Below are 278,905 nucleotides of genomic sequence, written 5' to 3'. Positions count from 1 at the left end.
GCGGAAGAAAACATGGGAAGATTGATTATTTCTTTGACATATCTTCTTGTAGAGTAACTTCAGCATATATAGGTTTTAAGCTACTATTTAAATTGCGCACACACATTAACATAATAGGAGTATAGTTACATAACCAAAGCATATCTGTAATTACCAGCCATCTCCAGTGAAACCAAGAAAACCATTAAGGCACCTTAGGCATTTGTGAAAACTTATCTATGATATGGTGGATATTGTCCAACTGAACTTGAACAGTCTGAGAGAAATCAGACAAATTAAAACAACCCATTCCTGGGGACTGTTCACATGCCATATGTTCTTTTAACAGTAAATAGTCTGTAGTTGTAAGAGTTTGGAGCGCTACAATTTGCACTGCTCCAAATTCTTGGTTGAGTTCCAACAGTATAGATCCAGTCAAATTTGTTGTTTTACTGTATGCACAGGCCAGCTTAGATATCTCCTTCCTCATTCCCATGGCAAGTCCAGGAACTGGTGGGATGAGTGCATCTACAGCTGTAGCAGGGCGTGGATCTTTGTTGGGGTTTTTTGATGATCATCTTCTGGCATGAGTCTTCCAGAGAGTGCAGATGTTGGAAGTTCTTTTTCATATCGTATCTTAGTTCATTTTCGGGGTAGCCCAATTAGGCTTTGATCCTCTGTATAAACACAAACAGACCCTTTGCCTACACTTTTATATGCCCTTTATACCCTTGTGTAGAACTCGTTGCAGGTTACCACACAGGAACTGCCCTTTTTTTTTTCTTTGTTTTTGGTATCACTAATCTACACTTACATGACGAATATTATGTTTACTAGGCTCTCTCCTATACCAGGTCCCCCCTATAAACCCCTTTACAGTCACTGTCCATCAGCATAGCAAAATGTTGTAGAATCACTACTTGCCTTCTCTGTGTTGTACAGCCCTCCCTTTTCTCCTACCCCCCCATGCATGTTAATCTTAATACCCCCCTACTTCTCCCCCCCTTATCCCTCCCTACCCACCCATCCTCCCCAGTCCCTTTCCCTTTGGTACCTGTTAGTCCATTCTTAAGTTCTGTGATTCTGCTGCTGTTTTGTTCCTTCAGGTTTTCCTTTGTTCTTATATTCCACAGATGAGTGAAATCATTTGGTATTTCTCTTTCTCCGCTTGGCTTGTTTCACTGAGCATAATACCCTCCAGCTCCATCCATGTTGCTGCAAATGATTGGATTTGCCCTTTTCTTATGGCTGAGTAGTATTCCATTGTGTATATGTACCACATCTTCTTTATCCATTCATCTATTGATGGACATTTAGGTTGCTTCCAATTCTTGGCTATTGTAAATAGTGCTGCAATAAACATAGGGGTGCATCTGTCTTTCTCAAACTTGATTGCTGCGTTCTTAGGGTAAATTCCTAGGAGTGCAATTCCTGGGTCAAATGGTAAGTCTGTTTTGAGCATTTTGATGTACCTCCATACTGCTTTCCACAATGGTTGAACTAACTTACATTCCCACCAGCAGTGTAGGACGGTTCCCCTTTCTCCACAGCCTCGCCAACATTTGTTGTTGTTTGTCTTTTGGATGGCAGCCATCCTTACTGGTGTGAGGTGATACCTCATTGTAGTTTTAATTTGCATTTCTCTGATAATTAGCGATGTGGAGCATCTTTTCATGTGTCTGTTGGCCATCTGTATTTCTTTTTTGGAGAACTGTCTGTTCAGTTCCTCTGCCCATTTTTTAATTGGGTTATTTGTTTTTTGTTTGTTGAGGCGTGTGAGCTCCTTATATATTCTGGACGTCAAGCCTTTATCGGATGTGTCATTTTCAAATATATTCTCCCATACTGTAGGGTTCCTTCTTGTTCTATTGATGGTGTCTTTTGCTGTACAGAAGCTTTTCAGCTTAATATAGTCCCACTTACTCATTTTTGCTGTTGTTTTCCTTGCCCGGGGAGATATGTTCAAGAAGAGGTCACTCATGTTTATGTCTAAGAGGTTTTTGCCTATGTTTTCTTCCAAGAGTTTAATGGTTTCATGACTTACATTCAGGTCTTTGATCCATTTTGAGTTTACTTTTGTATATGGGGTTAGACAATGGTCCAGTTTCATTCTCCTACATGTAGCTGTCCAGTTTTGCCAGCACCACCTGTTGAAGAGACTGTCATTTCGCCATTGTATGTCCATGGCTCCTTTATCAAATATTAATTGACCATATATGTCTGGGTTAATGTCTGGATTCTCTAGTCTGTTCCATTGGTCTGTGGCTCTGTTCTTGTGCCAGTACCAAATTGTCTTGATTACTATGGCTTTATAGTAGAGCTTGAAGTTGGGGAGTGAGATCCCCCCTACTTTATTCTTCTTTCTCAGGATTGCTTTGGCTATTCGGGGTCTTTGGTGTTTCCATATGAATTTTTGAATTATTTGTTCCAGTTCATTGAAGAATGTTGCTGGTAGTTTCATAGGGATTGTATCAAATCTGTATATTGCTTTGGGCAGGATGGCCATTTTAACAATATTAATTCTTCCTAGCCACTAGCATGGGATGAGTTTCCATCTGTTAGTGTCCCCTTTAATTTCTCTTAAGAGTGACTTGTAGTTTTCAGAGTATAAGTCTTTCACTTCTTTGGTTAGGTTTATTCCTAGGTATTTTATTTTTTTGGATGCAATTGTGAATGGAGTTGTTTTCCTGATTTCTCTTTCTGTTGGTTCATTGTTAGTATATAGGAAAGCCACAGATTTCTGTGTGTTGATTTTGTATCCTGCAACTTTGCTGTATTCCGATATCAGTTCTAGTAGTTTTGGGGTGGAGTCTTTAGGGTTTTTTATGTACAGTATCATGTCATCTGCAAATAGTGACAGTTTAACTTCTTCTTTACCAATCTGGATTCCTTGTATTTCTTTATTTTGTCTGATTGCCGTGGCTAGGACCTCCAGTACTATGTTAAATAACAGTGGAGAGAGTGGGCATCCCTGTCTAGTTCCCGATCTCAGCGGAAATGCTTTCAGCTTCTCGCTGTTCAATATAATGTTGGCTGTGGGTTTATCATAGATGGCCTTTATTATGTTGAGGTACTTGCCCTCTATTCCCATTTTGCTGAGAGTTTTTAACATGAATGGATGTTGAACTTTGTCAAATGCTTTTTCAGCATCTATGGAGATGATCATGTGGTTTTTGTCTTTCTTTTTGTTGATGTGGTGGATGATGTTGATGGACTTTCGAATGTTGTACCATCCTTGCATCCCTGGGATGAATCCCACTTGGTCATGGTGTATGATCCTTTTGATGTATTTTTGAATTCGGTTTGCTAATATTTTGTTGAGTATTTTTGCATCTACGTTCATCAGGGATATTGGTCTGTAGTTTTCTTTTTTGGTGGGGTCTTTGCCTGGTTTTGGTATTAGGTTGATGTTAGCTTCATAGAATGAGTTTGGGAGTATCCCCTCCTCTTCTATTTTTTGGAAAACTTTAAGGAGAATGGGTATTATGTCTTCCCTGTATGTCTGATAAAATTCCGAGGTAAATCCATCTGGCCCGGGGGTTTTGTTCTTTGGTAGTTTTTGGATTACCGCTTCAATTTCGTTGCTGGTAATTGGTCTGTTTAGATTTTCTGTTTCCTCCTGGGTCAATCTTGGAAGGTTATATTTTTCTAGGAAGTTGTCCATTTCTCCTAGGTTTCCCAGCTTGTTAGCATATAGGTTTTCATAGTATTCTCCAATAATTCTTTGCATTTCTGTGGGGTCCGTCATGATTTTTCCTTTCTCATTTCTGATACTGTTGATTTGTGTTGACTCTCTTTTCTTCTTAATAAGTCTGGCTAGAGGCTTATCTATTTTGTTTATTTTCTCGAAGAACCAGCTCTTGGTTTCATTGATTTTTGCTATTGTTTTATTCTTCTCAATTTTATTTATTTCTTCTCTGATCTTTATTATGTCCCTCCTTCTGCTGACCTTAGGCCTCATCTGTTCTTCTTTTTCCAATTTCGATAATTGTGACATTAGACCATTCATTTGGGATTGCTCTTCCTTTTTTAAATACGCTTGGATTGCTACATACTTTCCTCTTAAGACTGCTTTTGCTGTGTCCCACAGAAGTTGGGGCTTAGTGTTGTTGTTGTCATTTGTTTCCATATATTGCTGGATCTCCATTTTGATTTGGTCATTGATTCATTGATTATTTAGGAGCGTGTTGTTAAGCCTCCATGTGTTTGTGAGCCTCTTTGCTTTCTTTGTACAGTTTATTTCTAGTTTTATGCCTTTGTGGTCTGAAAAGTTGGTTGGTAGGATTTCAATCTTTTGGAATTTTCTGAGGCTCTTTTTGTGGCCTAGTATGTGGTCTATTCTGGAGAATGTTCTATGTGCACTTGAGAAGAATGTATATCCCGCTGCTTTTGGATGTAGAGTTCTATAGATGTCTATTAGGTCCATTTGCTCTACTGTGTTGTTCAGTGCTTCTGTGTCCTTACTTATTTTCTGCCCAGTGGATCTATCCTTTGGGGTAAGTGGTGTGTTGAAGTCTCCTAGAATGAATGCATTGCAGTTTATATCCCCCTTTAGTTCTGTTAGTATTTGTTTCACATATGCTGGTGCTCCTGTGTTGGGTGCATATATATTTAGAATGGTTATATCCTCTTGTTTGACTGAGCCCTTTATCATTATGTAGTGTCCTTCTTTATCTCTTGTTACTTTCTTTGTTTTGAAGTCTATTTTGTCTGATATTAGTACTGCAACCCCTGCTTTCTTCTCACTGTTGTTTGCTTGAAATATGTTTTTCCATCCCTTGACTTTTAGTCTGTACATGTCTTTGGGTTTGAGGTGAGTTTCTTGTAAGCAGCATATAGATGGGTCTTGCTTTTTTATCCATTCTGTTACTCTGTGTCTTTTGATTGGTGCATTCAATCCATTAACATTTAGGGTGACTATTGAAAGATATGTACTTATTGCCATTGCAGGCTTTAAATTCGTGGTTACCAAAGGTTCAAGGTTAGCCTCTTTAGTATCTTACTGCCTAACTTAGCTCGCTTATTGAGCTGTTATATACACTATCTGGAGATTCTTTTCTTCTCTCCCTTCTTGTTCCTCCTCCTCGATTCTTCATATGTTGGGTGTTTTGTGCTGTGCTCTTTCTAGGAGTGCTCCCATCTAGAGCAGTCCCTGTAAGATGTTCTGTAGAGGTGGTTTGTGGAAAGCAAATTCCCTCAGCTTTTGTTTGTCTGGGAATTGTTTAATCCCACCATCATATTTGAATGATAGTCGTGCTGGATACAGTATCCTTGGTTCAAGGCCCTTCTGTTTCATTGTATTAAATATATCATGCCATTCTCTTCTGGCCTGTAGGGTTTCTGTTGAGAAATCTGACGTTAGCCTGATGGGTTTCCCTTTATAGGTGACCTTTTTCTCTCTAGCTGCCTTTAACACTCTTTCCTTGTCCTTGATCTTTGCCATTTTAATTATTATGTGTCTTGGTGTTGCCCTTCTTGGATCCTTTCTGTTGGGGGTTCTGTGTATTTCCGTGGTCTGTTCGATTACTTCCTCCCCCAGTGTGGGGAAGTTTTCAGCAATTATTTCTTCTAAGATACTTTCCATCTCTTTTCCTCTCTCTTCTTCTTCTGGGACCCCTATAATACGGATATTGTTCCTTTTGGATTGGTCACACAGTTCTCTTAATATTGTTTCATTCCTGGAGATCCTTTTGTCTCTCTCTATGTCAGCTTCTATGCGTTCCTGTTCTCTGATTTCAATTCCATCAATGGCCTCTTGCATTCTATCCATTCTGCTTATAAACCCTTCCAGAGTTTGTTTCATTTCTGCGATCTCCTTTCTGGCATCTGTGATCTCCTTCCGGACTTCATCCCATTTCTCTTGCGTATTTCTCTGCATCTCTGTCAGCATGTTTATGATTCTTATTTTGAATTCTTTTTCAGGAAGACTGGTTAGGTCTGTCTCCTTCTCTGGTGTTGTCTCTGTGATCTTTGTCTGCCTGTAGCTTTGCCTTTTCATGATGATAGGAATAGACTGCAGAACTGGGACGAGTGATGGCTGGAAGGACTTCCTTTCTTGTTGGTTTGTGGCCCTCCTCTCCTGGGAGCACAGTGACCTCTAGTGGCTTGTGCTGCGCAGCTGCACGCAGACAGGGCTTCTGCTTCCTGCCCGGCTGCTATGGAGTTAATCTCTGCTGTTGCTGTGGGCGTGGCCTAGCTCGGGCAGCTACTCCAAAATGGTGGAGTCGCGTTGGAGCAGGAGCTGCTGGGAGGCTATTTATCTCCGTAAGGGGCCTCCCTGCTCCCTGCAGCCCAGGGGTTAGGGTGCCCAGAGATCCCGGATTCCCTACCTCTGGACTAAGTGTCCCGCCCTGCTCCTTTAAGACTTCCAAAAAGCACCAGCCAAAACAAAACAACGGCCACCAAAAAAAAGAAAAAAAAATTTTTTTTAATTTAAAAAAAAAAAAAAATTTTTTAATTAAAAAAAAAGGTGGTCGTTCGTTTTTCTTTATTCTCCGGTGCCAGCCTCAGGCCTCTGCTCACCGGTCGGTCTTTCTGCCCTGTTTCCCTAGTATTGGGGTCCCTATCCCTTTAAGACTTCCAAAAAGCGCTCGCCAAAAGAAAACAGCAAAAAAGCAAAAAAAAATGGTCGCGCGCTTTTCTTATGTCCTCTGTGGCCCAGCCTCCAGTGCCTGCTCACTGTTCTTGCTGCCCTGTTTTCCCAGTATCGAGGGCCCTGCACTCTGGCCCGGATGGCTGGGGCTGGGTGTTCGGCAGCCCTGGGCTCCGTCTCCCTCCCGCTCTGCCTGCTCTTCTCCCGCCGGGAGCTGGGGGGAGGGGCGCTCGGCTCCCGCGGGGCCGGGGCTTGTATCTTACCCCCTTCGCGAGGCGCTGGGTTCTCTCAGGTGCGGATGTGGTCTGGATATTGTCCTGTGTCCTCTGGTCTTTATTCTAGGAAGGGTTGTCTTTGTTATATTTTCATAGATATATGTTGTTTTGGGAGGAGATTTCCGCTGCTCTACTCACGCCGCCATCTTCCCAACAACATGTTTTTTTATGAAGACATAAGCCAACAAGCATGAGGAGATTAGGGGAAGAGATAAGAGCAATAAAAATCTGGAAGCTACAGAACATACTGATGAGACCTAACTGACCAAACCAATTCAAGAAACATAGAAATCTCAGGCCATCTCAGGGAAAGCTGTGGGCCAGCCTGATTTACACCTCAGAATCCTCACAAGGCTCCCAAGTGGAGAGTACCAGATGCCTCTGGAGGTGGCAGTAAGGGAAGACCACCAGAAGGACTGGGTGGGCTGAATCCCTTTTCCCCCACTGGATAGTGGCAGGCATGAAAGTTTATTTTCAGAAAGGGTAAAATAGAGGGTCTCTGAATTGGAGGGACTAGATTGACCAAAGCTATGGATAGTTTATGGTACCAGACCCAGAGAAGTTAAGTGACTCATACACCTTGAATGATGAATGCTGAGGCACAGCTTCCTCCAAGGCCTCTTAACTCACTCAGATCCTAGAATGCTAGTAGCCAGGACTTAACTTCCAAATGGAACCTCTTTGTAGGGAGTCTGGCCAGTGTAAGAGGAAACACTCAGATCTGACTGGGTAGGCTAAATGAGAGTCTCCTAAAATGTCTATGTTGCAATCCCTGGAGCCTGTGAATATGTTACCTTGAAATGTACTTTGCAGATGTGATTAAATGAAGGATCTTAAAATGGGGATATTATTATGGTTTATCCAGGTAAGTCCAATGTAATCACAAGGGTCCTATAAAAGGGAGGCAAGACTCATTGTTCCAATAGCTAAGATATGGAAGCAATCAAAGTGTCCATCAACAGATGAATGGATAAAGAAAATTTGGTACATAGATATAATGGAATAGTATTCAGCCATAAAAATAAAGAAATCCTGCCATTTGGGACAACATGGATGGACTTAGAGGATATTATACTAAGTGAAATAAGCTGTGTGGAGAAAGACAAATATCACAAATTTCATTTATTTGGGAAATCTAAAAACAAAATAAGACAACAAAATGAACAAAATAGCAATAAACTCACAGGTACTGATAAGTGACTGGTGGTTACCATGGAGGAGGGGTTGAAGTTGGTGTGGGTGAAGTAGGTGAAGGGGATAAAGAGGCATAAAATCTCAATCATAGTATAAATTAGTCATGGGGATGGAAGTGCAGCATGGAGAATATAGTCAATAGTTCTGTAACATCTTTTATGTTGACAGTAACTACACTAGTTGGGGTGAGGATTTCATAATGTATAAAACTGTCAAATCACTAGGAAAGAGGGAAAAAATTAATTCCCTGGAAAGAGAAGTTTCTGTGTTCATGAATTTAAAAAGAACATTCATAGAACAAAATAAGACCTCCAGGGAATTAAAAATAAGATAGTATAAATGAAAAACTCAGTAAACAATTTGGAAGATAAAGTCAAGGAATCACTCAGTGACTAGAGCAAAAAGAATAAGAGGTTTTTTAATTGGAGCAAAAACTAAGAAAATTAGAAAACCATTCAATCTACAAAGTTCACCACCAAACAATAAGTTCTAGAAAAAGAAAACAGAGACAATGGAAGGAAGAAGTCATTATAATATAAGAAAATTTCATGAAACTGAAAAGCACAAATATCCAAATAGAAATAATATACTAAATGAAGTTTTGCAGCCTCCCAACTAAAGAGGATATTCTGTAAGCTTCCAGAGGAAACAGAACAAATTACATAGAAAGTATAGGGAATTATATTGTCCTTAAACTTCTGAATGGCTAAATTGGAGAAAGACTATGGAGCAATGCCTTTTAAATTCTGAAGGAAATTATTTCTATGCTATATGACATTTTCTGATGAGTAATTCTCAAAATATACCCCCTCTGAGAAGCAACTGGAGAATGCACTCCACCAAAATGAGATAATTCTTCTTCATCCAAGAAAAGGAAGAAATAGGATTCAGGAAACAGAAGATAACGCACAGGAAAGAGGTTAGGGAAATCCCCAGGAAGAAGGAAAAAAGTGTCCCTGAACAGTACCTGTTCAGCAGGTGTAGGCCAACCAGTTCACTGGAGCAGATATGCCAGGGGCAGTCATCACCCAGAGGCCCTCTGCCAGTGTACTGGCCTTTTTAACTTGGCGACAGTATGCTTCGATGAGATTTTTATCTGTACTTTGTGTGACCTAATCATGTGCTGATGATTCAACATTTCCCACATGTTGAATCAGCCGAGGACTGTGCCTTGCTCCCTGAGTGCTCTCTGCCCACTCCTGAGAGCTGGTGAGCCCCAGCAGCCAGGCTGCGACCTAGCTTAGGCACTTTCATTCAGCAGTGATAATGTTACCCTTTTCTAACAGACAGGTTTATGCTTGCTGTTGATTTTCTTCAAAAAATAAAAAATTTTTGTTTAGGAATAGATATTTAGGTAAAATGGTAAAATGATACAGAAAAGAACAACTTATTTTCCAGGGAATGAGCTTGTTCACCAAGGCAGATTCCAGAGTCACCTTGGCTGTTTCTGGGTCTTTAAGAATCAGCACCAGGAGAGGAGATTCTCAAGATGATGGCATGAGTAGGGCGGCAGAAATCTCCTCCCAAAACCATACATATTTTGAAAATACAGCAAATGCAACTATTCCTAAAGAGTGACCAGAAGATACAGTACACCAGCCAGACTACACCTACATCTGCAAGAACTCAACGTCTCACAGAAAAGGTAAAATACAAAGCCGTGACCCGGCAGGACTCAAGCACTCCCCCTACCCCAGCTCACCGGTGGGAGGAAAAGAATCTGAGTGGGGAGGGAGTGGAAGTCCAGGACTGCTAAATAACCAGCCCTAGTAATCTGCACTGGGAGCACAGACACACATTGCATGGTGTACTGGATATTAGAGGAACGGAAAAGCAAAAGCCAAGACAGAGACTGCAAGTGGGTCCCCACAGCCGGCTCCCCTGGGACAAAAGAAAAGCGAGTGCTTTAAAAGTCTTGAAGGAATAAGGGTTTAACAGGTGGACAAAATCATCCTGGCACACTCAGCCCAGCAGGCTGGGACCTTTAAGGAACTTCAGGCACCCTAACCCCCTGGGTGGCAACGCAGCTCCAAAGCCCCTCACCACAATAAGCAGCCTGCCATTCATTCCCTGCTGCCAGCACTGCAAGCAACCAGCTGAACCGCCATTACTGTGGAATAGCCAGGGAGAATCCCTGCCCACATTAACCACACAGAGGCTTCTCCCTGTGCATGGCTAACAGGGCCAGACCCAGAGACTACTCCCTGCCCGCAGTTAACTGGCACAGACAGCGGAGACCAGCACAGAGTCCAGAAGGCACAAAGGGGTTTTATTCTCACGGTGAACATGCGCTGCTCACCTGCAACCCCCGACAGTGTCCTAGGCCATCCCAAGAGATGCTCCACCCATGACAGCTCAGGGGATTAGTCCAGAGGCTGCCCCCTGCACACGGTTAACCGGCACAGACAGAGGAAGCTGGTGCAGAGTCCGGGAAGCATGTAGTGGGGCCGTTCTCACAGGTGAACACACACAGCTCACCTGCGACCCCTGCCAGTGCCCTAGGCCATCCTGTGGGCCGCCCCATCCAGCAGTCCAGGGGATCATCCCAGAGGCTGCTCCCTGTCTGCAGTTGACAGGGACAAGCAGCAGAGATGGGCAAGGTGACCAGCAAGTGGGAAGGGACTTTGTTCTCCCAGCTGACACACAAACCACTCACCAGTAATCACTTCAATCACCATGAAAGGGCAGAAGAACTTTGTTCAGTTCAAACTCCCTCAAACACCAGAGAGAGGGCCTGGTGAGACCAAACTCACCAATCTTCCTGAAAAACAATTTGAAATAAAAGTCATAAGCCTGCAGATGGAGCTACAGAGAAATATGCAAGAGCTAAGAGATGAATTCCAGAGGAAGATAACAAAAATGAAACAAACAATGGAAGGATTTTAGAGCAGACTGGATGAAGTGCAAGAGACTGTTAATGGAATAAAAATCAGAGAAAAGGAATACAGAGAAGCTGAGGCACAGAGAGATAAAAGGATCTCTAAGAATGAAAGAATATTAAGAGAACTGTGTGACCAATCCAAATGGAACAATATTCGCATTATAGGGGTACCAGAAGAAGAAGAAGAGAGAGAAAGGGATAGAAAGTGTCTTTGAAGAAATAATTGCTGAAAACTTCCCAAATCTGGGGAAGGAAATAGTCTCTCAGACCATGGAGGTCCACAGTTCTCCCAACACAAGGGACCCAAGGAGGACAACACCAAGGCATATAATAATTAAAATGGCAAAGATCAAAGACTAGGACAGAGTATTAAAGGCAGCCAGAGAGAGAAAAAAGATCACCTACAAAGGAAAACCCATCAGGCTATCATCAGACTTTCCAAGAGAAACCTTACAGACCAGAAGAGAATGGCATAATATATTTAATGCAATGAAACAGAAGGGCCTTTAACAAAAAACATTGAATTGAGCAAGATTGTCATTTAAATTTGAAGGAGGGATTAAACAATTTTCAGGTAAGCAAAAGTTGAGGGAATTTACCTCCCACAAACCATCTCTACAGTGTATTTTAAAGGGACTTCTCTAGATGGAAGTACACCAAAGGCTAAATAGATTTCACCAGAGAAAATAAAACCACAGCAAAGAAAGTAGACCAACCAAATACTAACTAAATGCAAAATAAAATCAGCCATCCACAAAATCAGTCAAGGGAAACACAAAAGAGTACAGAATAAAACACCTAACATATAAAGAGTGGAGGAAGAAGAAAAAGAAGGTAGAGAAATAAAGAATCATCAGACTGTGTTTATAATAGCATAATAAGTGAGTTAAAGTTAGACCGTTACATAGTAAAGAAGCTACCCTTCAACCTTTGGTAACCACAAATCCAAAGCCTGTAATGGCAATAAGTACATATCTATCGATAATCACCCTAAATGTAAATGGACTGAATGCACCAATCAAAAGACACAGAGTAGTAGAATGGATAAAAAAGCAAGACCCTTCAGTTTTTCTTTGTTCTTATACTCCACATATGAGTGAAATCATTTGGTACTTGTCTTTCTCCACCTGGCTTATTTCACTGAGCATAATACCCTCTAGCTCCATCCATATTGTCACAAATGGTAGGATTTGTTTTCTTCTTATGGCTGAATAATATTCCACTGTGTATATGTACCACATCTTCTTTATCCATTCATCTACTGGTGGACACTTACGTTGCTTCCATTTCTTGACTATTGTAAATAGTGCTGCGATAAACATAGGGGTGCATCTGTCTTTTTCAAACTGGGCTTCTGCATTATTAGGGTGCCCCAGGAGAAATAAAGAATGTTTACAAAAAGAAAAAAAAAAGCAAGACCCATCTATATGCTGCTTACAAGGGACTCACCTCAAACCCAAAGACATACACAGACTAAAAGTGAAGGGATGGAAAAAGATATTTCATGCAAAAAATAGGGAGAAGAAAGGAGGTGTTACAGTACTTGTATCAGACAAAATAGACTCCAGAACAAAGAAAGTAACAAGAAATAAAGAAGGACATTATATAATGATAAAGGGGTCAGTCCAACAAGAGGATATAACCATTATAAATATCTATGCAACCAACACAGGAGCACCAACATATGTGAAACAAAGACTAACAGAATTAAAGGAGGAAATAAAATGCAATGCTTTCATTTTAGGAGAATTCAACACACCACTCACTCCAAAGGACAGATCAACCAGACAGAAAATAAGTAAGGACACAGAGGCACTGAAAAACACACTAGAAAAGATGGACCTAACAGACATCTACAGAACTCTACACCCAAATGCAGCAGGATACACATTCTTCTCAAGTACACATGGAACATTTTCCAGAATAGACCACATACTAGGCCACAAAAAGGGCCTCAGTAAGTTAAAAAAGATTGATATTGTACCAACCACCTTCTCAGATCACAAAGGTATAAAACTAGAACTACATTGTACAAAGAAAAGAAAAAGGCCCACAAACACATGGAAGCTTAACAACATGCTCCTAAATAATCAATGGATCAATGACCAAATTAAAACAGAGATCAAGCAACATATGAAGACAAATGACAACAACAGCACAACACCTCAACTTCTGTGGGATGCAGCAAAGGCAGTTCTAAGAGAAAAGTATATAGCAATTCAGGCCTATTTAAAGAAGGAAGAACAATCCCAAATGAATAAAGTCACAATTATTGAAACTGGAAAAAGAAGAACAAATGAGGCCCAAAGTAAGCAGAAGGAGGGACATAATAAAGATCAGAGAAGAAATAAATAAAATTGAGAAGAATAAAACAATAGAAAGCATCAATAAAACCAAGAGCTGGTTATTTGAGAAAATAAACAAAATAGATAAACCTCTAGCCAGACTTATTAAGAGAAAAAGAGAATCTACACACATAAACAGAATCAGAAATGAGAAAGGAAAAATCATGACAGACAAAACAGAAATACAAAGAATTATTAGGGAATATCATGAAAATCTATATGGTAACAAGCTGGACAACCTAGAAGAAATGGACAACTTTCTAGAAAAATACAACCTTCCAAGACTGACCAAGAAAGAAACAGAAAATCTAAACAGACCAATTACCAGCAACAAAATTGAATCAGTTATCAAAAAGCGACCAAGGACAAAACCCCCGGGTCAGATGGATTCACTGCTAAATGTTATCAGACATTAAGAGAAGACATAATACCCATTCTCCTTAAAGTTATCCAAAAAATAGAAGAGGAGAGAATACTTTCAAACTCATTCTATGAAGCCAGCATCACTCTAATACCAAAACCAGGCAAAGAAACCACAAAAAAAGAAAACTGCAGATGAATATCCCTGATGAACATAGATGCAAATATACTCAATAAAATAGTAGCAAACCAAATTCAAAAATACATCAAGAGGATCATACACCATGATCAAGTGGGATTCATCTCAGTGATGCAAGGATGGTACAACATTCAAAAATCCATCAACATCCTCCACCATATCAACAAAAGGGACAAAACCACATGATCATCTCCATAGATGCTGAAAAAGCATTCGACAAAATTCAACATCCATTCATGATAAAAACTCTCAACAAAATGGGTATACAGGGCAAGTACCTCAACATAATAAAGGCCATGTATGACAAACCCATAGCCAACATCATACTTAATAGCGAGAAGCTGAAAGCTTTTCCTCTAATATCGGGAACAAGACAGGGATGCCCACTCTCCCCACTTTTATTCAACATAGTCTTAGCCATGGCAATTAGACAAAACAAAGAAATAAAGGCATCCAGATTGTTAATGAAGAAGTCAACCTGTCACTATTTGCAGATGACATGATATTGTACATAGAAAACCCTAAAGAATTCACCCCAAAACTACTAGAACTAACATCTGAATTCAGCAAAGTTGCAGGATACAAAATTAATACACAAAAATCTCTTGCTTTCCTATACACTAACAATGAACTAGCAGAAAGAGAAATCAGGAAAACAATTCCATTCACAATTGCATCAAAAAGAATAAAATACCTAGGAATAAACCTAACCAAGGAAGTCAAAGACCTATACTCTGAAAACTGCAAGACACTCTTAAGAGAAATTAAAAAGCACACCAATAAATAGAAATTCATCCCAATTAATATTGTCAAAATGGCCATCCTGCCTAAAGCAATCTACAGATTCAATGCAATCCCTATCGAAATACTGGCAGTATTCTTCAACAAACTGGAACAAATAGTTCTAAAATTCATATGGAAACACCTAAAACCCTGAATAGCCAAAGCAATCCTGAGAAGGAAGAATAAAGTGGAGGGAATCTCACTTTCCCAACTTCAAGCTCTACTACAAAGTCAAAGTAATCAAGACAATTTTGTACTGGCACAAGAACAGACCCATAGACCAGCGGAACAGAATAGAGAGTCCAGATATTAAACCAAGCATATATGATCAATTAATATATGATAAAGGAGCCACGGATATACATTGGTGAAATGACTGCCTCTTCAATAGCTGGTGTTGGCAAGACTGGACAGCTACATGTGAGAGGAATGAAACTGGATTATTGTCTATCCCCATACACAAAATTAAACTTGAAATGGATCAAAATCTGAATGTAAGTCATGAAACCATAAAACTCTTAGAAAAAAACATAGGCAAAATCTCTTGGACATAAACATGAGCAACTTCTTTATGAACATATCTCCCTGGGCAAGGGAAACAAAAGCAAAAATGAACAAGTGGGACTATATCAAACTAAAAAGCTTCTGTACAGCAAAGGACACCATCCATAGAACAAAAAAGCATCCTACAGTATGGGAGAATATATTCATAAATGAGGTATCCAATAAGGGGTTGACATCCAAAATATCTAAAGAACTCACTTACCTCAACAAACAAAAACAAATAATCCAATGAAAAAATGGGCAGAGGATCTGAACAGACACTTCTCCAAAGAAGAAATTCAGATAGCCAACAGGCACAAGAAAAGATGCTCCACATCACTAATCATCAGAGAAATGCAAATTGCAACCACAATTAGCTATCACCTCACACATGTTAGAATGGCCACCATCCAAAAAACAAACAACAACAAATGCTGGCGAGGTTGTGGAGAAAGGGGAACCCTCCTACACTGCTGGTGGGAATGTAAATTAGTTCAACCATTGTAGAAAGCAGTATGGGGGTTCTTCAAAAAACTCAAAATAGAAATACCACTGGAATTCCACTCCTAGGAATTTGCCCTAAGAATGCAGGAGCCCAGTTTGAAAAAGATGTATGCACACCTAAGTTTATCGCAGCACTATTTACATTAGCCAAGAAATGGAAGCAATCTAAGTGTCCATCAGTAGATGAATGAATAAAGAAGATGTGGTTCATATACACAATGGAATATTATTCAGCCATAAGAAGAAAACAAATGTTACCATTTGCAACAACATGGATGGAGCTAGAGGGTATTATGCTCAGTGAAATAAGCCAGGCACAGAAAGACAAGAATCAAATTATTTCACTCATCTGTGGAGTATAAGAACAAAGAAAAAACTGAAGAAGCAAAACAGCAGCAGACTTACAGAACACAAGAATGTGCTAACAGTTACTAAAGGGAAAGGAACTGGGGAGGATGGGTGTGAAGGGAGGATAAGGGGGAAAAAAGGATCATTATGATTAGCACACATAATGTAGGGGGTGGGGCATGGAGAAGGCAGTATAACACAGAGAAGACAGTAGTGATTCTATAGCATCTTACTATGCTAATGGACAGTGACTGTAATGAGGTATGTGGTGGGGACTTGATAATGGGGGGAATCTAGTAACCATAATGTTGATTATGTAATTGTATATTAATGATACCAAAATAAAAAAAATTTATTAGAAACAAACTTCTTAATAAACCAGCTAGACTTTTTCTTAAAAAAAAAAGAATCATCACTAGATTCACACAAAGTGTTTTTTTTTTTGAAGTCTTGGGGAATTCTACGTCAAGGAAAGTCTCAAGCATAGCAGCCCAGGAACTAACATTATGAGGTCTTGGTGCCTTTATCACATTCTCCAAAATTTGTAAGCAAGCCTCAATGTCCTTCCATGTGCCCTTGGATATTTGAGAACCTATAGGAACTCCGGTTGTGGTAGAATCCCTAGCTTGTCACTCTAGGTTCTAAGGTTAATAAATTTGATTCCAAAGATGTTTCAACACCTATTTTTATCCATTGATGACCTTGGGAACGTGAGATCTTTAAAGAGCAATTCAGTACAGCTGCTGGACTTACCCTCCTTCCTTTTCTCTTCAATGAGGCTCTGGTTCTCTGCTTCCAGAACCCTTGTATCTAATGTAGGGATGTAACAGAAGGCACTCAAAGCAAGTTGAGTCTCCTTTAGGCTGGGAGCTGAGGTTTTCTCTGCACACCAGGGACACAGAATCCCCCTGAAAAGGTACCACTGAGCAATCGTGGCCTCAAGGCACCCAAGTAAAGTTATTCCTGAAGGACCTAGAAAAAGGGTCCCTAGGAATTGAGCAAGATAGGGGGTCTTCCATTACATGGGTCAGGTTGATGTACTCTGGCTGAGTCCTACCACTCTAGGGAAGCCATCAGGTCTACCATGGTGTGGCCTCTCTAGAAACACAGATTCTGCATGTCATGGAGGAGTGTTCCATCAGCCTCTGAACTGGAAAATGAGGCTCCTAGGGGCTTTTGGTGTCCTTGAACATGACAAGGCAAGTCTCTCTGCCCTGCCTCTGAGCTCTGGGCCTCCTGTTCATCTGTTCTGGCAGAAGCAGCAGTTCCCAGCCCTAGGGGTAGGGGCAGGGAAATTGAATAAAAACATTTGCAAGAATCCTAGAGGCAGTTTCTAATGTCCTGGGTCAGCTTCCATAATATTATAAAAACCCTAAGGATGAGTTTCTTTGGACCTGAAGATCTAAGACAACAGCCAGGTGAGCGACCGAGGCAGATGCAAAGAGTTCGGATGCCCAGGTGAGGTTAACCTTCATTAATTAGAGGTTTTGGGAGCTCAATGATCAGAAATAGGGTTTGATTCAGTATGTTAATAAGAGCTATGAATGAATAATAATAAATCATCAAGTGAAAGTGTATTTGGGAATAAGATATTTATTCAATCTCAAAGTATCATTTTTGAGATTACTTATTAATCATAAAGGGGAAAAGATACCTTTATAATGCAGACATCTGGCAGACATTACCTGGAAGTGACCAAACAGTATTGCAGACACCCTGCTGCCTCTCGCATTTCCTCTTGGCTCCCCCTGCAGGGCTCCTGCAGACAGCAGGAGGACCGGCAGATGTCTTTCTGCATCTCTCTACCTGAAGATACTTTCTTGAGTGCAGGATCATGCTTGCAGAGCATGCAGGGCAGACCAGAAATGCCTGGGAGTTAACACCCCACCAGTGCCCTTCACCCAGTGAGATCTGGTGGATAAATTCCTTGCCCTTCTATAGGATACTTTGCTGAGGTGAGGGATTTCAGCTTTTCCAAGAATCCCCAGCCTGACGGAGCCCCAGTTGTCCACAAGTCAACTCACTTTCTGACTTTTCTCCCTTTCTTGTCTCACTTCCCAATGACAGCTAAACGTAAATAGTGCAGGATTTTAAAGTCATTGAAAGTAATGGGGAACTACTCAAATCACATACACAAGTGAGTGTATTGACAAGTAAGGACCCGGCAGAGTTAGGGTAGTGAACATTTGAAGAAAATAAAGTCAAAAAGGACGATGATGATTTACATGTATCGAAAGAATGATATGAATATTAGAGATAAAGAATGGCCTTTAGGAGTCCCTCTAATATTTCAGCAATATTAGACCCTCTTTGTGAAGGTACTACAAAAGTGTAATGAAGGATTCCATATTGTGCTCTCTTAAAGCTTTGTCAACTGAAATCATATTATTCAAATCCAAATGACATTTGATTGATTTTTGGTCCTTTCTAAGATTTGGTCCAATGTATAAGCCTAATCAAATTGTGTTAAATATAAGATTGACCCCTGAAACTATCATTTTATATAATAATAAGAGTAGAGTTTAGATTAATGTAAGATAAAATAAGCTTATTTTCTTATTAGTTTAATTTTTAACAATAAAATCCTAATCAAATATTTTGTGCTCAGTTTCAAATGGATTCACTTTAAGTGGCCATTTTTCAGTAACAATTAGTTTTGGCTGTTTTATCTGCATTTGGAGTTACAATGGCATTTGGAGGGCAAACGCAGAATCCACCCACCATTCAGAACATTGCTTCCTTGGGAGAAAACCATGTTGAGGTCCAAATGATGAATTATAAATTACTTTTTGCAATCAACATATTTTTTTAGTTGATAGCAGTTGAAGAGTTGTGAATGTAACACACTGGCACTGGTTTAATAAGGAACACACCACAGTGTGTGTATCCAAGTGAATGTAGGTATTCTCAGTCATTGACCTAGGAGATTATGCAGATTTTCATGATAGGCTCATGGTTCCATACAGTCGTCAGGTCATCTCCTCTGGAATTGTCCTGAAATTCTGCAGCAATGATTCTTTCTTACTGTCTTTCAAGATGGCAGATATTCATCCTCTGAAGATTGGTTGGTTTTAGTAATATGGTAAGTAAACAAGCTGGGCAATATATTTGAAGACACACACAAGAAATGAGGCTTGTGTTCCTGTCTGGCCATATTTTCCTTGTGGCTGTGCCATCACCCACAGGCCCTTTTCACTCATTATTCCACCCTGTTTTATAAATGTCATTACCCTCTTAGCAACTGGCATAAGACTAGCCACATAGGAACTCTCCATAAGCATTTGCTGAGGGTTGAATACATGGGTGAAGACATAAGTTCTTATTTATGAATGTCATTCACATATTCAGTGAAATAGAAATGGCTCATAGTCAATAAACAAAGAAGCCAAAGAATTCTTTTTCCCAGTACAATTCTCTTTATTGATCCTACCATTTTATATCCTAGTACTTCTGGCCAGTTGAGGATCTCCAAACTGCACCAGGCTCCCTCAGTCTCTCTCCTATTAGAGTCCTGGTTTAGTCTTAACAGTAGGAGTTGGAGCTGTGCTAGTTTCGATTAGTCTTGCTGTTTCAATTGTTCTGTTTTCTCTGAAGAATGGTGATTTACAAAATCACTATTTGCTCATCCTTAAAGGTACTAGGGGAACCTGTGTAGGCAGGACAAGCCAGCAGTGTGTTGTTGTGGCCCTGCGAACAAGTTTTCTCATGCACAGTTATGTCATATTTGCCTCTGAAAATAGGAAGTAGCAATATTACGAAGGACCTGCATTATCTGTCCCCACAGCCACTAGTTCCATCAAGTCATTATCTGATAACTTAGTCTGAAAACAATCAGCAAAGTAGGTAAAATAGTGAAGCACAGTGACATACAATTTTGTGGATATAGAAGGACCCTTAAAATACCCTGGCACAACTTGTAATAAAGAGAAAAATGCCCAAGGTACAGAGAGGACAACTGGCTTTCCCCGCACAGCACATTTTTGCCTAAGATCTTTGGATCTGGAGCCCGAATGCCTGGAGGTTCAAATGCTGGCTCTGACCAAATGTGCAACCCTTCCCTCTGCTTTAGGAGCCTCACTCTTGGAGTTGTAAGAGATTAAATGAGTTAAACTCATAATAAAGTGCTTTAACACAGAGAAAGCAATTCCAAAATGGTTATTATTTTATCATTATTGTTGCTGCTGCTGTTTTCCCAGGTCATCTGAGTAGTTTCCAGGTATCTTACAACACACTCACTCAACAAATACATGTAACGCACATACTTTGTGTCAAACATGGGCCTAGGTGGTTGGGGATCCAACAACTAATAAAACCAACAAAAATTCCTGCCCTTGAAGCTTACATTTTAGTCAGGGAAGACACACAGGTTAGAAACCTGATAAAAAAGAAAAAGTATGGGGTAATACTGAGTGTTGGAGAAAAGAGAGGTGGATCAGGGGGAGATACTAAACCAGGTTGTCAGGGTAGACCTCACTGAGAGGGTGACAGTTAGGGGGAGACTTGAAATGATGAAGGAGGCAGCCATGAGGATACCTGGGGGAGAGCGCTCGGGCCAAGGCAGAGGCCCTGCCAGGGCCAGATGCTGTGGGTTGGCAGGCGTGTTCAAGGAACAGCAAGGAGGCAAGCCTTGCTGGAGAAGAGTGAGCGAAGGAGAGGAGTGGAAATGAAAGAAAAGAGGTAACAGGAGGTGAGACCTTTCAGGGGCTTTGAAAACCATAGGAAGGACTATGGAGTCGACTCTGCAAGAAAAAGGGAGCCACAACAAGGCTTTGAACAGAAGCGTGACCTAATGGGATTTATATATATATATATTTTTTTTAAATAATTATTTTTTATTGAAGGGTAGTTGATGCACAGTATTACATTACATTAGTTTCAAGTGTACAACACAGTGGTAGAACATTTATATACATAATTCTAGGTTCCAGCTATCACCCTACCAGGCTGTTACAATATCTTGACTATATTCCTTATGCTATACATTACATCCCGGTTACTAATTTATTTTACCATTGGAAGTCTGTCCTTTTTTTTTTTTTTTTTTGTGAGGGCATCTCTCATATTTATTGATCAAATGGTTGTTAACGACAATAAAATTCTGTATAGGGGAGTCAATGCTCAATGCACAATCATTAATCCACCCCAAGCCTAATTTTCGTCAGTCTCCAATCTTCTGAGGCATAACAAACAAGTTCTTACATGGAGAACAAATTCTTACATAATGAATAAGTTACATAGTGAACAGTACAAGGGCAGTCATCACAGAAACTTTCGGTTTTGCTCATGCATTATGAACTCTAAACAGTCAGTTCAAATATGAATACTCATTTGGTTTTTATACTTGATTTATATGTGGATACCACATTTCTCTCTTTATTATTATTACTTTTAATAAAATGCTGAAGTGGTAGGTAGATACGAGATAAAGGTAGAAAACATAGTTTAGTGTTGTAAGAGAGCAAATGTAGATGATCAGGTGTGTGCCTGTAGACTATGTGTTAATCCAAGCTAGACCAGGGCAATAAAACATCCACGTATGCAGAAGATTTCTCTCAGAACAGGGGGTGGGAGGTTCTAAGCCTCACCTCTGTTGAACCCCAATTTCTCACCTGATGGCCCCCCTGCGACTGTGCCTGTCTTAGGTTGTTCCTCCCTTGAGGAATCTTACCCGTCTCTGGCTAACCAGTCATCTTCCGGGGCCATACAGGGAAATGTGAAGTTGGTAAGTGAGAGAGAAGCCTTATTGTTTGAAAAGGTTAGCTTTTTACTTCTTTGCATATTTATGCCCTGTGGCTTCTATGCCCAGCATTTGTCTTGAGGTATCTTTACCACTTGGAGGAGTTATGATACTCGGTAAATTTGATATGAGGCACGAATTCTATTTAAGGGTTGTAATTAGGAAGGAAGAAGAAAAGCTATAGAAGTAGCAGGCGGAAGAAAACATGGGAAGATTGATTATTTCTTTGACATATCTTCTTGTAGAGTAACTTCAGCATATATAGGTTTTAAGCTACTACTTAAATTGCGCACACACATTAACATAATAGGAGTATAGTTACATAACCAAAGCATATCTGTAATTACCAGCCATCTCCAGTGAAACCAAGAAAACCAGTTAGGCACCTTAGGCATTTGTGAAAACTTATCTATGATATGGTGGATATTGTCCAACTGAACTTGAACAGTCTGAGAGAAATCAGACAAATTAAAACAACCCATTCCTGGGGACTGTTCACATCCCATATGTTCTTTTAACAGTAAACAGTCTGTAGTTGTAAGACTTTGGAGCACTACAATTTGCACTTCTCCAAATTCTTGGTTGAGTTCCAACAGTATAGATCCAGTCAAATTTGTTGTTTTACTGTATGCACAGGTCAGCTTAGATATCTCCTTCCTCATTCCCATGGCAAGTCCAGGAACTGGTGGGATGAGTGCATCTACAGCTGTAGCAGGGCGTGGATCTTTGTTGGGGTTTTTTGAGGGATTTATATTTTTAAAGGGTCACTCGGGCTCCTGTGCTAAGACTAGACTGCAGGGAGGCAAGGATAGAAGCAGGGGAAGTCTTTCGGAGGCTTTTATACCACTCCAGAGGGGTGTTATGGTGGCTTGAACCAAGGAAATATCAGTTGAGGTGGTGAGCAGTAGATTTTAGATTATTTTGAACAGGTGACAGACTGGATGTGAAATGTGAGAAAGAGAGAAGCTGAGGATAAATCCAACATTTTTTTGCCTGGATGATTAGAAGACAAGAGGTGCCATCAACTGTCACAAAGAAGGCAGTGAATGGAATGGTCTTTGGGCCGTGAGTGAGATCAGTTCGGCTTTATCATTCTTGTTTCTCTATAGCCAAGATACTTTCCCCCTCAGGCTTCTTTCAAGATTGTCTTTTTGTTTTTGGTCTTCTGTCATTTGAATATGATATGTTTAGGCACAGGGGTTTTGTTTTTGTTTTTTTGATGTTTACTCTGGCATTTGGTGCTCCCTGAGCTTCTTGGGGCTGCAGTTTGGTGTCTGTCACTAATTTTAGGAAGTTTTTGGCCATTATTACTTGAAATACTTGTTTTACTCCATTTCTTTCTGCTGGTATTCCAATCTCATGTGTGTTACATCTTTTGAAATTATCCCATAGTTCTTGAATGTTCTGTTTTGTTTGTACTTTTTTGTTTGGTTAGTTTTTGTTTATACTCTTTTTCTTGATGCATTTCAATTTTGGAGGTTTCTCTTGATTGATCATCAAGCTCACTATTTTCTCCTTGGCTGTGTCCAGTCTAATGAAGCACCAAAGCATCCTCATTTCTGTTATGATGTTTTTGATTTCTAGCATTTTTTAATTCTCTCTTGAAATTACCATCTGTCTATTTACATTACTTATCTGTTCTTGCATGTTGTCTACCTTTTTCATTAGAGCCCTTAACATATTAATCATAGCTATTCTAAATTCCCTGACATTTCCAATTTCTGTGTCACATATGAGTCTTGTTCTGATTCTTGCTTAATCTCTTCAGATGCTTTTTTTTCTTGCTTTTTGGTATGTCTTGTAATTTTTTTGTTTAAAGATGAAGAGGTTGTATTGGATAATAGGAACTGAACTAAATGCATCTTTGGTGTGAAGAGTTGGGCCTTCTCTAATGTTTGCTGTGGCTGCATATGCCCATCTTCAGACTCCTCCACTGCCATTGTTTTTGGTCTCCCCTCTTGACTTTGGGTTTCTTTAAGTATTCCTTCAGTGTGCAGTCTGTGCCTTGTCACTCTTTCAGCTGTAAACTCCTGTTAGTTTACTGGAGCCCTGATGGTGGAAGAAGGGAAAGAGAGCATTCTATCATCTACCAAATAAATCTTAATTTTTTAGTCAGCTTCTGTTTGGTACCTGTGACCCTCCCAAGTGCTCCTTCTTATATACCATCCTCCCCCACCTCCCTTAGGTAAACAAGAAAGTTCTAGGATCCTGGAGTGAGAGGAATACCTTCACTCATGGCTCTTGGGTAAGCCTCTGATAAAGTCTTCTCTCCGGAGAATAAACCTTTGTTACGGAGAAGTCTCTAGGCTTGTTTCACTAGGTTTACTCTTTCCCCTCCCCTGTGAGAGCCATATGGGGATCCTCCTCATATCTTCACATCGTGAACCTGGATAAGGCCCATGAAAGTGGTGGTGGTGGGGCATTAAGGCTGTGGTTCCAGGAATTTCCCATGCCAGTCTGAATTCAGCCTCCAGCAACTCATTGCAGTTACTGTTTGAGTTCTCCTTCCAGCTTATCGCTCCAGGAGCTTCTGCTCCACGTAAGCAGATCTCTTCTGTGACTCCAGACTAACCTGTCCCTCCAGATTCAGGGTCGGCAGTTTGCCCTACAGACTCTGCTCTCTGATGGCTGCAAGAAAAGTTGATTTCTACTTTGTCCAGTGTTTCTTGTTGTCACAATGACGGTGATGGCTTCCAAGCTGTCTACATATTGGCTATAAAATTGGAAGTCTTAGAAGTTCATATTTAGGTATATTGAATTTAAGGTATCTGTCTATTAGACTGTTGCTGTTCAAAGTATGGCTCATGGTCCTGCACCTGAGAGTCAGTGCAGAAATGAGGAATATCAAACTCTAACCCAGACCTACAGAATCAGACTTTGTGTTTTGAAATATCTGGAAATACATCTGTGCATAAATATTTGAGAAGTGCTGATCAAACAGCCAGGTGAAGATGTTGAGTAGAGCACTGCATGTACTGGAGTCCGGAGATGGGCAGAGAGGTTCAGGCTGGAGGCATAAGTTTCTGAATTTTTGTCATGTCGATAGTATTTCAAGCCCTGAAATGCATTTCATAAATCCTGTCATGAACTTTTCCTAGGGAAAATTAGTGTCAAATGCACTCCAGATAAACCACAGGAGTATACTTGTGGTTGAATTGGTTGTGTTTCTTGCTTATTGCAGTGAATAAGAATACACACCATGGAAAACCACAGAGTATCTCAGAAAGAGAGTGTTAAGGCTGAGTATAGGATTGGGACTTGTGTTAGGCAATTTGAGGGATGTTTAAGGAAGCAGGGCTGGACAGTGTTCATGTACCTCATGGGTATTCAGGCAGTATTATGGAGGAGTCCTGTTTTTGTCTTGATCCATCCTGGTCACAGTGGTGGTGTCTGATGTTGGTGTTCTGGAAATTGTTTATGCCCAACAGAAGAACACCAAGGTCTAACTGTGAGTGCCCGCACAAGGCCTAGCTGATAGTACCAGGCCAGCTCTGGATATCAGGGGCTGCTTTTCTCTTTCTCATTGGTCTTCAATATCTTCCCACTGTTCCCTTCTCTGCCTTGTTTTGTGGGCATGTCCATGTCCTTCTTGGAGTCTACCCATCTTCTGAAAGTTTGCAATTTCCCTAGTCTTAACCTGAAAAGGACACAGGGCTCCAGAACCAATGTACCCATCTGTCTGAACTACTAGTTGCTCTATTAATTTAAACTCTTCTCATCTGATTGACAGTGTTCCACAGAGTAGCCTAGATTATAAGCAGGGAGTTTAAGAGTAGGAGCATACACCAGGCTTTAAGGCCTGGGTTTAAATTTTGGCAATAACACCTACTTTCTTTGGCTAGTTCTTTTAAACCCTGAGTTCCAGCTTCCTTTTCTATAAAGAGAGCTTAATGAACTTCCCTTTCAGGATTTGCTGACACACTTAGAGCTAATGTTAAGAAAGTGGATAAGGAAGATTTGATTTTCAACAAATAGTGATTATTGGTAAGAAATAGAAAGAATAGAAATGGATGTAAAAGGTGCTAACATCTTCCCCATTGTCTTTAAACTTCCCATTTGCCCCTACATCATTGATATCCCATCGGCCTACCTTGTTAGGATTGTACATTCTGAACAAAACTTAGCATGTATTGGTAATTTGGAAGTATACATACTTAAACTGTTGAAACCAATGAGGTCACATGGAAAAATTAATAAGGTCATATGGAAGAAACATTTGACTTGGAATCCAGTGCTTCATATTTGAATCCACATACTTGGAAGTAAGTGACTTGATCCTTCTGAACTTTAAATACCCACCTAAAAATTGTTATAAGAGGTGGGGGTAGGGGAGGGTGTTTTGAAGATTGTATTTTCAAGATAACCTTTTTAAAGGTATTTGATGCATTGTAAAGCTTTTTACAAACCTAAGATGCTATTATCATTAAGTCCTTCTGCATATTTCACATGCTCTATTTATTCTTCAACTTATTTTTAGTTGTGGAATGTAAAAACCAGAAAGAAATTCAAATTTTCCTCCAAGGTGTCTGAGTGCACATTTTTGGGCCAAATTCAACAAGGTCTAGCTAAGTAAGCTGCCTTGTATTCTTGGGCTACAGACAAGGAATATAATCAAATCATGGTGACCAACTTCACATATTGCTGCACCGAAAGACCAATTCACTACTGAGGCTGTGCAGGAAGAGAACAGAACTGGAAAAATTATTTTCATATTCACAAACCATAAAATATAACATTACCTAAGACAAAGTGAGTGCCCCACCCCACCCCCAAAATAGAAGCCAGTTTTTCTCGTTACTTGTTGAGAAGAAAACAAAGAAGGAATATTTACCGACACCATTTTCATTGTGTTGGGGGGGATTCCAGCTTTCTTTGAATGCCTACTCTAAGTCAGGCTGGAAGCTAGGTCCTCAGGAACCCCGAGTTTTACGTATTATTACCCTTGTGTCACAGATGAGGGGACTCAGCCTCAGAATGATTATGCAACTCATGCCAGACCGCACAGCTAGTAAGTGGTAGAGTGGGAAGGGGGGATAGATCTGATTCATTTGAATACTCTAGACTTCTTTGCACTTTTTGGGGTATACTTACTGAGAAAAAAATACCAGCTGAATGGGGCTTCTATTATCCACATTCCAGAGTAAAATTAATGTTTCTGGGAGGATGAGGAAGGAAGTTATAGAATTTTGAGATAAAGCGACATTTGAAAGCCCATTTAAGGAATCCCACCTTCCTGTCTGATGAGTGGATCCTTCTGTGGCAGCCGGTCCAGGCCACCACGGCAGAGGTCACCGGGCTCTTCCACATACAGAGCTAAATATGTGAGACTGTAGCTTCCAACTCTTCTGGTTGGATCTCTTTCTTGAGGGCAAAGAGCTCATCTATAACCCCGTCTCATGAGACCCATCATGTCTGGCCTGGCTCCTCTCTCCAGCCCTTTCAGCTGTCTTCCAGAGGGTACAGCCTGTGAATCCCTTCCTCTTGATTCTCCTATGGGATGTTTCTCCACACACTGAAGCCCTTCAAAGCTTAGCTTTTCTGAATTAAAATCTGCCAAAGCACTGGACTGTTTGCCCAATTTCTTTTTCAAACTCACCAAAGGATTCACGAATGTGAAAAATTTTATGATATGTCAGCCTGGGAGCTTTGGACTGTAGAGAATTTAGCAACTGTTGTTTCTAAGGAAGATTTGTAGCCTCATTATTTTTTAATGCCAAAAAGAAAAAAAATTGCAACTACTCTGTCGATTTCTTTATATCAGCTAATATATAGAAATGCATTCTCCTTGTAAAAAATTTTTTATAAATATAATAATCCTCTCTCTTCATCTCAGAACTGTATTTAATTTGATATAATACTCTTTTGGGTACTTCCTTAACAGACATCTGTGTGTACACCCAGGAAGAATATATTTTGATCTTATGTGTTTTAAAAAATAAATGGAGTACATTCATAGAAGAAGTATGCTACAATTAGAATGAAAGAAGTAGATTTCTAGGCAGTGATATATAAAGGTCTTTAAGATGTGTAGCTGAGGAATAAAAGCAAGCTACAAAGCAATACATGTCATATGACTGCACAGCCTTAATGTTTCTAATTGTAGGTTTCTAAACCTAAATCTGAATACCACTCTGACTATTGAAAGGCCCTGTGGCTTTCAAATTCTGAAGTCTCAAACAATACTGATAGTAACAGATATCCCAATATATGACAATAAACAGATCAAAGACAAATAAAGACTCCCCTTTTCCTTACTTATTATAATGACTGTGGTCAAGGCATCCTATTTACTTGTTCAAAACAATATTAACATCTATTTCTTGATCATCTCTAGAAGATAGACAGAATAAAAAGAAGTGGTTCCTAATCAAGAGGAGTTATAATCTATTGGGGGTAGAGAAATAACACACAAGCATTTTGTATTTAAGTAATACAAAACAGTGTGTGATTAATTGCCAGGTTTTGACACAGCTGGTGAATTCAGAAAAAAGGAAGATGTCTGTAGACTGAAATGGTCAGGCACGGCTTCACTGATGAGGAGAAGCATCAGTTGAGGATTAAAGGTTAGGAAAATTTTAGATAAGCCAATGAAAGGAGAAAGGGAGGGAAGAAATATCAGGCTAGGGAATGGGTGTGTAAACAACATACAAATTCAGCAAGTCCCCATTAGCAATGAGGGAAAGGAGGTAAATGACGCTTGTTAAATATTGACTGTACCAGGCTCCTTATTTGTCTCAAGCTTCCCTACAACATGTGCTGTTTCATTTAATTTTCACAACTTCTTAATTGGGTTCATAATATTATTGTCATTTTATAAATGAAGAAATTAATTTGCACAAGATTGCAGAGCTTGAGGTAGAGCAGGGACATGAGAAAGGCATCATGATTAATTTTTCTGACTATGGTGAAAAATATCAAGATACAAATAGTAAGAACAGGATGGACTCCATCTTAAGGCTAAGATTCCATTTGAAAAACCAGGGAGATAGGAGGTAAGATTCCTAACATTTTTACAGTGATTAGCCAACCACTGACCCTGTCTGAAGGCAGGGCAAGCAGTCCTAAATGACATGTCTTCACTGCTTGAGGGTAACCATTATCTTCGAGAAGAACAGAATCAATAAATTGCTTGTGTCAAATTTATCTTACCAAGTATCTAGAGGACTGACTGTGGTTGGTGACATAATGTCTCACTGGAGAGGGACGTCATGAGACCACATGTCAAGGCTTCCCTCCCTTGGCCCTTTACCACATCCTAGAAATCATTAAAAAACACAAACCCTAAGCCTTTAAGTGTGCCTCCTCTCTGAGGCTGCCCACTTTCCCCTTTCTTTGAGTGTGTGCTTTGCCTTATGTAAAACTTTCTTGCTGCTCAGCTTATGGCATTTTGACTCCCTGCTCTTCCAAACTTGTCGGTGGAAGTTAATTAAAAACCCCTTTCCCAGTGGTAAGCCTCTTGGTTACTTCTCTACTTCATTCAGTATTTTAGATTTAAGCACGAGTCTTCACCCTCTCAGTCCTATTTCAGACAAGTAGGGAAGGGCTACTGAGATGCCTGATTTGGGCTGACAAGTTCCCATTGCTGGGGTGCCTGGATGGAACGATCATGCTTTAGTAGCCTGCCCGGAAATCTTTGCTTCAGGAAGTTCTCAGAACATCATCCCACTCCATCCAGTTCCCCGTGGCTCCCCCAAACACACAGTAGGGGCTTAGTTCCCACACCATGCAGATCCAAGTGGACAATGGATGCCAGGTGACCCCGGCCTCAGGAGTTGGTAAGGGATTTGCCCTGTGCCAAGCAGGAGTTCCGTGCACTTTCCTCCCCCTCTTGTTTCTTGCTCTCTGCTGCCTGTATGGCTGCTGCCATTCACTACTACTCTTGCTTTAATGAATTCCTTCCTTACCTACACTCATCTGACCTGTTCTCACGTTGTTTCTTTGTCAGCATCAAGAACCCTCTCTTGGGTTGAGGTCTCGCCAAGTGCACAAGGAGATCTCCCCGGACTGGACTGCCCTACAACAGGCTGCTAAGTGACCGAGTTAAGATTCAAACCCAGAGCTGTCTGATATCAGTGCTCTTCCTCAGCCCCCACTGTGTCCCTAATATCACCACTTCCCAAAAGGAAGGGATCTTGTAAGTGAATTATGGAGACAAACCTGGAAGATCAGACCAGGGGCTAAATTACAGATAGTCTGAAATCTCAAGAAATTTGAAAATAATTTAAAGAAAATCTTAAATACATGGAATTTAAATTATCATCTGGGGAAACTACTTACTAAAAGAAGTTTATATAAAGAAGAACTGGGAATTGTGTGTGGGATAAACTGGAACAGTGAGAAAATGGAGGCTGGGGAATAGACAGGAGATAATTCCTATAGTTGAAAAACAGATAATAATTATCAGGGGGTGATGGGTGACCTGGGTAGGCTATTTACCCAGTAATCCAAGCAAACTCTACACTGGCAGTGTCCACTGGGCCAAGAACCAGTATTCTCTATGGGTTATGTAACATTTCCTCTGCTCTGACTAATGAAAACTAAATGCGTTTGGGATGGAAATGACATATATGTAGATGAAGCACATAATTAGCTCTTATGCAACACTGATTTATGTAAATGAACACAATAAAGGAAGAAAGCCTTATTATAAAAGAAAGACAAGCATCACTCAGCTAGCCTCTCTAGGCTGAGGGTTTGAAATGAAGATCTTTTTACAGCTGACCTTTCTGGTTTTTATTAGTTCTCCAGGTTGGGCAAAAGATAGGCACTACTACATAGGTATTAAAGAAACCACTTGGAACTATGCTCCTACTGGTAAGAATATGCTCAACGGGAAGCCTTTTTCAGAAGATCAGTAAGTAATACCTTTGCATTGAGCAAGTTAATATCAGAAGCAAAAGTTGGTAATTGCTACTCATGGATAAAATGTCAATGAGGAATTGCCCATGATTGACCCTGTAAGGACACACTGGCTATTAGAGCCACTACCTTTGTTGTTGTTTTCATTTAAGTATGGTGTGGAAGACATATCACTATAAATCAGAAATTACTCCTTCTTGTGGTTATCACCACTCTTGCTCCATGGCAATATTCCCTGTTATTTCAGGGGATTTCTAATTATGTGTTTATCATCAATTTTGTTTGCATGGTGCTCAAGATGTGAAATAACACTTTCCCTTCTGATATGGAATGTATGGCAGAGATTGTAAAATTGCAGCTATCTTCTTGATTTCTCTTTGCAGATAATTGGGAAGGGAAAGATAGAAGTGATGAGTGGGGCTCTGATTTACTATGTTTGTTGGCCTCAAAGACCCCCCCAAGTCTAAACAATTTAAATTTGTAAACAATCCTAAATCATAGGAATCGATTTACTGCTTGAGATCTAAAGTAACCTCAAAGTGGGATTAGAAACATTTTTGTAGTTCAGTACAAAGAATTTGATGAGTCTTTTAAACCAAAATGTCAAGTATGCTACTTGCTACATTTGTATTTCATCTTCATCAGATCCTCCTATGAAACCTTTGCCTACAACACCTTTTTTGACTTCCATCACATTTTCTCCAGTGTGATTTTTGTCTATCAAAATTAGGCTATGGGCTTCTAATGACTAGTTTCAGTTGATTTAGTATTTTTTTTCTTTTCCTTAAAATCAAAATTTGTTAAAGTTCTCTTTTTTCTTTGTTTATCTTTTACAGAGAGTTTCTTTCCTGGATCTATCTACAACGAGGCCAAAATAGGATAGGATCTGTTTATAAAAAGGCTTTGTATTTTCAGTATACTAATGATACATTTCAAACAATCATTGAAAAGCCACCCTGGCTGGGATTTTTAGGTCCAATAATTAAGGCAGAGACAGGAGACATCATTTATGTACATGTGAAAAATTTTGCTTCAAGAATCTATAGTTTTCATCCTCACGGACTCACCTACACTAAAGAAAACGAAGGTAAGTAGATTCTCTTTCCTTACATTCCTGAGCTTTTGCTTATGGAGAGGATGAGCCCACTACCTCCGGAAAGCAGGGTAATGAATGAACTGATCATCATTATGAACTAGGTGTAGTTTGGGGTAAATGCAGACTCTTACTTCTGATGTTTCTAATGTTTATATTCAAGACAGTCTTTTCAATTTCTCATCTTAAATGAGGGACCACATTTATGAAGTTCCTGGGGAAAAAAAACAAACTTTTCACTCACATGCATAAGAATTGTTTTAATACAAAGTAACATTCATTTGTGGCTTAATGGAGAAAGCATAAGTCACATTCAAAATAGTGTCTTCTGATGGTTTCCGAGCCCACAGTGCTTATTCTGTTTCCTAGGTGCTCTCTATCCTGATAATACTACAGGCTGGCAAAAGGGAGATGACCTTCTGCAGCCAGGAACACAGTATACTTACAAGTGGTTTGTAGAGGAAAAGCAGGGGCCTGGCCCCAATGACAGTAACTGTGTGACAAGGATTTACCACTCCCACGTAAACACTCCAAGAGATGTGGCTTCCGGACTTATAGGACCAATTCTGACTTGTAGAAGAGGTAACATGTTTTTAAATTCTCATTGTAGCAATAGAGACAACCAGAATATGTGGACTCTCCTTCACTCTCCTAGTGGAATTTGCTATCCAATGAGCTAACTCCCTTTTCCTGCCTTGACCTTGATTCTCCAGCCGAGAAAAGTAAAGTTGCCATCTTAGACTCTGAGCACTAGATGGCAATCGTGAGTCCACCGCCTCAGTTCAAGTCAGTAATGGAGGTTGGTCACTAGGTGGCGGTCAAAATCAGTCAACTTGACTTTAGCCACTTAACACAACCTTACTGCCACCTTCCTCTCTACTGCAAAGAACTGTTCCATCACAATGGGAGGAAATGGGAGGATGAGAGACTGTCTCCCTGTTCTTTGCACGCTTGGCTCTTTAGGATTCTGTTGGAGACATGCAAGATTTTACTTTTATATTTTAAGCTGTCAGTTAGACTCACCAGTTTATTTTGTAGCAAAAAAATCACTGCAAAGAGGAATTTTGCTGTTTGGTTTTTTTTTTGTTTCAGGCGCACTGGATGGAGACACGGAAAAATATATCGACAAGTCTTATGTTCTGATGTTTTCTATAACTGATGAAAACAAGAGCTGGTATATCTATGACAATATTAATACGTATACTGAATCTGGCAGAGTTAATAGCAGTGATGTTGGCTTCGAGGAAAGCAATCTTATGCACTGTAAGATTAAAGATAACTTTCTCATTCATAATGTCCTTAATTCTCACTTCTGTGGTTCTATTTAGTGATTTTCTTCTAGCCAAGAGTTTATATTTTTCAGTATTTTATTCAAGGTATGCTGGTTGATATGCAAGGCATCCAGTCAAACCCGCTGGTTTTCAAAGTTTCATAGCAAGTAAAGTTAGACAGATGCATTTGTTTTCTAAAGTTTGACAGTGATCAGAAATGGATGGTAGACAATAGGAAAGATGTAATTTGAAGGTATCGATTATTTTGGAAGAACAAAGATATGATTGACCAGATATTTTATGAAAATGTATTTCTACATAGAATTTTTCAGGAAAGATGCTCTCATTATCTCAGTCACCTTTATCTTTGTTCTCTTCTCTCATGGACTTAGCTTCTTTCTATTCTTTTCCCCTTTTTACTGCTTTTTGCCTTTCAACTTATTTTTCCTCTTCTTGCCTCTAAATCCTTGTGCTCCTATCACTTCTACTCATATGCCATGGACTCAATGGCCTCCATTTTTACAAACCACAAATCAAATCCTGTCATAGATTATGTGTGAGAACAATGTTGACACTGTGGGGTCTATGCAATGCAGAAATGCACAGAATGTATACCATGTGGCCCTAATCTACTATGCTTCATAGGTTAATGTACATTTGTTTTCAGCAATAAATGGATACACATACGGAAATCTGCCCAACCTCACCATGTGTGCTGGAGACAGGATCAGGTGGCACTTTGTTGGCATGGGCGGTTTGTACGACATGCATCCCATCTATCTCCACGGACAAACTCTGATGTCTCGGAATCACAGGAAGGACGTCATTACCGTCTTTCCTGCCTCACTGGAAGATGCCTTCATGGTGGCCAATGGCCCTGGAGAGTGGATGCTGGGCTGTCAGATCTATGGTAGGAATTGATACTTTTACACAATACAGGATCAGAGAGCTTCCAGTTTAAATCCATTACAAATGCCTCACCCTCCAAAGGGAAAAATCTACTATCTAGGGAGGTGCTAGGATTTTCTTTTGGAAAGGCCATAATGAGGTAAGGACTGAAACCCAGGTCTCTGACACTTTTAATTCAAATTTTTTTACAGAAAAAAATTTCTGTTCATTAGCCTGTGAATCTTACAAGAAACCTGAGTGTCAGAGCAGCTATCATTACAGTTATTTTTAAATTGAGAAAACAAGTTTCAACAGGTTAAAACACTTGCCCGCAACCCTGTAAGAAGCAGAGCCAGGAATTATGTAGGACCAAATAATTCTAATCTAGTACTCAGTAAACCTCCTTATTTTAGTTTATTTCCTTCAGTCACACTCTCCATTAAATGACAGGTTGGCCAATTGTAGAGTTATTGATCTTTTCTATTTTTAAATATAACCAAACTGTATGTACAATCATGTAAATATTTTGTTTTATTTTTTTATCAGAAAACATGACTGTTACTAAACTCAAGAAGTTAACTTCTCTTTCTTTGTATGAAAATGGGGTTTACGTCTCTGATCAAAACCTTTCTTTTTTCTAAGTCCCATGCTTTGGTTAGCATCGTGCTTCAATGAATTATTTAAACAACTCAACAACAAGTATTTATCAGGATTTCCTCTGTGCTGTGTCCCTCCCAGAGCTACAGGAAAAAAAGAGAATCACACACAGCTATTGTTACTCGAGGACTGAAGTTAATGATAAAAAGGTTCTCACTTAGAAAAGAATATTATTTCCAGGTTAAAATGTACATTCAGTCCCACTCCTTCTATTCACTCACTTTGCAGGTGATTCCTTCATCTGAAACACCTGCTCACCTCTGCAGAGAGGATAGGGTCAGCCCTCGGCACCCCGAAAAGCCTCGGGAAGCTTCTAGGCTGATCAACCCACACAGCTTTCTCCTGTGTTTCCTCTCTCTGTCCTACAGTTGTTTTTAAATTTACTTCTGGTCTGTTGGTGGTGGTGATAATTATAGGAATGCATGAATAGAATTCTGTTAGAAAGAGGAAGGAGGGAGAAAGGGAAAAATAGATGGGGTGGTGGCAAGCAGGCAGAAAAAGGAGTGATATATGAGCTCATACCAGTGCAAGAGAGCTGATAGTTAAATAAACCAGCTGGTAAACTCTTGGTAGCTTCAAACTGGCCATGGTGGGAGTATTTATACCACGAAAGTTAGCAAATGAAACACATTTTGTGTTTTTATCTTTAGAGAATTGGTTTAAGAACATGCCATTAGTCCAACCCTACTCAAACACTATCCTAGTTCTCCTCCCAGAGAGTAATCCCTGTAATCAATTGGTAGTGCATATTAGCAAACCTGTTTGCTAGGTATTGCCATACAGTATATATAAACATGTAGAAATAAAAATACATAGCTATGTTTTGTGTTTTGTTTTACACAAACAGATCACACTGCATATAATATTCTGTTACTTGCTTTCTTCACTCATCAGTGTGTCTTGAAATCTTTTCCATGACATTCCCCATACATCTGACTTATTCTTTTAAACTGTCATATAGTTTTCTATATTCGGGATGTATCCCAATTTATTTAGCATTTGCCTATTGATTGACATTTAAATTGCTCTTCTTTTTTCATTTTATTAATGTTATAGTCAACAGCTTTTTATTTGCATCTTTTTAGGTATGTACAAATATTTCTCTTGGCTAACTACCAAGAAGTGAAATTATATAATGGAAGCATTTCTAATTTTAAGAAATCCTCTCAATTGCTTTCCAAAGAGTCTATACTAACTTACACTCCCACCAATAGTGCTCTAAAAACAGGACACAAGCCTGATGCCCTCATGGAATTATCTGCCTTGATTTTCCTCCTGCTTGCCCACTTATTAACCTAACAAGCCAACTAACTCATTAGTGACTAATGTTAGCAATTTCATACCCTTGCAGGAAGATGTTTTGGCCAAATAGACACTCAAATTCTTCTCAGTAGACAGGTGCCATCTTCATCTAGGAGTTGGTCCAGTGCAAGTTATTTTTGTCCAGTAATATATGTTCCTCTACTATTCACCTCTGCATGATGGTTTTTGTACTTGTTTAATAAATTTTAGGTTTCTGCATAGATTCCATAAGTAAAATGTCTTAAATTTCTCAGAGAGGGGAAGTTGCAATATTGTTGGCTGAAATGCAAAATATATATGGACTAAGAAAAATGTTTTAATAACATTCTCTACTTGGGTTTACTGTTTTTCAGAGAGTGTGCAGGCCTTTTTCTATGTAAGGAATTGCCAGAAACCTTCAACACCTGTTACTGGGACACAAGTTATACAGTATTATGTTGCTGCAAAGGAAATTTCTTGGAACTATGCTCCATATGGTGTAGATTTCTTCACTAAAAAAAATTTAACAGCAGCTGGAAGGTAATGATTGAGTGATTTAAATATTTATGCTTAAATAAAATAATTGAAGGTTTCATATCCCAGCTACTCCTAAAAAGAGTTTAGGCACCTTATAATAAAAATATACTGATAAAATAAAAGAGGGAAAATAGTTATATCAATAATTGGAAAATATTGCATCTAAGAATTTTTGGCACACAGAATTCTACTCTAAGTGCTTTGGCAGCCAATGAATGCAAAGGAAAATGTACTGCTCATATTTTTCCTATCACTAAATTTTTTTTAAATTAAGGCATCATTGATATACAATTTTGTGAAGGTTTCACATGAGCAACATTGTGTTTTTAACACTCAGCTATATTATCAAGTTCCCTTCAACCCACTGCAATCACTGTCCATCACCTCAGTAAGATGTCATAGAGTCATTACTTGTCTTCTCTGCCTAGCACTAAATTTAAAAATGGATTTATTTTATAATAATGAGACATTTAACAACATAGTGGACAATGTTATCAATAGTAGTTTTGCAAAATTTCAAAAACATTCCTCTTGTGTAATTTGTACTTTCTTGCTAAGATCTGAATATAATTAAATAATTTTCTATGACATCCTTAATATTATATAAATATTTTTTACTCAGTAATACCTAAGACTATATTATTAATTATTATTTTAGTGACTAAAAACTAAGACTAACATACATTACTATGGCTTCATCATTTAAAAGTGCACAAAAAGTTTATCTGATACTCTAAACTGCTCTAATTATATTTACCAATTTGAAAATTATAGGAGTTTTAATCTTTCTGGTCTACTGGTGAAAGTTATATGTCAGAAAATATCAAGTTCTAAAATCACCAAAAAATGATGTTTCCCAATGTATTTATTTTTCTCTCATGCACAGAAAATTTGAGAGAACTAAAAATTTCTGTCAAGTGAATACTTTCTCTTCTCACATTTTAAGCTCAGCAATAAATTATTCGAGCTATGTAATAGAAATTTTGTATTAATTGTGAGGATATCAGAGTTTAGAGCAAAAATTAGATTCAGAATTAAATCCAACTCTTATACTGACTAAAATAAGTATGAATCAATATTAAATTCTTTTGACTTGCTTGAGTCTCCTAGCTATGAAATTCTGTGATGTCTTAGAGAACACTTTTACTTAGGGGACCCCATTTTATTTTATTATAGTAGAGTAAGAAAATAAGAACGATACCTCTCATCTTAATATTCTAGCATCTCTACACATAGTTGTTTCAAAAACAATGTTTTTTATTACTTGCCCAAAAAGAAATCATACATAATGTTTTTAAAATTTTTATTCCAAAAGACAATTTGTAGATAAATAACTAGTAGACAGACATAGCTACCCATATACGCACTCATAGACAAAAGACTAAAAAGACTTGACAGTGGCTACATATAGATGGTGGGATCGTGAAGATTTTAATTTTCTTTGTTATATTTTTATTTTCAAATTTTTTACAGTAAGCATGCATTTCTTTTAAATAAGTTATAAGTCCTTTAAAACAGATGTATGTAGATTCTTGCTTTCTTTTCATATGACCTCTGTACATTGAAAAGTTCTTTGTGTTTCTACTCTCTCTACACAGTGAATCTCAGGAATTTTTCAAACAAAGTCCAACCAGAATTGGAGGAATTTACAAAAAAATCGTTTACCGTGAATACACAGATGCTTCCTTCCAAACAGAGAAGGCAAGAGAAAAGCACCTTGGGATCCTCGGTAAAATTCTATTCATAGCTTACAGGGTTATAAACACCATTTACATATACTCTGTGCCTAAAAATAGTATTTATCTACCCACTGTTTTGGAAATCTTAGCAGTCATCTTATAACCTTATGAAAATAAAACATTCTGACTCACCCAATTTTAAACTACATTCTTTTGTCCCCATAAATCCAAAAAGATGAATATATTCATGTGACCCAGTGTGGCTTTCTAAGACCCTGAACCACCTGGACCTCTCGTAGTTGGACATGTTTCTGGTTCGCGACATCATCCCTTCAATTTATTTCTAGAAGAAGCGTAAGAGAGCCTGACGTGCATGAAAACCTGAGGACAGCTCCTAACTTTGTTGGTTTCTAGGCCCTGTCATTAAGGCGGAGGTGGGAAAGATCCTCAAGATCACTTTCTATAACAATGCCTCCCTGACGCTCAGCATTCAGCCTCACGGACTACGTTACAGCAAGAGCAATGAGGGCTCCTTCTACAAAACCCCCGGAGGAAGTAAGTAGGGCTCAAGGGAGACCCGAGCAAGCCGTATGGCAGTATAATGTCGGCGAGCAAATAAAACTCCTGAAATCATTGTGCAGCCCGCTTTTCACATCAGAGCAGCGCTGCGTACTTGCTGTGGCAGTGGTTCCTTCAGCCTCTTTCAGTTGTCACCCGAGGTGCTACGGGGTGAGCAAGATACAGACCTTGCTCGCAGAGATCTCACAGGCTAGACCAGGGTACCTTTGGTCCTAGGTCCTATTTTACAAGTGTTTATTTCTTCCTAGGTACCCCTCCACCCTCCTCTCATGTAAGTCCTGGCACAACATTTGTCTATACATGGGAAGTTCCAAGAGATGTGGGTCCTACTGCCATGGATCCTGACTGCCTGACCTGGGTATACTACTCCTCAGTAAATATGACACGAGACACCAACAGTGGCCTCGTGGGGCCTCTCCTCGTGTGTAGGAATGGAAGCCTTGGAGAGGATGGCAAACAGGTGAGTCATGGGGCTAACGTCCAAGTGTGCCTTCCTGAAGTTCACCTGAGACAGAACTGCTGTGGGAACAGAACACAATGTGGCAATCAGCAGCTTCAGTTTCTTCTGTGTGCTGATATCTTCCAATTCGATTCTTTCCTCAACTCCAGACCTGTGTCTTCCTCTGCCCAATGAACGCCCACCCTGGCATGTTCCACAGACATGTCTAATTCCACTTGACTCTCTTAGTCTCCCCCTGGACAGCCACTGCCTGGCCCTCCTTCCTGTAAGTCAGCCTCTTTTCCTCTATTCTGTCTCTTAGTCAATGACACCACCAAACCTCAGATTCCCATTGAGAACCCTTTCTTTCCCACCCCCTCGTTAGTCACCAAATGCCCCCACCACTGCCTTACCTTAGGCACCATCATCTCTCTGAATCCCTTTACCCCCATGACTCCTGTCCCCAGCCTCACCCTGCTTCGGTGTGGCACCACATCCTTCCCTTCAGATGGAATCTCGGTGTTCTCCACATGCGTTGGCTTGGAAGCCAGAACATCAGACCCTGTTGGTCACTCCAGATTCATGCCTATGTCCCTACGCCCTATACACACCCTTCTGGCCTTATTCCAGAATTAGTTTGTTAGTCCCTAAGTCACATCTTATTTGATCGAAGTCACATCTCTTTGGTTTTGCCTTTCTTCTGTCTTGAATGGCCTTTTGTCACCATTTTGCCTGCTAAAAGGAGGAACATTTTAAAAACTCAGACTGAGAGTCCCTTCTTGCCCTTCAGACAATATTCCTCAGCTAAGGTTAGCTGAAGTGCCTACAGGTTATCACAGTTCCTTGGGTATGTTTCTATTAGAGAACTAACCCATGTAATTATCTTTATTGGCCCATCTCTCCCACTAGACTATAAATTCCTTGAAACCATACATAAGGTTTTATTAATTTTTTTGTAACAACCACAACCCCTCTCTGGCATGTAGTAAGTGTTCAGTAAATGCTTGTGGAATGAATTTCTCTTGTTCCTCACTCATAAGTCAACTAATATCCAAGTTCTTTTCTGCATTTTAATTAATATGTAATAAATCCTTATAAATCCCCAAATATAAAGATATGTAGAATTAAATGTATAGTTTATTTAAAATGTGACTATATATCAATATCAATCTCCATAATGAAAGTTTTGATGAAGATCAGATGTAGGGATTTAGAATAAGAAGTTTGTATGAAAACAGCTGTAGAGATTTCTCCTAACTTCTTAGTTCTGTGATATATCCATTCACTGGGATTCATAGCTTTATATAAAATGTCCTTAAGTGTAAAAGTCACTTGGTCAGATTTTCCAGGAGTATGCACATCCGTTGTGTGGGAAGTCCTGTATGCAGATGAACCATTCGAGTAGACTTTGAATATGGACCATCTATACTTACGTCTATTCCTCTTTGTATTCTCACGCACAGAAGGGAATAGACAAAGAGTTTTATCTGCTTCCCACAATTTTTGATGAAAATAAAAGTGGTCTCTTGGATGAAAACATCAAAACATTTACCACAGAGCCTGAAAATGTGAATAAAGAGGATCCAGACTTCCAACATTCTAACAAGATGTACTGTAAGGGAACATTTAATTTACAAGATAAATGCATTAAGCAATTTTAAAATTTCACTATGCCTAAAGAATTACAGATTGTTTAAAAAAAGATGTACATTTTCTCCCTGATGGTTGGTTTATATATTTCATATTTTCTTTAATTAGAAACATTGCCAATTAGGGTGAGTGTGTTAAATTCAATTTACTAAATATTTACCAATGCCTTTCTGGTGCAACATGTTGTTTTGCTACTATTACATGTGAGACAGAGAAGTCATGTATTTCTCTATTGCTAAATTAGTAGAGTGGGTAGGCTGAGTGTTTGTTGAATTGGTTGGTTGGCTGGTTTTTGAAGACAGAGCAAAGTGTAAGAGAGAAGGGATTGGTCTAGAATCTGGAGACCTGGACTCTGGTCTTACTAGTTCCATTCTTTGGCTGATTGACACTGGACAAGCAAGTGCCTCTCTGGCCTTAGTTTTCTCAAATCTAAAAGGACAGGGTTGACTCAGATCATCTTGACATTCTTGCATGAATAAATGGCTTTATGAGTCCTTTGTTTATTTTCAAAAGATGTCAAGTACCAGTAAGTTAATTACTCTTTTCTCTGTCACAAATGTCTTGCAGCCATAAATGGATACATGTATGGAAATCTGCCTGGACTGGATATGTGCTTAGGACACAACATTTCATGGCATGTTCTTAGTGTGGGATCATATGAAGACTTACATGGGATATATTTTTCAGGAAATACATTCACTTCCTTAGGAGCAAGAGGTGACACTATAGCTCTGTTTCCCCACACCTCCCGGACACTTTTTATGAAGCCCGATTCCACAGGTAAGTAGGGGATCTCCTTCTTCAGCTTGAAACACATCCAAAGTATGAAAAACAGTGTCTTTACATGCCCTGAATACTGTTTGCACATGGGGAAAAAAAGGAACTTACCCAAGTAGTGCTTGAAAAACGTTTGCTCTGCTCTATTTAGCTTATAGAAGTATTGGTATATCATTTTTCTGTAAAGAGAAATCCCTTCAGCCCCTATCAGTTTTCTCTTCCTGGGCTCCAGGCACTAAATCAACCCACGCTCCTCAAAAACGTTACAGGTGCTTTGAAGAATTTTGTTTTCATCTCTCATATTCTGCCTTTCTTACTCTTCTGCCCTTTGTTTCCCAGGCCTTTCTTCTGCTTCCACCTTACTTACCCACTTTACCTCCTATTCCTCCTGCCCTGCCCCCCACTCCCCCTTCCCTCCCCCTACACCACCTGCCCCCTCCCCCTCCTCCCCCTGCCCCCTCCCCCTACTCCCCCTGCCCCTCCCTCTACTCCTCCCGCCTCCACCCCTTTACTCCTCTCCTTGCCAGCTTTGCTTTCTAGGGAAATGTTTTGACTTCAGTGAGACTGCTGCTGGCAAACTTTTCTTTAAAAAGCACCTCAAATCAGAGAATTGCTATGGGAATCAGAGGAGCCAATTGAATACTCTTATTTGTAAATAGGGATTGTAATAATTTACATCCATAAAAAGGGATCGACAAGAATCAGATGAGATAGATGTTTCTATCAGAAGCGCCTAACGTTTGTTAGCCTTTCAGTAAAATGTTAGTTCCTTCTTTTACCCTGTTGATCCTTTACATACATATATGCACACATACTAAAAAAAAAAAATCCATCCATCTTGGTAAAAAAAAACTACTGACACCAGTCAAATACTGACTCTGCAATAAACTAGCTACTCTATAATATCATGGATTATTATAATTATAATGGACATTACTATTATAATATCAAGTAACATACTCTTTATGATATCACAGAGTCATTTGATTACATTTTTTGTTCTACTTTTCAAACAAACAAAACTTGTGATTAAGAGCAATTGGAGGAAAAAAAGAAAGTGATCTTTCTCCCTCACTCTTTCTCTTCTCTGCTGTACACGCTGACTCAGAGGCAAATGATCACCTGCCCCCACCCAACTTCTTCTCCTTTCCCCTGTAGAGGGTTTCCTAGACTTAAAAAAAAAATTGCCTATTCTTCACTCTTTTTCCTAAACAACATCAGCTACAGTAAACCGCCTACTGCATGTCAAGCACTGTGCTAAACAGGAATCATTTCTTCCCAAACAACTTCTCTTTCCCAAACCCTCTGGGTCTGAAGGTTTTGCTTCTCTGCCAGTCTTCTTGAATCTTACCCTCCACAAACATAGCCACAGCAGTGTTGAAAGAGAGTAGTGGTGATGATTAAGATAATATTAAGGAGCAACATCAGGCCATGACGGACATAAATTCGCAAAACGAAAGACAACTGGAATGCAGGTGGAATGCACTGGTCTGCACCAGGCTGGAGTTTTTTGTTGTAGACGTTTGTTTATTTATTTCTGTGACATTATTTTTGGTTTTTAACATATTAGACTGATTCCCTTCAACTTCCTTTCATCAACCCCACTGCTACCACCCTCATCCAAGCCACCATCATCTCTCATAGGTCTTTTTTTAATAGCATCCTAACAGGTCTCCTTCCTCCTGCCCTTGCCGCACTACAGTGTATTCTTAACACAGCTGCCAGAGTGTCCTTATGTCACTCATCAACTCAAACTGCCACAACAGCTCCCCATTTCACTGAGTAAAAGCTAGACTTTTCAGTGGCCCACAGTGAACTAGCCCTCCAAGCAGCCCTCCATGTGATGCAGCCCCCCACCCCTCACCAGTTCCGTCTCCCAGGCTTCTGTCCTTGCTCACTCTACTGCAGACGCACAGGCCTTTTGAATGGTCTCCAGCTGCGTGAAGCAGACCCTCAGCTTGAGGATTTTGCTCCTGTTTCCTCTGCCTGGATTGCTCTCTGGCCCAGCTCCACCACCCACCTTTGGTGAGTCTTTGCCCAAATGTCCTGTCAAAGCCTCCCCGGACCATCCTATAAAATACTGCTGATTGCTCCCTTGAGCATCACCCCTATACCCCGAAATCTCAATCCTCTTCACCCTGCTTTACTTTTTTCTTCAATCCATAGCACTTCTCACCTTTCAACATACATAAAAGTTACTATGTTTACTGTCTCCACGACACTCTCCAATGTGAAATCAAAGACAAGGATTTTTAATGATTTTTTTCAGTGATATTTCTTCCCAAGTGCCTACAAATATGTCTGGCAAAAGAAGACAGGCAATAAATATTGGTCAAATTCATGAAAGAATGAATAAGCTATCTTAACTATATTTCTTTTGGGGGTTTGTATCTTACAGATGACTTCACAGAGAAAAGAAATCTGTATGCAAAGCTTTAAGCGTTCTTTTATTATTCACTTCTAGGAAGTTTTGCTCTGGTTTGTATGACAACACAGCACTATCAAGGAGGCATGAAACATAAATACCGAGTGAGGCAGTGTGAGGAGCCGGGCCCTGATCACACACAGTATCAGGAAGCAAAAGTTATTTATATCGCAGCCGAGGAGGTTGCGTGGGATTACACGCCCAACAGGAAGTGGGAGAAAGAACTGCAACGTTTACTGGGAGTCAAGTAAGGCTGTAACTCCAGTCTTCATTTGGAAAGGGTTTTTCCTTTCAGTCACGTGGCGGGGGCGCTATTTGTGTTTGTTATGGTAGGCGTGGGAGGTACGCGTTTGCCCGGGGTGGGGGTGGGGGGTTGTGTGTAGGACATATTCAATTACAGATAACTTCAAAATGTGTGAGTGCGTGGTATCTTATAAGTGATAAGTGTTGTATAAATTACTTCAAATCTGTCTAAACAGCTACATAACTTCTGTGCTTTGTTTCTTCCTGCCTCTCGCTTCATTCCTTGCATCCTACCTTCCTTATGTGTGTTTACCATCCAATTTCATCACTTTGCGGAATATAGAAACCACAACTCCAGCTACATTCAACGCTTGGAATCACTCAGATTTTTCTTTTGTCTTTATTTGTTTCTATCTCTACACTTCTAGCTCAAACTGAAGGCACTAATTTTTCTTTTTTGTAAAATTTGATTTCTTTCTCTGGTTTTTCTATTTATTCCTTTATCAAAACTAAAATTTCATCCTGAAAACATGTTTGAAAGTATGGAGTGAATGTCCAATAATCTTACCCAACTTAGTATATTTTTATAAAAATAATTACTTTCCAAGGTAAAATACCCTCTAGATATTAGTAAATTGTTTTATTTCAATAAGACATTCTTTCATATGAGAATTTGTCTTATTTAATGATTAAATTACCAACTTTGTGGAATTTTTTGTTTCCGTTTTTATTTTCTTAAAGCAAAACAAACATCTATTTGGATAGAATTGGGACGTTTCTTGGGTCTAAATACAAGAAAGTCATATACCGTCAATACAATGATATCACATTCGCAAATCAAACCAAAAGAAATAAAGATGAAGAACATCTGGGGATACTAGGTATTGATATACTACAAGATTGGTTTTGCAGTTTTTGTTCTTGTCCACAGACACTAGAGATTGTTTGCACACATTGAAGATATTGTCAACCTCCACTCTGACAGAGGAAAGTGCCTGTAAATTCTGTTTCTAATCTGTTTGGCATGTTCTGGTGTGGGAACCTGAGAAGATGGATTTACATGTTGATGGAGGAAGTTTTACTACTCTTGGCTCCTCATCAGCCTCTTGAGTTTGTTCATTTGTGACCCCAGAGGGAGTCTGTGCTGTCCAGCTCCCACTGCTATTAGTCAGGATCTTATTTTTAGTAACAGCAAGAAGTTTGTTTTCTCTAGGATTCTGGCCAAATGCACCAAAATAGATTGCACAAAATCACCCTCTAGACTCCATTATAATTTGTACAAAAAAGGAAAAACACTTCATGGAAAAGGGAAAATACACATAGTGTTTGGGGAAGTGGATCGGTCGTGAGGCACTGTCTTTAGTGGACATCTACGTGTCCATCAAGTATCTTCAGGGCTCTGATTTTAGTGATTATAGCACAAGCTAAGGAGGGTTCTCTCTGCTGAGTTCATCTCAACACCATCTCTTCTTCAGAATTCTTAGAGCCACTGACATAATCTGCTTCCAAATAGAAGATTTAAAACAAATTTTATACATCTGGTTATTTGGCCTGAGCTTGAAGGGAGAGAGTGTAATGAAAGGGTCTTCAGTCTGTAAAAGAGGAAATCTCTCTGGGTCAATAAAAAGGCCAGGCCACTCCTTCCCATCCTACACTAGGGTTGGGGAATAAAGAACAAAAGGCTTAAGTGATCAGATTGGTCAAGAAGGAAAATAAAAGTTCCACTTCTAACCTGTGTGGTGCTCATCACAGTAAGTTATCTAGAAAAGTAGCTTACAAAGATTCCAGATGACTTAAATTTCCCATAAGTCAACAATGACCCACTTGTTACAAGTGTTTGTGTTTCATTTGGCTGCCTGTTAAGGAGAAGGATGAGAATAAGTCACTATATAAATACTTTAAGAGGACAGGTGATTCATAATTTAAAATAATAACAATTATCCACACATTTCCCTTTTTGTATTTCCTAGGCCCTTTAATATTTCTCAGCCCTGGTGAAGAAGTCCAAATTATCTTTAAAAATAATGCCTCAAGACCATATTCTATCCACGCTCATGGAGTGAAAACGAATTACTCCACTGTTGCTCCAACACAGCCAGGTAACTGCTTTGGGAGAAAAAAGCCCCAGAGCTTTTGTGCAGGGCTACACTGTTTTTTCTTAAATATGGGTGTAGTTCCAGATGAGACCAACGGATTAGTAAGAAGGGCCTGAAAAAGAATTCAGGAGAGAAGTTCCTTTTGCAAGTTTGAGTTTGCTTTTAAGAAGGGGCACCTTGGGCAAAACTCTGGGGTGTATGCAATTTCTCCACTATAGCCACCCTACCTCTCACCTCTCCACCTGTCCATCTGCCAGGTAGTCTTATGCTATGTTCAATCTCTCCAACTCAAGTGCTAAAATAGGAATGAGTACAAGATGCAATGTGTGAGGAAAAGGGCAAAGGAGAAAACTGAGATTCTCAGAGGAAGTAATGTGCCTTATGAATTAACATTTCCATGGCATCACTACTATACAGCATTTGGCACACTCAACTGATAAGAAAATAAATACTTTTAATAGAAATGCCCAGGAAGGAGATTGAAATGAAGATTCATGTGCAGTTAGTGCTCTTGGTATCAATGACTATGGAAAGAAAGAAAAAGAAGCAGAATTGAGAAGAGGAGAGGCTGAGCGGAGAGTCAGCCTCAATAGCAATCACACAGGCAACCTTAGGAGAAGTTCTGACAACAGGCTGGCCCTCAGCTGTCCTGAGCTGGAGTGAGCGAGCTGGGCCTGTGTGTCCCTGCATCAGTCACCGGATGCAGGCTTGGGTGGGGTGCCTTTCTTCAGCCAAGGCCATTACTGAAGGGGGCTGCCACCTTGTGGAGCATTGGCCCTTCATTCCTAAAGGGCGATGGGAGAGGGGCATCCAGAATGTCCACCACAGCTGCCCACCAAAACAAGTAGTTCTGGGCACCATGGGTATCAAGGAAAGAGCAAGGGAAAGATTCATGGGACCAAAGGACTGAAGGTAGACTTTGATGGTGGGTGAAATAGTCCCTTCTGATTTTAAAAACACAGTCTTCTTGGTGGTACCAAAGGGAATCTCCTACCAAGGGAGTTTGCAAGTCAGCAGTTCTGATCAGTCAGGGAAGGATAACATTGCATGCATTCCACAAATGCTTCTAAGTACCTGCTGTGTCCCCAGGCACTGTGGTGTGCTGGAGAGGAAAAGTACTAAGTAGACTATTAAAGATTCTGAAGAAGGGAGCTAGTGGAGATGCTTGGGAACAGTGACTTAAGCCTCTGGAAGCAGGCGATGTGGGATTATATATACAGTGAGGGGCAGAGGCAGGAGGGGATATCCAAAGCAACTTCCTTGAAAGAGGCAAGAGTGTAAAATGCAGCTTCTGTAGGGCTAATGAAAACACTCTGGGGATGGGGAGGAGGCAGGTAATCCACAGCTGGAAGGGCCAGAGTTGGGATCTAAAACAAACCCGTCACGTTTCAAAGCCTGAGTTATCTTCACTACAGTAAGTACATGTTGAACAAATGAGTGAGATATTTAATGTTTGACATTTTTCAATGGTGGAATCACTATAAGGTTTGACCCAGTAACCCTGAGAACATAATAGTCAACACTGATAAAGACATTAACCTTGCCCTATGGCCCAGGTAATACAACACCAAGGGCTTCATTTGCTCCATCTCCTGTAACCCCTAAATCACCATTTTGTGTGCATGGGAAAGCTGAAGCTCAGAACGTAAGCACATTGACCAAGATCCCAAAGCCAGGAGCAGTGTAGACAGATGTGAAAACTAGGACTCTACTGCCTACCATTTGTATAGCTTTAGGATTTGTTCAGTATAATCATCCCCATAAAGATGTGTGGTTTAGAAAAAACCTGTTTAAATACACTGTATTTGCCTATTATAGGAGAGATTCAAACATACATCTGGCAGATTCCTGAAAGATCTGGTCCTGCCTCAGAGGACTTCGAGTGCATACCTTGGTTTTACTATTCGACTGTGGATGTGGTTAAGGTAAACTTTAAACCAAATCGCAGTTTTTCTCTTATCTCCTCTTAGAAATTATAATGGAAGGAAGGAGTTTCTTTTTGTTGAAAAAAAAAGTCTTAGTTCTATGTAAACTTTCTATTAGCTAACCTAAATGCTGCTTGGCTTCAAATCCTACACAGGTGTGCATTTTTCAAGAGCAAAATATACTACACATATTTTCTAAAATGTCCCTGTGAATTGAACACCATACATCATTATATAATAATATCTCATTTTTGCTTTATTGAATAGGATTCAGGTTACATGAAACAAAGTATGGAGTTTAAAAAGTCTGTGATTAATGAGAAATACACACATACATATATATATATATATTTAAAACCATCAGCTCTGGAGTTGCAGTTTATTTGCATTCAGCAGCAACAAAACAAAGAGTTCCATCTTTGAACTTTTAGTTGCTTTGGCCCACTCTCTGCCTGGAACAAAAATCTGCATAGACATTCAGCCCCAAAACAAAATGAGTTTAAACAAACCAAGACCGGCTGAAGCCGCTGCGGGGGCGGAGGTATCAGAGGGCAAAACATCCCAAACATCCAGACTTCTCTGCCAACCAGTTTCAAAATCAGCAAATTCTAATTACCCCCAAAGTTCTGTTTTTTAATTAAAAGTTCAGAAACAACTAAATCCACCAAGGAAAGCACGTTAAGTCCCTTTCAGTAGTTTGTTGTTCTCTTTAGACTTCAGCTCTAATGAATGAGGTGATAATTCTTTTTTAATCGAAGATTTAGTATGTCAGGTATTTTGTTCCTTATTCTGACTTAGAATCCTAATAATTAAAAACTCAGGATCTGACCTCACTAGAACTAACACTTGATTCCACTCTATTTATTGGGGGTAAATTTTTAGTTGTGGGCACAATCATCTTGCTTTGCCTCTGCAGGATCTTAACAGCGGACTGGTAGGCCCTCTGATTGTCTGTCACAAAAACAACAAAGCTGGCGTAGTTCATCGTGTTCTACAATTCATGAATTTTGATGAAAACAGATCCTGGTACTTTGAAGAAAATATCAATACCTATTCTCCAGAACCAGATAAAGTAGACAGGAATGATCCTGAATTTGAGCTCAGCAACATAATGCACGGTAATGTCCATTAACTCACTCACCAGCTGTAGCCCACCAGTTATCTGGCACAAAGAGAACAGGTGAAGAGTCACATTTGTTAAGCTCAGCATAATTTAGAGAACACGATCACACACAACTCTCATGTAGACCATGTGGGTCAGGGGTCAGCAAACTGTTTTCATGCAGGGCTGAGAAGTAAAGAATTTAGGCTTGTAGACCATATTGTCTCTACCATAAGCAGCCTTCTATTCTGGCCATGGTCCCACAGAAGCACCCATAGGCAAGATGGAAACAAATGGAAATGGCTACAAGCCAGTATGACTTCATCTATGGACGCTAAAATTTGTATTTCATGTAATTTTCACATGTCAGGAAATACTGCTCTTTTTTTTAAAGTTTTTTTCAGCCTTTTAGAAATTTAAAACCCATTCTTTGCTCATGGGTCATAGAAAAACAGTCATTGAGCGGCCTGGATCTGGCCTGCGGACTATAGGGTACTGAGTTGGCAGTGTGGCAAATTTTGATGCCTCTGGAGCTATACAGGCAATGTAAAGCCAAGAAATCCAGTTATCGTTTCTGGAGGGCCTTGCTATGTACTTTCTAAGTATTTTGCCTGGATGAACACATGGAGAGGTGGGGCTTGAGGCAAACTGGAGCACACGTTGCCCCACCTAATCTTCTCCACCACTGTTACCAGGCAGAAAAAAATACAGTGCTCATCAACCAAAATTCATTGATAGGTTGATGGTGACATCTGGTTTCTGACCTCTCCCAATCTAGAATCACAGTAATGAGACAATTATTCAAATAAAAAGCACATAAACAATCTCACTTACTTACAGTCTTGGTCAAACTTCTGGTTCCAGTCGTTTTACCTGCTGAAACTTGGGGATATGACTGGGTAAGGGGTCATCAGTAAGGCAAACCCAGATATGATCATTTTCCACTTCTTCAGAGTTTTTCCTCAAGAAATACATGTAAATTTAAACTTTATTCCAGGACTACATACATTCTACCCATACTCTTTTTATAAGCCTCAGGGAGGGCACAAAGCACCATACCAGGCCCTGAGAAGATACAAAGGCCAGTAAAATGGGGCATCTCCTCAAGTTGTTCACAGTGTAGGGGCAGCAGACTTGTGCACTGCTACACTATAAGGCCGACTTAGGGGCGATGCTGTAACAGAAATATAAATGCATGCTATGTTTTAAATTCTTTTAAATTCTTATCTGGAAGGTCAAGAAAGTCTTCATGAAGGGAAGGAGACACACGAGTTGAGTATTTAAGGATGCATCGGAGTCCATCTAGTAGGAAAGGAGAGGAATGATATGCCAGGAGATGGAAGAATGTGAGCTAAGTCACACAGCACCTGGGAAGAAAAAGTCAACAGAATTGTTTAAAGAATTTGAATACTCTGTTAAGAAGTTAGACTTGATCTAAACCTGGGTTTCTTTAGCTTGCACTGTTAACATTCTGGGCTGGATGACTCTGTTCTAAGGACTGTCCTGGGCCTTGTAAGCTGTTTATCAGCATCTCTACCCTCCTCTCCCAGGGCCATAGTACCTTTCCCCAAGTTGTGACAGCTAAAAATGTCTCCAATCATTGCCAAATGTCCCCTGGAGGACAAAATCTTGTTGAAAGCCACTGTGCTAAAGGCACCAGGGGCACTGAGCTAGGGAATGAAAGGAATAGATGGGCATTTCGGGAGCAACTCGTCTAGGCACTTGCGCTCCAGCTGTACTCTGTGGACCAGCATCGGCACCACTCAGGAGGCTTGTCAGAAAGGCAGAAATTCAGGCTTCGCAGACCTAGTAAATCATAAGCAGCATTTTAACAAGATTCCCAGGCCACATGCACATTAAAGTGTGAGAAGCACCAGTCTAGACTCTCCTAGTTTTTCCAATTACATCACCTAAGTGTTTGAGCCCAATCCACATAAATACATGAATGTCAATTATATATTTGTACCACTATGTTAGCACATTTAAGAAAAGTGTAAAGGAGGCTGTATATATATTTGTGTGTATATATATATATATATACACACATACACACATATCTACACACATATATATACATACATACATATATACATATATACATATAGATGTAATTTTAATTTTAAGTATTTTCTTCCTACCACCCTTTAAAAACCATATTTTTAGTGGTTTAAAGAGGGAGAGACAGGAGGCCTAGACCAGGCATATGGCCATCCTTGTCATACCAGTAACACACCACAAGGTCTGGCTAAGGCAGTTAAATGGGTACACACACCTCTAATATTCTAAGCCTCTTGCAATAGCTTTAAATATATTTTAAATATATAAACATATTTAAGTACCCACCAATTTAAATATCCTTAGTTGTGAAATATTCAACCTGATTATGTTAAAACAATATCAGTGCCTCATTTCCTCAGGCAAGAAAAACTCTCTAGAATTAGACACATCCATGCATGGATGGCTTGGTCATGTTTAACAGCTTCCTTAGACTGGCTTTAAAATCCTCAAGACCTCTGGAAACATCCATGGTACTTTCTATAAAGTGTTTTTTAAAAACCTGCATTATTTCAACTCCTTCTTAAATATAATAAACTGTGTCCCCCACAGCAATTAATGGAAGAATGTACGGAAATAACCAAGGTCTGACGTTTCATGTGGGGGATGAAGTGAATTGGTATCTGATTGGCATGGGGAGTGAATTTGACCTGCACACAGTCCACTTTCATGGCCACAGCTTTGAATTCACGGTAAGAGGCCTGGGCAGCTCCATTTTATTAATGTACCTTGTAAACCAGTGACTGGGGTGGCATGGCAAGAGAACAGACTGGAAAAGAAATGACCAAGACAGAGCTAGATTCAATACATACAACTACGGTATGTTGAGTACAATTGAGTAATTATACATTTAGCTCTTTGTACCCATGGATATTCAATAAATGTTTGTGAATGTGTGCAGTGCTTTTCTTGCCCTAATCTGATATTACTCAATAGGTAAATAAGACTTCTATGATCATCTTTTAGCTTCACCCTTTCAATCCTGTTTTTTTCCCAAAATTTCAAACCCTTAGAAATGTAAAAGAAAAACATCTGAATGCTCATAGACATTTTGCCACCTTTGCTTTTTCTATATATACATCCTTTCTGAATCCAGTTTGAAGTAAATTGCAAACATCCTTACTACTAAACAGTAAAGCGTGCACATCCTAAGAACAAGAACAATCTCTGCTCTGCCACAATAACATTATCACACCCCCAATATTAAGATTAATTTAGTAACATAATCCAATATACAATCTTTTCAAGCATCCTAGGTTGTCCCCAAAATGCTCTTTATAATTGTTTAAAATCTAGGATCTAATCATTTGTACACAGCATTTGATCACCATTGTCGTATCTTTCCTAAAAGCAAAAGAGGGCCTCTGTCTTTTTTTTTTTTTTTTAATCTTTCATGACATATCATTTTTGAAGGGTCCAGGCCAGTTGTTTTGTAGAATGTTCCCTATTCCATCTTGGTCTGATGCTTTCCTTGTGATAGGATCCATGTCGGACATCCTTGCAGGAACAGTGCATAGGTGGCACTCTACTTCTCACGCATCACTTAAGAGGTACAAAATGTCAGTAGGTGCTGCTATTGGCAAGGCTATGTGATAACTTATTAAGGTGGTGTGTACCATTTCTCTCCATTTGAAAAGTATCTTCCTTTTACAATGAAGAAGTATCTGTGAAAATAATTTTTCTGTATATTTTATTCTCCAGCAATTTTTCACTTCATAGTTACAAAAAGGATCCATTGATGATTCTTGCCAGAATCAATTTTTATAACAGGGGTTACAAATCATAACTTTCCAATTCTATATTCCTTCAACATGAGTTATAAAATATGTAAAAATGTGGAATTAGGTGACAGCTGGCTTGAAGGCATCTTTTAAATTATTATTGCCATCTTTTTCCATTTTATGCATTCCTAGTCTCATTTCAGCATCTGTCTGAATTGCTTTCCCTCGCCCCACTAGTCGTACTTCTTCACAATTGTTTTCTGCCTGACCACTTTTGACTGGCCATTTCTCTAACGTAAGTATCTGAAATTTTATCCTTCCCTTTTCAATCTCCAAGTTAGTCATTTATTGACTTAAGGTATATTTTCTTTATTTCCTCATCCTAATTCCTTATATAAACATGAATGTACAACTGAGGACAAAGTATATATTATACATCTGATGCCCTCAGGCATTTAACCCAACCACTTGGAGTAATGCAGTCCATGTTTCCTGCACTGATAAAAGTTTTACACAGAGCTTTCCTGCTCTAGATGTGCTAAGTTCATGGCTTCTTCATGCTCAAGCCTATCTGAGAAATGACTGAAACAGGCGTGCATGCCCTGATTCACCCAAAGCCTTCCCCGTGTGCTGCTTTCTTTTCTATCCTTTAATAAACATATCTATTCCTCTTAAATTTCCTTTTTTGGCTTATATAAATTTCCCTATTTTTATTATAGGGAATTTTATATAATAAAACAGACAGAATAATATAATGGAGTCCTTTACCCATCCCAAAGGGCCAACTATCATGATCTTTCTATGCTTCCATTTATGCTCCACATATTTTTGAAGGAAACACCTACATATTGGGGTTGTCATTAAGTTCATAACTGTTTGCATTAGACTTTGAAAATTAGAACAAAAGAGAGAGATTTAAAATCTGGTTTTAGTGTTTTGCAATATATTTGGAGTTTGGCTTAGGTCAGTTCAGTTCAACAAATGCCTCTGGTATTCCCAGAACTATGCCAAGTGTTGTGTGGAAATGAAATCAGTCTATCTTTTAGGGGCTGCATCTACATATATTATTACACTATAAGGTGTCAATTTAAGTGGGATTGATGGTAAGATTTCTACAATGGTAATTACAGTTAGTCTTTATTACATAATGTCGTATGTGCCAGGTCTTATGTTTAATATTTTGCATGGATTTCTCAGTGAACCCTTACAACTTCCTTATGAGATAGGCATTATTTTATCACTGTTTTGTAGGAGAATTAAATGAAGGGTTAATAAAATAAAAAACTTCTCTGCAAGCAGGAAGTGATATAAATGGGATTTGAACCCCTGGCTCTCACTCCAGAACCTCTCACTCTTAATGTTTTGACAAAATTACCTCCCTTAAGAATGATCTCATTTAAACCACACAACCTAGTACCACCAGCTGTTGATGCTGGCCACTCACTCAAAACCCTTCACAGTTGATCACAAAGTAATCTCTCCCTGCCCTTGAGGTGGAGCTGATGCAGCCACTGGGCTTCACTCCCTGGAACTCCCAGGGGCGGCAAAGCAGCCTTCTGTGGTTACTAACTTGGTCTTGGAACAAGCCAGACAGTCACCTCCTGTTCCCTAAGGCTATGGTCTCCCTTGCTGCAAGGCCTCCAGGAATATATTGTACATTTACTGGGGTCTTAGACATTGTCAGTTCTTATTTAAATTGTTTCATTAAATTGTTTCTCTATATTTTCTGACATCTTATAAATGTATCTATGTCACCCATATTACTGTCACCTTAGGTGCAAAATTAATTTTCCTAAATAACGGTGACTCAGGTCCCACTCTGCATCCAGTGGAAGATGGCTTGGCTCCTCTCTACCTTCCAGCATCTTCAGGGGGTCTTGAGGGCCTAATGATGAAGCTGGTCTGAGTGGATTAGGAAGAGAGTAAGAGGGAGATGAATTACTCCAGATCATAAAACGGGAGGTATTTGGAGGATGGAGGACTCATTGAAGAGTGATCCAGATCCTTCTGGTCACCTCCCATTTACATTTCCTGCTTCTGCTCATCTCCCAGGCCTCTCCCCTCTTGTGACCATTATTTTCTCATCCCTATGTGCAGTTCCAAAATGGAACATACCCCATTTCCTATGATTCCCTTAAACAACCACAAAATCAAGGCCACGTGAGTCATAGACATTTAGTGAAGGATTGGGAATAAATGGGGTTTTTCCCCCCCATATTGCATAGTGAAAACACTTGCCATTTGACATTAGACACTTCTGTCTTCAATGTTCCCTCCACCCTGCATTGTTGAGAACCTCTGGCTCTCCTGCTTTTTCTCTCATCCTCAGGACTCCTTCTCCAGGCTCTTCCAATCCAGACTCTCTTGTCTGATGTCTCCTCAAATTATTCCAGATCAAATCTTAAGCTGCATTCTTCCACACAACCCCTATCCTCCAAATACCTCCCATTTTATTATCCAGAGCAATTCGTTTCCCTCTTAGCCTCTTCCTAATCCGTCCAGGCCAGGCCTGGATCTTTCAAAACTAAAGTAGCCCACAAAGGAGGTAGTCTACTAAGCATCAGGTTCTCTGCTTAGGAGAAAAATTAGCCACGAAGGCCCTCAGCCCTGAGCCCCAACACCCCAGAACGCAGACGTAGCTGCAGACACGCTCCTCTTCTGCCCGCAACTGTGAATTTTCCTGACAAGCTACATCTTGAGAGATGATCATCTTTACACCACCAACTGCCCTATTTAGAAATATTTCAGTTAAAAATGTTAGGATTTGTAAAACAGAATGTTCTCTGAAATCTAGAGCATTCTTCTTTAGGAGACGCTAACAAGGCAACCTCAGTACTGACACTAGGTACCTTTTAGAGCGATACATTTTCCCTGTGGCCGTCGATCTCTGAAATGTCCTGGGACTTGCTCCTCCCTCGGACTCTCAGTTGTACCCAGAGGAGAGGCGCAATGTCTAATTGTCATCTAGCAGTATACTAGAATTGGGGAGTTTCAGCAAATGGCAAGCCATGTAAATAACTGATAATCTTTATTAGCTATTGAATGGTGTTTTGTCTCTTCGTTGAGGATTCGGGACAGTTTCACTCTGACGTTTATGACCTTCCGCCCGGAGTCTATCAAACTGTAAAAATGTACCCAAGAGATGTTGGAACCTGGTTATTTCATTGCCATGTTAGTGTTCACATTGAGAGCGGAATGGAAAGCACTTACACTGTAATCGAGTGAAAAGGTAAGCCAAATTAGTTAGAAGTCATCATATTTGAATAAACTCAATGTTTATATAAGGATATCTGATCCACTGAACATGCGCATGGTGTGACATACCACTAATTCATTCAGAGATTACTGTTTTGAGATGACTAAGAAACTCTGGTTTTACCTTCCTGATTAAGCTTACATAACTGTTTCTAAACTGATAAAAGGTACTCTAGAGTTAAACGTAATTTCCAGATTCATTAATTATGCATAAGGATTTAAACAGACAATTCATAAATGAAATACAAATCACTATTGAACCTAGAAAGTTAGCTAGCTTTGCCAATAAATCAACTCACTTAAAAATCACATTTAAACAACAGTAAGATATCTTTTTGAGTGAGGAAGCTATTGATTTGGTAAAGATTTATTTTTCAAAGTCAGTATCAGTAACACTGTGTGCATACTTTGGGAGGAGTACAAACTGTTTCCGTAGCTCTTGAAAGAAACTAAATAACGATTTTAATATTTTTTTCACATTTAAGTGACATGTTGTTTCCTCTCCTTCCCATCTCCCCTTTCTCCCACACACTTTACTAGCAACTTCGGGATGAGGATAGTATTTTTGTTTCTGCAGTTTTCGTAAGTTCCTTAGTTGCTTATGTTGTCCATCCCAACACAATCTTTCAGTCTTTTGACACAATGAGTTTAATATTTTGAGTCAGTAATTTTACCTGGTGGTTGATCTCAGAAAATTATCAGCAGTATTTGGAAATATTTATCACCCCATTATTTTATACTAGTGGAAAAGTGGAAACAAGCAAATGATCTACTAGAAGTTTTGCTACATTTATCATTTATCATTGAAAGTATTATCCAACTTTTAAAGTCATGTACATTTTTAAAGGGAAAATGCCTTTAAAACAATATATAAACAATATTGAGTGATAAAAGCAGCCAATAAAATAGTATTTGAAATATTATCCAAATTAACTTATATATAAAGACTGAACAAATTTCTGAAATGTTAATGGTGATTCTCTAGGTGGCAAAATTATTAGTGAGGTTTATTTACTTCTACTTTTCTGTTTCTTCCAAGGTTCCTGTAAAGTTTAAATTCCTCTTAAAGTCAGGAAAAACTATTGAACATCTATATCATATACTATTTTAAATATGCTGTGCACTCTCTAGTTCTGTGGGTATTTCCCTTGTAGGGTGCCTGGTGAGGCTGAAGGAGCAGAGTGGCTGGAGAGGGAAAGGGGGGTCAGTGTGGACGGTTCCTCAGAAGCCTCTCTCTGAATATTAGAAATACATTTCTCAAAAAATAAAACTGTGTTGTTTTATTACTTATAACATTACATGTAACAACATATAAAAATATGTTGTTATTAGGCCAACATGTAATTTTTACCTACATCATATTAATGCCAATAATGAAAATATTAGTACTAATACAATTATAATGACTGTTACTCTTATTTTTATAATTCTTCATAGTCATTCTTTACAAAAGAGACTTCGGTGTGCTCCCCAAGAAATAAATTCCCTATTTAAAACATCATTTCTTTGGGAAATTAGATTTTGCATTCCAAATAATGTTAAGAGAACTTTGGTTGGGTCTCCTATCCACACGGGAGAGTGACGTTGACATTCCCATCAACTTAATACATAAATTTTCATTGCAGAAGCAATGGTAGGCATTTAAGGATGTTCTTAAGACTTATACAAACTATATTTTTTCCTTAAAGGTATGTAATTATTTTACTTTAATATTCCAACTTAGAGCTTCATAAAACTTTCTTTTCTACAGCATAAATATCTCTCTGATATGAATGCTGACAAGGCCATGAGCAGAGCTAAATCAGGTGAAGAAGAAAAGCTCCAGGGATGGAGTGTAGGGGAGCCTGGCTAAAGACGTTCATGGCAATATCCCAGGAAAACTAGCCTGAAATAAAAGTTTTCTTGGTAAATTCTGTGTGTGAGCTGCTTCCTCTTTCTGCAAACTGTGTCACTGGAGTAGAGTCTGTAGTTTTGTAACAAGGCTTTTAACTAATGGCAGTGGGGGTACAAAAGGGACAAAGGGGGTACAAAAAGACAGCAGGTACAACTGAAGTCTAGCTCAGGGAAAAAAATGAACAATTCAAGACTAAATGGCAGTATTTGCAAACATTAAAAAAACGAAATTCTTATGGTATGGGTGAAGATTTCAACCAATCTTTAAATGTAAATCTATATACCATACTGTGCCTTAGGTTTAGAAGACTGCTGGCTGCAGAATGTAAGTACATAAGGACTATAAGATAATAAATTATGTTGTATCAGGCCACTAAGTTTGTGGCAATTTGTTACAGCAGCAATGAAAAAAAAGTTACTACATCTATGTAATTGGCTGTTATGAGGATTAAATGAAATAAAATTTATAAAGCCCTTGACACTGTGCTGGCACACAGTAAACATCTAATAAATGTGAATGAGTCTTATCACAGTTAACATTTATTCATTCTTTCAATATTAAGTCTTAATAAAGTAATGTGTCAAGAGCCATGCTAAGGACCTGGGAGTCAATAGAAAACAAGGCATAGTCACTGGCCCCAAGGAGGCCCAGTCTAACTGGGGAGATGGTCACATCAATAGATAATTCTGCTATGAAATATGAATTAATCATGTTTTAATTTTCAACTATTTTATGATGTTTTGACATCTTTGAGGAACCATAGTAGCTGGGGAGGGACTGCCCCCTCCAAAGCTAGTTAATTTCTAGAGAAAGTAAAAAACTTATCTGCAAACCAGATTTTCATCTGCAAATCACCAATCCAGAATCCATACCCACAGCCACCTCTACTCACACACCAAGCCAGTATTTCCCATCCGCTAAACTGAACTAAGCCAAGCACCAGGCAACTAGAAACAGGCCATATGCCCCCAAACCAGCTGGAATCATTCAAACTAGCCAAGCGTAAGCATTTGCTCTGCACTGCCTTGCCTTTCCCACAGAAACCCCAATACAGGCTGTGGCCTATGCTTCCCCCTGGTTCCTGCTTCTGCCCCTGGACAACTCTGGTGCCTCCACACGTGGCTCTGTGTGATATGCATGCCTCTTCTTTCTGGGGGAACTGTGAATAGCAATGAACTTTTCTTTCCTTGGCATTGGCCTCTTGACGTCATCACTCAGTCACCTTGTACAAATTAAGACCGGGCACAAATCAAATTGTTAAGAGCTATGTAGAGTGTATTACCCCAGCACAGAAGAGAAACAAGAGGGAATGAGGTCCAGCATCTCAAGGAGAAAGATGTTTTAAGAAAGTCACATACTGAAGTTCTATGCAATCAAGCCTTGTGCATAAGTTATTCTTTGATCTTTTATAAAAATAACTACAATATAGAGGTTCTCTTTCATTGTGAATAAATTATATGCTTTTATTTCTATATCATTCAAGGTTGTAAGAGAAAAAGAATGAAGGAACAATTGAAATCCTTATGCCATTTTTTAAAATTCCCCTTTTCCATAGTACTGTAGATGTCAACACCATCAGGGTTTTGCTAGACCAGACTCTGGGCTTCCTGTCTTTCTGGGCCTGTGGTTCCTCTACGTGCCAGGAGGTGCTAAGCAGGGCCTTGACCCATTAACAAGCAGCCAAAGGAGATGGAGCAACCAAAGGCCTCTCTGGGTGATCATTCCTGAAATAGTCATGAACTGGCCAATAGAGGAGAAGAGGTTTGGCTATGCTTGCACTGTGCTAGGTCAAAACAGGGGACTCCTTATCAGAGCTCTGTACATGACCACTTTCACTGATAAAATTCCTGAATTACACAATTTCCTTTGAAAAAGAGAGCACCATGGCTTTCTGACTGCTCGTGGACACAATGCCCAGATATTTTATACTTAGTATTTCCTGCTGTCACAAAGTGAAAGATTGCCCCTGGTGGTCAAGGAGTAAGAGGTTAAAAGCTAGTTCTCAAGAATCAACAAGAAAGAACTAGAAGGGATAAAAGGAATAGTGGAGGTAAGGAGAGATTGCATCTTGCCAGACAGAAAAAAAGACTGAAGTGATTTCCATAGAGACAACTGCTTCCTTGATGTTAGCTCTTACCAGCCCCGGGATCATGATTGCTATATGTAGATGAGAGTCAACCAGTCCAGAACTCTTTAAGGCAACAAGAAAATAAATTGTGGCAAATGAGTAAAACCTATGCTATGTAACTCAGGTTACTGAACAGTTAACTTATGCACAAAAAACAGTTGGTTACAACAAACTACAAAGATATACCCTGGGGTTCTGCGGTAAAACTTTTCTGATGAATGCAGCCAAGAGGCCAGCTGTTTGGTCCAGTCTGGACTGCTCTCTCCTCTTTCTCACAATGCTCTAAGCCGGCTGAGCCTCTCCTGGGGGGCCCCCCAGCTTTGCGTTTCACCCTAGTCAATGCAGCCATATGCATTTCTTGAATGCAGAAATTCTCAAGTGCAACATTATTCAAAGCTCACTTTCAAATGCCAACTCTGGAGTAACTGGAAGATTTGTAGGTTTGCAGTGTTCAATGACCCTGTCAATGGCTGGTCGCTTCTTAGCCCCCAGTAGCCTCTCCCTCTTATTTAGACAGTCCTGAGGGTCAGAGCATTCTCTACTTCCAGCCTCACAGCAGCCACATGTCACAAAACAGGACAGAAGTATGTATGGACTTCCTGACCCCACATTACACCACAAAATGTTCCCTTGTACTGGTTGGGGGAATTACCATTCAACCGTTTCATTTCCGTCTGAGGGGAGTTATAAATACATGCTGGAGCCTTCAGTAACTATTTGAGCAGTTTTTAGGGATGTAGAATTTGCTGGAAGAAATGGCTTTAGGGGATTGTTGCTGTGCTCTGGTCACTGTCCTTTCATGCTACAGGGCTGAATTTGAGCACAGAGTAAGTAATGGGAAAGAAGGATATTCCAGGAAAGCTGCTGGTTCATGCAGTAGCTTTGTGCCGTTTGCCCTCTGGGAGAAAGACATGATAAAAGGTCATTTAGCAGGACCTCTGTGAGGACTGTCTGGGGGGAAAAAGCCCCTTTGGACACCAATTTTTAAAGGAAGAGCATTTCGCATGGCACAGGGTTTGGCCGGGCAGACTGGGCAAGATTTTAGCCCCACTCAGATCTTGTCAGTGAGCATTAGACAACATTTAAGGTGGCTCCAGGAAGCAGTCTTGGGACATCCTGGGCCCTGCAACTCAGTGTTCTGCATGAGGACGATTAGTTAAGATTATTATTAGCTGGTGAGAGGTGCATCTGCCCTATATGCCTTATCATGGGTCATTTCAGTTAGTCTGGACAACAGCCTTCTGAGACAGAATTTACAGATGAGGAAACTGATGCTGGGCTTAATTTAAGTATCTTGCCTGAGGTTTCATGGTCTGTCAGATCGTGATCTTCATGCTATTGTTTTTTCCTGAGCTCATAATTCTCTTTCCCTGGTTTATTTTCTCTCTAGCAGTTGCTGCTAATTCCAGATATTTCTCTCTTCATTTATGTTGTCTGCCCATCTCAAGCTGAAGGTAAGTCGATGAGGGCAGAGATTCATTTTTGTTTTACTCACTGCTGTATTCCCAGGGCTTAGATCAGAGCGGGGCACAGAGTGGGCTCCTTCAGTGAGACTCACTAATGAAGGAATTGTTCAAACATCAGGGTGCTTCCTCCCATACCAATCTATTTCTATAAACAACTCTGGCAAATACGTACATAATGCATTGAGGTGTTCTAGAGATAAAAGGTTATGTTAACACAAAATGTGCATTGTTATCATCAGGATTTTCTCAGCTAAAAAAACGTTGTTTTTAAACAAATATGACTTAAGACAGGCTTTTAATAAAATGTCTTTTATCCTAAAATTCCTGTCCACATCAGAGAGAGAAATCCCAGTTTGAATATAAAATGGTGCAACCACTATAGAAGAGTATAGAGTTCTTGAAAAAAATAAAAATAGAAATACCATATGACCCAATAATTCCACTTCTAGATATTTACCTATAGAAAATAAAAACACTAATTTGAAAAGATATATATATACCCCTACATTTATTGTAGCATTATTTACAATAGCCAAGATATGTAAGCAACCTAAGTGTCCATTGATAGATAATGGATTAAGATATGGTACACATACACGATGGAATATTACTCAGCCATAAAAAAGAATGAACTCTTACCATTCACAACAACATGGATAGACCTATTGTGGGTATTATGCTAAGTGAAGTAAGACAGAGAAAAACAAACACCATATGATTTCACTTATATGTACAATCTAAAAAATAAAACAAAAACAAAACAGAAGAATACTCTTAAATACAGAGAACAAAGAGGTTGTTGTCATAGAGGAGGCCACTGTGGGAAGGTGATTGAAACAGGTGAAGGGGATAAAGAGGTACAAACTTCCAATCATAAAATATTTAAATAAGTCATGGGAATGAAAAGTACAGCATAGGGAATATAGTAAATAATATTGTAATGTCTTTGTATAGTGACACAGTAACTACACTTACCATGGTAAGCATTTCATAATGAATGTAATGGTCAAATCACTATATTGTACACCTAAAATGAATGTAATATTGTATGCCAAAAAAATTAAAAATAAACAAATAAATAAATAGGAGAGAAATCCCAAATTAATAAACTAGAGCACTTACTATTTACTAAGACCAACCTTTGCCTCTGAAGACAAGTCTAATTACGTCTGATTTCTCTGATAATTAAAACAGAATTATCAACCCCTTATATGGTCTGCTAGTTATTTGCATATAGTAATACAGAGTAATCTAGTAAACTTTCCATGGAGCTATATTCAGAGCTTACAAAATATGTAAATCCTTCAAAATAAGATTCTTATTTTGGGGTACTTAAATTTGGCATGCTAAATATGTGTTTCATATCTTAAACTTGCACTTAAGTATTGTAGGTTCTTAAAGAGTAAAGAGGGACATTTTGATTTATTTTGCATAATTTTCAAAATGATTTATTAAAAGTTCACTGTGTGCAGGACACTGTACTGTGGCATGTCAGAAGAACAATGGGAGCATTTAGAGATGATCTCTGCCCTCCTGGAATTTACACAATGAATGGAAGAAAGCACAGAATTATGCACACTCTGGTGCCTCCAACAATAACTGTTGACTTTTTATTTGTAATCAGAGAAGCCTGGCCACAGAAAACTGTTTTTACTGGGTTTACGAGAACTGAGCTGAAGTGGAAAATGTTATTTGCTTTAATGAAATAATTTACTCTTGTGCAACCTTAAATTGTGTCAATCTAGCAAATAAAGGAAGAAAACCTTATTTATAAAATTCCTGGCTTCTGATTTCACTTCATTGCTTCTCAGGCTCCAAGGGGAAAAAGAAAAAAAAAATGAAGATTTTGTTGCTAGGGATTTTTCTATTTTTATATAGTACCTCAGCCTGGGCGAAAGAGAAGCATTATTACATCGGAATTAAGGAAACAACCTGGAACTATGCTGCAGACAATGGGGAAAAGAAACTTATTTCAGTTGATAGGTAAGTCACTGTTTTTACTGTTTACAGACCAAATTTATAAATTATCAATTTAAAAAACAAAACCAGTAAGATGAACTATCTCTTTAATTTGTTATATACAGAAACTGCAAAATGTGGACTTGAAACCTGAGACACTTTAATAAATGTTCTCTAAGTTCCTGAGTATTTTTCCTTTTCTTGAGAGGCTGCCCTACTTTTTCCCCTCGATCCTGGGGAACTGTGTGGGCTGCTGTTTACCTCCCCTGGTTGTTACTGTGTCTCTTATCTGGGTTCAGTCTCTGTGCAGGAGTTCTTTCGTGTAAATAATAATTATATAAAATGTTATGTTTATTATACCATTTACTGATTATGACTGGTAAGGATAAAATGTCTTTCAATCTTCTGAAACATCATTTACAGTAATCAAGTACAATTTAATAAATATGACTGTGCCTAATACTTGCTGGATGACTCTGGACAGTTAATTGAGTTCCTGTCTCTTAGCCTCACCTTCCTAATCTATAAAATGGAGATAAAAGAATATACATCACACAGCTGTTTGAAGATTGGATGCATGTGAAGATCTTAGTAGAGGGCTTGTACATGATACATGCACAAAAATGTGAGCTGTCTATTATGATGGCACCAAAAACCTCTTTGTAACTTAAGTATTTTCATGTTTCAGGTAGAAGCCCCCTTATTTCAAGCAATAGTCACCATACAGAAAAACAAGAGTACAGGCCTTGAAGGGTTTTGTAATGAAAGTTTGTCTATACTAAAGTCATCACTTTTAATAATGTTAATGAAACATTCATCACCAAATTGAAATTTGTCATTCAAAACCAATGTTCACTACATTAAAAAATGTATTTCAGTGGTGATAAAGCGCAAATGGGCCCAATAACAATCAGCTGATAAGAATGTATCTTTAAAATAGCTAAACAAAATGCCAAATTTCATAATTGTTGACTGTTGATGGACATACACTATTCTGATTAATTTTATGTATGTTTGAAATGTTCAACATAAAAAAAAACAAATGCATAGCTGACAATAATATCTAATCGTTAAGCTACTAATTTAGTGGTATATAGTAAGGAAAATCTCTGACCTAAAAATAACAGATTGTAAATAAAACTAAAACATGTTGCAATTTTTTTTTTTAAACCTGGTTTTGAGCTAGGATTTTCTTCTTAGGAATATGACATGTTTTCATGCTGCACCAAAAACATTATTTTGTATGAATTCAGAATTTTCCCTAATTAAATATAAGGTAAATTATATGTGGTTTTAACAGGGAAACCAGACACATTTTTTAAAGTCAGACACTTTAAAAAATAAAAGGACAGTCCTACTTCATGTTTCCACCCATCATCCTTCTGCCAAAATCCATGATAAAAAATCAAATCAGCTTCTTGGGCATAAGCTAAATGCAAGACATTGCCCTGAGCATGCTTTAATAAAGAAGTATCTAATTCCAAAAGTTAGAGAATAGAAGAAAAAGGGCATTTGTTAAGAATTTGGGGTGGGGGTAATTCCTCCGTCTTTAAATGTTCTCGTGTCCTGTCTGTGTTGGGGAGTTTGTGTAACTCTGGCTTCCTAATTTCCTGTGGCTTCAACAGCAGCCTAGAGTTCTGTGAACTCTAGATGACACTGTTCATTCTGCCTGTGATTTTTTTTTTATACCTCTGAACAGTGAATAGTCAATAAAGATTCAGCAATTTTGTCAAAACTATGCTACACTTTTTCTATGGATGAATTTAGGGAGCAATTTCTTACTCCCCTCTTTATCTCTGGTTACTGGCATGTCCAACCATCTTAGGCTGTTTAGGCTTCTATAACAAAATACCAGAGACTGGGATAGCTTATCAGCAACAGAAGTTTGTTTCTCAGAGTTCTGGGGGCTGTCAAGTTCAAGATCAGGGAACCAGCACGGTCATGTCCTAGAGAGAGCTCTCTTCTTGGTTCAAAAGCTCTCACTGTGTTGTCATGTGGTGCAAGGGGCTAAGGAGCTCTCTGAGCCTCTTTCCTAAGGCTCTTACCCCATTCCTGAGGGCTTCACCCTCATGACCTAAGCACCTCCCAAAGGCCCCACCTTCTAAAACCATCACATTGGAGGGGAGGAGCTCAACATACGAATTTTGGGGAGGGTATGAATATTCAGATCGCAGCACCAACCTGGTGATGATGGGATGTCACCAGATATGACTGGCACTCTGTAAAGACTAAAATGGAGATGAATAGTCTGAGAAAGAAGGTTGAAATGGTATGTTAGGCAGAGAATTAGGTTTAAGTTTATATCAGCCTGGAAGATCTGGACAATGAAGAGGAAACCATGGATCGAAATGACAGAAATTTTATCTGTTACAGTCACTGCTTGGACACTGCACAAACAAGCATTTGTGGATAAATGAAAATGTTTGAATAAAAACTATGTAGGAAGCCAGACGAAATTATAGGCTGTGCCGTAAAAACTTTCTCTAGCACCCAGTGTGGATGGATTCACGTTGTAAAATAAATCAGATGATAAAATGAAATAGGAAAAGTCAGTTTATGGAGTTGTACATAGGGTTAGTGAAACTCAGAATGTGGACAGATATTAAAAGGGGAAAAGTATAGATTTTTTTACTAGGAAATAGAGTTTACCTCTCTTTATAATGTCAATACAATTTATTTATTGAGGTGGAAAGTAATTTCCTTATACTCAGTATTGCCATTTACTTAGACCAGTGCCTTATCTGTCATTCCAACAAATCAGTAAATAGTTAAAGATTCTATAAAACATAGTTATTACATTTAAATAAGAATAAAAGGCATACATATAAAAAATAATGAGCACACAATAGTTTGTTCTGGGCCCATACTAACATTAATTAAATATTTATTGACTCTATTGGCAATAAATGATAATATTCCTATTTTCTTCAGCTTAATTTTTTTCCTGGTTACCTGTAGAAAACTAGAAGAAGTGAAAAACTCTTTAAGCACAAGAAGAGCCATTACAAAACCCTTTTACACTGTCTTCTTAGGCTCTCACTCAGGCTCAGTGACTCTTATTTAACATGGGTTCTTACAAACTTTGTTTTCCAGCCCATTGTAGCTTTGACAAATAAGTCTGAAATGCTATAGGATGAGGTGAGGATGTCATTATAAACAGAGCCAATGATGAGGAAGAGGTAACAGCTCAAATTCTTGCCAAAGAAATAGAGAACAAACTAGAACATTCCACCCTATAGCATAATCTTAAGCATTAAAATCAGATATTGAGTGGTCATAAGCATTCAATAAATGTTAATATTTACTATTATTATCAGAAAAATAGTTGAATTTTTTCCAGTATCCCATTTCAAACAGGGAAGCGAATAAAATATTTTTACAGAAAAAACTTGTATAGAAGGTATTCATTTTACTCCTTCAAATATGGTCTTAAAATTCTTAAATGATCCTTAAAGAGGTACATTTCCTAGCTAAAATTACCTGGAAAAGTCACTACTAATGAGTCTTACTCCAAGGTTGCCAAATAAAAAGTAGTAAGCAATAACTACAGTGGTACAAACACTCCACACAGGATAACCTATATGAAAGAGCTAATTAAGCAAGTGTGCCATTTCACACTTTACAAGCTCTACAATTATCACAGTTCCAGTTTTCCCTGAGAACAGATCCAGAAGAAGGGTGATGACTGGATGTGGTTTCATGTGTGCTCCTGAAGTCAGGCTAGTTGGACCTACAAATTAAGGTTGTGCTCTGTACACCTAGCTTGAGTCTTTGCCTACCAGTTAATTTTAAACTGTTTTCCTTGTGATCCCTGTGTGTAGTAAGCAGAACTTTTTAATGGCCCCCAAAAGATACCGTACCCTAAATCTCTGGAACCTGTGAATATGATGAGTATCACTCCTGTGATATGTGGTACATTCAGTGGCATGGATGACTTTAAAATAGGGAGATGACCTGGGTGGGCCTAACCTAACGTGGAGAATTCTTTAAAGAAGAGGAAGTCAGAGAGATTCAGAGAGATTTGAGGTGGATTCAACAAACTGTTGCAGTCTTGAAGATGGAGGGGCCATTCGAGAAGAACTATAAGTGGCCTTAAGGATCTGAAAGTGGTCCTCAGCTGACAGCCAGCCAGGAAACAGAGATTTCTATCCTACAGCCAGATTGAGCAGAATTCTGCCAATAGCCTGACAGAGTGGATTTCCCCACAGACCCCCAGACAAGTACTGAGCCCAGACAACACCTTGTCTTGTGAGAACCTAAGCAGAGAACCCAATTATGCCATGCCAGATTTCTGACCCATAAAACTCTGAAATAATAAATGTGTATTGTATTAAGCTGCTGTGTGATAATTTGTTATGTGGCAATAGAAAACCAATATACTGTGTCTCAATTAATGAAGCCAAGAATCCAAAAATGTTTCATGTATATGATCCACATTTGAGTGACCATGTCTAAACATAACCAAGACCACTTGAGTGCATTCTGAATTAATGGGCAGGAGAAGCAATATTGTTATCTTACAAAGGCAGTATAAAAACTCACTTTTGTGTCTGAATCTACAAGAAACTATAGGATTTGGCTATAGGATAATAGGAATTGAGGGGCTTAAAAGGAGGGATATGGTTACTGAGAGGGGAACATAGCTATTCTAATGAGTAGAAAGTGCATGTTTTAATAGTCAATAGGAAGAACTACAATTAATGTGAATTATTTACTTAGTTCAAAAAACAACTTTCTTTAGATTCTTTGACTGAATATCTGACTGGCAAACTTCCTACAAGCTTCCAGTAACTGACCCTTTGTCCCCAGGCTGTCCTCTTGAAATTAAATAGACGTCCCCTAATGACCCTTTGATGTTCCTGTGGAGACTGAAGTCAATAGACCGCCCCCAGAGTATCACGTGATGTGAAATCTTTCCCAGTTTGGTCAAGATAATTTTGCTTCATGAAAAAGACAAGCCTGGACACATTTTGCATATTGCTATGTGTATAAAAAGAATTCCGAATGTTAAAAACCCTGAATATATTACAGTTCAGGTCAATTATTTTTAAAAGTAATTTTTGCCCCACAGAAATCTTGGTATAAAAAGAATGAATCCCAAGGCTTATGCAATGCTCTTCCTGTTTCAGGAAATGATTAATGCAGAACGGTTCCCATGCAATCAAAGCATTTTGACAAAGCCTGATGGAATTTACTGAAATGTGGTATATTCCTCCTTGCTTTAGAGTCACATACAGAAAATACAAATACACACTGTATATATGAAACCTTAGGAATTTGAGAGCTATTTTAAAACCCTGGCCTTATTTAAGAGGTGTATCAATAGGACATGGTAGAACACAGAGTAGAATCCTTTTAAATATCATTGAGCGATCTTCTAGCAATAGGAGTGTATCCAGACACTGGAGAAAATTTATCCTGGGGTGTAGATGGGCTTGTGTGAGATGGAGTGGTCCAGGTTCTTCTGGTATGACAAGAGAGGAATTCCATCTTTGCACTGTGAGCTTTCCGCTGCAGCTGTGTGCCCGCCTCAAACGGTACTCTTGCTGACCTCTCATCAGTATGGAAAGGATGAATCTGCTTTTAATCTCAATGGTTTTCAGTGCCTCAGAATTTCGCTGTTGTTAAGACATCTGTTAAGACTACTCCTATCCATACTAATGCTGCAGTTTGCGGGGATGAAATCATATCCCTGTCCTGATGTTTTCCCATGCATTTAAATGTCTGTGAAGTACCTGCAAAATGGAAACTGCAACATACAATTAGAAAATGAAAACAAATAGGAGAAATGAAGGCATAAGCATGGATTTGCCACACCATACTGCTTGCAAAAAAATGTCACGTTTTAATTTTTCTGCAAAAATAGAAAGTTTGGCCCTCCTCCCACTAAGATGGGAGAAAGAGATCTCCTGTTATTCATGTTTCAGTGAACAGTTTGAGAATCCCCTGGCTTATGCAGTCCAGGAAAACTGGGGTCCTTGGTATATGGTGACAATTATGAGATGCTTATTGGTGAAGCCCCCTGGTCAGTCCAAAGCACCATGGCTCTGCTATTTCCAACACCTGCTCCCACTGCCCAAACTAGCCACCATGACCACTGTAAAGTGGCCTCCTCACTGCACACCCAACTCCAGGCTCAGGCTTAATCTGATGACCCCATGCAGCCACTCCAGCAGAGGTCGGCCACTGCCAGGGTATGGCCTGGAAACAAAATTTGCCACCTGTCTGTCTCACGGTCTCAAGGAATCCTGCTGCCTCTGGGATTGGGCAGCTCTTTTCTCCTTCACCTTGAATCCTGCCCCCACTCAGGTTACCCATAAGCCAAGAGTGGCCTGCCTGCATCCGAACACACCAGGATGTTTGTTAGCAAACACAGATGCCCAAGCCCCACCCCAGCTGCACAGAATCAGAATCAATAGGACTCAGGCCCAAGAACTTGCATTTTATCAAGGTCCTCAGTAGATTCCTATATGCATTAAAACTTAGGAAACATTAGACTGGAGCCCAAGATTTTTTAAAAAAACAAATCCTTTAAACTCTGTAGCAGGGAAAGTCCAGAGCTTCTGCACAAGCCCTGCCCTAGCTTTGAAGAAAGGAAGGAGATAACTCACTCTTTCCGATGAGCTTAGAGCTGAGGAAAATGGCAACGTTTATTCCTCAGTCAGGTTATCCAGCCCCACAGGGTTTGAGTGGGAAATGGTAAGGCATCGAAGGTCACTGAAATGGAAGTAGGCAAAACACACACACAAAAACCAACAAATGAACAAACATAACCCCAGATCATTAGCCTGAGGGCTGGCAGTTTTATTACATCAGAGGGGACCTCAGTTGTGGAGGATTTGCCAATGTCCAGGTTTAAGTGGGTCCTTCTAAACAGCTAGATGGCATTGCCCACAGGAAGTTCCTGGTGAGCTATCCAGAGTCTTCTGTGAAGAACAGTAACCTAAGAATCAGTTCAAAGTTTGAACACCAAAATCACTTTCTTTTCCTCTCTTTTCTTGTTTTTTCCCTGGCTACAATTTACTTAGCTGATATTTTTAGAAAAATTTGAGCAGCTATGAATCAGCCACTAACTAGAATATAAACATTCAACATCCAAATATTTACAGTAGCAAAGGATTAAAATAACAGAAGGGTAACTTGAATCCAAAGGTAATTTTAAAACCTATTCACATCACATGCATCAGTTTCATCCTCGACTAGTACAGCTAAAATACATTAAAATGATAGAATTAATATAATGTCATTAATTTTACTTTACTTAGCAAGAAAAAAAGAAAATATATGTCATATACACACTTAGAAGTCTCCAATATCTAGAATGACATAATCTCAAATTTTCCTCATAGCTGAAAGAGGAAATGTCTCATAGCTAAGTGAGTAATGTCTTAACTGCTTTAATATTTCACTTTAATTTTGTCTTCTATTCTGTAATGCCTCTGTGTTTTAATTTGAAAGTTCTGTGGGAAATACTCTGGTAAGAGACACCATTTTTTACAGCACCTTCACAGATGGCTCCCTGCCACATACCTGATACAGGACATGTCGTGTAATTAAAATAGCAGGGCTAAATGCCAGTTATCCCTTTTATCTTCTGGAGGCATCCCTACAATAGGCAAACATTTAATGTAACAGTATGGTTAATTTCTCTTTGATTAAAATGTTATCCCCAGAAATGATGGCTTCTGACAGATGTCTTCTTTTTTTTTTCAGAGAACATTCTGATACCTATCTTCAAAATGGCCCCAATAGAATTGGAAGGTTATACAAGAAGGCCCTTTATTTTCACTACACAGATGAGACCTTTACTACAATTATAGCAAAACCTGTCTGGCTGGGGTTTTTAGGCCCTATTATCAAAGCTGAAACTGGAGATAAAGTTTATGTACACTTAAAAAACTTTGCCTCTAGGGCTTATACTTTCCATGCACATGGAATAACTTACTATAAGGAACATGAGGGTAAGTAAGTTCAGCTCATATTCTAGCTGCAATTTCCTCTTACTTTTCAGTAGGAGCACTTTTTAACTTCTAAGATTATGGACTCCCTTCCTGGGTAAGACCTGTAACTGTGTTGTTTAGCCCTAAACTAGTTTATTGATAAGTATTTGGTTCATCACAATAATGCTGTTTCTCTTTGCCTTGTGCTTGTTTGTGTGAAGTGTGAATGTGATCGGATTTCTGGGTGGACTCATACAGTGAGCATCCATGCGAGGTGGGACTTACATCCCTGTGCCCAACTCCTTTCCTGCTAAATGGTCAGAATAAGGGAAATAGGCAATGAGCATTAAGGCTTAGAAAAAGGCAAAAATCCAAAGGGAAGAAACAGGACTCAAGACAGGGATTGTCTTATCTCTGAAGTTCCCACATGTGAACCTACTGCAGCAGTGTTGTCTCTCATCCCAACTTTGGATAAACTCCGTCACAGCTCAGATGGGCAAGGGTAGTCTTGCACATCCATCAGATGGCGCACAAGGCTGGACAACCCCAGAGTCACATCTGAGACACAATTAGCCAAAAGGTCATTTGCATGTAGGACTTGGAAGCCTTAAAAATGGTACAGGAAGGACGAAGATTAGGTATGGTGCCTGTAATCTCATTCTTAGTACTTGATGATGAAAAGAGATGGTGTTTTATTGTAAGAGCAAGAGCTTTGAAATGAATAGACCAAGATTCAAGTACCACCTTGCCTTTTACTGGCTGAATAACCTTGGGAAAGTTATATAAATTCTCTGTGCTTCAGTTTCCTCAGATACAAAACAGGGCAATAATAGTACATAGTAGCAGTTCAGTAAATGTCAGCAATTAAGATAAGCAAAAATGCTAAGGCTCTGCTATACTTCATTGAAATTACAAGGATCAAGTTTGGAAATTAAGGTAAAATTAGACTTGGTTAATTATCAGTCTTCTTTTTTAAAGATGTATTAGGTGAATGTTTTGGCCTATTTCTTTGTTTGTTTTTCTGAACCAAATAATTACAGGCTGACTGCCATCTTATTTCTTTTGTTTATACAATTTCATGGTGTATTAGATGTTAAATGTATTAACATTTTTTAAAGTATGATAATTATGCTGTGGTTATACTAAAAGAAAAGTGTTCTTGTCCTTTAGAGATACATACTCAAGTATTTATGAATAAAATTACATAATGTCTGGGATTTGCTTTAGAATAATTCAGTGGTGATAGGGAGAAGAGTGGGTGGACGTATAGATGAAACAAAACTGCCCTTGAACTGATCATTGTTAAACCTGGGTTGATGGGTACATGAAGGTTCATATATTATTCTCTCAGCTTTTACATACATTTGGAGATTTCCAAAAATTAAAGTAAATTTTTCTTAATTCCATGGTGACTTCATGGGCAAAATTCTGGCATCATATAAGAAATTTTCAAATTATAGGAGAGGGAAGCCATTTTGCTCATGCTTCTGTACAATGATCCAGGGCCAAAGTGGTTCTTTCAATTGCAAACCAAAAGTCATTAGGCCCCTGACATATCTACTACTGCTCCCTGAAGACTCAGCAAGTATAAAAAATGATAACACGATTTTCTATGAAGCTTCCAGACCCCCTAGCCATTATCCTCTTATTCCTCTGTGTTTAAATTGCACATCACTACATCCCCAAGGGGGCACATATTAGATGTTGAATAAATGTTTATTCAATACTGAATGAGTAAATGGACTATCTCTTCTCTCATTTTAGTTCAAATACATTCACTTTCTAACTCCATTGCATTGTTCCTTCCTAGGAGCCATCTACCCAGATAACACCACAGATTTTCAAAAAGCAGATGATAAAGTGCAACCAGGTGAGAAGTATACATACATATTGCATGCCACTGAGGAACAAAGTCCTGGTGAGGAAGATAGCAATTGTGTGACCAGGATTTACCATTCCCACATTGATGCTCCCAGAGATATTGCCTCTGGACTCATCGGACCTTTAATATTTTGTAAAAAAGGTACATTTTCTCACTGTTACCCATATGACCAAAAACAAGAAACAAGGCAGTTTGTATTTTAAATATATGTCAAGTCTTCTGTGTAATCATTGAACAGGTAAGGCAGAGAGGTGTGAGTCTAGAAAAAAAGAGGGAGTGGAGAGCAGGATAAGAGAATAAGGGGTAAATGGAGCAAGCATGCACATACATTGCTAAGCTACAAGAAAAACGTTCTCCTTGGAGACAAGTTTGCTGTATCTAACTTCCAAAGGTGGTGTTGAAGAGATACATGACCTCACCAAATGTGACTCCCTTAGTGGCCCTCCACGGTGATAGATCTATAGTTATCTGCATTGTGTTGGTAAATATAATATTATAGTACCTGTTTCTAACATCATGAAAAGACAATACAGCTCAAGAGCTTGAAATCAAATCCTACCTTGAAAAACAATTAGTTACTTGCAAAGGACTTTTGTCTCAGCTTGTGACCATATACACCAAAAGATGAATACACAACTTTGAATTCCAACCTCTTCATTTGCCAAAAAGCATTTAATGGTTATGTGGTCAGTGGCATCCAGATATATGAGTGTCTCCCAAGCCTAGGATACTGAACATAAAATTTCCTAAGTGTTTCCATGTTTGCAAAACAGGAGTGACTAATCCAGATTTGTGGTGTATTAGGGAAACAAATATACTAACATTTTTTAAAGCTACAGATCACGTCTAAAAATACATGTTGAAGAGTAAGTACTACTAAAATGGTAATTTTCACCTTCAGATTCTCTGGATAAAGAAAAAGAAAAAAATATTGATAAAGAATTTGTGGTGATGTTTTCTGTGGTGGATGAAAATTTCAGCTGGTACCTCGATGATAACATTGAAACTTACTGCTCTGAACCAGAGAAAGTTGACAAAGAGAATGAAGACTTCCAAGAGAGTAACAGAATGTATTGTAAGATTATAGAAGACATATTAACTTTATCTTATTTTTCTTAATATGTTAATTCTGCCAGGTTTATTCCCTCATCTGATTAAGTAGTGGGTTTCTGATCTGTAGCCCTGATAATGAAGCATCTTTGACATTCATATTCAGCCAAACAGGTCAAACAAAACTCTGAGCCAAGTAAAGCCAGATACACCAAATTTTTTCCAAACCTATAAGGATAAAATATCATTAGTTATGATTTAATGCATGAGTGTGTTATAGTTATATATTTATTTATCCTCCAAACTCATTCTAAAAATTGTTGAGGCATGCTAAACTTAATAAAATAAATACTTTAAAAAATGCTTTAAACTATATTTAGGAAAATAGTTCAAACTGCTAGTTCTAAAAGGTATTTCATTTATGTATATATTGTCCCTCTGCACCCTGCTTCATTTTTTCTATATTGTAATTCATTTTACTTCTTGTATAAATGTTTTTTTCTTAGTCTTCTCCTTAATTCTCCGATACAAAATAATGATCTTAGTAAGATTGTCTATCACTCAGAATTGTCATAAGAAATCAAGTCCTTTGACATCAATTAGACAAATAAAGTATAGATTTTTGTTTGTGCTTAGCTTCTTCAAAATAACTTTTACTCAGAAGCTAAGAATACAAAAACAACTGTACTACCAAAGCAGATAATAAGCTAATTAACAAATAACATATTTTTGTTTCCAGTTTTTGCTTATTGTAACTGGAAGGTCTTCTTTCCATACTTTAGTCCTGCCTCTGTTATATGCTAACAAAAATAGATGTTAGAGAAACTCCTATTGTGGATAGGTCTGGTTTGGTACCTCTGTTGCATTTGATGCATTCATGATGATTCCACAAACCAGTTTCTACCTTCTCTCTAGAATCACCAAGTTTGAACAGTGACCCAAAGTTTCTTTGAAAGATCTCAAGCCATCCTGTGTTCTTATTACAAAAGCAGTTCATAGTCACTGTAGAAAATTGGAACTGTTCTGATAAGCAAAAAGAAAACATTGAAATCATCCATACTACCACTCTCAAGATGATATATGTTGATTACTAAATAACCTTCATTCATTTTTCTCTTTGCTATATGTATTGTATATCTATTTGTATGCATGGATATATGTACTGTATATATAAATCCACATCCATACATAGCAATGTGTACAGGTAGGTTATAACAAAGAGAGCAAACAGATGTCATCTTCCATGTTGTGTTCATCTGCTAATATTGTGCTGACAAAACTCCTGAGGCTGAATTCAGGTCCAAAATGAAAGAGCACTGTGATCGATTAGCAATGTCTGATATGGGTACAGGAGGGAGGAAGAGCAGTGCGTATGCCAGGCATTTCCCATCCCAAAGTGAATCTAAGTCTGTAGAGGCAACTATTACAGGCATCAGTGTCTGTTAGTCACAATCTCTGCTCTTGACTTACAGCTGTGAACGGGTACGCTTTTGGCACTCTCCCAGGACTCTCCATGTGTGCAGAGGACAAAGTAAAATGGTATCTTTTTGGTATGGGTAATGAAGTTGATGTGCACGCAGCTTTCTTCCATGGGCAAGTATTGACTAATAAGAACTACAGTACTGATACAATCAATCTCTTCCCTGCTACCCTCTTTGAGGCTTTTATGGTGGCCCAGAGCCCTGGAGAATGGATGCTCAGCTGTCAGAACCTAAACCATCTGAAAGGTAAGGCACCTTTACCTGACATTAGCTGTTGGCTGAAAAGAGTCATGTCTCAGTTATACTCCTAATGGGAATTAAAATCTAAAAGCTTAACATATTTGGGATGACCTGAGTTTTGAACTAGTAACTTAGTTTTATTCCTATGATGGTGTGCATCATAATGGAACATTTATAAAGTAACAAAATCTGAAAATACATTAATTTTTGGAAAAGGAAAGTTGGCTCTGAATTTATAGTCCTGCTTAAAATATATATACACAGTTCACCAACTTTGTAAAATATACAATATTACAAACACCAGAAGATTTGTATATTGTGCTGAAAAGTAGCTTGCTTTCAACTTGTTTCTAGCAAATATAGCCAGCTTTGTCCTTTGAGTCCTAGTCTTTGGTTTAACTTGCTGAAAACTCTCTTTAATCTCTTTAATATTGGGCAATAAAACATTCCTAGGTCGTGAAAAAATTTTCTCCTGAAGAAATTAGCCTTAATCTGGGGTTACGGGTATATGTTACTTAGACCATCAAACATAATTTCACCTGTCAAATGAGACCTTGGTCACAGAAGGCCCAGCACAGCAGGTGCATAACCATTTTGTCTGGCAGAACAATAATAGTACGAACTCATTATATTCCTTCTCCTCCACCTACCCAACCCCTTAAAAAGATGGCAGAGCCTCTCTTCATCATTTATCTATTAATATGTCCTTTTTCCCTCATCAAAGACTTCTGGAGTAAAACCTCACAGAGTGGAACCATATTTTTGAAAACACTAGTGTTTTATATTTCCTCTCTGTGCCACATAGAGAAGTTATTATTTAAAACTGCTTGAATTTTCCACCAGGGATTTATTCACAACTCTTCTCTAGTTTATAATACTGTTTCTAGCTATTCAACTACCATCTGTCATTTCACTAGCAGTGATTACAAGGCAATAGGGGAGAGAAACACTGGCTCCATTAACCCATGTCTCATTCTGTTTTTAGCTGGTTTGCAGGCTTTTTTCCAGGTACAAGACTGTAATAAGTCTTCATCAGAGAATGATATCCGTGGGAAACATGTGAGACAGTACTACATCGCTGCTGAGGAGATAATCTGGAACTACGCACCCACTGGCACAGACACCTTCACCAAAGAAAACTTAACAGCACCTGAGAGGTAATTCAGAAAAAAAAAAACTATTATTTCAAAATAGGCCTCCCCCTAGAAATAAAATCATAAAAGTCTTATTCAGTAAATAAACTGTAATAGGTGCCTAAAACTGAGTAACTAGAGTGTTAAATATTTATTAAAGTATTTGGTATGGGTCCAAATTTGAGAAATATCACTTTTGAGACCATGAAAAACACAGGTTTTAGAAGTTACAAATGCTCAACAAAATCCTCAGAAAACAATGAATACAATTAGACCAATCAATTCATTTGCTTTCCATCTGAAACCATTAGCATTGTACAATTCAGAATATTAAATACATTCACAAAGTTGTATATTCATCAGCATTAGCTATTTCCAGAATTTTTCATCATTCCAAATAGAAACTCTGTATCCATTAATAATAACCCCCTTTCTCCTGTAACTGCTATTCTGCTTTGTCTCTAGAATTTCTAGGCACCTCATGCAAGTGGAATCATGTGATATTTGTCCTTTTTTGTGCGGCTTATTTCACTTAGTAAAATGTTTTTTGGGATCACCCATGTTGTAGCACGCATCTTAAATTCATTCTTCTTTCAGGCTGAAAAATGCTCCATTGGATGCATATACCACATTATATTTATCCATCGTTCTGTTGATGGATATTTGGGTTGTTTCTACCTTTTGACTATTGTAAATAATGCCACTATGAACACTGACATACGAGTATCTGTCTAGGTCCCTGCTTTCAGTGCTTTAGGGTATATAATTAGGAATGGAATTGCTTCATCAAATGAAAATTCTATTTTTTAATTTCTTGAGGAATAACCATACTGTTCTACACAACAGTCACACCATTTCACATTCCCAGCAGCAATGTACAAGGATTCCAATTTCTCCACATCCTTGCCAACACTTACTTTTTTTTTTTTTATAATTGTCATCTTAAAGGGTCTGAAGTGTTATTTCATTGAGATTTTTGACTTGCATTTCCCTGAAGATCAGTGATGTTGAGCATCTTTTGATGTGCTTGCTGGCAATTTGGAGAAATTTCTATTCAAGTCCTTTTTTTATTTAAGAATCCTTTTATTTAAGAATTAAGATTTTGTTTTGAAAACTGTTTTTGAATTGGGTTGTTTATTGCTGTTGTTAAGTTATAGGAATTCTTTATATATTCTGGATATAAATTCCTTATCAGATATATGCTTTGCAAATATTTACTCTCATTCCATGGGTTTTCTTTTCATGCTCTTGGTAGTGTTCTTTGATGTGCACAAACTATGCTTTCTACATTTCTGATGGTTTCCACAGCGTGCCAGCTTCTTCCTGCCTCAGGCTTCCTTTCCTACTGTCCATTCTCCATAAAGCAGCCAAAGTGATCTTTTGAAAATGTCAGTGAGATAATGCCATACCCCTGTTCCAAGTCTCTGCTCAAACACCACCTCCCCAGAGAAGCCTTGTTTATCACCCATCTACTGGAAAAGGTTAGGTAATTTAGTCAGTGACACACAACAGGTCGATAGCTGGGCCTGGTTTGACCCAGGTCTGTTGACTCTTGAAGAAGAATTTCAGTCCCAGGCTACATGGACATCCAGACGCGATGATTCCCAAAGCTGCGGCTCCAACCCAGAAGGCTCTCGTAAACTGCAGATTTGGATGTCCGACCGCTTAATAGACCCCGCTTTGGATGACGCCCCTTCAGATCAACATGTTCAAATGAGAACCCACTGTCTTCTCCACAAGCTGAGTTTCCTGCTTTCTGTGAAGGGTATCACCATCCACCCACTGATCAAGCCCAAAACTGGACTCCCTCCTTCTTCACCAGTTCCTCCTCTCCTCATCCAGTAATACCTCATTATATCCTAAGTATCTCTGAAAGTTGTGTATTTCTCTCCATTCTCTTTGCCAATACTTTTGAAGTCATCACTACGTCTCACTGAAATTTTAAAAGCAGCCTCCTGACTGTCTCCTTTACTGCAGTCTTGCACGTTCCTACACATTCTCCAGGCACCCGCTGGAGGGATCCCCCTGCAACACTCATCCTGAATGCTCAAAGCTTTCCCACTGCCCCTGACCCAGCACCGAAACCGACCCAGGTCCTCCTGCCTGTCCGCTGTGCCTCCAGGCCTCATTCTCCGCTCCTCTGCCCACTCTGCATGCTATGCTCCTGTCCTATTCTGTAAAACATGCCATGCTCACGCTGTCCCCTGAGCCTTCCCACAGGCTCTTTCCTCTTTGTAAACACCTGCCTCATCCTCCCACCAACACACTTTGTACTTTTTAACTCTACTTCTGACAGTTTTTAAAAACCACTTCCTATGGAAAGGGAATTTCCTTTTGGGTCCCCTGCCTCCCACTCCCCCCAGCCCCAGGAGAAAAGGCACCCTAACACCTTGTGCTTATTACATGTTGTTCTGCTGATTGGCTCATAGTCTGTCTTCTCTGACAGGTGTAAAGTCCATATGACAGGGACATGTTCGGCTTGCTTATGGTTATGTCACCAGCACATAGTAGGGTTCCTGACAAAAAGGCCTGTGTTCATACATTTGTCAAATGGAAGAAGAGATGAATGGGGTGGTTTTGGCAAATCTAATGCCTTTCTGAGACTTAATTTCTTCCTCTGTAAAGTGGGGAGAACAGTACCAACTTTGTTACATTGTCCTGAGAGTCTTAGATACTATAGGAAAGCTCCGGAGCACCTGGCTGGTGCTCATATGGGGTAAACACTAAGCTACCATGTTCTTAAACTAGTGTGACTTTCTATTTGCCACAAATAAGCACGTTCCTCCCAGTGGTTCATAACTTCCCAGAAAGATTGTATTGTAGAACAATTTATTAATTGTCAGGGGTTGACATGAGCCTCTGCACATGCTCTCATGTTACCTGAAAAAGTGAAACCCCTGCACCATGATTCTCTGCTCCTTGGCTGAACATCCTTCTATGACGTGGCCTAATACAATGTTTCTGTTTGAGGATTTGGTAAGTCATGGATAATAATTATCTCTAAGCTCTGGTCAGCATTTTTCTCTTCAGTTAGTATCCCATGTGAATATTTGCTCTCTGTTCTGCTTTCAAGTCCAGCATTAAACCCTTTTTTTGGCAGTGATTCAAAGGTATTTTTTGAACACGGTACTACAAGAATTGGAGGCTCCTATAAAAAGTTGGTTTATCGTGAGTACACAGATGCCTCGTTCATGAATCAAAAGGAGAGAGGACCTGAGGAGGAACATCTTGGCATCCTGGGTGAGTCCATGCAGAATATATGACTACTGCACTCTTCCTAATCTCAGAACAACAGTACATTCAGGACCTGCACATGATTTCTGTATACAACATAGAGATGTGGAAGATTAATCAACAGTTAAATTCAGCAGCTAATTATTTTTCCGAATGAAAGTTATCAATAGTAAATCTTCATCCTAAAAGCCATGCTAACTTCAAATGATGAATTTTTTTCTTCAAACAGGTAAGGGGAATTATGTATTTATTTCTTGGTTTAAATAGACAACAAAATGGTTAACCTCCATTCTTAGCTAACAGCCCATTTCCTTAAAAATAAAATCCAAGTTACTAATGAGACAGGCTCAGTCTGTCTTAGACCCTTCTGCACTGCCCAGAAACCTGTTCTCGCTCAGGTACTCAGGCAGAATAGCCTAGAGAGTGAGCAAACAGGGTCTGGATGCAGACTGTCCTTACCCTTCATCTATTAGCTGTCTGACCTTTGAAAGGACTCAACTTTCTGCACCTGTTCCCTTTCTGTAAAATGGAAACAATAATAGTCCTCTCCTCATAAAGTTGTAAGGATTAAATGAGTTAATGTACGTAAACACTCAGAAGAACACACTCTCGATAAATGCCATTTTCCATAGAACATAAAACATAACAACATAGACATAAACCCTATGTTTTTATTCTATATTTTGGTGATGGAAAATCCACAACAGTGTCACTCTTCACACCCAAAACAATTTAACTTACCACTTTGGGAGGTCAAGGCTTATGGCACCCACACTCCCAACTCTTGGGACAAATAACATATATCTAACCAAGAAGACTTGGATAAAAACAGTAACAAATGTTATTAACCTAAAGTTAAATCCAAAAGCCCTTCTCATATCTTCCCAACCTCACCATATCAAACTGATAAGGGACTTTTAAAAAACCAAGCTTCCATTTGCCACAAATAAGCATGTTCCTCTCAGCGGTTCTTGCTAGAGACCGAACCAAAGAAAATGTCTTATGGATTGCATATGTTATATACCAAGGGAGGATAATAATTTTTTCTTTGTCCCTAGGTCCTGTCATTTGGGCAGAGGTGGAAGACACCATCAGAGTCACCTTCCGTAACAAAGGAGCATATCCCCTCAGTATTGAGGCGATTGGGGTGAGAGTTGATAAGAGGAATGAGGGCACATTCTATGCCACACATAGTGGAAGTGAGTATGACTCTTGGTAACCAAACAGTGTTTTAAAAACCCAGTGTGCTGGTCATCCCAGGAAAACTGCAAAAACTGAAGGCAGGAACTTGCAAGGAGACTGCTCATATATCACTCTCAGGCATCATGCCAGAGCAAATGAACCTCTTCTCCTACCATTTCCAATTGGTTTATGGAATTTTGTCCTGCCTTAAGTGCATGATTATTCACAGTGCTGGCAGTAACTTATTTGGATTATTATCGATTACACATTTCTGGAGTACTGTTTGGTTGATTTTTAAATTTAAAAAATGTTCTTGCAATTACAAGACTGGATGCTCATTTTAGAATATATGAAAAATATATAAAAGTATAGCCAAAAATATTATCCATAGTTCTATACACAGCCACTGTTATATAATTCTTCCACTCTCATCTATGTACATAGAATATATATTTTAAATGTGATGAAGATCATAGTAAATAAATATTACAATTTTGTATCCAGACTTTGTTTTCTTAGCATTAAGAGCATGTTATAAATATAATTTTAATGATACAAAATATTCCATTACATAAACATATTTAGGTATTTTTATGTATCAGTGTTGACCAGTGAATACCAGTGGCTTTGCAGCCATTGCAGTGTGACTGTGGGCCAATTATTCAGTCTTTCTGGCCTCAGTTTCCTCAAGTGCCAAATTGGGAGATTTGAACAGGATCATCTTCAAGGTTCCTTTCAGTTCTAAACTTACTTTTGGTTCAGTTTGGTTCAATAAAAAGTGCATTGATTACCCCTATTTTCAAGTGTGTTCTAGCTGATGGAAACATAGAGACAATGCTTGCCTTCAAGAAGGTTAAGTTCTGTTTGTGGGGCCTGGGGGTTGGGCACACACAATATAACATGAAAGGTGCCAGAGATGTTGGGCATGTGAGAGCACAAAAAGAAGCGCCCTTAGTCTGCTCAGATGGCTGTAGCTAAATATCCCAGACTGGGTGGCTTATAAACAACAGACATTTCTTTCTCACAGCTCTGGAGGCTGGAAGGCCAACATCAAGGTGCCAGCATAGTTGGGTGAGGGCCCTCTTCTGGGTATCAGACTTCTTGCTGCATCCTAAAAGGCAGAAGAGGCTAAGGAGCACTGTGGGGTCTCTGTTATAAAAACACTAATCCCATTCAAGAGGGCTCCACTCTTATGACCTAACCACCTCCCAAAGGCCCAACTTCTAACACTATCCTATCAGGAATTAGGAGACCAATACATGAATTTGGGGGGTGGGGGTGAAACACAAACATTGAGATGGGAACTGACACTGATCTCAGACAGAGGTTAAGAGGAGGAGACTTCCAGGAGGAAATGACACCCATCAGTTACCTGACACAGGAGCGCAAGCAGGATTCCATTCTAATAATAAGGCTCTCAGGAGTGGGGTATCTTAGACTAAACCCAGTCTACTTTGTGGCTCAAATGACATCAGAAAGCATACTTAACCTCTCTAACGTGACCTTTCTCACAGGTGCACCTTCTTCAGCCTCCTATGTGGCACCCAAAGGAACATTCACCTATGAATGGACTATCCCCAAAGAAGTGGGACCCACTTACAAAGACCCTGTCTGTCTATCTAAGATGTATTATTCTGCTGTGGATCCCACCAAAGATATATTCACTGGGCTTATTGGGCCAATGAAAATATGCAGGAAAGGAAGTTTACATGCAAATGGGAGACAAGTAAGTCCAATCAGGGAAAATGAAAATGATTTCCCAATCCCCTTGAGTTATCACTATTATAAGGAAAACTGGGTTTTAAAGTAGTGAGAATTCTACATATAATGTTTATTGTAAATTTTTCTCAGGCTTATAAGATCTGTATTGTGTGGAGATTCTCTCGCTAACATGATTGTTCCAAGATGAGTTGGAAACAAGGTTTTCCTCAGAATCCAAGGTCTTTGGTGATACATTTTGACTTCAACACACATAAAAAACCACCTGTTATTAATGGTAATAGGTCAATCAACATTTACTGAGGAAAATAATGCTTAAAACACTTTTAAGAAATGAGAAAATGACCCTTTGACCTAGACATAGAAATATCTAAACCCCTCATTGTTTTTATCTCTAAAATAAATATTTTAATATGAATCTTTAAAAGATAAGGACCCCTTTACAAAAGACCTCAATACAATTATCACACCTTAAAAATTATCATAGTAATTCCTTAATATCATCAAATTTCCAATCAGTGTTTACATTTCCCCAATCGTCTTTTCATTGCTTCAAATTTGTTGTTTGAGTTAGACACATTGCAACCAGTTGGTACCTTTCTCAAGATTATTATCTTGCACTTTTCTGTTGCAAGGGTCATTTAGCCTGCAGAAGCTCCCCATATCTAGATTTTACTAATTGCATTCCTGTGGTGTCACTAAACATGTTTCTTTCTCTTTCCCTCTATTCCCTATAAACCTGTGGCTAGATCAACAAGCTTGATCAGATTTGGGTTAGATTTTTTTTGTTTGTTATGCAAAATATGCAGAAATGAACTGTTTGCTTCCCCTGAGAGAAAATAAGAAAGGAATGACAAATATTTAATTCTCTCCCTTCATTTAGAAGTGTTCAGATTAATAGTTTTCCTCTTGCATACTTCAAAGGCTCTCAATAATTTCTTTTTAAGCACTGTTGTGGACTTACGGATTTAAGCAAATTTGGTGTGTGTCAGTTCACTGTCACCTTTATAAGTGCTCAAAGTATCCTATTTTTTACCACTGGAGGGATTAGCTCAGGTTGATTCCTTCTTTCTACATGAATTTAGTAGTCTTTGAAGCTTCTTGGGTTTGTAGTATAAAAAGCCATTTCAGGTTCACACTGCACATTTTCTGAGCCAGAGCTGGAATCAGCCACTTCTCCCAAGAAGTCCTGATTCATTTCAGTAAGAAATTATTTGTAGAATCACAATCTGAGCACTAGGGGGGCTCATTTCTATTGGGTTAATCATTGTTTCTAGGCCTTTTTAGTGGGCAGAACTGGAAACAATTTTTTTAAGATAAAAATTTGTCATGAGTTCATACTGACATTTTCTATTCAAATTCAGGTCTACAGATTTTTTTTGCTGTTGTTTTTTTACTTAAGTTCATCTATCTTACATCTATCTGTGTCTGTCTCTCTCCTACTGCACTGAAAAACATCTCTCAGTGATACCAACATAAATGTTCACTGAACTTATCCCACAATATACACACAACAAATTCAGAATCACAATTGCAACACTACAGCTAAGGATTTAATCAAGGAAAAAAAGTTTAAGATTTGTTTGCAGCCTTTTTTGTCCTAGTAGATCCCACTGAGCATGTTCAGTCAAATTACAGATTTAAAGTCATTTGGAATAGTTTTGCCACCCATTGGACACAAAAGTTTATTTAATTCATTTCACTCCTTTTTTTAAGGGATTGCTTTTAAAACTGCAATATTAGCTTTGCGCAGTGGCAGTATTGTAGCCAATGAGGTTTATCCGAGGCGCCATTATTGCTAATTGAAAAAAACAAAACAAAACAAAACAAAAACTGCAATATTATTTTATAATTATGTAAAACATTTACCTGGTTCTAACATCAAATCTATAAAAGGAGTCATATTCAAAGAAGTCTAACTTCTGTCTTTTCTCCCCTCTTACCAATTCCCTCTCCACATAGCTTTTTCTTTACTTCATAGTTTATTCTTTTATCATTTTGTTGACTTTTTTTTAGAGCACTTTAAGGTTTATAGCAAAATTGACAATGAAGCATGGAGACTTCCTGTATATCCCCTGCCCCTGCAAGTGCACAGCTTCCTCCAATGTCAACATCCCCATCAGAGTGGTACATGTTGCAATTGAAGAACCTACATTGACACATTATAATCATCCATAGTTTACATTATGATTCAGTTTTGGTGTTTACATTCTACGGGTTTGGACAAATGTTTAATGACATGTGTCTATCATTATAGTATCATACAGAGTCTTTTCACTGTATGAAAATGATCTATGCTCCACCTATTTACCCTTTCCCCCAAACTCCAACCCCTGTAATACCACTAATCTTTTTACTATCTCCATAGCTTTGAAGACAGTAAAATCATACATTATGTAGCCTTTTCAGATTGGCTTCTATAACTTAGTTATATGCATTTAAGCCTCCTCCAAATCATTTCATGGCTTTTTAACACTGAATAATATTCCATTGTCTGAATGTACTACAGTTTATTTATCCATTCACCTACTGAAGGACATCCTGGTTACTTTCAAGTTTTAGCAGTTATGAATAAAGCTGCTATAAACAGCCATGTGCAGGTTTTTGTGTAGATACAAGTTTTCAACTCATTTGGGTAGATACCAAAGAGCCTAATTGCTGAATCATATGGTAAGAGTATATTTAACTTTGTAAGAGACCTCCCAAATGCCTTCCAAAATGGCTGTACCATTTTGCATTCCCATTAGTAGTGAGTGAGAGTTCTTATTGCTCCACATGCGCACCAGCATTTAGTGTTGTCAGTGTTTTGGATTTTGGGTATTCTGTGTGTGCAGTGTACCATTGTTTTAATTTCCATTTCCCTAATGAGATGTGATGTGGAATATCTTCCCATATGCTTATCTGCTATCTGTATATCTTCTTTGGTGAGGTGTCTGTTGAGGTCTTTTGCCCATTTGCTAATTGGGTTGTTTGTTTTCTTAATGTTGAGTTTTAAGTGTTCTTTGAATATTTTGGACAATAGTTATCGGAAGTGTCTTTGGCAAATATTTCCTTGCAGTCTGTGGCTTATCTTCTCATTCTCTTGACATTATCTTTCACAGAGCATAAATTTTAGGGCTTAATGAAGTCCAACTAATCAATTATTTTTTTATAGATTGCACCTATGGTGTTGTATCTAGAAAGTTATTATTGCTATATCCAAGGTCAGCTAGATTTTCTCCTATGTTTTTTCCTAGGAGTTTTATGATTTTGTCTTTTACATTTAGGTCTGTGATCCATTCTGTGTTAATTTTTTTTGAAGAGTGTAAGGTCTGTGTCTAGATTCATTTTTTTACATATGGATATCCTGTTGTTACAATACCATTTGTTGAACAGACTATCTTTGCTCCATTGTATTACTTTTGCTCCTTTGTCAGTATTTAGTTGATTAAGTTTATGTGGGTCTACTACTGGGCTCCCTAATCTTCCTACTGATATATTTGCCTTTTCCTTTGCCAATACCACATTGCCTTTTTTTTTTTACTATAGTGATACAGTAAGTTTCGAACTTGGGAAATATCAGCCTTCAAACTTTGTTTTTCAATATTGTGTTTGCTGTTCTGGATCCTTTGTCTCTCCATAAAAACTTGAGAATCAGTTTATATCCACAGTTTATATCTTTGTTTATATCCATAATTTTCTGGGATTTTGATTGGGATTGTATTGAAAATATAGAACAAGTTGGAAAGAACTTATAGCTTGGCAGTATTGAGTCTTTCTCTCCATGAACATGGAATATTTCTCTACTTAGTTCTTCAGGTTCATTCACCCGACTTTTATAGTTTTCCTCATGTAGATCTTGTACATATTTGTTAGATTTATATCCAAGTATTTCATTTTTGAAGATACTAATGTAAATTGTATTGTTTTTAATTTCAAATTGCACTTGTTCATTGTTGATATTTAGGAGGATGATTGACTTTTGTAGATTAACCTTGTATCTTACAAACTTGTATAATCACATATTAGTTCCAGGAGTTTCTCTGTTGATCCTTTGGATTTTCTATATAAATGATCATGTCATCTGCAAACAAAAACAGTTTTGTTTCTTTCTTTCCAATCTGTATACCTTTTATTTTCTTTTCACATTGCATTAGCTAGAACTTCTAGTATGATGTTGAAAAAGAGGCACGAGGCGGAGACATACTTGTCCTATACCTGATTTTAGTGGGAAAGTTTCTAGTTTCTCACCAGTAAGTATTATGTCAGCTGTAGTTTTTTGTAGATATTTTTAACCAAGTTGAGGGATTTCCTTCTACTCTAAGTTTACTGATAGTTTATCACAAATGGGTGATGGATTTTGCCAAATGTTTTTTCTGAATCTACTGATATATCATGTGATTTTTCTTTTATAGTCTATTGATGTGATGGGCCACAATAATTGATTTTTAAAAGTTGCATTAGCCTTGCATACCCAGGATAAATCCCCCTTGGTCATGGTGTATAAATTTTTTAAATTATTGGATTGAATTTGCTAATATTTTGGGGGTATTTTGCATCTATGTTCATTAGAGATATTAGTCTATAGTTTTCTTGCAATGTCTTTGGCTGGCTTTGATATTAGAGTAATGCTAACCTTACAAAATAAGAAGTATTCCCTCTGCTTCTATCCCATGGGAGAGAATTGGTATAATTTCTTCCTTAAATGTTTGGTAGAATTCACCAATGAGCCCATCTGTCTGAACCTGGTGGTATCTGATTTGGCAAGTTATTGGTTATTGATTCAATTTCTTTAGTAAATATAGGCTTATTCAGATTGTTTATTTCTTCTTATGTGAGTTTTGGAAATTGCATCTTTCAAGGAATTGGTCCATTTCATTTAGGTTATCAATTTATGGGCATAGAATTGTTCATAGTATTTCTTTATTATCCTTTTAATGTCCATACAATCTGTAGCGATGTCCCATCTTTTATTTATGATATTAGTAATTTGCATTATCTCTTTTTTTCTTAGTTAGACTGGCTAGAGTATCATTGATTTTGCTGATCTTTTCAAAGAATCAGCTTTTTTATTTTATTGATTCTTTTCTACTGATTTCCTGTTTGCAATGTCATTAATTTCTTCTCTAATTCTTATTCTTTTATTTTTTAAATAAACAAGTGTATGTGTGTGTGTATTCTTATCTTTGCTTTTTTTTTTCTGCTTAGCAATGTATAAGTCCCTCCATAGTAAGATATGGATATTCCTCAATCCTTTTTACAGATTTTACTCCATTATGTAGACATGCTACAGTTCATACAACAGGTCATCTATTTGACAGGTGTATAGGTTGTTTCCAGTCTTTGCTATTACAAATACAGTGGATAGCCTTGTTCATAGGTTTCTTTGTATTTTGGCAGCATATCTCTTGGATAAATTTCTAGAGGTGGTATTGCTGGGACATAGGAAAAACACGTATACAATGTTGCTAGATACTGCCAAATTCCCTTCCATAGGGAATAGTGCCATTTTGTACATTCACCAGGTATATGTGAGATTATTTGTTTCTCCACAGTTTCACTACAAAGTATATTGTTAAATTTGAGAATGTTTTACCAATAGGTAAAAACATAAACACTATCTCTGTAATTTCAATTTGTGTTTGTCTTATTAGTAGTTGAGCATTTTTTTCAAATGGTTAAGAACCATTTTTACTTCTTTGATGCAAACCATTTATATCTTTAGCCCATTTTTCTAACAGACTTTCTTCACTGATTTAGAAGCTCTTTATATATTAGGGATAGAAGCCCTTTTTATGAGAAATTAGTAGCAGATATTTTTTTCTTAGTTTGTCATTTGCTTTTATACTTTGTTTATGAATGTTGTTTGACATGTGAAATTTTAAAAATTTCTATTGTATTTTCCTTTATTGTTGATAGAGTTTGAGTTAAAGTTAACAGTTTTCCCAACTCCCATGTTATAAAGCAACTCACCCATACTGCCTTCCAGTACTTGCATGGTTTCATTTTTCACATTTAAATCTCTGTTCCATTTAGAATTTATCCCGGTGTACAGTTGAGGAATGACCCAATTTATCTTTTTCTATATGGCTACCTAGTTATCTCAGCACTATTTATTAAAAACCCTAACTTTTTTCTGTTGATTTAAATGCTGCCCTTATCATACACTAAATTTTTCATATACATTTGAGTCTATTTCTTCATTTTCTATTTTATCCCATTGTTCTCTTTCTAGTCATACATAGTACCATACTATTTTAATTATAGAGCCTTTATAACATGTTTTAATGATTAGTAGCCATACACCTTTGCACTTATTTTTCATCATTTTAAGTTATTTTTGCTTATTCTTTTGAATGAACATTGCAAAGTTATCTGGCTCCAGAACAAAAAAAGTCTGATAGTGTTTTATTGGGATTATTTCAAGTATACAAATTCAATTAGGAAGAATAGACATCATTATAAAGTTGAGTCACCTGACACAAGAACATTTATCTTCCCATTTGTTTAAGTCTACTTTTGTGTTTTTCAGGAGTATTTTATACTTCCCTTTATATAGGCTTTGGATATTTTTTGTTAAGTTTGTGCTTAGATATTTTGATTTTATTTGGCCATTGTAAATGGTAATGCCATTATTAAAAAATTTTAAATATGTAACTTTAAAAACATTTTTCTTCCTTAGGAGTCTCATTGTTTGATCTTGTGCTTATCGTAGAAAGGAATAAAAGTAGGCTAATGTTTATTGAACAATGTCCAGGTACTTTCACACATATTTCTACACTTAATCTTTACAGCAACCCAGGAGGCTAAGTACTGTTAACCCCATTTTTAGAGAGGGAACTGACACTCAGTGAATTGAGATTTAAAATTTAAGTTTAATCTTCTACATATTTCATCATCTTTATTTTGTAAATAAAGGAGTCACAACATAGAAAAGTCTGTGGGAGGCATTAAAAGTCCTCATCCTGGCCTTTTCACTAACTAGCCACGTGGCCTCAGTTTGGATCTAATAATCAGAATAATGTTAAATAATGCCTTCTTAAGTATCTGCTCTTAATATGAATCTCCATTATTTACCACTAAGTATGACACTGGCTATTAGTATTTTTTTATTCTATTTCTATTTTACTGAGAATGTTTTTCTATTTAACATCACTGAGCCACTCAAAAAACATCCTGTGCTGGGCACAGAATTCACCGGTAAATCAAACAGGTCTGCTCTAACAGGGTTTATATTCCACCATGTGTAGTGACAGTGAACAGAAATCCTAGTTTAGATAAGGAGATAATATTTGAGGTGAGATATAAATTTCAAGGAGGCAGCCTTGTGAAGATCTGGGGGAAAACAGAGGGAACATCTGGTGCCAGAATACCAAATATAAAATTTTCTTTGTAAATTTCCTTGAAATAATTATATATCTTTTCTCCTTTGATCTATGAATGACCAACTACATTAAGGATTTCCTAATGTTGAACCATCCTTGCACATCTGGAGGAAAAGCATTACTTGAGCATTGTGGGGTGTTTTTCAATATATTTCTCTGTTGAATTTGATTGTGTTTTCTTTAGAATTTCTCATCGAAGCTATAAGTGATATTCAGATTTTGTGTGCTTTTTCAGGTATTATATCATGATTATACTATCTTCACAAAGTATTTATTTTTGTATCTTCTTCTGATTTACGGGAGCTTTCTTAAAACCATCACCATCATTGATTCAGTTTTCTGCAAGATCTAACCTTCAGATCTCTACTTCATTTGAATCTTTTAAATATGATAAACATGTCTTCTGAAAACATGATCTCAGATTTTCACTAAGATTTCCATGTTTCAGTACTTTGGAAATTTAAATAGATAGCAATTATTTGCTTTATAGAGGTTTGAAAGAAATTGTCTGTAAATTTATTTTGGTGGTGTGGCTTTTAAAAAGAAGTAGTTTTGTTGTCTATGTTTTAATCACATTTTAATTTCACCCATGGATATTGGGCTATTCAGATGCCTCCTTCTAAGTCACTGATCACATTTACTGTACATAATCATGTTAATTTTTTTTCTCTCCCATATATGTGGTCATTCTCCATCATTCCTAACACAGTATATATGGGTTCTCTCTCAATTTTTCATTAGCCCTGTCAGATATTGATGTATTTCATTGATCTTTTCAAAGTATAAACTTCTAGGTTTAGCTATTTTGTGTTCTAATTCATTAAATACTTCTGCTTTTGTCTTTATTCTTTTCATTTTATTTTTCAAAAATGTTCAGATTTTTATTTTTGCTTAAAATAACGAGCATTTCAGACTCTTGGTTTGTTTAGTTTTATCCCATATGACTTGCGGTGTTCTCATGGATATTACTAAATACTCAGTAATTCATTTTTGTTTCCTCTTTGATGTAAGTTTTTTGGATCAAATTTGATCTTTTTAACTTTGCTAATATTTTGTCCTTTCATTACAAATTTTTTGTTTTGTTACATATGGTTAGAAAACATGACGGGTAAACTTTTCACTGGAGTTTTCTCTATAGATCAGTATATAAATGACCACAGCACTCCCCTATAGAAATTCTTACACATCTGAAAATGTCTTTTTGTTTTTCTTTCCTTGTGTAGAATTTTCCCTCAAAAACATAAGTGCTACTCCATCTTCCTCTAATGTTTATTGTACTAGAGAAGTCCTATGCTTGTGATAACACTTTTTACTTAGATTATTGTAGATTATTTGTCTATTTCTGGAATTCAAAAATTTTGCCAGAAATTTGTATATATTTTAGGTATAGGTCTTATTACTAATTTTGTCTTGTTTCCAGTGAAGTTTTGAATCTGAATATTCTAGTATTTTCTTTTTATGCTGGTGAACATTCCTACTGATATCATTATGTCTCTCCTTTTTATAGCTTTCTAAAATCATTACTATGTGTATATTTTTTATCTTTGTATCTTTTCTTCTGACTTATGGGAGCTTTCTTAAAACCATCACCATCATTGATTCAGTTTTCTGCAAGATCTAACCTTCAGATCTCTACTTCATTTGGATCTTTTAAATACGATAATCATATCTTTCATCTGAAAACATGATTTCAGGAAAAAACCTGCAGTAATCTCTAAAGTGTTTTCTTTGAGGGAATAACTTGTTCTTAGGGCTCATATGCTTTGATTCCTTAGACTGATTGCCTTCTTCTGAACTGCTCAATCATTTCATAGACCAGATAACATTTCTGCTTCTTTATATTTCACCAAGGATGGGGGAGGGGGAGCGAGAATGTTTGTCCAGATGGCTAGAGTTTGTGTGAATTCCTGTTCCAATTCACTTGGCAAGCTATTTCTTCACTTAAGATGATTCCTCCCTCCATCTGCTTCCACCTGCTCTGTCTTATAGGAATTCTTCAAGTTTTCATGAATGTGGATGACACGTTCCCTGATTTCTAGCACTGGCACATATTCCCCACTATTTTAACAATTGTTTTAGGTGGGCTCCATTGGCATGGGCAGAGCTGCAAGAAAGGTAGGTAGAGTCAGAACTTTTAGGTGCTGAGAAAGGCTTAGATTATCATGTTGAACCAAAAGTCTGCTACATGGATACTAATGAAAACTCTGGTGGTTTACTGGAGTATTTTGTGAGCACCATTTATAAAAAGGAATGGACACTTCTGTTCTTATCCCTCCTTTAGCATGTTTGTACACATATAGTATGGTGTATGTGGAAGTTTTTCTGCTTTACTCATTGTCTTCACCTCTTGTTCTTGTTTTGATTTACAGAAAGATGTAGACAAGGAGTTCTATTTATTTCCCACGGTGTTTGATGAGAATGAGAGCTTACTCCTGGATGATAATATCAAAATGTTTACAACTGCACCTGACCAGGTAGATAAGGAAGACCCAGACTTTCAAGAATCGAATAAGATGCACTGTAAGTACCACATCATCCACCAACATCAAGTTATTTCAGTTCTGTACATGTAATGTTTTTAATTAAGCCAAAATGCTAAATGCTTTCCCCATTGAAGAATTTTCAATAAATTATTAAGAATAGTGGTCTGAGCGAAAATTAGGCTTGGGGTGGATTAATGATTGTGCATAGAGAATTGACCCCCCTATAGAGAATTTTATTGTTGTCAACAACCATTTGATCAATAAATATGAGAAATGCCCTCACACACACACAAAAAATATATATATATATACACACACTTCCAATTGTAAAATAAATAAGTAACCGGGATGTAATGTATAGCATAAGGAATATAGTCAAAATATTGTAACAGCTTGGTATGGTGATAGCTGGTACCTAGAATTATCATGTATATAAATGTTGAATCACTGTGTTGTACACCTGAAACTAATGTAATACTGTGTCAACTACCCTTCAATAAAAAATAAAAAAATAAAAAAAGATCAACCAAAGTAATTGACTGCTTAAAAAAAAAAAATAGTGGTCTGAGGATAACATCATTGCTTATTTAATGTGAACAATAAAACATACAAAATTTGTCAATTAGATGCATGGTTCTTAAAATGTGGTCCCTAGATCAGCAGCTTCAGCATCAGTCACGGACTTGTTAGAAATGCAAATTCTTGGGCCCCCACCCCGACCCACTGAATCAAAAAGTTCAGGGGTGGCACCAACAATCTGTGTTTACCCTCCAGGTTGTTCTGATACATGCTGAGCTTTGGGAACTATTGGATTAAATGCTTCTCTCAATTGTGGCTTAATAATGACAGGCTCATTTTATTATTCACTATAATATGGTCTCTGCTCTCAATGAACTTCAGTTATTCTCACCCTTGATTGCTCATCAGAATCCCTTGGGAGTTTTCTTAACATGATTAAAACTGTTTTTCAATGCTCAGGACAACCTCCAAAATTTTTTATTTAATTGAAACCTGGCATAATATTTACTTTGTGGCTCCCAGTGTCATTCTAAAATGCAGTTACAATTTAGAGACAGTGAGCTAAGTATTCAAAATGCCCACACCCCTAATGGACACGTGAAAATCATCATAGCTAGAAGAAAAAACACAGTTGTGTTACAAACTGATGTATTTTTTTAGTTGGATTGATACTAGTCATACTACCCATTATCCTTAAAATATTATTTTTGATTTTGCATTTTGGAGAAGTCAAGAATATTATCTATTGGAAACAGCACTGAGAGGAAACTTCCTGCATATACTTTTCCCTGTTACTGAAGATGAAACAGGATAATTTTCCATCTAGAAAAGCAAACACGTTCCCAGTCTACTGTGCTCAGGAAAAGCTGTTATTATTCCTACCTTTTGATGCTCACAAATAAGGCCCTTGGGAGAAGTGAGAAGTAGCTAGCTGGGAAGAACAGTGAGATTCTCAGGGTGCAGAACTTGAGAACCCTGCATTCAGTTTTGTTCCTCCCATCCAGGGAGTGCTCTGGAGTGCTGGGTACAGCAAGGTGTTACAGAGATACTCTTGAATGGGTCTCCTAGAAAATAAAGTTGGCTCTGGAAAGTCTGGGAGGTTGTCATATAGGAGGACATAAGATAAACCTCTTTCAAAATGCCGTTTTCCAACTTTTACAGCCATGAATGGATTCATGTACGGAAATCAGCCTGGTCTCAATATGTGCCAAGGAGATTCAGTCGTGTGGTACTTGTTCAGTGCTGGAAATGAGGCCGATATACATGGGATTTACTTTTCAGGAAACACGTATCTGTCAAGAGGAGAAAGGAGAGACACAGCAAACCTCTTCCCTCAAACAAGTCTTACACTCTCCATGCAGCCTGATACTGCAGGTGTATTTCTTTAAAGTCAAGACAAGTCTCTTTAGGGTCAATTCATGTGGTTTTGGTTTAAAGTCCTGTGTTGTTGGGTGATAAGCTCACCCATTTCCCAAGCATCTCAACTGCCCTTCCTTCCCTTGGAAAAGCAAGTCTGAGCCACTGTCAGCTAAGTATATGCCAGAGAGGTCCGCTTCCTGTTTGTTGTGGGGAGGGAAGGAGTGACAAGAGAAGAGTGAACTGTGGTTTCTCCCATTTCCAGACAGTAGATCCTCAAGATGTTCTCCTTTAAGTTATGGTCCTTTTAAAGATAGCTGGCAAATCAGACTAGAAGGGGAATGACTTCCAAAAAGGCTCTGCACCTAAATTTCTATCCTCTCTCTGCTGCCTAGATGTGGTGTTGGCTTGCTGGTTGTTTACAGCTGAATCTCCTGTACTAGAACTAGAGCCATGCGAATCCAGAGATACATGCAGGCCTGGCTCTGAACAAGTAAAACTAAAATAAAGAAGAAGGAAATTTTAACCAAAACATGAAAATATGCTAGCTTGCTTCAGGCTTTATTTGGTTCATTATGTGACACTAAAACAAAAGAAAGGTCCACTGTCACCTCTTCCTGTATTCATTAGGCACACGGAAATACAACAGTAAACAAAAGAGATAAAATGCCTGCTGTTGTGGAGTCAAAATTCTAATGCAGGGAGACAGATAACAAGCAAGTATATGTACACATATATATCAAGTGGCTGTAAGTATGATGAAGAAAAATAGGGCATGGAAAGGGGTTGGTGACTGGTGGGGGAAGGTGGGTAAAAACTCTCTGAAGAGGTGACAGTTAAGGAGAAGCTTGAATGAAGTGAGGACACAAGCCATGCAGGTATTATGGGGAGAAGTGTTCCAGGTAGAGGCAACGGCCCTGAGGTAGCTACACACACCCTTGACTTATTCTAAGGACAGCAAGGAGGCCTATGTGGCTGGAGCAGTGATGTGGTAGGTGATGTAATCAGAGGTGTGAAAAGTCACATCATCTAACTGAGGCCACGTTAAGGACTTTGGTGTTGATCCTTAATGAGATGAGAGCCAGAGAAGGTGCTGAGCAAAGGAGCGACATGCTTTCTTATTTACCATTCCAGGGACTTTTGACGTTGAGTGCCTCACAACCGATCACTACACCGGTGGCATGAAGCAAAAATACATGGTGAACCAATGCAGTCGGCTGTCTGAGGACCCCACCCTCTACCTGGGGGAGAGGACTTACTACATCGCGGCAGTGGAGATGGAATGGGATTACTCCCCAAGCAGGGAATGGGAAAAGGAGCTGCACCACTTACAAGAGCAAAAGTAATGTCCAGACTCTCACTCCTAATTTTTTAGTTTTCTCTGTCAAAGAATAAGAATTTTGCTAAATTTTAGAAAAGCAAACATTACATAAACATGAAACAATGCCAATAGAAACAAAAAGCTTCCTAGGAAACATCCCTCCAAATTTCTGCTTGATTTTCTCCAAGAAAATTTTCCATTTATTTCATTTGATTCACTCCACTTACTTTCTTTTCTATTGAACTATCTTCTCACATTTGTGTGCCTTCATCTTGTCACTGATTTTCAAACTTAAGCCAAAAAAAAAAAAAAACCTAACTTCAGAGCTAAAATAACATTTTCCTTTCAACTGTTTGCTGCTTGTCTTTCCTCCAAAGATTTTGTAATTAGTCCAGTCCAGTAATCAATTGTTCAGAGCATGCTCTTTATATACTATTATGGGTGGAAGAATATTTTAAATTCTTCAGGGTAGTAGAGCAGATATGGTCTGTGTCCTCCAAGAACTTACAAGAAAATATGGTTCAAAATCACCAATAACATGTACATTATGGAAATGTAAGAAATAAGTTCAGTATGAATAAATGGAAGCAAAGGATTGTTATAGGAACTTCAGAAACATTACATTTAGAGCCACATCACTACACACTTCTAATTAACCCTTTCATACTTTTTCCAGCAATTTCCCCTCTATCGTCTCTTAAGTCATGCACTAACCCTTGGATATGATTTGAGAGGTTGGGATGGGCATGTGTTCAGGTCTGGGGTGTGAAAAATGAGTGGTAACCTGTCATAAGGTCTTAGCTAAGCAAAGGTTGTCCAGTTAGTTTGACTCTGATGGTGTGTATGATTGGCTGTGTCAAGGAGTAAAAGGTTATTCCAGTGATAAGGGCAAAATGGTCAAAGGCTACAGAAGCCATTAGTAATAAACAAAAACTTTAAGTGAAGGAAATGGCAGGAAAAACAGGGCCATTTCATTTCCTATTGACCAGAAATACTGCGGTATCCAGAAAGCATTTAATTGGTGAAATCTGGATGCATGAAATTTTAAAGCTGTAAAGAAACCTTAGATCTCATTAATATTTCAGTTTAGGGGTAAAGAAATTGAGAATCTGACAGGCAATGACTAGCTGGAGGTCACTTTAGCTAGAGGCAGAGTTGGGGCCAGGACTCTGCTAGCTAAGTGTGCTTCCTACCACACTTATCTTTTTTTAAGGTCTTATTCTTTCCTGATGAAATGGAAGAGTGATACTAAAAACTAGCATAATCACTTATATGTTTAATTTTCTATTTCTTCTTATATATTTTTATTTGAAATTTAAAATTTAACTTCCATTTGCATGAAAACAAATACTAACCTTAATTGTATGTTTGATTTTTCAGTGTTTCGAATGCATTTTTAGACAAGGAAGAATTTTACATAGGCTCCAAGTACAGGAAAGTTGTATATCGACAATACACCGATAGCTCATTCAGAATCCCAGTGGAGAGAAGAGCTGAAGAAGAACATCTGGGAGTTCTAGGTAGGCGAACAGCTCCAGTTCATCATCTGTGGGTCAGTGAGATGGTGCCACCTGCAGCCATAGTCCATGTCTGTGGGTCTAATTCATATGGGTTCACATATGAAAGTTATTCAAATAAAAATAAAAAATAAAGGCTATTCAGTAAATATATGAGAAGCCTGTATTTGCTAAATATGGCATAATACAATATTATTTCTGTCAGAAAAACAATGTATTATCCCATATACTAATGAAATTGTATATACTTGGTATTTATCAAATTGATGCCTACAGTGTGGATGAAATTCCTAAAAATTACTTTCTAATAAAATTCTTATCAAATTCTCCATTATCCCACCCCTCCAAAAAAAAAATCATAGAAAGAAACTATTTACTTTCAAAGGTAAGATAAAAATGACTGACTCCAAGAAGAAATGTACACAAAGATAAGGAAATGAGGAAAGGAAAAAGTGTTCTTGCACACAAGGTGGGGAAAAGTTGCCTTTAATTTCCTAGGAATCATTCTAAGATGGAATGTCTATGAACTTGACTGACACGGGTCTGAGAAATTCTTTAGAAAATCACCAAGTAGAGGTGACACCCCACCCCACCCCACTGTTTTCACACAAACAGTTCCCTGGGGCTTGGTTCTCCTCAGCCTCTGGAATAAGACCCCCATAAGAATGGCATTTTTGCTGGGTCACAGCAACTCCCAGGCAGGATACAAGCTAAGATTGGCTAGAAGGAGGGTAGGAATGGGAGCGTTGGCCCCACTCACCCTGTCAAACCCGGAAGTCCAGATGTTGAGAAAGGAGAGCAAGTCCTGCCTAAGGACTCCTGCCCAAGGGAGGTGAAAGCTGCCTCACCACGGCCGGGCCCTCACCTGCAGGGGACTCTCAGTCCAACACCTCCCTAGGAATCTATGTCAAGAGATGCACCCATCGTCTCCATTTGTACAGGCAGTGTATTACTAGTGTTTTTGTCCTGAATCCTGTGAGACCAGGTATAAATCCAAGAGTACTACAGCATGAAGCCACAGAAAACAACAAAAAACAGACTTTGCCCTTAATACTAAGAAAGTCACCTGATCTTTGCTTTTACTACTTGAATTAGGATTTCCAATCTGACATGTGGATCAACCACTCTTCCTTTTCACTCTTGCCAGGTCCACAACTTCATGCGGACGTTGGAGACAAAGTTAACATTATCTTTAAAAACATGGCCACAAGGTCCTACTCAATTCATTCCCATGGGGTGAAAACAGAGAGTTCTACAGTGACTCCAACTTTACCAGGTACTCACGGTGGGGGTGGAACCAGAGAGCAGTTTAATAGAATTTACAGCCTGTCCACAAATGACTGTTATCAGAGAGATGTTTCTTCCAAATGAGTGTGTCTTGAGGAAGTGAAGAAAGGGGTTAGGAGAACACACAGGGAGGTATGTCTGTCGTATGCATGTCTACACAGACATTCCTCCCTGGCGCCCCCCAGAAACGGAGAGCTGTTAAAAATACTCTCCGATGGTACTGGACACCTACAATACATAAGCTGCATAAGCAGAGATGATCTCTCCATGCTCAGCTAGAACAGACCCCAGGTAGCATTTACCGTGCTGTGTTTGGCTGAATGTTTCCATGCCTGTATTTGAAGACAGGGTCCTAGCAGCAGAGACTGTCACTTGGAATTTTAAATCCTCTGCATCTAGTCCGATATCTGTCAAGTACTAGGAGCTCAGAGTAAAAGCTGAAATAGACTAAATACATGAATTTTCCTTAATAAAAACTGTATTTTTCTTCTATTGTAAAGTTGGCTTCTAGGAAAGGACCATTTCTCAGTAATTTAGCAGTTCTCAAATATATCACATATAAGAAAACAAATTATAGAGTTGCCCTTGTCAATTTAGGGGATAGAATAATAGGCCCTGTGCTTGTGACCCACACATTCTTCCAAGAGAAATAAACAATAAACAAATACATATACAGCATTACATTGTAAAAGTGCTATGAAAAAGACAAAGGTGGATGAGGGAGAGTAAGTAACAAGGATGCTATTTTAGGTAGAATGGCTAGGAGCGCTTCTCGGAGGAGATGCCTCTGGTGAAGACACATAAATGGTAAGAATTAATGAGCCACAGGGAGCTGCGGGGAAGAGCATTCCAGGTCCCGAGGTGGGAGCAGGGTTGGTGTGTCTGAGGAACAGCAATGAGGCCAGAGGCCAGGGCAGAACAGTCACAGCCTGAGATGAGATCCAGGGCGGAGGCAGTGAGAGGCAGGGGGCTACAAAGGCCATGTTAGAACCTTAGATTTTATTCTAAAAACCCATGTGAGAGTGATAATCCGATGCACACTTTTTAAAGAACTGTTCTGGCTGATGTGTGAACAAGTGACTATACAGGGGACAGGGGCAGAATCAATGATTAGTTAAGGGACTATCATAGCAATCTTGGTAAAAAAAAAAAAAAAAAGTGAGACTTGAACCAGGGTGGAAGAGCTGAAGTGGTGAGTTGCCATATTCTGGTTCTGTTTTAAAGGTAATGCTAAAAGGACCTCCTGAGAGAGGGGGCATCAGGGAACGTCAGGCAAGGACAGCTCCAAGGTGTTCAGCATAGACCACTGGTGGCAGAGAGACTGGGGTGGGGAATGGAGAACAGAAGGAAGTGTTATTTTTCAGCTCATGCTAATAAGAGTATAGATGAAGAGACAGTATGTCCAGGCAGAGAATCCACATTTTATATTCTCAGTGAAATGTTCTTAGAAAAAGGGTGAGGACATATGGCAGGTAAGATGGAGGGCCTGAGGACAAAGGAGAAAGTTTACCACATCCCCTGAGACCACTCCTCATGTCCTGTTTGATCCCCTAACAAAGGTTTGTTAGGCTCCAGGTAATTAAAGTCTGACAGCATGAATATGTAGCGGTGAGGTCTATGCAAATGCAGCGGACAGTGAGTGGCCGTGGCTGAAAGTCAAGGTGCTGTGAACAGCCAAACAGGAAACCCTGAGGTGCCTGGAAGAGGAGGTCAGGCTGGATAAGAGCTGAGAACAAATCAAAAGGGCAAGATAGGAAGCTGGAACAACCGACCATCTTCAGAGTGTCAAGGCCTGGGGTGTGGTTGTGTCCTGTATGTGACAGAGTTGTGACAGAATAGTGTATGGTACAACAGAATGGGCCAGACTAGAGAGGAGGTCATTGTGACAGGTCAGTGACACATGACTTCAAGAGGTCTAATGGCTCCTCCCCAGGAACTGTGAAATCCCTGAGGATAATGGTGAGAAAGGAGCAAAGGAAGGCCATGGTAAGGTCAAGGGAATTCCACAGGATGGTCCGGATACACAGAGAGGAGTGTGGAGTAGGGGCCAGGACGGGGGAAGATCGCTTGACAGATGAAAAGAAAAATGTGTATTAAAGAAACATCAAGTGAAGAAAAGTTCTGGCACAGTTTCTTCCAACTGTGATATTGGCATTGCTATTGGCTTGGTGGCACTGTGTGTAAGCCATGGCTAGTTATTTCATAACTGACAAAGAAGATATAAAAGTACTTCTTACAGTTTGCCTTAAAACTTAATTGCTGAAAACAATTCTGAGTACCACTATTCTTTAAAACTAGTTATCTTGACATTTCCAGTTTCTGGGTAACTGTTCATCAAGAATTAGTACATATATCAAATCAAATATATAGCAGATATAGCCAGATACATTAACACTTGATTAATTTAGGTGAAACTCGTACTTACATATGGAAAATCCCAGAAAGATCTGGAGCCGGAATAGAGGATTCTGCTTGTATTCCATGGGTTTACTATTCAACTGTGGATCAAGTTAAGGTAAACTATAAATCATTTGTGTTTTGTAAAAATTCCCCAAATAGACACACAATTGGAGGAAGATAAGGTTACAGATTTCCTGTGGTCCAATTCTCCATTAAAATCCCAGGAAAGTAAGCTGCTCTGTAGTTCACTTTGATCTTGTTTTTTTGGTTTATTTTTAAGGATGTTAATTATAACTATATGAACTCTATGACTGCTGATTATGGGTAACAGAATTAAACGTTAATCAGTATAGTGTTTTATTTCCCTTTTGACATGAAACTACGTTAAACTCAAAGAACTGAGGTATATGATTTCAGAGCTCTATTATTAATATAACAAAAACGCTGATCTTAGCAATCACAACACAACTAAAGCTGCTGTTTGTGTAAATATTTCAAAACCAACAGAACATTCAGCAACTACAAATCAGAACTTGTGCCAAGATCCCCTTGTAGAGTTAAATCTCTAGTCCAAATCTCTCCTGAGTCCAGACCTGTCTTTATACCTGCCTTCTGCTCATCTCCACCTGCTCAGCAGGTCTAAAATGGAAACTGGTATCTTCCTCCACCTCTTCCTGTATTTACTGCTGTAATAAACAGCTCCACCAGTACCAAATCTACTCAATTTCTTCAAGCTAGAACCCTAGGTATGAAGGACCATGACTCTTCCCCCAGCTCACACATTCAGATCACCCACCTTCATAGTACAGCTCAGTCCATTCCTTCTCTTCATCTCCACATACAGGTCCTTGTAATTTGCTCCATCTACTGCCGGCCTCCCAGTCTCATCTCTTCCCCCTCCAAGACTTCCTGCACTCCATCACCAGGGTGATTGGTCTAAAATGCAAACATGCTGCCATTTTGTGTTCAATTTGTCAATGGCCACCTATGACCCACAAAATAAAATCTAAAATTCCTGAACACAATATAGCACAAGGCCCCTCAAGACCTAATCTGCCATTACTGATGCCCAGCCAAACCAAACATCTCATATTTGTCAATTGTGGTCTTCCTTTTGTGTTTATTAGTGCTTTATATACCTCCATCACAAAGTAGTTCAATTCTGGTAACCTTTTTTCTACTAGACTGAGTTCCTGGGGGGCAGGAGCTTTAATTCACTTCTGGATTTTTAAAGACTGGCATAGTGCTTGGCTTATGCAATAGGCAAGCCAACACGGTTTGTTTGGGGTTCTTTTAAACTGCTGCTCATTAGCTGAGTAATACTTGGCCTCTGAACACATTTATGTTACTTCTGCATCACCCACATGACATTGTTGCAATTAACTACTTTAAGTGGAAAGTTACTGGCTTGACAGTACCACACTGCTCAGTCTACTATCTAATCAGTCCCTCTGAAATGCCTGAGGTCATGGGGGTAAGGTCCTAGTTCTCTGAAATCCTGACTTATGTTACAGGGACAACTGACATTTTTGCTTGTTTTTAGGATCTCTACAGTGGATTAATTGGCCCACTGATTGTCTGTCGGAGATCTTACATAAAAACATTCAATCCCATAAAGAAACTGGAATTTTCCCTTCTGTTCCTCGTTTTTGATGAGAATGAATCTTGGTACTTAGATGACAACATCAAAACATACTCTGAACACCCTGAGAAAGTAAACAAAGACAATGATGAATTCATAGAAAGCAATAAAATGCATGGTATGTTATTCTAAAACCTCTTTTTCCCTTTTCTTCTTTCTAAATACAAGTACTTTGTATTCATTTCATTTTATAATATACCACTTCTGCCTCACTTGGTTCACTTCTTTCCTGATTCCAAAGTCTTGTTCCCTTTTAAATAAATTCACAATTAGGATTAAAGATTTTGGTGCTAAGTGACTAGAAATCAGTGACATTATTCATCTTAAGAGTACCCATTTTCCCCAGCTATAGTGAAATAGTTCTGTTATCTCAAAGAGATCCCATACATTAACCCAACAGTCAGCTTTTCTGTGAAGTAGTTGTTAGTTTAAAATATCCTGAAAGGTAACAAAAAAATCATGTGCTTTCCTCAGCTATTAATGGAAGAATGTATGGGAACCTACAAGGCCTCACAATGCATGTAGGAGATGAAGTCAACTGGTATCTGATGGGAATGGGCAACGAAATAGACTTGCACACAGTACACTTCCACGGCCACAGCTTTCAGTACAAGGTAAGAGCCATTCATGGTTGTTATTCCTGCTTTATTTGAAAATGTTTTAATATAAATGAAAAAAAATTTTCTCAGAGAGACTTCTGGAAAGTTGCAAGTTTCTAGACAACTAAATTATTTTCAAAGAGTGTGGTACACAGCAATTTCAAGTGCTGTTACTGACCTTTGTTACATGTTGGGCTCTTCCTTGGATTTAGTTTTTACAGGATTCTCATGGGGTTCTGCTCACATATTCCTGGGCAAGGCATCTGAATGGAATTTTTAGCAGAGTAGGAAATGTTCACGATTGACCAGAGGGTAGAGACAAGACTTTATTATAATCACTGCCTGTTCTAAATTATGGATCTAACATGGCTTGAAGTGAGTAAGATCATCAGTTTGTTGTAGGCAATTGATTGGTTCATAGATCTCAATCCTACATCTACTTCTCACCCAGTACTGATTTTAGCAGGTGTCAGTAGCACATGTGGAAATGCTTTTTTCTTACCTTTGAGTTAATGTAGAAAATTCAGAAGCTACCATGAAGCACACTGCAGAAAAGGCCATTTTATTACCTGCATTTTGGTTTACACAGGTCTTATATTCTTGGTAGACTTTGGATTCTGCAGAACATCCAAGCATTCTGTGTCTAATTAAGACCCTACCAGAACTGCCCCTGGTTTTGGCTTCTCCACTGGCCTCCATTTATGCTCCTTCTTCACCTTTTTTTGCCCCAAAGTTTCACAGACATGCTAAGCTAGGACTGGTTGACCAAAGTGAGATTAGGGCTGAAGTGGGGCCACAGCTAAATTCCCTTATGTGACTCCAGTGCTCTGATAAAAAGGCAAACCAGAAGGAAGTGTAAGGGCTAATAGGTAATCCTGATTCATGAATTCACTCCCATCACCTTTCCTTCAACCCACTTAAGGGCCTATTCATTGTGCCAAGGTTTTAGCAAGAAAACAAGGACCACATATCTGTTTGTATTACACACAGAAATATGCAGGGTTATCTGTTTTTCCAACATCCCTGAGCTGGCCAATAAAGATTATTTGAATGAACTCTCACACATAATAAACATTATGTAATATGTGTTATTTTTCCAATTAGCACAGGGGCGTTTATAGTTCTGATGTCTTTGACATTTTCCCGGGGACATACCAAACCCTAGAAATGTCTCCAAAAACAAGTGGAACTTGGTTACTCCACTGCCACGTAACTGACCACATTCATGCTGGAATGGAAACTACTTACACTGTTCTACCAAATAAAGGTGAGTGTCTAGTTAGTAATTCTAGAAGTCATATATCAAGAATATAATTAAGATGCACTACTTTGCCAAATACTTCCCCCAATATGAAACAGTGTGAATTTGTTGTTCTGATTTCCTCTTTTTCTACCACCAAAAGGAATTTTTTTTTTAATGCTAAATGGTGTGGGATACTGCTTATCTTCTGTTGGCTGGTACTGATAACAGCACCAGTTGTCCCTAAGTTAATAAAAATTGACACTAACCTGATGTAATTATTCCTAAAATTGATAGAAGGGAGTAGTCACATCTTTTTTTGTTACAGAGAAACCAACCATGACTTACAAAAGACACATTTAGAATTTAATATCTTTCTTAGGAGTAAACATTAACTTTTCTCCTAGGCAGTACCTGGCACACAAGAAAGGCCACTCCCCAAAGCCCCAAATAACCAATATAATTTCAAATAGTCAGGTAGAACAGTGTCTTCCTGTGCTTCCAAGGGAAGAGGAGGAATCACTGATTATTGTTTATCAATGATTACCTTAGTCCTTTCGAGCTGCTACAAAATACGAGACTGGGAAGCTAACAACTGCAATGTATTTTCAGAGTTCTGGAGGCTCAGTGTGAGGTCAGGATGCGACCATGGCTGGGAGCGGGCCCTTTTGTGGGTGGCAGACTTCTCGCCTGATGGAAGCGAGAAGCTACCTTTCTAAGGCGTCTCTTATAAAAGCACTAATCCTACCCTCATGCTCTAATCACCTCCCAAAGACCTTACAGCCATGGCATTAGGTTTTCAACATATGAATTTGAGGGGCAGGGGTGACCACAAACATTCAGACCATAGCAAAGATCCAGGAAAAAACAGAATCTAAATTCCCTGCTCCTCCCACCCCAACATCAGAACTTCTCCCATGCAGACATGTGCACACGCATGAACCCACAACCACACCCACACCCGCACAAACACACACTATAGAAAAACAGGAACATGATCAGTCCTCTTATGGATAAACACTAATTAAATGTGTTGTATAAACAGTGAAATTTCTGCTTTGTGGTTGCAGGCTTTGGTGTTTCCTGGGTCTTCTGAGTTCAAAATTGTTGTAATTGGCAATGGCAAAAACAACTCCTTTTGTTTCCTCCCAAACCCGGCATAAAAGGGAACATATAAATGGAATTAAATATAGAAGTAAATATATTTCAAAAAGTAAAACTCACTGAAAGATTACCATTAGTGCAAATGAAAAGTTTTCACTTTTGCTCTTGGGTCTTTCACAAACAACTCATAACCTGGAAAACACCTTCCACTAAAATCCTTTATTACACAGAGTGGTACTGACAAAGCACCAGAACATTGGAGACTCGAGCAGGCAAATAAGCCACTGGGTTTATTAATGACAGTAAAAGTTGAACAAGGTGAAGAGTCAAAGATGAGAAAGAAAATATTAAGTGTTTAAGCAACACTAGCACACATGTAAACCATATAAAAGAATGGTCCTGTTCAGAGAAATAACCAAGAATGAGGGCACACTGAGGCAGGAATTCTGGAAATCCATGGGTGCAAATGTCCGACACGCAGAGGCTGCTGCTCCAGGCTGGTCCTTCACACAAACTGAGAAGATTCGTCCTGCATAATAAGCCTGAAAGGAGAGGAGGGAGATGATCGCTTGGCTAAGAAAGGAGAGATTGGTTTAACAGCCACAGAGAAAATTGTAGACTAGTGAGTGTGAAGGGAAAACACATGTTGGAAAAAAAGATTAAAGAGAAATTTGCCTTTACAAAGAGAAAAGGTATTGTATGGGACTGAAAGAAGCAGTCATGAACAAAAAGGATAGTTTGAACTGTAACAGAAAAACAAGAAGCCACATTTATCAATCTGAATTACCTTTAAATAATGTTTGATAAAGGTCTGGGTAAGTCTACAGTAATTCTGAGTCTTAGAAAAATGTCTGCCTACCATGAAAGACGAGAGCACATGCAGACAAGAGCACATGAAGAGTGAAATCTTTCAATATTATGCACCATGAGACAGGCAATCTCCCCCACCAAGAAAAAAAAATCATTAGAAAAGAATTGTGAATATCCTGTCATACTTAATGTAACGTTTCATTTCCCCTACCAGAGGAAGCATAAGAAAGACCTCCTACAACAAATATAAAAGGTATTTTTTTTAGACTATGACATATTTATGATGGTCAAATAACCTTTGGAGCAGTCTGAAGGAAAAAAGCTTGCTTAGCTTTAAGTTCCTTGTAGGAAAGAACTGTATGTTCTGTATTTCTAGTAACTATACAAATACAATACAATATTCTGCTTGGTAAATATCTAACAACCACAAGTTAATTCAATGAAAAGGAATTTTTAAAAACTTTCTGGGCACAATGTCAAACTTCTGAGAAGTTATTAGTATAAAAAAATTCCATATGCCTTCACCCAGATTCCTCATTACAAGGCCACATTTGCTCTCTCATTCTATCTCCTCCTCTCTCTATATGCACACACTACCTATATTATATATATATGTACACTCATATTCACTAAAAACAAGGATATTCTCATAAACACAATACACCTACCAAATCAGGAAATTAAAAATGATTCAATACTACTTTTTCAAACTTCACTAATTATCTGAATCAGTAATTGAATATTTTATTCAATTATTTTTTCACAGAAAAAGAAAATCCCACTCATGCATTGTGCTCAACTGCCATGTTTTCTTAGTCTCCCTTGGTCTGGAACAGTTTGTCTTCAGGACTCTGACATTTTTAAAGAATACAGGGCAGCTCCTTTGTAGAATGTCTTTCAGTTTGGGTTTGTCTAATGTTTCCTAATGCTTAGATTCAGGTTATGCATTTTTTGGCAAGATTTTCCCAGAAGTGATATTGTGTTTTGCTCAGTACCCATGTCAGGAGTCACAAAAAATTGATTTGTTCCCTTACTGGTTATGTTAACTTTGAGATTTATTGAAGGAAGTGTCTGCCAGTTTTCTCCATTAAAAAGTTACTATTTTTCTCTTTATAATTAATAAGGTCATGTGACAAGCAAAGTAATTTTTCTTAAAATAAAGCAGTACTGGAATGAGAGATGTATTTTTAAACATGTAAAAGTTAGAAAAATATAAAGATTAAATAAAATAACACTTAAAAATTAGCATACATTTAAAGCATCATGTACTTTTTTAACCATGATATATATACAGTAGTCCCCCCTTATCCACAAGAGATATTCCAAGACCCCCAAAGGATGCTTGAAACCATGTCAGTACCAAACCCTATATATACTGTTTTTTGCTATACACACATGCCAATGGTAAAGTTTAATTTATAAATTAAGTACAATAAGTGATAACTAATAATGAAAGAGAACAATTATAACAATATACTGTAAAGAAAGTTATGTGAATGTGGTTTCTCTTTTCAAAATATCTTATTGTACTGTCCTCACCCTTTTCCTCTTGTGATGATGTGAGATGATAAAATGCCTCCCTGATGACATAGGCTCTGTGACACAGCATGACGCTACTAGTGACCTTCTGACAATACATCAGGAGGATCATCTGCTCCCAGACTGTGGTTGGCTGCGGGTAACTGAAAAGTGTGGATAAGGGGAGACTATGGTGCTATTTTTAATAATGGTCTTAAAATTTCTTTTTCTATAGAGACCAAGTCTGGCTGAAAGAAATAATTTGGTGATAAGTGAAAAAAAGAAAAAAAATGATTCATACACACTGTATGTGAAGTGCTGAATAGAATGTTTATTTTTGAATGGCTATAAACATTAAAAAAGAATGAAAACACACTTCTGTGCATCTGTTGGGGAAACGGTGTTACCTTGTTTCATATGAAAAGATCAACAGACTATATTATGACTGATCTAATACACTAGGTAATATAATTAATTCACATAAGCCACTCACATCACCATGATTATGGCTTTACAAACTATTCACACACACACGCATGTACATACACACACACACACTATATATATATATGTATGTTATCCTTGATGGTGCTCAAAGGATAAGGACCATTATTAAGATTCGTTGAAACGTTTCCAACCATTGGCTTCCCATCAATTCCTCCAACATGCTGCTGACATCATTTTTAATGAACCAGTGGGCAAAAGGCACAGGTGTTGAGGAAGTAAAATAAAAAATTAAATTAAAAAATAAAAATAAATTTAAAAATAAATAATTTAAAAAAAATTTTAATGACATAAAATAAAAATACCAATCTGAGTTTTGTGAACCCTTGAAGAGATGGTCAAAAGGGTGTTAATCTGAAACTGGAGAAAGACACAATTTAGAAACAGTTTGATAGGTTAACTTCTGGTGAAGATGAACACTGCCACCAGGGAAAAGTTTCAAAACACAGTTATGACAGACACTAGGGGAATGGCATTTCTGCCCAGCCTTGACTAAAGTCAAGGCACCCTGTCAATTGGCTGAACTTGGATTCAAAATTTTTAAATAAGAGATTAAAAAGAAGACATAGTTGTGAATACAATGATATATTTATTTACTTTCACATATACTCTAGCTAAAAGAGCAGAGTACAAAACAAAGAACAGAATCAAGGCTGGCTGGAAAACATACATTCAACAAATTATGTTAATAGCCAGATAAGAAAGTTAGCTTTGTATACTTCTACTTCATTTGATTCAGAGAGAAACAGCATGAGTTTTAAATGTAACAAGAAATTAAAGTTTGAAATCCCTTACTGTGGGAAACCTTTAACATCTTTCTCAAAGAAAATGGTATTTTTAAAAAGTGACCCAAAAGAGAAATCTGGAAAAATCAGGAAGATTAAATTCTGTGACATTCTTTCAAACATACTTAAAAAATGTTTCCTTGTGTTTCTGGGACAAAAAATATTGTCAAGTCTCCCAAAACAGTGAATTGATGTTCCTTGGAATAAAAACCAGTCTCTACCTTAAAAATAGATGCCTTATTTGAGGAAATTCTTATGTCTTATAGCTTTTTTACATTCTGGACAATTAAATGGATTCAGGTCATAAATTAAGAAACTAATAATACCATTACATGGTAAGGTAAGCTGCCTGAAAGCATTTTAATATATGTATATATTCAATTTGAAAATCCTTTATTTTACCTGCTATTGAACTTTAAAAATTCAGTCTCACATGGTATTGTGGTATTTTTCAAATGATACCTTTAAGTCAGTTATTTCTTTCTACTGCAGTAAAGAAGGTATGGCAAGAAAAATGCTACAGTGCCATCTTCTGGGAGGACATTCAAGAAATCCCTTAGTTCTAGTTCCACAGCAACAGTTGACAATGTTTCTGTTGGTAGGAAAGAATATCTGAATTAGAACTGAAAAACTGTTTTTTTTTCATCCAATTATCCTATCACTCAACCAATTAGAAGTTAGTTCAGGTAACAAAATGTTATAACTACAAAAGAAAAATAAATCTGTCTCATAAATCCATAGGCTACTTTATGGTTTTAGTAGTTTCTTATTAATTCCTTCTAGAATGCTTTGAAGTTTATATTAGTTCCATGCAATCTCAATTCACTATTTCATTGCTGGATTATTACATTTAAAAAAGATACACCTCTATTACCCTCTAAAGAAAAACACAATCCTTGAATACTGTTTTTAATGTTAGGACTATACTGCAGCTAATTTATAAATATTGTTTGCTGGGCCAGAAAATACTCATTTTCTTCTAACAGTTACTCCCTATTATGAGATTTTCATGTTAGTAATAAGCAAAAATCTGATGACCACTTGCTTTTTCTTCCAAACTGCATTCTAGTGTACATCTTCAATATTAAGGAATTTAGTAAACATTTTTATAAAGGTAACTATGTAGTTTTATTATTCTATTGATCCTTGATACATACATGCTGCCCTCTGCTGGGAAAATAAGGGATAACACCTAAGAACAATTCAAATAAACAGTTCAGTGCCATTCCCTGTGTGATGCTGGCATGGTCACTGCTTAACTTTATCTGCAGAGTGACTGAAATATAAAAATTCCTGCTCAGGTCTGTATGCATTGATCCAAATCCATCTGTCCAATATTCAGCAAAGTAAAACATCCTTAACACAAAGGAAGGACTTCCCTTTTTTGCTAGAATGTTAATAAATGGAGCAGGAGCCATGTATGGGAAAGACCCCTAGCTCTGGAATCAGACACTCAGGCAGGGATTGGACTCTTCTACCTACTTTCCAGGTGACTTTAACTTCCTAAGTCCTCCTTTCCTCATCCACAATGTAGCGGTACCATTTTCTAGCTAGCTTCTAGAGTCCTTTGAGAATTAAAATACTGCACATCTGATAAAGTAAAAAATCTCGACAGTTTTCAAGAGGCATGTGAGTAACATGAATTATCAATGTTTTCCTATCAAACCACTTTATCTAGACAAAATATGGGGCCTAAAAGTAGTATCCTAGATGCAAAAATGTGAGTTGGAGGGCCAGTATGGAGAGATTATAGATCCAAAAAAAATCTTGCCACTGCCTAATTCTCCTCTTCTGCCAACCAGTGAGGGGCTAATTCAGGTTGTAATTCCAAGAAAAACGTCAAATCTTAAATCTGTAAAGTACTTCAAATCCTCCAGTAGTGTTTAGAAAATATTCATCAAATGTTGAAAACTGTTATTTCTGGCTGGTGATATTTTTTTAAATGACTTTTTCAACTTTATTTTTGTAATTTACTACATTAGAAGAATTGTTAATAATAAGCAGAGTTATTATCCCAAGAATGGTAACAAATATTTCCTGGAAACAAGTCAGCCACTAAGCCCAGTTTCAATGGCTCTGCATTAAAGTAATGTAGGTTCTAGACTAGTACAATTATGCCCCCCAGAGGATATCTAGTAATGTCTGGAGATATTTTGTTATAACCGAGGCAGTGCTTCTGGTGTTCAGTGGGTAAAGGCAAGGGATGCTGCTACACATCCCAAAATGCACAGGGACACCAACAAACACACAAAAGAATTATTCAGTCCAAAATGGTAATACCAGGGTTGAGAAATGCTGTGTTAAGAGAGGTAAGAAACCCAAGCTCTTAAGCATATTCTGTAAGTACCTGATCTCCATCTCCAACCTTACCATCTTGCAATTTTGCCTAACATTTGATTCTAGAGTCAATCCTGAACTTCTTATTAGTCCCAGGATATTAAAAAATCAGCTTGCTTCATGTCACTCAGTAAGTAGTAAACCTGGAACACATTTCTAATCCTGGTCTCTTCTTGGTCTATATCTGCTGCCAATAGAAGACCTCCCTTGAAAATGGACCGGAAGTTATTCAGGTGTCCCCCTCTCAAATTATTCAGTAGTTACACAGTGCTTTCTATAGAGAGGCATATTGCTGGTGAGGAGGAAGGATACAACATTCAAAATGAACAAAGCACTACACCAGCTCTCAAGGTATGACAGTCTATAAGGTAATCACACACAGCACTTCATCCCATGAGCCACACACATATATATATATATGTGTGTGTGTGTGCACACACACAAATATATTTTGAAGATACAGAAAATGGAAGATTTGGAGGAATGATTAATGGGTAAATTTGGGGTAGAGAGTCCATGGATGTGAATCAGAAAAGGATAAAGAAAGAATCTTTTGACTAAGATAATGTTGCTACTAAAGTCTAAGATGTGGGATGTCTACACTGGAAAGCGATCCACTAACACAAATCATCAGTTCCAAATTACGTGATAAATTTGATGCAAGTGAAGCAGGGCAATTGAACACCTGACATTTCCATCTCTGAAAACCAAAAATTCACTCAAGGAGATGGGTAGAACAAAAAGTTAGAATAGTCACCTCCACATCCTCCCAATCACAAATATTATTTAAATCACAAACTTTATTTAAATGCACATCTTCAGAAAAACACCCACCAACAGCTACTGGATCTGCCTAAATACTTAAAAAATTAGTTACCTCAGCTAGAAAATATACCTCCAACACTAATGTCAATTTCTAATATTTTATGCACACTGAAGTCAATATAACCACAACCTTTGTCATAAGGTCAACAATTAACTAGTGATATTAATGTATAAGAGTAGAGAAATTGATAACCATTATGCCTATCAATATTTATAGATGACTATGAATTATGAAAATTGAAACAATAACAACCTATGCTTTAGATACTACACAACTTAGAGACACTCACCTTTTAAATCTTTGAGAACCTCTCATTCCTCAATACCTGCTTACAATTCTGATTAATAATAATCTCAATTTCCTACATGAAGCAAATTAGGCAATAAAAAATGTAATGTCTTAATGGCTATTCAAATTTTTTAGATCCTGAGGTGGACTTTCTTGACAGTGATAATTTGTTAAGTGTTTGAAAAGATTAACTTAAAAGCATCAGCTCTATAGCTATAACAGATAGATAATTATCTCATGTGATGGGGAAGTACATGAATACTGAAAATAAGCTCTCTAGATGATCCTGCTAAGACCCTCTTCGCTTTACTTGAGAATCAAAGGAAAAAGCTATAGAAAGCAAGTCTTCAGCTTTGAATCAAAACTAAAACTAACACTCTTAATTAAATTTATAATCAAGCACAAAGTATCATTTTACCTTTTAATGATGACAGGTAAAGATGGTATTTCTCTCCACCACATTTTATTCTCTGACAAAGTTCAGGCAGCAGTTTTTTCCACCACAAAGTCTATCTTAGGAGAAAATGAATCAATTTTAAGTTTGATGCATTTTACATTCAGATTTCCAACAAGAATAAGACTGTGCAGGGAAAGCACAGGGTAATAATAATACATCCTTTTGGTTAAAGGCCAAACTTTGTTACAATAGAAGTCACATCAATAAACAGCTAGTCTTCTGCTTAAATTGTAACATAAATCAAATCTCTAACTTGAAAATCTAATGACATGCATATTATACATATGTACATGGTTATTTTCAAGAGGAAACATAGACATGTTCTGCTTCCCCCTAGGTGGAAGGAAGGATGGAAAAAAAATACTAAATTCTAAAACTTCTAATTTCTAAAGACCACATAGCCCAGAAAACATTTTCCCATCATACATTATGTTTCCCAAATCTTTGGGTAATAACCTACTTCTCCAAACAAGAGATGTCTAACAGAGATAATACGCCATCCAACCATACATTTTAACAGCCTCTAAATCAAAACACATCCTACATTCTCATTTGACCTACACAGCCCTATGAGGTTGGACTGGCATAATTTGTCCCCATTTTGTAGAAAAGGCAACAAGATTATCAAATCTGATTATCACTGATCAAGCCTAAAAAACATAATCTGAAAAGCATACCCGATTCTCTTCTTTCAGTTCATAATTAGCATATGGAATGATTGCCTCTGGGCATCTCTCTAAGAGCGTATCTATGCACTGTTCATACTCTTTCAAACGTGTACGACACAGAACACGGACACTGAGGCCAGCAACTGTGTCCTCTGACAGTGGCTCCAAGAACGGAATAATGGAAGCTATGTCAAATGAAGGACTGCATATAAGAGACTATGAACAGAAAAGTGAAATGTTATGAAATGAGGCATCCGAAAGACTAAAACACAACATACAGAATATAATTTTTTAAAAAGACTAACTTAATTTGCCCAAAAAAGGAAAGATAGGAAGAGCACAACTTTAGAGCATGTGCATATGCTATTTTTTTAATAAGTCTAAGTAGATTCAAGTATTAATAATCTTGAAACCACCTGTAATTTAAAGAATAAAAATCTATTTAATAGAAATCAATCATTTTTAAAGTAACATGACTTTACTATAGAGAGACCACAAAGTAAAACTAGCAGGACAGCTTTAGGAGTCTACCCTATGGAAATAAGCAACACTGTGGTCAATGATTTGTCCAAGGATGTTCACCACAGAAGTATTTATAATACTGAAAAGCTAGAAGTAATCTAAGCATTAAACAAGGGATGAGTAAATATATCATGACCAGTCACATGAAAGAATATTATATAGCCATCAAATGGTTTTCAAAGGCTAATGAGCAAATGCTCATGCCAAAATGATGAGTAAAAGAATCCCAACACAACATATTCAAAGTATGATCAGTTTTGCAAAATCTACACAGGTACATGAACATTAGAAATGCCTTGGAAAAGTACTGAAATTTGAAACAGAGATCAGTTCACTGGATGGGAGGACAAAGCCCACATTTTATTTCTTTTCATACTTTCCTAAATTTTCCAAATTATCTATGATAAGCATGTACTACACATGTAACCAAAAATAAAACTTAACATATAAGGCAACTAAAGCATTTTAAGAACCTAATAATTTGTAATAATACTACCGGCCACAAGCTGAGTAACATAAGCAGGTACTATTTCAATATTCAGAGCTTTATCAATATTTTACTTTTAAGCATTTAAACTATAAATATTACTTTTGATTCTACCACCAAAATAATCTCTGCTTTTCCCTTTCTTCTGGACAAAGGTGAGATGGTTATACTCTGATTTCTCTTCCGTTATCCTTTTTCCTACAGCATCTTCTCACACTCACAGGAGGATATGGAACATGAATTATCCATTTATAGTCAGCGTAATGATTTTATTCCAAATTTCTACCAAGGAATGGCTAGGAGAATAAGGTTGGTCTCTTCCTTTACTGCAAGTTTAATAGTCACTTTTATTGGAATAATTTCCTGACAATAAGACAGGAACATGAGGTCTTACCAAATTTAAGCCTTACACTATATCAAAACATGCATATTCATAAGAAAAAGAGGCATTTTTATTTACCTGTAATTTTGAAAGGTCTTCTGTATAATTATGATCAGCTAAGTTATTGGATGATATTAAGACATTAACCCATGGAGAGATTAAGCCATAATGACTACAGGCATTTATCTAAAATGTAAAGAGAAGGTATCATAAACAAAATGCAACAAAATAAGACTCTTCATCTACTCCACAAAAAGCAAGCAACTGCTAATCCTCTGTTGTCACAGAATTAGGTATATACTTGCCTGGGAATGGGAAGAAATGTTTTTTACAGTATATGCCCCTAGAAAAAATTTCAGCCTTGCTGCTACTCACTGAATAAATCTTCATTATTTCCTTAATTTTAAATTTTATAATATTTATTTTAAAATTTTAAAATATTAAATTGAGAATTAATTCAATTTCTAGCAAAAAAAAAGAACGATATTGCTTTTAAGCTAATTATACAAAAAAAAGTTTTAATAGTAATATTGGAAATAATTTTTATTTCTACTACTTTCCTTGGTAGGCAAAAGCTCTTCTGTTTAAGTTTGCAAGACAATTTCCATTAAGCCCCCTTATTCAAGAAGTTAGTGACTTTTCCAGTGAACCCCCATTAGCTGTGGCATCACTGAAAGGAGAGTGGAAGGGAGCAGGAAGGGTGAAGGCAGAGCTGTGAGGGCTGCCTCATGGGCTCCTGAACAATCTTGCGTGTGCAGCTGACAGGAAATGGGGTCTAGCGAGGAAGTCTCTCTCCCACAAGCCTTCTGCAGTTCCTCTCCCATCAGAAAGGTCTGCAGATGTCTCTTTTCTCAAGTTCTACTTTGCGGCCATCCCCTGAGGGTGTACAAGCATGTTTTGGGAGGGCCCCTGCCCCCAGCTCTGGAAACTGAGGTACCAGGGCAAGTAAGTAATACAGGGGCAGTAGGGGCCATATTTTAGAAAATAAAAGTATTTAAAATGTAGGCAACTTCGCTCATGGACAAGTTTTCTGTGTATTTTTAACTTCTGCTTAAGATATCTGCATATAAATTAGGTTTAATTCTAAGCCATAAAAATAAGAAGGCCCATTTATTGTAAGGTGAAATGTACGTTTAATTGAATATTATTCTATTTCTTACCAGATCCTCTGATGTCCGCAATGGTATGGTATCAGGGAGCTGCCTCTTAGATAACCTCCAGATGTACTGTGACGTCAGCTTGAAAAAGAGCTCCTGAAGTACCACGTCTGGGAGGCATGCCACCAGCTGAGCTTCCCAAAAGTCTACCAAGAGCTGAGGAATCCTATCTTCATCCTTATCACAAAGCACCTTGACAACAGAGAAATCAGTCCCCATATCCCAGATAAATACAGTATTGATCAAGTTACAGCTGGTCTTAATAGCACTCCATTAACATTTAATAATTTATCATTAGCAATAGTGCCAAAGCATATTTAGACAAGCAGGAAATCGAGGTTGTATGGTGTTTTTCTAGACATTCTTTTAATCTGTACTTTTATAAACTGGTTATGTTTAAGTCTGCTTTTTCAATAAACAAGTGAAAATACGTCTTTTCTTCTGCTCCTGCTCCCAACCAATTTTATCAGGCCATCCAGATCAATTTTCAAAGTGACAAACCTTAAAGAAGGAATCTGCTTCTTCAATTCCAATTTTGTTGTTTTTCTGTAAGCCCAGGACTGAAGCCACAAGCAATCCAGGCTGAGCCTCCTTTAAGTGAAATGCAAACTCAGTTGGAACAATCTGTCCCTTCCTGTGTTGAATTAACAGCTGAGGTTCCAGAATGAAGCCACATACGAACTTCATCTTCACATAAAAAAGAAATTTAGGAACAAAATGTGTATGTACATATATATCTTGGAAATACATGCTAGTACCTTCAAGATTCATGATTAAGCTATTAAAAATTTACTTTATTCCCAATTTTTTCTGTAACTACAAAACTAGTTCTCCTTCTAAAAAAGACATCATTGCTAACTGTCTTCACAGAAGGTAATGATATTTAATTAAACATCAAGATGTCTTATTTTTGTAGAAAACATTATATTAGGTCTATATTTAAAAATAACATAACCTTAAGTTTTTTCAAAATCATGGAAAGAAAATACATCTTTCTAGAATTCTACTCTTCAGAGGACACCTCAATGTTGACTTTCTTCATTGTACAAACAAAATGTGTCACCTGTATAGTGATAAAGCACTTGTGCTCTTCTTTTGTAGAAACTGAAGTCATACTGTAGGCATTTTACCAGTCAGAGAACAAAACAGTGTAGGATACAGGATCTGAAGCCACACTGCTTGCTTCAAATCTTGCCTTTACTACTTACTAGCTGTGTGATCTTGGACAAGTCATTTAACCTCTGTCTTAGTTCTCTCATTTGTATCATCAGTGTAACAGTAGCATCTACCTTAGAGCATTATTGCAAGAATTAAAGAAGATAACAAATGCAAAGGGCTTAGAATAGGCCTGAGACACAGTAAGTGCTGGACTAATGTTGCTTCTTAGTTTCTTTCCTAATGATAACATCTTTGGCTCATGTCCCTAAATGACCTCTTACAAGAGAAAGCTACCTTTTCTTTGATACACCATTCAAATGCCTAATCCTCCATACTGTCATTTGCAATTTTCTCAGGCATTTCTGCAACTAGCAGACTCCTAAGGCTCACAGCTAATATCCCACTTCCTGTACTTGAATACACATCACTGTTCTGCTTTCAGTGGGCACACAACCATCTCTTCCTTGTCAGATCAGATTGTCAAATAGAGGCACTCAATTCTTGAGTGACAAGGACCATGCACTGAATGCACATAACACTACACTGAAAGGCTTTTGGATACCCACTGCTGCCATTTATTGTTCTTATTTCCATTTGTCAGATTGAAAGCCCAAGGGCTCCCGCTTAGGGTCACTTCCTTTTTAATATTAAGTTTATTTTCCTTTATAACTAATGAGCCAGACAGAAGCCAGGAGAGAGCTAAGCACCCCAGGACTACCTGGTCCTATTTCATTCAGTCATTGTTAATACCAGGCAGGGCACCGTACCTCTGAATGGCTTTTCATCTCGTTTCTGTGCATGTCAAGATCTCCCATTTTCAGAGCCATTGATGCTTTGGTCAGTGTCACTAAGATCGAGGAAAACCCAGAAATATCCAGCTTCCTTAGATAGTTCATGGCAGTTAAAGGATTAATATTCTTCATAGAAGGACTACAGAGAACATGGGGCAGTTGCTTTGGCTCAGCCACATGAAACATCTGAGCCACTTTTGCTGCTAATTCCTTTGGTAAGCACAGACAAGAAATAAAAGGTCAGTCAGCCAATAGCAATAAAAACCAGCAACATATGTGTGTGTGTATATATATATATATATATATATATATATGTAAAGTCAACACATAAACATTCCAATTAAGATAAAATAATAGTATATGTCTTGATTTAAAAAGACAGAGTTGATAATAATGTGGGAGACCTGAGATAATCTAATGTGACCTCTTTGCCAAGTTACAATGAAGAAAAAGTAGTGAAAATATGTAGTATGTTGTGACCAGCATTTTCTAATTTTAAAAAGAATTGAGGAAGAAAATAAATATTAGATTAAACTAGACTCAGAAGTCCACTATAAAAAATTAGTTTAATATAAAATATATTTAATGAGGCAATTTATATGAGAAAATTTCATTTCTCTCCAAACCTTGAAATATTTGGTATCACAATATCGAACTTGGAATACCTGCACTCGACTCTTTCAAAAAATGAGGGGCTACTGGAAGATGACTGGTTAGCCAGAGACAGGTAAGATTCCTCAAGGGAGGAACAACCTAAGACAGGCACAGTCACAGAGGGGCCATCAGGTGAGAAATTGGGGATCAACAGAGGTGAGGCTTAGAACCTCACCCCCCGTTTTGAGAGAAATCTTCTGCATCCATGGATGTTTTGTTGCCCTTGTCTAGCTTGGATTAATAGTCTGGAGGCACACACCTGATCATCTACATTTGCCCTCTTACAGCACTAAATTATGTTTTCTACCTTTTTCTTGCATCTACCTACCACTTCAGCATTTTACTTAAAATAATAATAATAATAATAATAAGGGAGAAATGTGGGATTCACATATAAATCAAGTATAAAAATCAAACGAATAATCATAACTGACTTTATTGTTTATAGTGCGTGATGCATGATCAAAACTGAAAGTTTCTGTGATATGACTGCGCTTGCACTGTTCACCATGTAAGAACTTATTTACTATGTAAGAACTTGTTCACCATGTAAGAACTTGTTTGTTATGCTTCAGGAGATTGGAGACTGTTGAGAATTAGGCTTGGGGTTGATTAATGATTGTGCATTGAGTCCCCTATACAGAATTTTATTGTTGTTAACAACCATTTGATCAATAAATATGAGAGATGCCCTCTCAAAAAAAAAAATGAGGGGCTAAAAATAATCCTTAATAATGTTTTAAGGTCACTGGGTGAGGATGTCATCAGTGAAGCTTCGGACACTTAAGAGAGTGGGGAAACTAGGGTTGTGGAAAGAGCTGCAGATCAGAAGGCAGAAAAGGCCCGTGTTTTGTATCATTCTCCTAAAGACATGCCAGTGTCACACTGGACAGGCCACTCACCACAACAGACCATATTTCTCCATGTATATAATAAGAAAGTCTGAGAAGATGATTATAAACTTTTGTCCAAGCTATAATTCTATGAGTATTAATGAGGAAAAGGACCACATTAGTGCCCTTTTTAGGAAAAGAATACCAAAGAAATATTTGGAACTTGTCTTCTAAACAGTATTACATAAAATAAATTGCTAAAATGAAAAGTCAGAAATATTAGATAAAACTAAATAGAAAACTATATTCACTTCACTTAATTCTTCATCCAGGTTTTCATAAAGTGAATGACTAATGTAAAAGATTAATCCCCTTTCGTATTTCTGTGATCCATCCTCTACTGACCAGTCCACTCGAGCCAAAACTTCAGCCATAGACAAACCAGACATCTTATAGTATGGCAAGGCAAGGTGCGAGTGCTGGGTGTCAAGCCTAAAGAGAAGGAAGTAAAAAAACCCTCAAATTCATCATTTTTAAGCCTGGATGTCTAATATATTTGATAAAACATATCATGCTTTCCTGAAGACATAAATCTCAAAATACTTTACTACTGCCATTAATAGCTGGAACAAGCCCCAAAGTGTTCTTCTGTAAAATCACTCTCACTAATGTAGTTTCTTTCTGCCTGCTCATAATAAAAATAGAAAAACAATTAAGTGAATTTTAATATTCATAATATGGCTCTAAAATAATGGTACTTATATGTAGAAGTCTGTCTTATTAATTTATAACCATTCCCATAAAAACAAAGCAAAACAGGAGGAACAAACAGTAGTAGATTCATATAGACACTGAGAAGTGACTGGTGGTTACCAAGGGGGAGGGGTTAGGATGGGTTGTGGGGGAGGGGAAGGGGGATAAGCGGAACAATACTTTGCAATCACAATATAAGTTGGTCATAGGGACAGTAGTACAGCATGGAGAATAGTCAGTGATTCTGTAACATCTTTCTACATTAATAGATGGTAACTACACTAGAGGGAGTAAGGATTTAACAATACGGTAACTGTTGAACCACTCTGCTGTACATTTGAAACAAACTTAAGATTGTGTATCAAGGATACTTAAAATTATAACAATTCCCATGGTTCAAGTAAGCCTTTGAAATAATCATATATAAAAATATTTCTAAACATCATTCCCAAAAATCACTGTTCATCCTAGTGTCCTTTTCTGACATAAAAGCATTGACTACTAAGTTTAAACTCCAGGCTGTCTAACTGGACAGTTCCTTAAAGCTAACAGCAATAAACCAGTATTATGCTATCTCAGGAATATTTTCACTGGTCATGGGACTCCCCCAAAGTTTGAAAAGAAACTTCAAATCCTAAATGAAGTGGTCGGAGACTCACTGCTCGTCACCTGAAGGGTAAGTCCTTGAAGGCATGGAGCAGATGATGTTCAGCTGTGTGTCTCTAGGCTTAGCACAATACTGAGCACACAGTATGTACCCAACAAATATTCGTGGAATAAATGAATAAATGAACCACCTCCCCTCAGACATTCCCCCATTTATCAGGTGGCTACCAGAGATGGAAAAGCTAGTAAGTAAAACCAAAGCCTAAGATGACTTCTTTAGTAAGATTCCCAGAAGCATCACCAACCGGCTGTAACAGTCTCCAAGGTGCCCACAGCTTTCTTTAAATGCTTCTAGAAGCTCTGCTTTTTCTCCAGGTTCCAACTGACTGGCATCCATCAGAGCAGCTCTCACTAACAGATGAGCCTCACTAAGTAGGTGGATACAGCTCTGGGTTTTTGCATTTTTGTAGGTATTACTGTAGTCTACCTAAAACAAAAAAGGCACAGCTAATGTTGAGGTGGAAAGACTCCCTAAAAGTTTTCCAGTTCTTAAGAATATCTATATATTTTGTTAGTAAAGCTAATATTTGGACACATTAAATCCTAAAAGAAAAAGTGATTATCATTCTGATAAATTGTAACTGAAATTTTTTTTTCTCCCCACAATCTAAGAGTCAGTTTAATACATACATGACTATAAACACTTCCTTTGTTAAACAGCAATAATCATTAGAAAAGGTACAAATAATACTGTAATACTAATAATACTATCAACTTAGCAGTATTTGATCACAACTGATCATCTGAAATAATCACAAATACATCTGAAATAAATTTTTTTTAAGTTCTGCGATTTAAATCTTTCTCAAATTCAGACTGAGTATCCTTCCTTTCAGTTTCAGTTGGTGAATTTAAGTTCTACTACACCTATTTCCATAACTCACAGTGGGCTTATAAAAATTATCACTAACTAATATGGGTCAGTACTTTCAGACTCCAGTAGGCAAATCATCAAGATGAAGTTTAAGACTACAAATTAAGCAAGACTAAAAAGACAGAACAAAACTGATATAATTATCAGTATTAAAAAGCCAGGGACAAATCAGGCAAAATCTTGACCTGATGATCAAAATTCATACCACCAATGAGGATATACAAATGGATATCACATATCTTCCAATCTAACACCCTCAGAAAGACACATTACCCATGCAATATTCTGGTAGAGAAAGAGAATACATAACCTGGATCCAATCATGAAAAATAATAATAATAAATTTTTAAGGTGGAGGAGGGAAAATATATTTTTCAAAATATCTGTGTTGTAAAAAAAAAACCAAAAAGTTTGTGAACATATTCCAGATTAAATGAAGCTAAATAGCCATGACAATTAAATATACTACCTGATGCTAGACTGGACTTTGGACTGGAGTGGGGGAAAATGTTACTAGGCCATTCATTATTGGGTCAATTGACAAAATTGGAATATGAACCACAGACTAGATTAAGTCCCATATTAATATTAAATTTACTGAAGGATATGACTATACTGGTTATATAAGCCACTGTGATTATGTAAAAAAAATCTCAATTCTTAGGAAACATGCAATGAAGTATTTAGGGGCACGAGGCTATGATGTATGCAATTTACCTTTTAATGGATCGGAACAAAAACTACAACTGTGTGCTTATGTTTGTGTTTAGAAAATGAGGGAAAAAAAGAGGGAAGCAAAAGAGGTGACATGTTGAGTATGGGTGAATCTGTACAGGGGAAAACACAGGTTTTATTTCTACTATTCTTATTCTTGCAACTTTTCTGTAAGTTTGAAATTACTTCAAAATAAAGAGTTAAAAAAAATTACCAGAGATGAGTAGGCAGCTGTCACTCAGAGAAAAGGAATACAAATGGCCACTCTGGGTCCCTTCCCACAGAACAACGCTGAGCGGCTGCAGTGCCCTGGGACGATCTGCTAATATTTCCAAGGAGACTGAGATAGGGGTAAATGTTGTAAGTTTTTTCAGCTCCATTTCACAGTTCAAAGCAAGGGTCAAAGCCTATTTATGTTTAAACTGGTTAATCAATTCTCTTGGGGGTGAATATGAGTAAGAGAGTCTTATTTTAGTGAAGGGAGTATCTACTGGCTCCTCAAATGTCAGAAGCTGTGAAAACAAGAGAACAAGATGTGGAGAAAGATACCCACTTCACTGTCATACAGAGCTTGGAAGCTGGTTGGCTGTGGCACTCTGAATGTATGATAATTAGAATTAATATCTGGTCATCAATTCCACTCTAAATATCTACAAACAAGAATAAGTTTGAAAGGAGTACCATTTCTCTGTATAGTTGCACTGGTGAGATCGTATTCACAATATACAAATTCCACCCAGCCTCAGCTACAGGAGATGTTTTGAGCTTAACACTGGTACCTTTTCTAGAACTAAAAGCAAAACAAAGGACAAGCATTGTTAAGAGAAGACATATTATTAATAAATGGCAATTCAAAATGGTAAATAATGAGTACCTAAAATAATATAACTATGAAATCATTTTCATTTAGTATTCTCTTCAGTGATCAGCTATACAGTAGATTTTTACAGAACATTAATTCACAATGCTGTACAGACCTATAGCATTTAATATTTGAATCTCATGTACTGATAAATCAATCGATTCCAATCCACTTTACAAGTATTCTTAAATGGGCAATACACTCAAAGAACAGGTAAGACCCCTCAAAAGAGAGAGAGCTGGCTATGAAAGCCCTTAAGCCTAGTATTTCTCTTGTATGTGGCTTTCCTGAGTCCAGCTATGCCCAATGTCACAAGTCTAATCAGAAGTTCCAACAGAACAGGCAAAACACTCATGGCTACTGAGGAAATGCAGAGGACATAGTTAACCGTGAGTCTCAAAGCACTATCTTTTCTCATGCTTTCACTATGTGGTGCATTTTCTTTAGTATATTATCTTTCTGAAATGCAGACCTTTGACCAAATGAATGCCCAAATAAATAAAGATTTTTTAAAAAATGACTTACAAAAATTCCTCAAGGGAGGAACAATCTAAGACAGGCACAGTCGCAGAGGGGCCATCAGGTGAGAAATTGGGGATCAACAGAGGTGAGGCTTAGAACCTCACTCCCCCGTTCTGAGAGAAATCTTCTGCATCCGTGGATGTTTTATTGCCCTTGTCTAGCTTGGATTAACACATAGTCTACAGGCACACACCTGATCATCTACATTTGCTCTCTTACAACACTAAACTATGTTTTCTACCTTTATCCTGTATCTACCTACCACTTCAGCATTTTATTAAAAATAATAATAATAAAGAGAGAAATGTGGTATCCACATATAAATCAAGTATAAAAATCAAATGAATATTCATATTTGAACTGACTGTTTATAGTTCATAATGCATGAGCAAAACCAAAAGTTTCTGTGATGACTGCCCTTGTAAAGTTCACCATGTAACTTATTCACTATGTAAGAATTTGTTCTCCATGTAAGAACTTGTTCGTTATGCTTCAGAAGATTGGAGACTGATGAAAATTAGGCTTGGGGTAGATTAATGATTGTGCATTGAGCATTGACCCCCCTATACAGAATTTTATTGTTGTTAACAACCATTTGATCAATAAATGTGAGAAAGGCCCTCACAAAAAAAAAAAAATATATATATATATATACACACTTCCAATTGTAAAATAAATAAGTAACCGGGATGTAATGTATAGCATAAGGAATATAGTCAAAATATTGTAACAACTTGGTATGGTGATAGCTGGTACCTAGAATTATCATGTATATAAATGTTGAATCACTGTGTTGTACACCTGAAACTAATGTAATACTGTGTGTCAACTACCCTTCAATAAAAAATAATTATCTAAAAATAAAATAAAAATAAAAATAAAAATAAAAATGGAGAAAAAAATATCACTTACAAAAATACAATACTTCTAAAATGTCAAATGTGCAAGATTACAAATTGTTTTTCCTCTTGCCAGAACCCTTACTCTCTGATTTTTCAGTTTCAGACTACTCCTAACTGAGCAGTTACCCAAGTCAACCTCTGATTTTTTCCTCTTCACAGAACAAAGACCGGCACAAACAATGTGAAAAAGCAAAATCTATGTTAAAAAGAAAAACTTATATTTGATTTGAAATACAAATCTTCCTGGTTTACAATGGGGTTATGTCCCAATAAATCCACTGTAAACTGAGCATATCATAAGCTGAAATGCGTTTAATATACCTAACCTACTGCACATCACAGCTTAGCCTAGCCTACCTTAGATGTGCTCAGGACACAAACATTTAGCCAACAGTTGAGTAGAATCACTTAACACAAAGCTTATTTTATAATAAAGTGCTGAATATCTCATGTAATATATTGAATACTGCACTGAAAGTGAAAAAAACAGAATGGTTGTGTGGTTACAAATGGTTTCAAGTGTATAGGTTGTTTACCCTCATGATGATGGGGCTGACTGGGAGCTGCGGCTTGCTGCCCCAGGCCAGCATCACCCGAGTATCATACCGCATATCACTAGCCCAGGAAAAGATCAAAATTCTAAATTCTAAGTATGGTTTCTACTAAATGTATATTGCTTTTCACCATCGTAAGGTTAAAAAATCTTAAATTGAACCAATACAAGTCAGGGACTATCTGTATACTATATGCTTCTTTCCCTGCAAAGATCTTTTCCCCTCAAAGATTAAATTCCACAAAAAGGAATGTTTAAATTAGATTGCATTCTCTATCATTAAGTTCACAATAAGAAACCGTCAAGCGAAGCAAAACTAGTCTCGAATTAAGCACTCTATTCTAAATAATGTGTGAGTAAAAAACTCCAAGAATCAACCAGAGATTAATGTCGTGAAAATGCAATTTTATTTTAAGGTAGATTGGCACATATCTGTACACCATGAATATATTTTAAGATAAGAAATACACTGCAAATTTCTTTTGCATTGAATTACCAGGAAATAACTTAAAAATGTAACTACTGAAAGGTCAAAGGAAAACAGTAAAGAGCCTCATAGTTTTGGATTGGCATTAGAGGCTCTTTCCCATTAGTTATACAGAAAAACATGTCCTTTAACTTATTGTCTAAAATACCACAGATTTTTATTGGAACTATGTTATAATTCATTTTCTTCTAAAATTCTAAGGTCAATTATAAAGGATATTAAAGAGATTGTTAGAACCCTTTCTTTCTTTGGAAAAAGAATACAGAAGAACCATCTGATAATTCAAAGTTTTGATTAAAAAAAAATAAGATGCACACAAAATATACCAGTAATTAGTCATTCTAGAAACTTGGACAGGAAAGTCTGGGGTTGAGGGGATGCTTACGGAAGCCTCTTGGGCGACTTTCTTCTCTCTGGACTGGCCTCAGGGTCTGCCTTGGTCAAAAGTATGACATGGTTTTTAAAGTGACAGATGGCTTTCAAACCTATGAAAAGCTGTATTCTTAATGCACAGACATCCATACTGACAGGTGGGCAAGCCTAGTAAGGGGAAAAAATCACAGATTTAACCATGGAATAAAGGTACATGAACTTTAATCTTCAAAAATCAGTCTGTTTATTTGACAAAATCTCTCTAACTCTCCTTCCCCCTACAAAAAAACTACCTCAAATTCTTATTTTTATCAGAGCAAGAAGGTTATCCTATCCAAACTTATGCAGCCAACTATCTATTTCATATGTGCCTTCCAAAAAGCTACTCATTACTTGTTGACTGAATGTACACAGAAAGGTGCATCTGAGTCCCTCAGAGCTGTAGGAATTCCCATGGCTTACAGAGCAACTTCAGGGGTGCAGCTGTGGGCTAGTAACCTGCCACCCAGAGAAATTCCCCCCCCAAGAGTGGGCTGGCTCCAGGGATATGCCCAAATGGAGTTCCCAGACAAAACCAAACACTATAAAAGGACATTCTACTGCACAGAGTATATAGCATGGTTTCTTAGTGGATGGGAAGGTAGGAGAGAAAGGTATGCAATGCTCAAAAAGCCCCTGACTGTTCTTAGGTGTAAACATTGCCTGGGAGGGCGGATAGGCTGGGGTATGTAGGGTAACCTGAAGGAAACTCTGGAACAGGAGCAGGCTGCTGTTCCTACAAGGAGGTATTAACTCAAATAGAATAGATAGAAAAAATAACAGAAGAGTTCTTTCTGGGAGCTTGCAAAATGATGCTGTCAGGCCTGTGCTTTCTCCTCCATTAACACTGTTTTGATTCTGAGCTCATCTTCATTGTCCCTTTGTATAAAGTGCTTGGGGAAACCCCTCCATCTATTTTTTCATTCCTAATAATATTTAAGGTGCCTTGGCCAGTGCTAAGAAGCCAGAATCTCAGAGGAAAGGGAGATAAAGACATGTGCACTCTGGACCAAACTCTGAGGTTGTGACATCTTTGTCAGACACCACAGCTCCCGAAGTCTGAATCAGCAAGCAGACTAAATGACTCATCCTGGTGGCACCTACGACTGCAGAATGGTGGAGATGCAAGGAAGGGGGAGCCATGAGGTATGATCATCACCATCCTTCCCTATGCCACTTTTCAGATGACTGGCCTCAAGGGCAGCATCCCCGACCAACTGCTCTCTTTTCTCCTTCCTTCTTGTCCCTTGTTCCTTCCCTCTGGTTTTATGAGACTCTGAGAAGACTTGGAATTACATTTTTTTTTAAATGTAGATTGACCCCACCTCAATCTATTATGTAGCCCCTCACCCCACTATCACTACCTATATAAGCCTATGTTTTTCTGAGGTTTTTTTAAAAAAAAAGGCAAGATATGGAGAGGAGGAGACAAAAACCATCTATCAGCCTTACATTTTTATTAGGGAAATAACCTCTATTTTAAAAATAATCTCTCGAAAAGGCTATGCTTGTACCTTAAACACAGAAAGGCATGGGAAAGCTATGATTCTGGTTTCCCAAGAGACTGAAGGTCAGCTGGAAGCCTGGTCAGCAAAAAAGCTACAAGCAGGCCACAGCAAAAAAGAGTCACTGAGAACTCAGATCACGTAAAACTATCACATACCACCATTTGGGCAACAGTAATAGTCTATACCTCAGACACATTAAGCACTAAATAGTGCTGCCTATTAACATATCACCATTAATGAGTGCTCATTTTTTCCGGGAAAAAGCTATCTAAGTGCCAGATAAACTCACACTAACTTGTGGAATATTGGCCACCACATTTGGGGGGTTCCTGCAATATGTAACTTTCTAACGAACACCCATTCAAGTAGCTTATACTTGAGGAGTGAAATAGCATATAATGATCATCATGCAAATGATCAATGTATTTTTGGAAACAGAAATTCAAGGTCAGAAAACACAGAATTTTACCCTGACACCATCCACATTTATTCTGTGATCAAGAGCTTTTCAGAGACTAAGCATATTCTCACTAAAAATGAAGTTTTTGATCTAGCATTTCTATATTAACTCTTAGATTAAAACTACAGAAACACAGAAGGGTTGTTGAAGGCTTATAGAATGACAAAAGAATTACAGGAATATCTGATAACAGTATAATGCACTTCATTCAATTTTGTGTTCTTGAATATACTGATTTCTGTACTGCTTTGTAAATAGCCAAATACAATTGCTATCAATATTTCCATTATAAAAGAATAAAAATGTAGTGTACTATAGTTATGAAGTACTTTCTGAAGTTTCAGTATACATACCCTTTATCAAACTTTAAAAAACTATGCACTGTACCTAAGTTCTAAGTAAAATGTTTCCAAAGTAATCTTAAAAATTACCATCTAAACCAGGAATCACAAAATGTACACTATTTTACATGATAAAGTTCTAATTCAATAAACTAGACCACAAGACTTTACTGTTCACCAAGCTTAGACCCAAGGCAAACTTGCAAGCACTTGTATGTTCATTTTTGATCTTAAGGTTTCACTGTCCTCATAAGCCAGCTCTAACCTTCACGGTGGTGTCCACATACGGGTCCTCCTCCCGAGCGGCCGCTGCACTGCACCGCACTGTGAAACACTGCAGGCTGTTACTAAGAAAGAGGAAAGAGGCCCCTGAGCAAAGTGGTGGCCAATAACCAATATGCCCACAGTTGGGAGAATTTCACAGGGGGACAGAGTAATGGTGGGGTTAGGGTGGGAGGAATTCAAAGTTATTTTTCAAATTCTTTTCATATTAGACTGCTTCTTAACAAGGAGCTTACCTCAGGATCCCTATGGAGTGTTTTTTAAAATATGTAACTGGTCCCCACCTCACGCCTACTGAATCATAATCCTAGGAGCTCAATCTAAACATGTATATTTCTACAAAGCCCCATGAGTGGCTCTGTTGTACACTCTAATTAAGGACCAAGGGCCTGAGGCAATACCTTCATTTTACAATCAAAATGATGCCCCCAGATCCACCTAAGGTACAGAGAGGTGACTATCAAAGCCAAGATTAGAACCTGAGTCTCCTGGCTATTATCTCTATCCTACTCATCTCAGGATGAAATTGAGCCTGGACTACAATGGGCAACACACGCAGATCATGCAAACACAAATCCAATGGTAGAACTGAAAATCAGAGATTCCTGAAGGTGTCTTCATAATTACCTACTCCAGCAGCCTGATTTAAAGATTAGGGCACAGAAGGTTCATGATTGATCCAAGGCCTCTCTGGAGAATGGAGCCAAATTAGATCCTGGGTCTCACTCCTCATGCTCCTCTAGCTCTTTTCACAACCCCAAGCTGTTTCTGCACAGTAAAATGACCTCGGAACTCCACAAGAGAGGCCTGGTGACTGGTGGATAAGTCAACACTCAAACACTGACATTAAAAACAGTTACTTGGAAACTCCTACAAAACCCATCTTTATAAGGAGTTCACAAGAATGACTTTTAAAAACAATTAAAAAGTGGGAGAAGTAAAAATTAATTCTGTTGAAATAAAAAAATAAAGGACTAAAGAAAACCTAACAATGATTTTAAAATAGAAGAAATACTTCTATAACAAGGAAGGCATTCTGACATTTTCACAGTTGAGAGACTGCACAGTGCAGGTTAGAGTTACCAGTCAGAGCTCTCTCCCCGTTTGTGGGGCTTCCTCTTCAGCCTCAGCCTTCGTCATCTCTACCCATTCTCACACAGTTCTAGGACATGAAATCTGGAGTCATGACAATACCTGGAATGGTGCAGCACCACCTGGAAATCTGGAGTAGAGAGTTAGCACTCTCAGGAGATAAATTGAATGGAAGGGTCTTTTGACATAGTGAAGAGCAAAAAATCACCTGTAGTGGGGCCAGAATGGCAGGGGAGAGTAGCTATGACCACAAAGGTTCTAGAGATAAAAATGCTGAGCCCTCTGACTCACCTCTACCTACAGTAATCCAACAGTGATGGCTCTGTTGGAATACTAAAAAGCAGTATAAGAGAAGAATACAGTGAACTGGAATGTGTTCTTATGGAAAGACATCCAGGGTATGCTAAGTGAAGCAGCAGTTGCTGCACAGTGGACATCATATGATCTACTTCTGTAAGGAACAAATCACAGTAGTTTATGTACTGTTCAAACTGAATGAATTAACACCAATTATTAATATGGTTGACTCTGAGGAGTAGGATCCTGGGAGGGCTTTCCCACTTATGTACGTCTATAAGGATGATTTTATATTGTTCTTAAATTCTTTTAAAAAATATAAGTATGATTTTATATTGTTCTTAAATTCTTTAAAAATTTTTCCTATTGCTTTTTTATAGGGTATAGAAATACAGTAGTCTTCAAGAAACTTTTCAAGACACTTACAGGTCAAGATATTTCTAAAATATGTATCTATTGGGTAAAATAAAAAATAATAAAAATGAGTTCATCGACATAGTTTTTTTTTAAATAGCATAGGGCTCCTTATTAAGAATCTGAATTTGCATGTAACAACTGCTGTTCTAATGTCTAATGCTTCCATAGTCAAGTTAATGATGTCAGAGTATATCTTGATGCTAGTATTAAGAAAGCTTTAATAATATCCTACCTGGAGGTAGGGAAAACCTGGACATTTTCAGTCACTTCAAATCCCATAATACCATACTTTCAGGACTCTATATGCCAAACTAGCTCCTGACTTACAGTTAAGAGGGGAATAAATGTAGAGAGTCCACTAAATTCTCAGTTTCCTACACATCTGCGCAATCAGATGGAGAAAAAAAGAGCAGTCTTTTGCATCAGTATTTTGGCACAGGAATTAATATTTTATTCCTTCTTTCTCTCTCTAATTTTATCTTGGTTTCTGAGATGCAATAGTTTTCTAGGTTCGGTTCCTTTGCATCCTTGAAGATCCTTCTCTTCTTCCTCTTGCTTCCTAAATATGATCTTCACCAGAGTTTAGTTCTCCAATTACTTTCCGCTGTACATACTCTTGCAGCCATACTCATTACTTTGATAATCAGCTCTTTTTTGACGGTAATAAAGCATCAAGTTTTTCTCTCTTCCCAAATCTTCAGTCTTATGTGTGCAAAAGCCCACTTAACATTTCTTCTTGAGAGCCCCTTAGCACCTCAAACTCAAATGTGTAAATCAAACTTCTCTTTTACCCCACATTACACCAGCCTCCATTCTTTCATAAAAGCAGGTTCAAAATTCTCCTGGGGTTTTTCACACTTCCTCCATTCCCATTATCTCATCAGACACCAAGGAATTCTCTTGCCAAAGCCTCTTCCATCCATTCTTCTTTCTCTTACTGTATTTGCCCTGCCCAAATAGAGTTTCTCATTATCCTTACCTGAGCCATTTTAATACCTTATTTATCTCTGTTCAATCCATCCATCCTAATGGCCACCATTAATTTTCCTAAAGTATGCTCTGATCACATCACTTTCTTTGATCAAAACCTTAAAAAAAATTCCTTAGTTTAATTTGCAAAGCCTTGAGCTATCTATCACTCAAGCATTATTTGTACCACTTCTCTACATTTCAGCTTTTTCATAGTCAAAACAAATCACTATGCAACACTTTGAAAATGGAGAAAACTAGTTACCCTTAAGAAACATATTAAAAGCATTTCTCCTTACACTACAGAGGGGGAAAAGAGGGGAACACCCACACTAGGAGTGGGTATCAGAATCCTCCAGGTGGGTCCTGTGCTGTTTGAAATGCACTCCAGTACCTGCTGGAGATTCTGATACTACCACTCAGTTAAAAAAATTTTAAAAATCGTTGTCCTATGCAATTAATTATTGGATGCTACAGCAAAACGGAATACAGCTTTTGTTATAGTCTTCCCTCTATAAGCTTTTCTCTTCCAATTCCCATCTGTCAAATTCTAACTAGCTTTCAGGTCTCACAAACACAACAAAATTTCCCACATGACTCAGCCAGAAGTAATTTCTCTACACCATTTTCACAAAGTCATAAGACATTTTTCACAAATCTTCTAGTGTTTGTGTCACATGTATATGTCTCTAGCCTTTTGTTACATCATTGCTTTAGAAAGCAGATGGTGTACCTTATTCTGCCTGGACAGAGGGCCTAATGCAGTGCCTTGCACATAATCTAAGCTCAAAAAATAGGAAACAGAACCAAAAGCATCACTAACTGCTGAGATGAAAGAAAATGAGATCAAAATTCTGCTCAGGAACCCAGTTTATATGCCAACATACTAGAGAAAGGCAACTCAGAAGACATCTCCACTGATTAACCAATGACTTTGACCAATTCCTGTCGCTGGACTATTTCTCCATCTATTCTAATCACGGGGTAGAATCAGATAGTCTTTCTGGTCCCTTCACAGTTCTAAATCATTATCAAATAACTCATACAAAAAAGAGACAATAGCAATGAAAAAAAAAATTAGGAATCCAAAAAGAAATCTAAAGATGCCCTGACTGGTCTCAATGACTTTTCATTAGAATTCCCTATGAAAATCTTCCCTCATGAAGACCTTACATTTCCTTACAAAGATCCCCATATAGCTAAGAAAATAAAACAAAGGCAAAACCAGAATCTTAATCTTTGACATTGAAAAGGCAGGTATGGGCCATCAAGACAGTAGATGTCATTAATTTACAGTGCTGTATACCGGTTCACACAACTCTCACTTAAAGATTTAGGAAACATCTCAAGAATTTACAGAAAATCAAGTGACTCAAAAAGCTGGCAGGTGACACTATAACATACCTTGTGATGACATGCAAAAATTGTGGCGTGAGCACTGCCTGTTGAGACTTCTCAGGATATTGGTAAACTGATATTAACTCAACAGATTTGACAACCACGTAGAGATAGCCCACATGAGGTAATGAGAAAAAACAAAACAGACTCAGCAACTCTTTTTCCTGACATGAATTTTTTCTAACAGAAGTAAGAGAGCCTGTATGGGAAAGAACAAAACAAAACATGAAACCAGTAAATAAGGGGAATCAGTATCTCAACTTTTCTATTAAAAAAAGTCTATCAGTGGATAACCAAAGAGTTGTTTAGTGGAAGCTGCACTTCACAGAAGAATGTCAGTAAGAAGTGAAAAAGGAGTAATATAATTAGAATAGCACCATTTTGTGACCCCTAATAAATTAACAAATCTAGGTAATAATCATCATTGGCTCTTAACATCACAAAAAGAATCAACCAGATACTATGTGCCTTCCAACAAAATTCAATACTGCTTGTGTTACCAAAAACAAATTAAAAAAGTAAATAATAATAATCTGATCAAGCTTAAGTCTAGATCAGCACTGTCAAGATATATGTGAGCCACATAATTTAAAGTTTTATAGTAATATACATTAGAAAGTAAAAAAAAAACAGGCAAAATGTTAGTAACATATTAACTCCAAGCATACAAAATATTACCATTTCAACCATCAACAAAAAATTATTGAGCTGTTTTATATTTTTTTGTACTAAGTCATCAATATTGAGTGAATTTTACATTTACAGTATACCTCAAGTTAGTTATATTTCAAGTGCTCCATAGCAACAGGTGACTAATGAAGCTTTAGATCCAACTACCAAATCACAGGGAAATACAGGCAATACAGGAACATGATGAATGACACCCTGGGGACTCAATCAGCAAAACCCAGATCACGGAAAATTCTACACTATTAGTCCAGTTTCTTGCTAAATACATTGCAAGGTAAAGAGAGAGAGTAAAGTCTACATATTAAAAGAGTCTTAATGGAACAGTAATCAACAGCAATGTATGAATCTTTCTTGGAATTTGATTCAAACAAATGAATTTTTACAAGTTTCTTTAGGCAACAGGGAAATGTGAACACTGAGTATTTGATGATATCAAGTAATTTTAAAAAATGTAAAATGGTATTTTAGGTGTGTGCAAATGAAAGAATCCTTTTCTTTTAGAAACAGACACTGAAATATTCATGGAGGAAATTATATAAACTCTGGGATTTGCATCAAAATAATCTGGCACGGGACAGGGAGTAGTCATGAGGCAACACTGGTTGAAGGTGTGGGATGAATACATGGGGTTTGTTGTGCTATTTTCTCTACATCTATGTGCTTGAAGTTTTTCATAATCAGTTTTTTTTAAAGCAGTCCATTATCTGCACCATCCACAAGTGGTCCAAAGCAACATGACCAGTTTTTTCTCACCCTTTTTACCTACACACATCTATACTCTCGTCACACAGAACTCACCAATTTCCACACACACATGACGCTTTTAGACCTTGTACATGTTCCCCTCATATAATGTCCTACCGAAATCTCTGTCTCCTCAAAGTTTTGCTCATCCACTAGGGCCCAGCTCTAATAGTCACTACCCATCCATTCGTCTATTATGTAAATATTCATCAAATTCCTACTGTCACTCTTCTAAGTTCTGTGGATACAGTAGTACACAAGACAAGGTAACTGCACTCACTCTAGTGATGGGAATAGAGGTGGAAGATAAATTCTGCAATATGTGTAGAGGGAGTAGTTTAAATGGAGGTCAGGGAGGTTCTCTGTGAGATGACATCTGAACTGTGAGCTGAATGATTCAAAGATACCTACCAGTCACACAAGATCTGAGGAAGTATATTCTAAGCACAGTTAAGAGTAAATAACAGGTCTTAGAAAAGAGCACGTCTCGCATGTCCGAGGAACAGAGAAAGGCATTATGGAGACTAGTAAACAGGATGACTGGCACAAGATAGACTGAGAATTAAGGTTATTCCATGGAAAGAATTTAGAATTTTATCTCAAGAGCTATGAGAAGCCACTGGATGGCTGACCCTCTAGCACGGGTATGGGCCCAGCCGTTTCCCAGCTTTGTCACACACCTTTCCCCCAGTCTACTCTCCCCAGACTTGCTCCTCTCAGTTCCTTAAACCAAGATTCCCCACTGCCACACACTTTTGCTGCTTCCTCTGTACCAGCCCTATCTCCAAATCAGCGCTGATTCACTCTGCAGATCCTCTTTCTTAGGAAGCCATCCCCGACTCCCAGATGAGGTTAGTATCTTTTTATAGGCTCTCAAGGCAGAGTTCTTTGCCCGCAGGGCACTCATTTCAGTGTACAAGTGTATACTCCTTTTTGTGATTATCTGATTAATGTCTGCCTCCCTCAAAGAGACAATAAGTTCCAAAAGAACAAATACTTTTGCTCATAATTTGTTTTCTAGTATTCAGCACAATATCCAACATGGTATGTACTAAATAAATATTTACTAAAAGAAAGAAAAAACAAATGAAGGTTATATACATGTTTAATTAGAGCAATATTTATATCTTTCTCTAGGCAACATCTAAAGATGCTAAGAAAGCAGGCTAGGACTAAGTATAGAATTCAATGGTGATTCTCAATCTTGGCCGCCCCTTACATTCTTGGACAGTTTTTAAAAAATACTGATGCTCAGACTTCATAGTTAACCAATTGTGTCTGAATCTCCAACATGCAGACCCTGGGCATCACTAGTTTTAAAAGCATCCAAGCAAGCCCAGCATGCAGCCAGGTTGAAAACCATTCTAAATGTATTTCCATTCAGTCCACATTTTCCCAGTTTGCTCACAAGGCCACAAATAAGAGCTTTGCCAAATACCTAGCTGGAACCCAGATAAACCTCAGCTATAACAGGGCTCTAATTTCCCTTTTTGGGCCTAGTGACCATTTCAAAAGGGGAAGAGACTTTTGTTTGTCACATCCTTTCCATGGCTTCAGTCAGCAGACATGACTTCCCTTTCTAAGGCTTGCAGTATCTGCTAAGGAACTTGTCCAAGGCCACAGGGAGACTCAGCAGCAGAACCTGACCTATTACCCACAGCAGTCTCCCATCCAGCCCGTGCACCTCACTGTGCTGTCATACTTACTTGTTTGGTAAATGGGTAGCAGCTGAAGTGAATGCAACTTGATGTCATCAGACAAGACACAGGATGAAATATCAGGAGCAAAACGTCTGTGAGTTTAAAAAAGGAGAGGGAGGGAGAGATATAATTTCCATGTACGTAATGCAGGTAAATATGTATTAAATACTGGTGAAGAAAAGCTTTCTAATACTTATAGAGCAGGTGCTGAACATGGAAATATTTTATTTTTTCTTCAGCTAATCCTGTTGACTCCAGTCTAACAGATACTCCAGACTGTTCACTTTTTTCACCAAGAAGTTCTATGGGCTTTTGGCAGAAGACAAAATCATCTGACTCAGGTGGCAAAGTTTCATTACTGATACCTTAAAAAACAAAATTTAAGAGTTTAACTTCAAGTACTACTTGAATGAAAATTAGATTTCACACCATTTTCTCCACCAATTAAATAGACATACAGTAATTTTATTTATTTAGACACACACACATCTTACAAGACCCTATGGTTTTGAAAAGTCTCAGCACTTGCTCACTTATTCCTTACAAGAGTTGACAAAGTCCAACAGGGTATTATTATTATTATTGTCATTTTACACATGAGGCAACTGAAACTCAGAGATGGTATTCCTGACCCAAGGTCATTTAGCTAGTAAATACAAGAACTGGGACCATAGACTCATCTAGCAGCACCTGTTCCATTTTTTCTATTGACAAATACATGCTGAAATACATTTACATCCTAGAGAATAAGATGGGCAGCCAGATCTTAAGCCCAAATCCCATGAATTAGGAGCAACTACATCTCTAAATGGCTTGGCAATATATAAACTAGAGGCCTTCAGAAACTGCCAGAAGTAAGGGTTTTCTCTACACCTAGAGCAAAAAAGCAAGCTAAATTCATTATTTACCTTTTGTCTGTTTCATTGGATTGTTCGTCTTACGTGGATAGTTAATACTCTCTCCATTTTTGGGGTCTGACTCCAGTTTCAGGACTAAGACTTCTAAATCTGACATGACAGCAACATATCCAGCACAAAAAGAAACTTCAACAGGAGTGATATTATCTATGTGTATAACTAAAGAATGTTCAAAGTCCAATACTGAGAATTCCTCATTAATGATCTGATACTTCAAACTAAATAAGACTAACTGATTTGTGCAGCCAACAAGAAGGTCTCCTTTCACAGGGCAACAAGAAATGCACAAGGGGGCCTCAGAAAGCGGCATTTCAACAATAGACATCTGGTCTCTGAAGGTTTCGCTGAAGGGTGATTCCACAGTATGTCCAACCATTCGGATACACACTCGAGAGTTTTCAGTCCTTTTACTTCTCCAATTCCCATAAGCACGTACAAATGTAGCTTTGTTTTTCTCTTCAATTGCTACCAAATAGTCTCCTGAGAAGAAATAAGATTATACTTAGGATTTGTAATCAGAAACAATTTACCTTACACCATGGAGAGAGCTACTAAGGAATCCTAATGGGAACAGTTGAGTTAAAGACTGACTTGATTGAAACCAACATAAGATTGTATATTAACGATACTTTAAAAATAAACAATACTAAAACTAAAAAAAAAATTGACTAGAACAAAACCCTAAGTAACAGGATCATTGGTCTATTTTTAACTGATGTGAGGCATTTAGGTTCTGAAAAACAACCTCTCTCCATTTGAATATATTAAGACAAACCATTTATTATTTATGTAGCTTACATAGCAATTTTACATTTTACTCCTTAGATTTGCTCTAAGTATTTACTGTAGCTCTGATCTACAGCTCCAACAAAGCTCTCCAGACATAGACAGTTCAGCAGTGTTAGTGTGAGGTTAAAATTAGGTAAAATTAAGGAACTCTGAGAATCTTATGCCACAACCCCTCCCCTTCCCACAAAAGTCAGATCATCATGTCAACTCTAAAAAATAGGATAAGGCTGTATATATTAAGTAAAATTTAAATCCAAGTTAATTTTCCCTTAATTGTTGATTTTATTAGATTTTTTTTAAACTACAAAGTAATTTTGTAATTACTTCTTTTTTTGTGAGAAGTCAAAGTGGTGAAGAGATATAAAATGAAAAGCATAATGATCTATTCCCTGCAGCCCAATCAGTGAAGCCAATGTTAACATACACTACCTGGTATATGTCTTTCTATACCTTTCCCTCATATAAACATAGATCACAGGATGGTATTTTGTCTTTAAATCTTTCCCTGCAGGTCAATACATGAATATATAATATTCTTTCAGTATCTGTACAGTATCCTGCATATACATGTGCCATAATTTATTTAACAATTCCCCTATCAATAAACATTCAATTGTTTTCAGTTTTTTTGCCACTATACCACTTGCTGCAATAAACAGGCCTATACCTATATAGGTTCACTGGCATAAATTCCCAAAAGTGAGAATGTTGGGCCAAAGGGCAGGTACATTTTAAACCATAATAGATATTGCCAGATTGGGATCACAATGACATGTTAGAAATTCACGTTGCCAGCAGCACTATGTGAAAATGCCTGTTTCTCTGCATTCGCACTAGCACTGACTCCACGTTATGGGGGAAACATGGCCTCCTGTAGTTATTATAATTTATATTTTCCAGACTACTTACAACGCTGACATCTTCTCCTATGTTTATCAGCTGTGTATAATTTTTCTTCTGCAAGTTATCCACTTGATTAGTCTGGTTTATTTTTCTTATCAAAGAATAGCAGTTCTCTGGGTAAAAGTGATACCAATCCTTTGTTGGCCATGAGTAACAAATTGTTTTCAGTAGTCTACTGTTTGACTTTTGACTTGCTTGTACATCTTTTACCATATAATTTTTATGTAGTCAGATATGTATCATTTCCCTCTTGGCTTCTTCTGAGTTTCCTAACTTGCTTAAACAGTCTCCTAAGTCCTCTAATTACATAAACTTACTCTTACATATTCTATTTTACTGGTTCCTTTATTTAAATTTTTAGTCTTTACAACTCTGTGGTGGATGCTAAGTCAGGTTTCTTCCAAGTGTAGAACCTACTACACAGTAACATTATTATGTAGACAAGCCCTTTCCCCAAGAACTGAAACTGAAATGCTGTTGCTGGCATACTGACAACCCCACACACACATGCAGCAGGCAGGCACAGCCCCTTTGTGCAGACACTCACTGGGCTGGTCAGGTTCCTCCACCTCCTGAAAATGACCCAGCAAGAGCAGCAAGCCTTCTGATGGTGGTTCCTTTGATGCCACAGAGATGGAGCCAGCACCTTCTCTCCCTGGTGATCTTGGCAGAACGCCTAAGAATACCCTGCGGTCTCCATGAGTTTGCTCACTCTGTTCCAGAGGAGCAGTTTGGATGGAGTTGGAGTCAAATGATGCCTTTTGGCCTCTATCTTCCTAGAACTCCCTCAGTAAATGAATATTTAAAAAATTTTTATTGTGGTAAAATATACAGAAACTTTAGCATTTTCACCATTTTTAAGGATACAAGTCAATGGCATTAAGTACATTCACATTGCTGTGCAACTGTCCCCACCATTCCTCTCCAGAACTTTTTCATCTTCCACAAAACTCTTTATCCATTAAACAGTAACTCCCCTTTCCTCACCCCATGCCACTTAAACTCTGGCAACCATCATTTTACTTTCTGTATTTATGAATTTGTCTGTTTTAGGTTCCTCATATAAACTGAATCATAGAATATTTGTCCTTTTGTGACTGGCTTATTTCACTTAGCATTATGTCTTCAAGGTTCATTGTATTGCAGCATGTGCCAGATTTTCACTTTTTATTTTAAGGCATACACTCTATTGATGTATACACCATACTTTGTTTATTTATCTATCAATGGACACTTAGGCTATTTCCATGTCTTAACTATCATGTATAATGCTGCAATGAACATGGGGGCACAGATATGCATAAGCCACATTCATCTTTTCATCTGTTGATTTGACATCTGGGTTACTTCTACCTCTCGGCTCTCATGAAAAATGCTACACTGGTGTATAAACACCTGCACAAGTTCCTGCTTTCAGTTATTTTGTGTATATATCCAGAAGCGAAATTACTGGATCATATGTCAATTCTTTGTTTAATATTCTGAGGAACCACCATACTGTTTTCCACAGCAGTTCTATTTTATATCCTACCAGCAATGCACAAAGGTTCCAATTATCTCCACATCCTCACCAACACTTGTTATTTTCTACTTTTTTTTAATTGTAGCTATCCTAATGGGTGTGAAGGGGTATCTCCTTGTGGTTTTGATTTGCATTTCCCTGATGATGATCAGTGATGACCATCTTTTTTTTCATGTGCTTGTTGGCCATTTGGAGAAATGTCTATTCAAGTCCTTTGACCACTGTGAATTAGGTCTTTTTTTTATTGCTGAGTTATAGAAGTTATTGGTAGATTCTGCATATCAATCCCTTATAAAATATATGCTTTAAAAATATTTTCTCCCATTCTGTGGGGTGCCTTTTCAGTCTGATAATAGTATTATTTGGTACACAAAAACTTTAAATTTTAATGACAACCAATTTTTTTTTCTTTGGTTGCCTATGCTTTGGTGTCATATTTAAGTTAGTAAGTGAATTTTAAAACTAAGAATATTTCTTTAGTTATAATAAAAGCACTTTATTCATGCATCTATAAAGACATGCCTATTTCACTAAGTCTACTTATCAACTGTGTATGTATAATCTGCCAACTGTAGACAGCCCATGCTGTCTGCTATGTTTTCGAATTAACAACTCATTTTATAAATGATAAACTAGAACTTGCTAAGTGTGTCTACCTGACAAGCCATTAGGATTAGAGCTTCAGAGTTCTCTCAGTTAATCTTCACAACAGACCTTCAAGATATTACCACCTTCTCAATTTTATAGATCAGGAATCTAAGGCTCAGACAAGCTAAGTAACTTGCCTAAGGCAACATAGCCAACAAAAGACTGAGTTGGGACTTAAACCTGGACCTGGTAAGCTCTAAAGCTGATGCTCATTCCCCAATAATGCTGTATCTCAAAATGTTAGAAAGGAGATAAAAAACTAGAGGATTCTCTGGAGGTTAAAGACCTTTATAAGGGAACTGAACATTTTTAAAAATTCAATTTATCTAAACTAAAAACAAAACAAACACCAAAAAATAGTTCACCCATTTTTCCCCCTCTTCCCCACCTTATACCTAGTAATCCCCAACGTGTTCTCTACATCCATGAGCTTGGTTTTTGGCGGTGGTGGTTGTTTTTTAAGACTCTATATATAAGAGTCAATATGGTATTTGCCTTCATCTGATTGATGAACTTTTTAAAGCACGATGTGCCCAGGGCTTTATTTTACTTATTTTAAAACAGCTTCTCTCTTTATTAAGTAAATTTAAAAAGCATTCCCATACTTCCTCTTAAGCTGAGAATCATTAGTTTTAAAAATAAGCTTTTCATTTTATATAGCAAGATCAGAAACCTGGTTAACACTAGTACCAGATTATGGAAAAGGCTGCACTCCTATGACAAAACTGACTTCAGAAGACAGATATACAGTGACAAATATGACTTCAGAAAAATTGAGGGAAGTTAGGGTTTGTGGGTAGAGGTGACAGACAAAGGCTTGTTTAATACGTTTGTGCTAAAGGACAGGCAATTAGAGCCATGTGATCTTGCCCTCTCTGCCACAACCCCTCCAGACACCCCATAAGCAAGTGTTCAGCACTAGAGCTGCACACATAGCACTCAACCCTGCTTGCCAGTCTTTCTCCACTTAAAACGACTTTTCATATGCATTCTCTTCCTCCCTTTACAACAGAGACTAATTAAGTTTCCATTACTGATGATGATGTTAGGGCCCCCATCCTTCAAAATTTTTACCTCCTTTCTCTGTAACACCCACAGATTTTTTTTAAAGGAAAATAGCATCCTGCTAATTAGAGATATAAAATATGAAAATGTTTTTTGCTTGGGTAAGAGACCTGCAAAGCATTTACAGTAAATATAAATGGCCAATGAATCGGCAGGAGGAACGATGTTTTCGGCAGAAGGGACTTGCTACACTGGGTGCTTACAGTAGGAATCCCATGTCCAAGTTACTGTGAGTGGGAGGAAAGAGACCAGAAGGAAAAAGCTGAGAAGTGGAAAACAAGTTACCTGGATAGCAGCATAGCTAGAAGTCAGCTCTGTGTAGATTAACAGAAACTATATCCAGCAGTTAAAGTTCAAGCAGAGGACTGAAAGTTACCCTTGAGCTATATGACCCATGCTAATGCCATACCACATGACTCATGAACTTTCTCTAAGACAGCTAACTGGTTTATTAAAACATCTTTGTTTTTCAAGGCCTCATACATGAGGTTACCACACTACTGCCTACAAGCAGTGAGCATGGCTCGAGGTCAGTGGTTCCAAATCTTGGCTAAAATTAGGCTCACCACAATGCTGGACCACACCCCACGAAGCTGAAACTGTTTCTCTGAGGTTGGGGTCTAGGCTTCTGCATTTTTTAAAGCTCCCCCAGGTGATTTTTAAGTACAAGTAGTGGCATCCAAGGATCCCCAGAATCACTACTTACTGACAGGCAAGAAAACTGAAGGTTTACATAATGCCTACCACTTCCAATTCGAGAATAAATGTCCATGTGAAAGAATGGGGTTAATAATGTAAACATGTCTGTCTGTCTGTCTCTCACACAAACTACACAAGACAAACTACGCAAAACTCTGGTGAGTTTCCCAAAAGAGCTTCCCAAAGGGGGATGGGATGGGGAAAACTGCCAATATTGTGAAATGACTAAAAGAAGGATTTCATTAGAAATGCCAAAATCAGAATCCTTTCCTCAAAGAGAATTTACCATCTAATAAGTGGTTTTCAAACAGGTCTGTGGACCAGTGCAGGCCCCTGCTGATGTGGTCACTTGTCAAAAAGAAAAAATAACAGCACTGTAAGTTGCTCATACTGCAAAGATATCTAATGTTTGGAGTTAAGTGTTTCTCTTTTACAAACAATGGTGACAGTAAGAAGCATGGTTTCTCACTTTTTAACATATATATCTTTACTTGACAAAATGAGCAGCCAAATACTACGTGTGGTAGTTTTTTTTTACTGATCCACAGAATCCCAACATCTGGAATCACTGCTTTAGTAATTCAACTTTTTTTTTTTTAATGGAAACTGACCCCAAAATTTTTATAAACTCACAACCACCCAGCTGCAGACAGAGCAGGGATTTGATGGAGATCTCCAATCCTCCTCACTCCTCAGTAAGTGACTCAGCCACTGGCTTTTCCACCGTAAATACTACAATTTAGACCTTTACATCCCTCTTAAAATCAGGAATCAAACTAAGTGTGTTAGGCAATTGAAAGAATCCTTTGGTGAATCCTTCTGTAATCTAAACATTTAAAAGTTAGATTTTTCTAAAATACACGCACACGGTACCGCCCCACGCCCATGGTACTGCTTCACATTTCTGGGGGCAAAAAGAGTTGTGGATGCTGCCACGCTGTTGCCGTAGGGAGGGCGGTGGCTAAGACCTGAGTTCCATAAATTTAAAAATCGGCACACATTAACTTTCAAAAATCGACATAAGTGGAAAAAGGTGTGGATGTAAAAGGAATAGCCGTGAGTTGGCATAATTGTTGGAACTGGGAGTACCTGGGTGTTCAGGCCACTATTCTTCTTACTGTCGTAAGTATTTGAAGTTTTCTATACAAAAAGAGGTTTGTTTGTTTTTTTTACTTGTCTGGGCGGAGTGTAAACCAGCACGCAACCACCGGTATCCCTGGCGAGGTCGCGGGAGGAGCCTTAGCTGTCAGCGTCCTCCGCCCCTAGAAGCCGGCGGCAAGCTGTGGTTACCACGACAACCGCACAGCTCGGCGCACCCTCAGAAATCAGTCGCTGGACTGCGCGACACGCTCTGGCGAGTTCCGGGCTGCGCGAAGTTCCTTCCCCACCCAGAGCTGCCGCGGGTGCTGCTCGGTCCTCCAGGAAGGAGGTCCCAATCCGGAGTCCAGTCGCCCTCTGACCCCGCCCCTACTCACCGGCTTCGCTGTAGGCCAGGCGCAGCACCCTGCCCAGCGTGGAGAAGGCGCACCTCGGCTGACACAGTTCCTGGCCCATTATGGCGAATGCCTCCACCTTGCATCCTGCCGCCGCGAATAGCACGTCGCTTCCTCCGCCACAGAACCGCTCGGGCTCCAGCTTGCACGGCACCACCTGCTGCGACCCGAACGGATGCAGGTTGTAGAGCTGTACCATCCCGGCGACAAGCTCCAGGCGGCCCCGGCGGTGCCCACTTCGGCCTGCCCGCCCCGCGGGGCGTCCGGAGACCCCGCGCCCTCCGCGGAGGCTGGACCACTTCCGGAAGCGACTGCGCTGAGTCGGGTCACGTGAGCGTCAGGCGGGCCTGCCTGCGGCTGGGTTTCTTAAAGAGGCTGCTACCCGGCGGGGCAGGTGCTCTGCGAGCAGTAGCACCAGCGCGGCCACGCCCATCCGCGCCCGCGGCCTTGCGGGCCCTTCGTGCCAAGGCCTTGGACCCGGCTGCCCAGGGCTGGCAGCTCCGGTCAGCGGGCGCGGGGACCCCGTATTTTCACACTGTCGCTTTCAGCTAGGCGAGATATTCAGGCCCTTGAGTACCTCTAAACAATTGATCTGCTGTCTTGTACCATTACTACTTGCTTCAGGGGCATCACTCACGTCTCCCCAATAGCCTGTGAACTTGTGGCTGAAAAAATCGAGTTGCACATGGCTGAACTCCTGGCTAAACACCAAGGAGTTGATCAGAAATACTGGAAATTCTAGGATAGTTTAGTCAGAAAGAGTAATGGCTAGAACATGCTTTGCAAAAAAAAAAAATATATATATATATATATATATATATTTGCTGAGAATTGTGGATATCATCTAGTGAACTCCAGGTTTGACAAAAGAGTAATTTGAACCACAGAGGATAGGAATACTAGGGTTGAAATCCACTGGCTCTCAGTCCAGTGCTACTAAAACCGTCTTGTAACGTATATCCTATATGTAGTCCTGACATCTTAACGGAGAGCTTGAGGTTGCAATCCCAGTTGCTTTTTTAACAAATGTAGATGAAGTGGGTATTGGTGCAACTCCTTCCAATTCATCCAGAAAATAAAATGTATCCAACTATGGACTGAGGGATGCTGTCTTCTGGCATGCAGGGATGGAACTGAAAAGAAAGAAATTTCCTTTGGTCAGTTTCTAATTCACTGTGGTGAGCCCTTTCTTCCAAGATTAGGTGCAGTTGGATTGAGATTAAACTGCCTCCATTTCCAGTACCCTCCAGATGTATAAAGCACCCCTAAATAATATCTGTCTCTCCTTTACCCAACCAATAGGTATTCTTTGAGAGACAACCAGTCGTCAAACTCACTGAGGAGAAGAATTGCACAAGATTACTCTGGTAAGCCAGCTAAGGCTGAAAACTCTCATAAAAGGTTCTTGTAAAAAACTACCAGCCTAACAATAGCTCATAACTCATTCTTTTAGAAGGAACACTCATGAACACCCTTTCTTCACAAATATCTGTCATATTGTCCCGTTTTGATTAATGTTCTCCTTCAAGACTGAAAATTACAATTTCAGTACAAAATTAACGATTTCAAGACTAAAATTACTACTGTAATTTCACCTACATATAAAAGTCTAGTTTGAAGAAAAAAGAGATTTGCTCCAAGCTTAGAACCCCAGTCTCTTCCAGAGATGGCTACTTCTGCCTTACACCTGCACCGGGCTCATCCAAGATTCTTAGGTGGGGGATGTGCCTCGTTTCCATGTTTGTCTGTAAATGTAAGCAGGAGCTGCCCACTTGTATTCCTGTTGAAAATAAAGGGGCAGCAGTGGGTACACCATCATTTCCTTTCAGGAGGCTGTGTTAGTCTGTTAGTGCAGCTGTTACAAAATATCACAGACTGGGTGGCTTAAACAACAGAAACTTGTTTTTCAGTCCTGGTGGCTAGAAATCCAAGATGGAGGTGCTATCAGGATTGATTTTTCCTGAGGCCTCTCTCCTTGGTTTGCAGATGGCCACTGTCTTAATCTATGTGGGTTGCTATAGTGAAATGGCACAGACTGGCCACCTTGTAGAAAATAGAACTTAATTTCCCACAGATCTGAAGGCTGGGAAATGCCAGCCTGTAGAGATGACAGACCATGTGGACTTACTTTTCTTTATGGGCTTGCAGAAAGCAAGAGTAATCACCACGACTGAAACTCTAGAAGAAATTTTAATAGAACCCTTGTTATCAGTAGGAATTTTAGAGGCCTCAAACAGATGTGGCTTCCAACTATGGAGATCTCAGAAGACTACCAGGGCCCACTCCTTACCTCCACTGATAGTCTGGCACTTAAATCCCCCAAAGGTACAAAGCTAGGGCATTCAGAGGCTGGCCCTTGGTTAATAAAATGACACAAAGATCATAATCTCTTACTGTAGTGAATCTTAAGTATTTTTAGTATTTAGATCAGTTTGATGACTTCCACAGAAATGGCGAGCTGCTCTCAGAATTGCACTATACACTTGATTCACTGATCAACCTACACTTCTGCTCTGAGCATCCCTCCATTTGCTAGTAACCCACCATTTTGTTAATAGACTGGGGAGGGGCAATGAAGTTGGTTAGCTGGCCTTTATCTGGCAGAAAAGTTTTGGATTGGTTCCTGCATTTCCAGCACTGATTGATAACTATATAACAAGCCTGGTGACAGACATTAAGACATCATTCAGAGATTAGGGGGAATACAGAGCAGTGTTGCATTGTTTTCACTCTTGAGCCCCTTCCATGTAATATGCAATCCTTTGAATTCTCTGCTGAAGCAGAGTTGGCCTCCGCTATTGCCCTTCATGCCTTTACTCCTTTTTATGGTCACATTCCCAGATCCACTGACCACAGGGATGAGTGTGCAGCATAGACTGGGATAACCATAGCAAACACTCAATGGATCTCCAATTCCAGACTCCTCACTGATAAACCTTTTTGCGTCTTTCACACTCTTCTGCTTTAATGGACCATTTTATTTCAGTAGTTATTTTATATATTAACTTAAAAATATAGATGCCAAACATACTGTGTTTTAAAAACAGAAATTTCCAGAACATCTTTGAGAATCTTTTAAATGTTCTTTAGATAATAAATAACTCAGTTCAGGATTTCTTTCTGATAAGGGCACCTCATGTCTTTCTGCAGTTTTCTACTTTAAGAGTCCATCTCAGTAAGGCAAGAAGCAGGACTGGCAAACCATTCTAGAAGTCTACAATTCCAAGTGCTGTAAAAGTAGTCTTTGTGTATTACTATAGCAACCAAAAGTATATTGGTGTCCACTTGTGCTGCCTGGGCTTTCAAGAAAGCATGAATGATACCTAGTTTAGAGTGCCAGGTAGTAACTGTATGTAGCCCAAGTTGCCACTAACGCTGCCCTCTTGTGTGTTCTTCCAACGTCGTGTGTGGCCACAAGAAGCCATTCTCACGGGCCCTTCTGTTTCTTCGCCCCAGAGCCTCGCCCACCCTCAGTGTTGTTCTCCTTTTCTGCCCTTCAGCTCCCATCACTCCCCACTCTTGTCTTCAGAATTCCTCCCCCCACAACACTACTACAAAAACCATTCTTCATGCACTGTTGATTTTGAGTCTATTTGCTCCTAATTACTGCCAGGAAAACAAAACAAAGCAGGCAGTAGCAGTAAATAACAAAATACAGTAAACTCCAAAAGGTTGCAATTCTCACAAAATTCTTAGAATAGTCCACAGGGCTACACTTCTCAATTCCTTAGAGAAAGTAAATTTTCCCCTAGCTCCAATACCACACACACATTTTCATACCTACCTTTAGACCTAATAAAGGTGAGCTGATGAAATAGATGCCTCCTTTGCTCTAAAGGAAGTTTACATTTCTGGTGACTTCCAAACTGGAGTTTGCCTAGTTTACTCAGTTTCTTATTCAAGACTGGCCCTTCTGGAATTTCTGTGTGTAGAATGACTCCTATCTTGAGAGAGCTGGTAGCATCCTATTTTGGGCTAAACTATTGTTGAAATTGTATGAAACTCTTACCCAACTAATCACAGACCTCTCAGATTCACGCATTCTAAACACATACTGCTTTTTTTCCTGTACAGGCAAACATACATAAATTAACTATACCTAACATAAATATATCTATTTCATGAGCTAACATTATTTTTCTGTGAACTGGGAACTAACAGAATATTCTATGAACTAGTTATATTTTTTACAAAAAGGAATGTGTCTGTTAAATACACATATTTGCCAATACTGGCTTTGTACTGCTTTTGTCATGACAGTCTAACCCTAAATTTTTTAAGAAAGTGTCTAGAGAATAATGATATGGCAAAAAGAGGGTTACTGACAAAATACTTTAAGTAACATTTCCTCGTTTCTGGGCCACACACATCCTATTCAAGATAATAAGTAGGCTTCCTGATTTTTTAAAAATCCCAGTAAACAAAATCTTTCAAAAGAGTCTTTTTATATATTATAACTACATATTTTTTAAACTACACAAATAAACTTCACATTAAACCAGTGATTCACAAACCTGAGTGTACATCAATCTCCTAGAGAACTTGTTAAAATACTTTTTGCTGTGCCTCACCCCCAGAGTTTCTGATTCAGTAAGTATAGGGGGAGTCTGAGAAACTGCATGTCTCCCCAATTCCCAGGTGATGTTAGTGCTGCTGAGCTCCAGACCCAACTTAAGAACCACTCACTAAACTACATGGCTGCATGAATCTGAAATCCTATTAAAGCCAAAAGTTTTTTACAATTGTAATTACCTCATGAAATAGTTTTAAGCTTCCATATGTTTAATGTACCAACCACAGTACTAGTCATCATGACATTTAAATAAATCAGTGCATGAATCAACAAATATTTATTGAGTTTGGCAGAGTGCCAAGAGCATTGAGTTGATAGTCATGAAGACCTGCATTCCAATCCCAACTTTACAACTATGGTCTGGGTTTCAACACTCAATCATTCTGGACCTGAGTGTCCATATCTGCAGACTGAGGGAGTGAGCAAGATGATCTCTACAGCGTCATCCATCTCTAAAAGCACCTGATGATTCTTTGATCCTACTACATAAAAGACTACTATGTGCTGAGTAAGTGAAGGAATGGGGAACACAGAGCTTGCTCCTGCTCCTTAGCTGGGGTCGCGAGATAGAGATCTAGGAAAAGGTACTAGCCCAAGCCAAAGGCAAATCCCAAGTAATAGTGTGCTTCAGAATTCCATCCTGGTGTTATGATATTGGGAAGACCACTTCTTCACTCAGGCTCAGACTAAGAGAATTGGGACCTGTTCTATAATAATATTCAACAGAAGAAACCTCTTCCTCCTCTTCTTTCGTCCCACTTTCCTTTTTCTTCTTTCCTTCCTTCCTTTCCTTTTTTCTTTTCATTCCCTTTTTGATACATATGTACTGGGCCCCTGGCAAGATAGATGGAATTGCCCTGAGTGAAGACAGGGCAAAGAGCCTGAGACCAAACCCCATCAGCTGAACCAGTTACATTACCTCACCAAGCCTGTTTCTTCATCTGCAGCACTGCTATTGTGAGCCTCATGTGAGCCTTTTGAGATAATAGATGTCAAATTTTTAACGAAGGGCCTGCTGCACAGTGAGAAGATGTTACATCTCTGTGTTGTCCCAGAGTACACAGTGTTACATGATACTAGAAACTTGAAAAATGTAAGAGTGAATAATGGCCTTGAAAATGAGAGTAGAGAACGAAGGAGGAATGAAAATGGATATGAATACTAATGAGGGAACATAGACAAAGTGGAGAGAAAAGGAGGAATTTCACTGCGGATTAGAAGGAGAATACCACAGTGATTAAGTTTGTGCTCTTGGAGACATTGTCTGGATTTGAGCCCTGGCTCTGCAGTTTACTAGCTGTGTTGTGTGTGATCTTAGGCAAATTATTTAATCATTCTGTGCCTGTTTCCTCATGTATGAAATGAAAATAATTTCTAGGCTATTATTATGAAGATTAAGTGAGCTAAAACCTGTCAAGGCATGCCTAGCACTGTATAAGCACTTAGTAAGTGAAAGCTGCTAGTGTTTAATTTAATTCACTCCCAAGAAGCTCGTTCATGGAACACTAGATGTCATGGAGGAACCACTATTGTCTCCACTGGAAATGCATCAAATGCATTCCTAGGTATGCTTTGCTGAGGACTCCTGCTTTTCTACTATGAAGTTGACACATGTAAAGTTTAGATCAGATTCACACCCCTTTTAAGTCTGACATGAGGGCTAAAGCTGTGGTTCCCAAATTTTGCTGTACATTAGAATCACTGGAGAGCCTTTAAAATCACTGATGCCCACATTGCACCCTTTATGAACAAAAGCAGAATGTGTGGAGATAGCTGGGGCCAGGCATCAGTATCTTTATTTTTTTATTTTATTAAATGTACATCACAGTGGTTCAACAGTCCCCCCCCACACACTCCCCTCCCTCTTGGTAACCACTAGTCACTTTTCAGAGTCTGAGTTTAAGGATGTTTTGTTCCTTCTGTTTTTCCTTTGTTTTTATGTTCCACAAATAAGTGAAATCATATGGTATTTGTCTATCTCCACCTGGCTTATTTCACTGAGCATAATACTCTCTAGATCCATCCATGTTGTTGCAAATGGCAGGATTTCTTTTCTTTTTATAGCTGAATAATATCCATTGTGTATATGTACCATTTCTTTATCCAGTCATCTACTTATGGACACTTAGGTTCCTTCCATATCTTGGCTATTGCAAACACTGCAGCGATAAACATTGGGTTACATATATCTCTAATCAGAGATTTTGTTTTCTTCAGGTAAATTCCTGACACTGGAATTATTGGGTCAAATGGTATTTCTATTTTTAGTTTTTTGAGAAACTCCATACTGCTTTCCACAGCAGTTGCCCAATTTGCAGTCCCACCAACAGTGTAGGAGGGTTCCTATTTCTCTGCACCCTTACCAGCACTTGTTATTTCTTATCTTTTGGTTAGTGGCCATTCTAACCAGCATGAGGTGATACCTTATGGTTTTAACTTACATTTCCCTGATTAGTGATGTGGAGCATATTTTTATGTGCCTGCTGCCCATTTATATTTCTTCTTTGGAAAAGTATCTGTTCAGGTCCTCTTCCCATTCTTTGATCAGGTTATTTGTTTTGGGGTATTGAGGCATATGAGTTTTTTATATATTTGGGATGTTAACCTCTTATCAAATGAGTTGTTTTGGAATATATTCTCCCCAGCCATCAGTATCTTTTAAAGATTTCAATATGCAACAAAGTTTGGGACCCTCTTGTTTAACAGACTCCTTTTCCTTCCTTCTTTACCTGAGACATTTTTCTCATTTCCTGTAATGTGCGTAAAACTATGAAACAGGGCAGTCCTCAAGTTATAAACTAAATTGCTCTTTAGACAAATAGTCAATAGTGACCTCTGGTGGTGTGAGGAGAACCTAAAATAATCTAATTTTCTTGGTGTAGGAATGCTCATAACACAGGGAAAAGGTGTCAGTGACCAGTCTTCCTGACCATTATGCCCTTCCATCACATACACACATTATTTAGAAAGGGAAATTGAGTGTAGAGAGGAAGTTGACCATGATCACACAGGAATCATTGATAGCTATGGAACTGAAACTTGACTGGTTCTCCAACTTCCCCTTTCTCTCAAGAGTATCCAGAGTGGCCTCATCTTCACAACTTCCCAGTATGAGCACCACCAGTGTGTATCAGCAGCTTTCAGGTTCTATTTCTAGCTCCTAAGCATGACCTTGATTCCTCTAACTGCCAAACACAGTCACATACTGATGTGAGCCAGAAGTATCTGGAGAGGAGGTCATCTCTCTCCTCTGTGCTGTTGGGTTTTGATTTCTCTTGTGAGGTAGAAGACAAAGGTTGCACTGCTGGCCAGGGAAGTCTAGCCAACTGGGCCTTCTTGTTAAGGATAACTGTCTCCATTTTACAAATGAGGAGAGTAAGGGCTATTGAAAGGTTATTGCCTAGACCATCCACCTTGACACACACCTCTCTGTCCTAATCCAAGGTGCTTCAATGCCAAGTAGGGAAACTGAGGCCAAATTACAGAGCTGTCCTCTCTAGTAGGCTTCTGAGTCCCTGGCCAACCTGTAGCCCCAGCATTAATGGAATTAGATGTGTGATATTCTCAGTATGAAGTAATGGTGGATGATGCCCCAGGACAGAGTAATGTATGGGATTGTAGGGTCTGAAAGAAGCTAAAATATCACTGTTGGAGGTTAGAGGCAGAAGATTTAAGGACTAGGGATTGGTTTTCAGTGTGGAGTGGGTCCCTGCACATAAAGTGGCAAAGTTGAGTCTCTGAAGCAGAAATGGAATGCAATCAGAGGGCTGAAGATCCGGTGAAAGGAAGAAGGGGAGTTTGGAGCCCCATTAGACTGTCTCCCTGAATACTGAGACTGAGAACAGCAGTGGCTCCAGTCCCTACCTCGCCTTCCGCAGCAGATGCCGAATGGCCACCACAGAGGACTCCCAAGATACTGAGGCCCTTGGGGACCAAGGAACCTTTCCGACCAATGTGAGCTGGAGAAGACCTAAGAACTGAGGACCCTAGGTCTTCTAGCCGCCTGCCCCTGCTTAGCCGTAAGGCGGATTTCAGCGCAGCTTTGGAGATACCCACCCCTTCCACTCCCAAATCACGCTTTCTTGGAACTTCTAGTAACGCCATGCTCTATCAAACTGGGACAAGTCTAAACAAGGTTTAGCAAACGCCACCACGGGAAGCTAGAAATTGCCTGGGGGAGGTAAAGAGTGAGGAGAGAAAGATACGAGTTAATCCTACCCACTCCATCTCGGGTCGAGAAACTAACTCCCAAGCCCTGAGCGGCTTTCTGGGAATATAGTCCTGGATGAGGGGCATGCATTCCCAGGGGATTCTGGGAATAGTAGTTTTCGGGCTCCGGCTGATCGTACCCAATTTCGCATGCGCACTGCGCCCTGAAGCCTGGCGCTCCATCTCATCTAAGTAGGCTCGTGCGGTAACCGTTGAGGCTTGGATTGGTGCACCCTGGAGGCGGGCCGGTGGGACTACTGCTCCTCCCAATGCCTCTTAATACTTTATCTGATCTGCCTATAGAATAAGATTTAGTCCTTACGGAGCCCACAATCGGAAAAGGGGTAACAAGCAAACTGACAAAACAGTGCGTAGAAGGGTATGTGTTTTAATTTTGACGCGTTGGGCGAAAGCGCATCGATGAGGAAGGTTTCACAGAGCGACTGTCGTTCGAGCTGAAACCGGACGACCCGTAGTCCCGAGCCTAGCAAGGGGTCTGTCCTAGGCCAGTGTTTCTGGTTAAAGGGTTTGCCACAGGGCCTGAGAACAGAGCGGAATTAATCAGTAGAACTTAACCATTTCGTGGGGAAAGAGGTGAAGGTGAGGGGGAGAGGGGGAGGATGGAGAAAAGGACCACTTAAAGCAGGATTGAACACTTCCGACATTAGCCCCATGTCTGAGTGGTGACATTACAGCTCTAATCAGAGGTCTTAGCTGCTTTGAATGGGATTTTAGAAAAATTCAGCTCCGTTGTGAATTTCATTAAAGCGGTTGAAGTTGGACTCAGGGATTCATAGAAAGAAATGATAGTTGGTCTGGGCTAGAGTAAGAGCAGTGGAGATGGATAAGAGACGGTATTAGAGCAATGATATATTTTTAGGAGCTAGAAAAAGAAAGGTTGGGCGGCCTTGGGGTATAGTGGTGCCATTTGCTAGATAGGGGACTTTACACAGCCTACCAAAACATTCTTCAACAACTGATGTCCCTGTTTACAAATTATCTCATTCTAATAGTAAACTGGAGATTCCTAGCCATTTATGCAACATGTGCATGTGGACTCATAATTTGAAATGTACTGATAAACAGACATTCACACAAATGCACATGTTGTGTTAGATGAGCAAAGGCACAAACTAGGTCCCTGCCCTGGGATCTAAGCTCCTCACCTCTGCCCTTAAACACCACAGCATCTGTTCCTTTTCACTATGTGCTCTTGAGCAATAATTTAACCTCTCTTGGTGTAGTTTCCAAAAGGCAAGTGCTTAAGAAGGGACCTTGTAATGAGGATGTGATGCTGTAAGCATGAACCTTAAATACTAAAGGATTTCTAGTATGGTCTGTCCATGGGTGGTGGCACCTGGAGATAAGAGATGCCTCCTTAGAAGAAAGGAACCCAGCATGTCAGTTTAAAGAGAAGTAGAGAGAGAGGTTGAGATAACACATCATCCAAGTTTTGGAAATGTAAATGTGGAAGTAGGGTTCAGTGGAAAAAGGGTTTACTTGTATTGATTTAACCAGATAGAGATTATGGTGGAGAAATTAACAAACACAGACTCCATCTAGCCATAGAACTGTCAGCATATGTATTTGTGTTGGTAGAGAGCAGACTGGGAAGTGGCAGGGAAACAAAAAAAGCTGTTTTCTTCTGGAGCTTGCTTAGAGGCAGGATGGGGCCCCAACCAATGCGAGGCTGAGCCAGGGCAGATGAGGGCCTTTCCTGTTAGACCAGGGCTGAGGAGAGGCTTCACAGGGTTTACAGCATATGTCCTTGGCAGGAGGAAGATAGAAGGGATCTAGTATGCCCTAAGGAAGAGAGAAGTGAAAACTAGGCTAATGGTTTTATTCCAATCAAAAGTAGAAAAAAGTACAGAGGTGACCTCAAGTTGAGCAGAGAAGAGGGGACTTCCATTTCAGAAGAAGCTCTAAGTCTTCAGTAACACACCTCCTCTGGGCTAACTCCCAGATGTGGGGTAACTGAAGGGGTCCAAAATCAGAGCAAATCTCTGCCTCTGGGCTTGGGGGAGAGGATGGTAGTAGGATGGTCCTTCCCTGGGATTCTATGAAGTTCTAAGTTCCTGAGGGATTTCCACACCTAGAGAAAGTCGTCAAAATACAGAAGGCCTTTGTTACCCTTTATTTCCCAGACCTATCCTAGGGTCCAAGCTGTTTCTTAACAAGTATTGGGAGTATCAGGGAAAGGACAAATAGATGCTACGTTGGGCAACGGAGGGACAGCGGTCTATTATTCAGCAGAACCTCCCATATTACTAACTCTTGAGAGGTCCTTATACCTCCAGAACACTTATTCTTTTGAAGTGTTATTGTTCCCAGTGACTGATCAGTAATAGGGCAGCCCAATCTACTTTCCTGTAACAAGCATTAGGAATTGAGTCAGTCTGATTCACAGGACTGTGACCTATACATGAGCTACATTGTCAGATACTTGACACCTCCAGTGTGCATTGGTCACATAAAGGGTAACCAATAAATATTTTTCAAAATAACTTAATGAAAAATTGAATACAAACAGTACTGGTATCTTAGCTGTATACAATAAAATAAAGAGGCATGAGGGGGGAGTTAAAGCATGGTCTTGCCTGGTGAGAAGAGACCTCACTAATTTTGAAAAATCCTGGAAGAATCCATTTAACCATTCATTATACCTCTGACAATATTTTTTGAATAGGCTAAGTGTAAGTCTCATTTATTATTTGTTCTTCCTTTAGCCATATTCTCAAGCTTTCCTGTCTCTAGCTTCAGAAGATAAAAACCATTTGAGAGTTGCATAAATTTTCCATTGAAAGACAACTAGAACGAATCTCACTTAGATCTAAATTCCAGAAACCTCCTCACAACTTTCTTCATGTGAAACTTTTAATTTGGAAAACTTACTAATTACAGGGGTCTTCTGTTTAAAATGTCCATGTTACATAAACAATGTATTCCAGAAACACGTTAAGAACTAAAAATGTCCCCAAGAAACTTGAGAGCATCAAAACTACAAAATGAGCAGAAAGTTTAATGTAGTTGGTCTATGCAAGAAATACACAAATTCTAAGGGCCAAAGCCTAAGGAATGGCAGGAGGAGGCCAAGGGAAAGATATAAATTGGGAGACTAATTGGCTGTAGGATAAGAAAGGGATATGGTTTATCTCAAATGTTCTCTGGTGGAGACCTCCCTTGGTCTCCTCTAGGCTTTTAATTTTTGTCAAAGTTGTCAGATTTGTATGATTTTTTTTTCTTGAAAGTAAAAATACAGATGTATTTTGTATAAAATTATAGCAAAATATCTGATTGGAAGCAGGAGTGATTTGAATAAATTGAGATATCTAAACAAAGGTTGGGGTAAGTTTTTGAGTTTTGTGGAGATTTCAGTTGTCTTCTTTCTACTTTAACAATGTAAGAACCTGTAAGAGAAAGGATGTTTTGTGGTAGAATAGAATTTGACTTTTAAATGATTATTTTCATTTTATATCAAATGCAAGGAAAGGTAATTTACTTCATTTATTCAGTCAACAAACATTTACTGAGCCTCTAGATTCTCTTCTTGGTGCTGTGGGATCGATCGACTATGAACAGTATAAGTTCCTTTCTTTACTGGAGCCTATCTAGGGGAAGCAGAGAGGCAGTAATCAAGAAAACAAGGTGATTCCAGTTGTAGGTTCTGTGAATATGATGTATCAGGATAATGTGATAGAGAAGGGATAGGCAAACTATGGCCTGCTATCTGTTCTGTAGATAAAGTTTTATTGGAACACAGCCACTCAAGTATTTATTATCTGTGATTGCTTTCCTGTTACTGCAGCAGAGTTGTGTAGTCAAAATGAACATACACACTATCTGGCCATTTAAAGAAGCAGTTTGCTGACTATTGGGATAGAGGGTTACTGAGGGATGAGTACTTTAGATCAGAAAGTCAAGGAAGGCCTTTCTGAGGAGGTGGCTTTTGCACTGAAACCTGAAACATCAAAAGGAGCCGGGCATGGAAACATCTGGGAGTCTGCACAGAGGAAATGAATTTCAGAGGCCTGGAGCCCTCATCAGGCTTGGTGATAGCTATGCCATAAGTAGCAAGAGGGCCAGTGTTGCCAGAACATAGGGAGCCCAGAGAAATGTATGAAATAAGAGAAAAAGAAATAGGCAAGGGCTAGATAATGTGCTGTGGAAGAATTTGGATTTCATTTTAAGTCAAAGAATTCATTGGAACATTTAAGCAGGGAGATGATATGATAGAATTTACATTATAAAGAGATGTCTGGTTGTTGAATAAAGAACTAGGAGTATGGCTGGATGAGGAAAATGGAAAGAGTTCAGTCAGACTGTTGCAGTATTGTAATTCAGGTGAGAAATGGTAGCTTGGACAGGGTGATAATAGTGAAGGTGAAGAGAATTAGGTGCATTTGTGATGTATTTTGGAGGCAGAACTGATAGGAGAGATGAGATGTGTGACATGAGAGAAAGGGAAGACACGGGTGACTACAGGTCTTTTGGCGTGCTGTATACTGAAAGGGGGAAACCAGAAGAAAAAGCACATTGAGGGAGAGGAGAGATGTAATTAAGAAACCTGTTTTAGATTTGTAAATTCACGTCTATCACATTGAGTCTGGAGCTCATAGAAGTCAGGGTTCAAGATACACATGTGAGTGTGATCATCGTATTGATAATATTTAAAGTCGTGTGGGTAAGATCATGTATAGCAGTCCTTCTTAGTAACTGAGAATGATTTGGCCCTGACCCAGGAACAATTTTGAAGCAAATCTGAGGAAAAAAGCAAAGTGAATAGGCTTGAAAATTATTGTATGTACAATCCAGCTTGAGAACAGTTTTGTAAGACATTATTTTTGAGGATGTGACTTTAAAAAAAAATTTTATTTATTCTTTATTTATTTAAGGTATCACTGATATACACTCTTTTGAAGGTTTCACAAGAAAAACATCGTGGTTACTACATTCACCCATATTATCGAATCCCCCCCATATCCCATTGCAGTCACTGTCCATCCATGTAGTAAGATGCCACAGAGTCACTACTTGTCTTCTCTGTGCTATACTATCTTCCCTGTGACCCCCACACACCATGTGCACTAATCATGATACCCCTCAATCCCCTTCTCCCTCCCTCCCCACCCATCCTCCCCACCTACTTCCCTTGGGTAACTGCTAGTCCCTTCTTGGAATCTGTGAGTCTGCTGCTGTTTTGTTCCTTCAGTTTTGCTTCATTGTTACACTCTGCAAATGAGGGAAATCATTTGGTACTTGGAGGACATGACATTTTATAAGAAGACTTTGCCAGAGTATGACATGATTTTAGTTTGCTGCTCCCTCTTAAAAATTTTACCCTATTTTTATTAACTGTTAATTTTTCAAGTACTTTCTAAAATGGTTAGGTTTTAGTAAAACAAGGAAGTTTTTTTTTTTTGAGAGGTCATCTCTCATATTTATTGATCAAATGGTTGTTAACAACAATAAAATTCTGTATAGGGGACTCAATGCACAGTCATTAATCAACCCCAAGCCTATATCTCAACAGTCTCCAATCTTCTGAAGCATAACAAACAAGTTCTTACATGGTGAACAAGGTCTTACATAGTGAATAAGTTCTTACATGGTGAACAGTGCAAGGGCAGTCATATCACAGAAACTTTCGGTTTTGATCACACATCATGAACTATAAACAACCAAGTCAGATATGATTATTTGTTTGATTTTTATACATGATTTATATGTGAATCCCACATTTCTCCCTTATTATTATTATTATTATTTTAAATAAAATGCTGAAGTGGTAGGTAAATGCAAGATAAAGGTAGAAAACATAATTTAGTGCTGTAAGAGGGCAAATGTAGATGATCAGGTCTGTGCCTATAGACTAAGTATTAATCTAAGCTAGACAAGGGCAACAAAACATCCACGGATGCAGAAAATTTCTCTCAAAACAGGGGGGATGAGGTTCTAAGCCTCCCCTCTGTTGGTCCCCAATTTCCCTCCTGATGGCCCCCCTGAGACTGTGCCTGTCTTAGGTTGTTCCTCTCTTGAGGAATCTTACCCGTCTCTGGCTAACCAGTCATCTTCCGGGGCCATACAGGGAAATGTAAAGTTGGTAAGTGAGAGAGAAGCAATATTCTTTGAAAAGGTTAGCTTTTTACTTCTTTGCAGATTTATGCCCTGTAGCTTCTATGCCCAGCATTTGTCTTGAGGTATCTTTACCACTTGGAAGAATTACGATACTTGGTAATTTTCGATATGAGGCACTAATTCTACTAAAGGGTTGTAATTAGGAAGGAAGAAGAAAAGCTATAGAAGTAGCAGACGGAAGAAAACATGGGAAGATTGATTATTTCTTTGGCATATCTTCTTGTAGAGTAATATAAGCATGTATAGGTTTTAAACTACTAATTAAATTGCGCACATACATTAACATAATAGGAATACAGCTGCATAACAAAAGCAGACCTACAATTACCAGCCATCTCCAGTGAAACCAAGAAAACCAGTTAGGTACCCTAGGCATTTGCGAAAACTTATCAATGATATGATGGATATTGTCTAACTGAATTTGAATAGTTTGAGAAAAACCAGACAAATTAAAACAACACATTAAAACAAGGAAGTTTTTATGTCCTAAGTTAGTCTGTTAGTTTTATGCCACTTGTATATTTCTTTCTCTTTTATTTTTAATTTTTTTTACTTTTAATTTTTGTGTGACTTAATCTCTGTGTGTATTTTCAGTTAGATTAAATTGTTTAATCTGAGGGAGAACATTTCGTTAGTCTGGGAATCAGGTAATGAGGATTTAGATTATAGCCCTTTTTTAGATAATTTTCAATGATGATGAAGAAAAATATGTAACCTTATTGTGTGTGTTTTGGGACTTTGAACTACCTTAAAAATAAAAATCTAAAGCAGCAGTATTTTTAATGCTTCCCTAGCTCTCTGAATAAGGATATTTTGTAAATAGGTTGAAGGAGGATGATAATATCCTAGTTATGCAGTAGTATTACAGTAGGATTTTTAGGTTGATGTGGACTTATATTGTTTGTGTGGTGTTTAATGTGGTGGGAAGTAAGAGAGAAAATATGCTGGGGGCACAGGTCAACTATGAGGAGGAAAGCTTGCTGTGATGGTTTTGCTTTGTTTTGGATTTTTGTTTTGTTTGTATCATTTTAGATTTACAGAAGCCCCTGACTTAACAATGGTTTGACTTTATGATGTGTAAAAGTGATACACATTCAGTAGAAATCATATTTGAATTTTGATCTTATACTGGGCTAATGATATGCAGTATGATATTCAGGTGATGCTGGGCAGTGACAGAAAGCCACAGCTCTCAGTCAGCCATATGATCATGAGGGTAAACAACTGTTACTCTCAACCATTCTGTACACATACGACCATTCTGTTTTTCACTTTCAACCCAGTATTCAAAAAAATAACATGAGATATTCAGCACCTAAGGTAGGCTAGGCTAAGCTCTGATGTTTGGATAGGTATATTAAATGCATTTTCAACTTAACGATATTTTCAGTTTACAGTGGGTTTATTGGGATGTAGTCCATTACAAGTGAGAAAGATCTGTAGTTTGTTTTGGGCAGAGACAATATCCATTAAGGAAGATTCTTGTTAAGTGTGGTGTTGATTGCACGGGACCCCAGGCGTGGGTGGTAAACAGCAGGACAATTCACCGGCTAATTAACCTCAACAAAAAACATGTCAAGGCTTAGTGTTTAAGAAAATATTTACCTTCTTGTTATTTTTGTAGGCTGTCCCAGATTGTTTGCTGCACTGATACTGAGAAATACAGAACTGCATCCTTTCTGGCTTTGCTTGGTTGAGATTTTCATTTCTCTGTTTTATACAGTCTCTCATTAGGCATCCTTTTATGCAAAATGAACACTCCATCACCTTTTGAATGAGCTGCTTCTCCATGACTTCTTTTTCTCCGGCTTTGAAGACACCTTCACAACATACCTATTGAACTCCACTCATCATTCCTCCAGCTTACTGCTACTTAGTCCATAAAGCCTCTTAACACCTTTACTCTAGTTTCCAGAGCACATTATTTTTTATCTCTATTACCCCACTTTGTTAATCTCCCTTGCAGTTTAGTGATATGTATCCTTTAGTGTAGTTTCTGATTTGCCTGCAAGAACAGGTCTTATTTTCTTTTGTATATTTAGAGGTAATATATTACTTATCTCTTATACTTATTTAAGTGGCCATGTATTACTCACATAGACCTCTGTAGTTTTCCGCCTGCGGCCAGGAACTCTTGCCAAAGGTAATAATATTTATTCACCTGTTTTTGGATTTAAAAAAATTGAACATATCCCCACAATTGAAATACTTATGTTTAACATTCCTTTTAAGAAGTATTTTTACTCAAAATTTATCATTTCAAGTTTGTTCAAGCTAATTAGGAACTCTTAATTAAAAATCTAATTAAGCTCATTATGTTTTAGACTATCTTTTAGTAATAGTGAGGTTCTTGGGAAAAGATTGAGAACTACTCTTTTTGGTACTTTATAAAATTAAAAAATAATAATGTACAAGTTTTTGCCACTTCCTTCCTAAATTTGAATTTTCTTTCAAATAAATAGTAATTTTTAAACAAGCATATAGTGATTTATCTCTTGCTAGAAGTATCTGAAAGAGCCCCTCTTAGAATACCAGGCTAGCTGTGTTTCTCATCATTAAAAAAACTTTGTATTAATGTTATGGGTAAAATGTATGTCTTGCCCTTTTAATTATCTTTCTTTTTCACATATTTATAATGTACCAACCATTGATATCTCCTGAAAAGCTCAATGTCTGAATATTTACAGCCAGCTGTGTTGACTTTAGTATGCTAACCTAGGTTATCAATGCTTTAATGTTCATCTGAGGTTATATCTTATATTATTTCTTTTTGACCCAATACTGTACCTAGAAATATTTGAGAAATGAAAATTTTATTTTTAATATTATAAAATTAGCAATTCAAGCAGGATATTAAGGATGTTCTCATCTGAAAACTTCATGTGTTTATTAACTTAAATATCTTGGAATTTCTAATTCTATTAGATCAGTAGATTAAATTATAAAAATCTATTCTAATTCTTTTTTTTCTTCAAATTTGAGAAATGTGTTTGACTTTTTGCAGTTTTTTAAAAAACTTTTTAAAGGACTATTTGAAATACGCAGCTTAAACCTAATTTTTAGGGCTAACATAGGTGTGGTTATAGGATGCAGTAGTTTCGTGACTTGTGATGACTAAAAACTAATTTGCAATTAGAATATAGTTTCCCACATTAAAAAACAGTGTTTTTGATAACATCAAAAGTGCATTTAAAGTTTAAGCTTAATTTTCTAGCCATAAAGGAGGCAGAAAAGTATTCACCAATCTTTGAAAGATTCTTTAAAATAAAAAGAACTTTGGCCATGGCCATGACAAGAATTTAAATAATTCCATAGCCCAGAGTGGCACTTTCTTGATGCTGGGAAAAGGATCTTGGGCAGGATGCAAAGGAGGGGACAGATTCCAGGCAGGCCTAATGCTTCAGCAACTCTGTCTTCTGCCAGATAGGAACCCTTAGTGAGCCAAGGCCAGAGGAGGAGGAAACAATTATCTCCTGGGAAAGTCCTCTGTAAGCTGGAACACCACAGATTTCTCAGAGTGGGAGCTGGGATCAGAGTGTCTCCTGGTTCTTGATGAAACAATTCAGTCTGTTTCAAGGACATGAACCTGGGAAAATGATTGGCTTGTGGAAAATGTTACTTGGGCATTTAGAAATAACCCTGCTGCTATGCACTGGAAATCAGCCTTAATTTACAACTGTATTTCTTGTTAAGTGTTAGAGGACTTACTAGGTAATTACTCTATTACAGCAATATTAGTAATGATAATAAGAGCATATGCTGAGTGTTTACTTCAAGATAGATACAAGATATTCATTATATTACTTAATTAAGAAGAATTTTACTTAGCGTTCATTTTATGTTACTTCCCCTGCCCATCAGCTGTTGTTGTACCCAGGAATCTGGTCTTGATCAAAATCAGTATAAGGAAACTCAGTTATAAATAAGTAAGTCTTAAAAGATTTTATAGCCTTATAATTTCCTATGCCTTATCTTCGTTATTTTAAAAAATGGTTCAGAAATGTACCATTATTTTCTGATTTTGATAATTCTGTGATGTAGGTTGTTTAAATAAATGGGATAAGAGATATGAGGGAACTTTTTGTACTAATTTTGCCACTTTTCTGTAAGTCTAAAATTAATTAAAAACAAAGTCGAAAAGCCTCATAATTTATAACAATTTAGTTTATATCTTTTATTTTGTGGCAATAAAGCAATTCATCTTCAGTATACAGAACATTTTACATGCATATACACAAAAAGAAGAATGTGAAAATCCCCTATTTCAACAAACTAAAGATTCCTGCTCTAAATATGTAAGTATAAATTCATTGAGCTATGTATGTATATGTATGTTTAGCATGTATTAGTTTCAATCACTGACTCTGCAAAGATAAAACTTTATATTTTTTTATTGAACTTAATTTTATCTAAACCTTCGGTTTGCCTAATGGGCAGTAACTTATTTTAGATACTTTCAGGTACTTTAGTCATTTTAAGATTTAAAGTCAATTAAATTCAGGTTTCAAATTCAGTCCCACCTCTCTTGCCCATTTGGGGCTTATGTTTAGGCTCTATGCATCTTCTGCAGGCACCCACTATTGATATAACTCAGGCACCAGCATCCTGCTTCTGCTTACTAGAACCACACTTCAGTGAAAGCTTCCAGCCTTCATAGGGCTGAAGACTCCCTGGGGACTGTCATAGGATTTTACAAAGCTGCCCTCGGGCAGCTTAACAGTAGGGCCCCTACCTACTAACCTTTACTCCTTGACTGCCCTGACACATTTCTGACTCTATGAGACCCTAAGATCTGCAGAATCCTGAGGGTACTCTCTGGAAAATGAGGCATAGCTTCCTTTCTTGTGGTATCTCCAGAAACTTTGCTAGGCTATCCTCCCTCCCCTTGTGGTGCTTGGCCTTGGGTGATGGCATCTATTTATTCTGTGAACTGTTCGGTGTCATTCCTGAATATTCTTCTCTTCCATTGAACTTTGTGTCTATCTCCATTAGGGTGAATTAAGAAAACAAACAAGTTCATATACAACATCATATATTAATCCAGAATCTACTAGTTATGACATAAACCTGGAAGTCTTTGAACTGAAGCCAGACTTCTAGAAATTCAGATTTTTAAATTTTTTATTTTTTGTCAAGGGCTTCAAAATTCTATTTTGTTAAGAAACTATAACTTCTTTGCAGACACTAGTGAAAATTTGAGTACAAACTAGTTATTAGAAGACACCAGGGAATGACTTATTATTAATTTTGGGGGGTTTGAGAATAGTCTTGTGGTTACAATATTCATAATTTTTAGAGAAGTTAATGAAGAAGGCATTATAGGCAGGGGGAGTTGTGAAGTGATAGGAGTGTGAGGTAGGGGACAGATTATGAAGAGCCACGTATGCCATTCTTTGATTTCGTGCTTATAGCATCAAACAGTGTGGGAGAGACATGGTTAATCTGTATAAAGGGGGGTAGGATAAGAAGTGTGTTTGTGGCTGGAGGATTTTTATTCCTTCTTGTCCTTCAGTACCCATATCCAAATCCATAAGCAAACTCTGTTGGTTCTCTAAGCTTCATCACCTCCTCATTCCAAGCCACCATCTCTTACCTGGACACAATTTTTTCCTATCAACTAACTAGTCTCTCTGCTTCTGTTGTTTTCTTTAATCCATTTTTCATAAAGCTGTGAGAGTGAATTTTTTAAAGCCTAATTCAGATTGTCATTCTCCTGCATTTAATGGCTCTCTATTGCATTTAAATAAAATGAAAACTCTAGCATAGACCATAAATTTCTATGTAATCTGGCTCTTATCTTCCTCACTATCTTCTGTGTGCCACCCTCCTTACATATCAGGCTAACACAAAAGCCACTCTATTCAAGTTCTTTTTTTCAGTTACAAATGTTCATTTTTCAGAAAATATTATCTGGTGTCATAGTTCTGATTTTAAATCACTGTAACATTTTAATCAAACTAGTAAACTGCATTTCATTTAAAAATTAAAATAAAAGATTAATTGAAAGGGTGTTCAGGTTCAACTGCTAGATCTGAGATGACAAAAATGTTGACTTTAAATAGCAAATTTTTATTTCATTCCATCTGCATTCTTTAACCATGGGACAGTCATTATTCATAGGTCTTTAGTCTTTAAAGAGTCAGGTTTAATTTATTTTCATATTTGGAATTTTATCTTTGACGCTAATGAGCATGGCTTCTTTATTAATTTTACACACAAAGTATTTTCAGTCTGGGCATTTTCAGGCTTATTTTCCAAGAACTTATTTAGAATCTGGCACACCAAAAATTAAGCTATATTGCCATTTGCCTCACAATACTTCCATACGAAAGGAAAGTAATTAAACTAATTTGAAATGCCACTATCTTCATCTTCCTCATCTGTTAGTGAAATAGTAAACTGCTGCAAATTCGATTTCTCATTCCACTGCTGGTTCATGTTTACAGATCATGATAGTTTAAGATAATGAACAAAATGCCTCTTGAAAAACTGTTTCACTGACCACCTCCCATACTCTGTTAAGAGAAGTATCAATACTGATCACATTCACAAATACATTTCCTCATTGATCGTGCAAATGTCTTTGACACTGGGAGCATGAGTCCCTCCAGAGCTACAGTTACGAGCCTTAAGTGCAATTCAAGGCCACCACTAGTTTCTTAACCTGGTACGGCTCGCTGCACCAGTTAAAAAGCGTACTAAATCAGCAAGCCTCTTCTAGGATCCCTAGGCACAGAGACCCTTCTGGCCCCTTCGGTTGCAGCCAGTCCTCTGGTCTACCGCCAAGACCCCGCCCAGCCCCCCGGCTTTCTCTGTCTCCTCACGCTCTCAGAAGCTCGCCGCGGGGCGCCTCGAAGCGCCCCCTACAGTTTTCCGAGAAAAACAAGCTTCCCGCCTGGTCGGAGAAGCCACGTGCCTGAGGGGAAGCTGGTCTCACCCACCGCTTCCAGCAATCACCAACAAAGCGGGTTGGGCTGTCATCGCATTTTTCTGCTTTCCTTTACCAGGCATGAAAATTTTCCCTTTAAAAAAAAGGAGGTGGAGGGAGGAACACCACAAATCTAAATTCCAGTTAAGCTCTTTTGAATGGTGTGCCTCAGATTAGCCAGCGAGGCTTAAAATGAATATTCTGAGGGTAACTACCCAGGGTCCACCACGGGAGATGAAGGGAAGTATCTCGCTAGTAGCCCCAGTGCTCGTAAATCACAGCTTACTCAGTATTAGATCTATTACATGTCAAGTCAGATGAGAAAATTAGAGGCCGGATGGGGTAGGGCCTGAAGAATGTGGCTGAGGCTTAGAGAGCGGGGGAAACAGCGGAAAGCAGAACCGTTTCTCTCGGTTTGAAGCAGGGAATCAAATCGCGAACACCGCGGACACAGCACTTGGGCTCCTGGGGCCGCGTGGCTTTCCCGCCCGCCGCCTGGGGGGCGGGGAAGAACCCGGATGATACTGTCCTAGCAGCCGGGACCCCCCACCTTCTTTGAATCGCTGCGCGGGGAGGAGTTGCCTTTCCTTCCGTGTACTGATTGGTTCGTCTCCGTAGGCTTCTTCCTCGTGATTGGACTTTCTCAGTGCCAGTCTCAAAGCGACACTGGGATCTCAGATTGTTGCTAGAAGGAGACAGCGTCGACGACTGACTAGGCTGGCGGCGTCCTACCTTACAGTAGTGCGCTCTTCCTCTGGCGCTGGAAGCCTGCCCTTGGCCTCTCTGCTGTGGGGCCTGGAAGGAGGAGTAGCGAGGCGGCTCGAGAACGATCCGGAGCGCCGAAGCGTTCCTCTCGTCATCCCCCAGCGCCATGTCCTGGATGTTCAAGAGGTGAAGGGGGCGGCGGGGGTGGGGTGTAGTGGGTAACCGCCTGGCGGCGTCCCCAAATGAACCTGACCTTCTCCTTGCGATTTGTGTAGCTTGTATTCGTTCTGCTCAGGGCTCACATAGCTGCAGGCGAAATAAATGCAGTCCTGGAGGGCGAGGGGAGGCTTCTCAGACGAGTCTCGCGGCAGTGCCTTGCGGAATCTGTCAGGGGCTGTGGGGGGCATGGGGCCCAAACCTCGTACTTCTTAGCCGGGATGGCATCACTGTGGTTCAGCAAGACACCCGCTAGATGTCCACTGTGCGCTAGGCATTGTGCTCGGAATAAGGGCCGTGTAAGAACCCTTGTCCCCAAATAGTTCGCAGCTTCTGTGCAGGAATAGACGTGTAAATATGTCTTTGCTGAGGAGCCGAAAGAGCTATGCGCGACGTACAGGGAAAACGAAGGGGAAATAGCTTCTTTCTATTTTTACGAGAGTAGACACTTCTGGAAGCCTCTCAGCTGACCCTACTCTTCGTTGTCCAAATTGTTTTACATGTCTGTTTCTGAAACAAAAAGGGGTTGAGGTTACCCATAAACCAATGGGAATTGGAGGCTTGAGGTCAACCTCCCATGATGGCTTGGTTTGGATACCTGAATAAAATAAGGGTTCTGTTCGAATGGATGCTAAATGTGTTGCCTGTAAAGATAAAAACAGCTTCGTATGTAATAATAGTTCTATATTTGCATTCTGCCTCAATCTCTATTTAAATTTGGCAGGTAAAATTACAGGCATCACAAACATTTCAGTTTAAATCTATGATCACTAGTAAAGAGATTTATGAATCCTTATTCGAGTTTTCATTTTGAGTACTCGTGAGTATAAGGTATTTCGAACAGGTAGGGTTCCTTGAAGCTTTCTGACATTACATCCAATCCCTACTTTAACCAGAGTAACTATTAATCTTTATATAGCATTTACCACATAAGATTTAATTGTCGAAATAAAGTGAGAAAACAGTTGACTTTCAATATAGTATGGTCTTTTGAGAAGTACTTGGTTAAATATTGTATTGTTTTTCTGTGCTTTTTTCCCCTAAATAGAGATCCTGTTTGGAAATACTTGCAGACTGTCCAATATGGAGTCCATGGAAATTTTCCACGCCTCTCATATCCAACTTTCTTTCCCCGTTTTGAATTCCAAGATATTATCCCTCCAGATGACTTCCTAACTAGTGATGAAGAGCTAGATTCAGTTTTATTCGGAACTTTGAGAGGTCATGTAGTTGGGCTACGCTATTACACAGGAGTAGTGAGTATGATATTAGATATCAAGTTAAAATATGATATGTTTATGATATTAACCTAGAAAATGAAAATTAGAAAGTGCTATGTGCAGTTAGAAGTAATTGAAATAAATCTGGGCAACAGACAACAAATACCTAATGACTAATATTCTTCTACATTTATATCATGCTTTCAATGATAGTAAAAAGAGCACTTTTTACTGTAGGACCTCATTTGATTGCTGCAGTGACTCTCCTATACCCTTTCTATAACTGAAGAACTGAAGCTCAGGAAGGTTAAATAATATGTCCAGAAAGCACAGACACTATGTTGTACACTTGCAAAATGATTTGCAAGTCAGTCAGTTGCTTTTTCCTCTTCTGCCCCTCAGCACTCTATTACACTTTAATATTTCTAATTTAAAGAATATTAATTCCTAGAAGATAAGGGAATTGTCTATTTTTTGGTCCTTTTTTCCTTTCTGTAGTAAGACTGTCTCCCAGTTTTTCTTCCTGTGTCATTTTTCTGTATCTCTATTCTTTGCATTGTGTGTGTGTGTGTGTGTGAGAGAGAGAGAGAGAGGAACAGATAAAGAATGTAGGACTTCTTCTAATCAGTAGTTGTCTTTTTTATGTTTTCGTAGTTTGCCTCTGTGTTATCTAGATGATATACCTCTAGTTTGTTTTTTGTTATGAAAAATTTCAAACGTGCATACAAGTAGAGTAGTTCAGTGTACTCCCATATCCCTATCATTTGTTTCTATTACCCTACTTCTTACAAAGTCTGGTCGTTTTTTTATTCTTCCTACTTTGGTCTCTAATTCTGGAATAGTTTTTCTAATTTTTTCCTGAAGTTTATCAAGTTTATGTATTACCTTTGGTTATTAAGTCTCACAAGTCCAGATTCAGCAGTTGAGTTATTTGCATGTTTGCTTCATCACTTTTTAGTACGAAAAATCCGAACTCTTTATCACTTTACATCCATATAATTCAGAATGTATCTCTAAAAAAAACTCAGATTTTTTTACATGTCACTTTAATACATAACAAAATTAATAATTCTTTAGTATATCTAATAACTAATCCATAATCAGCTTTCCTTATTGTTTAAAGATGTCTTTTTACAGTTCATTTTTTTCAAATCAGAAACAAAACAAAGTTTATGTATTACCTTTGGTTGTTGAGCCTCACAAGTTACCCTCCTCCCACTCCCACTAAGTTTCATGTTATTTGTTGCAAAAACTACATCTGTTTTGTGGAAAGTTCTGGGATTGTCAGTTCTTCAAGCACCCCCCCCTTTTTTTATGTTCGAGTTTCTCACATCATTTTTTAGTTGTCTGAAGCATGTTCTTCAAGAGATTCCTTGGGAAAGAAGTCCATGATGTGGATTCCATGAGTCATTCTCCTGTATTTCGGTTGTGTTGGAGTGTCTCAGATCATGTTGTCTGAAATGTGTTGTCTAGGAGAGTTCTTAGGAAGGAACAATATTTCCTGACTGCTTGTATGTTTGTAATGTGATGTTTGTACTTGAAGGGCAGTTCAGCTCTTATAAAATCCTTGACCCATATTTTCTTTCCATGACATCTTGAAGTTGGATAAAATATTGCTGGTGAGAATCTGATGCCAAAACGATTTCTCCCCCACATAAATGAATTGGAACTTTTTTGCCTGGGTAACTAAAAGATATTTTTCTTGTAAGTCAAATAGTTTTATTAGGGTGTGTCTTAGTGTTGACTGTTCTGTAAGTTCATTTTCTTTTTCAGAAAATTTTCTTCAATTATAGTTTTAAATGTTTGTTTTGTTGCAAAGCTTTTTTTTTTCTTTTTCAGTGTCTCTATTCTACTGTCTATATATTAGATCTGCATATATTTATGCCATATATATATATATATATGCCTACTACTTTCTCTCAAATCCTTTAAAAAAATTTTTTTTTTTACTTTAACATTTTCATCATTTGTTTCCCTTACCCTACTTCTTACAAAGTCTGATCGTTTTTGTATTCTTCCTACTTCCGTCTCTAATTCTGGAATAGTTTTTCTAATTTTTTCCTGATATTTATCAATTTTTTTATCCATCAGTTCTCTAGATATCATACTTACCTTGGAGCTTTCCTTTTTCTGATGTGTGCTATTTTTTCAAAACTTATGTTGTTTCCTAGATTATTTTAAGCCATTGTGAAATATTAGATGGTTGTTAATGATCTTAGGACTATTTGACTATTTGCTGATCTTAGAATAATTTCTATGACTCTGGTAAGCTAATAAAAGTGGTGCGCTGATTAAAATTAATCATCTCTTAGCATTTTTTCATTTTTCAAAATGTGTTATACCTTCCTTAGGTTCTTTTATTTTTAGATTCTTTATTTGAACACCTAATTTTAATCTATTCAGTAATAAAAGTTCTTAATCTTGTGAATTTTCTTCAAAGTACTGAATTGGCTGCATCTCCTAAATTTTGTTGTATAATGAAGTAGATTATTTTCTAGTCTAAAAATAGTTATAATTAGTTCTAATTCTGTCTTGTTGTTGTCTTGATCTTCCTGCTTTTTTCTGTGTCCTTTTTTGTCTTGCTGCTTGGACCATGTTTTTATTTTTATAGTCTCCAACATTTTGGCCTGTATGTATTGTTCTAAATTTTATTAGTAATTAGCTGTCATCTGTAGTGAATGACAGTTATCTAATTAACTTGTTTTAGATGAAATGCTCAAAAAATGTTAGTTTTTTGCCCTACTTTTTTTGGGTTACATACTTTCTTGTATTTGCATGATCTGTTTTAAAGAAGATCATGCTATAGCAGTGGTAGAGGGTAGGTGGGCTAAGAGAGAACAGGGGTATGTTTCATAGAATATCTCCAAAGTGCTAGAGAGGAATATCCATCTGATAATGTGATTGGTCAGGCTATAGTCCCTTGAGTCAGTAGATGGATGTTGGGAGATGTTTCAAGCAACTTTCCTATGTTTTTTTCAGGTAGTTGAAAATAATAGGATAAAATATGCCATTCTAAAGTGCACAGTTGAATGGTTTTTAGATATTTACAGGTTTGTGCAACCATCCCCACTGTCTAGTTCCAGAACATTATCATCACTCCAGAACGAATGATATCTCATTGTGGTTTTAATTTGCATTTCCCTGATTAGTGATGTGGAGCATCTTTTCATATGCCTGTTGGCCATCTGAATTTCTTCTTTGGAGAACTGTCTGTTCAGCTCCTCTGCCCATTTTTTAATTGGATTGTTCGCATTTTGTTTGTTGAGGTGTGTAAGCTCTTTATATGTTTTGGATGTCAACCCTTTAGCAGATCTGTGATTTATGAATATATTCTCCTATACTGTAGGATGTCTTTTTGTTCTCTTGATGGTGTCCTTTGCTGTACAGAAGCTTTTCAGCTTGATATAGTCCCACTTGTTCATTTTTGCTTTTGTTTCCCTTTCCTGGGGAGATATGTTCATGAAGAAGTCATTCATGTTTATGTCCAAGAGATTTTTGCCTATGTTTTTTCCTAAGAGTTTTATGGTTTCATGGCTTACATTCAGGTCTTTGATCCATTTCGAATTTACTTTTGTGTATGGGGTTAGACAGTGATCCAGTTTCATTCTCTTACATGTAGCTGTCCAGTTTTGCCAACACCAGCTGTTGAAGAGGCTGTCATTTCCCCATTGTATGTCCATGGCTCCTTTATCGTGTATTAATTGACCATATATGTTTGGGTTAATGTTTGGGGACTATTCTGTTCCACTGGTCTGTGGCTCCCTCTTGTGCCCGTACCAAATTGTCTTGATTAATGTGGCTTTGTAGTAGAGCTTGAAGTTGGGGAGCAAGATCCCTCCCACTTTATTCTTCCTTCTCAGGATTGCTTTGGCTATTCGGGGTCTTTTGTGGTTCCATATGAATTTTAGAACTATTTGTTCCAGTCTGTTGAAGAATGCTGTTGGTAATTTGATAGGGATTGCATTAAATCTGTAGATTGCTTTGGGCAGGATGGCCATTCTGACAATATTAATTCTTCCTAGCCAAGAGCATGGGATGAGTTTCCATTTGTTAGGGTCCTCTTTAATTTCTCTTAAGAATGTCTTGTAGTTTTCAGGGTATAGGTCTTTCACTTCTTTGGTTAGGTTTATTCCTAGGTATTTTATTCTTTTTGATGTAATTGTGAATGGAATTGTTTTCCTGGTTTCTCTTTCTATTAGTTCATTGTTAGTGTATAGGAAAGCCTCAGATTTCTGTGTATTAATATTGTATCCTGCAACTTTTCTGTATTAAATAGATATTTTTATTGTACCAGTTTAATTCTCTGGTTGTTTATTTTTTAATATGTTTTAAGTTTTCTTAAGTTTCTCTGGGAAATTATAATTAATGTGTTAATTTCATAAGAATCTATAGTTTGGATTATTACCAACTTAATTTTAGTAGTGTACAGAAACTTTGTAGATAGCTCCATTCCCCTCTTCCCCACCCTTTTGTACTATCATCATATAAATTACATCTTTATATACATTGTATGCTAAACATAGATTTATATTGATTGTTTTATGTCCATTTCAATAGGAGAAGTTACAACCAAAAAAATTTAGCTTTTATATTTACTTAAGTACTTTCCTTTACCTTTGGTTTATTTCTGCATGTAGATTCAAGTTATTGTCTAGTGTCCTTTGATTTCAGCCTGAAGGTCTTCCTTTAATATTTCTTGTGGGGCAGATCTGCTAGTGGTTGGATTCTCTCAGTTTTTGTTTATCTGGGAATGCCTTAATTTCTCATTCAGCTTTGAAGGACAGTTTTATCAGATACAGAATTAGTTGAGTTTTTCTCTTTTAGCACTTTATAAGCCATCTCACCCTTCTGCCCTCTATGGTTTCGGATGAAAAATTATATGTTAATCCCCTGTATGTAATGAGTTGCTTGCCTCTTGCTGCACTCAAAATTTTTTCCACAGCATGATTATTATGTGTCCAGGTTTGGGTCTCAATTTACTTGGAGCTTGTTGAGCTTCTTAGATTTGTAGATTAATGTTTTTCATCAAATTTGGGGAGTTTTCACTTATTATTTCTTGGAATATTCTTTCTACCCCTTTTTCTCCTTCTCTTCTGAGACTCTGTATGTAATGGTACATGTCTCTGAGGCCTGTTCCTATTTCTTCATTCTTTTTCTTTCTGTTCTTCAGACTCTAATCTCAGTTGACCTGTATTAAACTTTGTTGATTCCTCTTTGTTATACCTGCTGTTGAGCCTTTCCAGTGATTTTTTTTACTTAAGTTACTGACTTTTTGATTCCAGAATTTCTATTTGGTGAGATAAAGTTTTCATGCTTTCTTTTATTTCTTTAGACATGGTTTGTTTTAGGTTTTTGGACATATTTAAACTGAAATTTTTCTAAAGGGTCAGACATCTGTGCTTCTTTAGGGACAGTGGGTTCTTTCCCCTCCTCAGGGTCGTTGTTGCTGATTTTGGTAATTGTATGTTTTTAGTAGCTTTTCTGAGTTAACCCTGTAAATGCTATTCTTTATTGTATTTGGCCACTGGTGTCTGTACTTGGTTAGCTTAGTGGTCACCAAATAACTGTACTGGAACCAGTAAATTTCTGTCTTCACTGAGAGGAGCTGTGTGCGTTTGGGGCACTCCTGACACTCAGCGAGGCAGTTGCCTTCACTTCCTGTTTGTTCAGAGGCTCAAGTTCAGTTCCGAGAGTTTAAGGTCTTTTCAGGTCTTTCCCTGAGCATGAGCACATCCTAGACATGCATACAGCCTTATGCTTGTATATAGCATTCTGCATTTCCAGAAATATGTTGGAGCTTTTCAAAGCCCCTATGGTACCCTACTCCTCAGCTTTTCCTTTTAAGTCTTTTTGTTATGTGTCTTTCGCACCAGCTTATCCACTGCCTGTAAAATTGTTTTTGACAAACACCCATCTAAGGAAGGTTTTTTGTATTAGGTGAGCTCAGAGGTTAAATATAAACAGTTCTGCAAGTTGGGAGTCTTCTAGGGAACCATTATACGGATCAGATAATGACAATTCTTTGGAAATGAATCTTGGAAAGATTCTGCTTGGTTGTGTGTTTCTGCTCTGGTAACTGCTAGGCTACACCAAGAATCCCAGCAGGTTGTTATTTTTAAAGGCTATCATATAGCTGAGAGCCGGAGATGGGACTAAAGCACTGATACTCAGTGATTTTTCTTGAATTAACACTCCCTATGTTTCTGTAATCCTTTGGTTAGTTTCTGGAATTGTGAAAAAATGGATTCTGATAATTTTTGTCAATTTTTTTTTGCTTTTATGGAGAAGAGAATATTTGGAAATCCTTATCCTTCCATTTTTAATGGTGTTGCCCTCAGGCGAATTTTAAATCAGGTGGAATCAGAATAGTATGAGTTGAATGAAGACTGGATATATTTTCTTGTTACAGTCCCATTCTGATTTAATAATGCCTTTTCCCCCTTTTAGAGTCTAGAGAATTCAACTAGGAACTAGTCTGCCTGCATTCAAATCCTAGCTTTGATAACTTACTAGATTTATAACTGTAGGCAAATTATTTAACTTTTATATGTTTAGTTGTCTTCACCTGTAAAATGGGGATAATGATAGTACCTACCAATGGGGTTTATGAGAATTTACAAAATCAGCTTAGAACAATGTCTGGCATGTAGTTATTCAGTAAAAATCACTTGTTTTCAGAAGTTACAATGTTGAAAATTTTAGTGTGAATCTGTTACTTAGTTTGTATTTTTTCAGATATCAAGGATTTGCTAACTTCTCAAGTCAATGTAAATTTTTTAAATGCTATAAAAGAATCATTGTAAAATAAATCCTTTAATCTGTAGAAGTCTGAATCCCCGAAAATATACAATTTTTATATGCAGTGTTATTTAGTAAGCATTAAATAGTAAAGGGAAATCCTAGGTAAAGAGTAGTGAAGAAAACTGCTATTGTATGTTTATTTATAATATTATCTGTTCATTTTTATTAGGTTAATAATAATGAAATGGTTGCATTACAACGAGAGCCCAATAACTCCTATGATAAGAATGCAATTAAAGTAAACAATGTGAATGGAAATCAGGTTGGCCACTTAAAGAAGGATCTTGCAGCTGCTTTGGCCTATATCATGGACAACAAATTGGCACAAATTGAAGGGTAATGTACTTTCAGAGTTTAGTTTTAATAATTGTAAGTTGTCATGATCTTTGAACTTGTTAAAAGAGCTTATATAGTTGCTCTGACAGCTTTTACCACTGTATCATTAGTATGTATTCAATAAATTTTAATTCTCCTTCCATTTGCCTTGACTACTCTAGCCATCAAACAGCTTCACTTTTCCATTGAATTATTATCATGGAGAAAAACAGACTTTGGTTCAAATATTAGGAAGTTCATTTCATCTCTTAAGGCCTATTAGTGCATAGATTTGGCAGTTTGGAAGTATTTGGTTTAAATCAGAGGTTGTAAATTAGTAGCCTGTGATCAGATGTAGATGAATTTCATTTTGCTCACACAGTGTTTAAAATGTTTTTCACTTTTTTCCAATATTCTAGTATGTAGATATTCTACATTTTATATGTGTAAATTTTTTTCCCTGAATATAAAATTATTTATCAAGATTTTTCTTGACAAATGGAAGATCTGGTAATACTGGACCCTCATTTCCACATGATGTCAGTTGACTGAAACTGAGTAACAGCTGTTCCTTTACCAGGGCATACATTCTCCCAGTTCTACAACCTTTTCCTCTTTTTAGACTCCCAGCTTCCTTAGTGCTATTACTCTCTTTTAGACATTTGTGTTTGTGATCTCAATTAAAGTATTGAAAGTAAAAGCGGTTTTGGAAGTTGCATCTTCAGCAGTGTTTTCTCCTTTCTTAGTCAAATTTTCCAGATCCTGAAAATAAACTTTTAGTGAGTCTTGGGTCAGAAATAGTTCTTACAAATCATTTCCTGTTCTCTCAGAATGGGTTGCTACCCTTGGTGGTTCTGTTAGTGAAACCTCTACCCTCTCAAACTTACTATTTTATCTATCTTACAATCTTGGTTGTAGGGTGTCCTTGTATTTAAACACTGCTTTACCCCATCTTCTCAGTTTCTTCTGGCATTCTGTTTCTAATAAATACCCTTTCCTTCTGATTGTTGTTGATCCTATTTCCTGTCCATTTTCTGTCTTTCTGGTCTGCCCAGTTAGTTCCTCCCTACCTTAGTTTTATGCAAAATTTGATTGTAACTCTTAGAATATTTAAAAGTCAGGCTTTTAATGGGAGTGAAAAATAACACTTCTGATTTCCTACTTTTTTCCTTCTTACATATGATAGGGTAGTTCCTTTTGGTGCAAACAATGCTTTTACCATGCCTCTGCATATGACTTTTTGGGGAAAAGAAGAAAATCGAAAAGCAGTTTTAGATCAGTTGAAGAAACATGGATTTAAATTGGGTCCTGCACTAAAAAGTAAGCTTATGGTTTAAACTGTTATTTTAGTATTGTACAATGAAGGAATTGTGTAAGATTTATTCTCTTAAGTAATACTTTTGAGTTTGGTTGGCTAAACTACTTTTGTGCTGAAGGCTCCAAGTTGTAACTTTTTTTAGGAGTCTTTTAAGGAGATCCCTGAAATTTTTTTCTCTTTATTTTGAAATAACTATAGAGTCATAGGAGGGAATATGTGTGCGCATGTGTGCACATGCCACATGCGTGCACACATACACACAAATACACAAGGATTTTCTTCCCTAATTTTGTCCAATAATAATAATGCCTAGAAGTCCCTGATTTTAAACACTCTTTTATTATAGACAAAGAATCTCCCTGTAGGGAATGAAAAGTGTGATTTGTTTGGTGAGCTTTTGTTCAAACAACATGGGATTATTTTAATAATTTGTTTTTTGAATGACTTAGGAATTAGCTTTTAGAGAAACTTTTGAATATATTAAGGGAATCTTTAATGCAGCTTATTACACAAGTTTTAAAAGCTACTTATTAAAAGATAATTTATTTCATTTGGTGATTTTATTCTTTCTATTTGTAAACTTTAGCTCTAGGATTTGGTTTGGAAAGTGGTTGGGGCTCTGGAAGAGCTGGACCAAGCTATAGTATGCCAGTTCCTGCTGCAGTACAGATGACAACTGAACAGGTGTGCTTCTCTTTTATTTTATAAATAAAAGTAATATTTAAATGTTGAAAATTTATGTTTAAAAGAATTTAGTATGTATCTGATATTAGTGGTCTTTAGATATATTGTTATGAAACGTAGAATAAACAGCAAATTGTATTGCAAACAAAAGGAAAGCAGTGATTAGGAATATAGACTATGTGCATACATTTCATACATACATTAAAATATACCCATTGCTGTTTGTACATGGGATGTTTTAGTATGTCTTGATGTTTTTGTATATGAAATTTTTCAAATGTCCAAATACTAATTTAAAAAAAAATTGAAGCTTAAAACTTCGTTCAGTAAAATTGCAAATGCAGTGCTAAAAAAATAAATTCCAAATCTTTGGCATTAGTCTAGTTTTTACTTGTCTGATTTGTAATTCAAGATACTGTTATTCTGAGTTAGTTTGAAAAAATTAGGATATAAAATACATAAAATAATGCAGATCAGTCTACAAATTACATATAAACTTTCTTGTCTCTCTTCAATGTTAGCCTTTTTAGATCCTAATTATAGTTACTATATTTTATCTGCTCATTATTAGAAGGGTTTGAGCCTCTGTCTGATGGCCAAATCCCCAGTGACCTCTCCTGACTTTTTAGATTTTGTTTGATCTCTTCTGGGCTACTCCTGTGTATTCATGTGTTAATTTACATAAGTAATTACAACACATATATGTTGCTATAAAACTATGTAAAGTTATATGTAGGTTTATTTGTGATAGAGCTGTGACTGAAACCCAGGACTTAACAAATCTCTATTCTGTATACTTTTAACTGTAACACAGTTACCACTTACATCTAAAGAACCAATTTATTCTTCCTTCGATGAGCAGTGTAGCCTATCAAAAAGCTGATTTCATTGATATGCCTTTTGATAGTTGATTCTTATAGTTAATTACATGATTTGAAATCTTGGAACTAAGTGTAATTATTATTTTAATCGGTTTGTTTCTTGTCGCTATTTATTATAGCTTAAAACAGAATTTGACAAGCTGTTCGAAGATTTAAAAGAAGATGATAAAACTCATGAAATGGAGCCAGCTGAGGTACTGAGCCAGTATTTTTTATTTAAAACTATTTGGGATTTTTAAATATGCTATTAATCTATAAATTTTTTTTATCATAAGATCAACCTCTCTAGATCTCTGTGTGGAGAAAAAAGAAAAGGCCTAATTGTATTTCTACTTAATGACGTAACCTTTTATTTATAGGCTATTGAAACACCATTGCTTCCACATCAAAAACAAGCTCTGGCTTGGATGGTATCACGGGAAAACAGTAAAGAACTTCCACCATTTTGGGAACAGCGAAGTGACTTATACTATAATACAATAACAAATTTTTCTGAGAAGGACCGACCAGAAAATGTCCATGGAGGAATCTTAGCTGATGATATGGGTTTGGTAATTATTTTTTTTCTCAAGTTAATAAGTTTTGTTTTGAAATTATGATTTGATAGAAAGTAATTTTGAAGTAGATAGAAGAATATGTTGGTGCGAGTTTGGGACTAAGTTTTACTTTCACGTATGGAACAGTTTTTCCCATAATTTTCACTTAATGCTAAGTTTTTTTGTTTTTTTGTTTTTTTTGGGTTTGGCTAAGGTACAGTTAAAATAATCAGTGGTAATGATAAGGACATGTTTCTCAATTTTCTTTTGAAATTCAAGGTAGCTTATCCTACGTGGGTTTTCTTAAAAAAGGAAAGACAACAATGTTATGTGAAATTGTATTCTGTTGCAAGTATTGGGATATGCAGAGTATGAAATAAGTACTTAAGATTTATTTCACCAGCAGTTTTTATACTTTTTTACCTCAGTAACCCTTAACACTCTTAAAAATTATTGAGGATACCAAAGAGCTTTTTTATGTGTGTGCATTATATCCATTAATACCTATAGTAATAGACATTAAAACAAAATTTTTAAATTAACAATCACGTTTAAAATAATGGTTACTAAACTCATTATTTGTTAACATAAATAGCATATTTTTAAATGAAAAGGACTATTCCAAAACAAAAGCCATTTTCTTTCATATTTTTGCAAATCTCTTCTAAATGTCTGCCAAATGACAGCTAAATTTTCATATCTGCTCTTTCATTTAGTCTGTTATGATACAGTGTTTTGATTGAAGTACATAGAGAACATTAGTCCTTACATAGATACATAGTTGTAAAAGGGAGGAATATTTTAATAGCCTTTCTAGATAGCTGTAGGTACTCTTCTTTGATATAACAACAAATTTAAGCAAATATTATTTTATTAAAGGTTAATAGTTAGAAGGTAGAACTTAAAAATCCTATCAGTGAACTTTTTATACTCTTCCGTTAAAATCCATTAGTATAGCTTGCACACTAATATTTTTTTTTACCCATGCATGACATTGTAACATCAGGCATTGTTTGTTTGGAAAATATTGGTTTCATTGAGTTACACAGGTCTGCCAAATGTTGATGCATTTCATTATATACTATCAAAAGTTTATATTCATTGGTATTACTGCTGATCAAACTAGAAAGCCATTTACATTTTGAGAAGCACTATGCTCATAATGTTGGATACATGTCTTCCAACATTCTAATTTTTCTTTGAAAGCTCAAGTTTATCAATAACAAATACTATCATTTTACTTGAGGATAGTCTCATTTTGTTTACTATTCAAGAAAATGTCTGCCCTTCAGTCATGAATACCTAGTTGTCATTCATTCAAGTAAAAATGATGATATATGGAAAAAAGTGAAACTTCATGGTGCACATCCATTCTTGTTATGCAGAATGTTAAAACTTTGTGTCTTAGAGTCAGGATTTAATGCAATTAATGTGTACTGCTTCATAAAGAACATTCTTAAAGTGAAACTGACCTTCTTTTTTTTTTTTTTTTTTTTTTTTTTTACATTGGGTACATGGTGGTTAAGAATATGATGACCACTAGTTTAATGAATTGCCAACTGCTTTGTTTCATAATCAGGCAATAGCAGTTTTACCCACTGGTGCCTTTTGTGGCATTATTTCAGATGTCAACATATATTAGATCTTAGTAGCTAGTAAAATAATTTTGACTGCACATATTTCTGAAAGGGATTCTTGAAAGGGTCCTGGGAATACCTAGAGCCTGTGGACCACACTTTGAAAACTGCTGCCTTACACTGCTTTATAATTGCTAGAGATTTATTTCTGTGTTGCTGATTATAAATTCAGCTATGGAAAATTTAAGACAAATCACAGGAAAATAGGTCCTTTATGCTTTACTGGTAAATGTTAGCTTTTATATCTCAGAATTATCTTGAAATGAGATTTAATAAAATGATACATCTCGTGTGTACTGGAGTTACTAATCATCTTAAATTAACTCTGATTATGTGGCAAGCAAATAATTGTAGTATCATGATAAAGTTATTAGTTCAGGGTTAAATGTAAACTTATAATAGCAGTCATTCAATAGAATGATATTTCTCAGAGATGCTTATAGTATTTGATAAGAGTAAACCATTTAATAATTCCTAGTAGTGTAGTAGTGCAGTATGGGAACGTGTTTCCTAACTTAATGAAATAGTTTCCACTTAAGTGTATATTATTTAATCATTACATTTCTGTGGCCTTGACTTATAATTAAATGTAATAATCATCACACTTTTGTGGCCTTTTGATATTTGTTTACTTAATTTTAAAATTGGTTTTGGAATGTTCTCTGTTTGGCTGGGTTTCAGAATCTGACTGTTTGTCTTTTTAAAACATTTCAAAGGGCAAAACTTTGACAGCCATTGCAGTAATTCTTACCAACTTCCATGATGGGAAACCTCTTCCTGTTGAAAGAATTAAAAAAAATCAACTTAAGAAGGTAAAGTATTATTAAGTGTGTTTTCTTTGAAATCTCTGGTTTATTGTAAAACCTTATTAATTTTGTCATTAAAAAACAGTTGCCAAAATAATTGATAATATCCATTGCTTTGAGACTTGATAAATGAATTTCCTATCTTGTATTGCTTCTGAGTGGAAGCTAGTACCACATTGTTGAGGGCAGTTTGATAGTATGTATCCAGAGCCTAACACTGTTTAAAATCATTGACTCAATAATTCCATTTTCAAAGAAACTATGTAAAGAAGTTATCAGAAATTATTTTTTCCAAAGATAAAAGTACACATTTTTTTCCCTCAGCGTTATTTTAAAGCCAGGTACACATCTGTGTAGAATTTAAGTCCTTTTTTTAGAAATGTGTATTTATGTATATCTACGTGTGGTCACACACACTGTATGTGTGAAAGTTAATAGTGACAATTATGGCCTAGTGATGAGAATATGGGTGACTTTTCTTGGTATTTAATTTATATATATACTTAGCATACATATGTATTATATATATACTTACATTCAATTTCTAAGAATTAAATAGTTTTATGGGAAAAATAAATGTTGCTACAATGAAACAATTTTTTTTTCATTCTCAGCTGAAAATACAAAGAAGGAAAGAAGGGGAAGGTGTGGGCCAAAAAATACCTCTTTTTTGGTTTTACTGCTATTCTTGTAATTTTTTAATTCTTGGGAGTTTTCAGAGGCTGCACATCAGTTCTTGCCATAGCTTACTGAGATTGTGTTACAGATTTCTGTTTTTAGTTGCATTTCTTTCTTTTACTTTTTTTGGGAGTTTAACCCTGATAATAATGTCTGAGATTCAGTTCCCTACCCTGAATAGGCCAATGCTTTATGTCCTGTTCCTCTATGTTTGGTTATTAGAACTGAAGTAAGTCTAGTACAGCTTTAGTGTCAGTTATCAATTAAAAAATTATCTATTACTAATAAGGCTTTTCCTTTTCTCCCACAATATCAGCCACACATTTAAGGTTGTGTAGTAGGAAGGTTTTAGGATATTTAGTTTGCTCCATCAGTTAAAATTGAGACTGAAAATGTAATTTCCAGCAAAGATTTATTGCAACAAAAATTACATCATTTAAAATAGATTTAGATATTTCAGGCTTACAGAGTGAAATGTCATCGACTTAAATTCCATTATATTGGAGTATGGTATGATTTAATAGGTTGTACTTTGTAGAAAATTTATCTTTTAAATTCTATGAAGAAAAAGCTTGCTGAGCAAAATCATTTAATATACAAAGAATAATGTAAAAGATATTTTTCATTTGTAGATAAAATTTTAGATTATTTTTGTGTACTGTTTAAGTGGTTATGATAATTATTGACAGACTAGGTAGAATGATGAAAAGCATTTCTAACAGTTTCTTGGAACCAATGCTTTAAAAAGTTAACTAAGTCTTACAGATCTCTAAAAATGTTGCATTTTGGATTTTTAATTAGACTCATACCATTAAAAGGGAGTGGGTTGTCTTTTCAACCACATTTTTAGTAAGACTTAATTCCGGTAGATTTTTATAAGATATTTAAGATTCCATTTTCTTGTAGCTAAAATCAGATATCCTAGTTTTAGCCCTAATTTTCAGCAGAAGTTACTTTACTCCTGCCCACCCATCCCAATCTCCACTCTGAGGTTTTGGTTTACAATCTGGTATCATTACCTACCTTTTTTAAACTGGAAGAATTAATTTAATTCACCCAATTTCATTTGTTATTTCTACCTACAGATCAAGTCAAGACTTAAAAATGATTGGAGGAACCCTGTCCTATTAGACTCAGTTAAAAATATTTTCACAAAGGAGTATGAAATTTTACTTTCATAGAAGTTTTTATACTCCTATTATACATTGATGCATTTTGACACAACGGGTATACATGAAAGGAAAAGAAAAAAGACAGGGTTGGCAGGAAAATCCCCAATTGAGTAAGAGAGGAGGCACTCTGGGACCTGTAATACTGTATCTCCTCACTCTGGGAAATCCAGAAAACATGGGTGGCAATGGCAGTCTCTAAAGATCTATTATTGACTGAGTAGGGTTGGCTTGAAAGTTTGTAGTCTGAGAATTCCTTTAATTCTAAAGTAAACCCCAGTTTGTGAGTGTTTCTCACGGTAACTAATGTGCCATTTTTAGTTGAATTTTGCTTTTTGTACTACTTTTGAAAAGGTGAAAACCAGCTGTATTTCTTTTTTGAGGTTACGGTGAAAAAATTTTAATCAATTTGTGTATTCTTCATTTAATCTACTTCCCCCATCGCTCCAGAATGGGGTAGCAATTTACTCTTTATTATGTAAAGTAAAGCAGTTAAAATAGGATGCATTTTGAGTTTAGTTAAAACTGACAGTAGTACTATCTAAGAAATATGCCTTTTCATTCAGGAATGTAATGTTAATGATCAATCTATGAAGCTTGGAGGAAACAATACCAGTGAAAAGGCAGATGGACTAATCAAAGGTTAGTCAATTTTAATTGTCACCATGACCCCATATTTGATTTGGATTTCTCCAATTTAATGATGTTATTCAATCTCTGGTTTTGTACTGCAAAAAATTTCACATCACTTTTTCTAAAGAATCTCATGAGGACTAGTCAGGAAAAATTTAATCAATATGGTGATTATGGAATTGGGTAGTACACAAGTCAGAGAAGCATTTTTGGTAGGAAAAAAAAATCGCATGAAAAGGCATTTAAAAGAAAACGAAACATGGAATATATTTTGCTCTGGACTTCATAATAGTTTATGGCATTTATAACATAATGTGCCTGGATAACAAAATAAGGATAGAAAGATAAGTTAGAGCCAAATTCTGAAGTCTGAAGAGAAATGTGAAGGGATGTCTGAATTTAGCAGTTAGTGACTTTGACAAAATTACTTTCTGAAGATTGGTTAGAACAAAGGAAGACTGAAAATATTTTAAGGTAAGAATACTAGATGAAGAACTAGAAATAATAACTGCCATTTGCATTTATCTAAGTTTGAAATGGGAGAGAGAAATAAAAAAATAGTTGGAGAGGAAGCAGAATTTTTTGTTTTGTTTTTAGGAAATTTATGGATAGAAAGAGATTTTGGATACAATGGAGAGAATAATTTGTAGGCCTTTTGGTGGAAATGAGATCAAGAGAATCAGTAGATGAGTTTGCATTAGAAGGAAAGTAAGGTTGAGGGAAAATAAAGTTAATTGAGGGAATAAAACTGGGAAAATTGGGAGTTTATGGAAGATGACATCTGATTTTCTTTGTAAAGTGAAGTGGGTCATCTGCTGGGAGTAAAGGTAGTTAAAAATCTCAGCAAAGGATCCAATATAGTATATATCATTCTGGTGAGTGGATAGGGAGGCTGTGTGACACACAGAAGAGTTGCTAAGTGACACAAGGCAACAGCTGATATTTGAAAATGTAAATTTATACTACCACCTGTATATTATTTTTTTCTAGCAGCTCTTGGCTGCCTTGGAACATCAGTAAATTCAGCCAGAAGTGTGGAAATTGGCTGAATGACTGTAGGGGAAAGACTTGGTACAAGAAACAGAAGGTAATTTTTAGTGAGAGAATACTAGATTAGGAAACAAGTAGAGTAGCTGGCTGATGGCAAGGACAGGAATGAACATTTATAGTTGAACTATTGAGTTGAAAACCAAGGTTTTAAGAAGGATATTGCTAGTTATCAGAAACTTCACTAATACTCTCTGTATTTGTCCTTTTCTCTGAAATGGAAGGACCTAGATGTAGTGGAGAACCCAGTATTTCAGATGTCAAGGGAAAGAATAAATATCCCAAGTCAGAATTGTCTAGCTCCCGCCCCAAAAGGTAAACTCTGTTATGGTTTGATTATATGTAATATGTTTATTTAAACTGTCCATTTTTTCATGTATAGGAAAAAGATACCATTATTATCTCAGTTATATTGTTCTTCATTCTCATTCTTTTATTTGAACTGCCATAATCACTCTATGACGAGGTAGACTGTTGTCATTTTATAGGTGAAGAAAAGTAATATTAACCAAAAAGAAGTGAATTGCTAATTTTTAATAATCATTTGTCTACCACTTTTTCCTTTTTCTTTAACATAGGAGCTAAGATCTAGCTCCTGGGCTTTTTTAGTTGTTGAGGTGTTAGAAGAGTTTTCTTTATGAATTTTAGGAAATGAAAACTAATGAAAATTTATTGAATGGCTTGACAAAACTGTTCTTTGCTTTTCTCAATTCTCATTTCACCTTTAGTGGAAATAAGACTTGATAAAGCTATTTATGGAGAATATTATCTTAATGTAGACTAGAGGGAGAATTTAAAAACACAATGCCTCTCTGATTACAACTTGAATCTGTTAACTTTATAAATTTCATTTACCTCTGAAGTAGATCCGAATACTTGGTTTCTTTGTTGTATTGTCCACCATCAGTATCTGCAGGTGTGATTTCAAATCTGAGTCGGTTAGGTATTCGCCCAGAAAAGATCTCAAAACTGGGGCTTTGTTAATTGTTCTTTATCATTAATACCTGACCAAGCTGAGTACAAAACCAAGACTTATAAGTTTCCCTGTCATCTAGATTGACTCTTACAACTCTGAACTGACCATGAGCCTGGGTAAAGTTCTATCAGGTGGACCAGGTCAGAGGACTTGGAAATCATAACAAGGACATGGGAGAAACTATTAACCACACATATTATAGCTAATACAAAAATGCCTATTGGCAGCACATTTTTTCTAGGGGCTTTGCATGTAGTTAACACATTTTATCCTATTAAGTGGATTGTATTTTTATGCCTCTTTTCCAAATGAAGAAACTGGGGCATAGAAGAATAATAGGTGACTTGCACTTGCCTAAAGTGACATAGTGGTGGAATGGGAATCTAAGCTGTCTGGTTCCAGAGTCCTTTGTTCTTGGGCACTTAACCAGTGTACTGTATACTGTCTCTATACAAAATTACAAACATTTTCATTATGAAATAATTATATTTTTCCTCTTAGTTGTTTATTTCATTATATTGGGAGTGTTTCTTTGTTTAGAGTCATTTCTTCATTTTTATATAATGTTTTAATTGAATTACCATACATCAAACTCATTATTAAAATGATTGCTCTTTTAGAATGGTTTACTTTTTCAAATTTAATAATAGTGGTACTGCATTTATATAGTAAATGCATCTGATTATGAAAGCAAAGTGCTTTTAGTAAATCTGACTTTTATTTATCAAATAAAAATTACCCTTGAAGTTTTTTAAAAAAAATAAAGAGGGGAAAGACTAGAAACATTTGTATTTATTTATTTATTGGAAAATAGATTTTTACTTTTTTTTTTTTTTTTTTTTTTTTTTTTTGAGAGGGCATATCTTATATTTATTGATCAAATGGTTTTTAACAACAATAAAATTCTGTATAGGGGACTCAATGCACAATCATTAATCAACCCCAAGCCTAATTCTCAACAGTCTCCAATCTTCTAAAGTATAACGAACAAGTTCTTACATGGTGAACAAATTCTTACATAGTGAATAAGTTCTTACATGGTGAACAGTACAAGGGCAGTCATATCACAGAAACTTTCAGTTTTGATCACACGTGTATTGTATTTATTGAACATAGGTTTTTAATATCTCATTTTGTTTTGGGTTGATAAAAATTTCTGCATACTTTCAGAAGAAAAACTGCTATTCAGTATACCGAAAGCAGTGATTCAGAGGAAATTGAACCAAGTGAACTGCCACAGAAAATGAAAGGTAATATGAAGTGGATTTAATTTGATAATGTGTCCTATAGTCTAATTTTGTAGTGTGACCATTTTTATATTTGGTTTTGCTTTTAGGCAAACTGAAAAATGTACAGTCAGAGACTAAAAGCAGAGTAAAAGGTATGTATATACACATCAAAATTATTAAAGCAAAAGTTCATTGATTTGTATTTCTTTAGCTTGGAATTCTTTGTTAGTAAATCTTAAAATTGACTGTAGTTTACATTTGAACTATTCATGGAACTTTACCAGCAGTGCTAAATGAATGGGGCAAATTGAAAGAATAGTTTCAAATTAAAACCTGAGAGAAAATATTTAAGTTAAACAAAACAAAATTTCCTACCCACTTATAAAATGATCTCTAAAACTTTGTATATGTATAAATTATAATTACAAAGGTTGGGTGGAAGTGCTGTCTTGGCAATATTATTGTTTGCATTATCATACAGATGTAAAAACAAACTGGTGAATAACTTTACCTTTTCCTTTACCTTTAAAACATACACTTCTAAATCAGATCACATTGCATTTCTGATTAGCTCCAATTGCATTGCATTGGAAAATAACTCATTACCACTGACTGGTCTGCAGTTGTGGCAGCTTCATCATTAGTAGTCAAGTACCTGTTTCCTTGAAAAAAATTCTTCTGCCTGGAAGCTGAATCATGTTGCTCCTATTTTCACATCTCTTCATCAAGAGAAGCAACAATTTATCACAAATGGCTACATCCCTTATCTGAGCTGGAAGGATAGGCTTTGTGTCAGAAGAGTAGTTTTGGTTGCTAGATATTTGATTTTTATATAATATAGCCCTCAAGACAGAGAATGTGGAAGGTGGTATTCTGTTTTCTGTTTTCAGAAAGTACCTGTATCTAAGCATAGGAGAGAATTAGTTTTCAAATACCTTAACAATTCTGTTGTTTTTATTTCAGCAGGATCTTCTAAGGTTAAAGAAGATTCAGAGTTTGCATGTGCACTTACTTCATCTGCCCCTGCAACAAAAAAGAAAATGTTGAAAAAGGGTTAGTAAATTTGTTCTTCTGTTTTGTTTTGTTTTTTCTGTTTTTCAAAGAAATAAATTTAAATGCCAAAAGTTATAAGACCACATTACAAAAAGTTTAGAAAGCAGGGAAAAGGAAAAGGAAAAAAACCCACATAATCCCATAAATGTGTTTTCCTTCTAAGTACCTCTTCCTATTCTTTTTGTTTTAGTTAGGTCAAAAATAAGATGGAAAGAGGTTCCCTACTCATCCTAGTTGCAGAGGTATTCTAGTGAAGGTACAGAGGAGTTTATGGCTGTTTTAAAACTTAATTTAATTTGGATTAATTTAAATTATAGTAAGATTTAATTTTTGGTATGAGTAGAATTTGCTTTTCATCTAAGAATGTTAGTGATCTTTATTATAATTTTGTAATTCATAGGAAAACAATGCTTAAGAGTATAAATATTTGAGATCGAACTAGGGTTAAGGAGATCTGGGACAAGTTATTACATCTCTGATCATAGTCTCTGTTTTACATGTTAGGGATAGAGCAGACAAAAATCTTTTCATGGAGTTGATGTATAATGATGAGGGAAACAAACAAGTAAACATACAAGTTCAAATAATGTGTGCTGTGAAGAAAATAAGGGAGGATAGTGGAATAAAGATTGACTGAAGGGACCTAGATAATATATTTGAGCCAAAACAGAATAATGACAAAGAGGTAACTTTTGGTCTAAGAATTAGACAGGAATAGAAATACTGGCATTTCAAATAGATTACTCTTGCTCCTAATTTTAGAAATTTTAAGAAATGTGGAATTTTTTATTAAGATAGATTTGAGATAGAATAAAATTCATGAAAATGCCATTCTGTTGCAGACATAGCTATAATACAAGAGAAAGAAATCACAGCTGTGATAAAACCAAAATAAATATATTTCTGGGATAGAAGTAAAATAGAAATAAAAATTAGTAAGTGGAGTTGTAAGCTTTATCTTATGGTAGATAGTGATTTTTTTTAGAATAAGATACACGTCATAAGGAAAAGATTGGTTAAATTCTATGTTTTAAGTTTTCATGCATCAAAAGGCCCCATAAAAAAAGTGATAAATTAGAGGCTGAAGAAGATATTTGTGGTAAGTGTAATTTACAAAGGATTGGTACCTAGAATATGTAAAGAACTCTACAAATCAATTAGGTGAAGAAAACCCAATGGGAGGATAGTCACTAAGAGTATACATGTATAGACTGTGTACAGAAGATCCAAATAACCAATAAACATGGGAAAAAATATGCAAGCTCAGTCATTGGGGAAATGCACATTAAGTGAGCAGAGAGATACCATCTCGCCCATCATATTTACAAATGTTTAGAAATCTCACACTGCCAAGTATGGGCAAGGTTATATAGCAGCAGGAACTCATGAACTTTGGATGGGAGTGTAAATTATCATGGAAAGCAACTAGGCCAAATATAATGAAGCTAATGCTACACTACCTAAACTCTATAGATAAATACAAGGAGACATGAAAAATAGTTTTCATTGCCTCATTAATTTAGTGAAATACTGGAAATCATGTAAATATGTCCAACAGCAGAATGGAAAATAAAATTGTAGTATGTCTTTCCACAGGCTGCCTGAGTATCCTCACAAATGGCAACTTGTTTCCCTCAGAGGGAGTGATCAGAGAGAGAAAAAGTGGAGAGAAAAAGAACTTAAGACAGAGAAGCTGCATCTCTTATAACTTAATCTCCGAAGTGATAAACAACTACTTCTGTCATATCCTGTTGGTCACATAGACCAACCCTGAAAGAGTATGGGAAGAGACCACGAGGTTGTGGCTCTTCAGGAAGTAGATATCAATGGGGGCCATCTTGGAGTCTGGCTACCATATTAACTATAGCACAAATTCACAAAACTGCATAAAACAGTGTTCATCTCACTAGATAGCTATGAATAACTTAACAAATACTTATTAGAAGATACTCCAAACTTGTCCTTGTGCCCCATCATTCACAGTCCTCTTCTTCCCTGCAAAAAATACTATCTGGATTTTTAGTTGCTTAAGATGGCAAGGTAAAATCTAGTTCTTTTTATTTCATTATGGCTAGAAACAGAGGTCCATCTCCTTCCCTGTGGTTCTTCCTACTTCTCTTTTCATAGAGGTACATTATTGTTATCTCTTTATTGACTACCTATATATTTGAGAAAAAAGCAGCTACTGGTTATGTCACTGATTCCTTCAGGGGCATCTGCAGTGGAGAGTTCAAAGAAAACTGATGTTGGAGAGACACCAAGAACAACACTGATCATCTGTCCACTTTCTGTGTTAAGCAACTGGATTGTAAGTTTTTACAATCCTTTATAAGTGTGATGTAATTTATATTTGTCTCATATGTTAGAAAGTATTCTTTTGTTGGGATAAATATGCTTGGTCAGCACTTTATATTTAAGTTCAAATAATTGGTGAATTGAGGTTGTGTCTGCTGAATAGAAGTAGTTTTTATTTGAAGATAACACAGTAGAGAGAGAAACATCAACTGCTATCATAAGGTTTGGGTTATACTTCTGCCTCTGCCATTCTGACCCCCAAAGTAGGAAAGGTGTATAATTGAGACTCCACCAAATTTATAAACTGTTGGAACTTCTTTTCTAAGAACTTAGCTAACAATAGCTTCTATTTTTATAACATTGAGCTTCTTTGTGTTCATTTTCCATAAACTCTTCAAACTCCTCAACAGACTTTTCCTTTAATCCTCACAACTATTCTTATTTTCCAGGTGACCAAATTGTCAGAGAAATTAAGTTGCCTAAGGCCATCCAGCTAATAAATGATGGAGCTAGGATATAGTCTCTAACATTCTGACACTGGAGCTGATACTTTTAAGGCTATCCACCAGAAAATTAGGTCTTTTTTTTTCTTCTTCCAGATTGCTTTTCTGTTCTAAAAACATTTCATTGGAATGGAACCTCTTTATATATTATGTATAAGGAGCAACTTGATTCTGTTTCCTTTCCAGTTTGAGCTTCAAGCTTCATGTTATAATGAAATAATGACTATTGGAAGCACTGTGAACATAAAGACCACTGTATGTGAACTTCCATTCTTGCCACCTCTCCAGTTATCTGCATCTCTCCTGGCCGTTCCTTCTCTAATCTCAGAGGTGGAAGAGGTCCTATCCTTCATAAGACCAAGACCTTAGTCTGTACATTGGATTCCATCTCTTCCCACCTTTGGATTTTATCTGTTATTTTTCTCCTTGCCTGATTATTGAGTCTCTTCATACTGACACTCTTCATGAAACATACTGAGATTTTTAAATTTCATTTTTAAATATTTTCTCTTGATTATGTCTCACCTTAGGTTGGTACTCTTCTGCTTTCATTACTGTTGTACATCTTGGAGTTTACTATCTAACTGTCTAACTTAACTCGCTTATTAAGCTATTATAAGCACAGTCTGATGATTCTTTATTTCTCTCCCTTCTTATTCCTCCTCCTCCATTCTTTATATGTTAGGTGCTTTATTCTGTGTTCTTTTGTGTTTCCTTTTTTTTTTTTTGAGAGGGCATCTCTCATATTTATTGATCAAATGGTTGTTAACAACAGTAAAATTCTGTATAGGGGACTCAATGCACAATCATTAATCAACCTCAAGCCTAATTCTCAACAGTCTACAATCTTCTGAAGCATAACGAACAAGTTCTTACATAGTGAACAAATTCTTACATAGTGAATAAGTTCTTACATGGTGAACAGTGCAAGGGCAGTCATCACAGAAGCTTTCGGTTTTGATCACGCATTATGAACTATAAACAATCAGGTCAAATATGAATATTCGTTTGATTTTTATACTTGATTTATATGTGAATCCCACATTTCTCCCTTATTATTATAATTATTATTATTTTTTTTAATAAAGTGCTGAAGTGGTAGGTAGATGCAAGATAAAGGTAGAAAACATAGTTTAGTGCTGTAAGAGGGCAAATGTAGATGATCAGGTCTGTGCCTATAGACTAAGTATTAATCCAAGCTAGACAAGGGCAACAAAATATCCACGGATGCAGCAGATTTCTCTCAAAACAGGGGGGATGAGGTTCTAAGCCTCACCTCTGTTGATCCCCAATTTCTCACCTGATGGCCCCCCTGCGACTGTGCCTGTCTTAGGTTGTTCCTCCCTTGAAGAATCTTACCCGTCTCTGGCTAACCAGTCATCTTCTGGGGCCATACAGGGAAATGTAAAGTTGGTAAGTGAGAGAGAAGCCTTATTGTTTGAAAAGGTTAGCTTTTTACTTCTTTGCAGATTTATGCCCTGTAGCTTTTATGCCCAGCATTTGTCTTGAGGTATCTTTACCACTTGGAAGAATTATGATACTTGGTAACTTCGATATGAAGCACAAATTCTACTTAAGGGTTATAATTAGGAAGGAAGAAGAAAAGCTATAGAAGTAGCAGACAGAAGAAAACATGGGAAGATTGATTATTTCTTTGACATATCTTCTTGTAGAGTAACATAAGTGTGTATAGGTTTTAAACTACTAATTAAATTGCGCACACACATTAACATAATAGGAATACCGCTACATAACCAAAGCAGACCTACAATTACCAGGCATCTCCAGTGAAACCAAGAAAACCAGTTAGGCACCCTAGGCATTTGTGAAAACTTATCAGTGATATGATGGATATTGTCTAACTGAATTTGAATACTTTGAGAAAAATCAGACAAATTAAAACAACACATTCCTGGGAACTGTTCACATCTCATATGTTCTTTTTTTTTTTTTTTTTTTTAAATAATTATTTTTTATTGAAGGGTAGTTGACACACAGTATTACATTACATGAGTTTCAAGTGTACAACACAGTGGTAGAACATTTATATACATAATTCTAGGTTCCAGCTATCACCCTACCAGGCTGTTACAATATCTTGACTATATTCCTTATGCTATACATTACATCCCGGTTACTAATTTATTTTACCATTGGAAGTCTGTCCTTCTTTTTTTTTTTTGTGAGGGCATCTCTCATATTTATTGATCAAATGGTTGTTAACGACAATAAAATTCTGTATAGGAGAGTCAATGCTCAATGCACAATCATTAATCCACCCCAAGCCTAATTTTTGTCAGTCTCCAATCTTCTGAGGCATAACAAACAAGTTTTTACATGTAGAACAAATTCTTACATAATGAATAAGTTACATAGTGAACAGTACAAGGGCAGTCATCACAGAAACTTTCAGTTTTGCTCATGCATTATGAACTATAAACAGTCAGTTCAAATATGAATACTCATTTGGTTTTTATACTTGATTTATATGTGGATACCACATTTCTCTCTTTATTATTATTATTTTTAATAAAATGCTGAAGTGGTAGGTAGATACAAGATAAAGGTAGAAAACATAGTTTAGTGTTGTAAGAGAGCACATGTAGATGATCAGGTGTGTGCCTGTAGACTATGTGCTAATCCAAGCTAGACAAGGGCAATAAAACATCCACGTATGCAGAAGATTTCTCTCAGAACGGGGGGGTGAGGTTCTAAGCCTCACCTCTGTTGATCCCCAATTTCTCACCTGATGGCCCCCCTGCGACTGTGCCTGTCTTAGGTTGTTCCTCCCTTGAGGAATCTTACCCGTCTCTGGCTAACCAGTCATCTTCCGGGGCCATACAGGGAAATGTGAAGTTGGTAAGTGAGAGAGAAGCCTTATTGTTTGAAAAAGTTAGCTTTTTACTTCTTTGCATATTTATGCCCTGTGGCTTCTATGCCCAGCATTTGTCTTGAGGTATCGTTACCACTTGGAAGAATTATGATACTCGGTAAATTTGATATGAGGCACGAATTCTATTTAAGGGTTGTAATTAGGAAGGAAGAAGAAAAGCTATAGAAGTAGCAGGCGGAAGAAAACATGGGATGATTGATTATTTCTTTGACATATCTTCTTGTAGAGTAACTTCAGCATGTATAGGTTTTAAGCTACTACTTAAATTGCACACACACATTAACATAATAGGAGTATAGTTACATAACCAAAGCATATCTGTAATTACCAGCCATCTGCAGTGAAACCAAGAAAACCAGTTAGGCACCTTAGGCATTTGTGAAAACTTATCTATGATATGGTGGATATTGTCCAAATGAACTTGAACAGTCTGAGAGAAATCAGACAAATTAAAACAACCCATTCCTGGGGACTGTTCACATGCCATATGTTCTTTTAACAATAAATAGTTTGTAGTTGTAAGACTTTGGAGCGCTACAATTTGCACTTCACCAAATTCTTGGTTGAGTTCCAACAGTGTAGATCCAGTCAAATTTGTTGTTTTACTGTATGCACAGGCCAGCTTAGATATCTCCTTCCTCATTCCCATGGCAAGTCCAGGAACTGGTGGGATGAGTGCATCTACAGCTGTAGCAGTGCGTGGATCTTTGTTGGGGTTTTTTTGATGATCATCTTCTGGCATGAGTCTTCCAGAGAGTGCAGATGTTGGAAGTTCTTTTTCATATCGTATCTTAGTTCATTTTCGGGGTAGCCCAATTAGGCTTTGATCCTCTGTATAAACACAAACAGACCCTTTGGGCACTTTTATATGCCCTTTATACTCTCATGTAGAACTCATTGGAGGTTACCACACAGGAACTGCCCTTTTTTTTTTTTTTTGGTATCACTAATCTACAATTACATGACAAACATCATGTTTACTAGGCTCTCCCCCATACCAGGTCCCCCCTATAAACCCCTTTACAGTCACTGTCCATCAGCATAGCAAAATGTTGTAGAATCACTACTTGCCTTCTCTGTGTTGTACAGCCCTCCCTTTTCTCCTACCCCCCCATGCATGTTAATCTTAATAACCCCCTACTTCTCCCCCCCTTATCCCTCTCTACCCACCCATCCTCCCCAGTCCCTTTCCCTTTGGTACCTGTTAGTCCATTCTTGAGTTCTGTGATTCTGCTGCTGTTTTGTTCCTTCAGTTTTTCCTTTGTTCTTATATTCCACAGATAAGCGAAATCATTTGGTATTTCTCTTTCTCCGCTTGGCTTGTTTCACTGAGCATAATACCCTCCAGCTCCATCCATGTTGCTGCAAATGATTGGATTTGCCCTTTTCTTATAGCTGAGTAGTATTCCATTGTGTATATGTACCACATCTTCTTTATCCATTCATCTATTGATGGACATTTAGGTTGCTTCCAAATCTTGGCTATTGTAAATAGTGCTGCAATAAACATAGGGGTGCATCTGTCTTTCTCAAACTTGATTGCTGCGTTCTTAGGGTAAATTCCTAGGAGTGCAATTCCTGGGTCAAATGGTAAGTCTGTTTTGAGCATTTTGATGTACCTCCATACTGCTTTCCACAATGGTTGAACTAACTTACATTCCCACCAGCAGTGTAGGAGGGTTCCCCTTTCTCCACAGCCTCGCCAACATTTGTTGTTGTTTGTCTTTTGGATGGCAGCCATCCTTACTGGTGTGAGGTGATACCTCATTGTAGTTTTAATTTGCATTTCTCTGATAATTAGCGATGTGGAGCATCTTTTCATGTGTCTGTTGGCCATCTGTATTTCTTTTTTGGAGAACTGTCTGTTCAGTTCCTCTGCCCATTTTTTAATTGGGTTATTTGTTTTTTGTTTGTTGAGGCGTGAGAGCTCCTTATATATTCTGGACGTCAAGCCTTTATCGGATGTGTCATTTTCAAATATATTCTCCCATACTGTAGGGATCCTTCTTGTTCTATTGATGGTGTCTTTTGCTGTACAGAAGCTTTTCAGCTTAATATAGTCCCACTTACTCATTTTTGCTGTTGTTTTCCTTGCCCGGGGAGATATGTTCAAGAAGAGGTCACTCATGTTTATGTCTAAGAGGTTTGTGCCTATGTTTTCTTCCAAGAGTTTAATGGTTTCATGGCTTACATTCAGGTCTTTGATCCATTTTGAGTTTACTTTTGTATATGGGGTTAGACAATGGTCCAGTTTCATTCTCCTACATGTAGCTGTCCAGTTTTGCCAGCACCACCTGTTGAAGAGACTGTCATTTCGCCATTGTATGTCCATGGCTCCTTTATCAAATATTAATTGACCATATATGTCTGGGTTAATGTCTGGATTCTCTAGTCTGTTCCATTGGTCTGTGGCTCTGCTCTTGTGCCAGTACCAAATTGTCTTGATTACTATGGCTTTATAGTAGAGCTTGAAGTTGGGGAGTGAGATCCCCCCTACTTTATTCTTCTTTCTCAGGATTGCTTTGGCTATTCGGGGTCTTTGGTGTTTCCATATGAATTTTTGAATTATTTGTTCCAGTTCATTGAAGAATGTTGCTGGTAGTTTCATAGGGATTGCATCAAATCTGTATATTGCTTTGGGCAGGATGGCCATTTTGACGATATTAATTCTTCCTAGCCACGAGCATGGGATGAGTTCCCATCTGTTAGTGTCCCCTTTAATTTCTCTTAAGAGTGACTTGTAGTTTTCAGAGTATAAGTCTTTCACTTCTTTGGTTAGGTTTATTCCTAGGTATTTTATTTTTTTTGATGCAATTGTGAATGGAGTTGTTTTCCTGATTTCTCTTTCTGTTGGTTCATTGTTAGTATATAGGAAAGCCACAGATTTCTGTGTGTTGATTTTGTATCCTGCAACTTTGCTGTATTCCGATATCAGTTCTAGTAATTTTGGGGTGGAGTCTTTAGGGTTTTTTATGTACAGTATCATGTCATCTGCAAATAGTGACAGTTTAACTTCTTCTTTACCAATCTGGATTCCTTGTATTTCTTTATTTTGTCTGATTGCCGTGGCTAGGACCTCCAGTACTATGTTAAATAACAGTGGAGAGAGTGGGCATCCCTGTCTAGTTCCCGATCTCAGAGGAAATGCTTTCAGCTTCTCGCTATTCAATATAATGTTGGCTGTGGGTTTATCATAGATGGCCTTTATTATGTTAAGGTACTTGCCCTCTATTCCCATTTTGCTGAGAATTTTTAACATGAATGGATGTTGAACTTTGTCAAATGCTTTTTCAGCATCTATGGAGATGATCATGTGGTTTTTGTCTTTCTTTTTGTTGATGTGGTGGATGATGTTGATGGACTTTCGAATGTTGTACCATCCTTGCATTCCTGGGATGAATCCCACTTGGTCATAGTGTATGATCCTTTTGATGTATTTTTGAATTCGGTTTGCTAATATTTTGTTGAGTATTTTTGCATCTACGTTCATCAGGGATATTGGTCTGTAGTTTTCTTTTTTGGTGGTGTCTTTGCCTGGTTTTGGTATTAGGGTGATGTTAGCTTCATAGAATGAGTTTGGGAGTATCCCCTCCTCCTCTATTTTTTGGAAAACTTTAAAGAGAATGGGTATTATGTCTTCCCTGTATGTCTGATAAAATTCCGAGGTAAATCCATCTGGCCCGGGGGTTTTGTTCTTTGGTAGTTTTTTGATTACCTCTTCAATTTCGTTGGTGGTAATTGGTCTGTTTAGATTTTCTGTTTCTTCTTGGGTCAATCTTGGAAGGTTATATTTTTCTAGGAAGTTGTCCATTTCTCCTAGGTTTCCCAGCTTGTTAGCATATAGGTTTTCATAGTATTCTCCAATAATTCTTTGCATTTCCGTGGGGTCCGTCGTGATTTTTCCTTTTTTGTTTCTGATACTGTTGATTTGTGTTGACTCTCTTTTCTTCTTAATAAGTCTGGCTAGAGGCTTATCTATTTTGTTTATTTTCTCAAAGAACCAGCTCTTGGTTTCATTGATTTTTGCTATTGTTTTATTTTTCTCAATTTTATTCATTTCTTCTCTGATCTTTATTATGTCCCTCCTTCTGCTGACCTTAGGCCTCATCTGTTCTTCTTTTTCCAATTTCGATAATTGTGACATTAGACCATTCATTTGGGATTGCTCTTCCTTTTTTAAATATGCTTGGATTGCTATATACTTTCCTCTTAAGACTGCTTTTGCTGTGTCCCACAGAAGTTGGGGCTTAGTGTTGTTGTTGTCATTTGTTTCCATATATTGCTGGATCTCCATTTTGATTTGGTCATTGATCCATTGATTATTTAGGAGCGTTTTGTTAAGCCTCCATGTGTTTGTGAGCCTCTTTGCTTTCTTTGTACAGTTTATTTCTAGTTTTATGCCTTTGTGGTCTGAAAAGTTGGTTGGTAGGATTTCAATCTTTTGGAATTTTCTGAGGCTCTTTTTGTGGCCTAGTATGTGGTCTATTCTGGAGAATGTTCCATGTGCACTTGAGAAGAATGTATATCCCGCTGCTTTTGGATGTAGAGTTCTATAGATGTCTATTAGGTCCATCTGCTCTACTGTGTTGTTCAGTGCTTCCGTGTCCTTACTTATTTTCTGCCCAGTGGATCTATCCTTTGGGGTGAGTGGTGTGTTGAAGTCTCCTAGAATGAATGCATTGCAGTCTATATCCCCCTTTAGTTCTGTTAGTATTTGTTTCACATATGCTGGTGCTCCTGTGTTGGGTGCATATATATTTAGAATGGTTATATCCTCTTGTTTGACTGAGCCCTTTATCATTATGTAGTGTCCTTCTTTATCTCTTGTTACTTTCTTTGTTTTGAAGTCTATTTTGTCTGATATTAGTACTGCAACCCCTGCTTTCTTCTCACTGTTGTTTGCTTGAAATATGTTTTTCCATCCCTTGACTTTTAGTCTGTACATGTCTTTGGGTTTGAGGTGAGTTTCTTGTAAGCAGCATATAGATGGGTCTTGCTTTTTTATCCATTCTGTTTCTCTGTGTCTTTTGATTGGTGCATTCAACCCATTAACATTTAGGGTGACTATTGAAAGATATGTACTTATTGCCATTGCAGGCTTTAAATTCGTGGTTACCAAAGGTTCAAGGTTAGCCTCTTTAGTATCTTACTGCCTAACTTAGCTCGCTTATTGAGTTGTTATATACACTGTCTGGAGATTCTTTTCTTCTCTCCCTTCTTGTTCCTCCTCCTCGATTCTTCATATGTTGGGTGTTTTGTGCTGTGCTCCTTCTAGGAGTGCTCCCATCTAGAGCAGTCCATGTAAGATGTTCTGTAGAGGTGGTTTGTGGAAAGCAAATTCCCTCAGCTTTTGTTTGTCTGGGAATTGTTTAATCCCACCGTCATATTTGAATGATAGTCGTGCTGGATACAGTATCCTTGGTTCAAGGCCCTTCTGTTTCATTGTATTAAATATATCATGCCATTCTCTTCTGGCCTGTAGGGTTTCTGTTGAGAAATCTGACGTTAGCCTGATGGGTTTCCCTTTATAGGTGACCTTTTTCTCTCTAGCTGCCTTTAACACTCTTTCCTTGTCCTTGATCTTTGCCATTTTAATTATTATGTGTCTTGGTGTTGCCCTTCTTGGATCCTTTCTGTTGGGGGTTCTGTGTATTTCCGTGGTCTGTTTCATTACTTCCTCCCCCAGTGTGGGGAAGTTTTCAGCAATTATTTCTTCTAAGATACTTTCCATCTCTTTGCCTCTCTCTTCTTCTTCTGGGACCCCTATAATACGGATATTGTTCCTTTTAGATTGGTCACAGAGTTCTCTTAATATTGTTTCATTCCTGGAGATCCTTTTGTCTCTCTCTATGTCAGCTTCTATGCGTTCCTGTTCTCTGATTTCAATTCCATCAATGGCCTCTTGCATTCTATCCATTCTGCTTATAAACCCTTCCAGAGTTTGTTTCATTTCTGCGATCTCCTTTCTGGCATCTGTGATCTCTTTCCGGACTTCATCCCATTTTTCTTGCGTATTTCTCTGCATCTCTGTCAGCATGTTTATGATTCTTATTTTGAATTCTTTGTCAGGAAGACTGGTTAGGTCTGTCTCCTTCTCTGGTGTTGTCTCTGTGATCTTTGTCTGCCTGTAGCTTTGCCTTTTCATGGTGATAGGAATAGTTTGCAGAGCTGGGACGAGTGACGGCTGGAAGGACTTCCTTTCTTGTTGGTTTGTGGCCCTCCTCTCCTGGGAGAACAGCGGCCTCTAGTGGCTTGTGCTGCGCAGCTGCGCGCAGACAGGGTTTCTGCTTCCTGCCCGGCTGCTATGGAGTTAATCTCCGTTGTTGCTGTGGGCGTGGCCTGGCTCGGGCAGCTACTCCAAAATGGTGGAGTCGCTTTGGAGCAGGAGCTGCTGGGAGGCTATTTATCTCCGTAAGGGGCCACCCTGCTCCCTGCAGCCCAGGGGTTATGGTGCCCAGAGATCCCGGATTCCCTACCTCTGGATTAAGTGACCCGCCCTGCCCCTTTAAGACTTCCAAAAAGCACCCGCCAAAACAAAACAACGACCACAAAAAAAAACAAGAAAAAAATTTTTTTAATTAAAAAAAAAATTTTTTTTAATTAAAAAAAAAAGGTGGTCGTTCGTTTTTCTTTATTCTCCGGTGCCAGCCTCAGGCCTCTGCTCACCAGTCTTTCTGCCCTGTTTCCCTAGTATTGGGGTCCCTGTCCCTTTAAGACTTCCAAAAAGCGCTCGCCAAAACAAAGCAGCAAAAAAGCAAAAAAAAAAAAAAAAATGGTCGCGCGCTTTTCTTATGTCCTCTGTCGCCCAGCCTCCAGTGCCTGCTCACTGTTCTTGCTGCCCTGTTTTCCCAGTATCGAGGGCCCTGCACTCTGGCCCGGATGGCTGGGGCTGGGTGTTCGGCAGCCCTGGGCTCCGTCTCCCTCCCGCTCTGCCTGCTCTTCTCCCGCCGGGAGCTGGGGGGAGGGGCGCTCGGCTCCCGCGGGGCCGGGGCTTGTGTCTTACCCCCTTCGCGAGGCGCTGGGTTCTCTCAGGTGTGGATGTGGTCTGGATATTGTCCTGTGTCCTCTGGTCTTTATTCTAGGAAGGGTTGTCTTTGTTATATTTTCATAGATATATGTTGTTTTGGGAGGAGATTTCCGCTGCTCTACTCACGCCGCCATCTTCCGCCCCTCCCTCCCATATGTTCTTTTAACAGTAGATAGTCTGTAGTCGCAAGATTTTGGAGCTCTGCAACTTGCACTTCTCCAAATTCTTGGTTGAGTTCCGACAGTATAGATCCTGTCAAATTTGTTGTTTTACTGTATGCACAGGCCAGCTTAGATATCTCCTTCTTCATTCCAATTGCAAGTCCAGGAACTGGTGGGATGAATGCAGCTACAACTGCAACAGTGCCAGGATCTTTGTTGAAGTTTTTTGATGATCATCTTCTGGAATGACTCTTCCAGAGAATGTTGATGTTGGAAGTTCTTCTTCTTATCGTATCTTAATTCGTTTTCTGGGTAGCCAAATTAGGCTTTGATCCTCTGTATAAACACAAACAAACCCTTTGCCCACCCTTTGATATGCCCTTTATATCATCGTGAAGAACTTACTGGAGATCACCACACAGGAACTGCTTTTTTTTTTTTTTAAGAGAAAGGAATATCAGAAAAATGTACTTCCATAGCTGATCATCTGACACCCTTTAAATGATGAAAATTAAGGATATTTAAAGCATGCATTAATCGTTGATTTACAGTTAGTTTTATCGTACCAGGGAGTAATCCCCCTTTTCTTTCTTTCTTTTTTTCTTGTTATCCTTAATCTACACTTACATGAAGAATATTATGTTTACTAGGCTCTCCCCTATACCAGGTCCCCCCCACAAACCCCTTTACAGTCACTGTCCATCAGCGTAACAAAATGTTGTAGAATCACTACTTGTCTTCTCTGTGTTGTACAGCCCTCCCCTTTCTCCCACCCCCCCATTATGCATGCTAATCATAATACCCCCTTTCTTCTCCCCCCCCCCCCCCTTATCCCTTCCTACCCACCTATCCTCCCCAGTCCCTTTCCCTTTGGTACCTGTTAGTCCATTCTTGGGTTTTGTGATTTTGCTGCTGTTTTGTTCCTTCAGTTTTTCCTTTGTTCTTATACTCCACAGATGAGTGAAATCATTTGGTATTTCTCTTTCTCCGCTTGGCTTATTTCACTGAGCATAATACCCTCTAGCTCCATCCATGTTGTTGCAAATGGTAGGATTTGTTTTCTTCTTACGGCTGAGCAATATTCCATTGTGTGTATGTACCACATCTTCTTTATCCATTCATCTACTTATGGACACTTAGGTTGCTTCCAATTCTTGGCTATTGTAAATAGTGCTCCGATGAACATAGGGGTGCATCTGTCTTTTTCAGACTTGAGTGCTGCATTCTTAGGGTAAATTCCTAGGAGTGGTATTCCTGGAATTCAAATGTTAAGTCTATTTTGAGCATTTTGAGGAACCTCCATACTGCTTTCCACAATGGTTGAACTAATTTACGTTCCCACCAGCAGTGTAGGAGGGTTCGCCTTTCTCCACAACCTCGCCAACATTTGTTGTTGTTTGTCTTTTGGATGGTAGCCATCCTTACTGGTGTGAGGTGATACCTCATTGTGGTTTTAATTTGCATTTCTCTGATAATTAGCGATGTGGAGCATCTTTTCATGTGTCTGTTGGCCATCTGTATTTCTTTTTTGGAGAACTGTCTGTTCAGTTCCTCTGCCCATTTTTTAATTGGATTATTTGTTTTTTGTTTGTTGAGGTGGGTTTTTGTGTTTCCTTTGACTGCTTTTGTGGGTAGTTGATTTTATGTTTTGCCCTTAGTTAGTATTTGGTTGGTCTGCTTTCTTTCTTGTGATTTTATATTCTCTGGTGACATCTATTTAGCCTTAGAAGTGCTCCCATCTAGAGCAGTCCCTCTAAAATACCCTGTAGAGGTGGTTTGTGGGAGGCAAATTCCCTCAACTTTTGCTTGTCTGGGAATTGTTTAATCCCTCCTTCATATTTAAATGATAATGGTGCTGGATACAGTGTTCTTGGTTCAAGGCCCTTCTGTTTCATTGTATTAAATATATCATGCCGTTCTCTTCTGGCCTGTAAGTTCTGTTGAGAAGTCTGATGATAGCCTAAAAGGTTTTCCTTTGTAGGTGACCTTTTTCCTCTCTCTAGCTGCCTTTAATACTCTGTCCTTGTCTTTGATCTTTGCCATTTTAATTATTATGTGTCTTGGTGTTTGTCCTCCTTGGGCCTCTTGTGTTGGGAGTTCTTTGGGCCTCCATGGTCTGAGAGACTGTTTCCTCCCCCAGTTTGGGGAAGTTTTCAGCAATTATTTCTTCAAAGACACTTTCTATCCCTTTTCTCTCTCTTCTTCTTCTGGTACCCCTATAATGCGAATATTGTTCCATTTGGATTGGTCACACAGTTCTCTTAATATTCTTTCATTCCTGGGATCCTTTTTTCTCTCTCTGCATCAGCTTCTCTGTGTTGCTGTTCTCTGATTTCTATTCCATTAACAGACTCTTGCACCTCATCCAGTCTGCTCTTAAGTCCTTCCAGAGACTGTTTTATTTCTGTATTCTCCCTCCCAACTTTATCCTTTAACTCTTGTAAATTTCTCTGCAGGTCCATCAGCATGGTTATGACCTTTATTTTGAATTCTTTTTCAGGGAGATTGGTTAAATATATCTCCCCAGGCCCTCTCTTCGGGGTTGTCTGGGTAATTTTGGACTGGACCAAATTCTTCTGCCTTTTCATGATGATAGACGTAGCTGTAGGCAGGTAGCATGTGTGTCAGCTGGGAATACAAAGTCCTTTCCTGCTTGCTGGTCACCTTGCCTTTCTCCGCTGCCTGTGTTGGTTACCTGCACTCCTAGAGCAGCCTCTGGGTTAGTCCCCTAAGCTGCTGTAGGCAGGGTCTCCATCAGGGTAGTGCAGAGCCCTGCAGGGAGTGGCAGGCGCACCGTGTGTGCTCTCCTGTGAGAGTGGCGTCTCTGCCGGGCAGCTGAACACTCATGGTGGCCTTTGGATCTGACCCGGGTGGCTGTGCGCTGAGAGGAGATTCTGTGCGGTTGTGCCCTGGCAGCTCGGCCGGCACAGGCTTGCACAGGCTGCTCTCGTGTCGCTCACTTGGCCGCTGCCACCGTGGGCTTGCATGGGCCGCCCCCCGAGGCCCCTTGGTCAGCTGCCACTGCCGCCGGTTCATGCGGGCCACTCCCGGGCCCCTCGGTCAGCTGCCGCCGCCGGCTCACACACTACTGGGCTGGTGTGTTGGGGTCTGCGCCGGCCAGGGGAACGACTGGCAGTCTGCTTATCACTGTGAGGGTCTTCAGAGCTGTGCTGCCGCCCAGGGGGTTAGGGCGCCTGGAGCTCCCTGGGGTTCCCAGCTGCTGGGCTGAGTGTGCCGGGATAATTCCGTCTAGCTGTGAGGACCCTGTCCTTTTAAGACTTTCGAAAAGCACTCGCTTTTCTTTTATCCTAGAGGAGCCGGTTTGGGGGACCTGCTCGCAGATTTTGCCCTTCCGTTTCTCTAATATCTAGCACACCATGCACTGTGTGTCTACGCTCCTGGTGCGGATTACTAGAGCTGGTTGTTTAGCAGTCCCGGGTTTTCACTCCCTCCCCGCTCTGACTCCTTTCTTCCCACTGGGAAGGTGGGGTGCAGGGGCCACTCGGGTCCTGCTGGGCCGTGGCTTGTATCTTACCCCTTTGTGTAATGCTGAGTTCTCACAGATGTAGATGTAGCCTGGCTATTGTACTGTATCCACTGGTCTCTCTTTTAGGAATAGTTGCATTTGTTGTATTTTCAAAAATATATATGTTTTTGGGAGGAGATTTCCGCTGAACTACTCATGACACCATCTTGGCTCCTCCTCTCCTCCACATCTTGGAGTTTAATTTCCACTTTGTACTTTTACTTACTAACTCTCTAACATTGTCATCTGTCTTCTGCCACCAGATCTCTAAATTGCATTGGAAAAGATCAGTAGTTATTGCCTAATTGTCAAAATCCATAGCCTCTTTTCATTTCTTGATTTTTATGTAAGCTTACCTTTTTATTACAAGTTCTGGGTGTTTTTAAAAAAAATTACACCTGATTACTGTGTCATTTTTTTCTCTTGGACCAGAATGAGTTTAACTTCTCTCTTACTCTTTTTTCTTTTCTTTCAACAAAATTGCTCTTTCTTTTGATGTATGGTCCATTGTGGGAAGGGCAGTACATGAGTACTTAAATGGCTGTTTCATAGTGTGGTTTATGAGTATTAACAGAGGTATAAACAATAGAACTGTGATTCTTTAAGAGCTTGGGATGCAGAAATGTATTTTTAAAATGGTAATCAGTATTCCAAATAGTTTTGTATTTGGAAAACACCAAACCTCAGAAAGGAAACCTTAGCAAAATCTTGCCTACTAAGATTGTGAGAAAACTTAGTTTTAAAGGATTGAGGCATGGTTGGGCATATAGGGATTTGTGGTCAAGAATTAGAATTTCGCAGTCCCTCAACAAGCTTCTCTGTTTCTAGCCCTCAGGTAAATGACCCAGCACCCTAATGAGTAGGCTAGAACTACCTTGTTTGTCTTCAGACATGGGAGAGAATCCAGTTAAAGGAGTAAGATACTAATCTCCTCCTGCCACAAGCTTTTTCTGGATATTTATGCAAGTTACTTAACTTCTTAATGGAAAATGAAATAATAAACTTAATGTCATTCACACACACACACACTAGCACAGTGACTAGAAATTCACGCTAGAGTTCTACTTCTCCAGAAAAGTTAATATTATTCTATTTCAAATCTAATCCTTCCACAGATATGCTCTGTTCTGTTTCAAGGAAGTTGTTGTTTTCTCATTAGCTTCTTTATCCTTTTCTACCAAATTCCTTAATAAAACTCTGCATTTTCCCTCTTCTCTGTATTTTTGCCATTACTGTTTCAGGTTTCATTCTCTCTTCAGCCCACTGTAGTCCAGTTTTTGCTCCCACCCACCCTGTGTAGAAACTCTCTTTGTGAAGGCTTCAATGGGCTTCAGTGATGTCATTATTGCTGTGTCCAGTGAATTTCCTTTTTCTTTTCCTCTGCCCTGATTTTTTTTTCCTTCTAAAACTTTTCGTTATGTCTTACTTTGTAAGCCATCTTTAAACTTTTTTTAATGAGGGGGAATGAACATAAATTACAAATTTTAAAATTGATCTTGTATTCCTTCTTGAAACTTTGATATTCTTTGTACCCCCACCCCAAAAGAATTTTGATTGCTACTCTAATTTTCTGACCACTGTTTTTCTCTGCCTCTATTTTTCTCCCATGGTTTCTATTTAGTCTGCTTTTTTCCCACCTTAAAACATTGTAGTTTTTTTTTTAATAATATGAATATTTACTCATCAGCATTCAGGAATTTCAAAAGGTTACCACATTTGCTTTATTTTTTTCTTTGCTGGAGTATTTTAAATCATATCCCAAACATCATCTCCCAATAGAAGCAGAAGCCTGTTCTTTAAATACTGGTATTCTGTAGACTTTGCCCCTAACCTTCTTTTCTCATTGTACATGTTCTCCTTAGAAAATCTTATGCATTTCTATAGCTTCCTGTACTGTCTGCTGATAACTTTAAAGTCCATATCTACACTTGCATTACAGGCCAGTATTTGAATTTTCCTAGTATATTTCTCTAGTCAAATATTCTATAGTGATCAAAAATTTTAAATGTCTACAATAATAATACTCATTATCTTTTACTGCTTTTCTCTTCTTTGTAGAAACTTTGCTATATCTTTGTCACACAGTTCTTCTAGGCAGTCATTTTAAGTATCAGAGGCTTCTTTCTTTGTTTTCTCCCTTTTGTTCATATCTCATATTTAATTTTATCCCATCAGTCCCGTCAGTCCTTTCTTAGCATTGTTCTTTCACACCTATCCTTTCCATTCTGTTCTTTCTTCTGCCATTCTTGTATAGGGCTTCATAATCTCTCAGGTAATAGTTTCCCAGCTGTGCCTCCCTGGTGTGTTGTCTCTAATCTGCTCAGAATCTCCCAAATCTATTGTTTTCATGATTAAAAGTAAATAAATAAAATACTGATCCTGTCCTCAAAGAGTGCAGGGACCAGGATTTTTTTTTCTTTTTAACTGTACCATCCTGGTTTATACCTGGCAAATAGGCCTATAGTAAGTGAATGAAAGTAGATACTGTACTTGAATCTCTCTATATATTCATGAAAATATTGGCTGGTATTCTTTTACTGTTTAATTTTGATATTAACTCCCCTAATGGAAACATTAAAGATTTTTTTTTATATCGTTAATGTACAATTACTTGAACAACATTATGGTTACTACACTCCCCCTATTATCAAGTCTCCCTACATACCTCATTACAGTCACTCTCCATCAGCGTAGTAAGATGCTATAGAATCATTACTTGTCTTCTCTGTATATACTGCCTTTCCTGTGTCCCCCATCCCACTACATTATGTGTGCTAATTGTAATGCCCCTTTTCCCCCCTTATACCTCCCTTCCCACCCATCCTCCCCAGTCCCTTTTCCTTTGGTAACTGTTATTCCCTTCTTGGGTTCTGTGAGTCTGCTGCTGTTTTGTTCCTTTTGTTTTTTCTTTGTTCTTATACTCCACAGATGAGTGAAATCATTTGATACTTGTCTTTCTCTGCCTGGCTTAGTTCACTGAGCATATTATCCTCTAGCTCCATCCATGTTGTTGCAAATGGTAGGATTTGTTTTCTTCTTATGGCTGAATAATATTCCATTGTGTACATGTACCACATCTTCTTTATCCATTCATCTACTGATGAACACTTAGGTTGCTTGCATTTCTTAGCCATTGTAAATAGTGCTGTGATAAACATAGGGGTGTATATGTCTTTTTGAAACTGGTCTGTTGCATTCTTAGGGTAAATTCCTAGGAGTGGAATTCCTGGGTCAAATGGTATTTCTGTTTTTAGTTTTTGAGGAACCTCCATACTGCTTTCCACAATGGTTGAACTAGTTTACATTTCCACCAGCAGTGTTGGAGGGTTCCCCTTTCTCCGCATCTTTGCCAGCATTTGTTGTTTGTCTTTTGGATGTTGGCCATCCTAACTGGTATGAGGTGATATCTCATTGTGGTTTTAATTTGCATTTCTCTGATGATTAGCTATGTGGACCATCTTTTCAGGTGCCTGTAGGCCATCTGAATTTCTTCTTTGGAGAAGTGTCTGTTCAGCTCCTCTGCCCATTTTTTAATTGGATTATTTGCTTTTTGTTTGTTGAGGTGCATGAGCTCTTTATATATTTTGGATGTCAACCCTTTATCGGATTTGTAATTTATGAATATATTCTCCCATACTGTAGGATACCTTTTTGTTCTGTTGATGGTGTCCTTTGCTGTACAGAAAGAAGCTTTTCAGCTTGATATAGTCCGACTTGTTCATTTTTGCTTTTGTTTCCCTTGCCTGGGGAGATATGTTCATGAACAGGTTGCTCATGTTTATGTCCAAGAGATTTTCGCCTATATATTTTTCTAAGAGTTTTATCGTTTCATGACTTACATTCAGGTCTTTGATCCAGTTTGAGTTTATTTTTGTGTATGGAGTTAGACAATAATCCAGTTTCATTCTCTTGCATGTAGCTGTTCAGTTTTGCCAACACCAGCTGTTCAAGAGGCTGTCATTTCCCCATTGTATATCTATGGCTCCTTTATCGTATACTAATTGACCATATATGCTTGGGTTTATATCTGGGCTCTCTGTTCTGTTCCAGTAGTCTGCGGGTCTGCTCTTGTGCCAGTACCAGATTGTCTTGATTATTGTGGCTTTGTAGTAGAGGTTGACATCAGGGAGTGTAATTTTCCCTGCTCTATTCTTCCTTCTCAGGATTGCTTTGGCTATTCGGGGTCTTGTCATTCCATATGAATTTTAGAACTATTTGCTCTAGTTCACTGAAGAATGCTGTAGGTATTTTGATAGGGATTGCATTGAATCTGTAGATTGCTTTAGGCAGGATGGCCATTTTGACAATATTAATTCTTCCTAGCCAAGAGCATGGAATGAATTTCCATTTGTTAGTGTCCTCTTTAATTTCTCTTAAGAGAATATTATACCCTGATATAGGTCTTTCACTTCCTTGGTTAGGTTTATTCCTAGGTATTTTATTCTTTTTGATGCAATTATGAATGGAATTGTTTTCCTGATTTCTCTTTCTGCTAGTTCATCATTAGTGTATAGGAATGCAACAGATTTCTGTATATTAATTTTGTATCCCGTAACTTTGCTGAATTCAGATATCAGATCTAGTAGTTTTGGAGTGGATTCTTTAGGGTTTTTTATGTACAATATCATGTCATCTGCAAATAGTGACAGTTTAATTTCTTCCTTGCCAATCTGGATGCCTTTTATTTCTTTGTTTTGTCTGATTGCCATGACTAGGACCTCCAGAACTATGTTGAATAAAAGTGGGGAGAGTGGGCATCCTTGTCTTGTTCCCGATCTTAAGGGAAAAGCTTTCAGCTTCTCACTGTTAAGTATAATGTTGGCTGTGAGTTTGTCATATATGGTCTTTATTATGTTGAGGTACTTGCCCTCTATACCCATTTTGTTGAGAGTTTTTATCATGAATGGATGTTGAATTTTGTCAAATGCTTTTTCCACATCTATGGAGATGATCATGTGGTTTTTGACCTTTTTGTTGATGTAGTGGATGATGTTGATGGATTTTCCAATGTTGTACCATCCTTGCGTCCCTGGGATGAATCCCACTTGATCATGATGGATGATCTTTTTGATGTATTATTGAATTCAGTTTGCTAATATTTTGTTGAATATTTTTGCATCTTTGTTCATCAAGGATATTGGTCTGTAATTTTCTTTTTTTGTGGTGTCTTTGCCTGGTTTTAGTGTTAGGGTGATGTTGGCTTCATAGAATGAGTTTGGGAGTGTTCCGCCCTCTTCTACTTTTTGGAAAACTTTATGGAAGATGGGTATTAGGTCTTCACTAAATGTTTGATAAAATTCAGCAGTGACACCATCTGGTCCAGGTGTTTTGTTCTTAGGTAGTTTTTTGATTACCGATTCAATTGTTTTGCTGGTAATTGGTCTACTCAGATTTTCTGTTTTTTCCTGGGTCAGCCTTAGAAGGTTTTATATTTCTGGGAAGTTGTCCATTTCTTCTAGGTTATCCAGTTTGTTGCCATGTAATTTTTCATGGTATTGTCTAATAATTCTTTGTATTTCTGTGGTGTCTGAAGTGATTTTTCTTTTTTCATTTCTGATTCTGTTTATGTGTGTAGACTCTCTTGGTAAGTCTGGCTAGGGATTTATCTATTGTTTATTTTGTTGAAGAACCAGCTCCTGCTTTCATTGATTCTTTCTATTGTTTTATTCTTCTCAATTTTATTTATTTCAGTTCTAATCTTTATTATGTCCCTCCTTCTACTCACTTTGGGCCTCATTTGTTCTTCCTTTTCTAGTTTCATTAATTGTGAGTTTAGACTATTCACTTGGGATTGTTCTTCTTTCCTGAGAAAGGTCTGTATTGCAATATATTTCCCTCAGCACAGCCTTCGCTATGTCCCACAGATTTTGTGTTGTTGAATTGTTGTCATTTGTCTCCATATATTGCTTGATCTCTGTTTTTATTTGGTCATTGATCCATTGATTATTTAGTAGCATGTTATTAAGCCTCCATGTGTTTGTGGGCTTTTTCATTTTCTTTGTGTAATTTATTTCTTGTTTCATACCTTTGTGATCTGAGAAGCTGGTTGGTACAATTTCAGTCTTTTTGAATTTACTGAGGTTCTTTTTGTGGCCTAGTATATGATTTATTCTTGAAAATGTTCCATGTGCACTTGAGAAGAATGTATATCCTATTACTTTTGGATGGAGTGTTCTCTAGGTGTCTGTTAGGTCCATCTGTTCTAATATGTTGTTCAGTGCCTCTGTCTCTACTTTTCTATCTGGTTGATCTGTCCTTCAGAGTGAGTGGTGTATTGAAGTCTCCTAAAATGAATGCATTGCATTCTATTTCCCCTGTAATTCTGTTAGTATTTGTTTCACATATGTAGGTGATCCTGTGTTGTGTGCATAGATATTTATAATAGTTATATCCTCTTGTTGGACTGACCACTTTATCATTATGTAATTTCCTTCTTTGTCTCTTGTGACATTCTTTGTTTTGAAGTCTATTTTGTCTGATACTAGTACTGCAACTCCTGCTTTTTTCTCCCTATTAGTTGCATGAAATATCTTTTTCCATCCCTTCACTTTTAGTCTGTGTATGTCTTTGGGTTTGAAGTGAGCCTCTTATAGGCAGCATATAGATGAGTCCTGTTTTTTTAATCCATTCTATTACTGTGTCTTTTGATTGGTACATTCAGTCCATTTACATTTAGGGTGGTTATCGATAGGTATGTGTTTATTGCCATTGCAGGCTTTAGATTCGTGGTTACCAAAGGTTCAAGGGTAATTCCCTCACTGTCTAACAGTCTAATTTAACTCACTTTGTGTGCTATTACAAACACAATCTAAATGTTCTTTTTTTCCCCCTCCTTTTTCTTCCTCTTCCATTCTTTGTATGTTATGAATCATATTCTGTACTCTTTGTCTCTCCCTTGTGTGACATCTTTGTAGCCTTAGGAATACTTCCATCTATAGGAGTCCCTCCAAAATGCACTGTAGAGGTGGTTTGTGGAAGGTAAATTCTCTCAACTTCTGCTTATCTGAAAATTATTTAATCCCTCCTTCAAATTTAAATGATAACCTTGCCAGGTAGAGTATTCTTGGTTCAAGGTCCTTCTGCTTCACTGAATTAAATATATCATGCCACTCCCTTCTGGCCTGTAAGGTTTCTGCTGAGAAGTCTGATGATAGCCTGATGAGTTTTCCTTTGTATGTGATCTTTTCTCTCTCTAGGTGCTTTTAGAAGTCTGCCTTTATCTTTGATCTTTGACATTTTAATTATTATATGTCTTGATGTTGTCTTCCTTGGGTCCCTTGTGTTGGGAGATCTGTGTACCTCCATGGCTTGAAAGACTATCTCTTTCCCCAGATTGGGGAAGTTTTCAGCAATTACCTCCTCAATGACACTTTCTATCCCGTTTTCCTCTTCTTCTTCTGGTACCCCTATAATGCAAATACTGTTCTGTTTGTATTGGTCACACAGTTCTTTCAATATTCTTTCATTCTTAAAGATTCTTTTTTTCTCTCTGTGCCTTGGCTTCTTTGTATTCCTCTTCTCTAATTTCTGTTCCATTTACCATCTCTTCTACTACATTTAATCTGCTTTTAAATCCCTCCAGTGTATGTTTCATTTCAGATATGGGATTTCTTAATGATTGACTCTCCGACTTAAATTCGTTTCTGAGTTCTTGAATATTTTTCTGTACCTCCATAAGCATGTTTATAATTTTTATTTTGAACTCTCTTTCAGGCAGATTGGTGTGTTCCGTTCCATTTGGCCCTTTTTCTGGGGTTTGTGTGATTTTTGTCTGAACCATGTTCTTTTTGACATTTCATATTTCTGTGTGGTGCCCCGTAGTGCCCAGAAGCTCCAGTCTCTGGAGCTGCTCAGCCCCTAGAGTGAGGGTGGTGGTCGTAGAGGAATGTAGCTGGTGCCTGGAGGGAGGAAAGATTTGTTTCCTGATTCCTGTCTGTGGTGCCTATCTGCTTACACCTGGGCTGAGCACACAGGTGTAAGCTTCTGTGCTTTGCGTCTCTAGCTGTTGTAGGCAGGGCCTCCCTCTGGCTGGCCTGATGCCAGCACAGTGACTGCTGGTTTGCAAACCGATGCTAGTAGGCTAGGAGGAAGGCACAGCAGAGAGGGGTGCCTCAGAGTTGAGTAGGCAGCCAGGGGGATGGGGCGCCTGAAGCTCCTCAAAGTTCTCAAGCAGCTGAGCAGAGTGTGCCCAGACAACCTTGTCCAGCTCTCCCCTCCCACCGCAGCAAGCTCCGCCCCTTCAGCAGCCCTCTCGCTGCTAGGAAGCCTCTCAGACGGCCTGCCTTTCCTCTGACACAGAGTGATCCAGTGTGGATCCTCTCCTCCACAAACGGCTGGAATCTCAGTCTCTCACGCACTCAGCCTGTCCAGAGCACCACACAATGTAGGTTTCTGCTCCCAAAGCAGTTCTCCAGGGCTAGGTGTTCAGCAGTCCCCAGCTTCCACCCCTCCCCCTGCTCCGTTTCTCTTCCTCCCGCCCGTGAGCTGGGGTGGGGGAAGGGCTTGGGTCCCACCGGATTAAGGCTTTCCTACTTTTACCGTTTTGTGAGGTCTGCTCTGTTCATGAGGTCTGTATGCAGTCTGGTTCAGCCTTCTTTCTTGTTGATGTTTTAGGATTAGTTGTATCAATTAACTACATTTTTATAGTATTTGTGGTTTTGGGGGGAGTTCTCCATCTCACCTCTCATGTTGCCATCTCGACTCTCCCCTGCACATTTTGATCAAATGGGAAGTGCTTGCTTCTAAAAATCTTTTTTTGTTAAAATACTAAATTTTTAAAAAACTAAGTACTGTTTTTAAAGAATCTTGGTTGTCTTTTCCTCTTAAAAATGAAGTGGCTTGTTCATATTGGTAGGGCCAGACACAATTTATATAAACTTAATTATTGTGTATATGTCAGTTTTCCTGACAAAATAATAATTAGTACTGTTATTATCATTGTTCTTTTAGTTTAGATTTTTATATAATTTGAGTAGTTTGTGACACTATTGCCTGGACAGTGCTTTTTATACATACATACATTAAGCCTGACACTAATCTGCTTATTATTCAAGATATTTCTAATTTTCTTCTAGGACCAGTTTGGGCAACATATAAAATCAGATGTGCACTTGAACTTTTATGTGTATTATGGTCCTGATCGTATTAGAGACCCAACCTTGCTTTCAAAACAGGATATTGTTTTGACAACATACAATATTTTAACTCATGATTATGGAGTAAGTATGGTTATACTCAGATTTTCAAAAGGTGAATTTGAGAAATATGCTTCAAGATTACTAAAGTGTTCTAAAATTCAGGCTTTATACCTTTTTTTTCTTTATAAGTACTTAAGAATATATAGGAAGTTTTTTACTGTTTTGCAAGAGTGGGTTGGACTTCATTTAGATACTTAGGAATATTTTCCATTTAGAACAGTTGAAGTTAAAATCTTAAATTTGAGTTATAATTAAGCACATATAACAATGTATAAGTGATTTGTTTTTTTAATGTTCTAGAATTTTGTTTTCTATCACAGTGATTTGATTAATGACCATCTCAGTTTAAAAATAAGCTTTCTTGTAGCTGAAATTCCTGAGTTTCCTAATTCATTTAAAAGTCTAATTGTTGTTTGCCTATATAATTCCAGTTCTTTTAAGTTAAAATGTTTTTCAAAAATACCTATTGTCAAAATTTCAGTCTTTTGGTAAGAACCTTTACAAAAAAGAAAGTATGTTCAAATAATTCTTATAACTGACAGTTTCTGTGTTTTTTTTAAATATGTGTTTTAATCTGAAGCAGAATAACAGTGTATTGAACCAAGGTCTCAGCAGAGAGGTAGACTACTCGGTTTGAATACTAGCTTTGCCACTTCCTAGCTGTAATACTTTGAGCAACATACTTTTCACCTTGGTGCTTCAATTTTCTCATCTGTGAAATAAAAGTAATAATAAGGTTTCATAAGCTTGTGAACATTCAATAACTTAATGTATTAAGTACCACTTAAAGCAGTATCTACCGCATAGTGTTGATATTAAAAAGTAATAACAACTCATTTATCAAATTACATGAAGTACTATTACTTTCCTTTGTTATTAATCATGTGAAACATTTCAGACTAAAGGTGATAGTCCATTACATAGCATAAGGTGGCTAAGAGTGATCCTGGATGAAGGACATGCCATAAGGAATCCAAATGCTCAGCAGACAAAAGCTGTACTTGATTTAGAAGCAGAAAGAAGATGGGTATTGACAGGTAATTATTTTAAAAATTTATTTACAAGTATGTATCATTAAGTTACTTAGGTAACTTTGTGAACTTCAAGTGGATATAAAGTCTGCCCCAAAATTAATCATAGAAACAATTTAATTAAAACACTTGTTAGACCCTTTAATCCTCCAATCAGAATCTTGATTGGAGTCTGCTACTCATGACACCTGGACTATAAAATGGAAGAGATTATAAACTCAGATTATTGTTTTCCTTCTTGCTAGTGCTGCTATGAAAATCAAATAAGCAAATGTTTCTAAGTAGAAAGTTGGATTTACTTAATCTGTGGTCTTTTTCTTTGTCAGTATGGCAAATGTGAGAATTAAAAATTAAACCCAAACTGTATTTTGACATTGTACATCTATTTAACAGGGTATTATCATCATAAGTTGATAGTGGGTATGCATAGTACAGAGTGCCCCTTTTCCACTATTGTCTTCTCTGGACCAGATGGATTTTCTGATAGCATACTCTGGCTATAGAACTATAACCATTTCCTGTTGTTTTAGGTACTCCAATTCAGAATTCTTTAAAGGACTTGTGGTCCCTTCTTTCCTTTTTAAAACTTAAACCATTTCTTGATAGAGAATGGTGGCATAGAACAATACAACGTCCTGTCACAATGGGAGATGAAGGAGGACTTAGGTAAGAAATTTTGTGACAGCTGGTTATTATTAGTTACAAATAACTGTTAGTGGCATGAACCATTTCCACTGTCATTACTATTCTAACTTGACTGTTGCTTTCCTCTTAAAGTGTTTACAGCGTAATGCCACTGACTCTCAGAACCTAGTGTTTCTTGTTTGGGGAGACAAAGATTTCCAACTACCACTCAAACATAGCCCCTTCTTCCCTTCATTCACTCAGACTGAAAGGAAAGGCAGAGTGTTAACGGTCTTTTTTGTGTTGCTTTTACACTCTGAAACTACTGTTAGTAGATGAATTAGTGACAGGAAAAATTACATGCTCTGAGCATCCAGTATACACTAAATTTTCATAAATTATCCTGTATAGCATTTTACAGTCGTAATCGAATGAATGATGTTATGTACAGCATCAGCAAGAGTTTTATGAGTTTTATCTTAATGGAGACAGATAAAAGTTGAGAACATAAATAAAATTTAACTTGTTGACAGTCATTTTGCAAGGTACTAGGTTAATGTGGTTTAAGTTTTTTTGTCTAGAGTAGTGGTTTTCAAAAGCTTTGGAATACATTAGTTTGTGAAATCGTTATAAAAATGGCAAGTAACATAAAAGGAAATAGAGTAGACAATTTAAAAATAGAGTACATCACACATACGTATTGTTTTGTGAAATGTTGGTTTCTGTTACATGTGTATGTGTGTGTATATTTGCTGGATGGAGTAAAATGCATTTCTTACTGTGGACTATAGTTAGAAAGGTTCAAAAGCCACTAACCTAGTGTGCAGTACCATCTTCTTGATGCCTTAGAACCAACTATTTAAATTCCAATTTAAAAAATTGTATTTATAATACAGTGTTAGGAAAAACCTTTTCTTAGAGATTGACAATGCCTCGTAGTTTTCTGATATTCAGAAGGTACTGTAAATGTTGTGGAACTCAGAAGGCATTTCTTTTCGGAATTGTCACATCACATCTTTTGATTTTTTGGTAGTCATTACTTTATAAAAATTACTCATTTATTATTGAAAATTTTGACAATCTTACTCAAATTTATATTTTATGGTATTTAGTATTATGCCTTGTACTTAATAGGTGCTTATTAAGAATTTGCGTGTTGACTATTGAGTGATGTAGTTGACGGAATTGAAGAATAAAAAGGTTAGTGATTAGAATTAAAATGGGGAGAAGCTCAAGAAAAGTAAGTAAAGGATAAAAGAAAATTAAATTGACAGGTATTGAATTGAGGGCACATTTCAATGTATTTGTTGATATAATTTACCATTTATAGAATATGTCTGTGATTATCAAATTGGATAAAACTTGAAATAAGGTTTTATTTTCCTTTCCTTAAAAAAAAAGCTTTACTAAGGTTATAAGTGTTCTTTTTTGTTCATACTGAATCAACTTACATAGATATAAAAAGTTACATAATTATCTGTTTTATTTTGACTAGGCGTTTACAGTCCCTAATTAAAAATATCACACTTAGAAGAACAAAGACAAGCAAAATTAAAGGAAAACCTGTTTTGGAGTTGCCAGAACGTAAAGTATTTATTCAGCATATTACACTTTCAGATGAAGAGAGAAAGATCTATCAGTCTGTGAAAAATGAAGGCAGAGCTACAATTGGAAGGTATGGAGAAAGAAAGCCATATTAGAAAATAATTTTTTTTCTCTACTTCCTATTTAACTGAATAGCAGTTTTTAGCTATGTTAGCAACAATGTCTGAAGTATATTGAAAGATAATTTGCTTCGTTTTTAAAATTTTTATGAATTAATAGTTGAATGAAATAATATTATAATCTACCAGATAAGTAATTCTGTAAGTTAGGCAAAAATTTTAAGTTTTCATGAAAGGGCAAGGTCTGAATTGCTAGTCTTCTGACTGCAATTGCCTACTTGTGTTCCTAGCTCTGTGTCATGGGAATAGATAAAAACATGAGAGAAGAATATATATAGAGAGAGAGAAAATACACCTATTAAGGGCCAAAACCTTAGGAAATGTCCACATTTAAGAAATAGGTAAGTAAAGAGAAGCTACTGTCAGAAAGCCCATCAAGGGAGAAGTATGAAGAAAGTAAAGAAAGTTGTCAGATTCCGAGAAAAAAACCAGCATAGTCAAGAAAGAGTGAATGGTCAGTAATATCACATATTGTAGAGACTTAGAAGAGCCAGTTTGGTGATTCAGAGGTTACTGGTATAAACTCAGAAGAGTTTCACCAGCATAATGAGGTATATAGTGAATTGTAGGAATAGGGAGATTGCAAAGAAATAGCTATAGCGTTAGACCCTTGTTCATGAAGTTTGTCTTTTGAAAGGAAGGAAAAAGTGAGACTGGTTGTTGAATCAGTTTGTTTTTGATAGTTTTGTTTGGGTAGCCACCTTGAGAAAAAAGAGAACGTGGGAGAGACTAGAGATATGAGAATACAGCAAATTGGTGGAAGAAGATAAAGCCTAGTGTGAGGATAAATAACATTAAGCGTATGATTAGTGAAATAGGAGACAAGGGTATCTACAGAGTAAGCTGAGGAAGTTAGACTGGATTTGCAGCCACTGTAAACAACGTTTTTAAGCGTAGAGAGGCTTCATGTTTTATTTGATATATGTAGAAGATAAGTCAATGTAGTCATATTGACTTATTACATCAGTATATTTCAGCAACATGGAAATCTGGGAATAGGAGCCAATGAAGTTATATTAAAAGGATTGGGGGTTGGTAGGTGAGACATTCTAGTCCAAGCAAGAGCATGTTTGACAAGAATGCCCATAAGAACCAGAATGAGTAGGAATCAAATGAAGGCAGAGCACGGCTAAGTAAATAAGAGAATCTTCAGCACATAGGATCTTTAGTGAGGTTCAAAGCAGGTTCAATAGAAATTAGACATTTGGAGAAATAATTGTTCTAAGCACGAGATTTCAGAGTTCAAAATCTTATAATGGTGATTGAAGTTCCTTCATATACTTTTAACCAAAATTTATTGAATGCCTGTATGCCAGGCAGTGTTAGACACATTGGGATACAGCAACATAAAATAGACAGTAATGTCTAGTCTGCCCTCAAGGAGTTGATATTTCAGTGGGAGGAAACAGACAACTTGAAAAATTAAATTTCATGGAAAAATAAAAAAGAGAAAGAGGATAGGGAATACTGAAGCTGTTTTAATAAGGTGTTCAGGGAAAACCTCACTGAGAAGGTGAAAATATGTGAAAAAATGATCTAAAGGAGATTGGGGTTGGTGGGCATTTCAGGCAGAGGGAACAGCAAGTGTTAAGGCTCTGACTTGGAAGCATACCTGGTGAGCTTGAAGAGCAACAAAAAGGTAAGTATGGCTGGATAATTTGAGCAAGATGGAAAATAGTGATGTCAAACTGCAGTTGGGGTGGATGACAGTTATGTAAAGCATTGTGGCATATTTCAAGGACTTTTGCTTTTACTTTTTATGAGATTAAAAACCTTTGAAAGGTTTTGAGCTAAGAGAGTAACAATCTTATTTCTATGTTAAAAGGATCACTGGCTGCTGTTAAGACTTAGATTGTAGGAATAACTGTAAATAGGGAGAACAGTGGCAATAAAATAAGATAATGGGTTTCACTACAGGACTAGTGATGAGGGGGTGAGAAATGGCCAGATTCTGTTATATTTTGAAGGTAGAATTAACAGAGCTTGCTGATTGATATGGTATGGGTTGTGAGAGAAAGGAATTAAAGGTAACTCCACAGTTTTTCACATGAGTGACTTAGAAGTACCAAAATAACCATTTGCAGAAATAGATGTAAGGGAATAACAGAATTTTTTCAGGGAGATCAGAAGCTCAGTTTTGGACAATTGTGTAATGACTCTGAGATTTCCAAGTGAAGATGTGTAGTCAGTTAGATATGAGATTGGAGTTCATGGGAATGTTCTTGGTTTAATACATAAATGTGAAAGTCACCTGTGTGTATGTAGATGGTAATTAAAGCCATGAGACTGGATGAGATCACCAAGAGAGGGAGTGAGAGATGAGGACGGGAGTGACTGGTGAGGTAAGAGGAGGCTTCTACTCCATTCTCTGGCACTCACAAGAATCATCTTAAACTAAAATGCTGATTACCAGTTTAAGAATGACCATGCCAGGGAATAATAGACTGTAAAGGTTATTCTGTTTGAAGAGGTTGAAAGAGAGTAACTTTTTTGTTTGTTTCTTTGTTTCTTTGTTTTTATTTATGTTTACTAGGCTCTCCCCTACCCCAAGACCCCCCCAAAACCCCATTACAGTCACTGTCCATCAGCATAGTAAGATATTGTAGAATCACTACTTGTCTTCTCTGTGTTGCAAAGCCCTCCCCTTTCCCCCACCCCCCATATTATACATGCTAATCATAATACCCCCTTTCTTCTTCCCCGCCCTTATCCCTCCTTACCCTCCCATTCTCCCCAGTCGAAAGAGAGTAACTTTATTGAAAATATGTTGTCAGAAAAGAAACATTACTTTAAGTGTGTCCTTTTTAATAGGTAATACCTTTCCTAACATTTACTGGAGGTTATGCATTCATCTGAGTGCTTTATTAATTCACAGTCTTATTAATACAATGATTATCCATTTTACACATGAAGAATCTGAGGCAGAGAGCAGTTAGTTAACTTACACTACTATGTCACATAGGTGGTGAATGTCAGCTGGTTCAAATTGAAAGTTTGGTTCTAGAGTTTGTAAGTTTTAGCTTTATATTGTATTGCTGTTCTTTGCATTCTTGAATATTTAGATTTGTTGATGTAATACTACTATTACTACTAATAATGGAACAGCAGATATATATACGTATGTATTTGTTACCATAGTACAGACACTATTCTAAATGCTGTCCATGTATTAACTCTTTAAATACAGTAGTGCAGTGAGGTGTGTATATTACCATGCCTCTGTTTCAGCTGAGGAAAGAAACCAGTCCAAGGTTTCATAATTATATTGGCAGAGCCAGGTTTTGAACTCAGTCTAGCTTTAGAAGCTGTGCTTTTAATCATTAGGCTGCATTTTTTCTATTGCCTTAACACTTAATATCAGATTAACTTAGTATATAACTTTTGGATAACCCATTCTTCCTTCAGAACCTGTATTGTCATTATTATGTATTTTATATCAAGAATTTCTGTGGGAAACAGTGATTTCATTTTATTTTTTTTCTTTAAAGCCCAGCAGTTGGACTAGTACCTCTTTATGTTGATTTTGTCTGGAACATGTGGATGTGGTACCATTTACATCTGAAGATTCCAGGATTTTTTTAAAATCCCCTTTCTGAAAAGTTTTCCATAAATTTTGTTTTCTATTCATTATTTTCTATGTATGTTGTTGTTTTCCATAAATACCATTTTATTCTAATTCTTTACGTCTTTCTGTTACTTATCTCTATCTTGTTTCCCACATTCTTTCTATGTTTTTATCAGTAGCTTGTCTCTTTCATGCTGCTTTAAATGTGGCTTTCATTCTCTGGTGGTTCATTTTCTCTTTCACACTCTTGAGCAAATACTAGTTCATCTCTCATCTGTTTTGCCATACCTTTTCAAAGCTCTTTGTGCTTTAAGCTATTTGTTTTGTTTTGTTTTACAAGGAATTATTTTACTGAGTGCTATTAAATCATGGCAGTGTCTTTTGCTCATAATTTATATTTTTGTATGGCATCATTTTTCTGGTGACCTTTCCACTGCCATTTGTTCCCTCCCTTGTTCTTTGTTGATTATTTCTTCCTGTGCCTTATTTACCTCAGTAACCAGAGTACCTGACACAAAACCTAAAAGCAGGTATTACAAAAATATAGATGGAATGCCTTGAGGGAAAACCAACACCTCTCATGCACAAAAAACAAAAACAGGGTAGATGGCTGATAGCCTGAACTTCCCTGGACAAGTTTCACACCAAGAAGTAGGGAAGGCAAGCTGAATAAGGAAACACATGGACCTACTGTATTTTCAGAAAAGACTATCAGCATAACATTCCATATTGTAAGGAGCTCTAAAACTTCTGATCTCTTTGCATGAGCACAAGTAAAACCTGAAAGAACTCACATGTAACCCTCAGTTATAATTAAATAGAGGTTATTTCCTGCTGGTCTGGGACACAGCAATGATCTCTCCCCCTTCATTATGAACCTCTATTTCTTATATTTGAATGTCTTGAGTTCTTTTTGGACTGGCTATTTGCAGGAGGTTCATATTTTACTGAATATGAAGGGGGAGAGATCATTGCTGTGTCCCAGACCAGCAGGAAATAACCTCTATTTAATTATAACTGAGGGTTACATGTGAGTTCTTTCAGGTTTTACTTGTGCTCATGCAAAGAGATCAGAAGTTTTAGAGCTCCTTACAATATGGAATGTTATGCTGATAGTCTTTTCTGAAAATACAGTAGGTCCATGTGTTTCCTTATTCAGCTTGCCTTCCCTACTTCTTGGTGTGAAACTTGTCCAGGGAAGTTCAGGCTATCAGCCATCTACCCTGTTTTTGTTTTTTGTGCATGAGAGGTGTTGGTTTTACCTCAAGGCATTCCATCTGTATTGAAGAATTGGGCTCTGGCAGGTCTGTTTGAGATCTGTAGTCATTCCTCTCAGTATCTTCCTATCCAACTTTTACTGCTGTTGGCAACCATTTCTCATATATTTTGCTCTATTATTACAAATACCTCCTAGTTTCATTAGAGTTTGCTTTTCTGTTTTCCATTCTTGTTTTGAAGTGATTTCCAGAGAACAAGAGAACAGTGTCATTTTTAGTCCACTGTTTTAGAATTTGCAATATTGTGTAAAGGTCTTCATAGTATTTGTTTTTCCTCTAGGTATTTTAATGAAGGGACTGTCCTTGCACACTATGCAGATGTCCTGGGCCTTTTACTTAGATTGCGGCAGATTTGTTGTCATACTCACCTTCTTACAAACGCAGTGTCTTCCAGTGGTCCCTCAGGTAAGTAAGTGGGATTGGTTTACACCATTATATTTGTTAGAGATATTTAAATCAGAGTAGTTTTTCATATGGCTTAAGTTTAATTATTTGTCAAATGGACACTTTTTAATATAGAACTCAATTGGGAATATACCCAGTAGTCTCTTACTAATGAAATGCAATATTAAAGGTGGTCCTTCCTGATTTCCAGTGAAAGACTCTCAGACAGAAGTTCACATTGGATCTGCCTTTCATTCCATGGTAGTACGTGCAGATTGTTATAATGATCCTTCTGTGTAAGGTATATTATGTGGATTGTCTACTATTGTAGCTTCTGTATTTTTCTTAAAATTTCAAAATTGAACTATATCTTTTGCTATGATAGAAAAAGACTAAAGACTACCCAAGAACACCTTTTCCTGTATTAAGGAAGATTAACTTGTCTAGTCATATTACAAATCTTGCTCTGAAATTAATTTTTCAGCCTTTTCTCTAGGAAATGATACACCTGAAGAACTACGAAAAAAGTTAATAAGAAAGATGAAATTAATTCTGAGCTCAGGTTCCGATGAAGAATGTGCAATTTGCTTGGATTCTTTAACGGTTCCTGTCATAACACATTGTGCACATGTCTTCTGCAAACCCTGTATTTGTCAAGTCATTCAGAATGAGCAGGTTAGTTTTATGTGTGATACAGTTTTGATGGAGTGGTTTATCAGTTTTGAGTTTAATGAAAACCCAAGTCTTAACAGGCTATAAAGAGTTTTGCACCTGGATTTACTAGTGTACCTTTTATGGTTAATTATATCAGTGTTGTAATAGTTGATATAGTTCTTAAAATCAAGCACATTTAACAGAGACATAATTCAGACAATTTTGGAGGCATACTCAGTCAACATGCTAGTTTTACTAATTAAGATCACAGGGATAATGGGAGATACAAAGGTAATTCTAAATTTTCTATAGAAATAGGAAGTTAATTTTTACAATACATACTTATTTATCTCTAGTATATCTAAAATATGAAAATTGTTAATGAGATACTTGACATGCTTTTTTTTTAGGTTTAAGTGTTCAAAATTTGATGGTATACGCACATAGCACATCTCAGTGGGCTCTGCCATATTTCAAGAGCTTAATTGCCACATTGTATTGGCTGTTGTATTGGATAAGGCAGGTCTGGATTCTTGTTTTTGGTAGAATTTTTTGAAGTGGAATAATACTTTAAGCAGTCCCTCAGCTGAGGTACACTTTTTAAAACCATTTTTATTGATACATAATATAAATATGGAAAAAAAATGCATAAGACATGATTGTATAGCTTAATGAATTTATGAAGTAAACATATCCATGTATCTATTACCCAGGTCTCCTTGTGCACCCTCTCAATTATTTGCCATCTCTTTCCTCCCTAAAGGCAACACCACTATACTGGTTTTAACTTAAGAATTTTTTTTATTGTAATCGTATTTGGAATGATTTTAGAGATAATCTTCATTTATTAGTATGTCTTGGTACAAATGGACACAACAGATACTGATTTGAAAATGAGCTTGGTAGGATTTAACAGATGTGGACTGGCTTTCTAAACCATTAAGAAGAAAATTTTTTTTTCCAAAAAATAGTTCTAACTAGTGTTCTGTATTATAGTTAGGTTTAAGAAACTTACAGTTTCTTGTCTGCAAATGATATGCATTGTTTCAAGCTCTTGCTGCTAATCAAGGTCACAAACATTTTTGCACTCTTTTTTGCCCATCTTACTTTAGAACAGAACATTTATACCTGCCTGGAATTCAGCATGTACAGATTTATCTCAAATGGATGAATCTAATGAAAGGCCTAATAAAATGCTAGCTATTAAGGGTATATAGACTTTAACATGCCTTTTTAAAATTTTAGGCAGATTTATATTTCTCTTCCTTTGATAAGTGTCACTCATAATGTGTTTCTTATATAGCCACATGCTAAATGCCCTTTATGCAGAAATGATATACATGGAGACAATTTATTAGAATGTCCTCCAGAAGAATTGGCATGTGACACTGAGAAAAAGTCTAATATGGAATGGACATCTAGTTCGAAGGTAATATATAAATATTTGAGTATTTTTTTTACATTTATATAAGGATACCATGTATAAAAATAATGATTCTTTTAATCTTGTCATTTGAACATTATACTCTGTTGGTAGTTACTGGTTTTTTATTTTTAGCGGTGAATTTGAGAAGAAAGAAAAGGCTCAGATTATGATAGCATTCTGACAGCTATCTTAATTTTTAAGGAGATTAGTGGTCTTGCATTTTAGGAAAATAACATCACAGGACTTCTCCATAATAAAAACATTTTAGATTTATTTTGCCAATTCAAAATGTAATCTAATGGATATCCTTATTTTTCTCAGATTAATGCCTTAATGCATGCATTGATTGACTTAAGAAAGAAGAACCCCAACATAAAAAGTTTAGTTGTTTCTCAGTTTACAACGTTCCTGTCTTTAATAGAAACACCACTCAGGTAAGTTTCAACAGTATTTCTCACTTTGAGTAAAAGGATTTTACATAAATGTTTTGATTTGAATAGCAAAAAAAAATTGTTTTACCAGTTTTATTCATTTCATTTTTTAAAAATAACATTGAGTCAAAATTAAGAATATTTTCTGGGAGCATTTTAGGAGTAGACCCTTAATTTTTTTTTAAAAAGTTGACTGCAAAGCCTGACATATTAGTAGATGGTTAGTAAATATCTGTCAGAATGAATGAGTGAAGAATTGGTTTGAATGAAGAGATTTTTAATTATTCAATATATTTGTCTCTTGTTTCTTCTGTTAGAGCTTCTGGATTTGTATTTACTCGTTTGGATGGTTCTATGGCCCAAAGGAAAAGAGTTGAATCAATTCAGTGTTTTCAAAACACAGAAGCAGGATCACCAACTATAATGCTTCTATCCTTAAAAGCAGGTGGAGTTGGTTTGAATCTTTCTGCAGCTTCTCGTGTGTTTTTAATGGATCCAGTGAGTAGTTCTTTAGAGTCTTTGGTTTGCTGTTACTTCTTTTAAAAATGTAAAAAGCAATAATTATTTGGTAAATACCTTCATGGTTATAATTGTGAAAATTCTTAGGCAAACTTGAGAAATAGATAATAACCTAGTAAACACATATGGAGGGCTTTCTCTTAAGTGCTTTACATATGAAATTCTCATAACATCCCTGTGAGTTAGATCTTGTTATATTATCCCTATTTTACAAGTGAGGAAACAAGCAGAGAAAAGTGAAATAACTTGCCGAAAGTCACACAACAATAACATACAAACCAGAATCAGAGTCCCTCTTCTTAATTTCTGTGCTGTGGTTTTCTTCTCTTCTAAATACAGAGTAAGTTTCCATTAACTGTAATGCTTTAGGGTAGTGCTTTCATTTGGTCCACAAATAATGAGGTCCTGCTGTGTATCAGCAAGTTTTGCAGGTACTGGGAATTGGGCTATAAACAAGCTAGACAAAGTAGGCCATTGTGATACCAATGGTCTCAAGCTTTAATGTACTAAGAATTAGGTAAAATGCGATTTCTAACCTCTGTCCTCAGAGATTTAGGAGTTTCTGGATGAGACTCAGGAAGCTGCATTTTATACAGACTAAAGGTGAATCAGGTGCCAGGTGGTCCAGCATCACAATTTTAGAAATGGGTACCAGTAATGGAATGTTTTTGGTTAATTTTAGTGTCTGATACAGTGTAGTCACTTGTGGTTGTGTGGTACAGGCCTAGCAATGAATGGGAGCTAAAGTTTACTCTGAACTTCACTCACCAAACTGTATAATGAGTTAGAGCTCGTGCACACAGGAAAACCTTTTTCTGATTGCACAAAGGGTCCATTTAGGTTGGAGGAATTCTGGAATAATCATTTAATTTGTACTGGATAGTCTTTGGGCTTGAGGCAAACCTGTTACTTCTGTGCATTCACAGATTTAAGATTTGTGGTTTTAGCTTATTGCCTGAAACTCAGAAAAATTCATAACAGAAAGAAATTTTACTGAGAAGGTATTCTGGTTAGGATATGTAGTTGATTCATGTACTTGTTAACAAGGCTTTTTTCCTTCCCGGAGAGTAACCTTCCCAGTAAGATTATAACCAGAGCCATATTTAGTCATTCATGGGTTTCACATTAATGTCAAGGATGGCAGCGGTCTGTTATATTTTCTTTCTTTAGTTTCTATGGATGAAGTTTTAAATCTTTTTAAATATTTTATGTTTAACATAAAAAATATTCATGGTAACTGCAGATTAAGTCGCATGTTAACTAACTGGATGAGGGTGGTTTTTGAAACAAATTCCCAGATTATTATTCTTTGGTTATAGTCTTAGTAAGGAAGAGTTCATTAATATCAGAGTAAATAGTGTTATAAAGTTGATCAGAGACTAAAACTCTTTAGCAGTTAAGTTTTAAAAACTTGTAGAATGTTGTAGCAGTTTCATAGTAAGTTGACTGCTTTTCATTGACCATTTCAAGCTTTCTGATGTTTCTAACTTTAAAATGAAAGCCAGGTCCCAGAAAAATAAGATTTGGGCTTAATCAAAAAAATGTACTTATGAAAATCTTACCTTTTTATGTAGTGTTGTATAAAAGTTAAGGTGTGTTTTGAAGTTCCATTACAAAAATTCGATAAAGGTACTTTCTGCTTCTGTCACTACATAGGAAAATCGGAGCTGCCAGGTTATTATCATGAGATACATTTGAATCCTGGTAGTCATAGTAGATGTATGTTGCCAATTTACCATAACGTTCCCAGACAAATACAGGCAATAGAAATAAATACTTTACTCAGACTTTTAGCTAATGGTTTCAGAATGTGTCCAATTGTGAAATACAAAATATCCACAAAATATGTCAGTTTTAGAAATTCATAAGTATGTCCTTAAATCTAACTTCTATGCCAAAAAATAACCCAAAACTCAAATTACAGTAAGTTAATAGTAAAATTTCTTTTATCTCTAAATTTCAAGGGGACTTGCAAACTTTCAAGGGAAAGAAGTCACTGTAGCCTAAGTGTATATCATACTATAAACTTGTCATCTACATATGCATGTATGATGTTGTTTTCATGTGGTCCTTTGCTGTATAAATGTACCTTTTCCCCAGACACCCTGTTTTCAGCATAAAGAATCATCTCATATTTAAAATTTAACAGTCCTTACCCTGACAGTCATATTATTTCAAAACTACTCCTCTTTCTAGACTGAAGAAATATCTTTTTGCTTATTCTTCCCTTTTCATTGTTTTATTCTTCACCTTCAAACAGTCCCTGTGATAATGCCTATGTTAATTAGCTAATGTTACCTTTCTAGTTCAGTTTGCAGTCAAACTGGTTTCAAATATAGATTTTAAAAAAATGCATCACTGAAGTCTTAAGTGATTTTTAGGTCTTTTGATTACTCCTGAAATCTTTGTACTTTTATTTAATGAACGGAGGAAAGTGAAGAACCAAAGACCAATAAAAGGGTAGAAAACTTTTTCATAAATGGACTCAATTATGTCTTTTCTGATGTAAAGTAAGTCATTTAAGAGGATGTGTGGATGTATAAACTTTTCCCCTGTTAAGCAAACATAGATTGACTTTGAAGATTGGGGTGGTGGTGGTGGAGATGTTGATTAATCAACAGTCACTTGTACTGTGTGTGCTTTCTATGTATTAGTCCCTGTATTAGATATTAGAAATAGTGGTGCGAATTGGGTGGGACAGGGCGGATACTTCTGTCATAGTGGTTGCGGTGTTGGGGTAGGTAGATTTTTTTTTTTCCCAGAGAATTTATAATATCACTATCTGAATTCAGTCAGTAAAAGGTGAATGAATCATTCTGAAATGAAAAGACTTATATGCAGAATACTCATAGATCAGGGTGGTAATCAAGTGATTCATGTTCTTCCTAGGCCTGGAATCCAGCTGCTGAAGATCAGTGCTTTGACAGATGCCATAGACTTGGCCAGAAGCAAGAAGTTATCATCACAAAAGTGAGTTTTAAGCTATCCATTTTAAAATTAGGTCGATGAGATTTTTTAAATTATACAAACGATGATTATTATAAAAGAAATAGAATAATGCAGAGTGAAATATGGCAACCACCTTCTCTCTAGAGGGAACCACTCTTAGTAGTTAAGCATCTGATACTCAGAATCCCATTCTCTATGTTTACATACATTCATATATATGTATACCTATCTCCTTTTAAGATTTCTTTTAAGGTGGATGGGATCATACTTTATTCTACAGTGTAGATTTCTCCCCCGACCTTAACAGTATATAGGACACTAAATACATTTATATTAAACCTATTTTTTTGACCATAGTAAAATACACATAATATTTACCATTTTAACTAAGTGTACAGTGGTATTAAGTACATTAACGTTGTGCGATCATCACAGCCATCTATCTCTAGAACTTTTTCATCTCAAACAAACTGTCTACCCACTGAACAATAACTCACCATTCTTACCCCTCCAGCTCCTGGCAACCACTCTTCTACTTATTCTCTATTAATTAGACTACTCTACAAACCCATTCTTTTTAACATCTCCATATAGATACATCATAATTTAACCAGGCCCAATGTTTTGCTAATGAACAGTGCTACAAATGAGCACTACTTGTATCTTTGTGTATATATACAAATATTTCTTCAGGATAGGTTAAGAAAATGAGAATTCTAGATTTAGAACTCTTCTTAGATAACTGACAAGTTATTTAAAAAGGCTTTATGATGTATGAGAATGATGTAAATTTATGCTTATGTAATGGTAAAAAAGTGCCCTTCTAATTTGCATTTACCTAAGACCTTGAGCAAATTTCATAATATATTTTTCTGTGAATTGCTTGTTTTTATATTTTTTTACTTTAAAATGTTTTGTTAGGTTTACTGGAAATGTTTTATTTCCAGGTTCTTGTATATCTTTGAACTTTGTGTTTTTGTCATAAAAAATTAAAAATTTTTATTACTTAAAACACATCAGTCTTTTAGTATCTTTTGGATTTTAGGGTCTTTAAAACAGGCTTTATCTTTAAATTTAAAAAATGAGTCTCCTATATTTACTTATGATTCTTTTGAAGTATTTTGTTTTTTGTTTATAATTCATGATATAGTTCTAACTTTATTCTTTTTTCAAATGAAGAATCACTTTTTGTACAAGTCCATCCATTTTCTTTACTGACTTGAACTTTGAATTTAGGTCACCATATTCCATTTAAGAACTCTTGTTTGGGGTTTATTGAATTTAATTTGAGGACTGTCTTCTTTACAAATGAGTGTTTTCATACAGAAACTTAGTATCTCTTTTTACTTATTTGGGTCTTTATTTCAGTAAAGTTTTATAATACAACTTCAGATATTACAGTAACTGGGACTTCTTATATAATATTGAATAGTAGTAGTTATTCTTGCTGGTTCTTTTAAAACACAGTAACTGTATTTTACCTTAAGTGTGTTGTTCTTGGTAAGGTTCTAGTAGGTACCCTTAATTTATATCTAGGTTAATGAGGATTTTTTTAATCAAAGTTTTTATTAGGAGTAAATGTTTTGTCAAATGCTTCTTAAGCATCTGTTAAGATTATCACCTTTTTTTCCTCTTTAATTTTTTAATGTTATGAATTTATACCAGATAAGTGATCATTCTTGAATTTCTGGGACAATCTCAGGTGGCTTTTAAAATATAATGGCTAAATTAATTTTGCTAATATTCCAGTTACAGCGTTGCCTAAAATTCACTCTTTTTGCTGATGCTTGTATCTTATGATGAAGTTATGTGATAGAACTTATGTCCTTATGGCCATATTCTTTATACAAGAAAACTGTATTGAGTGAAAAGGGAAAGCAATGCTTATCTTTAGTTAATCATGTTCTAAATATTCTGTGAATTGAGAAAAAAGAGACAGCCAATATCTAATGGATTACTGGCCATTTTTGAAAGCTAAATAACATTGACAGCTACATAATACTGTGGAAGCAGATTCCTTTATAATTGATTGACATTTGCATCATCTCAAGTTATTTTTTTCAAGAATTTAAGTATTGGCCTAAAAAGTATTGTGACCTTTTTTTTTCTTTTTCAAGTTTATTGTGAAGGATTCTGTTGAAGAAAATATGCTGAAAATACAAAACACAAAGAGAGAACTTGCAGCAGGAGCCTTTGGAACTAAGAAAACAAATGCTAATGAGAATAAACAAGCTAAAATTAATGAAATCAGAACTTTAATTGATTTATAATATGTGGGATTTTGGTAAGGTCAGTTTGATCAGATATATACAAAAGTTTTGGAAATGAGAAAAATACAGTTTTAGAAATGAGACCTAGAGAGTATGTCTTCTTAAAGGGGCATATCATTTTATATTAGTGAGGAAGTATTACTGATACATAATCTCTTCTATATATAAACTTATTTTTAACAATATTTCAAATAGCAATAAGTTCTGTTATATACTGTGGCCTAAAATAATTTTTGAGGAAAAAGAAGTTACTTTGTTGTTCAGCTTTTCATAGTATCTATGCTGAGTATTTTCATAAATCTTCAAGTACTCAGCTTTTTCATATTTCAAGTAAGGTCAAACCTTTTATACTTTTGACCAAATGAAAGAGTTATTTTCTATGTTGGACACATTGGTTATTCACCAAAGCCTCCCATTTTTGATGTAATAGATTCAGGGTCCTTGTAAACAATTAATATACACAGACTGAGAGATTGATTTTATTGGGCTTTCAAAAAGCATATTTGCATTCCAGAACCAAACTTTAAATTAGAGACCAAAGTCCAGGTTAGCAAGTTACTTGTAATTTTTTTTTAAGTAATTTCATTGAGATAATTCATCTAAGTGACCTGCAATTTTATGTTCATGAAAAAAATTAGGGACTGTGTTACAGCACTATTTCTCTCTCCATTTCAGTCAGGTGGTACTATTATTCACTGTTTAAATGTAACTGGATGTGTTTGTATGTAAATACAGTCTATGGGGGGTGAGAGAGAACCAGTTCTACCCAGTTTGATTTGAATAAATTATGGAATTGCTGAATAGATATTTCTATATATAATTTTTATTTATGCAGCTTTTTTTTTTGAAATAACTTTATAATAATTTTTATAATTCAGAAGACTACTAAATGTGAGAGGCGTGATATCTGGATGGAAGTTGGGCTGGATGACCTCCAAAATCGCTTCAACTTTTAAAGACATCTTAATCCAGAATGGAAAAATTTCTTTGTTACTGTGTTTAGAATCAGAATTTGATTTTGGAACTTCAGTAATTCATCCTTACATTTATCTCTAGAATTAGCCATCTTTCTTACTTTTTTGTTAATAATCAAACTTACAATAATTGCCACAACATTCTAAATGACTCTTTGAGTCACATTTAAAACAAATAAGCTATAAATCTAGCAGTCAGGTTAGGTACACAGTGTTTTTTCCTTAAGGGAAACTTTTTTTAGTCCAAAGAGATTAATTACTGTAACATGAGAAGCTTCATGTTTGATGATACAGACTTGAGAACACCTTATATTTTACTCACGGTGTTATAAGTTGCTTGACTGAAAGGTAAGAGGAATTTGGAGGTAGTGTTGTGTTCTAGGGCACCCATCTAAGGTATGTGCTAAATCTGTCAATAGCTAAATTCTCTCTTCCCTGTGCCCTGTCTCTGGCTCCAAGGAAACAGTGGATTAGACAGTCTTTCTAGTCCCTTTTTTCTTTGTCAGCAGGTAAGGAGGAAGGGCGATCAGGCATTCTTGCTTGGGTAAGAGTGGAGTAATATGTTGGGGTTGGTCCACTAGCATTAGGAGCAATAGGGAGTTCTTTACTTTGTAGGACTATCATTACACAGAAAGAAAGCAGGTTGATCCAGATCTCATAAAGTAGTGTGTGGATTCTCTATCTGCCAACATTCCAGTGAGATTCAGAATAGAGTTTTCAGCAAAAAGAAAAACCCCAAAACCCACAACCAGTCTACTTTTCTCACAAAGGCAAAGCCGTGCAAACTCAGAGAGGACTGCTTGCTTCTTTACCCATTTACAAGCTTTTGTTTTTTTAAACAGTCATGATAAATTTGGCAAGTTGTTTAAAAAATACCTTTGTTTATGTACAGTTCTACTAAATGTTGTTAAATAAAAATCACATTTCATCCTAAGAAAATATGTAAACCACTGGAATGAGAAGTTTGCATTATGCTATGCTGTTAGTTCTGTCTCATTATGTAGAGTAGCTTTAGAAATATCTTTAAGACATTGTATTCCCACTTGTGGTTCATGCTGAATTTTGTGCTTCAAAACTGTATTTTGTTTTAAATTTAAAATCAATAAAATTTTCAAACATGTATTTGCTTCCTCTGTGCCATAATTTGACTTTTCTTCATAAAGATTTAATCTTTCATAAATCTCACTGAAAGGGTATTTCGCCGCGACCCTCCTTACCCAGGACGACTCAGAGACACTGGCCCATGCAAGAGATTTTATTATCTGAAGGAGAGAGTGGCTGCCCCAGAGGTGGGTGGGGAGGGGGAGAGAGAGCAGGGAGAGCAGAGGGACAGAGAGAGACAGCAGAGAGAGACAGAGAGCAGCGAGAAAGACAGACAGACAGGGCAGCAGCGTGGAGAGCAGCGAGAGCGACAGACACAGAGAGGGCAGCAGCGTGGTGCCTTTTATTGTGGATCCTCTCGGCCTGCTGCTTTGGGGGAGGGTCGGGATGTTTAGAGATAAGGCGGGGTAAGCCCAGGCATAATTCTCACCAGCTTATGTGCTTGGGACCATGGGGCAAATGGAGGATAAATTACTATATTCTTACATTCCTCCCTTTCCTGTTTTATAAGTGGTAGAGGATTTGGGAAGGGGTGCAGGTCAGTCTTCAGTAACTGCATCCTGCTGATTAGGGGCGATGAAGTTCATTTTTATATTGATGGGGGGCGGTCCTCAGGTGAGCCCTTGGTCTGCAGTGGCGATGGCATTTTCCAGGTTCAATAAGGATCATCGTCTTTGGAGAGGGGTTGGTAATCCTGTAATATATGCTGGTTAAAGGTCTGGCTAGAAATTTTTTGCATTTGGGCTGATTGCTATATTTACATAGGGTGGCTGAATTAATAGCATTTCTTGGGACATGTGTAGGCAGAAAAGCAACCTGTAGGGCAAAGGTGCAATTGATGGTGCAATTTTTTGGACAGTCTGAAAAAGAAAGGGCTGGCATTGGGAAGATAGGTCTGGTGAGAGAGTAAGTGTTGAGACCAGGGTTAATAATCCTGAAGCATCACACATGGCGGTTGTAAGGGAGGCCTTAGGACTCTGTGCTGCCAGAAACTTCTTCAGTGATGAGTGGAAGCGGAGATGAGCAGCGCAAAATGCGGAGAGTAAGAGGTCCCCGTCAGGGTGGAGTAGGAACCTGGGGGAGATTTGGTGGGAGGGGATTAAACTGAGACAAATGGCTTAAGGTGGGAGTTGTGGGGAAGACCCTGGAGTTTAACTGCAGTTGGCGTGGAAAGGATTACTGTGTATGGTCTTTGCCATTTGGGGGTTAGGGATGGTGTTGCTTGGTGTGTGGAATGGGCATGGTTTGGAGAAGTTTTTTTCTGTCTATGTTAATGGCCTTGTAGTGCGGGGAGAGCTGAACTCCCAGGTATGTGACCTAACTGGCAGACAGCTGAATTTTGGAGGGTGAAAATCGATAGCTGTGTTCTGAGAGAAAGTTTAAAAGAATAGTATCCTGTTGAGACGTTTGTAGGGAGGGACTGCACGGAAGGAGATCATCTACACATTGAAGGCGGGTGGAGCTCGAGAGAGTAAGGGATCTGAGGTCTTGTGTTAGAGCCTGTCCAAAAAGGTGGGGACTATCCCTAAAGCCTTGGGGAAGGACTTGTTAAGTGGTCTCTGAATATTAAAAATTAACTTAACATAAGGAATTTCCTGCCTTGATTTTTCTCTGGGATACTGGAGTCTTGGTCTGGGAGCATATCAAAAGGCTGCCTGCTCAGCTCCCAAGGTGGGCTGAGGTATTGTCTATTTGCTAAAGAATCCTGCCTTTTACTATGCCATCTACAGCTGGGTCTGCATGCTTAGTTGCTCAGTTTGCAAAATTACCTCCTCAGATCTGAAGGAGGAAAGACAGCACATAGGCCTGGGCCTTTTAGTACGCTAATGTGAATCTGAATCTTACACATGATTACAAATGATTAGCATAATAAAACATGTGCTACTCTTCTTTATCTGGGGAACATTAACTGATCTCACTGAAGAATGATTCTAGAGCTTAATGTTCAACATAGTTTTAGTAGGGGGGATTCCTAGCATGAAGTTTTACATTGCTCTGACTGCAAATATCCTGCCTTGCTTTCTCCAGAGGCTCTCACCTTATTCTGTCTAAGCCTATGGTCCCTGTCTCATTCACCCCTCTTCAGTTAGAGACTCTAGCTGCTGCTAGGGAAAAGGGGCGATGGCCGCTGTGGCTGCTTCATGCTGAGAGGGGGCGCAGTAAAGGGTGCAGCTAGGTCTCCATCACTGGTCAGTTGAGAGGGCCTTGGAAGGTTGGCACTTCTATTCTGGGTTTCATTTCTATTATTATTTGCAGTTTTATGGCTTTTAGGCAAGATAGAACAAATTGTTATTAGGTTAAGTAGCAACATCTGGAGTTGGATTTTCCATTCTGGAAGGACAAACTTGACAAGATTAAGAATGCATGGCTGAATATGAGAACTAGAAATATGAAGAGTCTAATTGAGAATCATAGCCAGGTATCATGGGGAAACTAGAATGTTGGATCGAGGTTACATCTCAATGACTAGTATTAGGATTTAGTATAGATAAGACAGCATTATTGAAACAATACTTTTCTCTAAAATCACCCTCATTTTTATTAGAAGTATCCGGATTAAGAAAATAATTAACAGTTGGTTTATTTGCATAAGTGCAGCAAGAAGAGTAATTGATTACATGGGATCTTTTAAATGTGCTTTGCTGGAACTTTTTGCAAGGAATTTCAGATTGAATTTTTAAGGGCTTCTTGAGGCCAGAAAGCCAAGCCAGACTTGCCATGAGCTTGTGCCTGCAGTACCTGTAGATTTGGGTGAATTCCTCTCTTCCTGAGGTTCCTGAACCTGCCAGGAAGTGACCTTCTTTACTCACCTGGAAAGGCTGCTGGGAACCCTGTAAGCAAGGTACCAGGCCAGTTCTTCTAAGGGGCTTTGTTGGCTTTATAAAGTCAATCTTAGTTCCTTAAAGGTGTCGGTTCATATCTGAGTTTGACTTGATGTTCCAGTCAAAGCCTTGGTAATAAAAACAGTGTTTTTAATTGGTCCTCTTACAAGGAAAGCAGATTCTTATTGAACTTATGCAAATAAACATACTGCCATGAAATATAAAAATAGTCACTGAGTTTTTAAATTCTGGAGGGATCAGGTAGAGAGAAAGATAAAGTTTCAATTCTGCTTATAAGGACAGTCATTTACTAAACTGTTGTCAGCTTAAGAGAAAAAGCTTAAAACACTTTATCAACAACATTTGAAACAAAAAGCCACAAAATCATCTTCCTTAGTTTACTTAATCCTATGTAACTAATACCTGTTCTGCTGAAATCTAGTTTTTTACTAGTTTAGGAGTAATAAAACAGTGACTATAGATGACAAAAGACTTACAAATGACAATGGTTAAAGATCTGATGAGAGCTTACTGTAAAACAGTTGTCATAAGGAAATTTGGATATTTTTGTAACACAAAAAAAAAACATTAACAAAGTTTAACATCATTCTCCGTGATAGTGCTTTCCAGGTAATTAAGCAGGTAAATAAGCCAAATTAGCCAAATATTTTCTCTAATGAGAAAAAATTCCTCTGACATGTTCCAGGGGCCCTCTGGAAAATATCAGTGAACTAGAGGTAAAAAGCACCTTTTGGAATTTGATTTTGGAAAGCTGTTAAAAGTTTTAAGGCACTTGCTTAAATAGTTACATTAGACAAAGCTACACTTCACTTTAAGCATTTTTCTTTGAAAGATTTAACAGATAGCATCAACTTAAATGACTTTAGGTAAACTTAGGCAGCTGATAACCATAAGGACATGTCTATTTCAGTTCAACTTAAATTAGCGTTAATGCTTAATATCTTCTATTAGAATTTTTCTGGAAGTTTCAGAATGCCCAATTTTTACAAGCACTTGTCTTTAAATCAATTTTTATTAATACCATCTGGAGGTAGAAAAATAGTTTTCATTTACACACTTAGACACAAACATACAGATTGAGACGTAATGATAGTGAGAGGACAGACAGCTCCTGGCGTGAGCCAGGAGGGGACAAGAGAGCCCGTGGTGGTGCATTGTCTAGGAGTTTTATAGGCAGTTGAGGATATTTGGGAATGTGAAAAAAGCTTAGGGGTGTGGACTTTAAGGCAAGCAGTAGGTGTTTAGGATTGCAGGGGAGACAAGAGAGCGAGCTTGGTTCGGAGGTAGGAGAAAGCCTGGATATATGGGATCTCTTTGCATTTGCCCGTACGCTCACAGAAGTTGTATACGTCGCAGAGAATTTTAGGATCTAAAGAGCCATTTGGGGGCCATTTAGACTGATTGCCCAAGGGATATTGTGGCCAGATCTCATTACAGTAGCGAACAAGCAGAAAAGGTTTGAGGTCTGGAGTGAGGTGGAGGGGCTTTAGATTATTGACTAAGCACCCTAGTGGTGAATCTGCGGGAACGGAGGGGCCAGATCCCATGGTGAGAACGAGACTGTTCAGAAGTCGCTGAGGCGTCCCTGAGCGATTGAGAAGGTCGCGGAGAAGACCAGGCACAGTTAGGGGGTCATGACCACCTCTAACTGTGGGGTCGAGGCGAAAACGCCGGGGAGGCTTGATACCTGGTACCAGGAGTTTTCAAGTCGAGTAGACACGTAGATAAAGGGAGACCAGGCCTCAGTGGATGAGGATTCTCACCATGGGGAGGCAGAGAAGGGTCGACTACGGGGATCAACTGTGACTCTGAAAGTCATGGTTGGGGGTGCCCCTGTCCCAGAGGAGACCTTGTGGGTGCTGGACACTCAACGGTCACTTCCCAGGTTCCAAAGGGACATTTAAGTCGACCATGAAGGGAAGACTCACCAAATCGAAGGCTGGTGTTGGGGGAGAAGACGAGCGACCGGGGAAATGGATGGTGAGCCCGTGGAGGAGGATCGGGCAGTGAGGGTTCCCACAGCAGCTCAGGTTCCCGGAGGAAGAGCAAAGTCAATGGGAGAGCCTCATCCAAGTCACAGCACCAATGAAAGGGTATCTCGCCACGACCCTCCTTACCCAGAATGACTCAGGAGACACGGGCCCACGCAAGAGATTTTATTACCTGAAGGAGAGAGTGGCTGCCCCAGAGGGGGGTGGGGAAGAGAGCAGAGGGACAGAGAGAGACAGCAGAGAGAGGGCAGCAAGAGAGAGTTGCGAGTGAGAGAGAGGCAGAGACAGACAGACAGGGCAGCAGCGTGGTGCCGTTTATTGTGGTGGATCCGCTGGCCTGTTGCTTTGGGGGAGGGTTGGGATGTTTAGAGATAAGGCGGGGTAAGCCCAGGCATAATTCTCACCGGCTTATGTGCCTGGGACCATGGGGCAAATGGAGGATAAATTACTATATTCTTACACTCACAATTCTGTGAAGATACCGTATTATATAATTTTTACCAACAGTATATAAAAAGTGCTACAAGTTAACTGAGAATAATTTATATTCCTACCACCTTCTTTACTTAGCTCAATTTAACTGGTTGAATTCCTTGTTTAGAAATCAGTGTATCAGTTTTTAAACTTTATGTTATATATCTTGATCTTCTAAAACACTGGTTCCAGTTATTTTTATTTCTTCATCTGCCAGAAAAAAAAAAGGATTGTGATTATACCTGTGTGTAGTGACACTACTAGATAATACTTTGCATTGTAGATTTTGCCTAATTACAGTTCTAGGATTGAAGTAACCAAGAAAATAATCTCATGTTTATTACCAGTGAGTACCAATGAAATTATCTTCAGGCAATGTATATTTTTTTGCTGAGGATGTCAAAGGCATTGGTGCATTTTGTTTTTCATTTTATTTAGAGTATTTGTCAAAGTTCCATTTATCAGGATTTGGAAGATTAAAAACAGGACTGATTTTAAACTTGACTAACAAGAACCCAAATGTTTAAATTTGTAACTTTATGAACTTTGAAATACTTGCAAAAGGTGTAATACAACAGCTTTCCCTCATTCATCAATAAGTATGTAGTAACCACTTTCCTTATATTCTGTTACTTCATTTTTATGGTATTTCTGAATAAGAAAAGCCAAAAATACAGAAATTAAAGTGATTGGGATGCTTCCCTGCATTAATGCCTACTTCAAAGGGGAAACTGTTGATTAGAAACTCTACAAGCAAGACGTTTTCTTCCATTGTTAATATATTCATACTTACTGTATGGTAATAAAGGAGAAGAGTCTTCTAACAGAGGCCATAATAATTTACTTCTTTTGAAAGGGTAACTGATTTCTTACTGCGAATCAGATAAATGGTTAAAATGGGATATTTTTAACTTTTTCCAGTTCACTATTAAACTTCCCTGGGTCAAGAATTTTCTGAAAATTTAAACCCACTTCTATTTTTAAATATCAATATTGATTTCTACACACAATTCTACTACATGGCACAGGAGACCTCATTAACCTGAACCAAGTATCTAAAACTGTAATAACCAGACTACACTGGGACTTCACTTAGAAGGACAGCAGATGTCAATACTTCTTAGGTGGATAAAAAAAAAATTGTAGGGCATGTCTGCACATTTAAAACCCAGTTTAGACTATTGCAAGAGAGCATTTAATGTGATCAGACATGATCTTAAGAATCATCACAAAGATTAGTAAGCAGAGATAGGGACTAATGTTTTAGGAAGGTTTTTAGTAAGTGCTATCTTTTCAGCATTCTAGTTTATTAAACTAAATAAAATCAAACAATGTTTAACTAATTTACCATTTTTGTTAGGGAAGAGCCATCCCCTAGTACATTTAAAAAAAATTGTACCAGTATCAATAATGTTGGTAAATATTCATGAGAAATATGTGAAGTATAGTGAAGGATACTTTATATTGCTTCTTGCAATTTTAAGTTATAAGTACAGAGGATTACATGAATAATAGACCTTGATCAAGCATGGAGTTACTCTCCAAAGGCATGGACCTGACCTTAGCATAGGCCAATTGGTCTTACAACCAAAGGCTGTAATATCTACCATTGTTCACATGGGGATAAAAAGATAAGGATCTATTGGTCAGCTGCACAGATACTGCAATCTAAGTTGTTGGCCTTTTTACACATTTCACTAAGTGACCCTTGGTACTTTAGGCTTCCTGGAAAAGATTCTGCACTGTAATTGTGCAGCTTTGTATGGATAAGTTAATACTTGACCTTAATTAAGGTATATCCTTTGAAGATGAGGGGAGAAAATAAAATGTTAGCCTGTTCATTGACTTCCCAGCCTCCTAACTTGGCACTTCTTGTGCATTATATGCTATTTTCTATGGTAAACTCGTCATCCTCTCTGATTCCAAGTTAATAGCATTTGCTTAATATTTATTTTTAAAAATAAACTATGTAAGCCTTTTCAGTTTAAAGATTATACTGTGTTAAAAACAGAAAAGGTAGTAGGCAAACTACTGAGTGATATGTTTGATTTTGCCTCCACCACCAAATTTGATGCTTTGATACCTTTCCTCAATTGCAAAAAAGGCAGGCTTTGAATCTTGTGCTCTTTTGTGATACAAATGGAAAGTTCCAAAATACATGTAATAATTTGGATTGCATATTGCATGTTCACAACAATAAGACTAGGTTTCTGTTCTCAACAAGAAACCCAGAAGCCAGAAAGGTTTTTGACCCGTTAAAACAATAGTCTTCAGTAAATCCATATACTTAACTCAGTAGGAAGGGACCAAATCCAAAGGCCCTATTACTGAACATTTGACCCTTTTTCTATTTTTGTTCTAGGCAAACAGTAGTGAGAAGTCACTGATAGATGAAAAGAAAGAAAAATCTCAAAAATCAGAACACAGAACAAGTAAATCATAAGAGTTGAGTTGCTTACTTAGTATAGATGCAAGGAGCCCTTACCCCTACAGGGATATTTTGACCCTAAATACATCCCAATATCACAGCACTGTCATATAATAGAACTTTTTCCACTTCTGGGCCAATAAAACAACTGAAAACAGGCTAATAGATGCTTGTAAGATACAAAATCTACACACTGTGAAGCTGATCTTGTCCAAGCCAAAACTCACAACTTAATTTCTACCTTTGGAATTTCTTAACAATTTATTTTTATATTAAATTTTCAGGCAGCCTAGTTAGGAAAGCTTTTGTAAAAGGTATTTCATTTCCCAAGTTCTTTTTCAAGGCCACTGTCCTTAAGTTCACAGCAAGCAGAATAAATGAAATTGTTACTTGCCAGATTTCTGGCATTTGTATTTCTGGTTTTATATACATAGAAGTTTCTTTGATCTCTGTTTCCAGGTATCTTACTGTTTTGACCATACATTTCTTTAATGCATAGCAGCTTTGGAGTTGGGAGCATATAAAAATTTGAATCAGAGACTTGGAGATTATTTACCTTTCTTATTCTTTATCTGCAGAATGAGTATACTATTTATACATCATAGGATTGGTAAAAGAATTGAGATGTAAGTATCCAATATTGTCTTACCTCTTTTTGCTTTCTTACGTTGTTTTTACTTAAAGGAGACTGAATTTCAGCTTCTGAAACTCAGAGAAGTATATTATCAAGCAACTTACCCAAGTATAAAAAGAAATTATAATCAATTTTTGAATTTGGAATAATCAGAAAAAAAGCAAACCATGGCAGACTATTTCATTTAAGGAGAAGCCAAGTCTTTCTTAGCTTAGTGTAGTCTTAATGTCTCACCAAATCTCACTGGTTAAAAAGATAAGACCACACAATTGTATTTATAGATGTTATTTATGGTAAATTTCCTGTATTGCCCAGTGAATTTCCTATGCATCTTTGGCCAAAAACCTGACTCCGTTTTATTTGCTGTAACTACCTCCTTAATGTAGCAAGTGGGTCTCAAATGTCATTTGGGTCAGTCATTTGGAGTGCTTGAGAGTTACTTGGAGTAGAGATACTATAGGCCTCAGTTGAGACCTGATGAACCAGAATCTGTAGTAATGAAGCCCAAGAAACTGTACCTATAATTAAGTCTCCTGTGTTTTCAGGAGCAGATTGGAGAGTCCATTGCTGAAGCCACTAATCCTCATGCCTTTTTCCTCACTCTGACCAATTCATCAGCAACTTTACTGCCCTTACCCTGCTGAAAAGTTATGCTGTTAGCATTTGTCTCTCCAGGTCCACTACAGTAAACTAATGGGCCTCCCCATCAACTCTTTTGTCCTCAAACTCTTTTCCACCAGCTTCAAGAGCAGTGTTTTTAAAATGTAAATCCCAAAAGTAAGACAATTAGACCATCTTTAAAAATATCTGCAATAGACTGAAACTGTATTAAAATTAATGAATTCATAATGATACTAGAATAAAACTCCCTAGAACCACCTTAGTCTTTTAGAGGATGCTAGGTCAAGTCAATTCTTGAATTTGGAATAATCAGAAAAAAGCAATTTTTGAATTTGGAATTCAATATGGATTGCATATTGCATGTTCAAACAATAAGACTAGGTTTCTGTTCTCAACAAGAAACCCAGAAGCCAGAAAGGTTTTTGACCCATTAAAACAATAGTCTTAAGTAAATCCATATACTTAACTCAGTAGGAAGTACTTAGTCTTTTAGAGGATGCTAGGACAAGTCAATTCTTTATTTTGTATATAGTCGTTCCTTGACTTAAAAGGGAGCTATATCCTTGCTCAGAACACTTAAATTAGCCTACAGTTCAGCAAAATCATCTAACATTAAGCCTATTTTATAATAATGTGTTGAATATCTCATAATTCATTGAAGACTATTGAAACTGAGTAACAGAATGGTTGTGTTGGGTGGTTTACCCTGCGATTGCCTGGCTGCTGGCAGCTGTGGCTGTACTGCCCAGCATCATACCACATAGCACTAGCCTTGAAAGATCAAAACTCTTTTAAGTATGGTTTCTCCTGAATGCATACTGTTTTTACACCACTGTAAAGTTGAAAAAATCATTAAGTCAACCCATTTGAGGGAGGAGACTATCTGTGCTAATGAATGAAGCGAAAGAGGCATTTACCCTTTTTTTTTAACAATAGAAATTTAACCCCAAATAACCAAGTTATTGATGAATGGGAGTATATAGAAACATTTCAGCTAGTAAGTGAGAGTATCAACATTTTTCAACCCATGAAACAATATTTTTCTAGGCAATGATCATCAACAGTAGTTAATACCATAAGAAAATAACCAGAGATTTGGCAGTACCTAACACCACTAAAAAGAATCCCCTCCCCCCATCCCCCAAATCACACCTTAATCTGACTGGTTCTCTAAGTCAGTTTATAAGAAATACAAAATTCAGGGAACTATGTTAAATTTCAGTCAGCAAAATGCAGAATGTAGGAGACTACAGGACAAATAATCTGGTTTCTTCAATAAATAAATTGCAATGAAACAACAAAAAGGGAGGGTAAGGAAACAAGGGTGTATTAGAGGTACACCAACCAACTGCACTGTGTGGGCCTTAGCTGGATCTTGATAAGAACAAACTGGAATGAAAATACAAAATAATGGGAAGACATTTGGAATTAACAGTCATTTTGTGTGATATTTTTCTGAAGTCCTTATATTTTAAAGATATATTTGGAGACATTTCATATGAAATTTTTCATCTGGGATTTGCTTCCAAATAGTCTGGTGGGGGAAGATACATGAAACAATTGTTGAAGCTGAGTGAAGAGTTAATAAATATCCTTCTAAACTATTCCAAAAACATAGAAGAGGAAGAAATGCTTCCAAATTGATTCTATGAGACCAGTATTACCTGATAAAAAACCAAAGACACTACAAAAAAGAAAATTACAAACCAATATCTCTGATGAACATAGATGTAAAAAAACAGATATACAGATCAATGGAACAGAAAAGAAAGCCCAGAAATAAACCCACACTTAAATGCATCAATTAATCTCTGACAAAGGAGGCAAGAATATGCAATTGTGATGTACCAGTCTATTCAGTAAATGGTGTTGAGAAATTGGACAGCTACATGCAAAAGAACTGGACTACTTTTTTACACTACACAATAATAAACTTGACATGGATTAAAGACCAAAATGTAAGACCCAAAACCATGAAACTTCCAAAAGAAAACATAGGCAGTAAACTCTTGGACATCGGCCTTACCAATTTTTTTTCTGCATATGTCTTCCCGTGCAAGGGAAACAAAAGGAAAAATAAATAGTTGGGACTATATTAACTAAAAAGCCTTTGCACAGCAAAGGAAACCATCAATAAAACGAAAAGACAACCTACTGAATGGGAAAAGACATTTGCAAGTGATATATCTGATAAGAACTTAATATCCAAAATACATAAAGAATTCATACAACTCAACACCAAAAAAAGATATCTGATTAAAAAATGGGCAGAAGACCTGAATAGACGTTTTTCCAAAGAAGACATTCAGATGGCCATCAGACACAAGATGTTCAATGTCAGTAATCATCAGGGAAATGCAAATCAAAACTGCAGTGAGATACCACCTCATACCAGTCAGAATGGTTAAGACAAATAACAAGTACTGAGAATGTGGAAGAAAGAGAACCCTCATGCACTGTTGATGGGAATGTAAATTGGTGCAGCCACTCTGGAAAGTATAGAAGTTTCTCAAGAAACTAGGAAATACCATGCGATCCAGTAATTCTACTTCTGGAATTATAGAGAATGAGAACAAAATCACCAGTTTGTAAAGACATATGCACCCCTAAGTTTACTGCCGCACTATTTACAATAGCCAAGATACAGAAGCAACCTAAGTGTTCATCAGTAGATGAATGGATAAAGAAGATGTGCTCAGCCATAAAAGAGAATGAAATCTTGCCATTTATGACAACATGGATGAAACTTAGAGGCTATTAGGCTAAGTGAAGTGAGTCAAATACCATATGATATCACTTATTTGTATGTGGACTCTATGAACAAATGAACAAACAACAAACCCAGAAAAAGACTCACAAATACAGAGAACAAACCTGTGGTTGCCTGAGGGGAGGCAGGTGGGGCCTTAGACAAAATAGGTGAAACTGATTAAGAGGAACAAATTTACAATTATAAAATAAGTCAAAGGGATGAAAAGTACAGCACAGGGAATAGTCAGTAGTATTATAGTAACTTTGTAAGGTGACAGATGGTAACTACACATTATGGTAAGCATTCTTTAATGCATATAAATGTGAAATCACTATGTGGGACACCTCAAACTAGTATGTCAACCCATATAGATGGGTTCTTTATACTATTCTGCTTACTTTTAATGTATGTCCATAATTTCCCCTTAATAAGATAAAGATAAATTAATTAAACTTCAAATAATTGCTATTGAATTTAGCTCATACCTTGGCCTATGAAACCACTGCCTGCTTCTCTACCCTGGTCTTAGAATCCTTTACTTCCACCAAATTTTGTCTGCCCCAGGGTCTTTGCTCATACAGTTCCCACTGAAGGGAGTGTTCTGCCTTCTCACCCCCTTTTGACTGACTCAGAGCATCCCTTTCTGGCTTAATCAGCATCTTGTAGGAGGTCTTTCCTGACTACCCGAAGGTTGGACTTTCCTGCTAATGTCAGTGTACCTTCTTTAGCATAATTTTTAATTATATTAGTTTCTTGAATATAAGGAATTATGTCTGTTTTGTATGCTTCTTTATTTCTATTTCCTGTCCCTTGTGTGATGGTAGATACTCATTAAGTGCTTGTTGCATGAATTATTCAGCGTTGTCAGTCTTAACTGTTGTGTATGTCAGCTGAAATTGTGTTTGATGTCAAATGAAGATAACTGAATAAATACTTTGGTAGATGTGATTTCTGGAATAAACTCGAGTGTTCCCTTGAAACCAGGCATATCTTTATTACCACTGGGATTGTGAAAGCAACATGGGGCTGAAATGACCTTTGAAATTATATACTGACAGGTTGTCCAGAAGTAAAGGGTCATTTGTATGACTTGCAAAATATACTGTAATTAATTAAATTTCAGTTTAGCCAGATTTTTCTAGGTACTGGATTCTCACTGGAAGAGTTTAGTTTATACCCTGCAGTTCAGAGTTTTGGACTAGCAGTATCATGAGAGAGCTTTGCACCACAGCACCTGCCACCCGGAGGCACTTTAAACTGTTGTTTGGCAGTGCTTCATGTACCTGAAGATCACAGCGACTCATTTTCCACCAGGCCAAATAATGGTAGCTTATTTTATCTTCAGAAATCACTTAATATTTTACAATTTCAGGTAAATCCTCAGGTTCCTCTTGAGCTCTTGGGGTGACCAGCCTCCAAGGTGGCCCCCAGTCACCCTTTCCTCCAGGTTTCCACACTCCTGTGTATTCACACTCACACCTGTACTCAACACGGCTGACCTGTCCAACCAACAGGATACTAAGGAAATACAGAGGGTGACCTTGACGGTTAGGTCATAAAGCTGCTGCAGCCCTGCCCTGCTACCTCTCAAGTTCTTCTTGTCCTGGGCTTCTCTCCCCTCTTCCTCAATAGAATGATTACTCATGTTAGTTTTACAAGGCCATTGCTGCATCCTACCCTTCCCTGGCTTGCCATCCTGCAATCTAGGATCGTCTGTACATTTAGTAAATATACTTTATACTTCTATCATTTTAAGTTATGGATAAAAACACCAGAAGCCCAATGTTCCAACACTGATTTAACAGCCGTGAAATGCAACTGTTGATCCTTCACAGACTGCCTACGAACCCACAATGATTTTAAGGTTACAATATTCTAAAATCTGAATACTCAATAGGGAGCAGCAGTGTGGGCGGCAGATGACATAAATGAGATCTCACTTTCCCCCACCTGTCAGATCCACCACCATCACTGGACAACACTAGATTTAAATCTCTCGAGATAGCTACAAAACCGATCTGCAAAGCTTATTATTGTAGCAGCAAGTTTTACGCTGGTTTTAAAAATAATGACAAATTCTGTAAATTATGAAAAATTCCCTATAACATTTTTTTTTCGGGGGAGTGGGAATCCTTAATTAGACAACCAAGGTATCGCAATAAGTCTTTATTTTTCATACAAGGTGTCACTGCAGGTAACCATCAGAAACCACTGCTGTTTGCAGATACACAGAACTGAACAAAGCATTTCAGCATGCTGCCATAGCAAACCGGTGAACAACTTCAGACGCTAAGACTCAGAAAAGAAAATGGGCCAACGCCATTTGCTGATATATTTATGAATCACTAGCAGTGTTATTACAGGCTGTCTTCACCTGAAAGCAGAATTACAACCACTCTGGCAGCCTCTGGGCAATCCTAAAATGCAGGTCTCATGATGGGTACAAGCAAGCAAGCAAGAGACAGATGCCCTGTCCCGTTGTGAAGGGAAATGGACTTGGAGCCTGGCTTGGCACATTTAAGTTGATAGAGCCACCTTACTAGTTTAGGAGTGTGTTTCCCTTACCGCATATGCTGGCAATCAGCATAACTATTTCTGAAATGTTAGCTGAACAAGCCCAGGGTTAAAAAGCACAACACCATCCATACCACAAAACTGCTGCTTCACCACTTTTGCCCAGTTCTCACCTGTTGCCCTGCAAAATCCCCTCATCTGATGACTTTTCGTGAAAGCCTCTAGCAACCATAACAGACCTTTCTTAACCCAGCTCTAGGTACTAAGTATCAGAAATAAGTGCCTGTGAAGGGATGTGTCCATAGGAAAATGGCAGTGTGTCTACTGGAGGTAAGTGTCAAGTTTCCTCTTGATGTTGTCAAAGGAATCTGCTCCCATGTAATCAGCCTGGCCCTGTTCCCAGCGCTCCTTCCGTTCTTCTGAAGATACAAAAGGCTGTGCTGTAGCTGGGCTCTCTCCGAGGGACAGATGGGATACAGCTCCTGAGACACCTTCCTAGAAGGAGAGCATAATCAGAGACTTCTTGAGAGCTGAAAATCAGACCATTGGAAAGAACGCAATAAATTGAAGAAGGTGAGAAAAGCCAGGATGAATTATCATGCAAAGTAGCAAAAACTGAAAAGCATTACATGAAACAAACAAAAAAAGACACAGAAATACAAGGGTCATATGATTTTTTTCCTAACAAAATGAAGACTTCTTGACTCAGTGAAAACATTGGGAGAACAAAGTAATTAGGGTTAATGTTTAAGTTCTGCATACCTTTCTACAGAAGCCACAAGAGAAAGCCAGTGTATAGACCAAGTCTGAGAGCTGCAAACAGTTCATTAGAAAGTGTAAGATGGATGGACAAGGGAACACAAGTCTCACGATAAATTCTCAGTCTGTGTGGGCTCAGAAAGGTTGAGAACTTAAACAAAAAGATACCTCAGAGGCTAAGCTTCAGAAAGAACCTAACCAGAGAGCCGCACCACATACACAAGTTGTTGCATTATAAAAGTGAGAGCTAAATGGTTCGAGACTATGGACCAAACTTATTTGCCTGTTCAAGCTTATTACCAAGTAGCATCTATTCTTGTAGCTTCTGTTAATTTAATTGCTTAGTTTTTGAACAACTGTTTCAAGTCCCATCTTCACCTTTTCTTGGTTCTTAATTCTTAGTCCTTGGGTTGCCGAAAGAACAAGGGACATGTGCAGGAAATGGAGCAAACCTTCTTTACATTATTTGATTCTCATTACACACAGATAGGCAATTCCCTTCAATTGTACACATAAGAATATCAAAGCTATCTATCCTTCAAAAGGCTCTGAGAAGGTACTAGAAATCTTAGCACAGAAAAAGGCAGGTGAATGAATATATATAGGTATTGCTTTAACAGAGAAAATGGTAAAACAAAATTTTTGATTACCTGTTTTTGTTGCCATATATATGCAGTGTATATACATGTATACATGTATTTAAATTTACAGGAATTCCAGGGTATTTCCTGGGATTGTATTAGAGCTGATGCAAGTTTCCTTTAATTAGCCCTGCCTTTGCCTTCCTCTTTCAGTAGCAGAGACATAAGGGGCTCTTTCAGAGTCCCCTGATCACAGTATTTTCATAAGGTAACAGTCTCTCAGCCCAATGGATTTGAGTCCCGGTCTGCTATTGACTAGTCTGTTACACAACTAAGAGAGGTTATGTAACTTCTTTGAGCTTCAGTTAGTTTTAATATATAAAAAGGGGATATTAATAATAATAATTTTGGTAGAGCAGTTGTATGAGTTGAATAAGAATAGCTAACTTTTCTTAAGCCCTTACTATGTGCCAGGAAATGTCCCAAGTATTGTATGAGTATTATTTCATGATCACATAAATCAATTAGAATATTCCTATTCTAATAAGAATGTAAGTGTTATTTTTTCCTTTCTCCTTTTTATATTTTGGTAAGAGTGTTAGTAAGTGAAATGGCTAAAATTTATACCATAGCAAAGAGAAGGATCTTCTTATAATTTCCTAGTCTCTTATAGCAAAATTATTAACTAGTCAGTTAGACTTGATTATAATTCATCCATTCAGTTCTATTCTTTTATCTTAATATGTAACACAAAAGTTTAATTTGTTATCATCTTCCAAAGAACAAACCTCAGAGGAAGACATTTAAAGTCAAAAAGGACATTAAGCAGGTTGTTACTGTAAATGTTAATGTGTCACCTTCTTCCAAGGAGGCTTCTTTTTCAAGATCATATGTAACCATAAGAGTACAAACATGCTAACCAAAATACTCCTAGGAAAGTATTTGTTGTATATTCATCTCACTGAAATTTTCACTGAAAATATATTCTTCTAAGCAGATGGCAAAATAAAATCAATATATCTAAATGTTTGCAGTTTCTAAAACATGACATGGGATATTCTTTATTTTTATAAACTACTAGTTTAGGAATAATACCAGAATCTTAGGACAATGGGCTGAGAACTTTATAGTTACAAGATACAGATATATATAAAAACTTAAAAACCCTTTCGTATGCTCTCAGACCTCAGGAAACTTGCCACAAAATCTATTTCTGCTTTAGTCTTTGCTGGTAATATTTCTCCAAGATGGACAGTTTTCTTTCCAAAAAAATTTTATCTCTTTGTCTAAAATACCACTAAATACTCCGTCTCTATCAGTATACCAAGTTAAAACAAACAAACAATTAAATTGCCTGCAAGAAAAAAAACAGAACCTACCACACTTAGGCATGAGCTGGCATCTTTGACAAGGCCAAATTGTTGAAGCAGAGGTAAAACCTTGGCAGCGAAGATGTCCCACCACAGGCTGAGAAACTCTGGATGAGTCACGTTGGGATCGTGGGGCTCGCTTCTGACACTTTTCGTTTTCGGATCATAAGCATAACTCCATGGTTTGATTCGTCCCAGGAAATGCACCACTTTGGCGTTTGCTCCAAATCTGCCAAGTGAACACACGTGGCAACAGTTAGTGGATTCTGAGCACTGACAAAGGCTGAGCAGCACTTTGACCGGCAGCCTCCACACTGCACCTCCTGTCCTGTAGAGGGGGTGGAAAAGAAAGCGAACTCACTGAAAAAATCTTAGACATACCTTTAAAACTATTCAGCTGTATGTTAACACATCCACAACAATCCAAAGGTGGTGGCAGATCAGTGCAACAACTAAACACCAGTCCCCTGGGGACAGGAAAAGACAGCCACATGGAAAACCATTTGATATTGCCTAGCAAAGGTGGAAATGTGCGTGATCTGCGACCTGAAAACTCAGCTCCTCGGCATATGCCCTGAAGGAACTCTTACACATGTGCAACAGGAGACATAATCAAAATGGTCACAGTGGCAGCACTGTTTGAAATAGTCTTCAGCCAGAAACAACGCAAACGATGGCGTTAGGTTAGGTTACTGTTCAGCAAGTGTTCACCTTTTCCCAGGCTCCGCAGGGAAAGCACACTCCCCTGCCTTGCTGATACTGGGTATGCACACAGGACCTGCCTTAGCCAGTGACATGGGGCCAGAGGTGACAGTGTATTTTTAAACAGCATTGCTTGTTTCTGCTCACCCTCCCTGAGAGGCTGCACCTCCCGGATAATGTGCCTTGGGCAGCCTGCTGGTTCTAGAGCAATGAGACATATGGTGCAGAGGTGGATCAAACCCGAGGCCAGGCACCAACCGCAGCTGAGATTATCAGAGCTGTCCCAGCCTATCCACCAACAGTTGAGCAGGATATACATGCTTATTGTTGAATGTCACTGAGATTTTATTTGTCCATTCTGTTTTTTTAAAGGATGACTTCTGGTAATTTCCTACCATGAAATACAATATAGCATGAAAAATGAGTGAATTACAGCTACACACATCATGTAGCAAATGGATGAACTTTAAAAATATGATGGGGAAAAAAAGACAAATTCAAATTCAAACAGACTTACATATGAACCAACTTACATAAGGGTAAAACAAACCAAAAAAAGGATTGTTTAAAGAGTACTAAACTACAATAAACATAAATGTCATGATATTGGTTATCTGTGCGGGAAAGGGGAAGCTGCGATGGGGAAGGGACAAAAAGGGGCGTCTAGGATCCTGGCTGTATTCTGTTTCCTAACTTGGATGGTGGATATTTTTTTAAAAGCCACATTTTTTGTATATACTTTTTTATGCACGCTGTATTTCACAATAATCCCTCAGAAAGAGGAAGAGTTAAGAGTGGTCCTGTTTTGGCTGGGAAGAAACATGTGCATATAAAACCAAATAATAATAAATGTAAATAGAAGTGTCCCAAGGAAGTTGGGGACAGTAAGTGTACAAGGGATTCAGGGGCGGGGACGTCACTGGAAGCTAAGTTCAGTGGGGCAGTGGGGGTGCATGTGACTTAAATCTTGGACAACAGATGGTTGCTGCGGAGCAGCAGGATGGCGGGTGTCAGGTGAGCACGTGTGTGCAGGACCGGTGTCCTCCGATTATAGCAAAGCCGTCACAAGGAGAGGTGAACTGGAGCAGACCAGTGGGTGCTGGGCTCAAGTGTGGAGATTTTAGTGGTCTGATCTGACAGGAAAGCATCTGAGCATGATGTACTGATCAAAATAATCAAACACTATTCATGTAGCCTTTCCTATCTCCTGAAGATTTTTTTGTTTTGTTTTGTTTTAGTGTTACAGGCCTATTACACAGCTATCATTATCTGAGAATTTACTATGTTTAGGATCCAGATTTTTTAAGGACATGACTGGGAATAATAACAAGTCCTAATGGCAGGTTTTACTCATGTGTTAACAGAGACTCCCAAAGGCTAAGTGAGCTGCCCAGAGCCACACAGCTATTAAGTGGCAGAGACAGGATTTGGCACTATTTTGCCTCGCTCGGAAGCCTGAGCCTTTCCCATGCCACCATCCTGCCATTCCAAAACTATGCAAGAATAACACCAGATTGTAAGAGTACAGGTCATAAGTAAATGGGGAAATTATCTGCTGCTTAAAAGAATATGTTAGCCTAAACAGAAATTTGGGTGTGTCCTTTACAGAAGAGTAACCCAGGGTATTTCCCTAGTGATCTCTCTCACCAAAGGCAACAATCAGGTGCCAGCCAGAATTTAAGTTGCCTAAAAGCAAAATTGTGAGTAGTTGAATATGAAAAGGAAATTCTGATGTCAGAAGATAAAGTTCAACTGACCTCGACAAGGATAACCAGAAGACTCATTGATTCAGCCCCTGATTTACCTGCCAAATTACCAGCCAGGGATTAAAAAGAAAACAAACTTGGGTACATATCACAATTGTTTTTAAACTACTGAGAGCCATTCATTGTGACTCAGTAGTGGGGGTTTGTCTCAGCTTGCATACATCTCTTAAAATAAGTGTTCTAATTTTAACTTGATAGAATCTCAAAAGAGACGTCCAGATCACAAGACATAGTTTGAACCCAAGCCAGCAATAATACTGCTTATGTTTGCCATTAAAATAACCCCTGTGACCTGATGTTACCAAAGATCAGATAGAGTTTTCACGACTAGTTAAGCTGTTGAGAAATGTAGCTGGTAATGTGTGGATGACACTACAGAGCTGTTTAGAACGGAAAAGGAACTAATACATGACAGTGCACACAGAGCAATTTTAGCTCTCAGGAAGCTCTTTATGTGCAACATTCAGTGAGGTACCAGGAAGGAGAAGCTGGGCACTGCTCATGCGACCCTTCTTGGGGAGATGAGGCTGCGATGCCAGCCAGGCTCTGCCCACTTCCATGACTCTCAGTCTCTGGTACATGGCTACTTGCTCTTGTACCTTCTCAGAATCACTCTCACACACTAGCCCTCCCCCAACACACACACACACACACACACACACACACACAACCAATCAGCCGCCCTTCCTCTCTCTCTACACACACACACACACACACACACACACACACACACACACACACACACAACCAATCAGCCGCCCTTCCTCTCTCTCTACACACACACACACACACACACACACACACACACACACACACACAACCAATCAGCCGCCCTTCCTCTCTCACCAAAAGATTTCTCCTTTCCAACACTCACAGGCTAAGTCAGGAGTCACAGACCCGGGCACCCAAAGGGCGGGCTGCTCACGCAGAGGGGGAAGGGACCTGGTGAGGTGGCACCGTGGGGCCAAACAATCGGGTGTCGCATCACCTGAAGAGAACCATTATCCAGCAGCAAATACTGGAGGCCACTGTGGTCCCACTGATTGTCCCTTGCCTTTCAGGCTACTTAATCCTCCCAGTCATGCTCTGAAAGTCAGAACACCATCAGCACTCAAAACCAGACTTTAATAACCTTGAGTAGGACCTAGTCAACTATTCCACCTGTAAGGCTGGCCTGTCTTCACAAAGCAGTCCAGGGAGAGCCCCACAATGCCAGGCCACCAGGGAGACCTTCCTGGGGCAGCATGTCAGTCTTAGCCTCTCCTGGTTGACGACTCACTCATTCATTCAACCAAAAAATATAGCCCCCTCCCTGCACCTATGTGCACACACTCTGCCTCCCTTCGTGACACAGAGACGAACTGTCCCAGCTCTTATCTGAAGCCGGGCTTTCCACGTGTGCCCTAGGACGCATCCCTTCAGCTCCTCAAGGACATCACTCCAGCAAGCCTCCCTCCAGTTTCCTGCATCACCAGGCTCCCTCTGTCTCTCTCCCTTCCTGATTATTCCCATCAATACACAAACATGCTGTAACTTCTCCCATCTTTAAGAAACAACCACGGCCACCCTCTATTGATCCTAAATCCTCACCTGGCTACCAACTCTGTTCCCTGTTAAAGAAAACACCTTACAAGAGTCACCTACATTCCCAGTCTCCAATTCTCCATTCTCTTGGACCCATTTCCATCAGGCTTTCTCCTCCAACACTCCATCAGATGTGCTCTTGCCAAAGTCACTGGTGGCCTTCACATTCTCGGTCCAGTGCCAATTGGTTCCCAGTTGTCCTTTTACCTGACCTATCACAGCATCTGACACGATGGCCCAATCCCTCTTCCTTGAATATATGCTTTGCCTGGCCTGTGCAACACCTACCTTTCCTGGCTTCCCTCTGGCCTTGCTGTTCTTGGTCTTTTGCCCCATTCCTCCCCATTTTCCTGCCTCTGGTCTCCACCTTCTACCATAACCACTCTCTTGGTTACATCGTCTTGTCTCGTGACTATAAATACCACTTACATGCTGACACTCCCAGTCAGCTCTCATCCTGAACTCGAGACTCTCATCTCCTTACCTCTTCCACATTCTCAGTAGGATGTTTAATGCACATCTCAAACCAAACGTGTCCTAGTCTTCACACATTCAGCATACCTTTGGGCATCATCCCTGCCCCTGCAAGCCTGCTGCCCCCAGTCTGTCCCATATTAAGAAATAGCAACTCTTCTGCTCCAGCTGCTTAGGCCCCACACCTTGAAAGGCATCTTCGACACCTTTCTCTCACTATCTGATTTTTTCAAAAGAAACTGGAAATCTGTGTTTCATGTGAAATTCCCTAATTTTTAAGCATCGACAACTGAGTTAGAAGAAGAAGAAGAAAACTACATGAGGAAGACAAAACAGGTCTGTGGGGACATTCCTGTGGGCGGCCACTAGTCTGAGACCTCTGAGGAAGGTACGGCCTTCCCTCAATCCACATGCTCTCCGCCTCCCACAAGCTCCCTCTCTGACTGAGACAGCATTTCTCAACCAGACTTCTGCCATGAGATATCCCTCCTTTATGCCCTCTGGGTCTGATGTGGAGGTTTTCCCTTGGTGATGCCAACTGAGGTGGGGCCCTGGAATAGACAGCAGTAAGAGCGGAGGACAGATCATCCGAGAGAGACCAACACTTAGAGATGAGGTCAGAGTGACCAGACGGCCACACCAAGGCACAAGGCACCTAGGGCCCATAAGGTATCATGAACAGTCAGAAAGGAAGAACAAGCCACCTATGTAACCACCACGTGATTCTTTTTTTAAAACTCAAACCATGATGGGCCGTGCCATGGAACATATAGGAAGCTGCACACTCAGCAGTTATGAAGATGGTTAGGCTGTAGGGCCCTCAGCGAGCAGAATGTGGGCACCCTCTCCACGCTCCAGGACTGCCCACTGAATGAATGAGTGAATGGGCCAACGAAAAGCTGAAGAAATGAGTGATCCATACTACAGCGCTTCAGGATTTTAGGTGAAGACAAAGGAGTATGAAAAGAAATGAACACAGAAAAGCTAACACAGTCCCAGGGGGAGCTGGAGCTAAGTGTGTCTCAGGGAAGGAGGAAAAAGAATCAAATCAGAAATACATAAGAACAACAGAATTTAGGACAACAAAGTTTCAATTTCACTTTTGGAAAAAAACAATTTTAAAAAGGTTTGGTAAGATCTTAGTGAATAAGCCATACTTCTGAAAAAGAAATAATGGATACAAATATATCTTCAGAGAGTTTAAAGCAGTAAGAAAAAAAAAATGGAAAGAAAGCTTTTGGGTTTCTAGACCTAAACCAGGCCAGGTCTTAGATCTTATCTAAACTCAAGTAAAAGGGTAAGTTAAAATATTCACTTGTAAATTATTTGGTAAATCTAGCTTTGTAGTCAGTCAATTTGACTAATTAATTTGTATGGCAATTTGAAGCAATTCCACAAACATCCTAGTGAGAATGTGGAAGAGGTAAGGAGATGAGAGTCTGGAGTTCAGAGAATTATCTTTGCTTTAGGCCCACTTTATATAGCACAATTAAAACAGCTTTTAGTCAGTGATAACAGAAATCTAAAATGGAACTAAATGTTTGGTTTAAAAGAGAAGAATGAGCTTTTGCCTAGCACTCTGCACAAGCCAAATTCCATGGTACGTGTAAAAAATAGGTTCTTCAGATGGAGAAAACTTGAAAGAAACTAATATGGACTAAAAGCCTATTTCCCAAACATGCTAGGTACTTTCAAAAATACTATTTCATTAAGAAATGCACTTAGGAACTTGTTTCTCAATGCATGTATTACGCATTAACTTAGACATTACTAAGGCAAGCATTTTAGTTCTAAAATTATGCTTTGTTAAGGAGAATGTCTACTATAGAAAATAATACTAATTTTGTTTTTCAGAAGCTATGTTAAAGAATTCATTCAAAGTGGTAAAACTATTAAATGTTTCCTTCATGTTTTATTCTATCCAAATGGTATATAAAGAAGGACATTAGATATGTTATGTTCTTGGCTCAAATTCACTTGAAGGTTGATTCATATTACGCCACCCATTAATGGAAACTCCAAATAGTAGCAAGTCTACACTGTTCACACAGATATCCAAGGCTCTAAGATTCTGCGGCATCTAATTACCGCCTTGGTGACCTCATGGCTCAGGGTTGCTTGAAGTTTGTAAGACAAGTTCTCAACTCTTTCTTCCATGAAGCCCAAGTTGCTCTAAACCACTCTACGGCTTCTCATTCTACTTGCTGTCACCCACACTGTCCTAGGGAGCCAGCACCACAGAGCCACTCAGCCCTGGAGGTCATTCCGAGCCCAACAGTGGGGCTGCACATTCATGCCAAGCTCCCAGAGGTCCACAGGGCTCTCTGTGGAGCAGTTATGGCAGCCCAGATGTTTGCCACAGCCTACCTCAGCTTAAAAGATGTGGGCCATAGTTTAACATTAACTTGAAACAAACAAAACGTTAGCTACCTGCCTTGAATTCAGCCCTTCACAATTTTAAGAAAAATGGGAGGAAAAACATCTCTAGAAATGTATCCCTTCAAGAAAAACAAGTGTCTTTTCCGGCAGAGGGAAGAGCAAATGAGTTCTCTGATCTGCTTTCAACATTCCAAAATAGGGAGCTATCGGGTGAGACAAGGCATCACTCTAAAAAGTCTTATCACAGAAATGGAGAGCTAAAAGCCCCAAGGGCGAGTGGCACAGAGGCAGCATTAACTCTGTCAGGCCCCAGGCCAGCTGACATCTGGCTAAAGGATGGGGTTGCTCCCAACCTCCCCAGTGTGTCACGCACTCTATAGCTTGGACATAAACCAAGGAGATTTCCAAAATTAGCACTCATTTGTTGAGCCAGGAAGAAGAAACCATCCTAACCGTTTTGGTCATTTGGATCTCAAACTGTTTTTCTGGGAAATTCATTTACAAGATATAAAAACAACTGAGTTCCTGAGAGAGGGGGCTGAAGTTCTAGCAAATAACTTTACCCTCCCTGCAAAAACTTAACTCCTCTCCACCTGCTTCTTGTTCTACTTTGTCAAAATTAAATAAACACAGGTAGTGTTGCAAACCAGATTATCACTGAAAGGTACAGTGTGTTCAATTTTGGTGGTAAGGTGAAAATCAGATGAAGTCCCAACGAACCATAGGGGAAACAGTTGCTAGGCACTGGGAGCCAAATCACACGAAAAACATGAAGCTTTAAACACTAGGTGCACCCTGTTTGAGAACTGAGACCGACGGGAGGATGTCAGGTTCATGTCATCCCATGACACATGCTCACTCTGCAGAACTGAGCGGAATGGTGGGTACAACTGCTCACACTACTACTGATTCCTTCTCCTCAGCACGCTCACCTTTCTGCTTGCTCAGCTGAGTCTAGGCAGTTAATGAAGCAACGGCTCTACTACAAATGCAGTTCTAGGAGATCAAAATACCATGGTGTGCAGAAACACTACTCAAACTAGCAGGGTTAGTTATGAGGTAATAAGGATTAAAGAGAATTAGGCCCACATTTCCAAGCAAAGCAGGTTTGTACTTTACAAAGCCAAGGACTAAAGACCAAAATAACGCTTTTCCTATTCTATCCCTTGATAGTAAATCCTGTTCTGTTTGCTGTACTCAGACTACAGTTGGTATGTGTGAGAATTTGCCTGTTTCATTCTAGAAAGGGAAGAGAATGAAGAGGCTATAATATGTCAGAGACATATGCCAAGAGAACAGTTAGGGAGGAAAGGACACAAGACACTTACTAAACTCCTTATCTGGGGGATGCAGACAAGAGTCTGCTAGAAAAGAACAGAAAAGGAAACCTTTCTGCCTTACAAAGCCAGACATTCTCGTTACTGTGCTGCAAGACTGGATAATGAAATATGAGAAGTGAAAGGCCCTTTGTTTTCTGCTCACTCAGGAATGTCCATGCAGGATGGAGACTGAAGAGCCGAGGCCAACCTCGAGAAGAGCACTGCTGCTCACGGCCGTGTCTCAGGATCAACCTGACAGCTTGGCCTCCGTTCAAGAAATCTGAATCATCTTCTCAGTTCAACACAAATGAGTCAGAGCCTAAAGAACAGGCCGAGGCCCTCAGAGTGAGACAAGTGCCGCAATGAGGCTGCATTAGCTGAATGAGAACTGCATCCGATTGTGCCAAACAAGCTGATTGCCAAGAACAACAGAGGTCCACCGAGCACTCATGTATATGAGCCCACTTCCTCCTCCTGACAGCTCTGTAAGATCGGTATTATCTCCCTCCTGGTCTTGCATATGGGGAAACAGGCACTGAGCCTAAGCCACACCGCAGGTAAATAAATGGCAGGGGGAGGGCATGCTCTCGCCTTTCTGGCTCCAGAGATTACTCTTATTGCCAGACCATGTCTCCAACAAAAGGACAGATAACCTGCCATCCGCTGGGTGCTGAGGGTAGGCCAGGCCCTCTTCTAATTGCTTCACCTGAGGACCTCCCTTAACACTCACAATAACCACTCTGCAGGGCACTGATGCAGACCAAAGTTGATTAACTAGGCCAACATCTACTCAACTCGGAGTTCAGGACCTAGTCATCATCGTGGAAGCGGTGCCTCCAGGACAGAACCGAGGCAGCAGCGCTCCGCAGCCCCTGCTCTACCGTGACACCATGCTGCTGCCAGCATCTTGCCCAATCCACAACCACCACGGAGGGCGCTGTTAACACCCTCATTTTGGAGGTAAGGGAACTGAAGCTCAGCGGCCAATCTGAGGCAGAAGATGGGTTTGCGCCCAGTCCATGTTCTTGACCATGACATACAGATCATTTATCAGACGGCCAGGCACCCCAGGAACCAGTGGGAACCTTTTCCCGTAAGGCAGCTAAGTGTCCTCTGGGTCACTGCAAAGGAAGTGACTGTTAACATCAAGGCCTCTCCCCATACAGCCCTGTTTTTCATGAGAGAAAGACTGCCTCCAACGTCTCCACCCTTGTGCCCTCAGGATGATGAGGCGGCACCCAAAGATCATAAACCCCAGTCCTCTGCCCTCACCATCCCCAACAAAAAGTGAAACCATTGGCACTTACGCTTTAAATGCCGGGAGGTAGGAGTATATAGAAATGCTGCTTAGGTTATAAATAAATGGCAGGTGTTTTCTGATATCTGTTGTTGCCCAGCTGCTAAAAAACGTATTCAGTAAACCCTGGTCCCCACCTGAAAGAAAAAAAATGAATTACAGTCAAGGAAAAATCAATAATTCTACAGAAACATATAACTGGACCATTAAAAACGGGTACTAATTACATTTTTGAAACAAGAAGTTCCAAGTTAAACCTACTACAGACATTTTAGGAGGCAGCCATTTTCCTGAGTTAATTCATTAGCTCAACAAATATTTAACGAGCAGCTACTATGTGCCAGACACTGTACCACACACTGGCGAGTCAACAGAGAAATGTTTACCGTGTTTATGACAGGGTAGGGGGCTGCGGAGTGCTGCCGCCTCAGTTCACATCCTGAGGAGCCACTTCCAGGATGATTCCGAGGTCCTGAACTCTTAGTTCAGTAGATGTTGGGCTAGTTATTGATACAATGATACCAGCAAATCAAGAGTCAATAAACATCACAAGTGGAATCAAAGCAGTGAAGAGAAGTACTGGGGGCTATGAGGTATGTGAAAACGGCTCAAGATCGCATCTGATGAGTCAGGAAAGGCCTCCAAGTTGTATATAAGTCAAGATCTGAGGGGTACACAGAAGTCATTGACAAATCCAAGTGGAGAGGAGGCAGCCGGTGCTCCAGGCAGAATGAACAGCACACACCAGAAGGCCTGAGATGGGCAAGAACATGAAGCTATGGGAAGAAGACCTGGGAGGTGGCCTGTGTAAGTAGAAGGGGCTGCATGGCACCAGGTGGGTCTCAAGAGGTTGGCACAGACTAGACCACGCCGGGCTCAGATTTTACATTCTATCCCCAGTTAGAGGCTTTAGACTATGTTAAGAGCAATGGGACAAGAAGTAAAAAGCCAAAGAGAACAAACTGGAATAATGGAAATGTTTTCCAGAGCCCTCAACTGCTGGCTCATTGACAGAAGGACACATCAGCCTGGGCTGCATCCCTGCCAAGCACCAAGTGAGGATGATGGCCATTCATTGAAAATAAATAAAACACTAAAAATCTAAAGCTAAGTGTCTGACTTAAATCATAAACACACAAGTAACCAAACTGGTCACTAAGATGCCTCAAAATACATTCTGCCTCTAGCCCATCTGCTTTTTTCAGGCTCAAGATTTCAGAAAACACACACAGAACCAGTCTTCCATGCAGAACAGCAGCCTGGGTGTGTGGATGCGTGTGTGCAAGTGTTTATTTGTGTGTGTGGTTTGTGTGGAGGGGCGGATAGCTGGAAGGCAGGGAGAACCCCCTCCTCTGAAGTAGGAGACTGATACGCTGCCCAGTTACTTCCCTTCTTGGTCTGCTTTGCCCTGAGACCCAGTTTCTTTTCTAAACATATAGCAGGTCCAATTGGTCGTCATCACTATTTGTATTTTCTTGTCAAAAGAGACTTAAAAATTCTGGAGATTTTAAAAAATATTTGGACCTCAGTAGTAAGATCAGGGCATTGGGTTTCAAGTCTAAATGTGCCTTTATCCGTCCCTTGTGTATCCCATCCTTTTCCAAATATCCTCAGTCAACTCTATGGATCAAAGGCAATCCCTGAGTGAACGTCTATGGAGCAACCTTTCCATATAGGAAGCTATGACAGGTCCCCATTCCTCAGGGGAAAACCCAGGTTTCACTCTTCTAAGTTCTAAAGTACAATAAAGATGGCATTGGGATATGCTTCATTTGTTACACAAACGGAAGAAATTTTAATTAAACGAATTAATCTATTTTGAGACACAAAATATTAAAACCAAAACACCATACCTCAGAGGCTTACTTCAGAGTCTACAAAACACCCTACACATGGGCACAGACACTGGTGGTTGAGGTACAGAGACCTGGAGTCTTACTGATTTGCCTTTATATATTATCATTGAAATAAAGGTTGAGGAAATGTTCATAGAGGCTTTATTCGTAATAGTGGAAAACTGAAAACAGTCCAAACATCCTTCAACAAGTATATGAATGTGATACCTCTATACAATGGAATATTACTCAGCAATATAAAGGAACAAACTATTGACATTGCAACTTAGATGGATCTGAAGGGAATTGTGCTGAATGAAAAAAATACAGTCGTGTGAAGTCACATACCACATGATTGCATGTATATAACATCCTTCACATGACAGGATTATAAAGAATAGATTCGTGGTTGCTAGGGGTTAAGGGATGAGAGAGGGAAAGAGGTGGCCGTGGCTACAAAAGGGTAGTAGGAGGGGTCACTGTGATGAAACTACTCTGTGCCCTGACTGTGGTAGTGGTCACACCAATCTAGACATTTGGAATGACTGCATAGAAAACATACATGAACACTAGGGATCACATGTATAACTGGTGAACTCTGAATAAGGTTGGTGCATTGTATCAATGTCAATTTCCTAGTTGTGGAACTATATTTGTGCAATATGCTACCACTGGCAGAAACTCAGTGAAGGGTGTGTGGATTCCCTCTTCATTGCTTCTTACAACTGCATGTAAATCTAAATTCTCTCAAAATAAAAAGCTTTTCTAAAAAGAAAGCTGAGGATTAACGTTAAGATACAAAATGCAATCAAGAATTGTTAGTCATTAGATTCTAAATTCCACAGGGACAGAGATCATGGCTCTTTTTTGCTTACCACTATAATGCCAGCACATAGCAGAATGCCTTATACATCAGTCAATTATTTGTGGAATGAATGCAAGAAAGCTGAAGATATTCTGTAATAGCAGAAAAGTTGAAACAACTTGACTATTCCACCATAGAGCAATGGCTATACACTCACACTGACCACTCCTGAGAATGTTATTCAGCCATTAAAGCCAATGGCTATAAAGACCACAAGTCCACCATGTAAGCTATACAGTGATACACCTTTGGTTAAGAACATAAGCATTCATATTGGAAGAAAAGAAACAACAGTAACTGTGTGAAGGGGATCAGTGTTACAGATGTTCCTCCCCCCCGGCCCAACTTTACTCTGGTATTTTTATATTTTTAAAATATTAATGCAGTTAGGCAAGAATGAGGATTGTGCTGAGATCTTTTCTAAGCATTCTTGTTCATTGATTTGTAAGGAAATGAGACACTATCAAAAAAATATATGTAGGTCATAAACCATATTTATTAGTAAATAAATTCTACATACCCAACATCTAATTTAAGAACTAGAATATTATCAATACTGTTTAAAATCTCTGCATGGGCTCGCTAATTCCATTTCACTGCCCCTTGTCCTGGAAATAACTGCTACTACTGTGTTTTATTTTTAACTGTCTTGATTTCCTTTATTTTACCATAGATAACATATGTAGTCTCGCTTGTTTTTGAACTTTGTGAAACTGGACATCATACTATGTATTTTTTCTACTAGTTTTTTTTTTTATGCCAAATCTTAAGTCCTTTTTTAAATTAAGTAATTCCACTTAAAATGTCTATTGCCTAAATGTAATGCAGTGAAGAAATCTAATTCCATGAAGGTCAGAATAGCAGTTGTAGAACAGAACTTCCCAATCTGAGAAGATGAGTCTGGGAAACAAGAGTCAGAGCTGTTGATCCCTCAGAGTCCCTGGCCAGCTGCCTCTGGCCACAAGAGGCCATTTCCATTTACCCTTAGGTACCCTGCAAACATCATCATCCATCAGCCGTGTGCCACAGCAGGGCTGAGCAGCACTGGTGGGATGGGAAACAAGGAGAATGAGCAGGGAAGTAGACTTTAAAATCACTGGTGATCATTCAGCTGGCAAATCCTTAACCACTCAACAAGGACCTTACCTCCAGAGGAAACAGTACAGACCATGGACCCCCCAGGGCCACTAATCTCATTATGTGACTACAAAGGGTCACCTTTTTGCCAAAATTGGTGAATAAAAGTAGCATTAAATGCTACATAGAAGGCTGTAGCTTCTTAAATAACTTTTTAAATTTAGCATTCTAACCCTTTTACCAAATGCATGATTCCAAATTCCACCTACCAAGGTCAAGCAAATGTTTTAACTTCATCAGACAAATCTATGTGATTTTATCAATATCCTCTCTTTAGACACCTCTAAATTAGAGCACAATTCAAAGCAGAATGTAAATCTAAGCATGTCTGTGCTACAAAACATACAAGGATGCTGTGAAGACTGTAGAATTTTCACTACAGAAACCCCAGGACTTTTTGTCCAGTACGTTCTAGTCAGACTTCTGGAGGCAAGTGTATTTATTCCGACAGGTTAAGACACTTTTAATCTCATCATCTGAGAACCAACAAACATGATCAGCAGGCACTGCCAGCAGCTGTGATCAGCCAGGGCATGACAACACAGGCGTGAGGTAGGAAATGGAATGAGGGACGCATGGCACCTCTTCTGCAAACAAAAGCAAATATCAGGTTCTGTATCACCCATCCACAAGGCTGCCCAAGTGCTGGTAATAACTTTACTTGGTATTTTCCAAGTCTTATAAACAGGGTCATGAACTTGGTAACCATGGACACATCACAGCATTTATCAGAAACTAGGCCTATTCTTTTCTAACACAGAAGTGGAGTTGAGAACTACCTTTTAAATTTGTGCACTTTTTCAGTGTTTGTGTGCTTTCTATAGTTTATTGGCAGCTGGCTTGCCTACTGTGGGTAGAATGGAGGGTGAGCTAATTCTAGTTTCAACATGAGCCTCAGTATCTCAGCCACAGGAAAGTTTCCCCAGAATCCTGCTATTCAAAGTGTGGCCCAGGTTCCAGAGGCATGAGCATCACCTGGGAGCTCGACGGAAATGCAGAATGGTAAACCCCACCCCACCCCTACAGAATCAGTATTCACATTTTAATCCCCAGGTGATTTGTTTGCATATTACAGTTTCAGAAGTACGGGTTTGGAATCTTTTAAAGACTCCGTTTTTATTATATCAGAGTATACAACTCTCAAAAATGTCATTTCTATAGAAAAATGTCTGAAGTTACATAAATTAGGAATAGGCTTCAGAGCCAGAATGATGAATGAGATAGTTTCCAGTTCTCAAATGTTTCTTAATCTAGGGGCAGAGGACCAGACATCAAGCAAATAATTCAAAGTAAAATATGCTTAATACTGTAACAGAAGTATAACCAAGTGCTGAGATGAAAATGTGGCTCACTCCTTAACACCGACCTCCTGTAATGTACTTGGTGGGTGTCATTCCTGCCTACGGTGCGCATCCCATAGGTTACTGAATGACAGATTATGAACAGCCAACTCTGTGGGGTTATTTCCATGAGGTTACTAAGGATCAGCAGATTAACCCCAGGGGGCTCATGGAAATCCAGGCACTGGGAGCTCAGGTCTCAGTAGCACTGCAGCTCACTGGCCTCAAACCATTTAAGCCAAGAACACTGATTTTAACATCTCATGTTAGTTTTTTACTTTAAAAAAGAAACCAGATTCTTAATAATCAAGTTATTAATTAATATATAAATGCAAAGTTACATTTATTCTTGGCTTAAATTTCACTTGCTCAGTTTAAGTTAGGTCTTCCTGGTCTAGATTCTCTTAGCATTATGAACTTATTAGAATTATAATTATGTGATTAATTGTGCAATTAGTTATTAAACATCTGTATGGTCTCACAGAATATCAGCTTTTAGAGGCAGGGATAAAAATCTGAATTACTTACTAGTCTATTGCTGGTCCTTAAATTTAGCATCTTACCCAGATTAGGTGCTAAAAATGATTTTGAAATACTGAATGATTTGAGGGCCGGTGATGAACAGACTATAGAAATGTAGGCAAGAGTAATGTTTCCAAGAATATTTCCAGACCCATAAGACAATGCAAGCCTACCAACTGCACTACTGATTTAAAAAGACAAAATACTTATAGATACTGTGGTTCAGGGGAGAACAGCAGTAACTGTAGAGATAGAGAATTCGAGCCTCTGTTCTTTCATCTGTAAAAGGAGGAACATGCTCTCTCAGAGGAATGAATTTTAAGTAATTCAGGGTATATTTTCATGAATGTTGCAGCGTGGGATAAGTGGGAGAGAAGGTAAAAAACTACACACATACAACCCAGCCCCACAGAGTCGAGAAAGACTGTCTGGTTCAAATGTGGCTCTGCCAGCAGCTCAGGGACACCGGGCAAGCAGCTGTCCTGAACTGCAGGGTCAGTTCCCAGGACTAGGTATATAGCAGGCCCTCAATAAATATCTGTTGAATGAATATATTAATGAGTGAACAAATGAATGACTACCTCACAGGACTGTTGAGAAATGAATGAAAAAGGAAAATGACCAGTGTAAAAGTCTGTACAACACATACATGTAAGACAGTAGTCCCTTCCTCCTCCTGTTTCTCACAGGGTTCATGATCTCTGCTGGTTACAAGGCTAGAGACAAACAGATGGCTAAGTGAAAATAAATAAATAAATAAATAAATAAATAAATAAATACTCCTGGGTACAATGAGATAAAAATAGCTCAAGAGAAAAAAACGTGTGTGTGCTCACTTGGCTACTACAAGACTTTTTCTTTTCATCCTTAGTTACTCAAGATATTTATCACCCAAACTATCAATTACATGATATAAATGCAATAGAACAGAGTAATTTTCAAAGCAATTGAGAAAATCCTCTCAGGGCCACGCGCAGCCTAACGTTCAGGCAGCACGGACAAGCTCCCTGAGGCAGCTGCCAAGGTAAAACCCCTCAAGTCCCGGAAACAGAGGAGGGGCACTTCAGTTCCTGAGCTCATTTGGGTTTGACAAGACATGAACTGATCGGGAACACCTCCTGCCTTCATTCCTTTTTTGGGCAGGTCTAGCTTGAAGTTTAACTAACTCCAAAGATTAGAAAAAGAAGCACTGGGGTCAATTTTACACCTTAATAGAATTTACTACCAAATCTTTTCCATTAAAAGTCATTTTAAAACCGTACCATACCCTCGTGATTTACTACATCTCCAAACTCAGAAACAAGACCATACAGTTTAAGGGCCTCAGTGACCGCTTAGAATATGGGACACATAGATCTGTTGTGTGGTCATTTATTCCTTAGATTCTGCTTAGAGTGAAACTATACCTAATATTCTATCACCCATTTGTTGTCTGCTATTCTTTCTGAAAATTCAACTCCAGACAAAATTTCATTCCTCCAATAAAATGTTTAGGGCATTTAGATTACAATGACTAAAATAAATCCTCAAGGCTTTTTTTTTAAAGTACACTCCAAACTGGAATATATGACTTTTTCTTTTTAACTTACGCTTTTGAAACTAACACATACAGATGAAATTTAATAGATAGCAATTTTCAAGCACTAAGTTCTTGTCTTCAACTATAAAAGCACCCTTAATTTAGGATACTTTAGGTGACAGGGGAAAGCAATATAAACCTCAACTTGGATTAGAATGATTTCTTCAAATTAAAAGTATACCAGCTTCCTCGTACATGAGTGTATGGAGACGAAATTGCTGATTAGTATCTATGATATCATGACCTCCGTCTTCCCTTCTCACTGCTAATAAATCCTGAAGTTAACCTTATTTTGTCACATCCTATAAAATATTAGTATATATCTATTTCACAACATCTATTGTGCAACTTCCAGGAAGATGTAACTTCAGTTATGAAGTAAGTGCCAAGACAGTTAGCAAATACAAACAGCAGTAGAGGAACCTAGACATTTCACTATGGGCAATTAGACACCAGCCAAGAATTAGGCATGTACTCACCAGTTCTAAATTCTAATACTCTAGATATTTGGGAACTCTAGATATTGGGAAGAGAAGTCAAGGATCTAGCACGATTTGCCATATTAGGCTTATTCTCTTGGCCACCGACAGGGTGGGGGTTGGGGATTGTGATTTGAGGGCCGGTGATAAGAAAGCACGACAGTCACATTCTTTCACATTACAAGGGCTGTGAGAGCAGCTGCAGATGCTCGGCCATCAGTGGTCCATGGGGCTTGTCAGTGGACACCGGATGCCAGTTTTTGTTGAATGTATGCAAGAGATTAAGCAGGACTTGCAAGATACTCAGAGTGAGATACTGTCATCCGTAAATTGGTTTTCTTTAATACCCATCTAAAAATGCTGAGACTTAAGCCCACTGTTCCGCCAAATTGGTGGTGGGCAGGTACATTAGAAAATGTAAGGTATGGCGAGAGGAAACGTCCTAATGCCTACAGCACGACAGCTACACAAAACTGGGCACTGCATTGAAAATGAAACAAAGCAGGGCTACTGATACTAGAAAAGGATGTAGCTCACAAAAGAAATATTTTATTAAGTCCAGTAAGTTTTTATGCCACACAGGTATTGATTCAGTGGGATAGTAAACCTTTCCAGAGAGGAGCATTTTCCCACAGTACAAGGGAAGCTTTCTTTGTTGAGTAAAGTAGATCAACACATCAAGTGATAACAACCTTTCATTGAAAAGCTGATAGTCTCAATATGTTTAAATTTAACAGAGGTATAAACTAACTAGAAGTTCCCACCTGCATGGTTGAATTTTTACCTCCTTCAATTAAACATTTCTATTAACAGAGAAAATTCAACCCTTCACCACCAATGAGCCAGTATAAGTGGAATACCTTACATAAAGGCCAGCTCCCGGAAACCCTGCTGCTAAATAACAAAACGTGCTAGCAGGCACAGAGAGAATCTCTCAGTGGTTTCAGATTCTAGCTGAAAAAGCAGAAAGTGCTTTCTAATTGAGTACTTTTCACACATTCTTGCTTCTTAATAATAAATTCATCAGCTCCTCTAGTACCTCTCCATTCTAGAACAAGGCAGATGATCCGGATTAGTCTACCAGTACATTAGTTTTATATTCTAAATGTATAATCTGGATAATTTACCACAGCACACTACTGCTTGGTGTCCAAATTCTTCTCTCTCAATAACAAAATCTAATACTCTCCTAGAATAGAAACTGGATTCTCTTTATATCATGACAATCGTCCATTTCAGGCCACTGGATCTTCTTTAGAATGACTCACTTACTGGAGTTGAGAATTACACTGAATTTCTGGCAGGATCACACTACTTCCTTCAAATGCAATCAGAGGAGGTGAAGAAAGTTAACCCTGATGGTAAATTAAGACAAACAGTGGACTTCTGCTAAAAAAAACTCTCACCTTCCTTTTACACAAAGGTAACTGTTTTAGTATGAGGAGTAGAAATAAGGATAATGTGTTCTGAACTCAAATATTAATACAGCTTTCATTCCTCATGGAAAAGAAAATAGTAGAAGCTACAAAGTCAGTAAAAAGAAGAAGTTGCATTTGGCTCTGACCACAGTGAACATTCAACAAATCATTTCTTAAATTTGCTTAAAATAAGACTGTACTTCTTGTCATACGCTGCCATTCATTATGGCTTCGATATTCCTGCTCACCGTTTTGAGCATGTAATGATTTGACATGGAGCAAGGTTTCTCAGCCTCAGCACTACTGACACCTGGGGCCTGATAATCCTTTGTTGTGGCAGCTGTCCTGTGTGCGGTGGGATGTTTCGCAGCATCCCTGGCCTCTGCTCACTGGATGCCAGCAGCACCCTCCCCCCTTCAGCTGTGACAATCAAAAATGTCTCCAGACCTTGTCCAGGGTCCCCAGGATGACGAATCCTCCCAGGTTGAGGGCTACTGGCATAGAGTATAAACTAGCCAAATAGTGAGACAAGACTGAAACTTAAACTTTATTCTTTTCAATGATATTTCAAATAGCTGCATATCTCAAATCCTCAGATGACTAAACTGAATTTGATTTCTCTCAACAGCAATAACAAAAACTCAATTTCTCAATTTCAGTTTTACATATAACTTAAAATGTTTTAACTTCCAGTCTTTTGATTCCAGCAATCTAACCAACCTTTAGATATAATCTTTTAATTTAAAAGAGTTAAACTGGGAGACTTTGATATTCAACTTTATAACTAGTTAATGGAAATGAATCCTTGTACCCAGGGCTGCATCTGTGTCCCTTAAGGAAGGCTGCCTCTGCTAGTTCCTTTATCTACCCACTGCTAATGTCAGATCTGCTCTTAAGGAGGAAAGGGGAGGAAAGCAGCCCCTGGTGTGGAAGGCTGGCTGCAGAGCTGTGCTCTGGCCCCATCCCCCTGTTCCTGGCATGAGATTTTGCCACAATGTCAAGTATCTGAACATGAGTCACTGCTGAGAGGACTGCTTACAACTGGGTCTTTTCTTTATTCCAAAGAGCCATCAACATTAAAGAGCTGTTTTTGCATATTAACTACTACTTTTGTCCTGCGTGGTGTGTTATTGTTAAAAACAATGGCTTATTATTTATGATTTCAGAGACTGCCCTGAGATAGAAATATACCTATTAATTTATTTGATGAAAATTCTCCAAAGGATATGAAACCCTAAATCCACAGTCAGAACCTTTCAATATGTACAAATAGCTACAACACATTTACACATAATGGAAAATGGATGCTGACTTGGCTTATGTTCCTTTCCTTGAGCTTCCAGATACACCATATAATGCACAGCCTTACAAAGAGTGAGAATTTGAAGACAAAGGTGATTCACATAACCTTTCTACCTCTTTGAAATGCCTTCCGAGAGAATGAGAGTCAAATTACTCCACTTTATTCCTTACTTCTATCAAGACAATGCTAGGTCCTCTTGTTAGCTCTTGCACTTAAGTTTACTCAGGTTTAAAAATAGTTGCCAAAGTTTTTGATTCGTCTAATAGTCTTTTGCATTCTTGAACAATCATGATTCATTTACCATACTACAGACAGAGAAGAGCCAATCAGAAGTCTATAAAACTGCCTATCCTAGTTTAACCAAATGTGTGTACCTACAGAAAAAAGATGCAAGTGTCCCAACACAACAAGAGTTCCCGAAAGAGCACAGCTTACAGGCCCTGCTGCACTTCACACAGTGCTGTCTTCCAGGCACAGGGAACCAGAGCAGCTATATTCCTGAGGAGAGCAGCCCCCAGGAATATAGCTTATCAGATATAAAGATAACAGATACCTACCATCAAAGCTACCTTGCTCAGAAGCAAGGTGCAATAGCTGATTGTACGTTTCGATTGAAGGCTGATAAACAAACACTCCGGAATTGAAGCAGTCAGGCCATCCTGGGTCTGGTGCGGCTGACAATTCTTCTCTCTCAAAAAGATCATCGATATTTGCTAGGACCTGATTCAAAGTGAGGGGAGGGAAAGCATCACAAAAATGTTCTGGGGCCAACACACCCTTCTTAAGTTCTCCCTAAGTCCCTGAACACAAAAGATGCAGCCTGTTGCTGGTCTTAACTATTCAGAAGACAGCTGTAAGGCAGCCTGGGCTGACTGCTCTCCATCACCTGACACTTTCTACAACAGCGATTTTATCTGAAGTTTACTGTCAAGTCTTGATGGTGTTCCTCAAATGCCTAACTGGTTTCAGGTACCACACACATCTCTTTCAGCTGTCAAATCCACACTTACCAGAGTATCTGCGTCCATGAACACGCACTTTGAATACTGGGTGAGGGACCAGCAGTGGAGCTTGGTTAATGTGACACCCAACTCAGGTCTCTTCATTAAGGTCAGGTGAGCAGAATCGCCACTATCCAAGACATCTACCATGATGACTTCATCAAAGACTGTTTCTAAAACTTTCCTGTCAAAATAAAACCCAGAAAACAGCGTTTAGCAACTTTGCAGAACAAATGACCCATCTGACAGAAGACTGTGTTCTTATTAACCTATCCATCAATTACTAAAGCAATCTGTTACTTTGGTGTAGTACAATCTCTTAAATATATCCTATTACTTCAGGACAATTGTATCAATTTGTATGTGTTAACATAAGAACTGCTTATGGTGAGGATGAAGCACTTGTCTGAAAAAGTTACAGGAGCAGCTATTTTTTATTGTACCGTCGAATACCAGGCCAACTGTAGAAATAGCCTATAAATATGTAACTCACATTTGGTCAGAGTACATATTTGCAACAGTCTATATTATTCAACAGTATTTCATTAGAATGGATTCTGTTAACTACTGCATATTTTCACAAATGATGCTGGGCAAGTGCAAAAATATCTGCAATGAAGTCTATAAGGAGTCTTTTGCTAAGCAGTTTACAGAGAACTTCCTGAAGTTAAAGGACTCAGTTATTCAGTTCCATTTTTAGAACTGAATATAACCAGCATTTACTATGTGCTTAGCACTCCTGGCATAATGAGAGACTCTTTTGGTTTGTGAGGTACAACACTTCTCCATGACCAAAATTAACTAAAGGTTTATTTTAGAAAGCAATCCTGAGGTGGGTTAAGTGGGGTATACTTAGGTAAGACACTATACTCAGCACAAGGAAAAGTGTATGATAAAGATAGGTCATCATGGAAAGTTTATATCAAACATGCAGAACAAAACAGACATTATACTATTTGTCTCCAAGGTTTTATAAAAACATGTTCCAGTTTACACATTAAACTTTAGGTTTTTGAAAAGAAGTAGCCAGCAGCACCATTCACTACAGTAAAGGAGTTTCTAAGACCACATTTACACACACACACACATCCTCACTAAACAGGCTAACTACTAGTTAGGACAGACTTGTCAGGAGACAGCTTTTTTGACATTCTCCTAACCCTTTAGGAACAAGGTTGGGAGTGTGAGATACACATGTATATATAATGCCTCCTTTTCGGAGGTCCTTGGAGTGTGCTCACATTTTTTGAAAAAAGTCACAGAAAGGGCATTGTCAAGTTCTAAGAAGGACAAGAGAAAGGAAAAATAAAGACAATACAGAGCTGTCAGGGTACACATATATTTTTGAAGTTAGTACTGGGATCTAGGTAGTTCATCCCGATACTCCAAAACTTAATTCCAACAAATCAAAGTGAATGAACCCGATCAAAAGGCAGCTTGTGCTCCTCAGAGTGCTCTCCCAGCACAACCCCCAGCTCAGAAAGCTCTTTGGCAAATATTCAGGTCTATTAAATTTTAAATAAAGGTATTTGGTTACAAATGTTAACTGACAGTGGAGAAAACGATTTTCTTTCAAAGTCACCTGAGGTTTCCCTACAAAATAGCCCCCCTGCTGCCTTTTGAGAAAGGAGCATCAGCGAAGAGAGACTACACAAAGGGAAAGCCTGGATGGAACCATTCACTCTGATCGCCCTGAGGGGGCCTGCCTGAGTCCCAGTTCTCCCGGTTGGAATCAGTGAGAGCTTAGGCCAGAAAACCACCGCCCAGGAGGCAGGTGGGGCAGAGTATTACCCCACAGTCAGGAAGAAGAGTTTTCAGACCCATGAATCCTTCCCTCAACAGTTCTTATCTTTCTCTGTCCAGTGCCCAATTCCTGAAAAGGGCATGGCTTCCATGCCCACTGATATCAGATGGGAGAAGCATGTCAGAGCCCCACCAGCAGACAGGCACGGAGGTCCTCACCTCATGGAGTCTGAGACCTGCGGCGTGGCGAGCACGGCCAGCCTCCTGGTGGTCCTGTGCTGTTTCAGAGACGAGCCCAGGACCAGAGCTCCTTGGGCATAGGCATCGTTTGTGGTCAGTGTCACAAAGGCCTGATCTTAATACAAAGAGAAAAAAAGACACTCATTACAATATTCTACCTGGAACAAACAACCCCAGAACCCCTTTCAGCCAGTAATTTGGCAGAATCAGCTCCTCTGAGATCAACTTGCTCCACTAACAAAGGAGCAGCCTCTTTGGGGTGGGCTGAAGGAAGAGAACCCAAGTGCTCACTTTAAGAATGGTTCAAGACCATTCTTTAGCAGGAGTATCTTTGGCAATCTCCAAGAGGCTGATTGAGCTATAAAACTGAATCCAATTTAGAGTCCAGATGTGCTAAATTCTCAGACTAAATAATACTTTAATACCCAGAGGGTGAACCTCAGACAATTAACAGGTGTTAAATGAAGAAATCAAGAAGTGCATTTTCTGCTTCTCCAGTAAGATGACATAGTGTTTTCAGCCAAGCAGAAATCCAACTAACAACCACAACTGAAAGCATCAGCCACATTTTTCATTCTGGTGCTTGTGCGTCTGCCAAGCTTCAGGCTTTTACATTAGCTGTTTAGTTAACCAGGAACAAAGGTTCCCCCACCAAGCCACAAGAGTCACTTCAGTCTCTGCCCAAATATCACCTCCCCAAGAGGCCTTCTCTCCTTGATGACACTATCTAAATAGTGGCCAATCACTGTTAAATGGATATGGGGACTACCTCACAAGCTCTAACAAACCTGCCTCCTCTTCCTAGGAGAAGCAATCAGTGCCCTCTACCCTGCACCTGGGGCGCACTCGCTCTCACGCACGCTCTCACTCACACTCTCTCTCCCACACTCTCTCACATACACACACTCAAAAATCAGTCTCCAATAACCACTTAGTTGCCAGAGCAGAACACAAACACATGGGTGATTATTCCTACCCAACAAGCTCCACCTTTCCAAGACCACCAGCCCAGTCTTCAGGATTTAGTACTTCCCTAGATGATCCTGGGGCACACTCCTTCTCTGAGGGGATTTTAAGTTGATGGGCATCCAAATATACAAGATACTTAGGATCAAGCTCTAGTGGGGAAAATGGGGGCTCTGTTGCCCAACCAGGGAGATGGGACATTTTGTCATGAAGTCACTATGTCTTAGGTTTCCTCATTCTTCCGTTGCCCATTTTCCAACATGGAAGCTGGAGACAGAGGAAATTCGTGGCTAACTGAAAGGAAGTTGTGTAGGTTGTCAAGTGGGCCAGCATATCCCCCAAACTCTGACCTGAGTGTTCACACCCAGTGTTGGACTCTCAGGGCAGGCTCAATACTTAACAGTGGAAAGATGGGATCCCCACCCATGGAGAACACCCACTTCCCAGCTAGGCTCACTCTAAGCTCAGAACAGTGAGTGACACCTGTCACTTGACATGCCCATCAGCCTCTGCCTATACTGTTCCTTCAATCCATCAGAAGATGGCAACATTCATTCAGTCTGCCCTGAGGGTATTTAATCTGGGGCAAAATGAATGTTTTAACTCAAAAGCAGTGCAGATTTCATGGGGTCATACAGCAAAGTTTAATAAGGTAAGTAGGATTCAAGGACTTCAGGAAGGAAGGATATGGATGAGGTCCAAGGCGAAGTAGGGGCGAGGACAAATGCTTAGGAACGTAGGCTGCCACAGCCAGCAGGCCCTGCAAATGAACACGGAAGGCCAATGACAGCCGGGTAGGAGTTCATCTCCCGCAGCTGGCTGAACTCTGGGAACATCTGCAATCTTTTGGTAGTTCAACTCATGTAATAACCGCACTAATAGTCTCACCAACGGGAAGGACCAGACACCTCGGGGTCTGCTGTGCTGGGGCAGAGTCGTCTTGAGACCCGGATCGTTGCAACAAGTGGGCCGGCGCCCTCCCACCGCACGCGGTCCGCCCCCGTGGAGCGCTCGCCTGGCTCGTTTTCTGCAACCCGGCCCCACAGGCCTAAAAATAGGCTCGCCGTGGTGGCCAGCGCCAGCGCAGGCGGCCGCGGAGCCGGGCCGGAGCCGCCCGCGTCCCCGCCTGCGGGAGGCAGGGGCGGCTCCCCAGACCCCGCCGCGGCCCGGGGCTCCCGTCCGGCGCCCTCGGGGAACCGGCGCCCCACCCCCACTCAGCCCCGCCGCAGCTGCTCCGCCCGCCCGCCCGCCCTTCACGGTGAGCAGGAGGAAGGGCAAGGAGACGGAAGCAGGAACGGGGGCTCCGGCGGACGGCACAAGCTCCGCATGGCTGCCCCATCGCTGCGCGCCCGGGTTGCAGCCCCGGGGGCGGCGGAGCAGCGGTTGACGCAGGAAGCGGCACCCCCGGCTGCAGCCAGCCTGCAACTTTGCGGCGGTCTCCGTCCTGCCGGGAACTCTCCGGGGCGGAGGGCGGGGAAAGGAGCCGGAGGCCCCGGGGGCGACGGCGGCGGCGCGTACCTGTCATGGTGCCGCGGTCGGCCGCCGCAGCCGCAGGTCGGTGACTCGGGGAACCTGGGCGCCGAGAACAAGCGCAGCCAGCGAGGAGGCGCGGCGGGAGCGAAGCGTCCGCCCGCAGCGCTCTTATAGCGGCCGTCACGTGGCCGCGCACGCTCCCAGAGCCCGCCGGCATCCTCCCCGCAGAGCGGCCGGCGGGGGCGGCCCGCGGTGCGGCGGCCCCGGGCCCCGGGCCCCGGCCTTCCACCTTCCACCACCCGGGTAGGGCTGCGGGTCCCACTCTCCGCACTTCTGGTCCTGCACCCACGGGGCACCTGAACCGGGGGCTCTGGGGCAGAGTGTGGAAGAGCCGGACAAATGCCCAAGAAGCCACGGGTGAGGGAACCTTAAGAACAAAAACAAAAACCCGGATCACTCTGAACAGTTTCATTCCATTTTTTTCACCTAGAATTATTCCAAATCAGCCTCCGGAAGCATTTCTTAGTGTTCTCACACTTGTTTTGTGCTCTTGACTGAAAAATGATATGAATCTTAGGTATGTTATTTAGATTCTTCAGAGCACCAGATATTTGTTTCATTTAATCCTAACACCAATTTAACGAAGCAGGTGCTATATCCTCATTTTATGGAATGTGTCACATATAAATGGAGAAGGTAGGATTTGAACCATAGCGGTTTGGTTTATGGAATTGGCCTTCCCACCAGTAAAGCCATGACAGCTCTGATCAATAGGTTCCCTAAAAAGGTTCATAAGTTATGGTAACTGTGGTTGGGTAATGTAGTTGTTCAGGTTAGTATGTTTCACAAATCATGAAAAGTTGAATTTGTCATTTTTCTAGGAAGTTGAGAAATAGCTCTCTAACATGATCATACCCTTCTCTCCCCATAGCTTCAGCCCAGACCACATATGCCAGGAAAGCATCAGGTAATACAATTTTCTGCAAATAATAGTTGCTCAGTAAATGCTAAAAGGAAGCCAAACAGGAAGATGACAACATCAGTTAAAAAGATGAAATAGATGCTTAAGAATAAGTGATTAATTTGCAAAGGTAGTATTGCTGTTGTCAAACCAATTATATCAATTTCCTCAAGTGTAGTCCTGGACCTTCTACATCAGAATTGCTAGGGGCCCTTGTTAAAATGCAAATTTTTGGTCCCAAGCCCAAATATCTTGAATCAGAGATCTTGAGGGTAGAACCCGAGAATCAGCATTTTAAATATTATCCTTCAGGAGTCTCTTGAATCATTTCCCTTCCCACAACCCCACCATGGCATGGAGACCACTGATTGAACTGGCAAGACCTCTTGGCTACTTGACATTATATATTTCCTTTGCAGGAAACAGAAATGTGGGTACAATGTATGGGTTTCCACTTATTAAAATGCTGTGGACTTAGAATAGTTGGAGCACTTTAAGGAATATAATGATTTGTAGCCACTTGGGGAAAGGGAAATCAGAGAGTGTTCCCTTTCGGACTTTCCTCAAATTCAGACTTACCTCCAAGTCTAAATTGCTCCTTTCCATACTAATAGGTGCACGTGGAAGAGAGGTTTCCATCTTTCACCCAGGAACCCTCTTGCCATCAATGATCCTTAACTACCTGCTGCTTGAAGCGTAAGTGTCCAGGCGGGACTTTTGCAGGAAGTGATGCTGGGCCGAATGGGGCAAAGCCAGGAGGAAGAGCTGGGGACAACTCGAACAGCAGGGACACTTGCTGGAGAAACAAACTCCTCTCTGCTCCACCTCCCACGGTGTTTAAATAAAGAGTGGTCACCACAGCCTTCTCTCCCATGTTTTGTGCATATTTACAGAAACAGAAAGTTTATGGCTTTCATCACTCTGAATCAAATAGGAACATTTTTAAGTTGCTACAATCTACTCTTATGGGTTGTCCTGATGGAGATTTCTGATAGTGACTGGCTGCCCCGTTTTCCTGAGGCTGCTCTACATTGAGCTTCATTGGGGTCTGAGGAAGGTCTTCACACTTTAATGTGCACCCAGATTGCCTACGGATCCTGTTAAAAATGCAGATTCCAACTAGTTGGGGGTTTTTACAGAAACAGAAAGTTTATGGCTTTCATCATTCTGAATCAAATAGGGACATTTTTAGGTTGCTACAATCTACTCTTATGGGTTGTCTTGATGGAGATTTCTGATAATGACTGGCTGTGGACCAACATTGAGTAGCAAGGTGTTTGAACGTTCTAGATGGTAACTCTTTGAAGGTAGTGGAAGACATTCAGGTTGTGATGAAGCAAATGTTTGAGACTTTAATTTGTTAATTTTTGTCATGCAAAATTGAATTAGCAGAATTTCTGAATCCTAAACAAAAGGTTAAGTTTAAAAACTATAGAGTGTGCATAACTGTTAACCATTTAAACTATGCTACATGCATGTATTCATCGCGGTTGGTTCAAAATTCATTTTTAGTTGGCTTTGGAATGCATTATGTAATTTTTTGGCAGGAAATTTACCTTCCTAATTATGTTTTGTTTAAGATAATGCTGAAATCAATTTTGTGTTCCCTTGAGCACACACACTAATTGATGGTGGGAGCAACTGACCTGGAAATATATTCCAGAGTAGAGAGCAACCTGCTGGCCTAAGACACAAACAGTTCCCACGGTCAATTCATGGACTAGATGTATCACACCTGGCTAGACACAGGAACTAACTCATTCATTAACTACTTAAAATTTTGCCATTAATTGATAACACACAAAATCTGTACCTGAAATTGTTGCCAGTGATCACAGCCCTGTCCAATTCCAACTGAGTTTCAAGAAGTATCCTTGGAGGCCCAACATAGCTCATTCTTCATGAAGAGCTGGAGTCTCAAACTCCTGAAGTTACAAGAGCATGGTGACTAGTTATATTGCCTTAAAAAAAAATCTTTGTTGAGATAAAATTCACATACCATGAAATC

At 38.2% G+C, this 278,905-nt stretch overlaps 5 protein-coding genes and 1 pseudogene across 13 annotated transcripts; 4 read left to right on the top strand and 2 right to left on the bottom strand.

The window, feature by feature from the left end:
• Positions 1-30,439: 30,439 nt before the first annotated feature.
• Positions 30,440-58,157, top strand: LOC118917999 (ceruloplasmin-like). Its single transcript, XM_057486394.1, has 20 exons — positions 30,440-30,594; positions 31,436-31,686; positions 32,062-32,274; positions 32,785-32,955; positions 33,631-33,873; positions 35,262-35,277; positions 36,168-36,329; positions 37,925-38,055; positions 38,420-38,560; positions 38,833-39,044; positions 40,487-40,637; positions 41,241-41,453; positions 43,915-44,122; positions 44,860-44,999; positions 46,089-46,217; positions 48,033-48,139; positions 49,056-49,257; positions 51,849-51,988; positions 56,084-56,246; positions 58,023-58,157. The coding sequence occupies exons 1-19, from the start codon at positions 30,440-30,442 to the stop codon at positions 56,240-56,242; spliced, it is 3,144 nt and encodes a 1,047-aa protein (XP_057342377.1). The 3' UTR covers positions 56,243-56,246; positions 58,023-58,157.
• A 5,440-nt stretch (positions 58,158-63,597) lies between these two features.
• Positions 63,598-117,348, top strand: CP (ceruloplasmin). Its single transcript, XM_036896358.2, has 20 exons — positions 63,598-63,743; positions 71,433-71,680; positions 73,470-73,682; positions 74,443-74,616; positions 76,064-76,318; positions 77,298-77,469; positions 80,546-80,685; positions 81,738-81,878; positions 83,376-83,587; positions 93,314-93,464; positions 95,108-95,320; positions 96,437-96,644; positions 98,004-98,143; positions 99,288-99,416; positions 101,836-101,942; positions 103,371-103,587; positions 103,944-104,083; positions 105,173-105,335; positions 115,819-115,923; positions 117,160-117,348. Exons 1-19 carry the CDS (start codon positions 63,598-63,600, stop codon positions 115,920-115,922), a joined length of 3,273 nt encoding a protein of 1,090 aa, XP_036752253.2. The 3' UTR covers position 115,923; positions 117,160-117,348.
• On the top strand, positions 85,322-85,453 carry LOC118918035 (U4 spliceosomal RNA; annotated as a pseudogene).
• Positions 108,965-145,683, bottom strand: HPS3 (HPS3 biogenesis of lysosomal organelles complex 2 subunit 1). 2 transcript variants are annotated; one of them, XR_005026948.2, is made up of 17 exons: positions 145,250-145,683; positions 138,140-138,628; positions 137,425-137,596; positions 137,238-137,323; positions 134,104-134,296; positions 129,908-129,989; positions 127,308-127,462; positions 124,278-124,386; positions 122,254-122,435; positions 120,901-121,081; positions 119,079-119,312; positions 117,655-117,840; positions 117,157-117,345; positions 116,075-116,182; positions 114,615-114,821; positions 113,899-113,993; positions 108,965-110,621 (listed from the first exon to the last, which is right to left on the bottom strand). XR_005026948.2 is itself a non-coding variant. In XM_036896366.2 (17 exons), exons 1-17 carry the CDS (start codon positions 145,464-145,466, stop codon positions 110,503-110,505), a joined length of 3,000 nt encoding a protein of 999 aa, XP_036752261.2. In that variant the 5' UTR covers positions 145,467-145,616; the 3' UTR covers positions 108,965-110,502. The 2 variants fall into 2 exon arrangements, 1 of the variants encoding a protein (XP_036752261.2); XM_036896366.2 differs by having other exon boundaries at positions 113,899-113,989; positions 145,250-145,616.
• Positions 145,684-145,794: 111 nt separating this feature from the next.
• HLTF (helicase like transcription factor) lies at positions 145,795-233,566 on the top strand. 7 transcript variants are annotated; one of them, XM_036896361.2, is made up of 27 exons: positions 145,795-146,634; positions 167,731-168,003; positions 169,082-169,289; positions 176,224-176,390; positions 177,556-177,689; positions 178,274-178,371; positions 179,372-179,446; positions 179,612-179,803; positions 182,142-182,237; positions 184,645-184,720; positions 185,983-186,073; positions 187,905-187,984; positions 188,071-188,115; positions 188,927-189,016; positions 191,227-191,324; positions 214,496-214,639; positions 215,517-215,655; positions 216,180-216,315; positions 217,769-217,948; positions 223,120-223,244; positions 223,708-223,898; positions 225,181-225,306; positions 225,625-225,737; positions 226,052-226,232; positions 229,143-229,223; positions 231,320-231,486; positions 232,351-233,566. In XM_036896361.2, exons 2-26 carry the CDS (start codon positions 167,984-167,986, stop codon positions 231,470-231,472), a joined length of 3,039 nt encoding a protein of 1,012 aa, XP_036752256.1. In that variant the 5' UTR covers positions 145,795-146,634; positions 167,731-167,983; the 3' UTR covers positions 231,473-231,486; positions 232,351-233,566. The 7 variants fall into 7 exon arrangements, with proteins under 7 accessions (XP_036752256.1, XP_036752257.1, XP_036752260.1 ...); XM_036896362.2 differs by having other exon boundaries at positions 231,320-231,491; XM_036896365.2 differs by having other exon boundaries at positions 188,930-189,016; positions 223,720-223,898; positions 231,320-233,566.
• Positions 233,567-247,441: 13,875 nt separating this feature from the next.
• On the bottom strand, positions 247,442-276,172 carry GYG1 (glycogenin 1). Of its 2 annotated transcripts, none has more exons than XM_036896379.2 (7): positions 275,982-276,168; positions 273,477-273,612; positions 271,524-271,698; positions 271,071-271,233; positions 260,046-260,172; positions 250,524-250,743; positions 247,442-248,299 (listed from the first exon to the last, which is right to left on the bottom strand). In XM_036896379.2, the coding sequence occupies exons 1-7, from the start codon at positions 276,151-276,153 to the stop codon at positions 248,126-248,128; spliced, it is 1,167 nt and encodes a 388-aa protein (XP_036752274.2). In that variant the 5' UTR covers positions 276,154-276,168; the 3' UTR covers positions 247,442-248,125. The 2 variants fall into 2 exon arrangements, with proteins under 2 accessions (XP_036752274.2, XP_057354988.1); XM_057499005.1 differs by lacking the exon at positions 247,442-248,299 and adding an exon at positions 248,537-248,617 and having other exon boundaries at positions 275,982-276,172.
• Between the last annotated feature and the right edge of the window lie 2,733 nt (positions 276,173-278,905).

Source organism: Manis pentadactyla, chromosome 1 (genome assembly GCF_030020395.1).
Source record: "Manis pentadactyla isolate mManPen7 chromosome 1, mManPen7.hap1, whole genome shotgun sequence".
NCBI lineage: Eukaryota > Metazoa > Chordata > Mammalia > Pholidota > Manidae > Manis > Manis pentadactyla.
Note: the sequence above shows the minus strand (reverse complement) of the source record. Positions and strands in the feature narration are given on the sequence as shown.

Bases quoted from the DNA above. Each gene is read 5' to 3' on its own strand.
- HLTF (XM_036896361.2), top strand. From the start codon at position 167,984: ATGTCCTGGATGTTCAAGAG. The intron at 187,985-188,070 runs GTAATATGAAGT...TTTTGCTTTTAG, and splicing joins ACTGCCACAGAAAATGAAAG to GCAAACTGAAAAATGTACAG. The intron at 223,899-225,180 runs GTTAGTTTTATG...TTTCTTATATAG, and splicing joins AAGTCATTCAGAATGAGCAG to CCACATGCTAAATGCCCTTT.
- GYG1 (XM_036896379.2), bottom strand. From the start codon at position 276,153: ATGCCGGCGGGCTCTGGGAGCGTGCGCGGCCACGTGACGGCCGCTATA. The intron at 260,173-271,070 runs GTAGGTATCTGT...TTTTTCTTTCAG, and splicing joins TGAGCAAGGTAGCTTTGATG to GTGGGGACCAGGGTTTACTG. The intron at 248,300-250,523 runs GTAGGTTCTGTT...CTCTCCTTCTAG, and splicing joins CCAGCTCATGCCTAAGTGTG to GAAGGTGTCTCAGGAGCTGT.
- CP (XM_036896358.2), top strand. From the start codon at position 63,598: ATGAAGATTTTGTTGCTAGGGATTTTTCTATTTTTATATAGTACCTCA. The intron at 93,465-95,107 runs GTAAGTACCACA...CAACTTTTACAG, and splicing joins AGAATCGAATAAGATGCACT to CCATGAATGGATTCATGTAC. The intron at 104,084-105,172 runs GTAAGAGCCATT...TTTTCCAATTAG, and splicing joins GCCACAGCTTTCAGTACAAG to CACAGGGGCGTTTATAGTTC.
- LOC118917999 (XM_057486394.1), top strand. From the start codon at position 30,440: ATGAAGATCTTTTTACAGCTGACCTTTCTGGTTTTTATTAGTTCTCCA. The intron at 38,056-38,419 runs GTAAAATTCTAT...GTTGGTTTCTAG, and splicing joins AAAGCACCTTGGGATCCTCG to GCCCTGTCATTAAGGCGGAG. The intron at 48,140-49,055 runs GTAAACTTTAAA...TTGCCTCTGCAG, and splicing joins CGACTGTGGATGTGGTTAAG to GATCTTAACAGCGGACTGGT.
- HPS3 (XM_036896366.2), bottom strand. From the start codon at position 145,466: ATGGTACAGCTCTACAACCTGCATCCGTTCGGGTCGCAGCAGGTGGTG. The intron at 116,183-117,156 runs GTAAGAAATAGA...TTTACATTTTAG, and splicing joins TGCGGACATCAGAGGATCTG to ATAAATGCCTGTAGTCATTA. The intron at 110,622-113,898 runs GTAAAATGATAC...TCCTACCAACAG, and splicing joins TTACCTGTCATCATTAAAAG to AAACATTGTCAACTGTTGCT.